General features: G+C 34.6%; 12 protein-coding genes across 63 annotated transcripts; 3 read left to right on the forward strand and 9 right to left on the reverse strand.

Annotated features, from left to right (window-relative positions):
* Nucleotides 1-764: 764 nt before the first annotated feature.
* Nucleotides 765-40,865, reverse strand: si:ch211-266g18.10 (titin). Of its 50 annotated transcripts, none has more exons than XM_051132939.1 (124): nucleotides 40,540-40,864; nucleotides 39,188-39,391; nucleotides 38,994-39,098; nucleotides 37,430-37,525; nucleotides 37,230-37,337; nucleotides 36,968-37,084; nucleotides 36,765-36,869; nucleotides 36,476-36,586; nucleotides 36,182-36,301; nucleotides 35,983-36,102; nucleotides 35,864-35,893; nucleotides 35,062-35,088; nucleotides 29,782-33,933; nucleotides 28,479-28,544; nucleotides 28,205-28,360; nucleotides 27,632-27,664; nucleotides 27,473-27,520; nucleotides 27,349-27,396; nucleotides 27,127-27,174; nucleotides 26,848-26,892; nucleotides 26,707-26,748; nucleotides 26,579-26,626; nucleotides 26,387-26,425; nucleotides 26,095-26,133; nucleotides 25,956-26,003; nucleotides 25,738-25,776; nucleotides 25,450-25,494; nucleotides 25,262-25,303; nucleotides 25,126-25,173; nucleotides 25,009-25,038; nucleotides 24,888-24,935; nucleotides 24,684-24,731; nucleotides 24,559-24,606; nucleotides 24,424-24,471; nucleotides 24,217-24,258; nucleotides 24,104-24,145; nucleotides 23,984-24,031; nucleotides 23,829-23,876; nucleotides 23,589-23,639; nucleotides 23,404-23,451; nucleotides 23,239-23,280; nucleotides 22,974-23,015; nucleotides 22,819-22,863; nucleotides 22,644-22,685; nucleotides 22,512-22,559; nucleotides 22,345-22,386; nucleotides 22,189-22,233; nucleotides 20,959-21,003; nucleotides 20,813-20,860; nucleotides 20,669-20,716; nucleotides 20,496-20,537; nucleotides 20,354-20,410; nucleotides 20,192-20,236; nucleotides 20,078-20,125; nucleotides 19,925-19,972; nucleotides 19,800-19,847; nucleotides 19,663-19,707; nucleotides 19,509-19,556; nucleotides 19,374-19,421; nucleotides 18,186-18,233; nucleotides 18,036-18,083; nucleotides 17,779-17,824; nucleotides 17,619-17,668; nucleotides 17,447-17,494; nucleotides 17,225-17,272; nucleotides 17,086-17,133; nucleotides 16,957-17,001; nucleotides 16,544-16,591; nucleotides 16,353-16,406; nucleotides 16,161-16,208; nucleotides 15,972-16,019; nucleotides 15,847-15,894; nucleotides 15,657-15,704; nucleotides 15,508-15,555; nucleotides 15,347-15,394; nucleotides 15,220-15,264; nucleotides 15,060-15,107; nucleotides 14,926-14,973; nucleotides 13,968-14,024; nucleotides 13,811-13,855; nucleotides 13,528-13,572; nucleotides 13,402-13,446; nucleotides 13,234-13,281; nucleotides 13,096-13,143; nucleotides 12,936-12,983; nucleotides 12,811-12,855; nucleotides 12,605-12,652; nucleotides 12,467-12,514; nucleotides 12,299-12,346; nucleotides 12,145-12,189; nucleotides 11,884-11,931; nucleotides 11,753-11,794; nucleotides 10,782-10,823; nucleotides 10,624-10,671; nucleotides 10,499-10,546; nucleotides 10,323-10,364; nucleotides 10,184-10,231; nucleotides 10,022-10,069; nucleotides 9,852-9,899; nucleotides 9,665-9,709; nucleotides 9,507-9,554; nucleotides 9,265-9,312; nucleotides 9,106-9,153; nucleotides 8,975-9,016; nucleotides 8,769-8,813; nucleotides 8,615-8,662; nucleotides 8,480-8,524; nucleotides 8,334-8,396; nucleotides 8,153-8,197; nucleotides 8,016-8,060; nucleotides 5,766-5,810; nucleotides 5,558-5,605; nucleotides 5,399-5,446; nucleotides 5,254-5,301; nucleotides 4,882-5,046; nucleotides 4,725-4,766; nucleotides 4,552-4,599; nucleotides 4,236-4,283; nucleotides 3,473-3,520; nucleotides 3,274-3,321; nucleotides 2,873-2,896; nucleotides 2,727-2,774; nucleotides 2,521-2,559; nucleotides 765-2,101 (listed from the first exon to the last, which is right to left on the reverse strand). In XM_051132939.1, exons 1-124 carry the CDS (start codon nucleotides 40,556-40,558, stop codon nucleotides 2,016-2,018), a joined length of 10,728 nt encoding a protein of 3,575 aa, XP_050988896.1. In that variant the 5' UTR covers nucleotides 40,559-40,864; the 3' UTR covers nucleotides 765-2,015. The 50 variants fall into 50 exon arrangements, with proteins under 50 accessions (XP_050988896.1, XP_050988897.1, XP_050988895.1 ...); XM_051132940.1 differs by having other exon boundaries at nucleotides 24,104-24,142; nucleotides 25,009-25,041; XM_051132938.1 differs by having other exon boundaries at nucleotides 20,078-20,122; nucleotides 25,009-25,041.
* Nucleotides 40,866-42,751: 1,886 nt separating this feature from the next.
* On the reverse strand, nucleotides 42,752-56,271 carry fyna (FYN proto-oncogene, Src family tyrosine kinase a). Its single transcript, XM_051133901.1, has 13 exons — nucleotides 56,087-56,271; nucleotides 54,851-54,938; nucleotides 53,415-53,671; nucleotides 52,793-52,889; nucleotides 51,567-51,665; nucleotides 51,280-51,383; nucleotides 49,611-49,760; nucleotides 49,358-49,522; nucleotides 48,971-49,150; nucleotides 48,571-48,647; nucleotides 48,304-48,457; nucleotides 46,637-46,768; nucleotides 42,752-44,410 (listed from the first exon to the last, which is right to left on the reverse strand). The coding sequence occupies exons 3-13, from the start codon at nucleotides 53,659-53,661 to the stop codon at nucleotides 44,202-44,204; spliced, it is 1,614 nt and encodes a 537-aa protein (XP_050989858.1). The 5' UTR covers nucleotides 53,662-53,671; nucleotides 54,851-54,938; nucleotides 56,087-56,271; the 3' UTR covers nucleotides 42,752-44,201.
* Nucleotides 56,272-59,288: 3,017 nt separating this feature from the next.
* Nucleotides 59,289-62,013, forward strand: marcksb (myristoylated alanine-rich protein kinase C substrate b). The gene is made up of 2 exons (XM_051134191.1): nucleotides 59,289-59,648; nucleotides 60,431-62,013. The coding sequence occupies exons 1-2, from the start codon at nucleotides 59,562-59,564 to the stop codon at nucleotides 61,037-61,039; spliced, it is 696 nt and encodes a 231-aa protein (XP_050990148.1). The 5' UTR covers nucleotides 59,289-59,561; the 3' UTR covers nucleotides 61,040-62,013.
* A 1,302-nt stretch (nucleotides 62,014-63,315) lies between these two features.
* Nucleotides 63,316-67,868, reverse strand: col10a1a (collagen, type X, alpha 1a). Its single transcript, XM_051132594.1, has 3 exons — nucleotides 67,756-67,868; nucleotides 67,327-67,468; nucleotides 63,316-65,406 (listed from the first exon to the last, which is right to left on the reverse strand). Exons 2-3 carry the CDS (start codon nucleotides 67,451-67,453, stop codon nucleotides 63,566-63,568), a joined length of 1,968 nt encoding a protein of 655 aa, XP_050988551.1. The 5' UTR covers nucleotides 67,454-67,468; nucleotides 67,756-67,868; the 3' UTR covers nucleotides 63,316-63,565.
* Nucleotides 67,869-84,404: 16,536 nt separating this feature from the next.
* On the forward strand, nucleotides 84,405-172,647 carry bach2a (BTB and CNC homology 1, basic leucine zipper transcription factor 2a). Of its 2 annotated transcripts, none has more exons than XM_051133920.1 (5): nucleotides 84,405-84,464; nucleotides 159,613-159,869; nucleotides 163,744-165,198; nucleotides 170,091-170,297; nucleotides 170,398-172,647. In XM_051133920.1, exons 2-5 carry the CDS (start codon nucleotides 159,627-159,629, stop codon nucleotides 170,824-170,826), a joined length of 2,334 nt encoding a protein of 777 aa, XP_050989877.1. In that variant the 5' UTR covers nucleotides 84,405-84,464; nucleotides 159,613-159,626; the 3' UTR covers nucleotides 170,827-172,647. The 2 variants fall into 2 exon arrangements, with proteins under 2 accessions (XP_050989877.1, XP_050989876.1); XM_051133919.1 differs by lacking the exon at nucleotides 84,405-84,464 and adding an exon at nucleotides 142,140-142,359.
* si:ch211-266g18.9 (transforming growth factor-beta receptor-associated protein 1) lies at nucleotides 88,686-101,488 on the reverse strand. Its single transcript, XM_051133921.1, has 12 exons — nucleotides 101,417-101,488; nucleotides 100,599-101,304; nucleotides 99,668-99,862; nucleotides 99,208-99,362; nucleotides 94,579-94,661; nucleotides 94,093-94,437; nucleotides 93,953-94,010; nucleotides 93,734-93,877; nucleotides 93,196-93,336; nucleotides 91,275-91,434; nucleotides 90,756-91,177; nucleotides 88,686-90,655 (listed from the first exon to the last, which is right to left on the reverse strand). The coding sequence occupies exons 2-12, from the start codon at nucleotides 101,260-101,262 to the stop codon at nucleotides 90,509-90,511; spliced, it is 2,514 nt and encodes an 837-aa protein (XP_050989878.1). The 5' UTR covers nucleotides 101,263-101,304; nucleotides 101,417-101,488; the 3' UTR covers nucleotides 88,686-90,508.
* Nucleotides 103,864-108,140, reverse strand: fhl5 (four and a half LIM domains 5). Its single transcript, XM_051133928.1, has 6 exons — nucleotides 108,018-108,140; nucleotides 107,635-107,805; nucleotides 106,164-106,338; nucleotides 105,837-106,006; nucleotides 104,430-104,616; nucleotides 103,864-104,315 (listed from the first exon to the last, which is right to left on the reverse strand). The coding sequence occupies exons 2-6, from the start codon at nucleotides 107,791-107,793 to the stop codon at nucleotides 104,164-104,166; spliced, it is 843 nt and encodes a 280-aa protein (XP_050989885.1). The 5' UTR covers nucleotides 107,794-107,805; nucleotides 108,018-108,140; the 3' UTR covers nucleotides 103,864-104,163.
* fut9a (fucosyltransferase 9a) lies at nucleotides 122,927-130,177 on the reverse strand. Its single transcript, XM_051133927.1, has 3 exons — nucleotides 129,726-130,177; nucleotides 127,321-127,416; nucleotides 122,927-125,034 (listed from the first exon to the last, which is right to left on the reverse strand). The coding sequence occupies exon 3, from the start codon at nucleotides 125,024-125,026 to the stop codon at nucleotides 123,947-123,949; it is 1,080 nt and encodes a 359-aa protein (XP_050989884.1). The 5' UTR covers nucleotides 125,027-125,034; nucleotides 127,321-127,416; nucleotides 129,726-130,177; the 3' UTR covers nucleotides 122,927-123,946.
* Nucleotides 130,610-137,824, reverse strand: manea (mannosidase, endo-alpha). Its single transcript, XM_051133924.1, has 5 exons — nucleotides 137,691-137,824; nucleotides 136,313-136,855; nucleotides 136,125-136,234; nucleotides 135,964-136,040; nucleotides 130,610-134,378 (listed from the first exon to the last, which is right to left on the reverse strand). The coding sequence occupies exons 2-5, from the start codon at nucleotides 136,812-136,814 to the stop codon at nucleotides 133,742-133,744; spliced, it is 1,326 nt and encodes a 441-aa protein (XP_050989881.1). The 5' UTR covers nucleotides 136,815-136,855; nucleotides 137,691-137,824; the 3' UTR covers nucleotides 130,610-133,741.
* Nucleotides 172,648-174,663: 2,016 nt separating the features above from the next.
* Nucleotides 174,664-176,163, reverse strand: gja10a (gap junction protein alpha 10 a). The gene has a single exon (XM_051133282.1). The coding sequence runs from the start codon at nucleotides 176,125-176,127 to the stop codon at nucleotides 174,664-174,666; it is 1,464 nt and encodes a 487-aa protein (XP_050989239.1). The 5' UTR covers nucleotides 176,128-176,163.
* Nucleotides 176,164-181,489: 5,326 nt separating this feature from the next.
* Nucleotides 181,490-195,534, reverse strand: ankrd6a (ankyrin repeat domain 6a). The gene is made up of 16 exons (XM_051133922.1): nucleotides 195,496-195,534; nucleotides 195,141-195,403; nucleotides 191,178-191,295; nucleotides 190,851-190,949; nucleotides 190,546-190,644; nucleotides 189,233-189,335; nucleotides 189,037-189,131; nucleotides 188,571-188,669; nucleotides 188,300-188,377; nucleotides 186,748-186,852; nucleotides 186,413-186,538; nucleotides 185,086-185,247; nucleotides 184,862-185,014; nucleotides 184,596-184,709; nucleotides 184,190-184,502; nucleotides 181,490-182,403 (listed from the first exon to the last, which is right to left on the reverse strand). Exons 3-16 carry the CDS (start codon nucleotides 191,178-191,180, stop codon nucleotides 181,859-181,861), a joined length of 2,094 nt encoding a protein of 697 aa, XP_050989879.1. The 5' UTR covers nucleotides 191,181-191,295; nucleotides 195,141-195,403; nucleotides 195,496-195,534; the 3' UTR covers nucleotides 181,490-181,858.
* Nucleotides 195,535-198,338: 2,804 nt separating this feature from the next.
* On the forward strand, nucleotides 198,339-220,313 carry rragd (ras-related GTP binding D). Of its 2 annotated transcripts, XM_051133925.1 has the most exons (8): nucleotides 198,339-198,636; nucleotides 202,433-202,728; nucleotides 202,822-203,021; nucleotides 203,094-203,208; nucleotides 204,885-205,027; nucleotides 208,075-208,203; nucleotides 211,482-211,630; nucleotides 216,270-220,313. In XM_051133925.1, the coding sequence occupies exons 1-8, from the start codon at nucleotides 198,507-198,509 to the stop codon at nucleotides 216,419-216,421; spliced, it is 1,314 nt and encodes a 437-aa protein (XP_050989882.1). In that variant the 5' UTR covers nucleotides 198,339-198,506; the 3' UTR covers nucleotides 216,422-220,313. The 2 variants fall into 2 exon arrangements, with proteins under 2 accessions (XP_050989882.1, XP_050989883.1); XM_051133926.1 differs by lacking the exon at nucleotides 208,075-208,203 and having other exon boundaries at nucleotides 216,270-220,312.
* Nucleotides 220,314-230,409: the final 10,096 nt, after the last annotated feature.

Below are 230,409 nucleotides of genomic sequence, written 5' to 3' on the forward strand. Positions count from 1 at the left end.
TCCAACTACAAAAGCACAAATTAAATATGGTCTGGTTTAGATACATTTTTAAACAATGCAAACATCATGCAAAACTATCCTTGAGGAAAAGATTTTTTAAATATTTACTGTAAATTTTATTTAATAATAACACTATGCAAATTTTTAAGTACTAAATGAACTACTGAAAAATGCTGTTATTTATTTCTGCACAGTTTGCATGAAAACAATAAGCTCATAATCTATCATGGTTAAAGTAACTATTTTTAAAAAGTCCAAAAAAGACCGATTTCTGTTACAAATGAGCATTGCTATAATAAGCATTTGTACAGGTGACCATACATGCTCTTTTTCCCCAGACACATCCTGGTCGGGATTTCTACATTGCCTAAATTGTCCGGATTTTGGCTTAGTTTTCTTACTGACTTTCTTTCTACAGTCCTCATACACATGTACACATATCTGCATTGCTTTGACCGTTCTCTGTAGATCCCACCTTCTCGCACACCACAGTTGGTCGATTAAATACAATACCTGCACGCTCATCAAACTACTTTACAGTCATTACCTTCAGGAAGTACAAAAACAAAGCCAAAACCCAGACATTTTAGGCCATTTAGAAATCCTGGCCAGGGAAAAACAGAATGTACAGTCATGTTATTGTACATCAGAGAAAAAGCTCTTTGTACAGACATGAGTTTATTCTCTATGGAGCCACATGCTGAACTCCTACAGAAAAGACAGCGGCAGTAAAAGAAATGTCTCTGGGGTGGCCCATTGGCACAGGAGTTTAATGGTGTGTTTTACTAGTACACACCATTAAACACTCACTAACATCATTAAATCATGTAATGGAGTAATGAGCTAGGAAGCCACCAGGGGCAGTGCTGAGAAACACTGTGGTTGCATGCAAAACATTTCATTTGGCACATTATTTTATCCCATACTAAAAAAGGTTCTGTATGAGTATAATGTGCAATTGAACAATTTTTGTAACACAATTCAGAATGCCATTTAACTGACTCTTCTATATTAGGTAGGTCTATCCATGTAATATTGCAAAAACACCTCCATATTTTTACAGTCATATCTTACATAAACTATTCATGTTATGCGGAGAAATGTTAAAACAGTAGTGTTTGCAATGTAGTGTATTAAAATAATGTAGTTGCCTTGATGTTTAATGCATTTTCCTGGATTTAGCACCACAATACAGTTTCATTTTGTTATGAAAAATCCAGTGTGTTTATTTACATAGAGCACTGAACAAACATATTTGGTTCCTCTGGGAAGTATAGATTTCTATATATATATAAAAAGAAATAAAATAAAAAATAAAATAAAAAGATGTATACATTCAGAGGAACTGTGCTTACTGTGCAAAGCCCTTACTTTTCAGTGCAGTTGTTACTTCTGTAAACAGTTTAGTAAACAGTATTAATAAGAAAAGATGCATGAAATAGTTGTTTACTTATTTCCTGATCTATTATATCCTCCTTTCCAGTTGTGTGATCAGTGAACAAACCCCATTCTGACAGAAAACACAGTGGAATGCTTTGAATTAGCACCCCATCAAAATGAGGTCATGTTCCATGTATATATCAAATCTTACGTTCCTGAACATTCCTGAAAGGAAGTTAGTTCTTTCGTTACTTCCTGTCAGTGCTGTCTGGATAAACCATACTCACATTCCTTCTTGGACATGTATATAAGACAGAAACAGATATTAATCATTCTGAAACAAAAGGCAAATCCACAATACCGATTACAAGACGGATAGCCTTAAGATGACATAATAAATAGTGCAACACTTGCAACCTCTGTCCTTTAAACATTTTGAGAAGGAAGTTTTCCAGTTTTGAAATCCAGGTAGTGACTTAAATCTTTCTCATTTCTTGGTCATTGTTGGTGTAATGCTTTAGGACCTACTGTGAACCTCTCCGCTGCATCAGAGCAGCAGGTTTCTTAGGTTTAGAGGTCCATCTTCATTGGCTTTGCCACGTTGATTAACATCAGACTCCGAGGTTTGACTGGACTCACCACAGTGGTGGTGAAAAGGGGAAGAACGGATACTGAGTATCATCTTCATCCACAAAGAAACACTGGAAGTAGGGAACGTCCTCTGTAGTGGAGAAGACATTAGATTGATTCATCAATAGATTCATCATTGAATGAATGGTCTTTGACCTTTTTCTCTGATTTTTAAATGTTATCTATTGTCAAGATGGTTTATATATTGCTACAAGATTGCTTTTAAAGAATATGTGCATGTACATAATATATGGAATCAGTGTTGCCAAGTCTGTGTTTTTCCCACAGAATTGGGTTACTCTAACACTGTTGTCGCAGGTTGTTTTTTGACCTCAATAATGTGATATTTAGGAGGAACACCACCAAAAAACGTGTATTTTATCCCGCTGGAATGTGATTTTCAGGCCAGTTTTGAGTAGCAATTGTGTAGGTTTTGTTGTGAAAACCTGGCAACCCTGTATGGAATGATCAAAAGGCAGATAAAGGTTCATCATAGTGACAAAAACTTACCCTCCTCTATCTCTGGAATATCTTTGGTGACATCAGGTTCTGAAACACATTTAGAAACACAAAGTTTATTCTAGTTAGTTGACAGCATCTCTAATGTTCATTTACTTTAAGTTGTTTAAGATGTTAATAAAAACTATAAAAGTTTATTTTGTTGTGATTTAAGTATTTCAGCTATATGTATATACACACATGTATAAATATCTTACCTTTTATTTCCTTGTCCACAACAGCTTCCTTCTCAGTTGGCTCGACTACTGATTACAGAACATTCACAAAACATCAGGTAAAAGTTTGTTATACAACTTTATAACTGTTAAACTTAAAAATTTAAAATCAAATACAAAACGCATACCTTTTTCTTTGACCAGCTCAGGTTCTAAAATAAAAGAAAATAGCTGTGTTAAAAATACGCTGTGAAGCACGCTCATACATTTCTTTTTACTCTGATGGACTGGCAAATGGATTCCTGTTTGTTATGTGCTCTGATCTTCTTAGACATGTGAGATTAATATTTAAAAAATTATTTTTAAGGAATATCAGATTCCAGTTCATGTCTACAAATGCATTAGCAAGTATGTAGATGAAAAGGTTTCTATACTCATGAGTTAACTATTATGTACTAGCCAGACATCATATGATCAACTATTAATGTCAAGCCTATTGATGAAAATATAAAATAATGAATATGAACATAAATGACAAACAACATTAAAAGTCTGTGTTAGTATATGTAATTACTCTGTGCCATAGTACCTTTCTGTAAAGGTTTCTTTACTTCTTTAACCGTCTCGTGGGTGATTTCTAGCAACATAAAAGAGATTTTTATTCATTGACAACAATAACAACTTATTTTTTACTAAGTATCCCCTTACAAAATAAGGTCACTGCAGTAGATGTTTTTTTTTTTTTTTTTAAAAACACATCAATTTTTAAAAGTAAATATTATTGTTACCTTTCTTTTTGAGCTCTGGTCTGATCTTAGCGTTTGGAGCCTCTTTTTCTAGAATAGAAAAGTTGATCAAATATAATGGATATAAATATATGTGGATATAAATGTGACCCTGGACCGCAAAACCGATTGTAAGGGTCAGTTTTTTGAAATTGAGATTTATACATTCATACATTTTACATCTGAAAGCTGAATAAATAAGGATCCCAATGGTGTATGGTTTGTTTGATAGGACAATATTTGGCTGAGATACAACTATTTGAAAATCTGGAATCTGAGGGTGCAAAAAAATCAAAATATTGAGAAAATTGCCTTCAAAGTTAGGGTTAGGGTTAGGGTTATTAAGTACTTAGCAATGGATTTTACTAATCAAAAAATAAGTTTTGATATATTTACGGTGGGAAATGTACAAAATATCTTCATGGAACATGATCTTTACTTAATATCCTAATGATTTTTGGCATAAAAGAAAAATCTATCATTTTGACCCATATAATGTATTTTTGCCTATTGCTACAAAAATACCTGTGCTACTTAAAACTGGTTTTGTGGTCCAGGGTCACATATCATTTGCTGTGATAAATAACACTTCAAACAAGAAAACTAATATAAACTAATATTTCCATAAAAATAATCAACTGATTTAGATTTTTATGTCTTAATTGCCAAAAATCACAAAATACATAAAATCACTTCAATAAATGTTGTCAGTTTTCATATATATATTTGTGTAATGCAGCTGCTGATACATAGCTTTCCAAAATACCTTTCTTTGCAGGTGCTGCTTTAGTGATGTTTTTCAGTGCATCACGTTCTGTGAAGAAGAAAAACTAGTTAAGATGCATGCAAGCTTTAACTTCATACTAGGACAGAAACAGCTAGATATAATTTACATTCATCTTGTACTATATATATGCAAAGTACAGAGCTGGTAAAAAGACAATATGGGTAAGAAATAAAAATAAATTATACATAAGCAGAAGAGCCAGTCTGACTTGTCTCTGGCAACTTTCAATAGAAAAAAAAGAAAAAAAAATCCTGAAAATGAGTAAGTAAAATAGTAGGTTGTATAAGAGAATTACCTGCTTTAATACGTGCTGTCCTAGTAACGTTCATCAGAGCATCACGGTCTAGAAAGGAAAAAAAGTTCAGTCACTCGCATGTGAACATTACAGTGGCAATCAGTTCCTGTTAAGTTGTAGCATGTTATGTCTATAATTCATGACCAGCTTGTGTTATTGAGAAGTTTTAATACCTTTTCTGGCTGCTTTTACTTTTACACCAACAGTCTCTGGCTCTGTAAGAGACACAAGCAGCATGTGGTTTAACGTAAGCCAAGACATTATTTTTCAAGTCTATTTTCAGCCTGATAATGTCAAAACCCTACCATATTTATAACAAGTACAAAATACCTTTGATCGTTCTGTTGTCCATCCGTAAAAGTGTGATTTGATTTTGAGTGGACTCCAGATCACTCTTCATTTCACCAATATCCTTCCTCAGTAAGTCCAGAAGAGACAGTTTTTGGTTGATAGAGTTCAGGAGCTCCAAGTCCAAACCAAGAAGACCAACATCATCTGTGTATTCAGAAGTATTTTGCTTTTTAATAAAAGCTTTCATTATTCATCTACACTATGAAACAAACAAAAAAACAGTACATTTTCAAAAAGACGTGCAAAAGTCGACTTCAGGCTCTATAAAACAGTATTGTTTCAAGCGATAATCATTTTATATAATCGTACAATAGAAAGCTACAGGCAGGATGATTTCATTGTCATCCATACCTTTCTTTACAGGAGCTGGCTTAACTTTCTCCTTAATGACTTCAGCCACTGAAAAGGAAATAACGTAATTAATTTTTTACATTTAAATATGATTGTCTTTAAATTGGTAAGTAGGTAAAATATTACTCTAGTAAATAACTCTTACCTTTCTTCTCAGGGACTGGTTTAGCTTTCTCCTTGATGACTTCAGCCTCTAAAATAATTATAAAATAGCATTTATAGCAAATAAAAAACTTAATATAGCATGATGTAATATTCTGCTTGGGAATATTGTTCATGCGATTGTAAACACAGTAAATCAAACCTTTCTTCACAGGAGCTGGTTTAGCTTTCTCTTTGACAATTATCGCCTCTAAAATAGTAATAGCAATAAAAAAAAACATTGAAAAAAAGCCTAATGTCTTGGCTAAAAATTGATGACTCAGCTAAAACAACCTGATTATTTTAAGAGGCTGAAATCGGATTTACTTCACATGATATCAAACTAAAAACAGAAGCAAATAACCACATACCTTTCTTCACAGGGGCTGGTTTAACTTCTTTTATGACTACAGCTTCTGAATTAGAGACAATGAAAAACATTCATAAATGTAGAATAGTGTATTAAATAGTTTAATATACCTTAAAGGAGAAGTTCACTTCCAGAACAACAATTCACAAATAATTTACTCACCCCCTTGTCATCCAAGATGTTCATGTCTTTCTGTCTTCAGTTGGAAAGAAATTATGTTTTTTGAGGAAAGCATTTCAGGATTTTTCTTCATATAATGGTCTTCAGTTGTGTCCCCGATTTTGAACTTCCAAAATGTAGTTTAAATGCAGTTTCAAAGGGCTCTAAATGATCCCACGGAAGAAGGGTCTTATCTAGCCAAACAATCTGTCATTTTTTGGGGAAAATAAAAATGTGTATACTTTTTAAGCACAAAAGCTTGTGTAGCACAGGTTCTGGGATGTGCGTTCACAACGCTACGTACTATTGAATCATGTCAAAAGGTCACGCAGAACGTAGGTGGAACCACAGACCCAGTGTTTACAAAGCAAACGAGCAAAGACTAATAAAGTGCAAGTAAGTCAAAAACGATGTCGGATGATTCTGAAGTTGCAGGAGAAAATAAGATGGAGTTTTTCGCCATACTCTACCTTTTTTAGCCGGAGTACACAGACGATGAACTTAGACGTGACTCGTAGTAGTGATGGGAAATTAGGATCATTTTACCAACTCGGATCTTTGAGTCTCGTTCAGCAAAATGAACGAATCTTTTTTCGAGTCATTTCGTTAATTTTAGCAAAATCAGCATCACGTGACAGCCCCCATAAGATGAACGAACGATTCAAAAAACCCAAAGACAGGTGAACTAATTCCAGTACAGAACCTAATAGGATGTTGCGCATGCGAGACTGAACGAATCACTCCCCGAGACGACTTGTTCTTCGTGGGTCACATTAAAGATTCGTTCAAAATGAACGAGTTGTTCAAAATGAATGAACCGTTCAAGAACAACCCGTGGACGCACATCCGAGAGCCTGTGCTACGCGAGCTTTTGTGCTTTTTATTTTTTGAAAAAAATGACCCATCGTTTCACTAGATAAGACCCTTCTTCCTCAGTTGGGATCACTTAGAGCCCTTTGTAGCTGCATTTGAACTACATTTTGAAAGTTCAGAATCGGGGGCACAACTGAAGTCCATTATATGAAGAAAAATCCTGAAATGCTTTCCTCAAAAACCACAATTTCTTTATGACTGAAGACAGAAAGACATGAACATCTTGGATGACAAGGGGGTGAGTAAATTATTTGTAAATTGTTGTTCTGGAAGTGGACTTCTCCTTTAACACTTAAATGCATAAATGTTTCGCCAATCATTATTACATATTCGGGTCTTTAGCAACCTATATATCCAGCACGGATGGATCTTTAACTTCCGCAAAAGCAAAAGACTCTCTTGATATTTTTTTTTGAAATATTTATTTTTTGGCATTTTGCCTTTATTATAACAGGACAGTTTAGAAGTGACAGGAAGCGAAGTGAGAGAGAGAGATGGTGGCGGGATCAGGAAAGGTCCCCGAGTCGGGATTCGAACATGTGACGCCCAGAGCACAACGACGCCAACATCAACTTGGATCAATTTGAGCAGATGATTTTACCATTGTCGTCATCATCAGAGCGAACTTCCACATTACGTATCCTACTCATATTCACGCTCTCAACCATATTCTCAAAACTATTATTTTAAATGACTTTAAAGTCAATATTTCGATCACTGGCAGCTTATTCACCACATCCACCATCAAATAACAGTGGCATTTATATTTTATTGTGTACAGTAATTGCTCTGCAGTCTTTTGTTTTATGCCTGCGATAGTTATGAGTGAAACATCACGTCATTATAGTTGATCAAACAGTGCCACCTCGAGGAATAAAGGTGAATTGCACTTATTGAGTAATCAAATATTTACATATTTTTGCACACAAAAAATATACTTAAACTATTACACACCTTGGGTCTCTAGCGACCCTATACACTTTACAAAAAAATGAATCATAAAATAGATATTTATATATATATATATATATATATACATATTTTTTAAATTGTTATAGTGTTTATAATGAATAGATTGAGGAATACTAAGAACGATGATGTCAAACCTAAAAAAATGAAGGAGGGAGAGGGTAGTGTACCTAAACACCAGAGGTATGCATTTAAGGGTTAAACTTCATTCTATCAGATGTTAAAAGGCATTAATCTAAAAAAAAAGTACCTTTCTTTGGTGCTGGCTTTGGCTTTTCTTTGGTTATTTCAGGTTCTGTAAAACATGGCAGTAGGATTTTACAATAGTACATAACAAATAGAAAAAAAATGGACAGTTTTTAATTAAATTGTCAACTAGATAAGTACCCTTTTCTTTAAGAACTGGTTTTGCCTTTTCCTTTGGGACCTCAACTAAAAAGCAGCGAAACAAAAAAAGGATTTGTCTCTAAGAAAATCTTGGAATATGAAAACATCTATATGGTATTCACAGATGTATTCAAATGTGCAAACGTTAAAAATAAGCATAGATTGCACCATATATTAATACCTTTCTTTGTAGGTTCTGGTTTCTTTGCAGGTTCAGGTGTCTTTTCTTTATGAACTTCAGGCTCTATAAAAAAGCAGTTTCAAGTGATGATTGATCACACATTGGAAAGCAACACCATTAAAAAGTGATTTTATTCACATCAATACCTTTCTTCACAGGAGTTGGTTTAACTTTCTCCTTGACTTCAGCCTCTGCAATTATGACAATATAAGAATGTTTATTTGCACAATCTTAATTATGGCTTAAGGATGATGTCAATTTAATAACACAGTAAATCAAACCTTTTTTCTCGGGAGCTGGCTTAGCTTTCTCCTTGATGACTTCAGCCTCTAAAAACCACGATAATATAATATATTTAAAGCTTTAGCACTGTCTTAAACCTGGGCAAAACAGAAATATATTTTGGCATTGTCTTTCAAAAATAAATCACAGTACCTTTCTTTGGTGCTGGCTTTGGCTTTTCTTTGATTATCTCAGGTGCTGCAAAATATTGGGGTTTAACTTCAAACCATTTTAGAAAATCAGCAGATATTTCAGTTTCAAACACCTAACAATGGACTCCAATATATTTTAGATAAATTTAGCCTTTTAAATTCTGATATAAAGTATGTTCTCTCAAATCTTCTATGGGAAAATCTCACCTATTTTAGGTGCTGGAGCCTTTTCTTTAGCAACTTCAGGCTCTATAAAACCATTTAAATTCATTTAATGAATAATCATCATACAGAAATAAGCAACAGAATATGCAGGATGATTTCATTGTCATCCATACCTTTCTTTACAGGAGCTGGTGTAACTTTCTTTTTGATGACTTCAGCTTCTGAAATAAAAATATTTTGCTGAATGAGAAAAACTTGATTCAAGTAAATTTAAGGGTGGTCTTTAACTTGACAGCACACATCAAGCTACAATAAGTCTTAATAACTCTTACCTTTCTTCTCAGGAGCTGGTTTAGGTTTCTCCTTAATGACTTCAGCTTCTAAAATATATTTTAAATATAAATTGAAAAATACAAACAATTAGCACTCTTAAAAAAGGCCATGGGAAAAACTTTTTAGGCATTATTACCACTAATACATATAAGCAATTTACTAAACTGTTGATGTTTAATATTTTAAGCATGATGTTAAATTTCTTTGGCAAGTTTTCATTACATTTTAAAGCAAATCAAACCTTTCTTCTCAGGAGCTGGTTTAACTTTCTCTTTGATGACTTCAGGCTCTAAAATTTTGATATAAAATATGTAAAGCATTAACATTGTCTTAAAACTGGCAAAAATAGAAAGTTAAAAAATAGTTTTGCCATTGTTTTTCACAGGTAAATTGAATTACCTTTCTTTGGTGCTGGCTTTGGCTTTTCTTTGATGATCTGAGGTGCTGCAAAACAATTAAAACAATTTAAAATTTGAGGTAGATATTTAAGTGCCTAACAATGAAGTTTAATACTTTTTTAATATCTTTAGCTTTTAAAATGTTGAGTTACATAAAATATTTTTGTCATTTTTTCTCAAAATCTCACCTATTTTTGGTGCCGGTTCAGGTGCCTTTTCTTTAGCAACTTCAGGCTCTATAAAAGTTTTAGTTTGTGAATATAATACGTATGATTCACATGATGATTGTTATTACATAATTATCATCACATACTGGAAAACAACAACATATACAGGATGATTTCACTGATATTTCTACCTTTCTTTACAGGAGCCGGTTTAACTTTCTCCTTGATGACTTCAGCTTCTGAAATGATGAAAATATTTAGAGAATGAGAAAACTTAAGTAGCATCATTGAGTTTGAGTAAATTTGAGATTTGTCTTTGACTTAAGCACATATCAAGTCTCAATAACTCTTACCTTTTTTCTCAGGAGCTGGTTTAGGTTTCTCCTTGATGACTTCAGCCTCTAAAATGTTGATAATATTAAATAAAAAGACTTTTTAGCATGATGTTGTATTTTCTCTATTTTTTTCATTACGCTTTAATGTAAATCGAACCTTTCTTTGCAGGGGCTGGTTTAGGTTTCTCTTTGATGACTTCTGAAATAGTCAAAATATAAACATTCAGAGAAGACAAAATACATACAATAGAGTATTATTGTAGTACTCTAAACTGGGCAGAAAGTTTGCATGAAAGCACACATTAGTGGCCTGTGTTGAAAAAAAAAAATCACCTTTTTTGGGTTTTGGTTCAGGTGCCTTTTCTTTAGGAACTTCAGGCTCTGTAAAACAGTGTTTTTCATTCATTATACAGGAAGAAGTGACAACATATCCAAGATGATTTCATTGATATTCATACCTTTCTTTACAGCAGCTGGTTTAACTTTCTCCTTGATGACATCAGCCTCTGAAATGAGAAAGAATGAGAAAACTTCAGTATCATCATTGAATTTGAGTAAATTTGAGATCTGACTTTAACTTGAGCACATATAAAGCCACAATAACTGTAACTCTTACCTTTCTTTGCAGGGGCTGGTTTAGGTTTCTCTTTGATAACTTCTGGAATTGTCAAAATATAAGCATATTCAGAAAAGACAAAATACATATAATAGAGTATTAAATTAGACGTCCACTTCCAAAACAAAAATTCACATATAATGTGAATTGGAAGACAAGGGGGTTCATGTCTTTCTTTCTTCAGTCGTAAAGAAATTATGTTTTTTTCTTCATTTGATGGACTGATATGGTGCCCTGATTTTGAACTTCCCAAATGTGGTTGTAAACGATCCCAGCCGAGGAAGAAGGGTCTTATCTAGCGAAACGATCGGTTATTTTCATTAAAAAAAGACAATTGAAATACTTTTTAACCTCATACGCTCGTCTTGCCTTTCTCTCCCTGAACTCCATGTATTCTGACTCAAGACAGTTAGGGTATGTTGAAAAACTCCAATTGTATTTTCTCCCTTAACTTCAAAAATCATTTCAAAATCATCCTACATCACTGCAGAGGTTTGACCCTGTCTTTGTAACGTGAACATGCAAAGAAGATCAAACACCTTTAACAGAAAATATAGGATGATTTCGAAGTTGAGGGAGAACATGAGATGGGAGTTTTTCGACATACCCTAACTGTTATGAACCAGAACAAAAACAGTCCAGGCAGAGTAAGACAAGATGAGCGTCTGACATTAAAACGTATATAAATTGTGTTCTTTTTATTAAAATAACCGATCGTTTCGCTAGATAAGACCCTTCTTTCTTGGCTGGGATCATTTACAACTGCATTTGGAATCGTTTGAAGCCGCATTTAAACTGCATTTTGGTTGATGATAAATATTGGGGTTTAACTTCAAACCATTTTAGAAAACCAGGCAGATATTTCAGTTTCAAACACCTAACAGTGGACTCCAATACATTCTAAATGAATTTAAACTTTTAGCTTCTGAGATAAAGTATGTTCTCTCAAATTTTCTATGGATAAATCTCACCTATTTTAGGTGCCGGAGCCTTTTCTTTAGCAACTTCAGGCTCTATAAAACAATTTAAATTCACGTAATGAATAATCATCATACAGAAATAATCAACAGAATATGCAGGATGATTTCATTGTCATCCATACCTTTCTTAACAGGAGCTGGTGCAACTTTCTTTTTGATAACTTCAGCTTCTGAAATAAAAATATTACTCTGAATGAGAAAAACTTGATTATAGTAAATTTAAGGGTGGTATATAAACATTCAGAGAAGACAAAATACATATACAATAGTATTATTGTACTACTCTAAACTGGGCAAAAAGTTTGCATGAAAGCATCTATACATCTATAGTCACTATACAGTTGTGTAAAAGCAACACAAGCTGATTTCACAAACACACATACCTTTCTTTACAGGAGCTGGTTTAACTTTTTCCTTGAGTTCAGCCTCTACAACAGGAATAATGTAGAAATATTTAGTGGAGACTTTTTTTAAACAATCTTAGTTTTTTTTCCTCACTAATAATGTTAATTTAATTCTTAATACAGTAAATCGAACCTTTCTTCTCAGGGGCTGGTTTTACTTTCTCCTTGATGACTTCAGCTTCTAAAAGTTTGAAAATACAGACATTTGGAGATGTATTTGAGTATTATGATAGCTGCCGAGATAAAAAATTTATATTACTTTTTTATGACTTTATTTTCTTGGGTTGGGAAATAAGCTCACCTTTTTTGGGTTTTGGTTCAGGAGCCTTTTCTTTAGGAACTTCAGGCTCTATAAAACAGAATGTTTTCATGTGACAATTGAATAATTATACAGTGGAAAGTGACAACATGTGCAGGATGATTTCATTGATATTCATACCTTTCTTTACAGGAGCTGGTTTAACTTTCTCCTTGATGACTTCAGCCTCTGACATGGCAATGATAAAATTTAGAGGTTGTAAAATCTTATTTTGCATTAAATCATGGGTTAATTTTCATTTTTTGTTTGAACTAACCCTTTAACACAGCATAAAATCACACAATGTAAAAAAAAAAAAAAAACTAACTTAAAAAATTAACTCTTACCCTTCTTTTCAGGGGCTAGTTTAGCTTTCTCTTTGACTTCAGCCTCTGAAAAGATAAACCTTTTTTAGCATAAATCTTTTTCTCATTGATAGCATTAATTTAATTGTTAATGCACAAAATCAAACCTTTCTTCTCAGGGGCTGGTTTTACTTTCTCTTTGATGACTTTAGGTACTAAATTGTAAAAATATAAACATTTAGAGAACACAAAATACATATACTAGAGTATTACTCTAATCTTCAATGGGAAAGTTTACATTAAAACACATATTATGTGCAAAGTCACCTCTTTTGGGTTTTGGTTCTGGAGCCTTTTCTTTAGGAACCTCAGGCTCTATAAAACAGTATTTTTGCATGTGATAATTGAGTCATTATATAGTGAGAAGGACATAGTAACACATCACGATTTCATTCACATCCATACCTTTCTTTACAGGAGCTGGTTTAACTTTCTCCTTGATGACTTCAGCCTCTGAAACAGCAATGATAAAGAGAGATAGGCGATAATATAAGAGATCGTAAAATATATTTATGAGAAAATCCTTAACACAAAGGGGGAAAAAAAAAATCACCAAAAATAGTTAACTCTTACCTTTCTTTTCAGGAGCTGGTTTAGCTTTCTCCTTGACTTCAGCCTCTAACATGATGATGACATAGAAGCATTAGCATTTGAAACCAGGGACTTTTTTGGCATTATTCTTATAAAAAACTGCAGTACCTTTCTTTGGTGCTGGCTTTGGTTTTTCTTTAGTTATCTCGGGTGCTGCAAAACATAAGAGTTTAACTTCAGAACATTAACTTTAAAATAGCAGCTGTGATGTTCTGATACAGTAACTTAACACCTAATGTCTCTAATACCTTGTAATACATGTTTCGGTAACATTAGCAGAGCAAACACAGAAACAAGTCATAACTGATTATTTTTGCCAACATTTGCTGTTGTGTTGATAAGTCAGCAATATTCAGGTCATGGTCAGTCAGGTCATACACTAAGTATGTACCTTTTTCTTTAGGGACTAATTTTGCCTTTTCCTTTGGAACTTCAACTGAAAGGGATTAGAAAAATAAAGATGTTTCAGAGCAAAACCTTACAAACTGAAACAAAACATTCAGCTTTTCAAAACTGCACAAGTTACCAAAAACACACACATATAATACCTCTCTTTGCAGGTTCTGGTGTTGGTTCAAGTGCCTTTTCTTTAGGAACCTCTGGCTCTATAAAACAGTATGGTTTGTTGATAAATGATCGCCATATATTATGAAAGCAACAATATGTGCAGATTGTTTAAAGGGGTCATCGGATGCAGTTGATATGATTCTTTAGGGTCTTAATGAAAAGTCTATAATATACTTTGGTTAAAAATTCTCAATGGTTGTGTAAAACAACACCCTTTTTACCTTGCCAAAATTAGCTCTGCAAAAATCATCCCATTCTGAGGGGATTGTTCCTTTAAATGCAAATGAGCTCTGCTCGCCCCGCCCCCTCTTCTCTCTGTGGAGTGACCAGCCTGTTTACTTTAGCCACATTTAGTGCGTTTAACCACGAAACTTGCTAACTAGCACGTTATTAGGAAAGGTGATTGCAGAGATTCATAAAAAAACCCTTATACTCACTTCTGCTGTAAGTGAAGCTGGATCACGAAAGATTCGCACAAACATAGACGCATTTATGTAGATCGGGAGGCAAATTCCCTTCACAAACAAATGTAATCCACTGCATCTTCAGCGGCTCACATGTCGGGAGTAAATGACGACCACTATGTTCATTATTAAACACCTCAATCGTTCAATCGAAGATATTCTTGTCTAACTTACATCCCTGCTCCGGCATCGAAACAGTGGAGGTCGGACTGTTACAACTGATCTGACGTAAGACGCTCATGTCAATCAACTATCATTGGAGCGGCATCTGTCTGTGTGATGCCACACCGACAGGCATCTGAGAATGGCTCGATTTGAAAAAGGGGTATTATTTTTACAGATGAATTAAAAACCACTGCATGAATTTTTATCATCATAGGGTAGATGTGTACATACACTGCCAACACACATTAATGTTCAAACAACATGTAAAAGTGAACTTTGCATCAAATGACCCCTTTGACTGAATCCATACCCTTCTTTGTAGGAGCTGGTTTAACCTTTTCCTCAATGATTTCAGCCTCTGCAATGATGATAATATACAAATGTTTATATAACATTTTGCTTATTAAAAAAAAGGTGAAATTGATTATTGACAGTAAATCAAACCTTTCTTCTTAGGGGCAGGTTTAGCTTTCTCTTTGATGACTTCAGCCTCTAAAAAACAGAAAACAGAAGAATATTTCCATTTCATAATGTTAAAGAGTAAAGTTTTTTGCTATAAATAGACTGACCATATTTTTGGTAAAAGTGTAAAATGCAAAAAGACCTTTGTGTTTGAGTTCTGGAGCCTTTTCTTTAGCAGCTTCAGGCTCTATAAAACAGCATTTGTGCATGTGTTGAATTATCATAATGTCAAAATCAGCAATGCAAGAAAATGCCATTGATCTCCCTACCTTTCTTTACAGGAGCTGGTTTAGCTTTCTCCTTGATGACTTCAGCCTCTGAAAGGAAATAATGCAAATTTATTTATTTTTTTTTAAATATTACCTTATATTTTTTTTAAAGAAAATAATAACTTCAACATGGGGGTAAAAGCACACATGATAATTTCTACCTTTCTTCTCAGGGGCTGGTTTAGCTTTTTCCTTGATGACGTCAGCTTCTAAAATGTTGATAATACAAATAATTTAACATATTATTAGCAAAATATTATATTTGGCTCACAGACAGTGTTCATTTATTTGTTAACACAGTAAAACAAACCTTTTAACTTAAGGGCTGGTTTAGCTTTTTCTTTGACAACTTCAGGTTCTATAAAACAGAAGAATATTTATGTTTCATCATGTCAAACAACAAAGCTTTTTCACAATTTTTCTTATTTTCCCATGATTAGACTGACCATATTTATGAAACAAATTTAAGATGTTCTAGAAGGCCTATGTGAAAAACTCACCTTTTTTGGGTTTCAGTTCAGGAGCCTTTTCTTTAGCAACTTCAGGCTCTATAAAACAGTATTTTTGCATGTCATAATTGATCATTATAATTAGAAATGCAAGAAAATGTCTCTGAGATACACACCTTTCTTTAAAGGAGCTGGTTTAGCTTTCTCCTTGATGACTTCTGCCTCTGAAAATGTGAGAAAAGAGAAAATATTTAGAGAATGGGCAAGATTTTATTTTATATTATTTCATATTTTTATTTTAAAAGAAAATATAATAACTTGATTTTCAGTTTGGATGAAAGCACACATGAAATTATAACTTCTACCTTTCTTTACAGGAGCTGGTTTAGCTTTCTCCTTGATGACTTCGGCCTCTGAAAAAAGCAAATAACGAGAAAATATTTAGAGAATGGGAGAGATTGTATTTTATATTATTTTCATTTTTTCATTTTTAAGGAAAATATAATAACATGATTTTTCAGGTTGGATGAAAGCACACATGAAATGATAACTTCTACCTTTCTTTACAGGAGCTGGTTTAGCTTTAGCTTTCTCCTTGATGACTTCAGCCTCTGAAAAAGTGAATAATGAGAAAATATTTAGATAATGGGCAAGAATCTATTTTATATTATTTCATATTTTTATTTTAAAGGAAAATATAATAACTTGATTTTTCATTTTGAATGAAAGCACACATGATAACTTCTACCTTTCTTTTCAGGGGCTGGTTTAGCTTTCTCTTTGATAACTTCAGCCTCTAAAATGTTGCAAAAACATTTACAAAAACATTTTAACACACTACTGAATTTGAAGGAATATTTTATACACTAATAACTTTCTTTGGTGCTGGCTTGAGTTTTTCTTTAATTATTTCAGGCTCTGCCAAACATAGAAGAGTTTAATGTTAAAAAAGCAGAACTTGAGTTGGCATATAGTTACAGCATAAATTATCATAATGATCCATATTTAGAAAAGCCAAATGGCTAGAGTCAATTAATTGACAGCACTTGCAATGCATTCACAAATCAACAAGTCATTTTCCTTTGCAACCTCGACTAGGTTTTGTTTCTAAAAATGCTTGAAATGTAAACATATTACAGCATTTAAAAAGTATATGAATACCTTTCTTTTTGGGTTCAGGTGCCTTTTCTTTAGAAACTACAGGCTCTATAAAACATTATTGTTTTCTGTTATGAATAATCATCATACAGTGAAAACAACAGTATGCACAGGATGATTTCATATCCATACCTTTCTTTTCAGAAGCTGGTTTAATTTTCTCCTTGATGACTTCAGTCTCTATAATAATGATATTACAAATATGTTTAGAGAAGCAATAACATTCTGATAATGGCATTGAAAACTGAATACACAACACAGTAAATCAAACCTTTCTTCTCAGTGGCTGGTTTAGCTTTCTCTTTAGTAACTTCAGGCTCTACAAAACAGAGCAATTTCAATAATGTCAACAATGCATTTAAATACACATTTAATCAAATACTAACAAGCACAATTGGATTTTGATTCAGGAGCCTTTTCTATTTCACCGTCAGGCTCTATAATGTGTTTAAAATGTTAACTTTCAAGGAATATTTCAACTGAATTAATTCACCTTTCTTTACAGGAGCTGGTTTAACTTTCTCCTTGATGATTTCGGCCTCTGAAATGGCAATGATTTATATATTTTTAGAGATATATGTGCTTTTTACATTATCTTAAAATGTGTTTAGTATCTTCACCACAAAGTGAAATCACTCTGCGATAGCTAAGATAACAACTCTTACCTTTCTTCTCAGGGACTGGTTTAGCTTTCTCCTTAACGACTACAGCCTCTGAAATAATGATAATGCAAAAATATTCAGAGGAAGCCAAAGACATCCTTTTGTGTAATCTTAAATTTTGCTTGGAGGAAATGTTTTAAATATTAACATAGTAAATCAAACCTTTTTCTCAGGCGCTGGTTTAGCTTTCTCTTTGATGACTTCAGCCTCTAAAATATTAAGACAAACCAATTCTAAGGAGGTTTATGAACATATGACAGAGCTGCTTTTTAATAATGTCTTATGAATAAAAATGAAGTTTAATGTTGTGTAGAAAGCATACAAGCAGAAGCATACAAACACATACTTTTGACTGGTTTTACTTTATACTGGTTTAGCTTTTTCTTTCATGAAAAAATGAACTTTAATTGAGATCCATACCTTTCTTTACAGGAGCTGCTTTAGCTTTCTCCTTAATGGCTTCAGCCTCTAAAGTGGCAATGATGTAAAATAATATACGTTTTAAGAAATGTATTATCTTTTTAATTTTCTTGTGGAATATGGTAATTTGATTCTTAACACAAATCAAACCTTTTTTCTCAGGGGCTGCTGTAGCCTTTTCTTTGATTACTTCAGCTTCTGTAATTGTCATAATATAAAAACATAGGAAAAAATATATTTCATTCTAAACTAGCTTGGCAAAAATCACGGTACTTTCTATGTTAATATACAAAAAGAGAGTATGAAACAATAATATACTAAAATACTTATGTCTTTTCGGTCTTTATGATGATGCAGTATTGTTTCATAGGGATGTTCATTACGTTTTTTTTTTCCTTACCGACCTAACCGGTTATTAACCGTTAACCGATGAAATTATTTTAAATTAGAATTTAATTATTTTAGAAAGAATAAGTGACTGTGACCCATTAAAAACACCAAAATTTGGTTTCCAGGGATCAATTTTACATTCACAAAAAGCAGCAAACTACAGAACATGAGGGCTTCTGTAGTGCTTCTGCGAACAGAGAAAAACATTATAAAGCTAGGCTAAATAAATAATGAATGAATAGGCGTATACAATAAATATTTTTACTTTATTAACAAAACGAAAAAAACAGTGCAACAAGTAGCTAGTATGCAGAGTTTTAGTTCATTTTTGTGCTGCGCGAAAGGAAGACGACTGAAAGCTGCATCCTATTTTTCTTTTTTGTACAAAAGCACAAAGATTTGTTTTTATTGTGAATGTACACAAATAAAAGCAACCCGTTTACAGTTTCGATTGTCTGTATGACTAGAAGGAGTCGTTTCCACTGTTTAACCTAAATTAATTCATTTTGGCTTGTCGTTTATATAGCCTAGCTTCTTATATTTTTTATTCTTGTTCTTTTCTGAATACTGTTAAATTGAAAGGATTTTTTGTAGAGTGAGGGGAACTAAAATAACATAGCCTATGTTTATAGTGTTTGTAAACATTTCCCATTGGCATTAGATCTATTTCTGAATGTAATAAAATGCAACTTAACGTTATAGGTCTGTGCAATTTATCTCTTTTTCTTTATCAAAAATGAAATTTTATTTTATATTAACCATCCAGCAAACATTTTAAAATATTTTGATAAATTACTGAAAAAAAAATTAAATTACTTTTTAAACCGTTTAACTCATTGTATTAATCAGTCAAAATGATTTCTGTCGGTTAACGGTTAACCGGTTAAAATGAGCATCCCTAGTTTCATGTGATGAAAAATCATACAAGCATTTCAACATCATCCATACCTTTTTTTGCAGGAGCTGGTTTAACTTTCTCCTTGATGATTTCAGCCTCTGAAATGACAATGATATACAATATTTGTTTTCATTTTTTTAAATAGTAAATGATTATGTAAAATGTTTCATAACAGTCAAATAAACCTTTCTTCTCAGGGGCTGGTTTGGCTTTTTCTTTGATAAATTCAGCTTCTGAAATTGTGAAAATATAATAGACATGAAATTTCAAGTTCCATAAGAAAACGATTTTAATGTGATGAACATTCATCAAACAGAAGCATTTCATTCGCATCCATACCTTTCTTTACAGGAGCTGGTTTTGCTTTCTCCTTGACTTCAGCCTCTGAAATGGCAATGTGGTGATTGTTGATGTTTTTGTTTTTAATATTAGGCTACATTTAAAACAGCCGAGATTAGATTTCAACATGAACTCACCTTTTTTCTCAGGGGCTGGTTTAACTTTTTCCTTAATGACTTCAGGCTCTAAAATTTTCATAAGGTTTAATCATAAATGTTGAAAGAGAAAATGGTAATTTAATACTTAAAACAGTAAATCAAACCTTTCTTCTCAGGAGCTGGTTTAACTTTCTCTTTGATGACTTCAGCCTCTAAAATATATATAAAAAAAATAGAAAAATGCAAATTATTAGCATTATTTTACAAAAGGCCAGTGGAAAAGGCATTATTATCACTAATAAATAAAAGCAATTTACCCTTCTTTGGTACATGCTTTGGTTTTTCTTTGGTTATTTCAGGTGCTGCTGCAAAAGATGAGTGTTAAACATTAAACTTTTTTTACCTTTTCAACAGGTAAACTAGATACGTACCTTTCTTTTCAGGGATTGGTTTTTCCTTCTCCTTTGGAACCTCAACTGAAAAGACATCACAAGATAAACTGATATTAGCTTCTAGAAAAACTTTATGTGAGATAATGTGTATGAGCTATTTTTTTTTTTATTATTTTAAACATTAAATATAGCATATTAAACCTTTTTCTGTGGGTTTAGGTTTGGGTTCAGGTGCCTTTTCTTTAGCAACTTCAGGCTCTATGAGACAATAACAAGTCATGTGATGAATGATCATCATACAGTAGAAATCAAAAGTCTATGATAATCTCATTCACATTCATACCTTTCTTTACAGGAGCTACTTTCTCCTTGATGACTTCAGCCTCTATAAATAACATAGTAAAGTAATTGTAAATAGGTCATTTGAAATGTGACTAGTTAAAAGTTAAAACTGAATGAAGCATACATTAAATAGATAAAATATTAAACATTTCATTAAATAATGACAACGCTTACCTATCTTCTCAGGGGCTGGGTTAGTTTTCTCCTTAATGACTTCAGCCTCTAAAATGATTAAAATACATAGAAAAAGTACATTTTAGCATGATCATTTTTAAAAGGCGATGAAAATTATGATTTAATTGTTAAAGTATCTCAAACCTTTCTTCTCAGGGGCTGGTTTTGCTTTCTCTTTGATGACTTCAGCCTCTAAAATGAAGTTTATAAAATATTGAAAGCATTAGCACTGTTTTAAAAATGGCCAGACAAGGCGTTTTGATATTATTCTTACAAATTAATTTAGATACCTTTCTTTGGTGCTGGCTTTGGCTTTTCTTTGGTTATTTCAGGTGCTGGAAAACACAGCAGTTAAGAACAGTCATAACTGACTTTTTACATTTGCACTTTTTAATGTGTTATTTAAAGGTTCATGAAACCCCAGACTACTTTTTCTGAGATCTGAGCAGAGGTGTTTGTGTTGAAGATCATATATGACAATGTTAGCATCCATTAATTTTAATTGTTGGAGAAAACTGGTTAATTTTGAGCTTTTTTGCTTTTTTCATTTTCATCTTCCGGGTTTAAAATCTACATTGTGCTGACGTCACAGTTTGTTAGTTTCAGAACTAACCAGTGCTGAAACAGGGGGGTTTCATGATCCTTTAATAAATTATACAGTGTCACATAATAAATAGAACTGATTTTCTATTAAAGGGGTCATCGGATGCTAAGTTCACTTTTACATGTTGTTTGAACATTAATGTGTGTTGGCAGTGTATGTACACATCTACCCTATGATGATAAAAATCCATGCAGTGGTTTTTAATTCATCTGTAAAAATAGTATTCCCTTTTTCAAATCGAGCCGTTCTCAGATGCCTGTCGGTGTGACAGCCGCTCACACGATAGTTGATTGACAGGAGCGTTTTACCTCAGATCAGCTGTAACAGTCTGCCCTCTTTATTTCGATGCCGGAGCAGGGATGTAAGTTAGTCAAGAATATCTCCAATTGAGCGATTGAGTTGTTGTGTTGCTGGATGTAATAATGAACGTAGTGGTCGTCATTTACTCCCGACATCTGAGCCGCTATGGATTATGTTTGTTTGTGAAGGGAATGCGCCTCCCGATCTACATATATCCGTCTATATTCGCGTGAATCGTTTGTGATCCAGCTTCCATTGAGTATAAAGGTTTTTTTATGAATCTTTGCAGTCGTCTTTCCTAATAATGTGCTAGTTAGCAAGTTTAGCGGCTAAACGTGGCTAAATGCGGCTAAAGTAAACAGGCTCGTCACTCCACAGAGAGAAGAGAGGGGCGGGGCGAGCAGAGCTCATTTGCCTTTAAAGCATTACCATGACCAGAATGAGATGATTTTTGAAGAGCTGATTTTGGCAAGGTAAAAAGGGTGTTGTTTTACACAACCACCGAGAATTTTTAACCAAAGTATATTATAGACTTTTCATTAAGACCCTAAGGAATCATATTAACTTGTGGAAAATGGGCATCCGATGGCCCCTTTAAGGATAACTGGACATATACCTTTCTTTTCAGGGACTGGTTTTGCCTTTTCTTTTGGAACCTCAACTATAAGAGTTTACAAGGTAAATAAGGACAGATTTTAGGGAAAAATATGTGTATGAGATTCAGTCTAATCTAGTATTCATTGTTGTAAATGTTGATACTGTATTTTATTACCTTTCTTTGGAGGTGCTGGTTTCTCTTTGATAACTTCAGGCTCTATAAAACATATGGATAATTCACTTTCAAAAATGTCAAGCAACTTCAATAGTTTCTGAAATGAATAATTGAACTGACTGCTGATAAAAAATATTCATTAAATGTTTTAGATGTCTAGAACTAACCTTTTTTGGGTTTTGGTTCAGGTGCCTTTTCTTTAGCCACCTCGGGCTCTATAAAAGAGTTTTAATGTAATGAATGATCATCATACAGTGGAAATCAACAGCATATGCAGGATGATTCAGTGACATCCATACCTTTCTTTACAGGAGCTGGTTTAACTTTCTCCTTAATGACCTCTGAAAGGGCAATGATGTGAAAATATTTAGAAATTGTAAAAGGTGTTCTTTAGCATGTCCTTGGGTAACTTTTAAATTAACATTTAACACAGAATGAATGTCCACATCAAACGTCAATAATAGTAACCCAAACCTTTCTTTTCAGGGGCTGGTTTAACATCTTTGATGACTTCAGCCTCTGCAATGAAACAAACTGGCTTTTTAGCATACATGTTTTTTTAATTAATTTTCTTTAATTTGTTTGGGGAGAATTATAATTTGACTCCTAATTCTGCTTGACAACAATACCTTTCTTTACAGGAGCTGGTTTAGCTTCCTCCTTAATAGCCTCTGAAATAGCAATGATGAGTAAATGTTTTTATACTTCTTTTACATCTTTTATAAAATTGTTAAAATATGTAAAAATTGTAATATCTGCTTGATGACTTCAGCTTCTTACATTGTGTTGATGAAAACAAAGCAAGCAAAACACTGAAAACGTAAAGCCTGATAGGAGGAAATATTAGCTTACTTGCAATACAATATTATTGTTCTCACAAATAATGTTGCATACCTTTCTTTGGTGGCTTGGGTTTTTCTTTGGTTATCTCAGGTTCTGTAAAACATGGAATTTATGAAACATAAAAGAGCTTGGAATATGACACTTTAGTCTTGCCTGGTAGTAAATTTTGCAAACATTTAAAATAAACATTGCATATACTGCATCCTAATGCGATACCTTTCTTTGCAGGTTCTGGTTTAGCTTTCTCTTTGGTAACCTCAGGTTCTACAAACATAATGATATTTTAATTTTAATACAGTTCAGCAAAGACATGTCTTTATGACAGATGACAGCTTTGAAACTATGCTTAAAAATTGATTTTAGAATTTTCCATTTGCCTTAAAAAACGTAATTATTTGTACCTTTCTTTGGTGCAGGTTTTGGTTTTGCCTTTTCAACTGCAACAGCAGGTTCTGCAAAACATTCAAATATATTTTAAATTGAATTTCTAATTGTTTAATATCTAATTGTTTTAAATATATTACATTGTACAAATGAATTATTATTAAAATCATTCTCCCAGATTTTCAAGGTTCGGTTTAACCGCTTTTCCTTTTTAATGTTTAATAGCAATTATATAGTAATCACAGACTCATCCATACCTTTCTCCACAGCGACAGGTTTAAGTTTGTCCTTGGCAACTTCTGCTTCTGAAATATATAGTATAATTCAGAATATATGTTTACACAAAAAAAGAAAAAGTAATGCAAAAAATGTAACCACTTCAACAACATGAGAAACTATGTAGACAATTAACCTTTTTTGGTAGGTTCAGGTTTTGCTTTCTCTTTTGGCACTTCAGGTTCTGTGAAAAAATGGAAAATCAACAGGATATTCCAATATGTGCCAGAAATAAACAGTTGTTAAGTATAAATACCTTTCTTTACAGAAGCAGGTTGGGGCTTTTCTTTTACAGCTTCTAAAAAATATATATATATTTTTTAATTATATGAACACATGAGTAGTACTTTCACATTTGGAAATGATTACCTTTCTTTGGAGGTTTCTCCTTCTCTTTAATAATTTCAGGCTCTAAAAATCAAGTCAAACTGCTTGGTAAAATATTAACATGCTTAAGTAATGTGAAATATTCAGAAAGGTTTCATCTCAAACAAACCTGCATCTTAATGGATAATGATTTGCAGGATAATATTAAAAAAAAACAACCTTATAAATTAATTACATTATTAGGAGTACCTTTTTTAGCTGGTGCTGGTTTTGCCTTCTTTTCAACAGCTTCAGCCTCTGTGCAAGAAACAATCATTTTTCTGTATGTGATGACTGTTTTAAGATGTGCATGTTAAATAATAAAAACAACTGCAATCATTTTACCTTTCTTTGAAGGTTCTGGCTTGGCTTTTTCTTTGGAAACCTCAGGTTCTGTACATCAGTGGATGTTAGCAGTTAGCATCATTACCATTGCAAAAATAAAATATATAAATAAAATCAAACTGTACCTTTCTTAACTGGGGCTGGTTTCACTTTCTCCTTTGGAGCTTCAGTATCTGAAATGGTCATAATTGCATGCATTAGAAATTGAAGTAATATTCAAAACCTTTTCTTTTATAAGTATTGATATCCTACCTACAGATTACTCTGCCTCTGTATAATGACTAGTTAAAACGTTACAGTAAATATTTCAACAGAGGTTTTTTTATTACCTTTCTTTGAAGGTACTGGTTTGACTTTGTCTTCTGCAACTGCAGGCTCTACAATTCAAGGAAAAGTATGTGGACCAATTAACTTTTCTATAAATTTAAAAAAAAGTAAAATTACTATTACCTTTTTTAACAGGAGCAGTTGTTGGCTTGTCTTCTGAAAAAGATGGAGGTATATATATTTAATGAATTATATATGAGACTGACAAAAAAATATCAAGGACACTTATTTTCATATTACCTTTCTTGGCAGTTGGTGGTTTTTCTTTCTCCTTAGAAACTTCAGGCTCTGAAAATGAGTCAGCAGGTTCAGCTAATGTCATGCATGAACATTTTTTTTTTTTTAATGAATTGCTGTTACTTTAAGTGCATCCTACCTTTCTTCAAAAGGGCCGGTTTGTCCTTGAGAGCTTTAGCCTCTGAATAAATGAGGAAAGAGAAAAGCATTTCAACTTTCTGATTTCAACTGGCTAAGTGGACATAGGCAGTTAAAATTGTGAAAATATTTTCTAATAAAAAAATACTCTTAAATTAAATTAATAATGTAAAGTTCAAAATGTAATACCTTTCTTTACTGGAGCAGCTTTCTCTTTCTCTTTGGGGGCTTCTCCTAAAAGTATGGAATGACATTATTTGAAATTAGAGCACAGGTTTTTATTTATTTATTTTTGCACACACACATAGTATTGCAAGTAGTATTAGCAACAGCATCAGGTCATCACAAAAGCCATGATATTTCCATTAGATATATATACTATATGTAAGCGTAAGGCTGTACAAATTATAATGTAATGTAACACATTATACCATGAAAAAAATATGATTAATATAAGTTTAATAGCAGGAGTCATACCTTTCTTCACAGAGACAGGTTTTTCTTTCTCTTCAGCCACTAAAAAGCATCAATATATTAAGTTCTTGTGTACTTCTAAATCAAATATTAACTAAAATAGTAGATAATACCACACAATAAATAGACATAACAGCAAGAATTAAATGCATGAACATTATGCATTTTTATAGTTCAGGTTTTGGAATCTCAAAAGAACTAGTTTTGCCTTCTCTTTTTACCTTTCTTTGAGGGCTTCGGTTTGGCCTTTTCTTTGGGAACCTCAGGCTCTGTAATTTCATTAACATCAGCAGTTTATGACACATAGAAAAACACTGCATTTTGTTTAGAATGGCATTTATTGTCTGTGGAATGTCATACCTTTCTTTACGGGAGCAGGTTTTACTTTTTTGACAGCTTCTAGAAGTGAATAAAATATATAAGCAAAGATACATCACACAATTTTCTACATCAAAAACATAAATAGCTTTTTTAACAGATGCTGGTGGTTTATCCTTGACTTCAGCTTCTGGAATAATTAAAAAATGCATGTACTTTCAATGCATATTTAGTAAACATTATTCAAAGCTCAGGAGTTAAATGCATGACATACATCATACAATAAAGCTGATCTCAAGGAAATATTTAATGAGAAACAGGAAGAAAAACATACCCTTCTTTACAGGTTTAGCTTTTTCCTTAGGTACTTCAGCTGTAATATGAAATAAAAAGGTAAATTGTTTCAATAAATATTCAGTTGTATTACAATAAAAATGTTTTTTGGTTTGCATCATCTATGTAGTCCAAATGAAGGACACATATTTCAGCCAAAATATGTTTACAGAAGAATATGCAAGCTTGGTACCTTTCTTTGAAGGTGCAGGCTGGACCTTTTCTTTAGTAACCTCAGGTTCTGGAAAGCATTTGAAACAAACTGTTTAATTTACGCAAAGCTGCAAATGATAAAACAATAACATGTTTCGAAAAAAGTACCTTTTTTTACTGGCTTAGCTTTTTCCTTGACAACCTCAGCAACTAGAAAGATAAAATATGTTATTTCTGATACAAACAATACAAACAATCATGTAACTTTGTATGACAAACTTAATCTTTATTTTTCCAGAACAAGCATACCTTTTTCTTTTGGAGCTGGTTTTGCCTTTTCTTTGCTAACTTCAGCTTTTTTCAAAGAAACATTCAAACATTATACTGACATCAGAGCAAACTATAATTGACACACACCAACAATGCACAGAACTATAAAAATGATTGCTTAAAGCAGTAGTTCTCCGAAAAATATTTTATTACTATATTCTACAAAAAGCTACACTTCAGAAAGGAAAATAACTTTCTTTGCGGGATGTGATTTATTACTAAATAAAAGAAAGAGTCTTTAAATATGCATTGTGATACCTTTCTTTGAACGTGCTGGTTTGGCCTTTTCTTTTGTAACTTCAGGCTCTGCAAGTGAATGGAGAAAAATTATAACTATAAAAGTCTTTACAGTCACTTTTGTTCAATTGAATGCATCCTTGCTGAATAAAAGTATTAATTTATTTTAACAAAAAGTCTAAATTACACCAAACTTTAAAACGGTAGTGTATATAATGTACTTCAGTTACGAATTTGCAGTACCTTTCTTAGATGGTGTTGGTTTGGGCTCTTTTTTGGCCACTTTAGCTCCTGAAAAAAACATTTACATTTGTTTCCATTTATTTCAGAAGTTACCAAACAGAAAGTCACTTATCACACAAGATACCTTTCTTTACAGGGACTGCTTTGGTTTTGTCCTTGGCCATTTCAACATCTATGATACAATAGAAACAATAGTTGGTGGTGAATGTTACTTTCTGGGAATCTCTATTCCCAAAAAAGCAACACTGAAATATATTGTCCATGAACAGGATGTGTTGAATACCTTTCTTTGCTGGTTTAACCTTTTTCTCAGGTCCTGCGCAGATGAAATTGTACATATTAGAATTTTAGTAATATTACATTTTGTATTGCGTTTTTAGACAGCGTACAAATGCATAATAATGTGAGAGTCCATATAAAAACTACTGTTTTTATGTGGATATATCTTATTATAACAAAAATATAAAATATTGAAATAAATATTATAATGGACTAAAGCTGAATTATACAGTATTTCTGTTAAAACTGCACATTAACCCTCAGACTGTATAATGAGGAAGCAAAGCTTTATTTATCATGTACTGTATGTACCAGATTTCTTCTTTTTTAAAGGGGGCTCCTCATCCACTTTAGTCACCTTAACCTTTTTGTCAGGTTTTTTTCTTGATGTCCTTTTCTAGAACACATTTCATATACATAGTACAGGAATATTATCTATTTAAACAGAGGTTTGGGGTTTTACATGTAATCTATAAGCGACTTAAGTAGGTCTTGACTATGCGCTGAACATAGCCTTCAATGTTCTTCTGGAAAAACAGATGTGTATAATAAGCCAATTATGTTTCACCACTCTTACTTGGAGCCTTGTCTTCTTTGGATTTTTCTTTTCTTTTAGCCTTTTCGATCTCCTTTTTCTCATGTTCTTTTTTTTTCTTGACTTTTTCTACTGTTATGTTTATTTGTTGTAGCGTTATCTCTTCCTCTTCACCGTCAGCCTTCTTTTCCCTCATATCTGGAAGAACAGAAAAGATCACAGTTCTGTCACTTTTCTCTTAAACTGCAGTTTTCATTCTGCACAAGCACTGTATTTTACAGTGTGCAAGCACTGAAGAAAACAACAAACCATTCACCTTGAATGATTTTGTATATCTCCTCTCTAGCTTTTTTCTCTTTGGCTTCTTTCACTTGTTCAAGAACTGAAATCATGAGTAAATGTTAAATGAAAGTTACATGTTTTAACATCCATATGATTTATGAACAATGAGCAATGAACAATTAGTGCATGAATTAGTGCATGATAAGTGTGTTAATGCAACATTAATAGTACTTTTAAAGCAGCAAAGTGGTTGTCAGCCATGGCGTTAGATGGCAAACTAATATTAATAATGTGCAATGGATAAATTACATTATTCTCTTAATGAAATCATTTAGTTAAGCAACTTTGCAATAATAAAATACAGCCTTTTTTTGTGGAGTTATAGTTGCACTTTGTGCAATCAACAAGGCTACACAAATACTACAAAATATTAAATAATCAAGACACTGAAATTACAAATCAGTGCATAGAAGTATTTTGTATGGTTTTCATTTTTTCTATTGATTTAATTTGAGAAAGTCATTTTAAATGCACATAAATTGCAAAAAGCAAACTCCATTTTTTTTGTGCATTTTGCCTATAAAAAGAAAAAATATTGGACAGAAGATGCTACATTTCTTACAGTGTGCAATGTCAATGTCAATATATAAACTTGTACAGCATCAGAGCCCTTTAGAGAATCCTCCAGCTGTTTTTGGTCCACTTTTAAGCATCTTTCCAGAAGCAGAGGTGAAGTAGAAGCAACAGTGAATGAAACTTCATCTTCATCCATCAATTTGTTCTTCTTCCCAGTCCAAATTGTAAGAGACGAGGGATAACAGTTTTCTTCAGAACTGATGGAATATCACTGTTATGTATTTATATATACCTAGATATATAGCCTATAACTATGTTATGTTCTATAAACTAAATAAATAACATTTTAGATGCATACTCGGCCAGCTAAAATAGTTACAATGTTGTGAACCATAGAATTTTTAACAATGCTCAGCCAATCAAATTATTGGTCCTGAACTTTTGTATAGTTGCTGCTATTAATACATTGTCAATTACATTAAAAATGATGTTAAATATTTACAACAACAATCTGTAAGGTGCAATTATGAGGGGAATATGAAAGCGAAGTTAGCTATGTTAAGATCTTGCACTCTTACAATCTTTATTAAATTATTAATTTAAACAAACAAGATGATAATGAACTTAATTTAGTGATTAATTCTCCCATGGCAAGTGAATTATAATTTGTTATTAAGGTCATCTATTGACATACTGGTTGTCATCTGTCAACTGAACTATCACTTTTCCCTATTTGTGAAGCATAGGAAAGATTTCTATACCTTTGTCAGACTCTTCATGAAGATCCTTGTGCGCGTCTTGGTCGTCTGTTTCAGTGGAATGACTCTTTGATGTTTTTCTCCCGCTCAGGCCTCTTTTTATGGCATCTTTCTTCCTGTCATTGTTATTGTTATTTTCATCATCTCTGTCTGTGAGGTTATGCTGGACAGGAGGAAGGACAAGCTCCTCTTCATCATAATGGTCATCTTCACCAGCAGTGGTTCCCAAGATAGTTTGATTTTTAGTTTCCTCCTTTAAATCTTCATCTACCACATTCTCCAGGTTCTTTGTGCCCTTGTCAGCATCAATAATTGGCACATCTTCCTTCTCCTCCAGGACTTCAAGATTGTCAAGTTCTGTTGCTTCAGTCTTTTCCTTAACACAGATGATATCTCGAGTAGCTTCAGCCAATTCAGGTGGCTCTTCAGCCATTTTATCTTCGACAGTGATGGCATCTTCATCTGTTTTAGGTTCTTCATCCTCACCTATGAGATCAGAAGCATCTTTAACTGTTTCAGGTTCTTCATCTTGAAATTCATTTTCATCTGTATTATCTAATTCAATTTTGGCTGTAATACTGAAAGTATCTTCTGCTTTTTCAGCTGCTACTTCTTCAATTGTTTCAGTTGTTTCTTTCTCCTCTATAAATGCAGAGGCATCTTCATCTGAGGTATCATCAATGTCAGAAGTAATTTCAGTTAATATGTCTTCTGAAATGTTTAAAGAGATCTCTGATTTTGCAGATGTCTTTCCCTCATCTGTGTCATCAGGCATATCAGATGTTTCCACCTCTGTTACATCTGCAATATCTTTAACTGTTTCCTCCTCTGTAACAACACCTGAGATATCATCAATATCTTCTGTCACATCAGAGGTAATTTTAGCTGATTCGTCCTCTGCAAAATGAGAGATATCTTCAAACTTTTCAGGTGCTATTTTCTCATCTATGACTTCTGGCATATCAGATGGTTCCTCCTCTGTAACATCCAAAATTTCAGTAACTTCTTCCTTCTCTGTAACAACATCTGAGGCATCATCTATGTCTTGTGTCACATCAGAGGTCATCATAGTTGACTCAACCTCTGCAAAATCAGAAATATCTTCAGCCATTTCACTTGCAATTTCCTCATCTATTATTTCAGGAATATCGAATGTTTCCTCCTCTGTAACATCTGGAATATCTCCAGCTGTTTCAGTAACTACTTCCTCCTCTGTAAAAGCATCAATGTCTTCAGTCACATCAGAGATAATTTCAGCTAATTCGTCCTCTGCAAAATCAGAGATACCTTCAATCTTTCCAGTTGCTATTTCCTCATCTATTATTTCCGGAATATCGAATGTTTTCTCCTCTGTAACATCTGGTATATCTCCAGCTGTTTCAGTAACTACTTCCTCCTCTGTAAAAGCATCAATGTCTTCAGTCACATCAGAGGTAATTTCAGCTAATTCGTCCTCTGCAAAATCAGAGATACCTTCAATCTTTCCAGTTGCTATTTCCTCATCTATTATTTCTGGAATATCAAATGTTTCCTCCTCTGTAACATCTGGAATATCTCCAGCTGTTTCAGTAACAACTTCCTCCTCTGTAACAACATCATCAATGTCTTCTGTCACATCAGAGGTAATTTCAGTTGATTCGTCCTCTGCAAAATCAGAGATATCTTCAGACTTTTCAGATGCTATTTCCTCATCTAATATTTCTGGAATATCGGCTCTTTCCTCCCCTGTAACATCAGGAATATCTCCAGCTGTTTCACTAACTACTTCCTCTCCTGTAACAACATCATCAATGTCTTCTGTCACGTCAAAGGTCATTTCAGTTGTTTCGTACTTTTTAAAATCAGAGATATCTTCAAACTTTTCAGTCGCTATTTCCTCATCTATTATTTCTGGAATATCGGATGTTTTTTCCTCTGTAACATCTGGAATATCTCCAGCTATTTCAGTAACTACTTCCTCCTCTGTAACAACATCATCAATGTCTTCTGTCACATCAGAGATAATATTAGCTGATTCATCCTCTGCAAAATCAGGGATATCTTCAAACTTTTCAGTTGCTATTTCCTCATCTATTATTTCTGGAATATCAAATGTTTCCTCCTCTGTAACATCTGGAATATCTCCAGCTGTTTCAGTAACTACTTCCTGCTCTGTAAAAACATCATCAATGTCTTCTGTCACATCAGAGAAAATTTCAGCTGATTCATCCTCTGCAAAATCAGAGATACTTTCAAACTTTTTAGTCGCTATTTCCTCATCTATTATTTCTGGAATATCAAATATTTCCTCCTCTGTAACATCTGGTATATCTTCAGCTGTTTCAGTAACTACTTCCTCCTCTGCAACAGTATCAATGTCTTCTGTCATATCAGAGGCAATTTCAGTTAATTCGTCCTCTGCAAAATCAGAGATACTTTCAAACATTTCAGTTGCTATTTCCTCATCTAATATTTCTGGAATATCAGCTGTTTCCTCTGTAACATCTGGTATATCTTCACCTGTTTCAGTAACTACTTCCTCCTCTGTAATATCATCATCAGTGTCTTCTGCCACATCAGAGGTCATTTCAGTTGTTTCATACTCTTTAAAATGAGAGATATCTTCAAAACGTTCAATTGCTATTTCCTCATCTATTACTTTTGGAATATCAGATGCTCCCTCTTCCATAATATCTGGAATATCTTCAGCTGTTTCAGTAACAACTTCCTCTTCTGTAACAACATCTTCAATGTCTTCTGTCACATCAGAGGTAATTTCAGTTGTTTCACACTCTTTAAAATCAGAGATATCTTCAAACTTTTCAATTGCTATTTCCTCATCTATTACTTCTGGAATATCAGAAGTTTCTTCCTCTGTAACATCTAGAATATTCTCACCTGTTTCAGTAACAACTTCCTCTTCTGTAACAGCATCAATGTCATCTGCCATGTCAGAGGTAACTTCAGTTGTTTCATCCTCTGCAAAATCAGAGATATCTTCAAACTTTTCAGTTGCTATTTCTTCATCTGTTACTTCTGGGATATCAGATGTTTCCTCCTCTGTGACATCTGGTACATCTTCAGCTGTTTCAGTAACTACTTTCTCCTCTATAACAACATCATCAATGTCTTCTGTCATATCAGAGGTAACTTCATTTGTTTCATACTCTTCAAAATCAGAGATATCTTCAAACATTTCAGTTGCTATTTCCTCATCTAAGACTTCTGGCATGTCAGATGTTTCCTCCTCTGTTACATCTGCATCTTCAATCGTTTCAGTAACTTCTTTCTGCTCTGTAACAACATCTGAGGTATCGTCAACGTCTTTTACATCTGTAGCATCAGATGTCATTTCAGTTGATTCATCGTCTGCAATATCTGAGATATCTTCAAACATTTCAGTTGTAGTTTCCTCATCGATTACTTCTGGAATATCAGATGTTTCCTCCTCTGTAACATCTAGAATATCTTCATCCGTTTCAATAACTACTTCCTCCTCTGTAACAGCATCAATGTCTTCTGTCACATCAGAGATAATTTCAGCTGATTCGTCCTCTTTAAAATCAGCGTTATCTTCAAACTTTTCAGATGCTATTTCCTCATCTGTTACTTCTGGAATATCAGATGTTTCCTCCTCTGTAACATCTGGCATATCTGTTTCAGTTACTACTTCCTCCTCTGTAACATCATCAATGTCTTCTGTCACATCAGAGGTTGTTACAGTTGATTCATCCTCTGCAAAATCTGAGATATCTTCAAACTGTTCAGTTGCTATTCCCTCATCTGTTACTTCTGGCATATCAGAAGTTTCTTCCTCTGTAACATCCATAATATCTTCAGCCGTTTCAGTAACTTCTTCATCCGCTGTAACAACATCTGCAATATCTTCAACTGTTCCAGCAGTTTTATCCTCCTCAACGACATCGGAGGCAACCTCATCATCTTCAGCTGTGACATCAGAGCTGTCCTCAGCCCTTTCAACCCTCCCTTCCTCCTTTGTAATGTCTACAATATCTTGAGCTTTTTCAGTTGTGTCTTCAGCAGGTTCCACCTCACCACGTTCCTCCTCAGCCTCTTTTATTTCCTGTTTAATGGTGTCTTCCTCCTTCGCTGTGGATCTCACGGAAATGTAGGCAGCATAGGCAGGGTCCTGTGTTTTGCCTAGTATTTCTGCAACTGTTTCATTAAGTCATTTTTCAGTTCATGTTTATGACAGAACTGAGCTCATTTTGCAGATTAAAATATTTACCAGTTTATGTGTGAGACATGACAGTTTGTTCAGAACGTTTGTTCACACGTTACTATATCACATCTATGACCTTAACAGTAAGCACATGTTGCACCCTGACAAAACTTCAGTTGAACCATTTTTAGCAGTTTCTTCAGAAAACATTGAGAGATTTTGTATACATTTATGCACTTTTATCCAAAGTGACCTGCACTGCATTCAAGGCGTACATTTTGTCAGTTCAGGAAAGACCTTGCTAGTACAATTCTCTGCTGTTTGAGCAGTTTGAACATTTTTAAATGAACACTTTGTGCATCTAGAGTGCAGTAACAAAATTAAACCCTCTATTTCTTTCCACAACCTCAGCTTAAAATCTCAGGGCATTAATATTGTGAATGTCACAATATTCTTGCAACATGTGCCATAACTGTGGTAAAAACTTCTACATGCTGTGTATTTGTGAATAATATCAACTAATGAATGTAACAGAGAAGGTTAGATGTCGCACTACACCGCAAGAAGGGACAGGAGATCAAACGGCAATAAATGCATTTGACATAAACTTTTTATTTTTGTATTTTGTAAATGTGTCAGGCATCTCCATTTAAACCATTCTGGAAAATTTAAACGCAAGCACTTTTACATAATATGAAGAAACATGGTGTACTGTGTGAGATGGAGAGTGCAGGACATTAACATTCACACTATAGTACAGACAGAAAATATAAATAACAATCATCCCTGTATGCAGTCATGCAGGGCCTTTTCATGCACCATATTACATAACACCGTTTTCTGAATTTTCTAATTACCAAATGGACTGAAACATAGTAAGATGCAACAGAACTGTGCATAAAGATGAATGGATATGGAATGACAACGAGTCAGAAAACAATATAATTTTAGTCAACTCAAGGTCTACATGCTTTTGTTCTTTTGTAAGTTAAAAATGAACACAATTGAAACCTAAGTTTGTTGATGCTGTTTTAGCAGTTATTTGTTAAGGTTTGGCTACCAGTGTTAGTTTTCATGTTAATCTATAGCTTTCATTTAAAAGAGAATGTGCATTTACTAACCTTTTTCCATAGGGGGCAGAAATTCTCCTGGAAAAGTAAACAGTTATATATATTTTAAAAAATCCTCAATTGCATGTTGCCTGTGTCAAGTAACTGGCAAAATACCGGAAGTGGCACATTCCATGTACGAGACTCCATGAAATGCATTATTAGACCGCTTTCCAAGGCTGCATTACATATTTAGAATCATAATAAAGCATAATTATAATTTTGCTAATTATAAAAATGCTACAGTTCAATTAAATTAATGCAATGCAGGTTTAATATCTGCGCTTTAATTATTTACATGCGTATAGGTTATGTACGTGCATGCCAAAGCAGCTCAGTTTCTAGTAAATGCTGCTCCACACAAACAGTTTTCAAAATAAAACCTAAAATAAAAGAATATATCCACATATTCAAGAAATTAGAATGGCTGTAGCATTTTTGTCTTAAAGAAATTACCAAATATTAAAGATTAAGTGGACATTTGAATTAAATGAGTCAATATTAAACAAGAATTAGATTGTGCAGTGTAAAGTGTAAAAACAATCGTCAGGCCGTTGGCGCCCTCTGCAGGCCTTTGATATAATACATAATGTACTTTAGTTCTATTTAGTTTATAATACAGTAGTTATTTGAACCGTTTTTTTTCAATAAAACCATATGATTGCCTACTTTTGAAACTATCTGAACTAATTATTGTTGCTTCATTGCTTTTATATATTGGTTTTAAGGCTATTGTTTGCTAAGGTTTATTTTTACTACCTCAAACAAAGCAATTATAATTATCCGATTACCAAAATAATCATTGGTCACAAACCTTTTCGTCGTATGACTTGCGGTGTGTCATCTGAAACAGAGAACACCAGGGATAGTTAAAAAGGCAATTGTATTTAAAAAACAAGCATACATTTGTGATATACTCAGTATTATCAATACCTTTGTCTTCCATGAGCATGTTTGAGAGATAAGCCAAGAACATGTCCCTCCTGTCAGCAAACTCCTCAACAGTGTCTGTGACAACTTTCATGGGATCAAAGCTAATGTCAGAAATACCACCTGGAAAAAATGAAATTATATTAAACTGAATATTCTTTTACAAATGAAACAATGTTTAGAGCTAATAAATGAACAATACCTTCATCCCCTGGAAACAGATTGGACAGGTAATTAGAAATGGTGGTCTTTACATCTGCGGCCTCCTCTACAACAGTTTCAGCCAGCTCTGCAGGACCAGTGCTCATTTTGGGAAACCAAGCTGAAATATTAGCAAGGTATATTTAGATATACATTTATTCCTGTTATGGCAAAACTGAATTTTCAGTAGCAAACTGAATTTTGCTGTTTAATAAAACAATCTTCTTACATACTGACCCCAAATTTAGTGTAAAGTATATCACTGAATGTCTAAAATAATGTGAGAAATAAATACCTTCAAGGTTCCTGAGTATGGTTGAAGAAATAGGCTTGAGCCCACTTAAAAGTTGCAGAAATGCCTCACTGGCAATGTCCGCTGGATAAATGATTACTACATCTAGGATGTCTATGCAGGATGGAAAGCATTTAACAGTGAGTACGGCATGAGCAGATAAAATCATTTTTTACTGAAATGCAAAAATATGACTTATTCAAATCTTGACTGAATGTTTTCTTGAGTTATAGGATATTACAAGTCTGTCAGCTCACAGAACAACAATGCACAATTATTTCAACAATGGTACCTTCAAATAAGTGGAATAAGTAGGCCACTGGGAATCTAATCCAGTCAGTAACCTCATCCAATACAGTGCCACCAAGTTTCACTGTTTCAGTGATGTCTGCATCCCCTGTTAAGTGTTAAACAATTAGGATTGGGAATCATTGACAAGATGCAGATGATATATCAATTCTATGAGTGCATATATAAAAGAAGAATTTTCAGTACCTCCAATGCCTTCAAACATGGTTGAAATATATTGTATAACAGTCTTGCCCCCACTTAAAATTTGCACAACAGCTTCACTGACCATATCCACTGGAATAAACACTATATTCAGGGTGTCTGTAGCACAGAAAGCATTAAACAGGTATTAGTGCTAATATGATTAATAATTTATTTTTAAAATATTCATAATGAGTCTGATTGCATGTCAGGTTCCAGGACAACGTCTGTCAATTATTTAAGCAGTAATCAGTAAAGCAGGTACCTTTAAATAAGTCGAATAAGTAGCTCACTGGGGATCTGATCCAATCTGTAGCCTCATCCAATACAGTGCCACCATATTTCACTGTTTCAGTGATTCCTAAATCTCCTCCTGTATGTGAAAAGCAACAATATGTAATGTCAAAGTCAAGTCAAAACTAAATAGTGTTTATAAATAATTTTTTAATTAATATATGTTCATACCATCAGCACTAAACATTCCTGACAGATAAGACACAGATGAGTCAGCCGCTGAACTAATAGCTTCCACCGGATTTGATATTATTTCAGTGACGTACTCTGTATTCGAAATAAAAGCATAGAGAAATGCATATATGTTATGTATGTCATTAACAAAATGTAATACTTTTTAAATACTGTCTTTATTTACTCCCCAGCAGGCACACAACGTCATAAGACGCTGATATTTGGTTAAATTTCGGTTGCGACATCGGCTGACCAAAATTCAATGTAAATTCAACGTTTAATGTCAACGTTAAACTGATGTCCAATACCAATGTCAGCTGACGTTGATATTTTGTTGTTTTTAGGTTGTGTAACCAAAATCCAACATTAAGTCAGCGTCAAATTGACGTCAAATGCTGACGTCAACACGATTTTCATTCTCAACCAAAATGCAACGTCTGTCCGACATCATGTCCAACGTCAACCTGACGTTATATAGACGTCCAGTGCCTGCTGGGTCACCTCATGTTAAAAAATTTGACTTTATTCTTCCGCAAAACACAAGTAACTCAGTTATAATGAACATGGCTTACAAAAATAAGACGCAAAACATTATAAAAGTATCATAAAGTGGTCAATAATACTCCTGCGATATATTCCAAGCCACATAATAGTTTGGGGATCAAAAACAGTGATTATTCACTGACTTTCGCCACATTTGCTCTCATCACGTTTCTGTGAGATCAAAAGAACCATTATGAGAATCTTTTCAGCGATTCGGTTGATGCGGTCTGAATCGTTCGCAAATCGAATTGATCCGTCCAACTCACAGATTCAATGATTCATTCTTAGACAACTCACTAGATATGAAGATTTGTGTGAATAATGACGGTCTTTTTTATACAAAACTACTGTATAACTTTAAAAGACTTGAAATAAGTCATTTAGACTATCCATCTTATTTTTCCCCATTTGTATGGGTCTGCCTATACGAAATTTAACCATGGTTTTAGTACAAATAAAACAAAAAAAACATGGTTACTATAGTTAAACCATGGTAACAACAAATTAACCATGGTCTTGCTACACTAACCATAGTTTAACAGTGGTATTTGTAATAAAACTATGGTTACACAAATGGTAATTAATGCACCAAAAAACATGGTTGCTACGCTTTTACTATAATAAAACCATGGTTAATTTTTGTAAGCGTGGCTTCTGGTCTCATCCGTGTCCAGGTATTTTTAGCTACAAAACAGGCCGTTTTACTGCTTGATATTGCAAATTAGTGCCTTACCATGATATTTTAATGTGTTATTTTAATTATGAACACACTGGTTTGTAGTGTAAACAGTTTTACTGTTTACTGCGCTTTGTTATTCTTCTCGTTATTTCCCTATGGCGGCTAATGAACCGAAAGACTCACCCATAGGCTTACTTCTGCACTGAAGAATAAGAGGAATATATTTTGCAACCTTTTTTTATTTAAATTTTCAATTGCACTGAAAAGTAAGGTGATTTTTAATGCTACTAATTATTTTAAGCTACTAAAAGAAACTTTTTGTGTGTTGTGAAAGCATACCTTGAGCATCGTTGAACTTATCGTTCATATGGTTTATCCTGTTTTCAATGCCTTCAATGGCTTTGCTCACTGCTAGCGCTGGATCAGATCCGAAATCCTGGATGCCTGCATGAAAACAGTTCAGAGTGAACCCAACAACAGCACAAGAGTAAATAAAATAGAAACTGTGAAAATTAGGCCTATTTGAAACTTACTTGCAATCTGATCGTCACTGACAAAGTCAAACACGATAACACCTGCTATTGACCAAGAGATCAGAAGTGTGATGACGACCACCCATTGTGCCGGGCGATTCATGATTCGTAAAATTCCATGGCTCCTGGCTGTAAGTAAGTCTGGGTGCGCTGCCCTAGCTGGGTCATCTACAGCGGTGGGAGGGATGGACTTCATTATGGGACCTGGAGACATATGAATGAATTTATAACATATACTAAGGTCTATATAACAAGCCTTGCTCCTAAATGTCATAGAAAGTGGAAAGTGTTACCCAAAGATTGTGTGCTAAACTACTAAGTTCTTTTTTAGTACTTGTATTAATCTATTCTAAATTCTTCTAAATTTCAACATTGTTTTTTATTGTTTATTCTATATAAATACAGCACCATAACAACATGCACTGATATTTGTCGCAGCTGTTCTCTTGCGTTAAGTGCAAGATGCATAACTGACTTCAAGCTTGCAAGAATAAACTGCATCTCCATCTTGTGTTATTTTCTCCCTGCTGCATGAGCTTAATGACATCATGAACTAAACAAAGAAGCTAATTATTAACAAAAGTCTTAATATTGTACTTGTCACTCAAATATTTAAATGCGTTTGCTAGATTCACCAAAATGTAACGAAATTTGGGGTCAGTATTTTATAATGTTTTTGGAAAACATTTCTTATGCTCACCAAGGCTGCATTTATTTGATGAAAATACAGTAAAGAGTAATATTGTGAAATATTATTACAATTTTAAATAGCTATTTTATTATTTAATATATTTGAAAATATAATTTATTCCTGTGATGGCAAAGCTGAATTTTCAGCAGCCATTACTCCAGTCCTCAATGTCACATGATCCTTCAGAAATCATATATCACCATATCATAATCATATATCAGTATGCTGTTTTGGTGCTCAGATAACATTTATTTTTATTATCAACACTGATTCAGGATTCGTGGATAAAAAGAAAGTTCAAACAACATTTGCACTGATAAATCTAAATTATACATTTCAGAGGTTCTGAATTATTTTAAGTTAATTATAGACTTTTCTGTAATAATCCCGAAAACATTTAAAAATGCTCTAAGCTACATAAGTGTTAAGAGTACAGAATATAATGTGTTTCAGCATGTTAAAATCATACAAAGATCAGCTGAGCTGTTAATTCAGTTTTATATGGTACCACAACAACATTAATTGTGATTCAATCTTTTCTTTTTCAACATTATTCTTAAATATTATACTAAATATCTACTTTAGTTTTTTTTAGCACTTATTATTTAAGCTCTGTCAGTCAATCAAATGCAGGAGATCGTGAGTACAAAACCTGCAGTACCTTTAGTTGCCTGAGCCATGGTGGTACTTCAGCCGAATGTCCTTTGATTTTGCTTGTGTAATCTTATTTGGCCGGTTTCACCCAGTTGATGTTAAATCCCACTCAGGAAAAGGTGTTCCTCTTTGTCGTCCCCATCCAATCCACGGGTGAAACCTCGCAATCTCGTGAGAAAAGCGGGATGAGGGTTTTCAAAGTGCCGGATTTGGGACCATGGCTGGGGGAGAATGGGATATTAGGTCAGGGCCATAAACAGGGGAGTTCAGGCTCTGGCAGGGGACGCAGCAAATAGGTGCTGGTAATTTAGCCCATGTTATTGGTGGGACGGGAAAAGTGCTGGGGTGCTTCAAGGTAACCTTATCCACTGCAAGCCCGGTTTATTCTTAGACAGTATAGCATTTACCAGCTGCACTCTCTCTTGCCTTTTTAGGCGGCAGGGGGTGTGATCCTACTGGAAGCAAAAGAAAAGGAGACAGTTGGATATTCACAGAGTTTGTTTTAGTTTTTGGTGTTTCAGTTAATGCATGTTTCATTATATTATGTAATACTGCATCCCCACAGTAATCATGTTTTCAAAATAGATGGTGATTTCGATGAATCGAATAATTGTGGTTAGGATTACACTCTATTTAAAAGTGAATCATGCTTCTAATTAGCACTCTTTATTAAATCTCACTGCATATGGTTTCACTGGTGATTTCGTAGAACAGATCTAAAATATAGAAGCATGGCTACTATTTTTAAGCTGAGAAGAGACGTGAGATGTGGACATTTATGTGGCTCGGATCAACATGTTTTGGCTGGAATGCAGTGGCCCTCCGCTGGACAAGCAGGGAATTACAGAACTGCACTGCTGAAAGTGGAAGCAATATGGAGGGTGAGAATGGACCTTGTTGCCTGCTTGCAAATTGTTTAATTGATTAAAATGCTACAAATTAGTAAGCTGTTTTCTGGTAATGTGTTAGACTTCCGGTTCATAAGCCGCCGTAGGGAAATACACAGAGAAGAATAACGAAGTGCAGTAAACAGTAAAACTGTTTGCAAACCATTGTGTTCGTAATTGAGATAATACATTAAAATAATATCGCAGACACACCAGTTTGTAATATCAAGCAGCAAAACGAGCTGTTTTGTACAGATAGCGGATGAGACCGGAAGCCAGACACATAAAATTTACAAATGGCCACGCCCACTCTCACTGGAAAAGTAAAAATATCCAATTAAATATGTATTTGTAATGCAAAAATAATTTATTAATAGCTAATGCTGTCCTTTTGAACTTTCTATTCATCACAGAATCCTAAAAAAAAGGTTTCCACAAGATGCAGAACTGTTTTCAACACTGATAATCTGAATGATCACGTGACCCTTAAGACTAATGATGCTGAACATTTACAGGAATCAATTACGTTTTAAAATATATTAAAATAGAAAACATTTACTTATGTATATAATGTTATAATAGTATGTATATTATGTAATATTATGTATATAATATTTCACAATATTACTGTTTTTCCCAAATAACTGCAGCCTTTATGAGACTTATTTCAAAAATTAAAAATTATTTCAATTGTCATTGCATTAAATAATTAAACAAAAATGGCAACTAATGTTTTGCTATATATATACACTACCGTTCAAAAGTTTGGGGTCAGTAAGACTTGTAATAGTCTTTAAAGAAGTCTCTTATGCTCATCAAGGCTGCATTTATTTGATTAAAAATATAGAAAAAAACCCAGTAATATTGCAAAATGTTTTTACAATATAAAATAATGTTTTTTTATTTTAACATACTTTAAAATAGAATTTATTCCTGTGATGAAAAGCTGAATTTTTATCAGCTGTTACTCCAGTCTTAAGTGTCACATGATCCTTCAGAAATCATTCTAATATGCGGATTTATTATTAGAATGATCAATGTTGGATAATATCAACAGTTGCCAAACTTTATTATTTGGAACCTGTGATTTTTTTTTTCAGGATTCTTTTATGAATAACAAGTTTAAAAAGTACAGTGTTTATTCAAAATATACATATTTTATAACAATGTAAATTATTTATTATTAACTTTTAATTCGAATTAATGCATAAATCAATGTATTAATGCGCAAATATGAATTTGTTTTAAGACCAGGTCAGAGACCAGGTTGTTTTAGTTTGGTCAGAAATGTCACATTTTTAAGAACCTGCAAAATGATCTTAACACAAAAGATACTCAATTATAATTTAATGATAGGTGAAAAAACGAAGGTTTGAAAGAAATGGATTTGAATGACACTTTATTCTAAAAATGTTTGTGCATAAATGAAACAAAGCAATTAAATAAACAATATTTATGAATTAATCCAAACATAGATGGTACAAAAATAAACGTGAAAATTATGAGGTTGGATTTGAACACAAATGCATCACATAATTTTAATTATAGGCCCAGATAAAAGCAGCCTTCATTTGAACCCTGAATGAAGGCTGAAATCAATACTGTAGTTGTGAAGAGTAGGTGATTAACTGTTCTTGAAATATGGCTCATGCCGATATTGTCGCAATGAGAATATGTGAGAATATCGTTGACCTACAGTAAGCATGTTCATAGAGAAAGTCTGACACTTCTTAAATGCGACAACAAAAAAAATCAAAGAACGACCCGATGATGAATATTCAGACATGTCATTTTATCATGAAGGACAAAATGAGGGGCAAAAAACAAGGCAGACCAGCAATGAGTTATCTCGAGTGAAATTCTACCGTTTCATAATATTTCTCTACGCATTTAGTCGTGTTATTTTATAATGCATGATATTGTGAGATACATTTAATGGACTCGTTTTATTTTCTCTCACAACAGTAATGTTAGCAGTCATTTTATCTTATTTGCAGGAAAGATGCAAGTATGGTCAAGCATAATGCCCACTTGGTCTCGTACTATTCTGATACATACATTGCTCTATTGTTAATCCAAAGTGACTAAATAGAAAATGCACTCATTCTAAGAAGCAGAGAAAACAAAAGAGCGACATTGAGCGCTTGCTAAAAGCAGGTGCAAAATAATTAGGCCCAGCAAAATCACTAAAACCAGTGCAGACATCATTACCTTCTGTGAAAGTCACAATAATGTGTCAGAAATGCTACCTATGCACTGCTGTATGTCTCGGCTAGAAGGGAGTGTTTTGACACGTACAGTAAATTGAATATACAATTGACAGAATTCCTCGAATATTTAAAAGAGGCTGGTCAACGTCCTACTGGAAGTGTCTAGGAATGATTTCCAGAATCATTGTAAATCTTAAAACGGTTGATGCCGCCTCTGTTGATCATGCTTTCCTCACAGCGTCGACTTTCTCGGCCTGGATACGAACGCAAAACAGCATTATAAAAAGTAATAAAACAAGCCAAATACAAGGGAAAACTAAACACACTATTTACACTACATACAAACAAGCCATTCTTATCATTAACCGTGAGTGATGTCTCTCCCCAGAATACTATTTTTGGCTTTACTGACAGATATAATGCGACTGCATGTCCTTTTTTTCAATGGAAGATGGATTGTGTCAGATATCGGGTCGAGATGGCACAAAACTTGGAAGCTTTTCTCATCAAACGCTCAGTCTTTTGAAGGGCAGTCTGTTGTGGCGTACACTCTATGGTCTGGAGCTCCGTGTTTAGAGGTTGTCCCCGGGTTGGTATTGTGGTTCGGTGGCAGTGAAGTAATCCTCCAGGAAGGCTTGCAGATACTCAAAGGTGGGCCGCTCCTCGGGGTCCCTCTTCCAGCATTGGAGCATGAGCTCGTGCAGGGAGCTGGGACAGTCCTGGGGGCAGGGCATCCTGTAACCACGCTCGACTTGCTCCAAGACTTCTCGGTTGTTCATGCCTGAGGGACAAATGCAAAGCATGTGCTCTTTAACTGGAAAAAAACAAGCTGAGGGGCCCTTAAATTCCTGTATGATGCAGAGTTGCACTTCATTCATGTATGCAAGCTCTTAAAGGAAAAGTTAGCTCAAAAAGTGAAAGTGAAAAATCAGTGTTGTTTTGGACCCCATAGACTTTTGTATATTGTATGGACTAAAACAGTTTAAATTATAGGCAGTCTTACAAGTTTGGAACTTTTTGTGTGAACTATGCCTTTAACTCACCCTCATGTTGTTTTAAAATCATACCACACTGGCTAACATTCAAAACAGAAATTATGATCTTTTTAATAATCCTGAGAGGTTTCGGTCCCTCTATTGAAAGTCCAGGTAACCAGTAGAACATTTACATTACGTTTATGCATTTAGTATAAATGTAGAAGATCCGAAATGGTCATTAAGGCATCGCAAACTTAATCCATATGAATTGAGTGGTTCAGTTTAAGACTTGTGAAGAGATTCATCCCCTTTATATGATGAACATATTTCATTTAGGCTTTTATTTGGATATAAACAGATCTACGCAGAGCGTATCACAGTTTAAGCGCATATTTTCCACGCTACAACAAACTTTATTGGTTCTCGTGCATCACATGCATATTTGAGCTTTCGTGTTTATTGTCAATTACTTTTTAGATGTAAATAATAGCCTCATTTAAAGTGATGTTCATCATAAATAAGCCTCATATTTAGTCTTCATAAGACTAAATGTCTTTTTTATAGATTCGTTTTACAACACCTTTATGACCATTTTGGATATGCTAAGAATTGGCGGCCTGGATTTTAATTGAGGGTACAGAAACCTCTCAGGTTTCATTAAAAATACATTAATTTGTGTTTCAAAGATTAAAGGAGAAGTCTTCCAAAACAAAGATTCACATATAATGTACTCACCCCCTTGTCATTCAAGATGTTCATGTCTTTCTTTCTTCAGTTGTAAAGAAATTATGTTTTTTGAGAACATTTCTGCATTTTTCTCCATATAATGGACTGATATGGTGCCCCGATTTTCGAATTTTTCGGAGTTCCTGAGTTTTTCGGAACAAAAACAGTCCAGGCAGAGTAAGACAAGACGAGCGTTTGGCATTAAAAAGTGTATAAATTGTAATATTTTTATTAAAATAACCGATCGTTTCGCTAGATAAGACCCTTCTTCCTCGGCTGGGATCGTTTACAAACGCATTTGGGATCGTTTGAAGCTGCATTTAAACTGCATTTTGGAAGTTCAAAATCGGGGCACCATATCAGTCCATTATATGGAGAAAAATGCTGAAATGTTTTCTTCAAAAAACATAATTTCTTTACGACTGAAGAAAGAAAGACATGAACATCTTGGATGACAAGGGGGTGAGTAAATTATATGTGAATCTTTGTTTTGGAAGTGGACTTCTCCTTTAACAAAAATCTTATAGGTTTGGAACAACATGAGAGAATAAATGGTGAACTAGCCCTTTAAAGGCATAATTTATCCAAAAAAAACATAAAAGCACAAAAGGTGATTATTTCTGTTCTGGTTGAATGTTTCTGCTTTTGTCCATACAATGTAAGTCTATGGAGTCCAGAACAACACTGGACCTCACTGACGTTCAATGCAAGGACAAAAAACACAGACATTTTTATGTTCATACAGGTTTAGAACAATATGTAGGTGAGTAAACAATGACAAAATTCAGATTTTTGAGTAAATTATCCCTTTAAGAATTAATCTTGTTACTTAAAATTGTAACTATATTTAAATCATTTTAACCTACAAGACTTTAGTCAGTTTCTGTCAGCGTTAAAGGGATAGTTGAGCCAAAAATACTCAACCCCATGTTGTTTCAAACCTTCATTCATCTTCAAAACACAAATTAAGATATTTTTTATTAAATCAGAGAGCTTGCATAGACAGCAATGGTATTACTGGTATAATTTAAGGCTGAATCACTGATGTCACACAGAGTATTTTTAACAATGTCCTTACTACCTTTCGTGGCCTTGAATGTGGTAGTACCATTGCTGTCTATGCAGGATCAGAAAGCTCTTGGATTTTATCAAATCAATATCTTAATTTGTGTTCTGAAGATGAACGAAGGTCTTACAGGTTTGGAAATACATGATTTAGTTAGTAATTAATGACATAATTTTCATTTTTGGGTCAACTATCCCTTTAATGGTCTAAAAATGTACCTTCCACCATCAGATCTCACCTGGATAGGGCACGCGTCCTTTGGTGACCAGCTCTGTGAGGAGTATTCCAAATGACCACACGTCTGACTTGATAGTAAACCTTCCGTAGAGCGCTGCCTCTGGAGCCGTCCACTTGATTGGGAACTTGGCACCTACAACGGAACACTGGATTTATGGATCTGATCTCGAAATGTGGCCTACTTGTGAATTGGGCAACGTTCCCAGGGAAATTACAGATTCAACTCTGTTGAATATGTGCATAAGGAAACAAACATAAGCAGATGAAACATAGCTCAGACCTGTATAGCCACGTCATCCCTATTTGAGAGGTTGCCATTTCGAAATGTTTCCATATGCAACTGAACATTGTACTACAAACACTTACAATAAATAAATAATATAAACACAGTAGTACACGTGATGTCAATGTTTATTAAAATGAGGAAATAACCAAAAATGCATTATTGCAATTTAAATGTGCCACTTGCCATATGGTAAAGGAAATCAAATTTGCCTTGATCTTTTGCCATATAAGAGCTTTTTTGTACCATTTTTGTACTGATTACTGACTGAAGTCTTAAAGGACACGCCCCTTAAAACAAGTCGTTTTAGACAGAGGGTCAGAATGAGGGTTGAAAATAAGCATTTTTCAAAATATTTTTTGTGCAAAAAATTGTATTAACATTATAAGTAATAAATAATCCATATGATGACCACTTCAATATTTTTCTCTAATTCACTGTAAAACTACGCTAATCTGCTATCTTAAAGGAGAAGTTCACTTCCGGAACAAAAATTTACAGATAATTTACTCACCCCCTTGTCATCCAAGATGTTCGTGTCTTTCTTTCTTCAGTCGATAAGAAATTATGTTTTTTGAGGAAAACTTTTCAGGATTTCTCTCTATATAATGGACTTCAATGGTGCCCGCAAGTTTGATCTGTCATTTTCTGAAAAAAATTAAAATTTATATACTTTTTTACCTCAAATGCTCATCTTGTCTAGCTCTGCGTGAACTCTGTGTATTCCGGGTCAAGACAGTTAGGGTGTGTCGAAAAACTCACATTTCATTTTCTTCTCCAACTTTTTTTGTAAAGGGTGTTTGATCTTCTTTGCACGTTCACTTAGGTCGGTACTTGTGCAGTGATGTAGGACAATTTTGAAGTTGGAGAAGAAAATGAGATGGGAGTTTTTCGAACCTACCTTAACTGTCTTGAACTGGAACACACAGAGCTCACGCAGAGCTAGACAAGACGAGCATTTGAGGTAAAAAAATATACATTTTCAATTTGTTTAGAAAATTTGTCTAGATAAGACCCTTCTTCCTCAGCTGGGATCGTCTAGAGCTCTTTGAAGCTGCATTTAAACTACATTTTGGAAGTTCAAACTCGTGGGCACCATAGAAGTCCACTATATGGAGAGAAATCCTGAAATGTTTTCCTCAAAAAACGTAATTTCTTATCTAATGAAGAAAGAAAGACATGAACATTCTGGATGACAAGGGGGTGAGCACATAATCTGTCAAGTTTTGTTCTGGAAGTGAACTTCTCCTTTAATAATAATTTTATAATGCAATGTACTTTTTTTTTAATTGTTAGTGTAAAGTGAACAAAAATGATGTTGCCACATGACAACACTGTACATTTGAGGGCTGACTAAACTTACGAAAACAGAGTGTAACTCTTACCTTGTCGTGCTGTGTATTCATTGTCCTCTATTAGTCTGGCCAGTCCAAAATCGGCAATCTTGCACACTAAGCTGTCACCAACAAGTATATTGGCAGACCGCAGATCTCTGTGGATGTAGTTCATCCTTTCAATGTAAGCCATGCCTGCAGCAACCTAAAGAATAAGTTGCACAAGCAATGAAACACTTAAATGTCCTATGGTCAAGTAAGTGCTTGCTAAATCCAGATACCGCAATCTATTATGGGTGTCAAAACAATTTAACTAACCTGAGCGGCCATGTCCACTAAATTTGGCAACTTAAGCCCACGTCCTTCACCATCCTTCAAGAAATCCAGCAGGCTCCCTGAAAGACAATCAATATACATGTGAACAAACCTGTGTGATTTCTTTGAAGATGTAACAGTAATATTGTGAAATATTATTACAATTTAAAATTTTCTTTTTGAATCAATTTCGAAATTTTAGAATTTTCAGCATCATTACTCCAGTCTTTAGTGTCACATGATTCTTCAGAAATCATTCTAATATGCTGATTTGGTGAAATCAATGTTTAAAACAGTAATTTTTATGCAAACCGTGACCTTTTTTCAGGATTCATTGATGAAAAGAAAGTTCAAAGGAACAGCATTTATTTAGCACTTCTGTTTGTAAAAAAAATGTTCCTACCTTTGCTCATATATTCTGTCACAATGTAGATGGGTTCTTCAGAGACGACCGCATAAAGCTGCACTAGCTTGTCATGCCTCAGCTTCTTCATTATCTGAGCCTCCTCCAGGAACGACTCTGGGGACATTGTGCCTGGTTTCAAGGTCTTCACTGCCACTTTAGTATTGCCATTCCAAGTGCCTGCCATTCAGAGACGAGATTTCATAGTGAGTCACACGGCTCTTGAAAGGAACCACACATAAATCCTTCCAAGACAGCTGGCTTTCTTTTGACGAGAGGAAATGTTCTCTGCCTCACTGAAAGGGCTGGATTTATACCCCTGGAATTATAAGTAATGTATGAATATCAAACTCTTTTATTGGGCGTGTGGTTAAGCTAATCTCTTACCCATCCAAACCTCTCCGAACTGTCCATTCCCCAATCGTTTGATGAGCTGAAGTGACTCCCGTGGGATCTCCCATACATCTTTGGTTTTGACAGAGAGGTCAGCAAGGCGGGGCATGCCTTTATGGCACGGGACTATTAAACGGCAACAAAGTCCTGCAGCCCGAGCTGAATGCAGAAATATGAATAGATTACACTGTTAGTACATCGTTTAGGATGGATTACTTTTTGTATTAGGCATTCAATGCAGATTTACCAGAATAATGGTGCACAAGCTGTTGCAGGGTTTCAAACTGAGCTCTAGTGGTGATGTAATATCCTCCATTGTCCAATTTGCGGATCTTGTAGTGCTTCACGTGGTCGCCTTTAGTTTCATCCCAGTCCTGTATGGACAATGAATACGCTCCTAGAATAAACATGAGAGAACAGAAAATTAGATACAGGACCAAGAGAAATTTAAGAAATCAGTACTTTTGTCTGTCAAGGATGCATTAAATTGATAAACTGAAAGGTTTATATTTCAAATGCTGCTCTTTTAAACTTTCAATTCATAAAAAATCCTGGAAAAAATGTAACATGAGTTCCACAAAATAAATAAAGCGACTGTTCTCAACATTAATGATAATATGAAATGTTTCTTGAGCACCAGATCAGGATATTAGAATGATCTTTAAAGAATTATGTGACACTGAATGGCGGGTGAAAATGTAGCTTTGCTATCATAAAAATAAGTGACACTTTAAAATACAGCTGAAGCTGATTTTTAATACTGTTGTTATTGTTACCCGAATGATCAACAGCTGTTTTTTATTTAGTGATAGTTGTTAATGAGTCCCTTGTTTGTCCTGAACAGTTGAACTGCCTGCTTTTCTTCAGAAAAATCCTTCAGGTCCCACAATGTCTTTGGTTTTCCAGCATTTTTGTGTATTTGAACCCTTTCCAACAATGACTGCATGATTTTGAGATCCATCTTTTCACATTGAGGACAACTGAGGGACTCTGGGACTATGAAACTATTACAGGAGGTTCAAACGCTCACTGATGCTTCAGAAGGAAAAACAATGCATTAAGAGCCAGGGGGTGAAAATTTTTGAACAGAATGTGTATATTTGTACACAAGTGTACATTTTTCTTATTTTGCCTAAATATCACATTTTTTTCATTTAGTACTGCCCTTCAGAAGCTACGGAAGATAATTACTTGTTTCTCAGAAGACAAAAAATTTACCCTCATCTTCAAATTCAAAAGGTTTTCAGCTCCCAGCCCTTAATGCATCCTGTTTCCTTCTGAAGCATCAGTGAACGTTTGAACCTTCTGTAACAGTTGCATATGAGTCCCTCAGTTGTCCACAGTGTGGACAGATGGATCTTAAAATGATACAGTCATAGTTGGAAAGGGTTCAAATACACAAAAATGCTGAAAACCCAAAGAATTTGTGGTACCTGAAGGATTTTTCTGAAGAACAGCAGGCAGTGACTCATTAACAACTATCACTAAAGAAAAACAGCTGTGGATCATTCATGTAACAACACTGTACTAAGAATCAAGTGTATGTAAACTTTTGAATGGGGTCATTTTTATAATTTCCACTATTATTTCCTTTTGTGGATGTACATGTAAACATCTTTTATGTGAAATATCTTATTCAGGTCAGTACTAAATAAAAAAATAACATGCATTTTGTATGATCCGTCTTATTATAGTAAAATAATTAACATTTTGCAGATTCTGCAAGGTGGATATAAACTTTTGACTTCAACTGTATATTAACATATAAAACAGTTATTTGTAATTGTAGAAATACTTCACAGTATCACTGTTTTTACTGTATTTTTGATTAAATAAATGCAGCCTTGATGAGCATAAGAGACAATAAACATTTTACTGACCCCACACTTGCGAATGGTAGTGTAACTGCAAATTACCTTTCGTGGTCTCACTCTCCCTTATAAGGAAAGTGCCTCTGGGATTTCCATTTGACAACAGTTGCCGTTCTGCATCTTTACGGCCAAGTTTTCCGAAATACCAACTACAAAGGGATACATAGTGTTTGGTTTGGTTAACAGTAAGACCACATGACAAAACTATGTTACTGCCCTTGTCCCAATGAAAACACTACTAGGAGTAACGCATATAACAGACATTGTTCTTCTGGATAGCCTTCCTATTTATATTTCACTTTTGTCTATTTTAGAACTAAAATGGAACTTACTCTTCTGCCTGTATGGAGTCTACTGGAGCCACATAATTACTGGGTATGTATCCTGTTCCACCTGTAGTGAGAGAGCGGGCCTCCCACCAGTCTCCTTCCCTGATATACAGCAGCAGGAGCAAGAAAACAAATAAACAATTAACACATTTTGAATGGGTCAAGTTTCAGTTATTAAGAAGGAAAACATAATGCATATAAAAAAGTTACACTTAAAAATCTCCCAAAATGGGAAGTACACCCTAATAAATAGTAATAGGTTTAAATGCATTTATTTAATACTAAGTATAGTCAAGTCTATTAACATATTTACTGACATATCGCTTGAGACGTAATGATATAAAATTTTAATTAAACTTTTTTTTTTAATTTGGAGTACTACTTGTGCACAATGCACATTTCTTAATATTAAGACTAAAATATGTTTTAATGTCACTATTGATGAAGATTGCATGATCTTTAAAAAATATCGGTCTTTAAATGCAAAATATTTAAAGTGTACCTGAAGTATACTTGTAATAGATTTTAAATATACCAGATTAATATGCTAAAAGTACAATTGCAGGGTATTTTTATTAATTACATAATATGTAAATGTATTTGTAGTATGGTTGCATGAAATTAATGTATTTTAAATACATTTTAGTATATTTATTTTTCGTTAGGGCAGATTAAATTAATATTTTTATTCAGCAAGGATGCATTACATTTATCAAAACTAACAATAAAGACATTTATATTGCAACAAAAGATTTATATTTCAAATAAATGCTGTTATTTTGAACTTCCTATTCATTAAAGAATGCATTATGTTTTTCACAAAAAATATAGTTTTCAAACTGATAAATATAAACATAAATGTTTCTTGAACACCATATTAGTAAATAACAATGATTTCTGAAGAATAATGTGATAACTGGAGTAATGTAATGGAAATTCAGCTTTGCCATCACAATTAGTCACAATAAATCACAATAAATTTCATTTTAAAATATTTTAAAGTAGAATACACTCAGAACAAATTCACAATATTACAGCTTCAAAGACATTAAAAAATCTTACTGATCCCACACTTTTGAACAGTAGTGTACATTAAAAGCATTCGTTAATATTTCAGACAGTATCCTACTGAAAAGTGAATTTTCAAAAAACAATTAAAAAGAATACTTTTGTATTGGATTTGGATTATGAAACACTATATGTCTTTTAAATATGTTCTGTGAACTTACGTGCTATTTAGAATCTGGAACTTTTCCCCTTTCCTGAAGCTGAGATCATCCTCTGACCTTGCTTCATAATCATAAAGTGCTACAAAGAGTGTTACTCCTGCAAAAGAAAATGACAAATAACATCAGCTACTAAAACTATGCCGTTTTACAGAAACATTACAATGTTTCAACAATGTGCAGTACAATGTGATCCAAAATAAAAAATTGTTGGGATATTTTTAAAAAAGATTTGGAAAATGTTGTTTTAAATGGTCAACATTAAACAGTATTCACAATTCATTTGTGAAATGTAGGCCAGGATGTTTTGATGGAATTTATCCATCAGATTTGATTAGATCTTGATACCAGAATGAAGACAGCAGAACAGGGGCTGAAAAATGAGGCCTCAGTGATGTCAGCCAAAAAGGAAAGCTTTTTCAGAAACTTAACAAGAAAGATATACATTTTCATTTTCATTTGGAATGATGTAGATCCAACAGGCTCAATAAAACTAGCAATGGGTACTATGGAAGTTAATAAATGTGATTTTTCATGTCACACTGACTTTAACATTCAGGACGGTTTAAAGATATTTCACTTTCTGTTTGAGTGCTAGAACAGTAAAGTCCCTCGTTTGTTCTACCTGTTCCACCCCGGGATCGTAGCGTTCCAGAGTGTGAAGAAGAGTTCACTCCCCCAAACACAGTCACTCCTTGACTGACAGGCGCATGGAAGTTGTTGTAGTTGGGTATAGTGGTGACTCCAAAGCTGGGGTAGTGCTGAGGTGTCGGATCGGCTCCGTATCGATATCCTGCATGCTGGGAGACGCTAGTTTCTCTGTCGTCTGTGAGTTTGGTTGCCTCTTTGTCCTTGCATTGCACACAGCCCATTATCTATATTCTTAGTAGTGAAGACAGGCATAAATGAATATTCATGCAGAATGACTTGATATTTATTTCTGCTTTGACATTTTATTGCTTTGAATCTAATCAAATTAGACATATTAAAGAGGAGGTTCAGATTCATATTCAAAACAACTGACTGGAAGTAAACACACATCCTTGAGTGATTACTTGAAATGGACATAAATCAATAATTAATTCAACTTTAGAAAGACATTTGGTTTTAAGCAAACAGTCTGTAATCACAGTGAAAATAAATAGATGTGTCACTGAATATGTGATTCATTTAATTTTATTCGCAAATAGCATGATTTGGATAATTGAGTTGAGGAATAGTTCACCCAAAAATGAAAATTTGCTGAAAATATATTCACTCTCAGGCCATCCAAGACGTAGATGGGTTTGTTTCTTCATCAGAACAGATTTGAAGAAAAATTTCATTACTTGCTCACCAATGGATCCTCTGTAGTGAATGGGTGCCGTCAGAATGAGAGTCCAAACAGCTGATAAAAACATCACAATAATCCACAAGTAATCCACACGTCTCCAGTCCATCAATTAGTGTCTTGTGAAGCAAAAAGCTGTGTTTGTAATGCTGAAAATACCAGTTCTTACTCTTCTTAATAACATTCTTAATAACATTTTCATCCAGTGAAAAAGTACTCTCTTGTCTTCTCACATCAAAATCAGACATATTTGTTTAGAACTTTTAGACTGTTTACGCTTATAAACAGTGCTTGATTTGTGCATATTTCTCTCCTGATTCAGACAAGATGACTATTTCACTGGAGAAAGCAATATTATGGATAGAGGACTTGCATTTTAGAAAGAAGCAGCAGTTTGAAGTTAAAAACATCTTAACGAATTGTTTATTTCAAACACACAGCTTTTCACTTCAAAAGACTTTAATTGCCAGACTGGAGTCGTGCGGATTATTTGTGGATATTGTGACGGCACCCATTCACTGCAGATGATTCATTGCTGAGCAAGTGATGCAATGAGTAAATTTTCAGCAAATTGTCATTTTTGGTTGTACTATTCCTTTAACATAACTAGTTTTCTTTTCTACAGAACATTGTTAATATTTAAAAAATGTAAATATAAGTGGCCTTTTATACAAGACTTGAAATGTAACACATGCAGAAAGTAAACAAAAACATATATTCAACAAACATACCAAGGCAAGCACTGGGCTACCACAGTGGAGTATTCGCATTCCATTCAATTAAAGATGATGTGAAAACATCTACGATTTGCTCCTTTGCCTGAGTGGGCGAAACAAAAGCCAAAGACATTGTTTTATTGGCAAACAACTTCTGTGGAACTACAGCACACTGTGTTGAAGAATATTTAAAGTCTGATGTCTGTATAAGTTAAACATCCTCTAGCATCCTTTAATTATTCTGCAGAAAACAAAGAATTCAGAAGAAAGAGCCATTCATGCTTGTTGCACAAGAAAAAGTGTCTAGATCACAGATATTATACCAAATATATTAAAAGAAATACTGTTATAAATACAAGCTATATAATTTTTACTCCTCATAACAAAAATATATAGGAGACATGTTAATTAAGTCAGTAATAACCGATCCTTTTCATAAATGAGACTTTTTGTACTGTGTATATGTATTTACAGAGATTGCTGGGAGATTTTCAGGAACCAGTCCTTTAAATTAAGAGATTTATATAATTTTATGAGTCTCAAAAAGATTTGAATGCTGCTAATGGAGGATTTGACTTTCTGGGACTCGAAACATAAAAACATTTCCATGACTTTTGACGTTTTATTACTTTCCCAGACTATTTAAAAATTCCCAGATTTTTCCAGGTCTTCCACGACCGTGGAAACCCTGTATTTATCATTCTGCATGCATAAAGAAAGCAATAAAAGGGGAAAAGAGCTTTTTGTGCCTTAGGTCCACTGCACATACATTCGAACAGGCATTAAATAACCAAAAAAAAATCAATAGATTGTACTAAAAATACAATAAAATAAAAAACTAAATCCGTTAAGTCACACAAACGCTTGTGTGCTGAAACAGTATACCCTGATAAAGGGTATTGTATGATTTCATTCTATTATAAGATGACTACTGTCCAGTGACAGAGGCCTTATTCTTCCATTCAATTGTGTACATAAGGCTTTTTCTGCTGCGCATCAATCCTGCTGCCAGAGACGAGCGCTTGGGAGCAAAAGCATCTCACCATCCCTACCCAAAATACACTCGTTCTCGATGTTAAACATCTTTAAATATCATGCGACTGATAAAGCGAAAGCATTATGGTTAGTCCGCCCGCTCTAGCATTATAAAGCCTCCATCTCCCATCATTTCCATGAACCACAATATCTATTGGATACGAATCGGCTGCACCAAGTGTATCAAAAACGCCAGACCATCAAAAAAATGCTTACCAAGAGAGGGGTCGCCTGAAGTGTTTTGTATTTCACCGCAAAGAGAGAATCGAAAATAGGTCATTTGCAGACAGCTTTTTCTATTAATTAAATCTCGGTGAATTATGAAAATAACAACATTGGCCCTGACGGCTCAGGCTGCTCCTGTCGCCGAGTGTAACAGATGATGGCGTTGCTGAGGCGGATTCTCTGGGGACCGAGGGTGTGATTGACAGGAGGCTCAGCCAATCAGCTGGCGCAGAAGACGCCTGCGTGCGTGCGCATATTTTGCCTCCTAGATGGTCCTTTCTTGCTTTTACTATGCAGCGTGGGCTCAGCTGTGGGTACTATAGGAAAACAAGGACTGTCTGGTCATGCTCCACAAATCTCTCTGTAATCGTCGACAACCTGTGACACCAATAATTTGGTGTGTTTTCTGAGTTAAAAAAAAATATATTTTTTCATAGCTTAATCCATGCATGTTGCGGGGCACACCTGCTTTTCTAGACATTCCTGAGAATTTCGTTAAATTAGAGACGTTTGGGTGTGAAACTTTTCAGTTAGTATAGTTTGCCAAAAGCAAATCTCGTTATTATCAAAGTAAATGCACCCTAATGCAAATCTTTTAACTGAAAGATTGCACTGTGTTCTCAGGAGGAGGGAACTTTTCATAAATGTCAGGCTGGGGCAAGTCCTCATATTTTGGCTTATTAGTTATAATATGGACCACAAAACCAGTCATAGGGGTCTTTTTTTTAAAAAAAAAAAAAAAAAAAAAAAAAAAAAAGCTTTTTATTGATGTATTGTTTGTTAGGATAGAACAATATCTGGCCAAGATTTGAAAAGCTGGAATCTGAGGGTGTAAAATAATTAAAATATTGAGTAAATCACCTTTAAAGTTGTCCAAATGAAGTTCTTAGCAATGCATATTACTAATCAAAATTAAGTTTTGATATATTTCCGGTAGGAAATTTACAAAATATCTTTACCTAATATCCTAATGATTTTTGGCATAAAAGTAAAATACAGTGTATTATTGGCTACAAATGCTACAAATATACCTGTGCTACTTATGAGTGGTTTACTGATCCAGGGTCACATATTTGGTGGCCAAAACAGTGGTTTAATACCTTTGACATTTTTACCTTTTTTTTGTGGTTTCATTTTTTTTTTTTTTTTAGCTGAAAAGCCTAAAAATTACGTTTCATTAGGACAATGTGTTTCCATTCAACTGTATATATTTTTTCTCTCTCTGTCAGTAATTTTGGAAATATTCAAATCACCTAAAAGGATTGTTTTGCTGTAAATTTGAATTCTGTGAAGATTTACTCAGCCTCATGTTGTTTGAAACCTGTATGACTTTCTTTCTTCTGTCAAAAACAAAAGAAGATGTTTGACAGAATGACAGTCTCGGCTGGTGAAAATTCTCCTAAAACTCTCTCTTGCATCTCTTTTTTATGTGAACAAAGGCAGTCATACAGGTTTAGAAGAACATGCGAGTGAATAAATCATGGTTGTATGGGTATGTGATTGTGCTTATAGTAAAATTGACTTTGGAAAACTAGCCCCAATCTTCTCTATAACATACTATGGGCCTATTTTACAGTCTGTGATGATGCATTTCCACAGTTATTAACGTCATAAATCCAGCTATCTAAATCTAGTTTTTTATGTACATGTTTTATTTTTTTTTAAAAATGCACATTTCTAACATTATACTTTGTGTTTTCTTTAAATTGCATAAAACTAGCTCACTCTGCATGAGTGTTTGTAATAGAATGACCTAAGGGAATAGCTAATTTGACTTCTTTCTCTCATGTTGTTTTGCTTTTTCTCTCTTTTGTTTTGCTATTGAGGCAAACACAAATCCAAAATATATACTTCTTGTAGTTTCTGTTTACCAGAAGTTTACCCAACTATGATGATTTTTGCGAAATATGAAAAGGGTCCACTTGTACATGCCAAAAACCAATAGTACTGCCATGTTACTTGTACATTGCCAAAAAATGGCAATGCATGTATATGACATGCAATTATACAGATATTCAAAATCAGTAATCAGCAAAACAAATCAAGGTTTTGGCTGACTTTCAAGCATTTTCAATATTATTAATATTAATCTTAGAAAATGAAACTCTGCCAGCGGACTCTCGCCCTAAATCAACATCTGTTACTGTAGCGTCGGCCAACTGTAGTGGGATTTAGCAATATTTTAATATTTATACTCATAACGTTTTTGTTGAGTCATCTCATGCTATGTATATATGTATCACTTAAACTGTTAAATTCTAAACCATTAAAGATAGCGTCGTGTTTTTTGTAACCTTTTTGTAATGTCCCTAAAATAATCTAAATCTGTTTTATACTATTCATTTATGTCCTGTTATTTTAATTCTATAATGCATGTTTTAATAGTAAATGTCCAGTGTGCACAAACCGGTTTGGTGTAGTGACGTTAGGCTTTAACGTTTAAGGGCTTCTGTTTAACAAACCATCCATCAGCTTAGTATACAATATAAATCTTCGCTCATATTTCCTGGATTACTCAGGCAGATCATTCACCCCTTCAGACGTAAACAAATATTTCACCACTGCAGATTTACAATATTATTATTGTTTATGAGCAATCTGCTGTGATGTTGAGCAGTTGCCATGGTGACGTGAGTTAGTATGGTGATGTGAAAGCGCACTTTAGACTATTTCAGTGCATTCAAAACAGCTCCGTCTGAGCTGACAATAAACTGTGACTGAATCTAGGTCACCAGGATTCCTCAGAATGAATTCATCATGCATGCAATGTGTAACTGGATGTTTATATTGGAAAATTGCAATCCACAGTTGGAATTGGACATAAAATGCTCACAAATCTACGTGTTGGCCTATGTAGTGTCTATTTAGACAAAGTGGTATAATGCATACTCAGCCATTTGAATCTATGGTGTTTGTTTTCCCCCTTTATATTTTGGAGAAACTAAAAGAAAGGTTTTTTTAAGAGACAGGTTTGTGAAAACACACACAACAGTAAAGGCCAAAGGATAGAAAGAAATAAAAACAGTATTAAAAAGAAAAGCAAAACCTTTGTGACTGGATTCATTGGTACTGAATCACCAGTTGCTGGTTGCGCGCCCTTCCTCCCCCTTCTGTGCGTGAGTGTAACCCCTCCCCCCGGCTTGACGCAGCCCTCTGATTGGCTCACGCCGCTCTTCTGTGACGTCAGGGGTATTTGGGCGTTGTATCCAGCATCTCATTATCAAAAGAGAACAATTTCATTATCTCCATCTCGTATCCCAAAATAATATATTTTATTTGAGAGAGTGCTATAATTAGTATTTTCCCCCGATCAGCTGAGCACAGCGTTACCTCTCGCTATCTTTTTTCCGCGCGGTTTTATTTGAAAACAGACGCTCTTGAGAGCGAGTACGCGACGCGTCTGAGGGAGAAGCTCGCGCTCTTTGTTCATTCATTTGATCTGCGATTCTTTGTTGCGTGTGAAAGCATGGGAGCGCAAATCTCCAAAAACGGAGCAAAAGACGAGACCGCTGCCGAAAAACCCGCCGAGGCTGCGAATAAATCAAATGGGCAGGTAATAACTTTAATTATTATCTTTGTGCAGGCGTGTGATGTTTTGAGGGGGTGTGCGGTACCAAAAACCAAGTCGGTTCAAATGAACAATGAGCCGATCAACAAAGGGACTCCCCACTTTCCACTGAAAATCAGCACTTTGTATTAAACATCGACGTTATTGTTGTATAAAATTGAATGATGAGGATAAATGTGTTGGATTCACTGTAAATTACATTTTTTTTCTCATTTGCACGTTGATTGGAATGGACCCCCAATGTAATCAATGCGTTCAAACGCAAGTTATTTTTTCTTTTAAAATCATACAATCACGATTACGTTAAAATTCGGTGATTTCATTCCAATTTTTGAAAATGAGTTCTGAAGGAACATCTTTGTAGCTTTATCACGCTTTTCCGTCGTGCAAAGCCATTTCGGTAAACCACCACGCCTTTATCGCATCTTGTTGATAAAATGGAAGTACAAATAAGCTGTGAGACGCAATCCGTGGATTTAATATGAGAAATTGCTTTAATATCAGAAGTGGCCTTGCAAGACTGTCTATGCACTCAACACGATGATCTCAGTTTGATCAGCCCTGGTGGATCTACTCGTCCATCTTGCAACGCTTTCACTTAAATGGCAACAGCATCAGCCAGACAAAGTGCATGAGACTTCACCCACGTGGCGAACCTATAGACTCCAGATAGTGTTTTCATACAGCCTTTACATGCGAAATGCATGCAAACATTTGTGTTTTTTATTTTTACACACCTTATATGAAGCATTTTCTTATTCCCACAGGAGAATGGTCATGCTAAAACCAACGGGAATGCCTCTCCAAATGCAGAAGCAGCCACGGAGGACGTGCAGGCCAATGGAAAGCACTCTGCCGATGGAGAGGTAAAAGCAGAAGAAGGGAAGGCTGAAGAAGGAGGCGCTGAGAAGGCCGCTCCAGAGGGCGAAGCGGAGAGCTCCACCGTTGCAAATGGCGAAGACACAGCCAAAACAGAAGAAAACGGTTCTGCTTCGGCGAGCGGGGAGCCTGCCAAAACCAAAAAGCGCTTCTCCTTTAAGAAACCATTCAAACTTAGCGGCTTCTCGTTTAAGAAGAGTGCCAAAAAAGAGGCTGAAGGTGGAGAGGCGGCAGCGGCAACCGCCGCTTTGGAGAACGCCGAGGAGAAGAAGGATGCTGAAACTGAGGAGGCCAAGCCTGAGGCCTCCAGCGAGGAGAACAAGACGGAGGCTCCAGCTGAGGAACCGAAAGCTGAGGAACCAGCCGAAAGCAAAGAGGAGAAACCATCCAATGAGGTAGCCGAAGAGAAGCCAGCTGAGGAGAAGCAAGCAGAGGCTGCTCCTCAGGAACCAGCGGCCGCAGAGAGCTCAGATGCCCCAGCGGCCGCCACAGAGTAAGATGGAGGTGGAAAGCCCGTTTTAGATGAAGTCCGAGGAGCACAAACATGGAAAATTTGTACAAAAACCAATGACATTTCAAACCTTCTGTTTTTCTCCCATACTTTCATCCATTCCTGTTCCATCCACTACATTGTATATGGCATTTTGAAGGAAGGAAGTTGGATGGAATGATTGGAAGTGAAAGGCACATTTTTCCCCATGTTTTTCATAATTTTTTGTAGCAGTTGTGTGGGTGTGTGTGCGGATGAGTGAGATTAATAGAGCATTGCTTGTTTCAATTGTTTTGTTATTTTTTTGTTATTTTTTCTTTTGTAGGTGAACTATGTTAGTGTCGTAAAGACATTGAGTTTGAAATGTTAGTTGAAGGTACTGGTGCCATACAATTGGGTAAATCAAGCGTGTGGAAAAAGGAGCTATCAGAAACAACATCGCTGAACAATTTACAGATGTTATTGGTCAGTTCTCATTTGATTTTACTGTCATCATTACATGAATCACTAAAACAGGTGCTCAAAACCTCAGCAGCTGCATTGTGCAATACCGCAGCATTATGTATTGGTATTGGCTTTTGTCATTGCTGGATTTTACAATGTTGAAATGGCTTTATCATCTTTTCTTAATATCAATGGTATCAACTGAAGTTTTTTTTTTCTCTCTGTCTCTCTTTCTGGAAATACTCCTGTTTCAATGAGAATGATGTTCTGAAATGTTTAAGATCAAAACATTTGACCTGTCATGTGTAATGCAGTCCAAGTGGTTTTTATTCCAGCAGAGTTCCACAATGTTTGAAAAATTGCCGGTGCAATCGTCAAGTAGATATTTTTTTTTTTTCTTTCCTGTAAATACTTCAGCACCATCTCTACTTGATTTTTAAATGGAATGTAACTGCGTGCAAATCGTTCACAATGCTTCTTTTACCCCTTCATTTTAGGGGCACTCAAAACAAAAATAAAGGATTTAGACAGACAATATATGAGTTTTGTTTGAGTATTGATTTTGCAACCTTGCCTTTATAATATAAATGCCTTTTCCTTATTTGTGAAACATTGATATTTTGGTCGAGATCTTCTGTTTTTTTCATCAAGCTCATTGTGCTAACATATATTAAACAGCAGAACCATGATAAAACATTTAATTATGTGATTAAATGAGGGTTTGTAGGGTTTACTCTCAAAGACCTTGAGGTATCAGAAACTTTTCATTATGTTTTGTGTATTTATCTTCAGCGCTAGTAAATACCATTCTTCTAAATCCCAAGAAAAGCCAATTGCTGTCTAAGTATAAAATGAATGCTAACAGACACTACTCGGATGTTTTTAGCCTACCACAGAGGCTAAAGATAATTTAGAACCATGCATTTTCTGTGCTCCAAGATGAACTCCACCACTAATCTTGCAACCACAAAATGGGTGTGTTTTCACCCAATATTCCTGTTCCTAGTTTAGATTCTGGATTTTCATCTTATATATGGCAATGTTAAACTTGAGGCTCCCACCTCTGCTCTCGCAGATGGTAACGACTTTACCCTCCAGGTGCTCCTGTCTTATTTTTTTTTTATTCAACCACATCCCTCAAACCCTCCAAATGCAGTGCCTGCCTGTGGCTTGTGGCTCCCAGCTTCTGATTGCCTCCACCCAGCTTCTTCTGTTTGACTTTTCTCTCCACCTAAACCACATCTTTTAGTTGACTGGGTGAACCTAAAACAGTCATCAAAGCACACTCCTTTACTTCCCTCTCCTCTTTTTAAAGGCACTACTCTAGAAACTACAGAATTTATTACTATCATATATATTTTTTTTGCCACCACCAACAGAAAATAGAAATAGATCCGTTTAGATATGTGTAATTCTGTTGCATTGTATGCCATTTTGTAGTTACCCTTGTTTTAAAAAAAATCACAACAAATGACTCATGAAATTATTAAGCATATTAAAACACAAACACAGACAAGAATTGTTTAGGAGATGTTTTATTTTAGCCATTATGGTTTACAGAGCAAAATTAATCATTTGGGATAACATTTATAGATGTTTATTTGTTTGCTTGTGAGTTTGCTTTTCATCATTTTCACCTTCTCACAATATTCAAGTCAAATATAAGGATGTCAGGAAGAGCATTCTCTCTGTTTAATCAGTAAGGATATACGGACAACAATAACAGTAAAAAATAAGACACAAAGATTTGAATTTGCCACTGTGATGAGCAACAAGAAAAAAAAATACAAAAAAGACAAAACAAAAAACAACATTAAGAAAAAAAACATGAAATTATCAGAACACAACTTCACATGCTCGATCCACACATAAAATGAAATTGTTAAGGTTTTAACTGTCTTTCTATCCCTGATAACATATTGCATAAATTACTTCCTTCTTATTGGCACCACTGCTTGGATTTTTCAAGTTGAGATGCTTGTATTTCTCAGAACAACAGCACAGTCTGTTGTGCATCAAGGTTTGCAGAACAGGATATTTTGTTTGAGAAATAGTGATGTTTTAGAAGTGACTTGGTTTGATCACCTTATCACGTAGAGGCAATCAGGAACCCAGAGAAAGAGCAATGGACATTATCGGCGGCGAAAACACCATTGGCCTCATCATCAGGGATCTGGATATAAACGGTGTCCTGCTCATTGAGCTGAAGGACAGAGCTACCAGACATCTGGTCCACGAATCCCTTGTTGTACTCATCATAAGTGAACATGATTGGATCACCATTTTTATAAAGTGCCACTAAAGCATTAGCACCATTCACATGCATGCTATAGGAGAAGTAATAGATTCCTGGAATCTGGCAGGTGAACAGACCTGTCTCGGGATCATAGTGCTGCTCTGCATTGTACACAATCTGATCAAACTTAATTGGGGTACCAGATGGGGGATAGGGTGTCACAGTTGCAACAGTGAATGCAGACACAGGACTTTTGACAAGAACCTGGTATGAAGTTTCAGTTTGGCCCTTCTCATATACGACCTCACCAGGAGGACCGGGAGGACCAGGAGGTCCAACAGGACCTGGAAGTCCAGCAGGTCCATCAGATCCAGGAAGTCCAGGTGGACCCTGAGGTCCAGGAATTCCCTTGGCAGCCAAACCAGCTGGGCCAGGTGCTCCAGGAAGACCTGGGTGACCTTTAAGGCCAGCTGGGCCTGCAGGACCTGCTGGGCCAACGGGGCCTCTTGCTCCAGGAGCTCCCGTCTCTCCTTTTTCACCTGTCTCTCCGGGATATCCTGGAAGACCCTTTGGTCCAGCAGGTCCAGATGATCCTGGGGCACCGGGAGCACCTGTTTGGCCAGCATCTCCTTTGTTACCTGGAGCACCTGTAGCTCCCCTTGGACCAGGTTGGCCTGTTGCCCCTGGATAACCCTGTTTGCCTTCAATGCCTTGGGCTCCCTGTTCTCCCTTGTGCCCCTTCAACCCTGGAGGTCCCATTAGACCTTGGTCACCCTTATCACCTTGTGCTCCTCTCTCACCTGGGAAACCTCTTGCCCCTTGAGGACCAGCTGGGCCTGTAGCACCAGTAGCACCTGGATATCCAGTGTGCCCTTTAGCACCTGGCTCACCTTTCTGACCTGTTGTACCTGGGCTACCAGCTACTCCCCTCTCACCTTTTGCACCAGGTTCACCTGGTTTGCCATAACCTGGAACACCAGGAGCGCCAGGAGCACCAGTTGCACCTTGTGGACCTTTTGGGCCGACAGAGCCAGGCACACCTGGGGCACCATTATCACCTGGCTTGCCAGGCATTCCAATTCCAGGAGCACCTGTTTGACCTTTTGGACCTTGTGGACCCATGGGTCCACGTTCCCCATCACGGCCAGGTGAGCCTGATTTACCTGGTTCACCAGGAAGTCCAGATTTGCCAGGTCTTCCAACACCAGGCTCACCAGGCTTTCCGGGAGCGCCCACTGGTCCTGATGGACCTCTCTCACCTTGTGGCCCCTGAACCCCAACACCTCTTTCACCTTTTTGTCCTGGCGCACCAGGAATACCTGGATGTCCTTTAAGACCTGGAGGACCCTGTGGTCCCCCTGCTCCTGGCAGACCAGCTGGTCCAGGTTTGCCTGTTGCAGAAATGCCTGCTGGTCCAGGGCTACCAGCAGGACCAGGCATGCCTCTGGGGCCTTGAGGACCAGGTGCACCAGTATCTCCTTTATGTCCAGGTGCACCTGTGGCTCCAGGTTTGCCGGGTCCACCTGGAGTTCCAGGTTTTCCAGGTGCAGAGTAACCAGCAGGACCAGGTGGTCCAGGGGGTCCCTGTGGCCCTGGCAGTCCTTCACCATCTTCTCCTCTCTCTCCAGGGGGGCCGGGAGGTCCAGCTGGACCTGGCTCACCAGGGATGCCTGGTTCTCCTGCTATGGGTACCACTGGAATGAAACAAGAAGTATATCAGTGGCAATATTAATAGTCATTATGTACATCACTAGCAACAATCAGTTAGAGGTGGAATTGCCACTTCATGTAATTTAATGTATTCTATAGTGTATATCAGGGTTCCTCAAATCTTGCCCTGGAGGGCCAATGCACTGCAGAGTTTAGTTCCAACCCTGATCAAACTCACCTACATCTGATTTTCTAATGATCCTGAAGACATTGATTAACATGCTAAGGTGTCTTTGATTAGGGTTAGAGCAAAACTCAGCAGGAAACTGGACCTTGTGGGCCAGATTTGAAGATCCCTGGTGTAAATACTAAAGGATTTAAAAAAAAAAATAATACACTACGAGCACAATATACCAGTATAAAAATTATAATATACAGTGTTGCTAGAGATCTGGACAGATCAAATTTGGACAGATTTTATAAATGTTTGACTACAAGTGGTCCTATAACCATATAGTGCCTTTTCACACATTTCTACCTTGTTAAAAAAAAATTGTTTGACTATAGAATGGTTCACAGATATAACTGCAGGCTTTTTGAAGTAGAGCTCTTTTCCTAAGAAGCAGGAAGTCAGTATTGAGTTGAGTATGAGTATGTAGATATGCTCTACAGATCTTCTATAAAATTTTTACTCAAGCTCCTTTTATAAAAAACAGAACTAATACATTTTAAAACTTCAAATAATACATTTTAATAAATATAAATAAATCTTATGTGATTCTGTTTTATTATCTTCAGAAACATTTCACTGCAATCGCATGCTGTATTGTTGATTAATAAACTTGACTGGACAAAGGCATCCCAGAATATTTATCCAAAGACTTGGATGTAACTCTTTCTCAAATATTGCATTGTGATTTTAACTAAAAATCCGATTTACTTTATATGTATTTCAGATATTTTGTATTCATACTCACACATTCAGAACAATCAGCTGTCTGAATCACATTACAATACAGATTCTTTTTTGTGCATTTCATAGCTCCACTGCAGAATACAATCCCTGTTTTAAAAATATATATTTATGCGACTAGGGCTCAAGTTTTATAATTGCTTTCATGTGGTCAGATCTATTGGTTTGTAAACTGCATCATACCAAAGGTCATTCTTCTTGGCACAGCTTTTATGAAACAAAACAGATGTGTCTAGATTTTGCTGTGACACACCCAGACAAATCACTTTTCAACATGTCCCTAAGAAGCTAATTCTAAATTGCTCTTCATAACCTTGTGTTGTTTTGATGTGCATGCACTTTCAAATCTAAAACAACACTAAATTGCTTCTACTCAAATCATGGATGACATTGTTTGATATTTCTATTTGAACGTTTTGCAGATTTCATCAAACCATGCAGTTTAAAACAATATAAGAAAACAGAATTAACATACTAAATCTTTCATACAACCTTTCATACATCATACAACTCATTGTTCAACTGAAACTTAGTGAAACAAATGTGGAGAAAGAGGACAGATGTATGTATTTTACATAGAACTAAAGTATCAGATTTATGCATTTTATCCTACCTAAACTAAAATGATTTCAAAAAATGACTTCCAGTATATAATCAGAGACAGAATTACAGCTAGACTTCATATTATGAGGCATCTGTAAATGCATGGCATGTTTTAGCCTACAATGAAAATGCAATTTGAATATTCAAAACCTTAGTCAGGTTTCATTCCACTATTGGTGGAAGCACAGAGTATCAGTAGCCAATCAGAGTGCTGGATTCTACTCATGCAGCTTTGCTATGTGCATACCTATTTTTTTTTACCTCAGATTTGTTTTGCCTGCATTTAAACTGAATGTAGCATTCTAAACTATTGCATCTTTAGATCAAGATTCAGATCATCATTGCACTGCAGAAAGCAAAGAAAAGCATTTTTCAATTTGATACATACCATGGCCTTTCACTGAGTAAGGTTGGTACTGGGGGCCCTTCACCACCTTCTTGACAACATATCTTTCACCATGGGCAGCCGTCAAGGCAACCAGGAGAAGAAGAATGCTTGCTACTCGTAGTTCCATTCTCTGAGGTCAAATCTGCAATGGAATTGAGAGTTAGATGTGATGATGTAAAGAAAACTGCTGGTGGTAAAGACTGCAGACATTCTAAGAAAACAACTGGTTCGGTCATTCTTAAAGTAAACAGCAGCTGACAACCATAAACTATGATTCCAGCTTCCATTCCATTAATAATAACTTTGTTTAAACCATAACTCCGAGCAGTATATAAGAGCGCCCTCCCATCTGCACCTGCTGATAGATGTCATTCAATACCAAGGCCTAGTTCCCCAAAACCCAAGCAAGAGGAACAAATGGACACCTACCGGCATACTTGGGTTCCAAATAAATAAAAAGTTTGACACAGCCGCGGCTCCCACTTCTGAATATCCTTGTGGTAGGAGCCAGACAGGATCTGCTGCTGCCTAGCACAATGATGAGGGTTTTTATACCATATCTGGCCCTTGCATCATTAAAAAAGCACCTACCACACTAGTACCTCCCCTCTCAACGCAAGGCTGTAATTACCAAGCAGATTTGCCCACTGTTGGCATGTCACTTCAGGATGGCTTTTTCTTTGAGTGTTTAGACCCATGATTAGATCTTGTTAAGCTCCCCTCAAAGCTGCAAAAGATGCACATTAGTCCTAAATTTGGGTCAAAAATGACATTTTTAGAGTATGGATAGCCTGTATGATGTGGACTTTCTTGTGTAGTGCTGTTATCTTTAGAAACATGATGTAAACAATAATTCACACAAAAGTTTGTTTGGTTTCTAACATCTGTCTGTCTGCCTTTATTTAAAAAAAAATCAACAACAGTTAAACAATAACTGTCAAAAGTTTCTGACTGCATTGCAAATGTTTGTGTAATTTTTGACTATAAACCTACTGATAGATAGATAGATAGATACATAGATGATAGATAGATATTGTTATTGTTTACATCATGTTTCTGTGTTCAGATACAGATAAAAGTGTCTAAATAGAATGTTTTCAAAATGTGGCATTACAAAACTGCTATTGAAAATTATTTTTCCAATTTCAGCCTGTCTGGTTGTCTTTACGAATTCCTGGCTTTTTTAGACTCTCTGGTGCATTTGAATTTCTCCCAGAAAAACATATACAAAAACATTAGGGGGAAGACAGATCCAGCAGGTTGGTGCGGTAACGGAAAGCCTCCTGCTGTCCATAACAACAAACATGATGTATCCAAATGTGCCTGACCATTAGAGAACATATTTAACTCTTTTCCTTGAGAAATGCATATATACAGGGGCCACTCTGACTGTGTTTGTTCAGCGTGTCTGTTCGGCGAGTGTGTGAGGCTTTCATAAAATTTACTATTTCAGGCCAAACAAGTTTATGGTTCTTTACGTGTGTATTTTTGTAAGTGCTTCACCCAGAAACAGCTAATAAAGAATATATAAAAAGACGTTCTGGAAAATACATCTGACTTTTTTATCCTCATGTGTGAGGGTTATGATGGGCCTTTTCACGAAGCGTCCAGAAGGGGGCGCACATTTTATACTGTAGTCTTTGAGAGCGTGTCTGTGAACGTTTCTGGATTTGTCAGCATCTTCATCACTATGCATTTCTTGCCATTATGGTCCTTTCATCATGTTTTTTTTTTTTCTTTAAATGAGCTCTCTGCCTTACTTTTCCGAGGCTGCTGCTGCTGTTTTTTTCCCAATTTATTTTTGGGTGCATGGGAAACGTGGAAATCATACCCTCTACAACACAAGAGTGGTCTTGAGGTATGATCATGATCGGCTATGTGCGGGAGTCAACAGCTCCTAAATCTTTATATAATAACATATACTGTATGGTTTAACCCATGTATGGTTTAATATACAATGTAGGCCGAAAGACCAGGTTGAATGGAAGATCCCTTTGCACAGATTATAGAAGATTTGTGCCACATAGCATATCATTAAGTGTTTCTTGAACATGAAGTTTGTTTCAACATCTCCAATTTTAAGAATTAGTCTCAATCATGTATAATTTTCCAAAGTGGTGCCTTAACAAACTAAATAGTTTTGAAGAGTAATTGCATTTGACAAGCATTGTTTTAACATGCTCTGCTCCTGAAAAACCAACCTCTTTGACCTGCTAAAATATGCCATTGCTGAGAAAATAAAGACATGCTGTTTCATAGACATGGCATGACATCTAAAAGAAAGATCTCACTATCAGCTGTCTGCAGCATGTGTTTGATTACAGCCTACACTCAGACATTTAATTTCTTCCAAGACTGGATTATTCCTCTTCCTTTAATTCTGACAAGTTATTCACTCTGGTGTTGCTTTAAACCTGTATGTTATTTTGTGAAAAAGTGTAAAAAAGGTGAAAGGTAGCCAAGATAGCATTTATTTGATCTAAAATACAGTAATATTGTGAAATATTTTTACCATTTAAAATATTCTAATATATTTTGAAGTGTTTGAAAGCTGAATTTTCAGCAGCCATTACTTTAGTCTTCAGTGTCACATGAAGTCATTCTAATATGCTGATTTCTTCTTATTATCACAGCTGCTGCTTCAATTTTAAGTGTTTTTTTTCAGGATACTTTGATGAATAGAACACAACTATTTGAAATGCATGTGAAGGTCTTTACTGTCACTTTTGATCAATTCAACGCATTCTTACTGAATAAATGCATTAATTCAAAAAATTAAAAAAATAGGGCTGTTTAATCTAATTACATGATGTGTCGATTAATTAAAAAAACCCACAAAAGATTATTTAAAGCTATCTTAGTATTAAATGAGAAAACATCAAGTAGACATTACACATTGTAGCTTTAGAAAGAAATATTTTATTTGATTGAACTGTATGTAAATGGAAACTATGGAAACTATGGAACATAAAAGAAGATCATTTGAGAAACATCTCAGTATTTTTTTTGTTCATATAATGAAAGTCATGGTAACCAAAACAGCTTTGTTATCAACAGTCTTCAAAATACTTTCTTTTATGTTCCACAAAAGAAAAGTTTAAAACAACATGAGGGTGAGTAAATGATGACAGAATAAAATTTTTTTGGGTGAACTGTCCCTTTTATGTTTTTATTATTATTATTATTTATGTATTTTTTTAAACGAAAGGATACTGCAAATAAAAAACTAGATCTGCCAGAATCCGTGTATCATTCGTCCATTCGTTTTTTGATTTAATATTGAAAGAAGAAACATGAGAAAACGGCTCCTTTTTTGTTTTTTCCAGAAAAACGAAAAACAAGAATTCAGCTTGATTTTTCGTTTTTCATTCAGGGGTGGAAAAATGAATAAACAGCTTGAATATTTTTTAGTTTTTCTGGAAAAAATGAAAAAACGAAAAAGGAGCCGTTTTCTCATGTTTCTTCTTTCAATATTAAATAAAAAAAACGAATGAACGAATGATACACGGATTTGCCAGCACAGGTGGCGGTAAATTCTCCTTTCTTTTGAGGTAAATAACGAAAAGCGTATACACTGTAATTATGAAACAAAGCGTCATGTTTGTCCTAGACAAGTGTGAAATTAACGTGGATAAAAAATTATACCCTGAACCCCACATGAATTTACACAAACTGAGAAATTCAAAAAGTGTTAGGTTGTGTCCCGCACAACTAAGGGTTTTTTTAATCAATCTTTGTGATCACCTTTCCTAATAACATGCTAGTTAGCAAGTTTAGCTTGTAAACGGGCTAAATGTGGTTAAAGTAAACAGGCTCGTCACTCCACAGAGAGAAGAGAGGGGCGGGGCGAGCAGAGCTCATTTGCATTTAAAGGAGCAATCCCCTCAGAATGGGATGATTTTTGCAGAGCTGATTTTGGCAAGGTAAAAAGGGTGTTGTTTTACACAACCATTGAGAATTTTTAACCAAAGTATATTAGTGACTTTTCATTAAGACCCTAAGAATCATATCAAGAATCAGCATCCGATGACCCCTTTAAAATATTTTAATCGCGTTACTTTTTGATAACTATATAAGTGACGTGTTAAACTGACAGCCCAATAAAAAAATCTTACTGACTCTAAATTAGTATATGTCAAACTCAATAGCTTGATACCTTTGTGTTATGAACTAAAATTTAATTAGCTAACTGAGAATTAGTTGTGTTGGCTTGAATTGAAGGATTGAATCATTTAAAGGGGTCATCGGATGCCCATTTTACACCAGTTGATATGATTCTTTAGGGTCTTCATAAAAAGTCTATGATATACTTTCTGAATGTTTGTGTAAAACAACAGCCTTTTTACCATGTCAAAATGAGCTCTGCAAAAATCATCCCATTCTGAAGGATTGTTCCTTTAAATGCAAATGAGTTGTGCACACCCTGCCCCTCTCTTCTCTCTGTGGAGTAACGAGCTGCTCTGAGAGATTGTTTACTTTAACCGCATTTAGCACGTTTAGCCGCAAAACTTGCTAACTAGCACGTTATTAGGAAAGGTGATTGCAGAGATTCATAAAAAAAACCTTATACTCACTTTTGCTGTAGGTGAAGCTGGATCACGAATATTTTGCGCGAACATAGACGCATTTATGTAGGTGGGGAGGCGCATTCCCTTCACAAACAAATGTAATCCACTGTCAGAAGTAAATGACGACCACTATGCTCATTATTACATTATTACAACAAAACACCTCCATCACTCCATCGGAGATATTCTTGTCTAACTGACATCCCTACTTCGAAACAAAGGAGGTCGGGCTGTTACAGCTGATCTGAGGTAAGACGCTCATGTCAATCAACTATTGGGGGAGCGGCCTCTGTCGGTGTGATGCCACATTTGAAAAAGGGGATATTATTTTTAGAGATTAATTAAAACCACTGCATGGATTTTTATCATTATAGGGTAGATGTGTAAATACACTGCCAACACACATTTTGTAATGTAAAGTTTGCATCCGATGACCCCTTTAAAAGAATCATTCCAAAATCACTTAAAATAATAGATATTGTTGGCTCTATGACAAATTGCTTGTGATTTTCATTTAGGATAAGCTAAATAAATAAATGCAAATGCAAAATAATTATTTGTAAATGAACTTATATGACTTAAGAGTTCAACTCACTGACTCAGTGACCTGATTCTTGAGTTAACAGCTCACTGTGTCAGAGTCCTGTGTTCGCCTCCTGTGTTCCACAGATAAAACAACAGCACATGGGTTAGGAATGACACAAAGATGACTAAACAGTGAGAGAATTAAAATCTTCAAGTGAACTATCCCTTTAAAACAGTTTTAACGCCATAAACACTTTCTTCTCTGCTGCTGACAACAGTTCTTTCTAAATATGTCATCGCACCTCCTGCAGTGAAGTCTCCAGCAAACATTCATTTCTGTAAACTATGTTTGTGTTTACAACCCACTAAGGAGGCGAGAGACTCAAAATGCTACTAACATTTAGTTTAATGACAGAGCAAGTATGGGTAGAGTCTGTCTTTTTGTAACATTTTCAGGTTCAGTTAATTTATATCCTTCTTTTAAAAATTGTCAAAACGAGCAGCGTGGAGAGTTTTTCACCCTTCATTTCAAAACCTGAGAGTTCAAGATGGGTCCACCTGATGGAAACATGTTTGCGTTTGCCGTAAAGATCATTAAAAGTCTATATTGTCATGTGAGCGATTTAGTTTTCTTTTTATGAGCTGTGTGATAGGGCCATAAAATGACACAGCACTTAAGTTACGGTGACTTCACTTCACAGTAACAGAGGGAAATATGGAGAATTTAATCTTACAGCCATGTAGGCCTCTGTTAAACTCATTACTCTCTCTGACCCTCTTGTTGTGGTTAACTTCTTACTTTATAATAAACATTATGGCCTGAATTGTAGACATTAATAAAAATAACAAGATACTGTACATCTGAATGAATTGCCTACCTACAGAAAGCTAATGGTTAACATGTTCAGATGCTGTAATGATCTCTTAAAGAGACAGGTCACCCAAAAATATAAATTCTGTCATCATTTTACCACCGGAATCTATTAAATACAAAGTTCTGTTATGAAACTCTAATGGTGCATGCCGAAAGGTTCTAATTCAATTTGATATAATCACATTATCATTCACATGGTGCAGCTGATTGATTTCTTTTCAGCCAATGAGTTTGCCCTTCAACATTCAAATACTTGGCTGCTTGCTCCAACAGCAGCGCTCTACAGAAACCCTCCCTTCCCCAGCTCCACTTGTATAGATCTGCTACTGGGTAATTTCATGCATGTTATTATACGTGGGGGCTATTTCAAATGTTATATGTGCAGATCTATTTTACCAAAACCGAACACATTAAAGGTGCTGTATGTACATTTTTTACTGTACCAAAGCATAAAACACCATAATACAATGAAAAACAATGCTACAGCTTGTTATTCTACTTTAAAAATGTGCATTCCGTGTTGGAATGTCTGTTGTGTTTTGGTCTGTGTGATTCCGTCCACTGCCAGTTTAACCAATAGGATTTCGACACCCCGGTTGCCAGTTGGTGGAAAACACAGCGTACTGGAAGGCAGCCGAACTGGCTCAGAGATTACAGATTCTACCCGACCTAAATAGCTTTGGCATCCATCTAAAAAGCTCTATGACCAGACTCTTATTAAAATGTGGATAAATCAACTCTCTGAAAAAGTTACAGTGTAAGGCTATTCACATTCTTGTTGCACAGACCCAATCTAAAAACCCACGTGAGTGTTGCGTTTAAGTAGGAGGAGGTGGGAGAAACAATATTTTGAATTTGGTCTGCAGTACCCATCTCAACCACTAGCTGTCAATATTACATACTGATTATTATTATTAATAATAATAATAATCAGTTTTACAGTAGATATTTGGTCATTAAAAAAATAATTAGGTTTTGAGGAAAAATAGCTAACAATACAGTAATTACAAATATTTTAATGACAGTAGTCATATTTCTATGCTTTTAAATGGCAAAACATCTGTAATTAAAGCCTGCATTTATTTGATCCAAAATACAGCAAAAACAGTAATACCGTAGTGAAATATTTTTACTGTTTAAAATAACTGGTTTCTATTTGAACATATTTTAAAATGTAATTTATTCATGTGATCAAAACTAAATTTTCAGCATCATTACTCCAGTTTTTGTCACGTGATCCTTCAGATATCATTCTAATATGCTGATTTGCTGTTCAAGAAACATTTTATTATTATTATCTATATATATAATATATAATTTTTTTAATTCTTTGATGAATAGACAAAACCCAAAGATCAGCATTTATCTGAAATTAAAAGATTTTGTAACATTATACTATTTAAAAGCTTGGAGTCAGTATAATTTTTTTTAGCAAGGATGCTTTAAATGGGCTAAAAGTGATGACAAAGACATTTATAATGTTACAAAGGATTTCTATTTCACATAAATGCTGTTCTTCTGAACTTCCTATTCATCAAAGAAACCTGACAAAAAAATACTCAGCTGTTTTTAACATAATAATAATAAATCATAATATTCAAATGATTTCTAAAGGACCATGTGACTGGAGTAATGATGCTACAAAATCAGCTTTGAAATCACAGGAATAAAATATATTTTAAAATATATTCAAATAGAAAACAGTTATTTTAAATAGTAAAAATATTTCACAATTTTACAGGTTATGCTGTACTTTGGATCAAATAAATGCAGGCTTGGTGTCTTCTTTAGAAAACATTAAAAATCTTACTGTCCAAAAACTTTTGACTAGTAGTGTAGCTGTGTATTCTGACGAAAAATGGGAATTTTAATTACATTGCAAAGGTATCTGTGCAATTTAACTGTAAAAAATGTATTTTGTTAAATTATAGAAGGCTACTGTAATGTATTGTCGTTAAAATGCCAAAACACTTCCAGGACAATAGAATCTGTAAACTATTCAGTACTTTACAGGACAGTTGCCTTAGAACAACCTGGGGTCAAGCGTTTTACTTAGTGCCACAATGGTAGTAGTGCAGGTTTAAACCTGCAAGCTTCATTAGCTTTAGCCTTATGTTAGTTGAAACTACATAAGATGATGTTTCTGGCTCACTTCCCAGTGACCAGAGCACTTCTTCACCCAGGAGAAGAACATGCTCTATAATAATTATTGGTTGATGCAACAGGGAGCTGCCTTTGAGTGAGAGTTAAAGATACCCCATCTGGATGGGGACCCAAATTTAAGATTTCAATAAACTAACTGTACCACTAAAAGCTACTTTGCGTTTTATGAATGGAAGGGTGGATGGGAACTACTCAACTAGATTGTTGGTGAAATTATAGGGTCTTGGAAATAGACTCTGAAACCGGTCTCTGGGACGTTTTTCATCAAGCATGAAACGCCAAGCGAACGTTGATACCATCATTGTTATTTGTCCCAAGTGGCAGTATAAAGATCACAGATACTTGAAAAACTTGAAAGTGAAAGGTGTGTTGATGGTGTCAAGTGCGCAACGCTGAGCTCAACGCATTGCTGGCTTCACTCCCTTTTCATCTCAGCCTATAGGTGGGTCTTTTAAAAGCATTGGCAACAAAGAAACTCTTTCTTTGGAGTTGGTATGTCTGATCCGCTACCTTTCAGACATGTCTTGCCTTTCACTCTTTTATGACAGCACATGGAAGAAAAAAATATATTGTGTGTGTCAGGAAATCAAAATCACTTAAAGGAATTGGTTAAATAAAGCTACCTAATGGGTTTTTCAGAACATAAATTTTGGTGGTTAAGTCCTGTATTTAAAGATAATAACTGATCCAAGAGTGTCTTCCAAAGATAATTACAGGTTTTCTGTCTGCAAGAAACAATTTAAGCGGTTTTAGAATAAAACACGACAAACATCTAAAAGCCTGAAGAACACTTTGGAGTTTAAGAAAGCGTTCTGAATGCAGTAGTCAAGGCATTGTGAAATATTATAATATGCACACAAAAAAGACATGGCTTTATCAAATGGATGGATTGTTAACAATGCAAGAGCTCAGTCACATAAATCACAAAACATATACACTTTATAAACGCACCATTCATATGACAAAACAAAAACAAATTACTATTTTCTTTGATCTTGTAAACTCAAAAATTTTTCTTATTTTCTTCCTTTTTATATTTTTTTTTAAACAGACTACACTCTTAAAAATAAAGGTGCTTTAAAGGGTTCCTCACAGCGATGCCATAGAGGAACCATTTTTGTTTCCACAAAGAACCATTTAGTCAAAGGTTCTTTAAAGAACCATCTATTTCTTACCTTTTTACAATCTGAACAACCTTCTTTTGCAACAAAGAACCTTTTGTAAGACAGAAAGATTCTTCAGATGTTAAAGGTTCTTTATGGAACCATTTAGACAGAAAAGGTTCTTCTATGGCATCGTGAAGCACCTTTATTTTTAAGAGTTATTAGAGAAGTCCGACAGTCTATGTCACCAAAGCAAAGTCTCACATTTTTACTTGAAGATGGAGTTTGATTAAACATTTATGTCAAATAAATAAATAAACAAAGAAAAACAAATAAATAATAAAATGATAAATAAAAATCTATAGCTTGCAGGTATTTTATGTTAGCACTTATGTGACTTAAAGTAGCTGAACATACGAAACAAGCCAGAAAAAAAATGTTTTTGAATTACTATGATGTTTTTATACATCCGTAAATAAAGACTGACAACAGTTAACTTCACATCGGCCCTCTTAGCAGTGTTAAAATAATAAATAAATCTATCAAATGTTGAATAAATTATAAACAGGAAGAATCAAAATGCAGAAATGCGCCTATCGTTTGTTTGCCGCCATAACTGCCGTAAAACGCCAAAAGAAGAAGAAGTACCATTATAATCAATGAACCATTATTATACAACCCCAGAGACTCGTTTAATTTCCTCTGATTCGCCATTGCGGTTTCTTTGCTCAACAGCCACGTCTGTGATTGGTCACTATCTTCACTGCTAAACGATAATAATAATAATAATAATAAAGTAAAGTACTGAAAAGAAAACACTGACACGGTAATCATAGGAAGTAATACTACTCCAGACTAGTAAATGCTTCCAGCTGTCCATTTATCTGGTTAAATATTGTGGAGAGGGAGAAAAGCAAGTAAGCTGGTAAGTTATTGCTTAGATGGAAGTGGGTGCTGAGTTTTTACCTTCCTCTGTAAGCCTTGAAATTATTAGAGATATGAAAATATCCATGAGCATTATTCAGTGGTTAACAATCGGCCATGTTGGCGGCACTGAACGTAAACAATGCCACTGAACCGAACGAAACTTGCTAATTTTCCTGATTATTGCAGCTGAAAATAGTCAATTATTGTCATGTTTTGGGCTGTACTAATCGGCCGGACCCGGGAAAATATTTGGAGTACTATAGCCTGCCAAAAGTTATAACAAATCAAGGAGAAGAGTGCTAAAAACTGAGTGACAAAAGGCGTTTGTGGTTTTCCGTACTGAACCAGGATTTCCAGGGCAAGAATCTTGACAACATTTGTGTTTGTTCTTATCATTTCCAGTCAGGTAGGTGAAATGTTAGGCTAATATCTTAATTAATACTGCTTGTATGTGTCTTTACCACCTATTAACTTTAGTTTGTCAAAATATTGCACTCTTTCCTGTTTACTAAGTCCTTCTCTTTATGATTTAGCGGCTTCCACACTTCTTTTAGTAGTTCAATGTATTCAGGAGTACATTAACCGTGCAATCCATGCTGTTGTTTACATCAGAGTATTGTCAATATGGCTGTGCACCCGGGTAAATTGTGACGTAAGTGCTTAGATGGAAGTGTGTGCTGATTTTACCTTTCCTCTGTGGGCCTTAAAGATAGGCATACACACTTTGAAATTATTAGAGATATCAAAATATCCATGAGGTTTATTCACTAGTTAATGGAGGCTGTATTTATTAGAAAAAGTTAGAAAAGTTTCAATATTCTTTTTGTAAATGGTCCATAAATGCTTAAATGATCTGTAGCCAAAGTGTTACACCTTGCATTTCCTCGTTGAGTAAACAGTAAATAATCGTGTTTAAGCAAGACCTCCATTGCCAGACAGTTTTAGCAACATATATTTGTGGGCTAATGCATTTATAAACTACGCCAGTCATAAACAGTTGGAGCCCGGATGAGTAGACAGGTCCTCAGTGGAAAGTCTGGGCTAATATAGGAGCTTGGCACCAAATGATGAGACAACCTCAAGAGTATTTGACTCTGAGAGCTGCAGTGATCTCTGTAATTTTAGCATGTGCCAAAGTTGCTCTTCAGGAACCACAACTGATGACCTGTTGACTTTTAAGAACCACATGTAAGATGGTCTTTCTGCCCCACATATAATGATCTCTTCTGAGGTTTTTTTCCTCAATAGCAACTTTCCGGCCTCGAAGCAGTTTAGTGTTCCAGAATGAGCAAAAATCCTTTTTGTTAAGCTTTTCCCGTATGCTATAGCCTTAGAGTTGTGTGATAAGACATTCTTGAGAATAATATAAATGAAGTTAATTTTTTTGGTAGCTTTGAAATGCAGTAGTGTTGCATTTTCGAAGAGGCACTTTTAAGGTGTTTGTATTGGTTTAAGGGGACACCTATGCTATTTGTAGTGATATATGAATAAATTCAGAGAGGGCAGTTTGTGGTTTTATAGTGTACAAATAGAACAGCTGAAACCACAAGGCTAAACTTGCCAGAAACGTAGGTTTAGAGACTTTGCTAAGTTGTGTTTGGTCGAAATTCAGCTATTAGTGGTAGAAATAAAACTTCAAATTTCCTCTTCTACAGATGTTCCAACTTAGAACTGACAATTGCAGACAAATTACCTTCAGAAGATTTTCTTACTTTGTTTGATTTGCCTTTCCCTAAAGACTTGCCCGTGGTACTCCATTAAAATATCCGCTCATTCATCCACAAACCAAAGCAGACAGCCAAGATCCAAACATTTTCATCTGGACAGGTTTTCTTTATCCTTCATCACCACTTATAAGGGAATTTTGCTCAAAAATAAACTAGCCTTTACTTTCTAAACATGGCATCCTTGTATAAACTACTTGTGAATGATGTATGTTATATAAATATGAACACTGTCGTACATTAAGTAGCATTCACAAATGATCCTCCAAAAAAAAGCATCACTTTAAAGACCCAGAGTGAAGTACCTTTTGTTTTTTCACACAAAGTTGAACATTTAAAGTCAATTGAAGATTTTTATCAGTGTCAAACTACATTTACAGGTTTCCGCCTGTGGGTTTGTTCCATTGAAATTAGCCAAATTATATCGTTGGACCTTGGAAATCCACTGTAATCTATACATTTACCCTCCATTATCTTTCTAAGTTCCGTGACATTTCTGAAACGCCCTTTCCAAATTAAAGGACAGAAATGCGCCAGAGCCCGACATTATGAGCCGTGTGCTTTTTAAAGCAGCGCCTACTCAATCTCCATCTATCTTAATGTGAGATAAGCGGCTGACAGTCAACTTCACGCCAAGTGCTCATTATTGTGAATATGCTAGAGCTATTTTTGATGTTCCTAAACTGTGACAGGTTACTACAGGTTGAAACCTTTGCGTACTTGCAAAGACATATTCTAACATTAATATGCTTGGATATTGAAGTGCACGGTCTTTACACCACTAATAAATCATGATGGTGTCTCTGACATTTATACAGAGATGTACCTTGCTTTTTTATAAGGTCACATCTCTCCTCAGCCAACAAACTCTTTACTGTAGCGCAGTTCAATTAAAACACACTCGCCCACTGTGCTTAATTAAAACCAGATTGATGTATTGGAGATGAGGAGGAAAATAAGAGATCCACCTTTTGGACAATGTTAGCTATACTGATGCATAAACACAAAAACAAGTTTTTAATTTGTTTAAATTTATTATTATTATTATTTTTTAAACTTCATTTAAAGCTAGAGGGCGCTGGAGAGGATGTGATGTAAAACCGTACACTGTGCCAGGGTTCAACAGGTGTCTTCATGTGAACTTAATGAAAATTTATGCCATGCGTAATTTTTACTGTGCAACTGTGATTGGTGGTCTCATAATTTCTCAGCATGTGTCGCTGGGAATTGCTTGTGCGTAGTTTCTCTCCCACCAAGCTACGATTTGTTTGGGTGTGTTCATTTGTGGAAACTGTTGTTGCTGAATTTCTAATTACTGCTTGGCTAATGCTGTTTGGAGTTTCTTAAGTGTATGTCAAGGAATGTTTACTCTTTAATCAAGAGCGTTATATAGCGAATGAATCCACAGAGTTGCTGTAAAAGTGGATAGGAGTAAATTTTGTTGGTCAGAACTTTTTCTCATGAAGAGTGCAGACTTTATTAAGAATCATGTTGATTATTACAATAGTACTTTATTGTCTGAACTATCAGAAATTTGTTTGCCAGTGGCTATTTGCACTTATGTCCAGTGTTGCCAAGTCTGTAGTTTTCCTGTGGAATTGGGCTACTTTAACACTATTGCCACAGGTTGTTTTTCATGTCTGCGGGTTGAAATGACCCCAATAATGTAATATTTACCCCCTGGAATTTTACCAGGGGAACTCCACCAAAAAAGTGTATTTTACCCCCCAGAATGTGGACCCCCCCAGAATTAACTGGGGACCCCACTCAAAATCTGATTGGGCTACTTTTGGGCTAGTTTTGAGTAGCAATTGGGCAGGTTTTGTTGTAAAAATCTGGCAACCCTGGTTACGTAACTTGCAGCTGCGTGCATTGTGGTGGCAGAAAAACACTGATAACAAGTGGAGTGAAACAGGAAAAATCCACAGAATAAGAGATAAAATGTATTGTTGTGCCTTTGGATGTCAGAATTGGAATGCAAATCATTTTATCTAATACTGTCGTTAAAAACGCCATTTGAAGCTAAACGCAGATGTTTAAACAGACTAATGACTGAAACCTGCTATGATTACTCTACTTTTAAAGCATAAATTTGATTTAAACAATAGGTCTACATAATATTCACATATACAGTTCATAGGGGACATATTATATTAGCCCTACAGTTACAGCATGAAATACTATTTAAACTTATAACATTTTACATTTACCTATTTTATCTCACAGCTTTGACTTTTTTTCTCGCAAATGCAAGTTCATATCTCGTATTTCGGACTTTATAACTCAGTTTAACTCAACAATAGTGAACTTGTTTATTCTGAGGGAAAAAAAATGCCACAAGTGTGGAATATAAACTCAAAAGAAAGAATGACAAGTTTATTTTTCTTATCGGAGTTGTGAGATATAATCTTGGAATTGTGAGAATAAAGTCATAATTTTTAAATATAAACTCAAATTTACCTTTTTTATTTTTTTAATCCATGGTTTCCATAGACTACCACTTGAAAACTGTTATTTTCTGCCACCAGATAGGCTCTGCCCACAAGAAAAACATAATCACTGTTTGCAAACACCGAATTGGTGCAATTAATTTATTGTACTTTTTGCAAATAGTGGAAATTATCTGCACTTCTATTGTAGTACATTATAAAACAGTACGCAATAATAATGTATTGAGTGTAAATTCTAATTCTAATTCAAATTATTAAATGAATGCCACCATATTGGGACAATAAAACCTACATTAATTTTACCCGACACTTTTTCAACTTTTTGATTATTTCCTTCATTTTTATTGAAAATAAGTGTTTTTCGGAAATGACATTTGATCGCGTCAAAAGGCTACAGTACACACTTTACATCTGCGCCACTGGAGCTGATGTTTGACAATCATCTTTTGTAGTAATGACTTCCCCAATCACACGTTGGTGGGCGGAGTTAGTGTAAATAGCCTCTGCCAACAAGCCTACTGAGGAAAAAAACAGATTCAAACCATCTACACCAGTGGAACTGATGTATGACAATTGTCTTTTGTAATGTTGACTACCCCAATCACACATTGGTGGGCAGAGTTTTGGTAAATAGCCTATGCCAACAAGCCGGGCTATTTGTACTTAGTGTAAATAGACACTCCGAATTTGTTTTGCAACAGATTTAGCTTTTTAGACCTGATAGGACCTGATATAAATCGCAAAAGTAAATTTGCTATCCCATTGTTTCGCATGTATTATGTGCTGCTTTTTTTTTTTTTTTTTTTTTTTAACAATTTGTACATTTTGTGAGGAAGTTTTTACGCATGTGAAACTTCCAAACATGCAAATGCAGATTTTTTTTTTTTTAATTCTGAAAACTAAACTGCAACAAACATAATGTCTGAATACATTTTTGCCTTAGGCCCTGTTCTACTGATCTTTCCAGATATGTAGAAGTACTTCTTGTGCTTGACCATGACAACATGGCAAATAAATTGGACAGTCATACAGAATTATGGTTATGGATAAATGGTGGTGGTTTTAACCACCCTCAATTGTGAAAAACGACTTTTAACTGTAACAGAGAATTTGAGGGTTAACGCACTAAAAACAAGGATAACAATGCCACAGTGTGAACAGATTCGAACCATCTATGACACTGGAACTGATGTTTGACAGTTAGTGTTGACTACCCCAATCACAGTTGGTGGGCGGAGCTAGTAATAGACTCTGTAATAGACTCTGCCAACAAGCTGGGCTATTTGTACTTAGTGTAAATAGACACTCTAAATTTGTTTTGCAACAGATTTAGCTTTTTAGATGAAGGACCTGATATTAATCGCAAAAGTAAATTTGCTGTCCCATTGGTTTGCATTTTTTTTGTATTTTTATTTATTTATTTATTTTTTACTAGTGCACTAACTGTAAAATGAGCAAAACCTAGATGAGGAAGTTTTTAAGGAGGGCTATTTGTACTTAGTGTTTTTGTAATTTGTTTTGCACCAGATTTAGGTTTTTAGATTAAGTACCTGCTTGCAGGTACTGATCTTAATAACAAAAATAAATTTGCTGCCCCATTGTTTTGCATGTATTATGTGCTTCTTTTTTTTTAAATTACCGAACATGCGAATGCAGATTTTTTGAAAACTAAACTGCAGCAAATATAATGCCTGAATACATTTTTGCTTTAGGTCTTACTCTACTTATCTTTTCAGATATCTAGGAGTACTTTTTGTGCGTGCCTACTTTCATCATGCATGCTGAATTTATTTTATGTATGACAACATGGCATATAAATAGGACAGTCATACAGAATTATGGCTGTGGATAAATGGTGGTGGTTTTAACCACCCTCAATAGCTAAAAACGACAGAGAATTTAAGGTTTAACGCACTAAAAACAAGGATAACAATGCCACAATGTGAACTTCCATGAGTCAGCAAAACCAATTACTCTCCTTCCCAGAAGCAGGGATGCAGTAGGGTTAGGAAAACTGCTTTAAATGTATATTACACTCGGGTCTTCAAGTTCAAACCCCAGTCAAAGGAACCACCCTTGAGCGTACTCTCGGTTTAGTGCCAGCATGGCAATATTGTTTTACGATTCCAAGATCTGTAAATTTCCATATTTATTTCACGGCTTGTTATATCATATTTAAACTCAATATCTTCATTTTCCCTTAATTAACACATTCAAGCCAAGAGTTTTCTATGGACGTCGACCAATCTCACAAAGTCATTAGTCCTCATAGTCCAGCTCATTATGGTAATAACCCGTAAGTAGAAGATAAACAGCTCTCCAAATATGGTGGCGTGTTCATGAATCTATATTTACTTCTCAAAAACATCTGCATGCAAAAGGGCCCATTTACTACAAGTTTCAAAGCCAGTTCACCTTCCCAGCTTGCGCAGCACTTCTGCATACTAAACAAATTTAATTTTAGCTGTTAAATAGCAGTCTGATGACAAATTGGAAGGCAGCTGAAGTTTGACATTGCCATTGTTACATGTTAATTAGACTGATTGCACGACCGTCAAACATGCTAACAATGAGCATTCAGTCCACTGTGTGAGGATACGACAGCTAGACAAAGAGAGAAAGATGTGTGCCGAGAATGAGCAAATCCCATATGCCCTGCTGTGGGATTATTCTACACGCCACACTACAGGCCATGTCTGGGAGCCAGGATGCATGGTAGGAGCCTGTGGTCTTTGCCTCTCCCCCGGTGTCTCCAGTGGTCTACGCTGTGACTATCCCCTGGTGGCCTGGCTCCAAAACCGAAGGTAAAGAAAGCTATGGAAATGACAGCGTTGCTTATAGGGGTTGAAAAATAGATATGTTTTGATCATCCTTTGGGTGTTTATTCTCGGATTTCCTCACTGTAGCATTAGCTTCTTCAAGGAAACTGCAAATTAGGGATGTTCTATCTTTACGTCTTTTTGGTACCTTACCATTATTGCTATCCAAAGGTTGCAAATTAAGATTCTCCTTGTGTCTCAGCAACCACCGAGGCCAGAAAAAATGCGTCATAAAGAATACGCTGTAACTGTTTGCGGCTTATTTGCTAAATATGGCCGAGATGCACTTCCTCTTATATACAGTACCAGTTCCGAGGGCTGTACTGTATTTAAGCAGCTACCTGACACTCACAGTGTGATGTCTTTTTGTTCAGAAGCCCAACAGATGTCTCGGGATTACTGCATCTTGGCATCACTGGCACCAACAGCAAACTGAGCATCTTTGTGTAGTTCTTCTAGAAAATAAATTCTGTCATTAACTCACCCTGCATTTCAAAACCTACATTTTTTTTCTGAAGGAACACAAGTAGACTTTTTAAAGAATTGTTACGCAAGAGTTTGGTATTGAGGAGCTCTCAGGCTCCAAAAAAGAAAGAAAAACTTGTGTGTTGACGCTCACATTGCAAGTCTTCCAGCCAAACAAATGTTTTTTTTTTTGTGAGAAACATGCTAAAATTAGTAAGTTTATACTTTTGCCAAAAAGTACAGTTTGTATCCATGCCTTGAATTAAAAATAGTGCATCAGTGTCATTGGCGATAAATGTAACCCTGTGGTTTTTTTGGTACAATATTTGAGTATAATGGTACAATGTATAGTATGTTATGGTATATATTATGCAGGTCAGTGACAAAATTTACTAGATATAAAAATATATACACAATTTACGGCTGTCACAATATCAGATTGTTCACTACACGACTATTGTGGCCTCAAAAAAAATCACGATAGTGATATATTGTGATATCTATAGATATCTTAAACAATGAAAATATATATTTTTTTCTTTTTGACCAGTGAATTACATCACAGAAGAGACTAAAACCATTATTAGTTTAGCAGTGTCAAAGACAATTTATGAGTATTTAATAAGTACTTATTTTTACTCCAAACTTGCGTTATGCGTCAAGTGTTTGAAAAAACTTTCTTCAATAAACTGATTATTATTTTATACTATTCTTTAAAGCGTTTGCACGTCACGATTTGGTCAGGCACCCCGATGCACGGCCATATTGGCAATACATATAAACAGCATGGATTGCACAGTTAATGTACTACTGAATACGTTGTTCTGCTAAGTTATGGTGTCTAAAACACAGAAAAATATGTGGAAGCTGCTAAATCATATAGAGAAGGACTAGTAAGCAGGAACAGGCACAATATTTTGTCAAACTGAAGTTAATAGGTGGTAAAGATATGTACAAGCAGTATTAATTAAGATAATGTTTCACTTACCTGACCAAAAATGATAAGAACAAACACAAATGTTGTTTTCCCTGGTCCGACCAATTAGTACAGACCAAAACACAACAATAATTGACCATTTTCAGCAGCAATAATCAGCAAAATATGCTAGTTTTGTTCGGTTCAGTGGCATTGTTTACATTCAGTGCAGCCAATATGGCCCATTGATGACCCCTCCTGAAAACACTTTATATAGTGATAAAGGCTATGTCGATTAGCATTGCAATAAAAACATACATTATCTATAATGGACAATATGGACTGCTCTGTGGCCCATGCAAGTCATACATTCACTGCACTGCATTCATGTTCCAAAATGTCATTTGTGTGAAAATATTACGTTATTATTATATTTAGTCTGTAAAAGGCCATTAACAGCTGAAGACGGACATAAAAAGGAGGAAATACTGTAGCAGGCAGGTCAATCTCACTGTTCACGATGCACGAAATATTGGAAGAAACCCATAATAATGAATTGGGGGTAGGAGTTTATATGAATGTGTGTCTGAGGGGAACTATCTGTTTTCAGAAAAGTTTACATGGCTTTTTCTTTTTATCTAGCATCTGTATAACGCATTATAAAGCAGCGTAGCGGAGCTTTGTGTACAGCAGTAACCAAGGAAACATTATCGCTGCTTAGCGTTGAGCCCTGTATTAATTTTGTTAAAATAAAATGACCTTTCCTGCTTACTAAGTCCTTCTCTGTATGATTTAGCAGCTTCCACACATATTCCGTAGTCTAGATGGCAAAAAGTAGTAGAACAACGTCTTCAGTGGTACACTAACCATGCAATTAATGCTTCTGTTTACATATGAGTATCGCCGCAATGGCCGTGCATCTGGGTAACTGACCAGAACGTGACGTCGGTGCAAACCCTCTATAGTCTGTCGCGTGACACATTTTGTTCTGAGTCTTAAATCATAAAATGGCAGCACTTGATTTGTATCCTCATTAAATTCAGCCATAAGTAAATACAAACGAAGTATAAAACCGATTCCATTTGGAAATATAGGGTATGTTTCCAATTCATTCCTAAATTAAAAATGTTTTGAAGTAAACACAGGCATTTTAGATGTCTGCGTTTATCTTTAGCAGCACGAGAGGAACGTGTTTTTTTTTGTTTTTACTCTTTTCCTCTGTCTGTGGTGTAGATATTTATAAAGATGACTGGTTCTCTACCACAATTTGTTCTGTAACTGTTGATTTTTGCATCCATCCTGTTTCCTCATGTGTAAAATGACCATCTGTGCAGAAGCCTTTAAAGATCCCGGGCTTCTCTCCAGGGGACGTGCTGACTGGCCATATAAGCAAGTATCTGCAGCAGATTGCTTTATTATTTGAGTATTGTTGAGCGTAAATAACACCTGAAAGATCAAGTGAAGCTAGGTTAAATCAAACCTGCTAAAACTGCTTGCAGTTCTGCAAGCTTGTGGGTTTGTAGTCTGCTTAGCCCTGAAATGCCAAAACATTAAAAGCCCCAAGAGGCATCTATCAAAGAAGGGAGGGATCTAAAAGTAAATTCAGAGTCCACCCAAATGACCATCGGCCCAGCCCTGTACACAAGTAGACGGCTTTAACTGGGGGCAGAATGAGTCACAGTCAGTGTGGTCAACTCATAAGTGCATACTGAATATTATGCCATCTTTGCTGAACATGGACCCATATGGATGTACTTCATGCATAATCACTTGTTTTGCCCTAATGCACAATTTCACAAAGTATGTGTGCACATTATTTGCAGCATACTTAACACATAGCAAATACAAAGTATGGGGAATCACACCTCTCTAGGTTAGTGTTTGCCTCAGTTTTATTTATATTTTACTCATAAAGTAAAAAAAGTTGTGTTTTATGTAAACTGACCTATTTATTAACCTTTTTTTCTTTAAATTTAATTTTATTTGACCTGTTGACCTGACATGTTTTCATGAGATTTGCCCAGTAAGTGCATAATATTAAAAAATACAAATAATATGCACTTAAAATGCTAATATGGCTTATGAATATCACCTATATAGATAATAGATATGTATTTATATGCAAATAGATAGTTTGGCACATCGATCTGTGTTGAAGCTTTTTATTAATGTCATCTTATTTGTAAACACAATAAAACGAAAGCCAGTTAGTGCAATAGAACAAGAGTGGCAAGAGATTTATTTATAACAGAAATGGAAGCAGATGACTTTATGCAACAGTGATTCATTTTGACATCTCACAGTCTGTTTGGTGTATATTCATATTCACGTGGATAACATATTTGAGGAGTTTTGTGATTTATTTTTTCATGTCCACAAACAAAACAGTCTGGTCTGAGAATTTGTCCACATAAGGTGGCTTGTCTGGAGAGCACCATATCCTGAAGTGGTGTAGAGCCTGGGTTTGTAAGGCTGCCAGTTCCTCACCATGCTTGGGCTAGAAGCAGACAGCACAGAGCCAACCCAGTCCAGTGGGTGTAAAAGGGATGTCGACTTGTTTATAATATAGTTTGTTCTCTGGCACCCGTGTCAAGGCCCATAGTATGCAAAGGTCATTTCAGCCAAGTCAGAAGGCGTACAGCCTCAATGAATGTATATGAAGCATGAATGAACATGGTTGAAAGAATAGTTTATTATTATTTACACTGGCATGCCTAGGCTTTGGCTCGTACTTGAGTTGCATGTCTGTTATTTGCAGAGAAAGTACAACATAGTGCATTGTTGCAAAAAAGAGAAAAAGGTAACACTTTGTTTAAAAGCCTTTATTTACAGTCGAGGTCAAAAGTTTACATACTCCTTGCATAATCTGCAAAATGTTAAGTGTTTTACCAAAATAAGAGGGATAATACAAAATGCATGTTATTTTTTATTTATTACTAACCTGAGTAAGATATTTCATATAAAAGACATTTACATATAGTCCACAAGAGAAAATAATAGTTGAATTTATAAAAATGACCCCGTACAAAAGTTTACATACGCATGATTCTTAATACTGTGTTGTTACCTGAATCATCCACAGCTGTCATGTTTTTTTGTTTGGTGATAGTTGTTCATGAGTCCATTGTTTGTCTTGAACAGTTAAACTGCCTGCTCTTCTTCAGAAAAATTCTTCAGGTCCCACATAATCTTTGGTTTTTCAGCTTTTTTGTGCATTTGAACCTTTCCAGTAATGACTGTATAATTTTGAGGTCCATCTTTTCACACTGAGGACAACTGAGGGACTCCTATGTAACTATTATAGAAGGTTCAAACACTCACTGATGCTTCAGAAAGAAATATGATGCATTAACAGCTGGTGGGGGTGAAAACTTTTGAACAGAATGAAGATGTGTACATTTTTCTTATCTTGCCTAAGTATCATATTTTTTCATTTAGTACTGTCCTTCAGAAGCTACAGCAGATACTTACATGTTTCCCAGAAGACAAAATAAGTGAAATTTACCCTGATCTTCGAAATTTCAAAAGTTTTCACCCCCCGGCTCTTAATGCATTATGTTTCCTTCTAAAGCATCAGTGAGCATTTGATACTGCTTTTATAATGCAGTACCATGTAATGCATGTTATAATGAATTGTACAATCTCTTGAATAATTATAACCACATTGTTAACCTCATTGTTAAGCTATGAATTTTAAATTTGGTTATAATTATTTACAACAACATGATGTATCACAGTGCACATTATGAATAATTATAATGCATTATACCCTTTAATAACCATTTATAATGCATTGTACATAAAGGCTTTACTTAAAATGTTACAGAGGAAAAATATTGTAATTCATTTCATTTGAAAGATATTAACACTTTTATTAAGCAAGGATGCTTTAAATTGATCAAAAGTGACAGTAAAGACTTTTATAATGTTACAAAATATGTTTTTATTTTAAATAAATGCTGTACTTCTGATCACTTCAAAGAATTTAAAAAAACGTATCAAGTTTTCTATAAAAATATTAAGCTGATTTCAGCATTAATAATAACGAGCATCGGCATATCAGAATGATTTCTGAAGGATCATGTGACACTAAAGATTGGAGAAATGGATGCTGAAAATTCAGCTTTGCATCACAGGAATAATTTTAAAATATATTAAAATAGAGCAATTCAAAGTTATTTTAAATTGTAATAATATTTCACAACATTAACAATTTTTCTGTAATTTCTAATCAAATAAGAGACATTTTTCAAAAACAATTCAGACTTTGTTTCTTGCAATTCTGAGAAAAAATTGTGAGATATGAACAAAGATCTGAACAAAATCTTTTTCTCCTCACAATTCACAAGTCTACAACTCACATTATAATATACTTTTATTTATTATATTCTTACTCGCATTGTAGTCTGTCCAGTACGCATTCAATTGTACAGTATCGTCCCTGCAACATTGTGGTGTAGTATAAATGCTTTTGTTGTGGGTGTCCCGCACGTGTTTGTGGCCTGCTTTGTTGGTGTCTTGCTGTAGTTTGTGCTAGTAGTTGTCTTACCGTCCAAGTAATTACTGTCTTTATTGTAGGCTACCTAGTAAAACAGCATCTGCTGAGAGTGAAAATGTGAATAGGTATGAATAATAGTGTCTTTGTTGTTTAGTGACCGCTTTCTCCACCATGACAGGATATGTGTGTCAGCTCTCCTGTTGGCCTGCGCAGAAACTCAGGCCCTGTGAGACATCTCTGGCATGAATGGCAAACAAATCCTCTGTCAACTCTGATTTTTTCATGCGTTGTTTCCATCTGGGAGCATAAAGAATAACATTAGCATTGCAGTTTGGGTTTAGTGAATATTTGAGATTTCTTTTGCCACATAAATGGCATTATTTATAGTGCGTCTCACCCAGACATGCTTGTGTCTTAGGGTTTCCACCTTGGCTAGGCTCATCTCCAGACCTTTCATTCTTTTCTCATGTACTGTTCCTCTCAGTGATTCACAGAGGAACCGCAGCACCAGTTTCAGAGACCAGGAGTCCGGCAGCACCCTCAACACACTGACTAAATCAAAACACGCTGCATTTTGGTTCAGCAGATCCACTGCCGCGATCACATGGTGTCTGGACTCGATGTAGATTTGAAGCAGGGTGAGAAACATTCCCTGCGTGAACTTCCTGTCTTGTCCAGCAGAGGTCCTCCAACAGTAGTTTTCAGCAGCCTGCTGGTCTTTTTCCTCATGGACCAAAACCTGCAGGGCCTTTTTGTGTTTACCAGACTTCCCAAGCAAAATTGCTCTCTCCACATGAAGAAGCAAGGGTGGTATTTGGTCTGTTAGAGTCAAAAGAATAGTACTTTATTGCATCCATGAACACTTTCAAGATGTAATTAACCTAAGAAAGTCTTTATCTGCATGTATTGTGCTCACCATGTATGGCGTACGCATTATAGAAAGAAGATTGCCAAAGTAATTGTTGTAGTTTATGTCTAATCTCTTCCCTGCTTGCTTCATTGTTGTAGTCATCCTCAGCTGAATGCAATATCTGTTTGATATATGATGTGATGAGCATGGTATGATGCTTTTCCTCCTGTGAATAGACAACTGGCTTCTTAAATGTGACATTCAGTCATGGAAAACTGGCATTAAAGGGGTCATGCAGTATACTATTACAGGATTTTTTTGTCACTTTTTTGAACAGGTTATTTTTTGCTGCTGTGCCTTTAAAAAACACTCCGTGTTGTGTAATGAGAAGCAGTTTTACACATATACACCCATTTTACTCTCATTGTTGGTTCTTCTGGGACCACATTACGAAACATTCCAATTCTAGAATCCTATCTGTTTAGTCACCATGGTGATTTCTGTTTGAAACTTGTTAGGGTTTAATTTGAGACTTAACTTTCTGTAATGCGTGCCCTGAGACTTAGAAATAATAGCATTTATGCTGCTTTCTCCTTATTACGTCACTGTGAATGGCCAGGTGAAGTTTCTGATCGTCGGTTGCATTGTGTAAACGTGGATGCGATGCCACGAAATTGCAGAAGTTCAGAACGAGTCGTTTATATAACTTGGATTCACTAAAAAATATTTTTTTGGGCTGAGGAGGAAGCGTTCTGTTATGAATGTTACAAATCTTTTCATACCAGTATTGTTGTCTTTAAATAGAGGTGAAACTATTAAAACTATTTCTGTTACAGATTTTAGCAATCGAAATTAAGCTGAAATAAAATATTGTAATGTAATTGATCAGTTGAAGTAGTAAAATTATTAACTGAAATAAGACTACTTCCAAAAAAAAACAAAAAAATTTTTAAAAAATAAAATAAAATAAATTGTATAAATATAAAAAAGTCAAAACCACATGACTAAAATAACTAAAAATTAAACTGAAATTAAAATTAAAAATATAACATTTAAGCTTTTTAATTCAAAATATTAATAAATACTATAATACTATATAAATAATACTAAAATAACACTGTTCTATACATTTTATATTTTATACACTACCAGTCAAAAGATTTTTAATGTTTTTTTTTTTAAAGAAGTCTCTTCTGCTCACCAAGCCTGCATTTATTTGATCCAAAGTACAGTAAAATTCTGAAATATTTTTACTATTTAAAATAACTGTTTTCTATTGAATATATTTTACAATGTAATTTATTCCTGTGATTTCAAAGCTGATTTTTTTATCCTTCAGAAATCATTCTAATATTCTGAATTGTTGCTCAAAAAACTATTATAATTATTATTATTGTGTTGAGAACAGCGTATAATTTTTTCTGGTTTCTTTGATGAATAGAAAATTCAGAAGAACAGCACTTTTTGTGAAATCTGAAATCTTTTGTAACATTGTAAATGTCTTTATCATCACTTTTGATCAATTTAAATCATCCTTGCTAAACAAAAGTATTAATTTCTATCATTTCTGACTCCAAGCTTTTGAATGGCATAGTGTATAATGTTACAGAAGCTTTATTTCAGATAAATGCTGATCTTTGGATTTTTCTATTCATTAAAGAATCCTGAAAAAAATGTATTCATATTTTTTAAATGTTAAATAATAATAAATGTTTATTGAACAGCAAACAGCAACATTTCAAAATAAATTTGAATAGAAAGCAGTTATTTTAAATAGTACAAATATCTCACAATATTACTGCTTTTGCTGTATTTTGGAATAAATGCAGACTTAGTGAGCAGACTTTTTAAAAAAAAAAAAAAAAAACATCAAAAATCTTACTGTTCCAATACTTTTGACTGGTGGTGTATTTCATAACATAAACATGTAAATTTGATTCCTGATGACCCCATTAAAATGGTCATTAATTATAAATAAATACCTCACCTTGCTGTGTAATTCATTGACTAAATATTCCAAGTACAGAGTCATAGCAACTGGGTAGGTGGTGAGAATAGTGAGGACTTCCTCCGGTGCAAATGTCACATGGCTGCTTGTACGCGTCTTTGTAAAAATCAGTATTCCAGCCTATATTAAAATAAAGAACATGTATTAAAAACACATTGCTCACAATGCAATAAACCCTACCATTCAAATGTTTATTAGAAAGAAAAAAGAATGTTCTGTTCATCAACTCTGTTCAACTGTTTTCACCAAATCAGCATATTACAGTGATTTCTGAAGGATCATGTGACACTGAAGACTGGAGTAATGATCTCAGCCTTGGTGAGCAAAAAATCTTAGCGAGGCCAAACTTTTTATCAGTATATATTATATATATTATAGCATAATAGTCAGAGCAAATTCTAGATTCATAATAGATGCTTTTACTGCCAAGGGCAAAAGAGTAAACTAGACTTAATGAAATTTGTATAACTCTGCCCTCTGCTGTTGATAAACAGTATATGACAGTTAAAATACTTGCCTTTTGGTCTCTCTGAAGAACCCAATCTACAAATTTCCAGATGATGGGTTTATGTTCCAGATTTGAGAGCGTATTAACTATATGCTGGAATACGTTGATGTGTGATGGGTCCTCGCTTTGCTCCTCCACAATTTTAACCCAGGTCTGGAAAAAAAAAGTTGTTTACTTTTCTTTCTGATTCATCTTTAGTCATTGCTCTGTGGATCTTTTCAAAGATACCTGAATTGCATTGAAATGCTGGCCTTGACTTTGATAGAGCAATCCAAGAGTGAAAAACCTGAAATGACAGTTTCAAATCAAATCAGTTTGGCTTTTCACTAGAAAATAACTTGTATTAGCCTTAAATGATGAGCGCAAACCTTTTGTGGTCTTCTAAGTCAGGCACACACATTTGGAGGTTACAGCTATTCTGCGACGACACAAGCTGGTCCAGTTTTTCATATTCACCTTGTTCCAAATACAGCTTAAAAAGTGCTGAGTCAATGTCCTGAGGACACATTTGGCCCTGACTCGTTGGCCTGACTTCTCTCAAGAAGTCGTCCAAAAAGCTTAGGTATTGTTGAAACGTCGGCCAGTCGCCTCGACTTAACGTCCACAGGTCCTTGGCATTGCTGACTGCTGTTGTCTGAGGTGTAAAGTCTTCACTCATAACAGGCATAGCTGGATAAAGGCTAATGATTTCCCTCGGGTCTAGTTCACCTTTACTGGGAGATAAAAGATTATTCTGAAAAGGTGTAGGATTTGGAAACAGTTTTCACATAGAAATTGCTAGTAAATTTCACAAATTACATTAAATTATGAAGCGGGTTGACTGAAATAGTGCTTTCTTAAAAAGTAGTACTTACATAAAAAGCTCTTTTGCTTCCACAAAAGCCTCTCTGTAGAACTTTATCAATCCAGATGTACAGATAACATTCTTGTGTAGATCCTAAAGTGGTGAATTGCATGAATCAGGATGAATGTTATTATATTTGTGAATATAAACAGTTCAAAAGGTCAAAAGTTTACATCCCCCTTTCAGGATCATTAAAAATTGTAATTGTTTTACCAAAATAAGAGGGATCATTTAAAATGCCTATTATTGTTTATTTAGTACTGACGTGAAAAAAGTTATTTCACATAAAAGACATTTACATATAGTCAACAGGAGAAAATAATAGTTGAATTTATAAAAATGACCGGGTTCAAAAGTTCAAGTTCTTACCTGAATGATCTACAGCTGTATTTTTTTGTTCAGTGATAGTTTTCATCATGTCACAGTTAAACTGCCTGCTGTTTTTCCGAAAAATCATTCAAGTCACACAGATTCTCTGGTTTTTCAGCATTTTTGTGTATTTGAACCCTTTCCAACAGTGACTGTATGATTTTGAGATCCATCTTTTGACAACTAAGGGACTCAAATGCAACTATTACAGAAGGTTCAAACATTCACTGATGCTCCAGAAGGAAAAAACATGCATTAAAAGCCAGGAGGTGAAAACTTTTGAACAGAATGGAGATGTGTAAATTTTTCTTATATGGCTAAATATCATATTTTTTCATTTAGTACTGCCCTTCAGAGGCTACAGAAGATGTTACATGTTTCCCAGAAGACAAACTAAGTTCAATTTACCCTGATCTTTAAATTTAAAAAGTTTTTACCCCTGAGCGGTTAAAGGAAAAGTCCACTACCAAAACAAAGATTCACATATAATGTACTCACCCCATTGCCCAAGATGTTCATGTCTTTCTTTCTTCAGTCGTAATGAAATTATGTTTTTTGAGGAAAACATTTCAGCATTTTTCTTCATATAATGGACTGATATGGTGCCCCAATTTTAAACTTCCAAAATGCAGTTTTGTAAATTGCGGCTTCAAATGATCCCAATGCGATTGTAAATGATCCCAGCCGAGAAAGAAGGTCTTATCTAGCGTAACGATCGGTTAATTTCATAAAAAATAATACAATTTATCTATTTTTAATGTCAAACGCTGGTCTTGTCTTACTCTGCCTGGACTGTTTTTGTTCCGGGTCATGACAGTTAGGGTATGTCGAAAAACTCCAATTGTATTTTCTCCCTCAATTTCAAAAATAATTTCAAAATCATCCTACATCGCTGTTTTACATTTTTTGTTAAGGGTGTTTGATCTTCTTTGCATGTTTACTTTGCAAAGACTGGGTTGGAACTTCTGCAGTGAGGCAGGATGATTTTGAAATGATTTTTGAAGTTGAAGAAGAAAATACGATTTTCCAACATACCCTAACTGTCTTGAGCCAGAATACACAGAGTTCAACGAGAGTAAGGCAAGATGAGCATTTGAGAATAAAAAGTATATAAATTGTGTTTTTTTAATGAAAATAACTGATCGTTCCATTAGATAAAACCCTTCTTCCTCGGCTGGGATCTTTTACAACCGCTTTTGGGATCGATTGAAGCCGCATTTAAACTGCATTTTGGAAGTTCAAAATCAGGGCACCATACCAATCCATAATATGAAGAAAAATGCTGAAATGTTTTCCTCAAAAAACATAATTTCTTTATGACTGAAGAAAGAAAGACATGAACATCTTGGATGACAATGGGGTGAGTACATTATATGTGAATCTTTGTTTTGGAAGTGGACTTCTCCTTTAACAGCCGGGGGGTGAAAACTTTTTAAATTTGAAGATCAGGGTATTTAATGCATCGTGCATCAGTGAGCATTGGAACCTTCAGTAATAGTTGCATATGAGTTCCTCAATTGTCCTCATTGTGAAAAGATGGATCTCAAAATCATAGTCATTGTTGGAAAGGGTTTAAACACACAAAAATGCTGAAAAACCAAAAAACTGTGGGACTAGAAGAATATTTCTAAAGAACAGCAGGCAGTTAACAGGTAAAAACAGGGTATTAAGAATCAAGGGGATGTAAACTTTTGAACCGGGTAATTTATAACATGCTTGCTTTAGTTTACTTTATATATATATATATATATATATATATATATTTTTTTAAGATTTATTTTTATTTTTGGCTTTATTATTATAGGACAGATCATAGCGGACAGGAAGCGAAGTGGGAGAGAGAGAAGGGGGCGGGATTGGGAAACGTTCTCGAGCTGGGATTCAAACTCATGACGCCCGTAGTGCAACAGCTATTATTAAGTATATTAAAACTTATTAAATATTTAACTTTGCACATTTAATTTTAAAATCATGTAGCATATTTATATTTGATGAGCTCATATTCATGCCTCTGTGGTCTTTGCTTAATACTACTGAAAGATTTTTTTATATCTTGTTGGAATGACATCTGTGCATCTAGTGCAAGTGCTTATATGAATTATCTTGCTTAGTATGTCTAAGAGGTTCAGCCCCACTGACCTCATGGCTCCATTAACCTTATTATGTGCAGTTTCTATTTCTTAAGATTATATTCATATGACTGTCTTTCAGCAGGATATGTACTCTTATCAAATATAATCTGTGTGTGTGTGTATGAATGGATTTAAGAACATATTATTGACACTTAGGAGTCAAGGACTGGCTTAAAGGGATAGTTCACTCAAAAAAATTACCCCATGATTTACTCATGTTGAAGCCATCCTAAGTGTATATAACTTTCTTTTTTTCAGACAAATATTGGAGTTATATTTAAAAAAAAAAAAAAAAAGTAAATGGCTGTTGAGATTTAAAAGCATAATAAAGTCCATCCGTTCATCATAAAAAGTGCTCCATACGACTCCAGGGTGTTTTATTAACCCTCTATGGTACGCAATATGATATCAATGAGGAAAAAATTATTTGTGATGTTTTTCCAGCTTAAAGTTGGACACTATAACAATATCAGTAAATATTTTTGTATTTTTTGTATTTATTTAATTTTTAAAAGTTTGTTGCCTCAAGGCAACATTGTACCACAATGGACAAAATTAAACATTTGATATTTTCATGCAGAAAAAAATTAATCAATTTATTTAAATCACCAGTTTCTTTAATCAAACATTTGAAGGAATAGATTTATCACACTTTTGATGTTTTGCACATCTCATATTTAACAAAAAGTAAGATTTCATACCTGCATGTTGCTTTCAGGCAACACTGTACCATCGTGGATCACAAGTATAACCAAACTATCATATCTGTTATCATACCAAAACATTATAATTAGTGTTGTTTCAAAGTAAAAAAAAATAAAATTATCATAACCTTATGCTAATATATAACTTTTCCTTACAAGCATGCACATACACACACAAGCACATGCATGTAAAATCTCCTTCCTCACTAATGACTCCTCACTGCTTGTGAAAGCTGAGGAAGCACTTCCTCTCAACAGAATATGTGCAGATATTGTATATGAATTACAATTTTTATAAACGCATTACAATATCATGCAAAAATTCAAATACATTTAGATAATTCTAACTTTTTTCTTACAAATATCATATACATGTATGCTATGCTATATGCCTGGTATGGCCATATGTGATTCCATTACAGTACAATGTTGCCTTGAGGCAACATGCAGTTTTTTGTAATTTCCTATGATATATTTGATGATATATTATGAAAAGTTTTTGAAAATACTTCTTTACTAATCAGTGAAGGTGATTCAGATTTTTTGTTGGCAATTATATGAATGAAAATTGATGAAAACTGCACCTTTCTCTGGACAAAATATGGAGTCATGTGACATGTGCACATGTCCTGAAAGAGAGACCCCTATGGGTCATGTGACCACTTTTTTGCAATTTCATTTGTTAGTATTTGACTTCTTCTTTACTAAGATAGCATTGATTCATTAAATGGGTGGCTCATTTTATTTAAAAAAAAAAAATAGGCTGTGTTGCCTGGAGGCAACACGGTACCATAGAGGGTTAACTAATAAAGGCCATCTGAAGTGAATCGATGCATTTATGTAAGAAAAATATTTAAAATTTAAAACTTTTTTAAAAACCATGTTTTCTGTTTCTGTAAAAGAAAACCTCTTGGCTTATATTGAAAACCTTCAAATTTTTTCTTTACAAAACCTCATTTTGTACTTCTGATTCATGACCTGTGTTTTGTTTTACTCCACTGCGCTTCTGTATTCATCAACGTGTTCGCCTACATCCTGGAATGGTTAAAGATTACAGTGTATAAAATTTTAAAAATTTATATTTTTCTTATACAAATGCATTACTTTGCTTGAGAAGGCCTTTATTAACCTCCCAGAGCTGTGTGGAGTACTTTTTATAATGGATGGATGCACTTTATTGGACTTCAAAATCTCAACTCCTATTCACTGCTATTATAAAGCTTAGAAAAGCCAAGACATTTTTTAATATAACTCCGACTGTATTCATCTGAAAGAAGAAAGTCATATACACCTAGGATGGCTTGAGGGTGAGTAAATCGTGGGGAAATTTTCATTTTTGGGTGAACTATCCCTTTAATAATTATGTTTTTCTAATATATTGAAGAAAGATAAGGCAAAAATCCACTTTCTTTAGTAATTTATCATCAGTCTTACCTTATATGAATCTTTTGGCAAAAGGTCTTGAAGCCTGTCCAGCAGTGTCAGGGCTTCATCAACTCTTTGACTCTTAACCAGCTCTTGAATCTGGTCCTCCAAAGGAACTGGTGACAGCCGATGAATCTCTTTGTCAGCAACAACAAAAATGCTTTCTATATTGAAGAAAGAGATAGGAAATAGCTGGAAATAAGCCTTTAAATGAGTATACAATAAAAGTATAAATAAATATTACTAGTGTCACCATCAGTCAACAAGTGCAACAAGCAGTTGCAATCGAAACCCATTTTACTATTTAGAGCAAAAATATTTGTTGATTTTAAAAAATTTAACATCTTGAATTTATGAAGATGTAAAGATGCAATATACAGGCATTCAAGAATGGTAATAGCAGCTCTGAATTTACAGTGACTACTAATGAATGATTTTTGAAGGATTGATGTTGGATTGTAAAACGTACCTTCTGTTGAGACGAGAGATTTGGCACTTTGTAAAGGGACAGTTTGCTTCAGCTGTTGGTCCAGAATGCTGTAGATATGAACAGTCTGATTTTGTAGAGCAAGCACATATGGGAAATGAACTGCAGCGTCCACCACGCCATCAGGCCACTGTACAGGAGGATGCTGGGAAGTGCCATTCTTCATCACAAACATGCCTGTGTGTCACATATAGACTACTTTTACTTGGTTAGTTTACAAAGCAAATAAATATTCTTTGCACAAATTATTACTGAAATGTAAAATGTATCTATCTATCTATCTATCTATCTATCTATCTATCTATTTATTTATTTATTTATTTATTTATTTATTTATTTATTTGCATGCTTGCTTGCTTTATAGACAGGCATTAATGAAGTTTTCAAGCGTGTGTTATTAAATATTAAATTATTTGTCCTAAAATTCCCTAAATGTAATAATTGAAAATAAAAAAGGGATAAAGAAATAAAAATTGAATTTAATTAGGCAATAATTTAAATGCAGCTAATCAACTGCTGAACCAAAATAAATAAGTTAATTAATTAATAAATGTAAAATTGTTTAAAAAAGCATATTAAAAATAAATTAAGTTGCATTACACTGTAGCTTAGATTATCTGGTCTTGACAAATTTAATCAAGTTAATAAATCTCTTCTGTTTAGATTTCTTTTGAGAAGACACATGAAATTATTTGATATCATTTGTTCTCCATTTTATTAATTATTGTGAGAACATGAAGTAAATGTAATGCCTTTTTATGCATGCCTTATTTATTTTTATTGCACTGGCAGATCTTTCGCACAGTTTTTACCTTGTTTTGCCACTTAACGTTTAAAAAGTCTCAATTTTATTAGTCTTTTATTTAGTCTATTATGATTTTATTTTTATTTTTATAATAATAAAAATTCTTACCCAAAGATCCAGGCCCATTTAAAATGAATTCTCCTTTTCCACATTTGTTGGCAATTATATTTTGCTTTCCCAGGTTATGTGGGAAAAGATCGAGGGTGGTTTGGCTCTGATAATCATGGAGAAAATATCTGTCACAAGTGGCCACACACAGACACGTCCCATGCGCAGCCAGAACCACAGGTTCCTGCGGCAGAGCCACCTGTCTCACACACTCCCATCTGTCCACATACACCTTATAAACACTGACTGTTTTCCTCTTGGTCGAAGCTACAATGAGCTCGACAGAATCAGTCTGAAGCGCTGACTCACTGACATAGAAGAGTGACACATTCTGTATTTTCTTCAGGGCAGGAATGAGTTCCAGGGAGAACATGTTAAGCACCATAACCGAACCGTCCCAGAGAACTAAGAGATGATTCAGAACAGGGACCGTCGTCAGCTGGCCGATTGCTCCGCTTCGGCCCATCTGTCTCTTCCCCACCTCCCTCACTGAAAGGCTTTCTTCAGCGCTCGTGTTATTTACAGTGAGGTACTCAACGACTCCCTCTTTGGTCCCTATATAGAGGTTTTTACCAAAACACTCCAAACACTGAATGCTGAATTTGTCTCTGCCTTTCCCAGAGGGTAATTTTTTAAAGACTAGCACAGGGGTGAAGACTTTCATGGTTATTTACTCTTAATATAGGTCTCAGTGGCAAAAAAACACCTAAAAATAAATGAGAAACCTTGTAAACTGGGCAGAGAAGGAAAACAGCTTTCATTAGCTCAGATATCTACATGCTGTAAAGCTAAATAAAACAAGTAAAGAGCGGTCTCACCTCATTAACGAAGAAGCTGTCAGCATTATGGACGTTTCTTTTTTTACTCAAGTGTATTTTGCTCTTGCCATGTGACTCTCATCCTGAAAGGAAGTTGGTGTCAGCAGTTTTACTGCTTTTACTCTGAATGGATGGTTGATTGCACAATGCCAAATGTCTAAGAAAGACTACAGACTTAAAACCTTTAGTTAATTATTTCTTGTATACTCTAGAGATGTGTCTTTTAAAGTGTGTAAAAAGAAGCTAAAACAGCATGTTGCTTTAGCAAATGCATTTTTATCTCAAATTTACTTTTGTTTACCCTATCATTTGAGTTTAGGGTAGGGTTTAGGAGTATTGTTAATTTCAAACAAATAGGGCATTAAAGGAATCGATTACTCAAAAATAAAAGTTGGGTGAAAATTGACTCACCCTCAAACCATGCAAAATGTCCATAAGTTTGGAAAAGATTTGAAGAAATTTAGCACTACATCACTTGCTCACCAGTGAATCCTCTGCTGAGAATGGGTGCCGTCAGAATGAGAGTCCAAACAGCTGATAACAACATAACAAAAATCAACAAGTAATCAAGCAAAACGCTGTGTCTTTGTAGTTAACAAGTTCATTATTAAGGAATTTGACGTGTGGATTACTTGTAGATTATTGTGATGTATTTATCATCTGTTTAGACTCTCATTCTGATGGCACCCGTGTTTGTTGTTCATTTTCAGATTAATCTTGGATTAAAAACTGGGGATGCACAGAAATATATATATATATATATGTATATATAATATCCAGCATACTGATATTTTTCAAATCATTCTGGCCGATGACCGATACCGATTTCTTTTTGTTTTGAAACAACACAAAGTCTCTCCTGTGCAGAAATGATAAACAAATTATTTTTAATTTTGGTTTGAGCAAAAACTTATTTGTTAGAACTAATAAACTAAGAACTAATATTTATTTATTTATTTTTTGCAGTTTAAACCTTAACATTTTATGTGTGGATTTAACATTAATTATGGTCTAAAGCAAAAGAGTAAAAATTTCTAAAAAAAAAAAAAAAAAAATTAAAATTTATTTTCTAAAAATTAAAATTTTCCGCTTGAGTTTAAATTTATTAATTTGCACAGAAGATGACATTGCACGCTCATGGCAATCGTGTCGCCCAATTCGTGTCATTCGCGTCAGCCAATGCAAATTTAAATCTTTGCATTGACTTTCGATGTAATCTCTTTGCTTGGGTAATTAAAGGAGAAATCCACTTCCAGAACAAAAATTTACAGATAATGTACTCACCCCCTTGTCAAGCAAGACATATAAAAGTATTTAAATTGTATTATTTTTATGAAAATAACCGATCGTTTCACTAGATAAGACCCTTCTTCCTCGGCTGGGATTGTTTACAACTGCATTCATGATCGTTTGAAGCCGCATTTAAACTGCATTTTGGAAGTTCAAACTCGGGGCACCATAGACGTCCACTATATGGAGAAAAATGCTGAAATGTTTTCCTCAAAAAACATAATTTCTTTATGACTGAAGAAAGAAAGACATAAACATCTTGGATGAGGTGAGTGCATTATCTGTAAATATTTGTTCTGGAAGTGGATTTCTCCTTTAAATTCGCTTTTGGTTTGATGTTTACATTTTAAGCTTTTATTGGCCATTTCCAATAACATTATGATAATATTGTGCATCCCTATTAACAACTGAAATATTACAGTATAAGAAGCTACGCTCTTAAACCTAAAGGTTCCAAAAAGGGTTTTTCACAGATCCACTGTTCTGACCACAAGACAAAACCTTTCCCTCAACAAGAACCTTTTGTACATAGCAAAGGTTCCATGAATGTTAACGTTTCCTTCATTTTTAAGTGAGTACTTTACTGCATTTGAAGCCACCGTCATCTTGAGTGATTCCACATGATGTTGCAGCGGTCAGGTCGTACAAGTTGGACCTCTCAGAAAATGTCAGACTTTACAAGTCGTAATTACAAGTTCTGTGAGGACATGAATGGTTTTTACAAGTCAGAATCTTGTAATTACTGTAATTCTGACTTGGCGTGAACGCACCTCTACTCACTTTATTTCACCAGCCAAACTTAAACAGAAAATTACTGAGTGCACCTTTAAAAAAAAAAAAAAAGAAATCAAAATTGTAATTTAGTGGCCTTTAGATCATGTTTGTTTTTGAGTGTTTGTTATTAAGTCACAACAAATTAGCAGTTTTCATGCATTTAAAATGTTTCTCTCCAGGGAAAATGACCCAAAAATATCAATGACTCATCCTGTTCCCAGAATCATTTAAGTTTAGCTAAGCGTAGATAAGTGGACTCCTATAATCATTCCCAGCGTTCGCCATTAATGTATGCACTGTAGTTGTAGAATGGGGTTGTGCATGTATCTTTAGACTTAAAAAAAACAAAAAAAAAAACATGCAGTAGACAAGAAGCAAACAAAGTTTATTGATCAAAGGAGTATTTTGTGTGACAAACTTCAAACATTTTGAATATTATTCCATGCTGATTCAGGCATTACAAAGACAGCTGTTTCCAAATCATTATTGAAAACCTATTAAACAATACATTAAGCATCCTAATTAGCAGGCTACACAGATTAATCTATTCATTAACTGTGTTTATATATCATTCCATTTATGTGAGCAGAAACCCAAATCTACATATATTTTGTGCTCTAGCTTTCCTGCTATAGTTAGATGGCTGTGCTGCTCCTGTGGTTGTCTGACCCAGTCGGGTGAGCTCACTTCTCCCTGCCACAGTCAGTGCACAGGATGTCATCCCTCTGGGTGAGGAATCCACGGCCCACCAGAGAGACGGAGCACTGCATACATGTGAAACACTCACTGTGCCACTGCCGCTCTTCAAACGAGATGTACTTAGCACCTGCCAAGCCTAGACACACACACACATGGTGGTTTTACAGTCTAGTACAATGCTGATGAAATTTTTAATTTTAATTTAAGGGCATATAAAAATAGCCGCCAGATGTCAAAAATGAAAACATACTAGTAATTGCTTTGGTGCAGCCCACACATTTCTTGGCGTACAGATTGCTGAAGCAATCCAGGCAGTATGGGTAGTTTTCTCTCGAGGTGAAGCGCTGGCCTGCCAGTTGTCTTTTGCATCCAATGCAAGTGAAACACTCCCGATGCCAGGGCTTATCATGATACGTGACACCACCAGTTGTTATGGCCTACAGAATGGAAAGTGTGGCTCTCAGTACAGTGTAATAAATGTGCAATATCCAACCCTTAAAGAAACAGTTCACCCAAAAATGAAAATTCCAATCCAGTGAAAATCCATCTTTGAACCTAAATGTTAAAGGGCACCTATTATACTCATTTTCTTTTACATTTCAGGTGTCCCCAGAATGTGTCTGTGTAGCTCCAGCTCAAAATACCCAACAGATCATTTATTATATCATTTTGAAAATGCCTATTTTGAGTGGAAGCAGAAACACGCTATGTTCGCGCATGTCTCTTTAAATGCAAATGAGCTGCTGCTCCCCGCCTCCTTTTCCAGAATAAGGCTGTGCCTTCATAGCTCGTGCCAAAAAACATCTGTTTGGTTTTGGTTATCATGTCTGTCGCACTAAAAACTATATTTTTCTGAGCGCACAGAAAGCGGCTGTCGCACGCCATGTGAGTACTAAACTAAGTTCTCTTTCATGTCTTATTGCACTTAAAAAACACTTTGTAAAAAACACACATAAGTTATAAAAACACAGTCGGTTATGTCTGTGAAGGTCATGGCGTTAAAACTGGTACGCCTTTGTTGCCTGCAAAAAATAAAATGGTGACACCATGGGTGGAAACGTGCAGATCATGTCACAAGGGAGCGAAATCTGAGTGACTCGTTTTTTTTAACGAAGTTACTGGGTTATCCTTTTTCATGTTTTCTTAGTTGATAGCTGCACTGGTGACCTGATTATAGTACTTAAACAAGGAAAAAATCTGATTTTCATGATACATCCCCTTTAAAAAAAAGAATGTCTTTGATGGCAAATTATAGCTTTGTTGAGGATTTTGATTCTAAAAACTGTAATTTTGTCTTTCCTTTGTCTGATTTCTTCGCAAATGCATATTACTTACTTTTACAAGCACAGCATTGGTAGGCAATATACTTCTCAAAACTTAACTGCAAATCTGAAAGTGTGCAAATGACACAGTACGAATTTGCACGAATTAGCACCGAAATTCTGTCATTGTCATTTCAAACCTGTATGTGCTTGTTATTTTTGGTGCAGTTGCATTGAATGGGGGCTGAAGTTTTGAAGGTTCAAAATGGACCTTTACAAACTTTCTCTTTTTGTGTTCCACAGCAATAAGACAGTGAGTCATTTTTGGGTGAACTGTAACTTGAATAACAGTAATAATGTCTGATTCCTTCACAAACACACAGTTTATGACTTACTTTTTTACAAGCACAGCATTGGTAGGCGAATTGCTTCTCAAAACAAGGCACACAGAAGTAATTGTTATCTTTAGGGATGAAAGACTTGGTTCCTATTGGCTGCTGGCAGCGTTGACACAGAAAGCACGTCTCATGCCAGCTGTTGCCTTTGTACTCCATTTTTCGTGATCCTGACACATGAACAGAAGCACTGACATCCTTAATATTTTATTCAACTTGATAAACCACCTATTTTTAATACAAACACATTCTAGTAGGATATTTTTAGGAAAATAAATAATTTGCATTTAATTTCTTCAGAAAAGATAGAGATGCAAAGAGTTTTACCTGGCATGATAGTCTTCGTGCAGGTGCTACACTTTGAGGAATACTCATGAGAATAGCACTCGGTGCAAAGCATAAGCTCATCTTTAGCAGCAAATGCTTTGTCCACCAATGATCGACTGCATTTGCCACACTTGAAGCAGTTTTCATGCCAGTGCCGGTCCTTGTAGGAGAGATCCTTCATTATGCATGCAAAGAAAGTCTAGTTAAAAGCTTGCAAATCTGTTCTGACTTTGTCACTTATTAATTCTTTATTAATGGATCTTTTTCACATTTGCAGGATTCTTAAAAGTGAAATTCATCATAGATGAATTCATCTATGATGAATTCATCTTCAAGTTCATCATAAACTTCTATAATGGTGAATGCATACTACAACAAATACAGTTTTGTGTTCCTATTTGATCCAATTTAACACAGAGTACAGTTGAGGTCAAAAGTTTACATCCCCTTTTTAGAATCTGCAATAAAATGTTAATTATTTTACCAAAATAAGAGGGATCATACAAAATGCATGTTATTGTTTATTTAGTACTGACCTGAATTTATAAAAATGTGACCCCGTTCAAAAGTTTACATCCCCTTGATTTTTAATACTGTGTTGTTACTTGAATAATCCACAGCTGTGCTTTTTTTGTTTAGTGATAGTTGTTCATGAGTCCCTTGTTTGTCCAGTTTGTTCAGAAAAATCCTTCAGGTCCGACAAATTCTTTGGTTTTCCAGCATTTTTGTGTATTTGAACCCTTTCCAACAATGACTGTATGATTTTGAGATCCATCTTTTCACACTAAGGACAACTGGGGGACTCATATGCCACTATTACAAAAGGTTTAAACACTCACTGATGCTCCAGAAGAAAAAACAATGCATTACGAGCCAGGGGTGTAAACTTTTGAACAGAATAGAAATATGTACATTTTTCTTTTTCGCCTAAATATCATATTTTTCTTTTAGTACTGCCCTTCTGAGGCTACAGAAGATAGTTACATGTTTCCCAGAAGAAAAAATAAGTTAAATTTACCCTGATCTTCAAATTCCAAAAGTTTTCACACCTCCTAATGCATGGCCTCTTAATGCATGGTTTTTCCTTCTTTTTCCTAACTGTTCAGGACAAACAAAGGATCTCATGAAAACAATAACTAAAAAAAAAAAAAATCAGCTGTGGATCATTCAGGTAACAACACAGTATTAAGAATCAAGGGCGTGTCAATTTTTAAGTGGCGTCATGTTTATAAATTCAACTAAGCTATTATTTTCTCTTGTGGACTAGATGTAAACATCTTTTATGTGAAATTTCTTATCTAATAACATGCATTTTGTATGATCCCTTTATTTTGGTAAAATAATTAACATTACACAGATTCTGAAAGGGGGATTTAAACTTTTGACCTCAACTGGATAGTCTTATAAATTATTTACTTTTTAAATATAAATGTGTAAATTATGATGTCAGTAATTGCTTTCTTATGCTTACCTTAGTGTTGCATCCAATTGGCAAAGAACACACTTCACAGCAGTTAGCAAACAGATTCTCATAGCACTTTGTGCAGTACTGTGTGTCCTCTTTCAGGATGTATTTCTTTCCCAGCAAAGTGTCCTTGCAGTAATGGCAGTCGAATCGTTCCATGGACATTGTTGTTTATGTCTTAAAAGCAGTAAAAAAGGACCATAAAAATGTTACAACATACCAGGCTAAAGCAATCAGGAAGGTGTCATCCACAAAATACGGACGTCTCTTAAAATAGAAACTGCATGTAAAATGATGGTCTCTGCAAGCTAGATCCCTTCTGTAGGATCCTAAACCCTTTAAGTTATCAGAAGAACAGTCTGCCATCTGTAATAGTGAGTAAAACTCACCTTTAGCAGCTCAATGGGCTTCTGAGGGGCTGCAGGGTGAGATGGCCAGTGATTGAGGAGTTGCATTAAAACGAGCCTCTATAAATATGATTGCTCTTATTAGCTGAAATCCCTGGGGAGAATAGCCCAGTTGCTGATCTCTGCACCTTTTATGGAAGTCCAATCACAACGCACGTTTTATGGTCAAGATGATATGTGAATGGTGCCACTTAAATGCTATTCCTTTGCTTGCATGTTATTCCTGTAAGAGTCGATTTAGCTAAATTAATTTGTGTCAAATGAATCTTTAACACTTTATCTTCATCGCTGGAATACTTCATGTCTCACATAGCAGTGAAATTACCGATTACTCTGTCCTCAGATACCGGATATCTTACTGTATCCATATCTGAGCCCTCAAGCAACTGCTGAAGGCTTAGAGAGAGCTGAAAGCAAATGTTGCTGTGGTTGCCAAGCTTCTCTGCAACTACTAAAATTGCCTTGGATTGATTAGAACTCTGTTTGCAAGAACTATGCAGCAATTTCCACAGCTTAGCAGGTTTCACACAGGGGGGCTCGGTTAAATATCTTAAATGGAAATGAATTTGGTTCTTGACATTTACATTACACAAGTCCACTTCCAAAACAAAGATTCACATATAATGTACTCACCCCCTTGTCATCCAAGATGTTCATGTCTTTCTTTCTTCAGTTGTAAAGATATTATGTTTTTTGAGGAAAACATTTCTGCATTTTTCTCCATTTAATGGACTGATATGGTGCCCTGATTTTGAACTTCCAAAATGCAGATTTAATGCGGCTTCAAAAGCGGTTGTAAAAGAGAAAGAAGGGTCTTATCTAGCATAACAATCGGTTATTTGAATAAAAATAATACAATTTATATACTTTTTAATGCCAAACGCTCATCTTGTCTCACTCTGCCTGGACTGTTTTTGTTCCAGTTCATGACAGTTAGGGTATGTCGAAAAACTCCCATCTCATGTTCTCCCTGAACTTCGAAATTGTCTTATATCGCTCTTTTACTTTTTTTGTTGAGGGTGTTTGATCTCCTTTGCATGTTCACTTTGCAAAGACTGGGTCGGAACTTCTGCAGCGATGTAGGATGATTTTGAAATTATTTTTGAAATTGAGGGAGAAAATACGATCTTAATTTTTCGACATACCCTAACTGTCTTGAGTAAGAATACAAAGAGTTCAGGGAGAGAAAGGCAAAACGAGTGTTTGAGATTAAAAATATTTAAACTGTATTTTTTTAATGAAAATAACCAATTGTTTTGAGGGGTAAGACCCTTCTTCCTCATCTGGGATTGTTTACAACCGCATTTGGGATTGTTTGAAGCCGCATTTAAACTGCCTTTTGGAAGTTTAAAATCAGGGCACCATAGCAGTCCATTATATGGAGAAAAATGCTGAATTAGTTTCCTCAAAAAACATAATTTCTTTACGACTGAAGAAAGAAAGACATGAACATCTTGGATGACAAGGGGGTGAGTACACTATATGTGAATCTTTGTTTTGGAAGTGGAGCTCTCCTTTAAGATATCAAGGAAGATTCTCGGTACTTTGGCTAATGTTCTGGCAAGGTTCTTTAAAATTTATGAGCTAACATTGCATAAATAACATTGCATTGCATATGAGCAAAACACTGCATATTCTTCACTTTGTAAATTAAATATATATTTCTTCTTACTATAGTTACAAAAGTGATTTAGACAAGAACAGTGAGAGATTTTCTCTCTTTTGTTGTTTAATTAACATGAATGACTATGGATGTTAGACTGCTGTCACTTTAAGAGCTGCCAGGATCCAATATACTGTTACACATGTTTTCTTTCTCAACTGTTTGCTTTCACTTATGACCTAAATTACTGTTTTTACAAGGATACTTGCATTTTGACACATGCAAGTGATTGTATTTAACCGAAATGAGTTCAATTTCACTGCTGATTGCATTTTAACTGCTTAAAATCACTTGTTTTTAAACCGCAATGCTTAAAAACGCATGCAAACAATACGTTTTCATGGCCAGGTAGAACAGCAACATCATGTGAGTATGTAACTGTGATAGAGACAATAGTCCAAAATCTCTACCGGTTGATCGTGTCTACCAGTATATCGCCCACCCCTAGTTACTAGTTTCAGAAGATTTGAAAATAACATTCCATAATGTTTGCAAAATTGTAGCCTATATTGGAATGTTCCTTTTATATTCACATGATCAAAAACATTTTTTAAATGTTAACAAAACTGGATGTTTTGAATGTTAAGAGAACCTTTAGAAATAATGCTTTTATAACTACACGCGAATGGATTAATAATCCAAAAGCCAATGAAAAGTAACCCTTACCAGTGCAGCAATGTATATATGTATATATATGGCATCATATGTAACTTTCAAAATTTAAACTTATGTTAAACTTTCAGACTTTTGCTTTTCTTTTTTCTGTTTTGTTTGGTATAATGCTTTTGCAAGTTTGCCTTCATGATATATAAATATTATATGTAACATAATATGAACTATAATGAACAGACCCGTTTCGTTTACACCATTTTGCACTCGAAACTTGAGCAGCATCCAGCAAATTAAAAACGAGTCTCTGAGTTTATAGTCATATCATTTATCAAGAGGATGAGAGAAATGATCTCTGTGCAAAAATAGCTCTGAAGATCAGTGGTTAAAGAACTTAATCCATCATGCATGCGCATAGGGAGGTCAGTCTATTACAGAAAGTAGTGATCAATGCTACCTTAGATTTTCTGCAGTTTCTGGCTCACACCATCTGTCTTAATGAATGAATGGAAAAAACACATTCAATGCTTGGCAATTTATTCAGCGTGCTGACAGTCTGTTCATATGATTCTTCTGTGCAAAAGTGTCTCGTAAGGTGAAGTGTCCTGGATGCCAAAAGTGACAGTTTGGAGAACCGCGTCCCACAGTTACGTAACTCCCGACAGTATTTTGAATCTCATTATCTGTCCTAAACATTCATGTCTGTCATTTCGTTCTCTTTGTCAGATGTCAACATGACATGTTAGATGTTTGAATTGATGAACATCGATCACCAGGGGTTTTTAGCTCAGAGCACGGCTGTTGCGACCACTAGATTAATCTCCAACTGCGCAGCTATAGCAGCTCGTCTTAGAACAAACAAACATGCACAGACTTTCGGTTGCTAGGCATCCCAGAGCAGGCAGCATGTTTGTCTGAAACTAGACAAGTGAGACCAGGGTAAAATGTGTGTATGTTTATGTGTGTTTGTGTGATTAGAAAGATCAAGAGAGGAAATGTTGAACAAAAAGCTCTTAGTAATCAGAGTCACAGTAAAGTAACATTTTGCTAATTTGTCAATTCACTAATATTTCTAGAATTTTTGCCACTTTTTCAAAGTGGAGGAATGACAGCATATTATGAGGATGTGCGGCCAGAAATAATATACATTTATACAACATTTCCTTCTGGTCCTCAAATCTAATTGGCTGAGAGAAGACTGATATTCTAGTGATATCAGAACTCCAAAAGTTTCATTGTTTGTATCACTCGCTTGCTGTATTTCCCACAGGGAGTGTCATGTCAGACGCCCAAATCCACTATAATTTTATAAATAATGTTTTTGTGTCACAGAATGTAGTTTGAAGAGTTTTTAGGCGAGAATGTACTTGTTTAGACTTAAAATATGCAGTTTGTTAATAAAGATAACGTCTGTTTGAAAATTTGCGTCAATGTTTTCGGAAATGTGAGCTCCAGGGCGTAAACGGCTGTTCAGCACTCATGAACCTGCCGAGAGCAGCCTTACCTCGGCCAGATCTTCTAGAATTTGCCATTGGCTCTGATGTCTCAAGTGGTTATACACAATAAATATTATTATTCAATAAATAACATTTTCTATAAATAATAGTAGTATTTAACAATAATAATTAGTATTGCCAAATGTTGTGTGTTCGTGATGTTGATTTTTAGTTACATTATTCTGCCATTAGATGGAGACATGAAACTTTTTTTATTAGTGAATCAGCATTAAAGACATTTTTATTAAAAGAAACTGAAACGGTTGTAAACAAGGAAGTTATTTTTCCTTTCAGCAACACGTTATAAGACGCAGCCAACAAATGCACTGTGCAGCGCTATCAACGGAAATCACCCTTAACAGATGAAAGGATATTACAACAAAGATATCGCTTTCCTCAGCGTATCATTAAACTAATGTTTTATTGTGAATATGAGATTGAGCTAAAGAATGAATGCTGTATTAGATGCAAGTAATCACACTTGGTCAGTCCATAGCTCTCTCATAATACTTTACATAATACAGTGAGCTTTTAATACAGTAATACAATACGTTTTCAATGAAGCAACTCAGCGTTCCTTTGTTACTAGTTTTAAAGTGACATTTTCGAATTAGCAATGGAGGCTTGGGCTCATCTGTTAAACTGTCAACTTGAGATTTGAATCTGTGCCGGACGTAAGTAGTTCACACAGAAGAGGGTTTTTAAAGACACTCCGTAGTTGTTTCTTATGTATTTACACACTTGTGCCGTCAAACTATTGTATAAATGCGATATTAGACATGGAGTATGTCTGTATATTGGCACGCTGTGATTACCTACGGCCGAATCACAGCCGTATCACACCGCTACTGTGATAAAATTCTATATTTAAAAATTGTCGTCAGACTGTTATGACAATAATTTCAAATAGAAGATTGGTATTAAATAAGAAAAATTCCAAATAAAAGCATTTTTGCTAGCATTTTTACCCTACTATTTATATAGGAGAACAGTGCACATCTAATAAATTGGCCAAATATTCATGCCTGCATTTGTGACTCTGCCCTTAGTGTGTCTAGAGCACATGTGCTAACTCTAATCTTTTTTTTTTTTTCTTTTTACAAATGGGTGAAACAATTACCACATCATAATTGTACTTACAGCTATCTATTTAATCTGTTGTTACACATCTGCTATAAAATCTGCTGATCTGACACTGATTATGAGAAGGCATCTCTTCTACTCGCAATCTACTCAGGATTAAGATGCTTAACAAAGTGTTGACAGCATAAGTGGAGTCACTAGGTTGAGATCAGGTGGCCTTCACAGTAATAAGTGGTCTCACACCATTCAGTTTCTCGGAGTTGACGATTGCCTTTCACAGCTGCCCTGAGCAGGCGAGGATCAGCAGAACTCTCAGTGGGAAATAAGATAGGCTTGGTGGACAAAGGCACAAAGAGGCAAAATCCAAACTCTATGATCTTGCAGAACCGTACACCCCTTCAGGGATCCTGAGACGCTCTCTCAGCGATGCCCAGGCCGGAATGGCAAGACAAGGTGACAGGGTATAGCATAAAAGCTGATTTAATCCACCCAAGTCTTTATAATATATTGGTCTGTAGGTTTGAGTGAGGTTGGAGCCTGTTTTATAAGCCGCATGATTCAAGGTCCCATTTGTATCATTTCTTTATTTTAAGCTGGGTTATTATATTTAACTGAAAATAAAACTTTCTGCATTTGAACAGCACCTTGACAACTACTACTAGTCACAACTGATAAACTACTTCTAAATGTAATGTAGAAACTTTAATTTTCTGTAAAGCTGCTTTGCAACGATGTGTGTCATGAAAAGTGCTTTTCCAAAAAAAATGTGAATTGAAAAAATTTAATTAAAACCAATAAAAACTTGAAATTGTTACTTGAAATAAAATATAAAACAACCTATTTCATCTTGTTGCCAAAGCAACATTTGTCATTTTCATAGTTTATGTACTAGCTAAAAGTAAAACTAAACTAAAATTTTATAAAATCTATATACACATTATAAAATAAGTAATTAAAAATGGAAACAACTAAAACTTTAAAACAGAAAATATAAAAATAAAACAAATTCAAATAAAAAAAAAAATAAAATAAAACTATATCAAATAAGGAAAAAAAAAAACGTAATCCCCCAAATTACATGGATACTCACCAAATAATTAAATATGTGGACATGAAATACTGATTTGAATTTATTTTCTAGTCCATTACCTGTATATTATAATATTATATAATTTAGGTGTTAATATTTGATTTATGTTTTGATGTCAGTTAATATTTGGAAATACCTGACAGCTGAAATCCTTGACTGACCGATCACAATCGAGAAAGTATTTTATTTTATTTTATTTTATTTTATCCTAAAGCAATTGTCTGCAGCTGAAGCAAACATTTATTTTGTTTATGAACTCCTAATAAATATGCTTTCTTGTGATCCTCCAGAGAAGTGAAATGGCTTTAAATTTCATGGGTAGTTTTCATTGCATTGCGGCAGCAGTACTTCAGATGGTATTGTGTAAAATCTGCTTTGTGATCTACATTATCTTCTCTGTTTGTGGATTTTGTTGATCAGATCTTTAAATATCCCAGTCCGGAATAGAATTTAATTCTTAAGCTCTGTCCTATATGGATTTACTCACTGATTATATTCTGGTCCTCTGTATGCCCACGCAAACACACGCACACACACACACACACACACACAAACACACACACAATGAAACATACACATTCACTCTTCAACATAATACTGAAATATGTAGTAACCGAATGAACTTTACCACTCTATTTGGCATATAGCCTGAACAACTGTCAGTACTGTTGTTTTGAGGAACAGGCTAAGACTGCGTCACCTTAGTGGGTTCAGAAGGATAACTCCAAATGCCAGAGTATCAGCACAGAGAGGTCACAACAACAGCAAGGGATTTGATGGTCTGCACACCAAACTGCCCCTTTGGTGTCATCGTTCAGTGTACAGTGGATTTGGTGGGCTATTTTTACCGGCCTGAGATGTGTTGCTGAAAAAGCAAGTTGCTGTTTGATAAATGCGGGTGGTGAAATTCTGTAGGCTTGCAGTTGTACTTTAAAGGGATAGTTCACCCAAAAATGAAAATTCTGTCATTAATTACTCACCCTCATGGCGTTCCAAACCGGTAAGACCTTCGTTTGTCTTTGGAATACAAATTAAGATATTTTGGTTAAAAACCGAGATCTTTCTTACACTGCATAGGCAGCAACACAGCTACCACGTTCAAGGCCCAGAAAGGTATTAGGACATTGTTATTGTCATTATGCTCTTGTGAACACGCATCGATTGACACAGAAGAGAAGAAATTGTTAAAATAAAGTTGTTACTTTTGTTTTCTTTGCGCACAAAAAGTATTTTCGTAGTGTAATAACATTACGATTGAACCACTATTTTAACAATATCCTTACTACTTTTCTGGGCCTTGAATGTGTAAGTTGCGTTGCTGTCTATGCAGGGTCAGAAAGCTCTCGGATTTCATCGAAAATATCCTAATTTGTGTTCCAAAGAGGAATAAAGGTCTTACGGGTTTGGAACGACATAAGGGTGAGTAATTAATAACAGAATTTTTATTTTCGCGTGAACTATCCCTTTAAATGCAGTCACTTAAAGAAACTTAATTCTTTAATTCTGTGAAGTCTTTTCAACCCTATTTGCTGTTAATTTAAGTGGAGCGGTATAGTATAATATAAAGAGCAGTATAGTATAATATAATTATAATTATAAAGTATAATTTTTAAAAAATATTTATTTTCTGCGTTTTTGACTTTATTATCACAGGACAGTATAGAGATGACAGGAGAAAGAGGAGCCAACAAATATCATTTTTGTCTCATGACGAAAACGTACCTCTGGGAACTTTTTCGCAAGACGCGAAATACGTACCAATAAGTATATACCACTGCAGTTTCCAACAGAAACACTAGAGGCGTTTAAACGGCGAGCACTTGTAATAATTTTCGTACGCAGTTATGCCTTTTAAAATTTCACAGAGCATTAGAGTTATAGCGCCACTCAATGGACATTTCAAGTCATAACTGCGGTGACACAAACAAAACCAATGTCACATGAAAAAACGTACCATATATATGTTTAGCTGTTCTAGGGACAAAAAAAACAAACACTCTTTTAGTGCCACCCAGTGGACATTTGGCATCAAATATGTCACGAAATGTACATGGCTGTACATATTTTGCGTCTTGCAAAAAAGTTAAAAAAGGTACGTTTTTGTCATGAAACCAGGTTTTTTTTTTTTCTAGAATATTTACAGAGGTTTTTTTTCACTTGAGTGATTTGTAAAGTAATACATTTTGAAGTTTGACACAGTAAACTTGCTTGGTAACCCATCTGGTACAGCATTGCACTTGCAATGCTATGCACCGCAGGTAGTAGTTAAGTGAAATACAATGAACAGCCTGCAGAATAAACTAAAACAGCATGGTTGCTTCTTCAAATGCGCCTTTATCTCACGATTACTATTACTAATGCAATTTATGGCAGAGTTTCGCAAAAATTGATCCTTTGCAAAGACAAGCCCCTATTCGCTACTATTGATATGTCCTACACTCCTACACTTAAAAATAAAGGTGCTTCACGATGCCATAGAAGAAGCTAAATGGTTCCATAAAGAACCTTTAACATCTGAGGAACCCTTCTGTTTCACAAAAGGCAAAAGAAGGTTCTTCAGATTATAAAAAAAGTAAGAAGGAGATGGTTCTTTAAAGAACCTTTGACTAAATGGTTCTTTGTGGAACCAAAAATCGTTCTTCTATGGCATCGCTGTGAAGAACCTTTAAAGCACCTTTATTTTTAAGAGTGTACAAGCCATGGCGGTCTTACGCCACACATCAAGTTCTCACGCAGTGGAAAATACATTGCGGATCAAAGAGGAAACTGACGGAGAAAGAGCAGGTTACTTTAGGTGTGAAACAAAGTCACAGCTTTCAAGTTTTCTTTTTTTTTTAAATTCAAACAAAGCATACCGGCTCTTTAATGTGTTGTGACAGATCGCTGTTGCGCCTCAGTTCAAGCGTCACGTGAACCAATCATCTCTTCCTCTTTACTAGTTGTAGTATAAAATAAACATGAATGAACATCTGAGGGTATCTTGTTTCAACTGCAGAAAGATGTCCTACAGCGTTAATCTACTCTTCTGTCTGGTTTGTTTGTCGGACAAAAATGGCAGATTCTACGTTATGATTGGTCAGATCGCCTGTCAAAGGGGAAGGGTCAATTGCACGTTATCAAACATGACAGATCATTCATCTTTTAGCATTACTTGCTGAGCATTTTATTTCCGAACTGCAGCAATATATACAATAACGTAATAAAACGTTACCAGATTTGCTTTCACCTAGTTCAGATAAAAGTGTACATTTAATGCAACCCCTGGATATTTCATTTTGAAAGTCTTGTAAAACGTGCAAGAAGCAACCTTATCACAATATCACAACAGGCAGGTTTTTCGGTGAGCCTTGATTGTTTTTTGTGACCACATGTTTTGGGTTGTCACAATTCCTCAATTCAGTTAGAGCACTCCATTTTAAAAAAATCATTAACTGCAATTTGCCCCTGTCCAGTAACAGGCAAAATACCAGAAGTGGCAAATTCCACAGACGAGAATCCATGAACGGCATTATTAGACTGTCAAGGCTGCATGATATATTAAACCCATTTAATAATCCAAAAACATTATGTTTGCCATTTCATCAGATTTTGTAAGGTAAACAATTTATAAATCTATGTCAGCACAGGAGAACATGTCATTATCTGTTTCAATATGCTAACTGTTGGTTGTGATCAGGGTTGCCAGGTTTTCACAACAAAACCTGGCCAATTGCTACTCAAAACTAGCCTAATCACATTCCGGGGGATAAGATTTTTTTTTGTCCGGGTTCCCCTGGTAAATTCGTATTTCAGTTGCTAAATATGACGTCATTGGTCACAGACATTAAAAACAAACCGCGGCAAAAGTGTTAAAATAGCCCAATTCCGCATGAAAAACACGGACTTGGCAACACTGGTTGCGATTTCAAAATAAAAGCTCAAACCCTCATTTTAAGTTCACACGCTTTGATGTCCACATATTCAAGACATTACAGTGGCTGTAAAGAAATGGGCAAATATTAAAGAGTAAGTGGACATTTGAATTAAATGTTGCTCAGTCATTAATAAACAAGGATTAGCTCGTGCAGTAAAGTGTAAAAACAATCGTCAGGCCGTTGGCGCCCTCTGCAGGCATTAGTTATAATGCGTAACGGACGTTAGCTCTGGTGTTTATAATACTTTATGTATTTTAACAGTTTTGTTTAATGAAATCATATGACTGCTTGCTTTTGATACTTCATTTGAACTAATTATTTTTGCCTCATTGCTATAACACATATATTTTAAATAATTTTAAAGGCTATTGTTAGCTTAGGTCTATTTTAATTATTTAAAAAAAATTAATTATAATTTACCGATTACTCGATTAATCGTTGAAATACTCGCCCGATTACTCAATTAACAGAATAATCGTTTAAAGCCCTACATGTTTAAAAAAAAAAATCTGGAATTTAGTAATATTTAAAATTAAAAATTTTGCAGTTGTGCTGATTTCAGAGCCAGAGAATAATGACTTTTGGGAAAAATGAAAACAATTTTTTGGAAGCAAAATGTTCTGTGAACGTAATTTTATTTTCGTCTCTTTATTTTACTAACAGACACCTACAGTAAATCATTTGGCAAATAACAATGTTTTGGCAATTAACGTTGCAATGAACAGTTCTATACACCCTCGAGTTCCTCAGCACAATAGGAATGTGGGTCATTTCGCTTTTGAGTCCATAATGCATAGAGAAGATATCATACTCCATGCCGGCGTCAGTGCGACCAGCCTACATGTGTGAGTCAGCAGGGGCTCTGAGTCAGACACCGCTAACACAGTCATAATGCAAAGGCTGTTTTAAAGGGTACCAAGGGCTCACAGCCAACATTTGTGCACAGGAGATAAAGATACAGAGGTGAAGAGAGAGAGAGAGAGACCACAAATCAGTACAAGTCAGTAATTATGGTCAGTAAGTAAATAAGCAATCTCTGATTGACTTTTTTTACAGCAAGATGAAACCATAAACAGTTCATTCTTTTTCACAGTTCACATTTTTAGTCACAATACATCTTTGTACTCTCATCAGTCCAGTAAATCACACACTTGATAATGAGAGAAACTTTAAAATTGCTTTAAAGTTTTTCAGTCCAACAGTGTTCAAAAGATGAGTTCCTAATCCCAGAAACGATACGGATGTTCATTGTGGAAACCGCTTTGGGGACCGAAAATGGCCTCTCTGTAACACTGTCATCTTTGTCTTCAGCAGGAGACTTTTCTTCCTCGTGCAAAGGCTCAGAAAGGGCTTATTTTGTCCGTCTCATTTCAGCGCTTCATCCTCGCGGCATTCGCTACAGGTTTGAGATCGTCCAACAATACAGCTATTTACAATGCATAAAGAGCATTCACGGCAAACCGATTATCTTCGACAAACACTGATCTGAGACGTGTAGTGGAGCTTGTGTTACTACACGTCATCTTGATTTTCATCAGAGTTCATATAAAAAAAGTCCAGCTCATTGTGCACGTTTGAATAATATACAGATGGACATTGTTAAAATAGCACACTTTTTCTTCTTCTTGTTTTTTTTCCAAAACTGATGGTCCCTCATGAATACAAAAGTTAAAAACCCAGGCATGAAATATTTAAAGGGATAGTTTACCCAAAAATGAATAATACTGTCATTAATTACTCAACTTAGGTTGTTTCAAACCTGTAAGACCTTCGTTCATCTTCATAACACAAATTAAGATATTTTTGATGAAATCCTAGAACTTTCTGACACTGCATAGACAGCAATGCAACTGACACATTCAAGGCCCAGAAAGGTAGCAAGGACATAGATAAAATAGTCCATCAGTCGTTCAATGGTAATGTTATGAAGCTACGAGAATACTTTTTGTGCACAAAGAAAACAAAATAATGACTTTTCAATTTCTTCTCTTCCGTGTCAGCCTTTGGCAAGCTTAACTGTGTTTCGAAGATGAACGAAGGACTTGCAGGTTTGGAACGACATGAGGGTGAGTAATTAATGACAGAATTTTAATTTTGGGTGAACTATCTCTTTAACTGTTGATGATGGTGTTATTTTCATACAGTATGTTCAATTTGACAGACATTCCAACACAACAACAACAATAATAGCTCCCAATTATGTGTGCTTCGACATCAAAACAACAAGGATATACGTGTGATTCAAGACTTGTGAGTGCCTGGGCCTGGAAATGATCCATAATTGTTATAAACAAAACGTTTACTACAAATATCATCAATTAAAGTGTGCTTTATCATAGAAGCAGTGCAAAAATCATTTTCTTAATCGCTTTTGTCTTGGTTTCCAGTAATAGTCTATAATACACAATATATAATTGTTTATAATCTACCAAATGCATTTCAGTAGTTCAAACAGTAGAGCATAGTGCTTGCAACACCAAGGACGGGTTCAAATCGCAGGATAAAATGAATACCTTAAATGGATGTAAAAGCATCTGCCAAAGGCATAAAGGTAAATAAATGTATTTTTTGTTATTATTATTGTTATTGTTATTATTATTATTCAAGGATAAATCTAGCTAAATTTAGTGGTTTATGCTTAATATTAGCAAAAATATATTTTGGCACATTATTTTTTCTTTTTGTAAATGGATAGTTCACCCAAATATGAAAATTTCGATGTCATGGGGATGAACAAAAGGTGATAGAATTTTCATTTTTGAATTAACTTTTCGATTTATACTTAAAACAGTAAAAAAGAAAACAAAAGAAAAATCTTGTCTTACACAATATTTATTCTCAGGTAATAAAAAAAACGTATTCTAAGGATGTTCAGACTTTGTTGGAAATAAGACAAAACAGCATTAGGAACATGATTTTTTTGTTTGTTTGTTTGTTTTTGCAGTGACAGTATCAGCAGCTCAGTTCTCACTGATCAATAATACAGTTCTCCAACCTCATCTAATTTTAAACTGACTACATGTATTCACATCTAAGGGGCCGTTTACATGCCACGTCTTTTGCGAATTAGATGCAGTAAGCCTCATATGCCAAGAACAAACCAATCAGTTTCACTCTTTCCTGAACAACACTGAAATCTTAGGCAAGATTGATGAACAGCTGATCATAACTGTACGTGTACAGGGATACTCTTTTTTCTTTTTAATTCATCAGGTTGTAGAGCCAGAGCTTGTCTTACTATTGGGAGATGAGAGGGTCTGTATTACTTACTTTTGGAGAAAGTGTAATGGTCAACTTGGATCACGTGTGCCTTGATAGCCAATCACATTACAGCTTTCATGTCATGAATTTTAGTTCAGAGTTATGCGACACTCACTTGCTGTTTACGAATACCAAAGGAATGAATGGAAAGTACCGTAAGCTGAATCTCACCTGTCGCAAAAAGTCTACTCTTATAAAAATGGCATTTTTTTTTTTTGGTGTAAACTCTAAAAATAGCTCAATCCAAAAGTATTGTTTAGTGTATCTGAAAAGTATTCGATAGACGGTGGACTCATTAAATGATAAGCTGTTTCCTCTAAAAAGCTGTTTATTCGGCATAGTGAAGCCTCTCCTCCATTGACATCCATTCAAAGAAAATGACCTCTGGTCTCCTTTCCCAAACTGAAAGTGTTAGCGTTACATTTTTTTGGCTAAAGGTTGCACTCTTGTCTTTTATTGGCTTTGATAGAGCTACTGCAAGCGATTTATGGTGCTGGAAATACATTTATCCTGTGCTGAACATGTAAAAAAATATGGACGTAGTGTCCGTGACATCACCCGTAGGTTTCTGAAGAGCATTTTTGAAGCTCTTAGTGGGCGGGAGTCAGCCGACGCACATCTTTCCCGGATAATCGAAAATGGGCAAAGAGGTGGGACGTGGGTGGAGAAAGCAGCGCGATGGCGTTTTCCACACGTTTTTTTCCAGACGCGACATGTGAACGACCCCTAATAGAGTTCTTCAACCTCATCTAATGTTAACCTGACTAACGTTACACGTAGCCTATATATCCACGTCTAAAACAGTCCTTCACCATGAAATGAAAGCCGATCTGTGAAATGGGATGACGTGAATCCCAGAGATAAACGATGAGAAGCATCACTTTTGAGAAAGAAAACTTTGGCAGCAAACAAATCCTCTAAGCTTTCATCTGAAGCAACTTCGTAATTAGAAAAGCGAGTCATTATGCTTCTCACATTATGATCTCGTACATCCGTCTAAACATTTGGCAACATTTGGAAAAAGAGCTTCAGCATTCCTGTGAATATGGCACCACCCACACATGACTATGTATATTAGCCTCCTGCTCTCAATTCAACAGTTCACTGTTAAACAAAAGTGACATTTAAATATTTCAAAGACAGAACTTCACAGTACACATTTGATACTTCACAGTATCACATATCCAAGCCATGTAAGCTACTTAACAGTGATAGTATCAGCAGTTATTCAGTACAGTAAAACATTACCAGCAATGACGCACTTCTGGCATGTTTGTTTTTCAGTAGCAAACGCATGTCGGTCACTAAGGTGTCCATTATGGCATGGTAAAATATGAATGCGCAAAAACAACATCCAAAACCATGAAAATGAAAGGCAGGTTGTCTCAAAACACATACACGTCACATTTACAGTACATGGACATTTAGCACAACATAAGTTCTGTAAACAATGCATAGATGACTCTAGCACTAACATTTACACAATAACCAATGATATAAATAAAGCATAAAAATTTCAGTTTCAGAAAGTGCTCGGTTCTCATTAAATAAACGGAATTCCTGTACAATGTGTATAGTTAGGTGTATGAAAACAGCAAAAGTGAATTTTAAAGCGATGTTTCACCCAAAAATTAAAATATCGTCATTTAGTCACCCTCACATAATTTCAAATCTGTGTGACTAACTTTTATTCTGCAGAACACAAATGAAGATTTGGGAGAAAACAAAATTTGCATGTTCTTTTGGACCCCATTGACTATAATTATATTGCCAAAAATTATGAAAGCCCAATTCTCAGAATTAAAAAAAAAATCTCAAAGTTTTGAGTTTCCATCTCACATTTCTGTTTCTTAGAATTCTGAGGTTGTGTCTCAACTGCTTTTTTGTTTCTGCCACAGAACGAAAAAATAAAGAAACACTCTTCAAAATATCTTCTTTTATGTTCCCCAGAATAAATAAAGTCATACACGTTTGAAACGACATGATTATGTGTAAATGATGGCAGAATTTTCATTTTTGGTTGAACTGTTCCTTTAAATGCATTTTGTGCATTTCGCCAAAATCTTCTTTCCAAATAAACATGTTCGTATTCAACTCTAAAATGCACGATTTGCATCCAAAAATAGGGCTGGCAAATGATTAATCACAATTAATCAAATACAAAATAAAAGTTTGAGTTTGCCTAATATAAGTGTGTGCACTGTGTGTAATTATTATGCATATATAAATACAAGCACATTCATGTATATATTTAAGAAATATTTACAAGTACATGTATTTATAATTTTTTAAATAAAAATATTTTGTACATATTTCTCTTAAATACATACATTAATTTGTGTGTATTTATATATACAGAATAATTACACATATATTAGGCAAACTCAAACTTTTATTTTGTATGCAATTAATCGTTTGCTAGCCCTAATCCAAAATATCATCTTTTGTCTTCCACAGAAGAAAAAAAAAGTCATACAGGGTTGGAACGACAAGAAGTTGCATAAACGATGCCAGATTTTTCATTTCTGGGTGAACTATGCCTTTAAATGAATTTGTGCATTTTGGTCAAAATCAGCTTTCCAAATAAATACACACTTATTATTAAACTCTAAACTGCATATTTGCATCCAGAATGTGTGAAACCGAACACGAAGTAAATGTACATCTACTTTGGGACATCTTACAAAAATAAAAGTCTGTAAGTGCTCACAACAGACCCTCATTTGAATCAAGTTACATGAAGCTCTTATTGTCAAGCAACTTTTGTTAATCTGGTCCAGTGGCCTAGTTATGGATCAACCCCAATACCACTTGTCGAGATTGTTAATTGCTTTGTACTCATTGTGCCTTCTGACGTAATCGCAAGCCAGACACGTGTGCTCGGCCCAGAAGTACGCCTTTTTCACCTTAAAGTGTTTACGCCAGTCAAAGTACTTCAGGTAAAGCTCCTCATTTTTGTCAAGGAACAGGAGGTAATCAGCCAGCTCCTTCGGAGACGGGAAGTCATCGACGTGAATGAAAGCGTTTCCCTGCACAAAGTTCTGATAGTTCTCCCTTGGTGGTCCGAGCACCACGGGTACGGTGCCGACGGAAAGCGGGTTGTACAATTTCTCAGTGATATAGTCTTTGTGAATAGAGTTTTCGAATGCCAAATAGAATTTGCAGCTCGCAATTGTAGGGAAATAGTCCTGGTCGGAAATGTACTCGCCGAACGCTTGTCCGTACGCGTGAACCTCGATGTGCTTGTAAAGTTCATTGTAGTATTTCACTCTGACGTGATCTGGATTCCAATTGCTGACGATCCAGCAAATCAGCTTGTTCTTGCTTGGCGGCACAAAGTCCTCCTCTCCTTGGGCTGCGACAATTGATCCGTAAGGCACTTCTATATCAGCATCCTGCCGATAGTTTAGAGTTAAATTAAACAAGTTTTCAATTCCAGGTAACTGAGATGAATGCGAAGGTGATTCGAAGTTCATCCAAATCCATCTCTGCAACGTAGGCCGGTACGCCGGCGGCATGTTGGACAGGTCGCTGGTGATGTCCCTGTGGTGTATGACCACAGCGTCGGATTTGTTGTAAAGGTTTCGGTCGGCCGTGATAAAGCAGCCATCGATGGTGAACAAAGAGCTGCAGACGTTCAGGTCGTAGGTTTCGCCGAAAGGCCAAAGCCAGACCAGGATGGTGGTCTGGTTCTGTTCACTTCGGGTGGACAGGAGGCTCTTCACTCGGGCTGTGGACGTTTCTGACTCGACCGGGCCTGACAACCAGCTCGTAGATGGTTTGATGTACATTAAAAACAAAGTCACAAAGCATCCTAGTAAAAAGATACCAAGCAGGAGGGGTCGTAGGATTCTGTAAGTTGGTGCAGATGGCATACTCTGGCCTTTAAAAAGGATGTAGATAAATAGCAAAAGGCAAAAAAAGGTTATGGATTATTATATAAAACAGCTGCTTATAGACTTTAGTCGGGGTAGAGCCATATATAATTTGTCACAGGAATGAAAACAAGGCTGTGAGCGATAGAAGTACAGTGCGTTCAATGAATTATACTGTTGTTTAACAACATACTGACTGTTCAGCTGATGAAACGTCTTTCTGTAAAAACTTTCAGTAGACAAAATGTCCATTAAACCATTTTGAAAGTTGTGAGTTGGCAAATTTATGTGATGTAGGAGCCAATGCCAAGACTGTCGTCTATCCCTCACGCCTTTGTTTTCATCCTCAAAATGGCGTTCAACCAGACTAAAGTCTATTTCAGTTTGAAGATTCTGAACATTTTATTATGTCTTTAAGTTTTGATGAATTGCATTGAGGCATCTGAAACTAAGTTTCAGTATGCTGGGAATATACAGCATCCATATTAGTATTCCTAAACACCACTGACAGACGAGTCTTTGACCTAAAATGACCTGCTGTGCAAGTATCAGACAGGATATATTTCTGTATTTCTGTACTGTACACTGCCGACACAGGTGAATGACAAAACAAAGTAGCCTACTTCTGTATGTACATAACTATGCGGGGAATATTAATATTAATGTATTGCTTTAGAATTCAAGGTCTTGTACCATGCATCGTTTATCTCAGAACAACGGTATAAATGCCTGGGAATATAGAATAGCCAGTGTTTTTTCAGTGAATAATGTAAAGCATTTCTTTATTTTTTATTATATTATATTATATTATATTGCAGAACTGTCATTTTACTGCAATTCAGCATAGGAATTAACTGTTGATTTTATATATGTGACCCTGGACCACAAAACCAGTCATAAGTGTAAATTTCTCGAAATTGAAATGTATACATCATCTGAAAGCTGAATAAATAAGATTTCCGTTGATGTATGGTTTGTTAGGAAAGGACAATATGTGGGCAAGAAACAACTGTTTGAAAATCTGGAATCTGATGGTGCAAAAAAATAAAAATACTGAAAAAATCGCCTTCAAAGTTGTCCAAATGAAGTTCTTAGCAATGCATATTACTAATCAAAAATTAAGTTTTGATATATTTACAGTGGGAAATTTACAAAATATCTTCATGGAACATGATCTTTACTTAATATCCTAATGATTTTTGGCATAAAAGAAAAATCGACAAATTTGACCCATCCGATGTATTTTTGGCTGTTGCTACAAATGTACCCATGCAACATAAGACTGGATAATGTGTAAATCTCAATGTCAAAAAATGACCCTTATGACTGGTTTTGTGGTTCAGGGTCACATATTGTTAAATTAAATGTTAATTTTACAAACACTGAAGCTGTTATAAAATGAAAAAACAAAACATGTACATTAAGTTAATGAACTCATTTAAAAAACAAAAACAACAACAACAAGAACAACAAAAATTACAGTTGCATAACTAGATTTACTGACTGTACAATGTGAATTAAGTTGTTCCCAATTCAGATTTCAGAATGAGCATTTCATTTTGGCATTTGCAAAATAACACTGAACTACAAAACCAGACATAAGAGTCATTTTTTTTAAATTGAGATTTATAGATTATCTAAAAGCTGAATAAATAAGCTTTCCATTGATGTATGGTTTGTAAGGTTAGGACAATATTTGGTCGAGAGACAACTACTTGAATATCAGTCTGAGGGTGCAAAAAAAAATCTAAATATTGAGAAAATCACCTTTAAAGTTATCCAAATGAAGTTCTTAGCAATGCATATTACTAAACAAAAAAAGTTTTTATGACTTTTTTTATAGTATTTGGCTGTAAAACAGCTACAGTTTGCAACTGTAAATTAAATACAGTTTGCTATTGCCAGTAAGTTACTGTAAAAACCCTTTGAAACGTCTAACAGTGTATTTACGGTAGGAAATTTACAAAATATCTTCATGGAACATGATCTTTACTTAAAATCCCAGTGAGTTTTGGCATAAAAGAAAAATTAATAATTTTGACCCATACATTGTATTGTTGGCTATTGCTACAAATATGCTCGTGCTACTTATGACTGGTTTTGTGGTCCAGGGTCACATATGTTGAGATGTCACAACCATACTTAAGTGAGTTAGACCTCTCTGATCTAGAGATCAGTTCATTACTTACGGAGAAAAAAAACTATAGTATGATTAATATATTTAATATTACTAACTAATCGCAAGCACTGAGAAATCCAACATAAATTCCAAGTATATAATCTTAAAAATTCACCTGACAGATTTGCTGATATCCAGAAGGTAAAATGATTGTGTGTTCCAAATTCTTCTTTTTTATTTCCAGAAGAATGTCAGTCTTAAAATCATAGGTCTTCTCATGAAGGAAAAGAAGACAGAGAATAGATTACATCACTGTACAATCAATATCAATTGGTAAATGTCAAGCATTTTAAGGATTAAAGCTGCAGACTGTCTGTAAATATGAATATCAAATAACACTGTGTAGAAAGGGTGTAACCAATCATTTTAAACTGGTGGAAACAAATGTGAAAGTTTAAGAATTTGTCATTAAAAACTGCATATTATTTGACCACTGTTCAGAATATTAGGGGAGATAAGCCTCCCTTAGTGTCTCTGGTGGTCCAGGGCCTGTTGTAGCATTGTCTCCTCAAAAATGATTCTGGATCATTACCAAGAACATTCAGACAATCAGTTTTACACATGGGAACACTGCCATCTTCAGGATGTCAACAGATAATAAAACCAAAGGGCCTATTTACACCAAATTTTTACCATTTACTAAAATTAGTTTTAGGATCTAGAAATACTAGATTTTGATTTCTATATGCCAAAACAGTGCAGTTCATTCCTATTCTCGTACTTTTAAAGGTCTTTCTTGAACCCGCACTGTATATTGCATGCAATTTCTTCAAAAGCGAACCAATGTCTTCAACAGGCTATTAAAAAAACATTAGTATCAAAATATACCATTAAAAAGCAAATAAACATTTAATTAACGTATTCAATAAACTTCAATGGACTGAATAAAGAGTTTAATTAACTGTACAGTTTCACAGGGACATCTGCCAATTAAAAAAATCTTCACGGCTTCTGCTTAATAACATCCTGTTCTGTGTAACTGGATGCGCTAATCTGACACGTGTAAGCAAATTAATAATTAAATTAGCAGACGAGTGAGTCAAATATCTTTCTATTAACTTCCACAGTAACTCTTCACAACAAGGTTCTATTTGTTAACATTAGTTAATATCATGAGCTAACAATGTAAAAATACTACTTATTAAAATACAAAGTTATAATGATATAAATGATATCATGTCATGAACTTGAGTTATAATGAGCTGACAATGAATGGCTGATTAATAGGCTACTACAACAAATGTATTGCTCATTGTTAGTTAATATTAGTTAATGCATTAACATTTGTACGTTCGTAAATATGCGGACTAAAAGAAATCATGGATCTCATAGTAAAGCAGAATGAGAATAAAAATGACATTTCTATACATAATATAGATATTTCCCATCTAACACACCTCATAATGCATTTCAGCTGTGTGGTTTTACTAAACATGCATTATACCGCACAAGTCTTTTGGTTGAGACGTGAGCTCTGTTTCATCTCTGCAGTGTCCATTTGCTATTAATCCACATGTAAGAGCTGTTTAAAAGGTTCATCAGTGCATTTGTGGCTTGATCATCTTATATCAGAGCAAAGGCTCTCTGTAAGAGAGCGGGGCACATATGATGTGCTGGGAAATAGATTATACACCTGTTAAATTAATCATCGCTCACATGCAGTACACAATCGAATATATTTATTGCTAATGCATGATATATTTGCAAACTTTGGGGAATAATCAGCTGTTTAGAGCTCCAGAGGGGAGGGGCTTTTAATTAGCAAAGTGTTTGGCATTTCACATCCTGTTTCCTAACATATTTTTGGCTTAAATGCATGATTTTTTAGTAAGTAAACAAAGACAGATCAACAAGGTTGGGTGTTTGTGTGTCTCTCTGGGAGACACAAGGCTTTTTGTTTTAAATGTATTGTGATGTATTTGGGACACAGAGTTGCATGCTGGTAGTTTGCTTCGGTGTTCACGTCTAATAAATAGAAGATGTGGATGAAGGACGTGAAGATGAAAAGAAGAGGGACATTAAATATGAAGCATTTGTGCAGTTGATTTAGTAGGCTTTATGAATTCGTGTCTGTCCCATCAGTGACATGATAGCAGTGAACATATCTAAAATTCACGTTCGTAAACATAAATGAACGTGATATCGTGCAAGGTGATGTGCTTTCGCCAGTGATGCTGAAGGTCATCTTAAAACACACTGTCACACACATCTGACATATTACTAGGCGAAATATGGCTATTCCTTAAATATGACACGCTCCCACTCTGTGTAACATCTCGACTGCTTTGTCTATTTTAAGCAAAACCGCATCGTATCCAAAAAGGACGCATGAAGCATCCCAGGAGAATGATCGTCCCTGCGCTCCTGCCATGTTTTTAATTATTATAAGTCAAAAATCCCTGAAGATATGAATGGAAAAAATGATGGTGCACGCAGTGCGTGATGTTTATTAACTCGTGTCGTACAATATGTGCAAAGCATACAGGTAACCTTCATATCAGTGTAAATCGTTTGTCTCACCTGTCCATCAGCAAGCATCCTCGAGGGAAAGCCACATCATGCGCTTCTTTTATTTACATCCCACACACCTCGCATATCGGAATGGTGCTACTGAAAAATCTCCGATGATGGCAATATTCGGATGGGATGCACCTGAACCCATAGCCTTCGCGTCAGCGCATCAATGCATGTTGCAATGTGTCCGCAATGATGACGGACTCAAATCAGCGCGTCCAAGTCAAAACATGTACGATCCTGTGGGTCAGAAACGGAGAACGCGAGCAAGTGCGTCGCTGGAAAGGACGCCATGTAACGCCGTGTGATGTGATGTAGAATAATGTCTCCTCCCCACATGCGCTCAGATACCTTTCCAGCGTCCGTGATGTTCATATGCATAGATGCAATTATAGATTTAGAGTGTGTGTGCGTGCGTGCGTGTGTGTGCCGTTAATACATGCGAATGCAAGAATGCAAAGAAATGCATGGCGTTAGACTGGATTATATTTGTACGCATGCATTATTTCTTTTGTTCATCATTGCTGTTTGAATTCAGTCGTTTACGGTATATGACAGTCAGATTATTATTTGCTAATAAATGCAGGTTGTGTATGGAAATCAAACGTGGTTTAAATAATACATGTTAATTTCATTGAATAATTTGTTGTTTTTAAATCTGTATAATTCACACAATAATAGATTAGTAAATAAACATTTACACCATTAATTATTTGTGGAAATGATGACCACAGGCAATTAGTTTTCATATAAAGGAGTTAAAAAGCATGTAAGTAAAGAAATGTGCACAATTCAAAAACAACAAATTCATTGCATTCCACGGTAAAATGTTAAATGTTAATATGCATATCTTGCATATGAAAATGCACAACACAGTGTTTTCAGTTTAAATAATTTATTGTTCATTTAATAACTTCCATAATATAATAAATAATCAATTAATTAATCTATTAATTGTGATGCCAGGGAAACCATAGTCAATTATGTTGGTCTTTATATTAGGTGTTTTTAATGCTATGCATTTACATTCAAATTTACAGTGTGTTACTGTGTTGTAGTGAGAAAGACAGCTTATGAGTATCATATGTGAATCTTGAAAGAGATTTCATTAAACTAGTTTATTTCTGAATAAATTAAATCTATTTTAAATCCATCTAAATTTTAAGATAAGCACACAGTACACTATGTTCAGTGTGTAGCTTGTTATTTGTTTATAATTATTTGTGAAATGCACTAGCATTTAAATAGTGAAAATTGGTAGCACTTTATTTTAAGGTGTCCTTGTTACATGTTACATGTACGTACTATTATAACAACAAATATAGCTGCAAACAGCGATTACTGGGGTTCAAGCACTTTAAGCACAGGAAAATACATTGTGTTAACATGGCTGTAACCACCTAAATCAATTATTTAAAAAAGACTTTTTGCCAAATTCAGGTAATTTACCATAGAAATATGATGATTGTTAATATTTATGAGTGTTATAGCAGCACCTACAGTCGAATTTCCATTAAATGCTGCATGCTTGTTTAAAATCATGTGCCACATGTACTCACTTTTATGAAGTTTTGAGTTTTCATTTGGGGTTTATAGGCTTAGGGGTACATTTGGCCCCACACAATTTCTAAATGACCCTGTTATAGCTATTGAAAGGGGAAAGTTCAACATTTTTTGATCATTATTGGCTTGTTTGATCCTAGTAGTTTTTTTTTTTTTTAAATAATGTCAAATATTTAAAGAGCAATATGATTGACAGCAGTGGTCCTAGAGACAAAGTTGTTCAGAATGAGGAGATTGATAGTACAATGAGAAGATCTGGTGTATGCATGAACGTATGAACATTTTCTGCAGTTTGAGGTCATTTACCATAGACATACAGCGTTTCTGAATTCTTTTTTTAACTGTTATAGCAGCGGCTGTGGTCCGATCTCTTTATAACTTTGCATGCTTGTTTATGTGCTCACCAGGTTTCGTGAAGTTTTGAGTTTTTTGTTTAGGCTGTATAGGCTTTTGGGTAAATTCGGACAGGCCCTTTTTCTAAATGAACCAGTTATAGCTTCCCAAAGGGTAAATTTCAAAATTTTTTGTAATTATTGATTAGAGAGTCCAGAGAATTGTACTGCAGTGTTTTTTTGTTTTTGTTTTTGTTTTGTTTTTTGAGGTTCAGTGTAAAGCCTAGGAGTAGTTCGCAATAGTAGGTTTAAAAAAAAAAAATAATAATAATGTAAAATATTTAAAGAACAATTTGATTGACAGCAGTGGTCCTAGAGGCAAAGTTGTTCAGAATGAGGAGATTGATAGTACAATGAGAAGATCTGATGTATGCATGAACGTATGAACATTTTCTGCAATTTGAGGTCATTTACCATAGACATACAGCGTTTCTGAATTCTTTTTTTAACTGTTATAGCAGTGGCTGTGGTCCGATCTCTTTATAACTTTGCATGCTTTCACATCATATGTGCTCACCAGGTTTCGTGAAGTTTTTTGTTTAGGCTTTATAGGCTTTTGGGTATATTTGGACAGGCCCCTTTTCTAAACGACCCCATTATAGCTTCCCAAAGGGTAAATTTCACTTTTTTTTTGTAATTATTGACCTAGAGAGTCCAGAGAATTGTACTGCAGTGTTTTACCAGACTAGTTTGCAAAAGTAGGTTTTTCTCCTTTTCTCAAACATTTAACTAAAATTTTGATTGACAGCACTGGTTCTAATAGCAAAGTTGTTTAGAACGAAGAGGTCTATTCTATGATACCAGTATCGTGTGTATATTTGAAACCATGTAATCGTTTAAAATGCTTGAAAAATCAGATATTGCCCCCAGTGGCCAATTTCTTTAAAATTTCTCACAGACCGTTAGGGGTCTTAGGGTTCTGATTATGTTGATTTTTCATGTCAATAGGACAAATAGTTTCGTAGTATGGCCGTTTTTATTGGGGTTTTTTCCCCCTCTTATAGCGCCACCAAGTGGCCAAGCTCTGCAACTTTTCATGTGACCTCAGATTGAGCTCTCACATACGTGTAGTGTGTTTGGCGAAGATATCTTTTTCCATTCAAAAGTTATAGCTGTTTTAGTAAACCCTGCCCCTTTTGGCATCCCTTTGTGACGGAGAGTCGAAAGTTCAACTTTTTTTTTTGATTATTATTGACATTCACTCTCCAGAAAATCTTCCTGCACTGGTTTGGTTCCGATCGGGTGAAAAACCTAGGACTGATTCACAAAAGTAGGTTTTTAAAAAATGCTAAATACCTGAAAATTTTGGCAGGGTGACAGACAAATCCAAAGCCTGCATTTTGTGTAGTGTAAACCAAGGATTCCAACAATGCCTGATTTCGTACTTTTGATCACTGTAGCGCCCGTGTCAGGCCAATTGGGGCGAGCCTTGGTGAGGTTGTAGATGGTGAGAGTACTACCATCCCTCCAAGTTTCAAGTTTCTATGACCTACGGTTTGGTCTTCCCGATAAGTTTTAAGTGGAGATTGCTGATCCTTGGCCACTCTAACAATTATGTTCGATATCGATATATATAACATTTATATCGTTTTATGCATCTCTAAAGATTATGAAAAGCCATTGAAAAGTTTGTGTAAAACAGTGTAATACACATTATGATATAATGTAATGTTCAGCGTTACATGCTTGAACCCCTAATTAATTTTGCATAATTACATGCAAGTAACCCAAAGCCAAACCCTAATCCTAACTCTAACCATATAATAAGTACATGTACTTAATAAATATTACTCAGTACTTACATGTATAATTACACTGTAATAAGGGCACCTTAAAATAAAGTGTAACCGAAAATTGTTTCTATATAATCCTTTTATAATCTGATTGCAATTACTATTTGATTAGTTTAATCAGTCAAGTTGTCATATACAGTGGTAGAAGAAATGTAAGTAAAACAAACTGCACACATCTCAAACAGAACAAAATAAAACAAACCATGGCTCTTGTAAGCACTACTTAGGGCAATATTGTTGTTTCAGAATTAACAATACAGTAATTATCTTTTCTTTACTCCAACCATTTCTTCTGCTCGTCGCTGAATTTTCTAGCCCATTTTTGCGTTATCTCTAAATAAGCTGTAGGTTTATGAGGAAGGTAATCAAGATACACAGTTTTACCCCATGTCTTTGGGATGGCCTTTTCGATTTGCGTTCCTTCATGCCATTCATTGAATGAAGTTATAGAGATGATCTGTGGCCTTGCATCCACAGCCGCATTAAAAGAGGTTTCGTAATACTTTCCATTAATGCGGTTCCTTGTGTTCTGGGAGTTCCAAGGTCTAATGCTAGTGTCGATATAACCTGGCCCTACACTTGGAATGAATACCAAGTTATTATAGTCACAGAAGGTTTTGATGGATCTCCAGTTGTGATGCGAAGAGCCATAAGTAAAGCCATTGGTCGCAAAATACGTGTAGAGTCCGTCAAATCCAGCAGTCAGTATGTCCTTCTTATGCCTTTCATCCACAAGAAGAGCAATGAAGATGCCATCATATGGTGTGTCCCTGACTGTCGATATACCATTTGGCTTTAGCAGTTGTGCCCAAACATCTGGAGTTTGTAGGTAGGAGTCATATATATAATACAGTGGAAGAAATTTGCCAGTGCTTGTTTTGTATCTATAAAAAGCTGGATGGTTTCCATACCTGTAAAATACAGTATAAAATAAGTGTTGTTAAACATATCTGTGGACTGATTTTATTTACCTATTATTTAGATTAACTATAATACAATTAGAGTGAATGGGTGCCGTCAGAATGACATCAGATAAAAACAATACAATAATCCACAAGTAAACCACACAACTCTAGTCCATCAATTATTGTTTTGTGAAACAGAAAATTGCATGTTTGTAATAAACAAACATTATTTTTTATGATATTACGTTTTTTTTCAACTCATTGCTTCCAGCTAAAATACAAGTTTTCGATCCATAATTTTTTTCTTGTCTGAATCACGAGAGAAATATGCACAGATCAATCCCAAAACAATTCTAAATAAATATTTTAATGAGAGGACAACAGAAGATAGACTTTTTGACTGGAGAATCAATATGATTATGGACGCATATTTTGGCCTGAAGTGACGGTTCAAAGTTAAAATGCCTAACTGAACTGGAGTTGTGTGGATTATTGTAATGTCTTTTGGGGGTGTGGCGTGAACTATCCCTTTAATATGAACCTACACTACCAGTTAAAAGTTATTGAATTTTAAGATTTTTAATGTTTTTTTAAAGAAGGCTCTTCTGCTCATCAAGCCTGCATTTTTTGATCCAAAGTACAGCAAAAGCAGTACAATTTTTAAATGTTTTTCTATTTAAAATAACTGTTTTCTATTTGAATATATTTTAAAATGTAATTTATTCCTGTGATTTCAAAGCTGAATTTTTAGCATCATTACTCCAGTCACATGATCCTTCAGAAATCATTCTAATATTCTGATTTGCTGCTCAAAAAACATTTATTATTATTATTATTATTATTATTACTAATAATATTGTTGAAAACAGCTGAGTAGAAATTTTTCAGGTTTCTTAGATGAATACAAAGCATGTGCCTGAAATAGAAATCTTTTGTAACATTATAAATGTGTTTATCGTCACTTTTGATCAATTTAAAGAATCATTGCTAAATAAAAGTATTCTATTTTAAACATATTTTAAAAGTATTTAAAAAAAAAAAAAAATGAATGCTAGTGTATAATGTTACCAAAGCTTTTTATTTCAGATAAATGTTGATCTTTGGGTCAAAAAGACCAAAGAATCCTGAAAAAAAGTACTCAACTGTTTTAAATACTTATAGTAATACTAATAAAAAATGTTTCTAGAACAGCAAATTAGAATATTTGAATAATTTCTGAAGGATCATGTGACACTAAAGACTGAAGTAATGATGCTGAAAATTTAGCTTTGATCACAGGAATAAATTACATTTTAAAATATATTTAAATAGAAAGTAGTTATTTTAAATAGTAAAAATATTTTACAATATTATTGCTTTTGCTGTAATATTTGGATCAAATAAATGCAGGCTTGTTGAGCAGAAGAGCCTTCTTTAAAAAACATAACAAAAAAAAACCTTTTGACTGGTAGTATTTATTTATAAATGTTGTAAAAGAATTGTCATTGTTAGCTGACACACAATACTTAAAATAATGTTAAGAAAATAAAATCGTATTTCTTTTTTATATTTTGTAAGTGTGAATAGCTAGAGCTGAGTGCATCAAACGTACCGCTCCACAATATATTTAATATTTTCACGCATATTTGCATCATCTCGTCCTTTGTATGGTTCAATATGAAAAACAACCTGTCAGGGACAATAAAAAAAAATGCATGAGAGACAAAAGCACTATGATGATGAATTTCAAACCTCCATCTGTATCTACACCACCTTTAATTGATATTTGTCAGCTGCATCCAGAACCAAAGGCAGCAAATTATCAATTTCTTCACCATTGTCGTCATTCATACTATGTGGATACCACGAAACCGCTAGAACACCTGAAACAAGCAAAACATATTTAGTAAATAGAGCAACTACAGTAAAGAAAAATGATATGTTTCAAAGAGGCTTCTCACCAACAGCAGCTGTTCGCAGCTGTCGCATGTGTTCCTCTAAAACCGATGGATCTTTAGAGCTGTATGGCCCTAGTGCAGGGTAGAAATTGGCCCCGATGTCATCAGGAGGCTGGTGTCGTCCTGTGGGATAACCTGAGGCCACTTTGGGGTCCCAGTGTGGTAAGAGTGGATGATCCCAATGAACATATTTTCCATCAAACTGCGGGTTCCCATACCACACATAGTAGAAAGCGTGCACATTGTAATTTGGCTCAGGAAATTCTTGCATTTTGTTCTCCATTCTATCAGCTTTCGCTGCTGGTATCATCTGCACAGGTTTAGCGGATGCAACAATGTTTTTATCTTGTTCCATTTGTCTTGAAGGTGGAATGAGTTTAAATGCAAACTGACTGCCAAAATTATTGTCCTCAGGGCTTATAGACTTTAAGATGACTGTTATAATAAACACGGCTAAGGCTAAAATGATAAGTGCACAACATGATTTCCGCCTAAACCGTGCCATTACCCTGGAGGTTGTTTAAAGTCCATTCCACCGAAGATGCTCTGTCAATGGGGGAACAAATATGTTAATCGAAAGCCTCAAGGTTCACGCTTAATCTTCAAGCTTCAACTAGAATAGCTGGAAAATAAATACATAAATTACTCACTAAATTATATATATATATATATATATATATATATATATATATTTTTTTTTTTTTTTTTTTTTTTTTCTTTAATTAGAGAGCTTTTAATTTAATACTGTTCTTTTTATAGCTACAAAAAAATATATATATATGTATATATATATTTTATATGTTTAACATATATTTATATGTTTAAATAAAACTCACAGTCTGTAAAAAAAACTAGGTCATATAAAGGCAGGTTGTACATTTAGTTGCACAACTTTGATTATATTAATCATTAACTTTTAGCCTACGCTGCTTTTAATAAGTACACATGCAATAAGATACAAGGTCATCTTAATAGTTTTTCTATCAATTTGTAGGTCATGCCTACACTGATTTGAGCCAAATTCACTGTATTCATTTAAACGAGTTAGTATTCGTTTGCTAAAAATGCATGGACATTATTGCTTCTTTTTAAAAAAATGGTTGGAATCTCTTTAAATATTCAACATAGCGTTTAAATAAAGTGCAAATGCATGGACGTTATTGCATTTAAATGGTTACCTATTAAAAGGAAGCTATTAAAATAATCAACACGTTTTCCTTTGAAAAAAATAATATTTTTAGAGCTAAAACGTCAACGAGTGAACACTGTCATCACATAATTTTATAGAAAAGAGGTACATTGTACAATTATTTAACACTGACACATGTGTAACTGTGACTGAAAAAAACACATGCAACAAAAAAAATATGCTGCGTCATACCTCTGTTGATAGACATCAAGTGACACATCTTTTGTATGAATACAGAATATATCTAACGCTGTAATTTAACGCGGAAGTATTAGTGTCCAGTATTTTCTTCTGTCTTGTTTATTCGCCAATTGTAGAAATGAGCGAGTTTTACTGCAATCTACTGGACGGGAGGTGAATTCACAACTCCTACTATGAAGACGGCTGAACTCATGAATAATAATTAGGTAGCGTTTACGTTCCTCGACGAGAGGCCAATCACGAAGCCTCATTAATATTCATAAGCCAAGCGTTCTTCATAGTAGCGTTCGTAAATTCGTTCACCGGAGAGCTGAAAACTAACCCTCTCTGACAGCTGTCAGACGGCGCTTGATAGTAATCCATCGCCTTATTCATTCATTGTCTGTTACAGTTTGCATCAGCTAAGTTCAAATTTAATTTCCTCTGCGTGTTTCACGTTTTTCTTGAGAACAATGTAAGTTTAATTGCAGCTTACATGTATTGCCACATACAGAATAATATAGAAAATGCCTACGGTAATATATCGTAGTTTTAGCCTTACACACAATTTTTTGTGTTTGTGTTTCTCATTTTTATTTTATCAAAATTAGCCTAATTTGAGTCATAATGTCAATAGTCGCATTTTCATTCGCAGCCATAAGGGGGCACTGTTTGCGTTAAAATGAATGGGAAGAGTCTGGAAGACCACAAGGCTACATAGTGGTGATGTGTTTGTGCATACTAGAGCATTGATATGTTTATAATGAGCATATGTGACCCTGGATCACAAAACCAGTCATAAGCGTCATTTTTTCTAAATTGAGATTTATAAATCATATGAAAGCTGAATAAATAAGCTTTCCGTTGGTTTGTTAGGATAGGACAATATTTGGTCGAAATACAACTATTTAAAAATCAGGAATCTGACGGTGCAAAAAAATCAAAATATTGAGAAAATTGCCTTTAAAGTTCTTCAAGTAATGTTCTTAATGTATATGACTAATCAAAAATTAAGTTTTCATACATTTACAGTAGGAATTTTACAAAAAAATATTTTTATGGAACATGATCTTTACTTAATTTCCTAATGATTTTTGCCATAAAAGAAAAATCTAGAATTTTGACCCATACAATGTATTTTTGGCTATTGCTACAAATAAACCCCAGCGACTTAAGACTGGTTTTGTGGTCCAGGGTCACATATACACTACCGTTCAAAAGTTTGGGGTCAGTAAGACTTGTAATAGTCTTTAAAGAAGTCTCTTATGCTCATCAAGGCTGCATTTATTTGATTAAAAATATAGAAAAAAAACAGTAATATTGCAAAATGTTTTTACAATATAAAATAATGTTTTTTTATTTTAACATACTTTAAAATAGAATTTATTCCTGTGATGAAAAGCTGAATTTTTATTAGCTGTTACTCCAGTCTTAAGTGTCACATGATCCTTCAGAAATCATTCTAATATGCGGATTTATTATTAGAATTATCAATGTTGGATAATATCAACAGTTGTGCTGCCAAATATTTTTTGGAACCTGTGATTTTTTTTTTCAGGATTCTTTCATGAATAACAAGTTTAAAAAGTACAGTGTTTATTCAAAATATAAATATTTTATAACAATGTAAATTATTTATTATTAACTTTTAATAAACTTTTAATTATTAACTTAATACATCCTTGGTGAATTAAAGTATTAATTTATTTAAAAAAAAAACAAAAAAAAAGCAATAAAAATGTACTGACCCCAAACTTTTGAACAGTAGTGTACATCAGGACAACCTTTTCTCGTAAATTTCCACAAGACGGTATCAATAATATGAAATAAATTTGGCTAATAATTAAAACTAAAAAGATGAAGTTCTGGGTCTGCATGCCAAAATAAAAGGTACAATAAATTCTAGACACTAAAAGTAGCTTTTAGACTACATATGTACACTCCACTGTCAACACTAAGCTGTTTTAGAATTGACAGTCAATCCCTGGTGTTTGATATGATTTCGGTGAGTCAAACAAAGCTAAGCAATCATTTCTAAAGTGCACCATGCACACAGACTATGACAGGTTCCACTGATGCTTTGTGAAGACGGATGCAGAGCTGAGGCATTTTTCGCATCTTAAGGTCTCCATTTTCTGCGATAAAGAGGACTTTGATGTCAGTGCCACTCTGTGCCTTTGAGAATCTGTCACAGTTATTTTTAAACATAACAGTGAAATTATGGCTCGTTTGGATCGGAATCAAAGGAGAAGCAAGAGCTGTCTGCGACAACCCGATAATTCATATAATTGCTTGCCAGCTCCTTTGGGGTACAGTGAGATTAAGTGCTGTTGTGCTTACTCTTGCCTAGCTCTAATCTAAATATACATACAACCACTATAAAATTGGATCTGTTTTCTTCTGATTTATTCCGTTTTTATGTATGAATAACCTGAACTGTGGTTGCAATCCAGCTTTCACAATTTTTCTTACCATATAGGCTACTGTTATAATTGCACTTTTAAAAAATTACATGTAAATAAAATAAAAATATGAATTGTTTTGGAACCTAAAAAATTAATAATAAAGCTTATTAGATAACGTGGTCCAACACATATTCAATTAATTCATATTTTAAAACATAAATAACTTATAGATTAATAACAATATAGGTTACTGCTACAGTTTAATTTTCTTTGCACAATGTTTTAATAAATGAATACAGTTAAATTCATTTATTTAAAACACATTTAATAAAAATAATTCAAAATTATAATGAATAATTTAATAAACAATACAGTTAAAACGACTGTTTACTTGAATAACTTACAGGAGGCTACAGTTTTGTGTTCTTGCACAAGGTTTTGATAAATTTCTACAATTAAATTTATTTATTTAAAACACATTTAATAAACATAATTAAAAATTATAATGAATAATTTAATAAACAATACAATTAAAATCATTATTTACTTGAATAATTTACAACAGGCTACAGTTTTGCTTTCTTGCACAGGATTTTAATAAATGAATACAGTTAAATTAATTTATTTAAAATACATTTAATAAAAATAATTCAAAATAATAATTAATCATTTACTAAACAATACAATTAAAATCATTATTTACCTGAATAACTTACAATAGGCTACAGTTTTTTCTTGCACAAGGTGAAAAATGAACAACATAAATTTGAATAAAATTTATAGAATTAAATAAATTTTTTGTACATGAATAATTAAAAGTACAATAATAAATCGCATTTGTAATTAATAATTGAATAAACTATAAACTAAAAATCATTATTGCATATACTTACAGTAGGTTACTGCTACAGTTTGTTCTTGCAAAACGTGGAAAAGGTGGGAAAGGGATTAATCACATCCAAAAAAAAAGAGTTTACATAACAAATGTGCATGCATGCGTATAATTTATATGTATGTATAAGTATAAAAACGCAATAAAAGAAGTAAATATTTCTTAAGAAATAAACACTTCTTATATATATATATATATATATATATAAATATTAGTTCTGTCAAATATATGTATATATATATATATATAAATGTTCTGTCCAATATATATATATATATATATATATATATATTTGTTCTGTCCAATATATATATATTTATATATATATAAACATTAGTTCTGTTAAATGATTAATCGCAATTAATTACATCCAAAATAAAAGTTTTTGTTTACATAAAATGTGTGTGTACTGTGTATATTTATTATGTATATATAAATACACACACATGCATGTATATATTTAGGAAAAATATGTTATGTTTAGATATTACATGTATTTATATATAATACAATTTATATTAATATAAATGTAAATACATGTAAATATTTTCAAAATATATTTATATATACAAAATAAATATACACAGTACACACACATATATTACGTAAACAAAAACTTTTATTTTTGATGTGATTAATCATGATTAATCACTTGACAGCAATACATGTATATGTGTAAATATTTCTTAAACATACACATGTATGTGTGTATATTCATATATGCATTTACGCCCGCACATTCATTATGTAAAACCAAAACAAATCGATTTGACAGCACTAAAAATTAATTATTTTTTTTATTAGAACTAATAAAATAAAATTAATTTAATTAAGCACTTAAAATAACCTAAATAAATCAGTTAAAATTATGATACATCATTAGTAAACAATAGCATTGAATTACTTTTTTTCTAGAGGGTTTTAAATCAGTGCTGCACGAGGTGTCAAAACCCCATTATCTATGAAATCATTAGCACGCCAAATGCGTTATTCTCCTATCCGCTTATACACTTCAAAGGGTGATTAATTTACAGGAGTGAAGATGTTAGTTCGTTAGATTCATAATTTGTGAAAACACTGAATGGCTTGTACTATTTTTTCCTCTTTACTATGGGCGCATCGCCATGACGTCATCGCCCCAATGTCAACAATGTAGCAATTTAGAGGAGGCGCGTGCTGGAAATGCCACAATCAGCAAAGAGCAAAGCAAAAGCACGCGGTCTCGAATGTAACTCAACACAGACGGAGACTGAACGCACCATTCCTCCGGCTTCAAAGAAAAGAATAACCCTGCACGCTCCTCCAGCTGTTAGCGAAGCGCGAAGAAAGAGACCATGTGAAAGCGTCTTGCAGAATCTTCGTGCGGGAACGACTGAAAGTTTAGGTGAGAGACCGGCGAGCCGCCTGTGGTACCGCTCGTTGCAGTTTATGTGTGTTTTGGTTTGAGCGTCTTGTTGTTCAGAGTAAGTTGTTTGCAGTGCATGCCTTGGGTAGAAGAGGCAATGTCTCAGCACACAGAGAAAGCTTACGTCAACGGTTTTCGATGTACAGTCAGTCAGAGGAGCTGCACTGACATTTTTAGGTCTGCAGGTTCGTGCTGCATTTAGTCTCTGGTACTGTAGATGGCAGGTACAATTATAGTTTGGACCGGATGCACTCTGACAGAGACAATGGGAAACGGTGATTCAGCAAGACAATGTTTAATGCCTTTTTGTGTAATATTTTGTGTTTGTTCATCCCTATCTGTCTATCTATCTATCAAAATTATAATATATATACTAACTTTAATATATATACTAACTATATATACTATACTATAACTTGATGTACTAACATATTTAAACTTGCACTAAATATATAGAATAATTTGTATAGAATAGTAAAATTAGAAATATATTGAATAAAAACTTAGATGTGTGTTTGTGTCTATAGAAACTATATAGAAATAATACTGTAAACTATATAGAAATAATAAAAATCACAAAAATACACCAAATTGCTGAAATGTAACTAAACTAAAGTTATAACATACATGCTGTTAAAAAATTGAGATCATTAAGAGTCTAGTAAGTCTCGTCTGCACAGGCTGTGTTTATTTGATCAAAAATACAGAAAAAAAAAAAATAAAAATAATGGTTTTCTATTTGAATGTCATTTAAAATAGAATTTATTCCTGTGATGCAAAGCTGAATTTTCAGCATAATTGCTTCAGTCTTCATTGTCACATGATCCTTCAGAAATCATTCTGTGATCTTTTTTTTTAAATAAAAGGTTTTTAAATAAAGGGTTAAAAGGTTAAAAAGAACAGCATTTATTTAAAAAGAAAATTTAGAAAATTAGTACTTTTAATCAGCTAGAAATTGTTCAGTTAATACAAAGTGATAGTAAAGACAACTTACATTGTTAGAAAATAATATATTTTGAATAAATGCTGTTCTTTTAAACTTTTTATTCATCAAAAAATAAAAATAAAAATCACAGGTTCCCAAAAAAAAATATGAAGCATCACATATAATTAGCATGTTAGAGAGATATCTGAAGGATCATGTGACGTTGAAAATTGGAGTAATGATGCAAAAAAGCTTTGCATCAGAGGAATAAATTATATTTTAAAGTACAATGCTATTTTAAATTGCAATAATATTTCACAATATTAGTGTTTTTCTGTATTTCTGATCAAATAAATGCAGCCTCGATGAGAATAAGAGACTTCTTTAAAAACATTAAAAAGCTGATCCCAAACTTTTGAACGGCAGTGTATTTTATATATTATTAAAATAGTATCAATCTGTCTATCGAATTTGACTGAAATCATAATCGTAGACAATAAACTTTGCTTGAATTACAAGAAAACCGACTGAGAATTGTCATTAAAAATTAAAAACCATTTTTCTCCGTATTGGCGTAGTTACTCCGTTTTCACTTAGTAGGACAGAGGTTAAATAAGCTGTGTTTAAAAGTGGACTGATGTTGACATTTTCCAAAACCTAGAATTCTCTAGAACTGGTCACATTTTAAAATAGAGTTGTGATGACTTTGGCGAAAGTAAAGCTGGTAAAGATCAACCAAGCCATTGGTACAACAAAAACATAAATCAAGAAATAATAGACTTGATTGTTACTTGAAATTTCTTAGATTTGGAATTTGTTTCAAAGGAAAGATGTTGAAACATACTTAAAAAAAAAAAAAAAAAGTAGAGGAGTTGCAGCCCTATGTTGTAATGAAAGAAGAAGTATGAGAGAGCATTGGTTGGTGGTATTGTGAATCCTAACAGTCAGCCTGCTAAGTTTAGGTTGTGTTTGTTGCTTTCTTATAGCTGTATTTTAAGATGCACCAGTTTGCTTCAGAATCTCTGCTGATATATTATCATTATCCTATCTTTTTCTGTTTATAAAACCAGTTGCGTTGCATCACGGACCCAGATTTGATATTTTTGATTAAGCAGGGAGGGTAAATATATGGTTAGTATATGGTTAATGGGTGGATGAGGTGTTTGTGGTTTACATCCTGTGATGCTGAGATGTTAACAGGTCTTTGTGGTGCAGCATATATAGAGTAGCTAATTTCCTGTGCTCGTTGTGAAAATTCTAGAAATATTCAGATTGATTGTGAATTGAAAATCCACCTTTAGTGTTTTTAACCTAAATTTGCTCTTTCTTTGACACCTTTGAATGTCTTTATTTAAAGCTGTGACCTCAGTGTGGTAATATCATGAGATCTTGGTCTTAATGTGATAATGAGGTTCAACTGCACTGCAGTACCAGTTACTGATGTTCAGTGCTTTCAGGATCTTTAAAGATTTGGCTTAGGACTGTTCATCCTGATTTTATCCTCCAAAAAGTGTTTAGCAGCTCAGATCAATAGCCAGTGACTAATCAATGGTTCATCTTCAGTATTAACTGTGCGGAAACATCTCCTTAGTCATGTAACTGTGGTTTGTTCTTCTGATGAAAGCACCTGTTTTGTCAGCAGTTGTGGGTTTGTTCATTTGTTCGTTTATCGCCGGTTGAGAAACAGATGTTATTTGTCTTCTGCTCATGTTTGCAACACAACAGATGTTTCTTCATTGGCTGAAAACTGCTTCTGTAATGCATCAATCAAGCAAACTGAGTTCAGGTTCTGTGTCATGAAGTGCTTGAGTCACCATATATATGACCTTTAGTGGAACCTGAATTATTTGTCAGTGTAAAAGCTACACTAAACACCCATCAACAACAGCATATTTAAAAGGTATTCTCAGTGTTTTGAGCATGTCAATTTTTGTTCAATCTCTGCGCCATCAAATCTCTGTGTTCTCAGTTTTGTTTTTGCTCATTTAGTTTCAGTTCGGCTGGCTGCGGGTCTGATTTTTCACCACAATATTGCTAAGTCTTTTTTTTATCTTCCCTCTATACCCAAACATATTGTACTTAAATCTAATAATGAAGTGTCAGGTCATGATATGATAATGCTAATGCCTCTAATGTCCACAGATGGGCCAATGGGTGAGAGAAACAGAGCTGGAATGCATTTGGCCACAGCTGTCATTTATTAACTGTGTGGACTTGATGAACCCATTGAACACCAATTCACATCCTGTTGGACAGATAGAGTAGAGTTAGTCTGAGACACTGACACAAATCCAAGAGAATACAAACATAGCTAATGGGGCCATTAAAAGATTTCCTTAGTGGTCAAGGACATTTCTATTTAAATTACGCAGGATGGTCTGATAAGGGAAATGTTGCTGTAATGACACTCGTTTCCATTTTTTAAAGTTAATATAATTGTTTATATTTTTATGTTATTGAAAATAATATGAAAATACTACTATTTATTTATTTATTTATTTTTGAATTTTGTTATTTATTCATAGTTATGTGGAAACAAGTATAATATTTGTTACATTTTTGTCTTTTGATAATAAAAAATGTATGCAAATTATTTTTTGTCAATTAAAAAAAAATATTTATTTATTAATACATTCATTCAATAATGGATTGGGGTGGGGGAAGAGATTAATTATGTAGAAAAAAAGTGCTACATATTTGCTACATTTGTAATCTCAATTTAAAATAAAAAAAAAATAATAATAATTTTGTGGTCCAGGGTCACATATATTCATTAATGTATTAATATAGTACAAGAGTTACATTTTAGTAGTGAAGGATGAATTTGCTACAGTTACTTTTCTTTATAAGTTTCTTTATGCATTTTTGCATATTTGACCCCCCCCAAAAAAAAAAAAAAACAGGACGTTTCTATATGTTACCTTGCATTTTATGAAATTATGCATATCTCAGCCATTGCAGCTTCAGTCTGCAAATCCAACCATATAGCCTCAAGATGCATTCGCGCTGAAGTAGCTTGCTACACCCCCATCTTGTCTCCCTATTATCCTTTGAATATAAGTGTCACGATGCTTACTGCTGCGGTTTTGTATTTTACCGGAATCGTCTGCTTTGACGGACAGATAAAAGAGGAGCTGTGACTCTTATCCTCCGTTTGAAGTAGGTCATCAGCTGACTTAGGTAAAAGTAACACAGCTGAATATGAATGCAGGAAACCAGCTGCGTAGTAAGCAGTAAATGCGTAGGGTTTCAGTATGACATGTGGATTACATTTAACCCTGATAAACTCTTCAGTTGCTCATTCTATGACACATGCGGTTCATGCCAATATTTCTAGTTTTGTAGTAGTTCAGTTAAGGGACAAGATGCTAGTGTGAATGTAGTCACAGCTAAAGGACATTGTTAAAGGAATCGTTCACCCAAAAATGAATATTATTTGAACATTTACTCACCCTCAGACCATCCAAGATGAAGATGAGTTTGTTTCTTGATTAAAACAGATTTAGAGGAATTTAGAATTATAGCTTTTTCCCATTGCAGTGAATGGGTGCCGTCAAAATGAGAGTCCAAACAGCTAATTAAAACATCACTATAATACAGAAATAATCCATATAACTCCAGTCCATCAATTAATATCTTGTGAAGCCAAAAGCTGCATGTTTGTCATAAACAAATCCATCATAAGGCATTTTAACTTTAAACTATTGCTTTTGGTCAAAATATGAGTTCATAATCAATGATAACGTTTCCTAAAAGTTAATCTTGTGTTGACATTTGTTTAGAACTGTTTTAGACTTTTTTCTTGTAAACAGTGCATGATCTGTGCATATTTCTCTCTTGTTTCAGACTAGATGACTTTTTCACAAGAGAAAGCAATATTGTGGATAGAGGACTTGCATTTTAGCTGGAAACTATGGTTTGAATTTATTTCTAACATGCAGCTTTTCTTTTCACAAGATGTTAATTGATGGAATGATTTTGTGTGGATAACTTGAGGATTATTGTGATGTTTTTATCAGCAGTTTGGACTTTCATTCGGATGGCACCCACTCATTGCAAAGGATCCACTGATGAATAAGTGATGCTAAATTTCTCCAAATCTGTTCTGATGGACCAACTACTTATCTTTAAAGGAGAAGTCCACTTTCAGAACAAAAATTTACAGATAATGTACTCACCCCGTTGTCATCCAAGATGTTCATGTCTTTCTTCAGTCGTAAAGAAATTGTTTTTTGAGGAAAACATTTCAGGATTTTTCTCCATATAATAGACAGTTCCCCGAGTTTGAACTTCCAAAATGCAGTTTAAATGCAGCTTCAAACAATCCCAAATGCCGTTGTAAACGATCCCATCTGAGGAAGAAGGGTCTTATCTAGTGAAACTATGGGTTATTTTCATGAAAAAGTACATTTGAAATACTTTTTAATCTCAAATGCTTGTCTTGTCTTGCTCTGCCTGAACTCTGTGTATTCTGGTTCAAGACAGTTAGGGTCGAAAAACTCCAATCATATTTTCTTTCTCAACTTCAAAAATCATTTCAAAATCATCCTACATCGCTGCAGAAGTACTGACCCAGTCTTTGCAAAGTGAACATGCAAAGATGATCAAACGCCCTTAACAAAAAAGGTAAAACAGCGATATAGGACGATTTTGAACTTGAAGGAGAACATGAGATGGGAGTTTTTCGACATTCCTTAACTGTCATAAACCGGACAGGCAGAGTAAGAAAAGATGAGCGTTTGACATTAAAAAGTATATCAAATTTATTATTATGAAAATAACCGTAATTGTTTCACTAGATCAGACCCTTCTTTCTCGGCTGGGATCATTTGAAGCCACATTTAGACTGCATTTTGGAAGTTCAAACTCAGGGCACCATAGAAGTCCACTATATGGAGAAAAATGCTGAAATGTTTTCCTCAAAAAAACAGTTTCTTTACAACTGAAGAAAGAAAGACATGAACATCTTGGATGACAAGGGGGTGAGTACATAATCTGTTTTTTATTTTTATTATGGAAGTGAACATCTCCTTTAATGGCCTGAGGGTGAATACATCTGCAGCAAATTTTTATTTTAAGTTGAACTATTCCTTTAAGTTCCTCTGTATCAAGCAATCAACAACCAGGACCGGAAATATCCATTTCATAATGTGTAATCTGATCATGAATATCCTAGATTTCACTGAATATTGTTACTTCTTTTGTTGCTATCTTTTGCTTGGACTAACTACAAGTGAGTGGTCCAGTTATACACTCTCTGCAGACCGAGGAAACATACCTCAGGCGAGATGTGATGTCAGTGCTTCAGTTGAAATAAGAGATGTGTAGACAACAACCTAGAAAATGGAGTGACAGGAAAGAAAGGTCATTCCCAGTGGATTGAAATACCTGTGCTTATTTTAGGAAAGATCAATTGAAATGACAACAGTGAACTTCAGCTCAGCTTCAGGGCGGTGATTTCTAAATGTCATTGTAATATTACTTTCTGCAGTTTAAGAGTCCTGAAAAACAAGAATGTTTGGAATTATATTGTATAACAGGGAATTTCTCATAAATCAAGGACTTAATCAATCAAATAGTTTTGCCCAGTTAGTCAACAGAGCAAAAAAGGAAATGCATGAAAAGTCAGTACATTTTTAGGACACTACCGGCAAAAATAATAGCTTAGATGTTTTTTAGCGTTTCTCAACAGTTTATTATCTTGACATGCCTTCGTTAATATCTTACATGAATAAAAAGTAGTAAACTGTCCTCAAATTTGTTTATGTTCTTCATCAAATTTGTAGAGCGTGATGAAATTTTAATAAGCACTCAGACCTTTCAGCATTTGCCTTTTTTTGCATTCCTTCTTTTTGATGTTTTGCGATCGGTTTGTGAGATCACAGCAGAATGAAATCTTCAAAGCTTTTCAGTGTTTCCTAGTTGATTATGTTAATCATTTCTTCCAAGCTATTTGAGCCCACAGTACTCATGTGATATTCATTTGAAATTCATGATATTTGACTGTAGGGAGAAAATCAGGTGCAACCTGCTGGCTGAACCATCAGTCACCCTCAGACAGTTACTGCCTCCCATGCTGGCCTCAATTACCATCTGTTTAGAAAGGATGTCCAGGCCTTGGTCATGCTGACATCCCATCTACACAACATGCCAGCGACATGACGTGACAAAACTAGCATGCTCCAGTTTAATCAAGAAAGCTGCATAGACCACAACAGTATGAAATCAAACTGCAATGCGCACACAATGTAGGCAGCTTCGTGATTATATCAGGTGTGTTCTAGTTTTGTTGTGTTGTCAGGCATTACTTGTAGCGTAGATAAGTTTCAAAAGGCAATGATAAAAAAAAAAAAATCTGCTTTTTAATCTCTTCACTTCAGAAGATGATCTGTGCTGATGACAAAATACAAGTAGGCAACAGTGTCAATATTGCAATGTCTTTTTGTGTATGGTGCTAGTTTCTTAAAGAGATAGTTCACCCAAAAATGAAAATTCTGTTATTAACTACTCACCCTAATGTCGTTCCAAACCCGCAAGACCTTTGTTCATCTTCAGAACACAAATTAAAATATTTTTAATGTAATCCAAGAGCTTTCTGACCCTGCATAGACAGCAATGGACATTATTTTTGTTGTCTTTGCACACAAAATGTATTCTCGTAGCTTCATAAAATTAAGGTTGAATTGCTGATGTCAGAATGCATGGAGTATTTTAATGACGTCCTTACTACCTTTCTGGGCCTTGAACGTGTTAGTTGTATTGCAGTCTATGCAAGGTCAGACAAATCAATCAAAAATATTTTAATTTGTGTTCCAAAGATGAACGGAACGACATGGGGTGAGTAATCAATGACAGAATTTTCATTTTTGTGTGAACCATACCTTTAAGGGAATATTTTTTCAATATCTTAAGATTTGTGATTATAGGAGCATAAGACATGATATTTTAGTAGTTTTTAAAGTTAAAACTTAATAGCAAAACAATTTAATTACATTAAATCTGCATTTTTTCAATAAATTGCTTCAGTTATAAATTTTGCATCATCAGATTCTATGTGACAGTTTTCTTGTCACGAAATCATAACAATTTAGGGTCAGTAAGATTTAAATTTTTTGAAAGAAATTATTAATACTTTTTTTAAATCTTCAAATGGATCAAAAGACAATATTTCTGTCAAATACAGTTGAGGTCAGCTGTTTACATACACCTTGCAGAATCTGCAAAATGATAATTATTTTACCAGAATATAAGGTATCATACAAAATGCATGTTATTTTTATTTAGTACTGACCTGAATAAGATATTTCACATAAAAGATGTTTACATACAGTCCACAAGAGAAAATAATAGTTCAAAAGTTTACATACACTTGATTCTTAATACGGTGTTGTTACCTGAATGATCCACAGGTGTGTTTTTGTACTTAGTGATAGTTGTTCATGAGTCCCCTGTTTGTCCTGAACAGTTAAACTGCTAACTGTTCTTCAGAAAAATCCTTCAGGTCCCACAAGTTCATTGGTTTTTCAGCATTTTTGTGTATTTGAACTCTTTCCAATGACTGTATGATTTTGAGATCCATATTTTTTTCACACTGAGGACAACTGAGGAACTTATATGCAACTATTACAGAAGGTTTAAATGCTCACTGATGCTTCAGAAGGAAACGGTGCATTAAGAGCCGAGGGGTGAAAACTTTTGAACAGAATGAAGATGTGTACAGTGTTCTTATTTTGCCTAAATATCTTTTTTTTTTTTTTTTTCATTTAGTACTGGCCTTGAGAAGCTACAAAAGATACTTTCATGTTTCTCAGTAGACAAAATAATTTAAATGACCCTGATCTGTGAAAACGTTTTCACCCCCGGCTCTAAATGCATCATGTTTCCTTCTGCAGCATCAGTGAGCGTTTGAACCTTCTGTAATAGTTGAATATGAGTCCCTCAGTTGTCTTTAGTGTAAAAAGATGGATCTTATAATCATTTAGTCATTGTTGGAAAGGGTTCAATACACAAAAATGCTGAAAAACCACAGAACAATGGCCAGTTTAACTGTTTAGAGCAAACAAGGGGCTCATGAACAACTAAACAAAACAAAAAAAACACACAGGATAATTCAAGTAACAACACAGTATTGAGAATCAAGTGTATGTCAACTTTTGAACAGGTCATTTTCATAAATTTAACTATTATTTTCTCTTGAATATATGTATACGTCTTTTATGTGGAAAACTTGTTTCTTGGTATTGGTATTTTTTTTTGGGTGATTAACATTTTGCAGATTCTGTATGTAAAATTTTGACCTCAACTGTAAATGCTGTTCTTTTCTATTAGCACAACTGATTATAACATTGATAACCCTAAATGTTTCTTGAGAAACAAATCAGCATGTTAAAATTATTTATGAAGGATTATGTGACAATGAAGACTGAAGAAATGGCTGCTGAAAATTTGCCTTTGTCTCACAGAAACAAATAGAAAACAGTTATTTTGTATTGTAATAATGTGTAGTTATTTCATAATATTTCTATTTTTACTGTTAATCAAATAAATGCAGCCTTGGTGAGCAAAAGACTCTTTTAATAAAAACATTTTCAAAAACAGTTAATCTAATCTACTATGAACACCCCTTATTTATGACAAATTAACGTAATGCAGTCTCTTGTGACTTTAATCTAAAATATCCATGATTTATGTTTTAAATGCCTCGCTCATGACCATCTGCTGATTGTATTATGTACTGCTTGTACTGAAGTATGTTTATCCAGCTCTCTGTGAGCTTCTGTGTATATTTATAGCCTGCTTGCTGTGTTTTTGTGTCATGGTTGCCTCTGCCTATATTAAAGACAGTTATGAGTCACTTCTCACTTCAGTCTCTGGGAAACCATGATTCATTCAAGCTTGGTTTCAGCAACCAGTGCCCAAAATACTCTGGCATGGAGTCACCCCCTATCTTTACACTGGAAAGCCTGCTTAGGAATGCCCTGATTGACTTGAGGAGTGGTATTTCAGCTGTTTAGCCATCACCTGATTGCCTTTCAATAAACAACGCTAAATTGTAGAACTGCGGTTCATTTAGTTCAGAATTAAACTGGCACAAGTTCATTTACTTTTCACTGGCATTTTGTGTCCATATTGCATAGGTAACTGAAGCAGACTGGAAGTTAATGCAATTGTGAATGCATTGTGGGAAATTTCCCACGGAGTACCAAAAAATAGCTTGCATTTTTTTAAAGGGATCCATTCTTTCAAACACCATTTGTTCACATCCTTTATACTGGCTTGTGAATATGACAGTGACCCTCTGAAAGAGAGACAGCTAACCTTATTTTGAGCACAATAGTTCATTGTCGAAACTAATGATGTCATTGTCGAATTTCCTGCTGGAAAATCCCCCCAAGATGAGCTCTTATCTGAGGTGTGTTGTGTCATTCTTTTTGGTTGTGTGTGGTTTTCTCTCCTGACCTGAAGGCAGCAGGTAGCACTGACTCAAACTCACTAACGCAAACCATGAGCTCATGGAGTCTGCGAATAGCAGTTAGTCTATATTTTATGAGGATATGCTCAACAATTCGTCAACTGTTTTTTATAAGCAGAGCATCAGACGGGAATAGAGTTCATGTATAGGTCAGTGACAGGTTTGGTGTGGTTTTTAACAAGGTTTCCATTAATGTATGGTTTGTTAGGCTGAGATAAAATATTGAGAAAATCGCCTTTCAAGTTGTCCAAATTAAGTTCTTAGCAATGCATAATACTAATCAAAAATTAAGTTTTGATATATTTACGGTAGGAAATTACAAAATATCTTCATGGAACATGATCTTTACTTAATATCCTAATTCTTTTTGCCATGAAAGAAAAAAAAAAAAAATTTGACCCATACAATGTATTGTTGGCAATTGCTACAAATATACCCATGCTACTTAAGACTGGTTTTGTGGTCCGGGGTCACATATTCATTTGTACATGTATACTGTATCTATATTTGTATGTACATATATTCTGAGATTTTAATTTTCACTGCACAGACACTCTTTTGGAGAACTAAACCTGCAGAAATTAATGTTTGAATAAATAAATATAAATATTAATGCATGAATTAATATAAAAATAAATAAAAAATAAATAAAGATAAAATTAAATAAATACAGAAAATAATAAAGGAAAAGTAATAAAAATATTTATTTATAATTTAGGACTAAATTTAATTTTTAAAAAATTTACAATTATGTTTGTTTTTATCAAGTCATATGTTTCTGTATTTATTTATTTATCTGAGGGTGCAAAAAAGTCAAAATATTAAGAAAATCACCTTTCAAGTTGTCCAGAAAAAGTAATACAAATATTAATTTAGGATTAAATTTAATTAAATCTCACAATTCTGACTTTTTCTAGCAAAGCAGACTTTTTTTTTCTCAGAATTGCATGATATAAATTCGCAATTGTGAGAAAAAAATTCAGAATTGTAAGATAAAAACTCATAATTCTGACTTTTTTTTTTCCTCGCAATTCTGACTTTTCTTGATATAAACTGATAATGATAATAACAATGGTTATAAACTCATCTATCTGTCTCTATCTGTCTATCTACGCATGTGTGTATGTGGGTATGTAATTATACATAATTTCAAATCTCAGAATTTAAAATGGTTAAAAAATTATTATCTGAAATGCAAATGGAAATCCAGCCTATGTCTATAATTGTCATGAAAATTCATTGGTCAAGTTGTATAGTAAATTACTGTGGATAAAATTTCTATAAAAAAAAAACACTGTATCATATTTAAGGTGAGTGAAGGTTTCTCCTTTTTAGTTGAGGTGTTAAACCATCTCACTTAAGCTTCTTTTAAAGGACCCCATACTATGATTCTCAGAAAGCTCTTTAGTGGCTGGAACTGAAAGAAGAGCCGCTGTAATCAGGTCAGTATGAAATTAGGCCAGGCTTCTCTTGGTGGTCATAACGGCCATATTACCCCCCGAAGTAGGAGGCCTTGAATTATATGTACTTTTTAATTAATGTCTTGGTGATTGTCTGAAAATGGGGTCACTGTGTTTGTGCTGTGTAATCAATTGTTTAATGTTTTGTCCATGTGGGATCTATTGGGCTTCTTTTCTTGAACTTAATTTTTGTTGAGCTTGAATAGAAGCACTAAAGCAAAAATCACTGTTACAACTGCTCTTTCAACAAACCTTAAGGGGACAGTTCACCAAAAAATGGAAATTCTGTTATTATTTACTCACCTTCAAATTGTGATCTGTTGAACATTAAAGGAAATATTTGAGAAATGTGAGTAACCAACAATTTCTGGTCCCATAGCATTTTTCCATACTATGGATGTCAGTGGGGACCAACAGCTGTTTAGTTACCAACATTCTTCAAAATATCTTCTTCTTTAATGTTCAGCAGATGAAAGAAATTTGTAAAGGTTTGGAACAGAAAATGTAAAAATGAAAACAAAATTGTGCTTTATCTGTTTATAATAAATTAAGCTTAATTATACATTGTTTATATGTTTAATGCAGTTTATCTGATTACAGTTTGTTCATGCACATTGCAGTCTCTTCTCCATCAAAGGAATTATTACTCCTCCATATAAAGCCATATTGGTGTTGGCAATGGATTTAGGTCGGGGAGTTAGGGGCTTCATAAATTAGCGAGACTGGTTGGTCAGCATCATGGACATTTTAACAAATGCTTTCTAATTATATTTCCATTCAGTCCTGGAGGAGCAGAAACAGAATAGGCTAGTTCTGTAGGTTTGTTTCCACAGCGACCGAGCGGTTAAGCCTAGTTTTGCACTTGAATGAGTTTCGAGCGGATCACTTTTCTCAGAGTAATTTGTCTTTTGATAACCTATTTCACTGTACTTCATGTGCAACACTAACAATACACCATACATCGAGCGCCATTGTAACGATGCTCATCTGCATTATGGTCATGGTTGTCTGACACAGTCATGTATCAGTGTTGATGATGAAACATGCTGTAATTCCCTCTGTTTATTTGCATGGTATTTTTCCTTTTCAGAGCGGCATCTCTGAATGAATTGACATGCTGGTGATATCTCATTAGTGTGGGTAGAGCAAGCGAGTGACAGCTGCTATCAGACATTTCTCTGTCAGTGTGAGCGGCTCTGTATGGAGATGTGTTAATGATTCACGAGCTGATGCTGAGATTACCAAAGCTGGTGTTAGAGCGAGCAATTGCTATTCAACAGCTCATCTTCACTAGACTGGTTCAAAATAATTGGAATATCCCTCTTACTGGTTACTCCTTTCAACTTTGCACTGCCTCTAGGAATGAACATAATAAAGTGTGATAATGTTGTAGAAAGCATGTCTTGTGTTGTAGAAGTATATGTAAGGGATAATGCATGGTCAACTGATCATTATTGGGTCATTCCATGTCAAATAAACCAAATTTCAAAAATGTCCCCTGCACCATATTTTTGATCACCTTATTTTATTTTTTTTATTTTTTTTTTTTTTTTTTTTTTTGAGGAAAGATAGACATGTATAGTGATGAAAGCCAAAATATTAAATGTCATGGATCAATATTTCCTGAGTAATCCACTATTTTGTGGAGGAATTGCAATTGTTTTGTTGGAAGGAAAAAAGATACTGTTCTAATTTCAACATTGTTTCTTCTTCAGACATTGTTCTTTAAATAGAATAAGTATCAGCTGTCTACAAAGTAATCAACATTTGGTTTTCAACCACTGAAAATGGGTAACATTCAACAATCAGGACATGTAGCCAAGTTGAGATCCCCATATCTCTCGGACTGAATGATGTAGGGCCTTGAAAATTAAGATTCCAAAAGAAAATTTTATTAAGAAACAGAATCTAAAATCATTTTGCAATATCTTTAACACTTCTTGAGTTATAGGCACACAAACTTTGGAAAAAGAATATTTATAGCACTCAGAATGGTATGTTCAATGCATAGTTCAACCCAATACTTCTTGGGTTACAGGCATGCAAACTTTTGACCGGCTTCTACAAAATAGTGGATTACACGGTAAGTATTTATCCATGACATTTAATATTTTGGCTTTCATCACTATACATGCCTATCTTTCTTCAGAAAAAATATTAGCAATTTTCTTTGGTAATCCTCAAGGAGTTTATTTTGAAGTAATGACTGGCTGACTGTAAATGTCAGCCACTTATCAAATAAATATGGGCATTGGAGTTATTTGTGTTGTCTTACATATCTAGCAAATTCAACATTCTTAAAGTTTAAACTTTTGTCTCATTTATGTGTTTTTTTTTTTTTTGACCAACTCCAAAAAGTGTAGTCATCATTAAAGGAGAAGTCCACTTCCAGAACAAAAATTTACAGATAATCCAAGATGGTCATGTCTTTCTTTCTTCAGTTATAAGAAATTGTTTTTTTAAGAAAAATATAATTTTTCTCCATATAATGGACTGCTATGGTGCCCTGTGTTTAAGTTTCCAAAATGCAGTTTAAATGCGGCTTCAAACAATCCTGAATGCGGTTGTTAAAGACCCCAGCCGAGGAAGAATGGGCTTATTTAGCGAAACAAATGGCTATTTTCATTTAAAAAAATACAATTTAAATACTTTTTAATCTCAAACACTCGTCTTGTCTTGCTCTGCCTGAACTCTGTGTATTCTGGCTCAAGACAGTTAGGGTATGTCGAAAACTCCTGTCTCATGTTCTCCCTCAACTTCAAAAATCACTTCAAAATCATCCTACATTGCTGCAGAAGTACCGACCCAGTCTATGCAAAGTGAACATGCAAAGAAGATCAAACACCCTTAACAAAAAAGGTAAAACAGCGATATAGGATGGTTTTGAAGTTGAGGGAGAACATGAGATGGGAGTTTTTCAACATACCCTAACTGTATTGAACCAAAAAAAAACAGTTCAGGCAGAGCAAGACAAGACAAGCGTTTGAAATTTAAAAAGTATATGAATTGTATTATTTTTATGAAAATAATGATCGTTTTGCTAGATAAGACCCTTCTTCCTTGGATTTAAACTGCATTTTGGAAGTTCAAACTCCTGGCCACCATAGAAGTCCACTATATGGAGAAAAATCCTGAAATTTTTTTCCACATAAAACACAATTTCTTTATGACTGAAGAAAGAAAGACATGAACATCTTGGATGACAAGGGGGTGAGTACATTATCTGTAAATGTTTGTTCTGGAAGTGAACTTCTCCTTTAATTCTGTAAATTATATTCCTTATTATATGCAAGTATTACATACACTACCATTCTAAAGTTTCTAATTTTTTTGGAAAGAAATGCATACTTATTCAGCAAGGATGCATTAAATAGATTTTTTTGCATTGTTACTGCACTTCCAAATTTCCCATAAATCAGTTTCCCTCTGTGATTTTTCGATGTGATTATTTGGGAGGCCGCAGAAGATGTTTGACTTCATGTTGAGAATGGGAACAGCAGGAATAGTGCAACAGATGCTAGCACTATTGCAACCTGGTCTTGAAAAATAAGCTCATATTCTTTTTGCCATTATATGGCCATGCAGAGCCATCATTAGACTCCCTTGAGATGACTACCCATGCTATTACAAACTCACATTTTTTTTTACAGCTGGCAGCACATTTTTGCCTTTCTATATGTTGCAACTGCCCTATAAAGTAATCATCTGTCAGTATGTGAGCTACATTGTGCTTGTTGTGTCTTTATTTTTAAAACCATTACTCTTGATATGCTAAAATGTTTGCTGTTTATGTGCAACTACAGCCTCTTTGAAACTTTACTAGTGTCTCTTTCGAAATTCAGATATCAAAGTCCTAATTATCAGCCATTTTTGAAGCCGACACATGCTGCTAATTGGCCATCAGCTCAATTTGAGACATCTGTGTGATTGCATCAGCAATTGTGCAATTGTTCATTATTGGTTTGAAGAACTTCTGTTGCAATGAATAGCATGTTTTGAGTGTTTGCACTTACATTATGATTTGGTCAGTGTACTACTGATTACGTTGTTCTGCTAATTTATGCTGTCGAAATAATGGAAAAAACATGTGGAAGCTGCTAAAAAATAGAAGGACTTAGTAAACAGGAAAAGGCGCAATATTTTGACAAACTAAAGTTAATAGGTGGTAAAGATATGAACGAGCAGTATTAATTAAGATATTTGCCTAATATTTCACCTACCTGACCGGGAATGATAAGAACAAAGCAAATGTTGTTAAGATTTTTGTTCTGGAAATCCTGGTTCAGTTTGGTCAAGCACAAACGCATTTTGTTCCTCAGACATTTTTTTTGCTCTTTTCTTCTTGATTTGTTACAACCTCTGGCAGTCTATAGTACTCCAGATGTTTTTCCCGGTCTGATGATTAGTACAGCCCAAAATATGACAATAATTGACCAGTTTCATCAGCAAAATATGCGAGTTTCGTTCGGTTCAGTGGCATTGTTTACATTCATTGAATCCAATATGGCCAAATGATGACGCGTCATGAAAACACTCTATTATGGCTGGGTAAAAATATCAGTTTCTTGGTTTTAATCAATTCTTATTTTTATGAAATGATATAGATTCTTACATCCCAAGAATCGATTAGTCTAGCCTGTTTTAAGTTAATGAACGGATCATTGCCTACCATCAAATAAGCTTTGTGATTTGTTACTTTTGATATGAAACAAAGTCTCGGATTTGAAATTCTGTTCATTTTGTTACAGTATTTAAACAGTACATACTGTTTTGGCACTGTTTAATGTGGAGTGACAGATCAATGTAGCATCTCAGTTCAAGAGAAGCATATGAACTGATCATCTCCTCCGCTTTAACCAGTTTCAACACAAAATAAACATGAATGAACATCCGAAGAGTACAACTTACTGAAATCCATATTCTCCCTCATGTAATCGCTCAATCAGTGTTTCAGCTGCAGAAAGACGTCAATAATATAACAGCTTGTAAACACTGTCACGTAACGTCACATTTACCTCAGAAAAAAACATATTCGGTGGCCATGAGCTTGTTTAACCTTCAATATTATAGTAATGTAACGGACTTTCATGTATACTTTACAGCATTAGTAGAGAATTTTTTTTTTTCCTTGAGAAAAATTGCCATGTACTGTATCTAATATATTCAGAATAATTGATATTGAATTGAATCAGAATTGTTTGCTCCCTTGTGAATCAAATCAAATTGTGGAATTCGTGTCAAAACCCAGCCCTAGCATGTTTTTTTTTTGTTTGTTTGGTTTTTTTTTTCCCCCTTTACCTTTCACATGTGCAACACATGTTATTTTGAAACCTGAATAATGTGGAGCAGTCATGACATGTCACTTTTGTCCACAGGCTCTGAGCAAGGAATGTCTACGGAGGAGAAGCCTGAAGCTCCCATGTATGTCTATGAGTCGACGGTGCATTGTGCCAACATCCTCCTGTGCCTGAATGAACAGCGGAAGCAGGACGTCCTGTGTGATGTGACAGTGCTGGTGGAGGGGAGGGAGATCCGTGCCCACAGGGCAGTGCTGGCAGCTTGTAGCCAGTATTTCTCCCTGCTGCTCAGGGGCCAGACGGAACATGAGCCGGTCATCAACCTGCCACAGAAGGTGAGTGTCCTCATTTGGCAGGGGTACAGACTCAGCATACATTAACAGCCTGCAAGGATACACCTGAATGACCTGCACTGAAAACCGCTCAAAAAATCCCAGTTGTGTCAGAAGAGGGTAGCTATGAGGTCTATGAAACCCTTGCATTTTTTGAAGATTGCTGTATATAAACATCCTTATTTTTGTTTGTTTTTATATTTTTATTTGTCAGTTTTAGGACTAATATTTGTGACCCTGGACCACAAAACCAGTCTCAAGGAGCATGCATATATTTGTAGCAATAGCCAAAAATACATTGTATGGTTCAAAATTACTGATTTTTATTTTATGCCAAAAATCATTAGGATATTGAGTAAAGATCATATTCCATGAAGATATTTTGTAAATTTATTAACTTAATTTTTGATTAGTAATATGCATTGCTAAGAATTTAATTTGGACAAATTTAAAGGCGATTTTCTCAATATTCTGATTATTTATTTATGTATTTATTTATTTTGCACCCTCAGATTCCATATTTTCAAATAGTTGTATCTTGACAAAATATTGTCCTATCCTAACAAACCATACATCAACAAAAAGCTTACTGATTCAGTATAAATCTCGAAAAAAAAAAAAAAAAAACCTTATGACTGGCTTTGTGGTCCAGGGTCACACATTTTAATCAGCAGAAACCACACCTGTCTGAAAAATTAAAAGACGTCTCTTCTACAGACAATGCATTTTATGTTTTGAAATATTCATGACTGCTTTTAGAGTGAATGTTGTGTAAGGTTCCACAGTCATGAAAAATAAAAATGTCCAAATGTCTGAAAAAGTCATGAAAATGACTAACATGAAATGTCTGTTGGAAATATACACTACTGTTCAGAAGATTGGTGTTTCTCAACAATTGCATACATTTATTCAGCAAGGAAACATTAAATTGGTCAAAAAAAGACAGTAAAGACATTTGTAATGTTACAAAGGATTTCTATTTTAAGTAAATGCTGTTCATTTGGAACTTTCTATTTGTAAAGTAATTTACAAAAATGTCAGTCAAATCAGTTTCCACAAAAATATTAAGCAGTTTTTATTATAAATATTAATCTGTTTTTAACATTAATAATATGAAGACGTGTTTCCTGAACACTGGAATTATTAAGAGAAAGATTATTTTGAAAGACATTATTACTTTTATTCAGCAAGGACATTTATTTTGCAAATAAATGCTGTTTTGTGTATTTTCCCACAAAAATATTAAACAGTGCAATTTGATAATAAGAAATATTTCTTGAGTACCAAATCAGCATATTACAGTGCTTTTTTTAAGGAACATATGACGTTGAAAACTGATGCTGAATATTCAGCTTTTTCATCATGTGAATAAATTGCATTTTAAAATATATTCAACTATTAGATTTAGATCAAAATATTTTACTTTTAGGAACATGTTGTTCTAACAACAAGAAATGTGCTCTTTTGTGTAACAATAGATAGAGCAGTCCGACAGGAATGTGTCAGTGAAGAAAACATGTTCATCGTCTGCAGCTTTGAGTTGGTATAATTGCTTATGTTGTTTACCAGGAGTGTTAGCGAGAGTTCGCTCTCAGAAGTTCACTGTGCTTGAGGAAGTATGATTTATTCATGGCTGATCCTCTGTGTTGTAATACTTTAGGTGCTTTGTGATCTCAAAGCTCAAACTTATATTACAATATCCCAGATATGTCAGAAGGGCCCCCGTTTGCCTCTGCTTATATATTAATTATCGTTCATCTTCAAAACACTTAATGTCAAATTGTATTCTGTAATGGCTGGGAAATTGGCTTCATATCTCATTCTCTCCTCAGAGCCATGCTGAGCTGCTTTCCTCTTGCTTTATAGTGTGGAGTCTCTGCTTTCTGCTTTGTGTGTGTGTACATGCGTCCCTGCCTGCTGCCCTCATTAGGATTGCTGGTTATAACATTAAAGGAGTCTCATATGGCGCTTGGCTTCCATAAAGACATGCTTCTGCAGGCGGCAGCTGCTGATGCCAGCTGAAAATAGATCCACAGAATGCTCAGCATTTTCCCCCCCTAGCTTTTCTATTTATTAGCAGCTCTGGGAGGACTGACTGAATGTCTGGGGTAGCTGTATTTTCAGCAGGATGACTTTCTATTTCAAAGATGATGTTCTTGATGTGGTTGCGCTGCCCCGAGCATTCATGGATACCTGCGAGAGTGATAGAGTGATTGAAAGTGATGAGAAGAGTGGTTTATTTTTGTTCCTGATGCTGTGCAGTTCACTTCATTTTATTACCTGATGAAAAGCCTGTAAGACCTTGATAGGAAGCTCAGATGCTTTGTAGCATAGATGCAGTTATGGTGATTTGAGGATAAGCTGACTATTCTCAGTCATTGTGGTCACTGTTTTCACAAAAAATATTAAGCAACTGTTTTCAATTCAAATAATAGTGAGAAATGCTTCTTAAACACCAAATCGTCATATTAGAATGACTTCTGAAGGATCATGTGATAGAGAAAACTGGAAGAAAATCAGCTGAAAATTCAGCTTTGCCATCACTGGAATGAATTGCATTTTAAAAATATTAAAAAAGAAAAAAAATATGTTAAATTGTACTAATATTTCACAATATTTCTGTTTGTACAGCATTTTTGATCAAAGAAATGCAGCCTTGGAAAGCATAAGAGACTTTTGACACAAACTTTTGAACGGTTGTGTGCGTCTATATATCAGCACATACTCCATCTTTAAAAATGTAAATAATTTAATAACACTGTTAAATGTAATCGTTAGCAAATATCAAAATACACAGAATTTTTTTCATACTGTACATTAATGTGTTTGTGTTCGTTTTTGTGTTCTTTTTTATGTTTAGACACAGTAGTATTAAATATCTCTACAATTAATTAGATATATGAGTGCATCTGTATTACTTAAAATATATTACTCCTGAATTAAAATTTCCTGATAATTTACTCACCCCCATGTCATCCAAGATGTTAATGTCTTTCTTTCTTTAGTCGAAAAGAAATTAAGGTTTTTGAGGAAAACATTCCAGGTTTTTTGGGTTGAAGGTCCAAATTGCAGTTTCAGTCAGCTTCAAAGGGCTCTACATGATCCCAGACGGGGAATAAGGATCTTGTCTAGTGAAACAATCTGTCATTTTCTAAAAAAAAAAAAATAAAAAAAAAAAAAAATACAAAGATGTGTACTTTTTTACTACAAATGCTCATCTTGCAGTAGCTCTGCAATGCACGATTACACGCATTACGTACTCGCATTGGAAAGGCCCTTTAAAAAGGTGTGGTAGGCGAAAAACCCCATCTCATGTTCCCCTCCAACTTCAAAAGCATCTGACATCATTGTTTTTCCTTGTTTTTGTAAAGTCTGTTTGACTTTCGTTGCACATTTGCATTGTAAACACTAGGTCGGTACTTCCGCCTATGTCATGCGTGAATGATTAGCGATTGTTTTGCGATAAGACCCTTATTCCTCAGATGGGATTGTGTAGAGCCCTTTGACGCTGCATTGAAACTGCAATTTGGACCTTTAACCCGTTGATCCCCACTGAAGTCCACTATATGGAGAAAAATCCTGGAATGTTTTCCTCGAAAACCTTCATTTCTTTTAAACTGAAGAAAGAAAGACATGAGCATCTTAAATGACATGGGGAGAGTAAATTATCAGGAAATTTTAATTCTGGAGTGAACTAATCCTTTAAGTCTAGTCTTTAAGTCTAGAGGGTACAGTAGTACCTTCCTTTTGTTATTCTAGGGGTCACAAAGATAGTAAAAAAAGTATGGAAATGGTGGCCTTTGGGAAAACAAATAAAATGTCACAAAAGTGCCCTTTTTAATTTCATTAAGATACCATTGATGTTTTCTTTCTATAGATCACGGAGAAAGGCTTTGCCCCACTGTTGCAGTTTGCTTACACAGCCAAGCTGCTGCTCAACAGGGAAAACATCCAAGATGTCATGTGTTGTGCAGAATTCCTGGGAATGCACAACCTCGAAGATTCCTGCTTCCACTTCCTACAGGCCCAGATGAACAGTGAGCTTGATGGCATGCACACCAACCAGAATCCCCCTTCACCTCAAACCCTGGTTCAGAACCATCACAATAATGGGTCAGAGGATGCAAACTTCCAGTTGAGTGACTCCAAACCACCACTGTTCGGATCAAGGCCGCACTCTGAAACTGAGCAATTAAAAGTCACCAACAACCTGCATCAATCAGACGAAGTTCCAACTTTCGACCTGCCTCATTATCCCAAATATAGAAAGTACCATCAGGTTCTTGCTAAGCACAACGCAACCACCTCCTCAAACAGCAGTACCTCAAGCTTGCAGGATACGGTCACCAGCAGCAATGCCCAGGGCCTTGATCTTTCCAAGGTCAAAGCAGAGCCAGCAAGTGGGGAAGACTGTGTGCCACTGGACTTGTCCGAATTAGAGCAGGATGGTCTGGTCAGGGATAAAGGGAGTGAGATGGAAATGGAAATGGAAGGAATACAACTTAGTTCAACGCCCATTGAATTGCCTGTGAGCAAGCGTTCACCAGTGTGCCTGCGCTCCCTTGTTAAAAAGGAAGTCACGTCTTTGGATCATTGTCTTAGCGCTGATCTGCAACTCACCAGCAGTACCTCTCCTCTTAGAGAACATCAAGTTGCTCCAAATGACTTCCAAAAAGACTATCAGGCCTTCATTGGGGGACTGGGAGTGGCGTCCTCAAAGAAGTCTGAGAAATTAACCGATGGCGTGTCCCTCAAGTCTCTTTCCTACGACAGGATCTGTTCCCAAGAATCTGAACAAGAGAGCGACAGAAGAAGTGTCATCTTCTCCTCTCGAGCCCCATACCATCTGGCGGCACCCGCGCACTCTTATCCGGGTGAGAGCTGTTTGGGCCAGGAGACCCAGGATGACTTATGGGCAGGTTCCAGCAAGTCGTTCCCCTGCTCCCAAACACTGTCCCCAACTTCTGCCTCTCAAGAGCCCGCATTGCCCTACCGCCGCCGGCCAAAGAGCAGCTGTCCGGTGCCCATTAAAATGTGTCCCCGTTCGTCTCGTGCCGAGAGCCACATCAGAACCTCCAGCTCTTGCTCTTCCTACTCCTACGCTGAGGATGGCAGTGGAGGATCTCCTTCCAGCCTGCCCCAGTTTGAGCTCTCTACCTCTCCTTGTTCCACCATGGCACGATGCCTGGCCTTTGAACACCAGGAGCATAGCATGTCGGGACCACCAAAGATCAAGTGCGAGAAGTCCTACGACACTAATTCCAGTGACGAATCTGGATCTTTTTCTGATGGAGATAGCGAATCCTTTCCCACCAAAGAGCACACTCAAGAGGTTGGTATATGTTTGGAAATATTAATTACACATTTTGTATCCCAAATAAATAACAAAGTTGATATTAAAACTTGCAGTGTAGGGCTGCTTGATTAATCAAATAAAGCGGAAATCAAGATATGGCTTAGTGCAATTATCAAATCACAAAGGTCTATTTACGCTAAGTGTGAATAGCCTGCCTTGTTGGCAGAGGCTATTTTCACTAACTCCACCCCCGAACATTTGGTTGGGCTAGTCAACATTACAGAAGACGCCTGTTGAATAACAGGTCCGATGGCGTAGGTAGATCTTTTCTGTCGGAAAAAGATCCGGACTTCTTGACACGATCGACACAAGTTCAAATCCACCTTTTGCCAAACTTGTTTTTCTCCCTTTTTACATCACATATCAGATTAGAAAGACATTTATTTTCAATAAAATGAAGGAAGTAGTTAGGGCTGCCCTTAACTTTTTTTTTCCCGCACATTTATTAATAAACCATATAAATCATAATAATGGCCATTTAATTGCCTACACAGCACACACAAAAAAGCTTCCCACAGCACACCAGCAGATATAATAATTATCAGTGTGTCAGGGGAAAAACAGCAGACTGTATTAAAGTTTTAATAATTTATTGATAGACTAGTGGTAAGAGATGAAGTCGGCATCACTGACTCGTCATCTCTGCAGTAGTGGATGCGCCAGTATATCCATGTTTCATATAGATTACGTAATCTGAGAATATTTGTTTTCTATTTTAATTGGTTCATTTAAAATGAGACATTTCACTACCATAGATATATTTTTCATGTCTATAAGACAAGTATACACAGACTTTTGAAGTTTTGTGAAATGTGAGGGTTGTACTCACTTTTGTGAGATTCTGTAGCATATTGCTAAGAAAATACTGCTGTTTTCACTTAGTGTAAATAGAATGCATTGCTATTTGCACTTAGTGTAAATAGCATGTTTCTATTTGCACTTAGTGCAAATAGCCACTGCCAAATATTTACACAAGTGCTGCAAGTTTCAGAGTGCGGCATGGCACTGTGTCCATTTACATGTGAGCAGCTCATGATCCAATGTTTTCAGCAGCTTCATTCGCTTACTTAAATGAGTGTTTGGCAACCTACCATGTGCTAACCATCTTACCAGACTTGAAATGAGAAGAACTCAGTGTTTTGTTTAGTTTTTTTTTTTTTTACCTGAAAATCACAGAATAACAAGGAGACTGCTGAGAATATTATTTCCATTTAATTTTTACAGTTGAACTGTACAAATATATATAATAATATATATATATATACAATATTGTGTGTATATATGTATGTATGTATGTATGTATGTATATATATATATATATATATATATATATATATATATATATATATATATATATATATATAATGTGTATATATATGTATATATGTATATGTATATATGTGTGTATATATATATATATATATATATATATATATATATATATATATATATATATATATATATATATATATATATATATATATATATATATATATATATGTGTATATATGTGTATATATATATGTGTGTATATATATATAATTTTTTTTTCTTTCCTTCTTTAATACCATTTTATTTTCCTGTAAAATATTACAATTGTAATATTTCTTATTTTAATTTGTCTTTTTTTATTATTATTATTATACTCATAGATGTGTAATCACTTTCTTTTTGCCAAATTGTGCATCCCTACAGACAAGCACGACAACCCTGGGTTTTTTTGTTCTTTGTTTCTCCTCAAGCGGTGCAGTGGTTGGTGCGCATGTTGTCTGCATTTGAGCCGTTGATGGGCATAAGTTCAAATCCAATTCTTGATCCCATTAAAAAGCAAAATCCCCTTAAATAATCATAAAATATAATCATTACAAAACATTCCCACGTTTGATTCACAAGCTTCTGAGATTGAGAATCAAGCTGCAGCAACTTGGCAAACACTGGAGGGTTGCCATGGCAATAAGCTCTGAGCCGTTCTTGTTCCTAAGGTCCCAATGACATAATTGTTCCTCCTCCTGACAACACTGACACATTGCCAGTTCAAGAATCTGTGTATGATAATTTGCTGTCTCATTTTTAGTCGTTTGATTTTTGGTGACCCAATTGAGTCGTCGTTGTCAGTATACAAATGACTGCAAAGATGAAGCTTTTTTGTGGGATTCTGAGTTTCAAATGCAGCTAAATAAAAATCCTAATATTTTGACAGCAGAATTATGATACTGATAGTTTCAGATTTTACAGTCTGATTGGATGTGCAACCTTCTGATATAGCTGATATACGTACACAGCTTGACTTTTGTCAAGTTGCTGCATTGCCTGGCAACTGTAAACTTTACACTTAGATTACTGCACTGCAAAAATGACTCTTTAATTAGTTTGTAATTAGTCTCTTTTTATGTTTTCCAAAAATACATAAAACAAGATGGGAAACAAGAAACTTACTTGAAGCAACACTGAATAAGATATCAAGACTTGTTTTCATAGATTGTTCTCTTGTATATAAATTAGGGCAGTCAAACTGATTAATTGCAACTAATCACATCCAAAATAAAAGTTTGTGTTTACGTAATATAGTTTACGTATATAGAAATATACACACATACATATACATTTTTAAGAAATGTATCTAAAATGTATTTATATATAATATAAGTAATTTAAATATGCAAAAATAATGGATGTGATTAATTGCAATTGATCAATTTGACTGGCCTAATCACAATCAATCAATTGTGACTGACGGACTGCCAGTCACAAATTCAAGAAAAAATAGGTTATGACAAAATGCTAAATTTGAGCCCAATATAGTGTAGAAATCTCTGTAGAAACAATCTTTCTATAGCCGTCTTTATTCTGCCCTTCACTCTGCCTGAGTTTAAAGCTCCCAGCTGCAGGTCCCCAGACAGAAGTGGGGCAGCGGCCCCCAGGCTCCCATCTGATGATGGGCCGCTTCACCTCACTGGCTAACAGATGAGCCCTACTTCACAGTATGAGTGCCTTCTCCCAGAAACGACCTGACTTCAGAGAGAAGGAGAGTAGAAAACGTGCCTGTGCTGCTGGAAGCCTAATCTGTCATTCTAGCCTTATTACAGAGCTCTCTGTAGTAGAGCGGTTAAATATAGACCTCCATTTTACACAGACTGAGCAGTGGCACAAGGTCACAGCAGAGAGAGGGAGTATTCGTCATGGTGATCACTACGACCAACTCCCTCGGCAGAGTTTTAAGTCAGGTTTCATCTTTGTCATTGCATGGAAATGAGAATACAGTCACTCTGTTCTGAGAATTTGTAATTGAACCATAATGTGGCCCGTGCTCATCTTCATTTGCATGACATTTTCAGAGCTGTGCAGTGATTAGTTGAACAATCTATAAAGACTGTAAACTAATGCTCTTTGCTGTAGCTTATTACAAGCACAGATTTTCGACCCACCTAAAATTCTTCAGCAAGAACAAAATTTATACCCATTGGCTGGTCTATAAGGAATTTTAAATTTGCAGTGCTATTAAATAAGCATATCATATAGGATTTTATAGAATCCGTCCAGAGTTTATGCATGTATTTGATCAAAAAAAATGCAGTAAAAGCAGTAATATTGTGAAACATAATTTTCTGATTTCTCTTTTAAAATATTATTTATTCCTGTGATAGCAAAGCTGAATTTTCAGCAGCCATTATTATAGTCTTCAGTGTCACATGATCCTTCAGAAATTATCAAGTTTGAAATCAGTTTAACTGTTTAATATTTTATCAATAAAAAAATCAAATGAACAGCATTTATTTATTGTAAATGTCTGTACTCTCACTTTTTTATTTTAAACTGTTGTGTAAGATTCTAATATATATAAAATATATTCTAATACACACACACACACACACACACACACATATATATATATATATATATATATATATATATATATATATATATATATATATATATATATATATATATATATATATATATATATATATATATATATATATATATATTATACACTGCTGTTCAAAAGTTCATTATCTAAGATTTTAGATTTTTAAAGACTCATCAAGGCTGCAAAAATACACAAAAAACAGTAATATTGTGAAATAATATTGCAATTTAAAATAAAGGTTTTCTATTTTAATATACTTTAAAATATAATTTATTCCTGTGATGCAAAGCTGAATTTTCAGCATCATTACTCCACTCTTCAGTGTCACATGATCCTTAAAAAATAATGATAATATGCTGATTTTTTTTTTCTTATTTTTTTGGAACCCGTGATACTTTTTTCAGGATTCTTTTTAAATTAGAATGATTTCTGATAGTTCATGTGACTATAAAGACTGGAGCGATGGCTGATGAAAATTCAGCATTGCATCACAGAAATAAATAATATTTTAAAGTGTTTAAAATGGAAAACTGTTATTTCATAATTGCAATAATATTTCATAATATATTACTTTTCTGTATTTTTGATCAAATAAACCAAACTTTGATGAACACGAGACTTATTTTTAAAAAAGTTTGTGTTTATTTATATATAAATATATATTTATGTATATGTATGTATGTATGTATGTATGTGTGTATGTATGTCTTACTGAAAATTAAGTTGTTTATTTTTCCAAAGTTTAGTTTTCTACTTTAAGGCAACAAGGCCTTTGTCATCAGTCTTCTCAATGCAAATAAATAAAACATTTCATACAAGTTAGATGGCAGTGTCATCTAGTGGTGAAGCACCATATTTTGAGGATGTTAGAAATTTGCAGAATATGTAAATATATATATTGTAAATATTTAGTGATTTGTTTATATTACATTTCTTCTAGTGTATGAAGTTGTATGCTGTAATAAATGCATCTTAACTATGATGTACTGTTCACTTGCAGGTGAAACTGCCTTTCTCAATAGACCAGATAACAGAGCTTCCACGCAATGACTTTCAGCTGATGATAAAGATGCATACGCTGAACTCAGATCAGCTCGACTTCATCCACAACATGAGACGGCGCAGTAAAAACCGCATCGCAGCTCAGCGCTGCAGAAAAAGAAAGCTGGACTGCATCCAGAACCTGGAGCGTGAGATTCACAAACTGGTAAGCTGCGCCAACAACCTTCAAGCGTTTGCTTGCACGCTTCACAAGAATCTGGATTCTTCTATTCCACCTTCATTATTGCACGTTTCTCCTCTGTTAGGTCTGCGAGAGACAGAAACTCCTAACCGAACGCAGCCAGTTGAAAACCTGCATGGGGGAGCTGTGGGAAAACTTCTCCTTTTTGTCTCAGGAGGTCTGCAGGGAGGAACAACGGAGTCCGGGACAGCCTCAGTCTCTGTATAATCTACACCCAGACCCACTTTCATCCGGTCCAGGTGGTACAGACCTTAGAATCTCTCCAATTCCCACTAGTATAGACTTCACTCTCACATCACACAACAGTGTGGTGTCGTCCCCAGGCTTAACTGACAGCCAAACACCATACTCACACCTAAAAATGGACAGAAAAGACACTGTCACCTCTGAGAGGTCAAAACCTTCCCACGTAGGCAGCTCAAGTGTAACGACTGATTTCTGCCAGGAAATGACTGAGAAGTGTACGACGGAAGAGCTGCCTGAGAGAAACTGAGTCTGGTAAACTGCGTTTTTCTCTCTTAAATCACAAGAATTGATTCTGTGTGTTCAGTTGTTAAATTTTTTTAGCAGTGTTAAAGGGATAGTTCACCCAAAAACGAAAATTGTGTCATTAATTACTCACCCTCATGGCTTTCCAAACCCGTAAGACCTTTGTTCATCTTCGGAACACAAAGTAAGAGTTTTCTGATGAAATCTGAAAAGCTTTCTGACCCTGCATAGACAGTAACTGAAATGTTCCCAGGCCCATAAACGTAGTAAGGACATCGGTAAAACAATCCATGTGACATCAGTGGTTCAACAGTAATTTTATGAAGCTATGAAAATACTTTGTGCGCAAAGAAAACAACAATTCTACGCTGGTGTCTATAAAGGTCAGCTTTCAGATTTAATCAAAATTTAATTTGTTTTCTGAAGATGAACGAAGGTCTTACTGGTTTATGTAATTAATGACGCAATTTTCATTTTTGGGTGAATTGTCCCTTTAAGTTTTGTTTTAGGGACTGTTCTGTTGTTGCGTTGTGTTTTTGTTTGTTTGTCCATATGGATTTGTTATCATACATGCTGTATAGATGATAAAATCATTTCATTTTTGAACATTACCTTTCTCTTTTGTTTTAATATTCATTATATGATATCTGGTTCTCAGATTTATCTCAGGAATTGCAGATTTTTTGGCTACTTTAAATCAAGCTGCATATGCAAATGTGATGCAAATGTGATAATGAACGTTTGAAAGTGTTTTCTATCTGTTGAGCGTTAAAGCATTCCTTACAAAATTGAATAACGGAGAAATTAAACAGCTGCTCACATGAAACATCTGATCTCTTTCTAAAATAGTAAAATGGAGAAATAATAGTAGATGATGAAGCAGCTGCTATGTTCCCTCAAACATTTTATGATGAAGCATCATTTGATATGGAAGCAATTTTCTACCGATTTTTTTTTTTTTTTTTTTTTTTCTCCAGAGCTCAGTTTTCTAGACTGTTAACATGATTGATCAGGGATGTCTGTTGTATAGAAAACTCTCCAAGCAAACTTTAGTAAATTAAGTTATTCTGGCTTTGTTCATTTTTTTTTGGCAGCTCACACTTGGATCTCTCAGATCTGATTTGATTCCTTCAGGGCGTTACACACATTATCATTTTACTGGAGTCAGAAATCAAAGCAAATCGATATAATTTTCCTCTCTTGTGTTTGGGTTTATTGGGGGTTTGCAGACTTATCTTTTTTTTTAATGTTAAAAAGTTTGTGTACTTCTCCAAAGGCCACTCTGGTCCTAATATTTTCACTTGTAAAAGTTCTCAATTAACTCACGCAATTCGGTGTAATTTTCACTAGTCTTATAACTCTTTTACAAGTTTGATTTAAAAACTTGAGGTGAACATTCAAGCCTTAAGGCGACAACAGTTGAAAAAGCTTAATGTTGCGTTGTTTATTTTTGTTTCTGACGTTGTTGCTTTAAGCTATCATGTGTAGGAGCCACTCACATCTGTATCGTCACAATACTAATGGTGAGATGGTTTATATGTTTTAATGTTTAAATTCATTTAGTCTGTTTACTTCAAATTATTGTGAACTGCATGATTTTGAAGGAGAAGTTTACTTCCAGAATGAAAATTTCCTGATAATTTACTCACCCCCATGTCATCCAAGATGTTCATGTCTTTCTTTCTTCAGTCAAAAAGAAATTAAGTTTTTTGAAGGAAATATTCCCGGAATTTTCTCCATATAGTGGTCAATGGTGACCAACGGGTTGAAGGTCCAAATTGCAGTTTCAATGCTGCTTCAAAGGGCTCTACGTGATCCCAGCCGAGGAATAAGGGTCTTATCTACTGAAACGATTGGTAATTTTTCATATATATATATATATAAAAAATATTATTATTATTATTATTATTATTATTATTATTATTATTATTATTATTATATTTTATTTTATTTTTATTTATTTATTTATTTAACCACAAATGCTTGTCTTGCACTAGATGCTCAATCACTTTGGAAAGGTCACGTGGTTAGTTCTTTGTCTGCGTACTTCGGTTCAAATAGGTAAGGTAGGGCGAAAACTTTCATCTGATTTTCACATCAAAATTTTCAGACATTGTTGTTTTACTGTTTTTTGTAAAGGGTGTTTGTCTTTCTTTGCACATTCACTTTGTTAACACTGGGTCTGTACTTCCGCTTACATCACGCATGTGTGATTACGAAATGCATAAGGTCAAACTAGTGCAAGATGAGCATTTGTGGTTAAAAGGTAGTTAACTTGTATTTTTCTTTAGAAAATGACTGGTCGTTCTGCTAGATAAGACTCTTATTCCTTGGCTGGGATCATGTAGAGCCCTTTGAAACTGCATTGAAACTGCAATTTTGACCTTTAACCTGTTGATCCAACTATATGGAGAAAAATCCTGGAATGATTTCCTTTTCAAATGAAGAAAGAAAGACATCATCTTGGATAAGATTGGGGGATGAGTAAATTATCCGAAAATTTTAATTCTGGAAGTGAACTTCTCCTTTAAAAAAGACTTGATTAAGCTTCGTGTTTAATATTTTGTTTTACCTAAACGTTTGGGAATCTGATTGAACGTTAGCTTAAGTTTGTATTAGGCAAAATCAATCAAAAAGCTTTAGCCTTATGTTGCGTAATTTGCTTACCATAAAAGATAAATCTTAACTAATTGACTGTCAAGACTTTAAATATGTTTACAAATTACCAGAGTAAATTCTTCAGAATTTTTATTTTCATGACCTTTGAGTACGGATTTGGATACATTTTGTTATTTAATGCACCACAGTTGTGATAAGAATATTGTGATAAGGGCAAATATGAATATTGGTTATTAGTTTACATGCAGTAGGAAGAGTTTGGACATTCACAGATCTACCTGTAAAATCGATATACCTCTCGTCTCGGACAAGGTCTGTAGCAGAACCGGTTTACAACCTTTTTAAAAGATGTTTTACAGTCGTTTCTTTTATGTAGATTTTGTATGTATTGTACATATTCTGTTTATAAGTATTTGTGGGATTGTTTTTGCTTTCTTTTGTTAATCGAATCTTGAAATTTGTGACCTCAGTGTTCATAATCTGTATTTGTTACATTCTTGAATGTGTCCACATTGAATTTGTCTACTAGGATATTAAATAAATTGCCAAGCATGTTTTATGCAGATTGAATGTGTTTTGCATCATTTGCTCTGAGGAGCATAAAATTTGCATGATCCGTATTCACCCTGAATTCAAACACAAACACTTTCGGAAATAAGAAAACTTTTATTTTCCTCTGAATTTGATGTAAGAGTCCATCAGCTTGCATCACATTTTATGGATGTAAGCTAAATGATTTAAAAATGTTCTTTTTTTGCCTGCTGTCTGAAGGTCTGAAGCTTATGCACCGATGTCTTTTGGCTTCCATAATTAGACATGGAAAAAATGTATACTGTGACTTAATGGTAAATTAAGGTGCTTGCAATAATAAAAAAAATACTGAACGGTACAAAACAGCACTACTTATATCACAATGAAGCTGCGTTAAACCAGTGCTTTCCAAGCAGAGCAGATCAGAGTGAAACCCTTTGTCACTGATATCTCCATTCATTTCTGCTCATGAACGGCCTGTTACATTCCTGTTGTCCTTCTGTCCTTCGCACTTTCACTTTTTCATGATGGAAGAGATATCCAAGAATACACTCTGTAAAATATGACATTTTTTATATTAGTAAACATATCAAGCACACATCTGAGATGTGTGTGTATATATATATATTCTAATGAATAAAATTCAATTTCTTGAACGTAACTGGCCGAATCTGATCTATAAATAAATGTATTAGGAATAATATGATAAAGAAGCTCTGAAATGACTAGTCATGTGTTGTTTGCATCTACTTGCCATAGACATCCGTCGTCCTCCCCCTGGTGGTGGGTTCATGGGCAGGTCACTGAGGGAGCCCAGTTCGGACTCTGAACTCCTTGTGGAGGTGTGACAGGACTGACTGCCAGAAATGCTGTCCGAGGGCATACGGACCATAAAACTGGCTTTCCTGTTGGGCGGACAGAAGTCGCTCTCTGAGGACTCCAAGGTGTCGTCCCCCAGGTCCGGCACTCGGCTGGGCCTGTGCAGAGTGTTGCGAAGGCAGGCTGGTATTTCCGTATGACCCTCAGGAACCAGAAGACCCGAGTTGAAAGGCCTAACATCCCTCTCCGAGCCGTTACTGCTCTCTAGATGCTGGTTGTGGTTTTCCCGGTCCTCTAGTAACTCCATGGACCCTTGGGAGTGCAGTTCATGGATCATTCCCTGGCTAGGCTGGCGCATTTGCCGGGGCTGCTGGGTTATGCAGGACACCGGGAGTGTGGCCGCGGCGAAACTGTTGTGCCGGAGCATGTCGTTGCTCGAGCCGACGCAAGCGCTGGTTAGGAACAGCGGAGGGTCCATTTGCCCCTGTTGGATAAAAGTTTTCAACTGTGGGTTTTTGTGGGGCGACATATTCGTCATGACGCAAAGATGCTGAATGGTCGAGTGCTTGGGTTTGTAAAGACTGTCGTCCTCGACGAGCTTAAGACCGCTGAGAGTCTGTTTAATTTTTTTCACCCCCAGGTGGGATATTTCCATAAGGTTCAGGAACAACGAAACCCCTGCGATGACAATCATGAAAACCATGAAGATGGTCTTCTCAGTCGGTCTGGAGACGTAACAGTCCACGCTGTTCGGGCAAGGCACCCTCTCGCACTTGTACAAAGGATCCAGTCCAATCCCAAATAAGATATACTGCCCCACAATGAACGCCACTTCCACCACTGATCTAGTAAGGATATGAATTATATATGTGCGCAGCAAGGAGCCCCTCAGAGGAGCCTTCCTAATTTTCTTCTGCTCCTCTAGCTTCCTCAGTTCCTTCTCCAACTTCTTGTGCTCCTCCAAGAGGCCCTCCGTCTCTTCCAGCTCGGCTTTCAGCTGGATTTTCTTCTTGTGACGTTCTTTCTCCAAAGCCCTCAGGCGGTACAAAGCATGTCCCATGTACACCAGCGAAGGCGAGGAAACGAAAATGATCTGCAGTACCCAAAAGCGAATGAGCGAAATTGGGAACGCTTGGTCGTAGCAGACGTTCTTGCATCCTGGCTGGTCCGTGTTGCAGACGAACTCACTCTGCTCGTCCACCCAAACGTCCTCGGCCGCCACGCCGAGAACCAGCATCCGGAATATGAACAGGATGGTCAGCCAGATTTTACCCACAATGGTGGAGTGAATGTGAACCTCCTCTAAAATGCTCCCCAACAAGTTCCAGTCCCCCATTTTCACCGCCACATGTCCGTGCTTAGTTTAAGACAAAAAAATAGGAGATTAGCTTACTGTTCAAGTTGGTTCATGCACTGTGAAGTTTTTACCAGTTTCAACTTAATAAGTTAACTTAAGTTAACTCAACTTAAAGGTAAAACTTACTTTAACTCACTTTATGGTAGTTGAAATTACTTGTAGTTTTGAGTTGATTTAACTTAACATTTTAAGGCAGCTGCTGAACTTACATTTTTTTAGTTGAAACTGGTGAAAACTTTTTACAGTGTGCATAAGGCTTTTTGCATGCATTCGACAAACAGAAAAAAAAGTCTGCCAATCAAAGCTTTTTCCGCAAAACCAAACTAAAATGAACTTACTTTTCATTTGCTGTCTAGTTTCCTTGGTATATAAACAAGCATGTTTTCCCCAACAAGGAAAATCATCCCTTCATTTTACAGCCATGGAGTTCGCACATTAAAACACAGCCAGTCTCTCCGCATAATGTTGGCTACAGTGAATGCTCCCCACAGTTGTTGCATGCAGCGAGTTCACAGGATGTAGGAATTGATCAGAAACTGACGGGACAATGCCCCATGGCAGATCTTATCAAGCAATTGCTGAAAACAGCACCCCCACATGCATAAAAAGTCACCAGCGATGCCAACCAACCAAATGTCCCTCATGCAGTCAATACAATATTCTGCCACACAGAATTTATGATATTGCTCTCTTCACCATGCCATTTTCATGCAAACCTAGTTGACTTGAAAATGGGTTTCAAAGTTTTGTAAGCATGCATATCCATTCTATCCAACCATTAATCTTATAATGCTAGTTAATTAAAGCCCAGTTTCATAGCCAACTGCATCGTGTCAGTTTGATGGAGTTTTCAAAAGGTGATCTTTTCCTCTAACCCTGCACCTTGAACAAAACGATGCATGTGGAATTTATCAACTCTATTTCGCCATTTTCCTTTGTGTTTCCCTTTGAGTTTTTGCCGAAGCTTTCCATGCTGTTTACGTTTGCGAGCACTCAATGTCAAATGAAAGACCTTGCACTCGATTGCATCAGGCCCCCCCTTCTAAACTCAACCCATCAATACTGCAGTGATTTGTTTAGCATGCTCTTTTTTCTAGTTTTATGTGGCACAAATCTCATTAAAAGCATATTTGCACAACATTGTGCATTTACCCTATAAATCCAATAGCAATTGATTTAAAAAAAAACATGGTTTTATATTGAAACAACGAGGGGAGCGAGACAAGCCACGATCCACCAATCAGCACATGCACGTGATTTTGTTATCCTGATTCGTCCCTGCACGAACCTTTCAGGCGCTGCACAACTGGATCATCTCGCCGATCACACTACATGCTTCAGAAAATGACCAGCCGTCCCTCAGGGCCTTTAATTAGCTTTCCATCACATGCTGACAGAGTCAATGGGAGATTGATTTGATTTTCCCTTGCAGAAGCTTGAACTGCAAATGCCAGAAGTCACATCAGGGACGTCGCATTACATAATGAGTTCATATGGTAGCAAGCGAACGGCAGAAAACCGTCTCTTATTCTGGGGTGCTTCATTGGATCTAATTGCCTTGATTGTGGCCAAAATGTGCACTGAATTTTTGAGGGAACAGGTTGAAGAGTATTGCAACCATGGGAAATTATATTTAAAGTGCAAAAACAGTCATATATGTGCTAAAACTTACATGGTCTTACATGGGCGAGACTTCCGGTTCATTAGCCGCTATAGGGAAATAATGAGAAGAGTAACAGTGTGCAGTAAATGATAAAACTGTTTGCATTACAAACCAGTGTGCTCATAATTAAGATAATACATTAAAATAATATGGTAAAACAAACCAGTTTGCAATATCAAGAAGCAAAACTAATTGTTTGGTACAGCTAAAAATAGCTGGACGCGGATAAGGCCGGAGGCCAGACCCATAAATTTTTACAAATGGCCGCACCCAGTCTTACGGCAAAAATAAGGTAGATACGTTATGTGGCTGCTCACCAAGTAAATAAATTTACATTAAATATTGATCTGAGTTTAACTCGAAGTATCAAAATGTCCCGTTCACACATTGGCAGAGACAACTAGGTGTCACAAGCAGTACCGTTCACACAACAGGACTTCGCCGAAAATATGGTTGTGAGTCCTGAAAATTTGAAAGTGTGAGTTTAGTTCTAGAGTGCTGTTGTCAATACCGTAAATAACAGAAATGTGTGTCAACGCAACCGTATTAGTGACTAAAATATCGTACAGGATTAACAACCATATTCTACTACTGTGTGAATGTAAGTTTCATCATATTTCTTTTTACGCATTTTCAAAGCATTGCACATTATAATTGATCACAAGCAATTCTGTTGTGCTTATGAACACAATGGCCAATCAGAAGCCTTCAGATTAGGCATCACTGAAACGCTGGAGTTTTGTTAATTTCTCTTCATTCTCAAGTGAAACAACCATAATTGCAGTTTAATTAAAACATTTGAAAACATTTTGTGTTTGATAGCGTTGTGCATTATAACCAGTCACAAACCATTCTGTTGAACTTATGAACGCAATAGCCAATCAGAGGCGTTCAGATTGCTGAAATGCGAGTTTTGATCGGTTTTCTTCATTTTTAAGTGAAACAGCCGTAATTGCAATTTATTTAAAACATTTGAATAAAATTTTGTATGTACAGATACACAGACTGAAGAACAAAACAATATATTATATATTTTACAATAACAATAACTTCTTTCTATGTGTTTTACAGCGTTGCGAATTATAACCAATCACACACGATTCTGTTGATCTTATAAAGGCAATAGCCAATCAGAGGCCTTCAGATTAGGCATCGCTGAAACATGAGGATTTGTTCAGTTCTCCTCTTTCTCAAGTGAAACAACCATAACTGCAATTTATTTAAAACATTTGAGTTATATTTTGTATGTACAGATACACAAACTGAAGATATTTTACAATATTTTACGCGGGTTTTACAGCGTTGCGCAGTATAACCAATCACACACGATTCTGTTGAGTTTATGAACGGAATAGCCAATCAGAGGCCTTCAGATTAGGCATCGCTAAAACGTGAGGATTTGTTCAGTTCTCCTCATTCTTAAGTGAAAGAACCATAACTGCAATTGAATTAAAACATTTGAGTTATATGTTGTATGTACAGATACACAAACTGAAGATATTTTACAATATTTTACGCGGTTTTACAGCGTTGCGCAGTATAACCAATCACACACGATTCTGTTGATCTTATGAACGCAAAAGCCAATCAGAGGCGTCAGATGAGTCCTCGCTGTAACGCCGTTCGCGCTTCCTCACTGACTGAATTCTGGTCTTCATAAACAACGTTGTAAACAACAAAAAGCAAATGTACGTACGGTAAGAGATTGATTTCATAGTGTAGACACCTTCTTTTATTATAACAGAAGTTTTTTGAGACTCCTTAAACTAGACTTAAGTGACATTGCTGTCTATAGGTTAGAATTTATTCGCTCTTTAAATAACTGGGAATGAAAGCGTTATAATTAGCAACTTAGAATGATTTATGAAGTTGTAATCATATTAAATATAAATTCAGTAGTATTAGAAAATATTTTATGACATCCATTCCTGGTACTTGCCTACAAAGACGGTTTATGATGTGTGTAGTAACGTTACTCAGGTTACTCAAAAACGTTACTCAAAAATAATATATTTTTTATATATATATATATATATATATATATATATATATATACATATATATGTTTTTCAAAAATCACTGCAAAAGTCTAAATATTTACATCTGCAATAATGTATAACAGAAAAATGTATCCGTAGCCACAGCCTTTTGTTTTTGTTGTAGTGTAGCAACATTTAGTTGTTTGGGGCGGGAGCTCGAAATGGATGGAGGCAGTGGGATGGCCGTCCACCATGCTGATAGATTACTTTACTCTGATCCATTTCAATCAATACAGACTCGTGCAGCCCTGATCTGACTGTTTGGAGATAATGAGATTCTAGCACGCCTGCGGTTATTTACCGAGAAGAGGTTTAGGGTGTGAACGGGGTAAAGAACAGAGCGTGAATAGCGTTCCCTTGAAAACATCTAAAAATAATGTTAGACTGAAAATGGTATTTTTTTCGTTTAAGTATTTTAGCCTTGTACTTGTGACTCTAAGTATTAGATAGTTTTCAGCTTCAACTTTGTAGTGAACACAACCATGAATCATTTAGTGAAAAAGATATAAATTCTTTATGAAAGGATGAGATTCACTGATGATGAAATCTGATACTGTATATATAGGTTGATCATGCATCTCAGCTGTTAGACTCTTGCTAAAACAGAAATGCTGTGCTGCAGAGATCATGGTGGGTCATGAACTGAGTGTTATACAACATTTGACTCATCAAACTTTTAATAGCTTTCACATGTACCCCATGAATTCTCATGTATCATCAATCACAACAAAATCTACTGCTTTGTTACGTGCATTTTAAACAGGTCTTTTCATTCTCAAGTGAAAGAACCATAATTGGAATTTAAATAAAACATTTGAATTATAGTTTGTATGTGCAGGTACAAAGACTGAAGAACTACTGAACAATATATTATATATTTTAAAATAAAACTATGTAATTTAAAGCAAATCCATCTAAGATACATAAAAGTCATTACTATTCATCTGGCTATTACTAATTGACTGACTGAAAAAATTCTATACAACACAAATCACATTTAAAGTAAGAGTTTATACAAATATAAAATTCTGTCAATTCTATTCATTTTTACTCTCCATAATGCCATCCCAATTTTTCCATGGAACATTATTATTTATTATGATTTAAATACCCGTTTTCTATTTTAATATATATATATATATATATATATATATATATATATATATTATAAATATTCTATAAATATTATAAATATATTATAAATATATTTTATATGTAATTTTATATTTATTTTTTATATTTAGTTTTATATATATATATATATATATATATATATAGTTTATCTATCTATCTAGTATATATATATATATATGTATGTGTGTAACATACACAATTTATTATGATTTTAAAAAGCTGTTTTCTATTTTAATATATTAAATGTTTTTATATTATTTGATTTTTATATTTAATATATAAATGAAAAGATATATTATGATTTAAAATAGCAGTTGTCTATTTTAATATATTAAATAAATGTATTTTTATATTTGATTTAATATTCATTTTTTATATTTATTAAATTTATTTAATACATTTCTATCTTTCTATCATGTTTTAATATATATTACATAAATATATTTGTATATTCATTTTTATTTGTCATATTTACATACATATAAACAATATATATTATGATTTAAAATAGCTGTTTTCTATTTTATTAAATAAATATTTTTTTATATTTATTTTTTTATATTTATATTTTATTTTTTAATTTAAATATATTTTATTTATTTTGATATTTGAACTTCCTGTGGGGACTATTACATTCACATTACAGCTCAATGAAAGAAGGCTACTTTTTGATTCTAAATCTTTCTTAAACCTGTTTGAAAGACAAGAAGGTGAGTAAATAATGACAATCCCTGTGTTTTACTATAGTACAATAAAATTACTGTAAGGCTGCAGTATTTACAAATCTCTGATCTTATTTATATTGCCACAACTTTTATAGTATATTGTATATTGCCACAATTATTAGGTGGAATCCAGGGCATAGTACCGTGTGTTAAGAGTTTGTATTAGTGTTAGTGCGAAGCCTTTGTAGCTCTTCCTCCAGCATGCTGATCCTCTCCAGTAGACTGGCTCTGTCCTGCAAAGCTTTCTGTTCTGCCACCTTCTGCGCTTCCTGGATCTTCCTCTCATACCAGCGTTCCAGCTGTGTGGAGACCGTCTCAAAGAAACGTTGCGTCACCTCCACGGCGTGCAAGTTTGCCCGCTCTTGGGTGAAGGTGGCCTCCACGGGCCGCTGGGAAAACACCTCCATGGTCTTCGTGGTGTTGCTCTGCTGGGTTTGAGTGTGATGTGCTTTAATCCTGTCTTTCAGGTGCCTGCTGTGTTTCCAGGTCGGGCCGGGCACTGGTTCTGTATCGCTGTCATTGAAACGCTTGCTGGATGTGGACAGGCTGCTGCTGGCACTACTGTTGCAGAGTTCATCTCTCTTGTCTGACCTAGACTTTGAGACATCCAGCTCCTGCACTTCTGCTCGGTGCCACTTGGGGTCAGTAGTCGCCAGCTTCCGTGATAGAGGTTTGTGTTTGACCATTGAAGGAGCTGTCGGGTTATGATAAATATATGGAAAAATTGTTTTAGAAAAACAAAATAATGATTTTTGTTTGTTTTTTTTTTTGTTTATTTGGCTCTCACTAAATATATTTTACTCATTTAAGGTCTTATTTTAGAGTACAATAATTAAAAACACTGAAAAAATAATGTAAAATAATAAAGTTTAATGCTTAAAGACAACGTTATTATTTATTTTTTAATGGGTCTTTATGAGTGATTCATCAGCGATTCTTTGTTTTAAGAAATATGTCATATTATGGCAGTAAAATGCACTGGGGAGGCCACTTTAAATTAAGTGAAACAGACATATTTAAAATATTATAAATAAAATAAAAATAAAAAAATTCATGTAAAAAATCTTAATATCTTAATATATATATATATAATTTGCTGTTTAGTTAAAATGTACCAGTAAATCATGTTTTAAGGATGTTTAGACATACAAAAAATAAAAATAAAAATCAGTGCATTTTTTTCCAAACCTGAAGAACAATTCAGCATTTTTTCCTTTTTAAGCATCTCATTGTACTCAGAAATATGTCACGTTGTGGCAGTAAAATATATATATATATATATATATAATATGCTTCTTAGTTAAAGGATGTTTAGATGTTTTTACTAGAAATAATGATACTTTATGAATATGAAACTTTTCAATACATTTTCTGCAAACCTGAAGAATTATTCAGCCTTTTTTTCTTTTTAAATATCCCTTTCCACGTAGAAATATGCCATATTTTTGCAGTAAAATAGGTCAATTCATGTTCTCTTTAACATAATAATTATAAATATAATAAAAATTGTATTTACGATACGTTTTTTAAAAGAAATCTTAATATCTTAATATATACACTTGCCGTTGAAAAGTTTGGGATCAGTAAGATTTTTAATATTTTTTAAAGAAGTCTTTTATGCTCATTAAATTTACATTTATTTGATCACAAATACAGAAAAAACTGAGATAAAATATTATTGCAATTTAAAATAACAGTTTTCTATTTTAATATACTATAAAATATAATTTATTTCTGTGATGCAAAGCTGGATTTTCATCAGCAATGACTCCAGTCTTTAGTGTCACATGATGCTTCAGAAATCTAATATGCTGAATTATTATCAATGTTGGAAACAGTTTTTTGGAACCTCTGATACTTTTTTTCAAGTTTCTAGAAATCTTTTCTAACAATATAAATCTTTACTGGCACTTTTTATCAATTTTATTAATCCTTGCTGAATAAAAGTATTAATTTCTTTCAAAAAAAAAAAAAGAAAGAAAAAAGAAAAATTTACTGACTGCAAACTTTAAACGATTTCTATTTTAACTAAATGCTGTTCTTTTTAATGTTTCATTCAAAGAATCCTGAAAAAACTATCACAGGTTTAAAAAAAACACAACTGTTTCCAACATTGATAATAAATCTGCATATTCGAATGATTTCTGAAAGATCATGCGACACTGAAGACTGGAGTTTTGATGCTTGAAAACAGAGCTTTGCATCACAGAAATAAATTCTATTTTAAAGTATATTAAAGTAGAAAACCACTACTTTTAATTGCAATAATATTTCACAATATTACGTTTTTTGCTGTATTTTTAATCAAATAAACCGCCTTAAAGAGCAGAAAACACTTCCTTTAAAAAATTTTACTGATCCCAAACCTTTGAATGGCAGTGCTAAATGTACATCTCGTTTTAAGGATGTTTAGATATTTTTATTGGAAATAATGATATAGATTTATTAAAAAAAAAAAAATCAGTGCATTTTTTTCGAACCTGAAGAACTGTTCAGCTTCATCTCAAAGTATCTCCTCCCACGTGCGTCCTCAAATCCAAGACTTTTCACATTATTATTAGGACGTGCTCCTGGGCTGGGTAACACATTGACATAGGTGGCCAGCGAGCTGGAGCTCTCCTCAGAGACGAGCGACAGCAGCGGGAGACCCTCAGGGTCTGAATCCACCAGAGACTGATCCACCGATGGAGAGCGCAGAAGTTTATAGTATTGTGTCTCTGCAGGCATCCGCACTTCAAGATCCTGAATCTTAGACATGCACCAGCTTTTCACGGCATTGCTAGCAGCAACCTGCTTGAAAGATAAAAACAGAGCAACATAAGTTTAATCAATCATGTCCAGGCCAGGCAACTGTAGTCATGCATCTCTTCTCTTAAGGTGTTGTACCTGTTTTCTCTCGCCCTCCATGCGTTCCAGGGTGGCTCTCTGATTGATTCGATAATGACACTCCATCCTTTCAGCCGACACACGCTCCTCTGTGAGTTTCTCAAGAACTTTAATCTGAACAGAAAGACATGAGTCTCTAATACGCACATTTTCAGTAGCATTGGTTTTGGAAGTGTTTTTCCAATTTCATCCATAGGGATTACAAAGATATGGTGGGTAGATGTAAAAGACACAAAAAAGTGTCAATATCACAGCAAACGACAAACCTGATGCTTGTTTTTTTGCTCTATTCTGCCCAGCCTGCAGTTGATCTCCTCTTGGACAGTGTGAATTTCTGACCTCATTTCCATCTTTGCAGCTTTCAGCTTATTCTCCAGTGTTTTAATGAGGGGCTTACAGTGACAGTCATTCACAGGAGCCTGTTTGCAGACACTGGTTAAGAGGTTTAAAACAAACAAATGCATTGCATTAACTCAAATGTAGAGTTTACCTGCTTTATCTGTCCATCTTTATCCCTGTATAGTGTATAAAGCTGAAAGGCTTTTCCTAGAGTTTCCTCTTCCTCCTGAGAGCTGGGGCTGCTGTGTTTTACTCTCTGGGATGGAGATCCTCTCTCGTGTAGCTGATACTCTCTCCGGAACACATGTTCCAACTTTTTTTAATAGTAAAAACATATTTAGATTTATTGAATAGAGTACTTTTTTAAATGTTCATGTTAGAGAAGGTATTATTAAATAGCATATACTAGGGGAAAAAAGCCAGGTAAATCTAAAAATGTGACCCTGGACCACAAAACCAGTCATAAGCAGCACGGGTATATTTCAGCCAACAATAATTGTATGGGTCATATTTATCGATTTTTCTTTTATGCCAAAAATCATTAGAATATTAAGTAAAGATCATGTTCCACAAAGATATTTTGTAAATTTCCTACTGTAAATACCAAAACTTAATTTTTGATTAGTAATATGCATTGCTAAGAACTTCATTTGGACAACTTTAAAGCTGATTTTCTCAATGTTTTGATTTTTTTGCACCTTCAGATTCCAGATATTCAAATCAGCCAAATATTGTCCTATCATAACAAACCAAACATCAATGGAAAGCTTATTAATTCAAGTTTTAAATTAGTTGTCATTTAAAACATCTATCTCAATTTTAAAATGAATAAATAAATTTTGTGGTCCAGGGTCACATATTAGCAGAATAAAGTACAGTCAGCATGTCATTATTGCAAAATAAACTCTCTAAAATTATACAGCATTGTATAACCATACATTAACACTAGGGCTGGGTTTTGACACAAATTTCACGATTTAATTGAATTCAGACATGCTTTTGATTTAATTTCTAATTTAATTCAATTCAATATTGATTATTTTAGGATATGTATCAGGTACAGTACATGAGAATCAATTGGTACTACATTACTATAATATTAAAAGTTAAAATTAACTGATTTATATACAAACACTTAAATTACACTTAATGACGTTTTAATAATATTACAATTACTTAATTATATGTCTACTCCAATTCGTTTTTTTGAAATATAAACATTTAAATGACGGATTTTTTAAAACATTTAAAACAAAGATTATAGCTATTTATTGGGAGATGCGCTGCAGTTCGTTAACTGAAAACAGGTTAGACTAATCGATTCTTGTTTTTTAAAAATCAATATTGTTTCGTAAAAATGAGAATCAGTTAAAATCTTTTTACCCAGCCCTTATCATCCTGTATATATGGTAGTGTAATATTATAGTATAACATATTGCAATATGTATGAATTAATAATGAATCAAATGAATCACTACCTTTCTTCTTGGACTCCTGATCTTTCTCCTTGTGCCGGGGCTCAGAGTTGCTGCGTTTCGTTCAGGTTGTATTCTGTGATGTACTTGATCACGGTTGTTTGTGTCTTCTGCCAGCTCAGTACAGCGCTGCACAATGATGGGAGTGCTTAGCATGAGAGGGATATTTAGGCAAAAACAATCACATGACCTCTGATCTCTCTTAGGGTTTTGGAAGCTTAGTTGTCATGTGACATTTTCTTCTCACTTGCCCCTAGACCCCAATCATATTACAAATGATGAATCTGCGGCAGCGCAGATGTCATTCTAGATGGGTGAATCTTATCTGAATTTTCCACCTTCTCTTGGGAGGATTGAACTCTGGGGAGGGACTGAGTTCTCCTCTGGGCCCGCAAGACATCTCGTCTTTTTCTCACTGTCTTTCCACGAGCAAGCCGCTGCACCTGAGCAAGTACATACAGCTTGAGTTAGAGAAGCTTGTGAGAAAATAAGGATGAAAGTTTGGATGGTTAGTATATTTCATTTAGCTCCTGCTGGTAGATGCTGTAACTACACCAAGATACATGTAAATAAAAAAACTGAATCTATTTAAAAAATTGTTACTTGAAATAAAATGTAAACTGAAATAAAGTAAAATGTAATAAAGTAAAAAGTATTTAGATTAATAACACAACAATTTTATTTTATTTATAATATTTAAAAAATAATAATAATAATAATAATAAAAATGTAACTTTAAAATCAAAATGATAACAGAAAATACATATTTTTATTCATATTTTGTATTAATGATGCATCATTTTATAAAAATTTTAGTTTATTAATATTAAAAACTAACAATACAAATTAAAACTTTAATTAAAATTAAAATGAAACAGAAAATACATATTTGTTATTAATAATTTCTATTAATACTGTAATACAGAATTTTATTAATACAATTGTATTTAATTAATAATAATATTTAAAATGTTAATAATAAGTTATACGTTATTTAAAATGAAAATGAAAACAGAAAATACATATTTTTATTATTTGTTTTATTAATAATATATCATTTATATAATACAATTATATTTTATTAATAATATGTAAAATATTAATAATAAAAATTAAAAGTTGAATTAAAATTAAAATGAAAACAGAAAATGCATAGTGCATCATTTTATTTTATTAATAATAATATTTAAATGATTAATAACAAAAATGAAAACTTTAAAATTAAACTAAAAACAGAACATATTTTTATTAAACATTTCTATTAATAATACATAATTTTATGAATGCAATTTCATTTTATGAATAATATTTAAAATAATAATAATACAAGTTAAAATGAAGAAAAGTGAAAATGAAAACAGAATCTATATTTTTTTTTTGTTAAAAATATAAAAAATAATTTTATTAATATATTTTTTATTAATAATGTTTGAAAAAATAATAATAACAAAAATGTAAACTGTAAAAAAAATCTGAAGGTACATTTTTTTTTCCGTCTTGCATCTTTTTGCCAGTACACGATCGATACTTGTTCTTATAAAGCATTCATTGTTGTACTTGTAGGTGGTGACATGTAACTGTGATTGAGTTGAGTCATTTGAATCATTTGTCAACCAATTAATTTAAAAACACTGAATCATTTAAAAATGAATCAAGTTAATTCTATTATGAGTCACTGAAGCATTAAACTGATTCGTTCATTTAGGAACAAATCAAGGGACTGCCTTTATGAGCGAGTCATTCATCAAACCGTTTTATTTAGTAGAGCTGAATCAGTCAGAAGTGAATCACGTAATCATGTAATGCTTTGCTAGAAAGAGATTGTCTGACAGGACAATAAACTGCTTCTAAATGGAAATTTTTGCTATTCTTTGTAATAACATTACTTACCTGATTGGATTTTGCTAGAAGAATAGCCAAATCTCGGTTGTTATTGTCCCGGGCTTTATCAACAGCAGTGAGGCCTGTCTGTTGATAGATTTGGCGTGGAAATAAATTGTCATTTAGCAGATGCTGTCATCCAAAGCAATTTACAGTCGAATTTGTGCAGCCTAGGTTGAGCTATAGCATCATGCAACCCCAGCCCCCATTATAACTCACTTACATAATAACCATACAGTCATACAGAGATTCAGGCATATCATGAGATTACATGACTTACATTGTTTTTGATGTTTGCATCAGCTCCTGCTTCCAGTAACAGACTGACAGATTTCTTGTGATTTAGGCCGGCAGCGACATGGAGCGCAGTGTCTCCTATCTGTAAAATATGTCGATTTTCTGCAAGATTATAACTGAAATAAGCTGTAATTATATATATGCAATTATCACTAGAAGATGCTGTAATCTAAAATACAATCTGACAGTTTAAAGCAGACAAAGACCATTTTAATTGTTTATTTGTCTCTGAATTTTTTATTGTGTGCAACTTTGTTATGGTTTGTTGAAGTATGAAATAATATGCTATCAAGCCATAAATAATTATGTAGTTTTGTTTTCTTTTGAAAGTTTACAGCATAATTGCCTATTAACTTAGACAAAATAATTTAGAAACTAGGACACAGCAGTGACACAAAAAATAAACCACATTGGTGCTGGATCCCAAACAATCAGAATGAGGATCTGACCTGGTTTTTCTCAGCTACAGAGCAGAAAGAACCCAAGAGGATCTTAATCATGGCCAAGTGATTGTAGCGTGCAGCAATATGTAAACATGTGTCACCTGCCTGGAAGGAAAGAAACAATCCCTCTTCTTTTTCAGTATTCACTTTGCAATTTATATAATTATTAAATATAGATTGTAATGATTTTAGAAGAGTGCACATGCATTGTTTTTGCTGTCAGGCATCGCTCCACCTAGTAGTAGCACTTGAGCCGTCTGGGAATGTCCATTCTGACATGCTAGATGTAGAGGTGTGTTTCCTGCCTTTAAAAAGAAAATAATAATACAGTTTAAATAATGGAATAGAAACTGATTGTATAACGATCATTCCTCAGAATTCACCAAATGTTTTTTTAAATTTAAAAATAAATAAATAAATAAATAAAAATTAACCATCTTTAAAAGAAAGATAGTGGAAAGGGTATTTTTTTAAAATGCAAACATAAAAAACAGAAAAAGAAAATGCTTTAAAAAAAGCAAATTTTACAAATTATTAAGAAAAATGTAAACATTTGAAAAAGATCCTGGAAAACTTAAAAAAATGTACATTTTAAAAATGGAATGCATTTTTTTTTAAATGCTAAATTTTTAAATTAACAATAAATAAAGAAAGAAAGAAACTGGAAAATGCTTTTTTTTAAATGAAAACTTAATAAAATAAATAAATAAAACATAATAAAAAATAAAAATACATAAATATAACAATAATTAAATGAAACATTTTTAAATTAAACAAGAATGATCATGGCAAATGCTTGTTAAAAAATTCAATTTTTTTATACTAAAATAAAAAATGTATATGTTAGAAAGAAAGATCTTTGAAAATGCTTTTTTTTACATGTAAACTTTAAAAATTATTTTTTAAAAATGTAAACATTTAAAAAAAAGAATGATGCAAACAAGTGAATGAAAAATGCAAACTTTAAAAATAAAAATAAAATAAAATTTTATTTTTAAAAAACATTTTAAAAATGCATACTTCAATGTACAGAAAAAAAAGTATGTGCCCATGTCCATTTTCCAGATTTGTTTTTTATATAAGCATATAAATTGGCAAATGTTAAGCAGATAAAAGTGAAATGAACATGGCCACATACATGTTTTTTTTCCCTGTGCACTGAAATATTATAGAATGAGAATTTCCCTCCCCTATCAAAATATCAAATAGCAAATCATGCTGTTGCCAAACAAACCATAACCTAAAAGCTGATTGGCAGAAATGTAATTTTGCCAGGAAGCTCTTTTTTGTCAATATATGTATTTGAATGTATAAGTATAGTACATTATAAGTTTATGTTAGCAGAAGTTCCTTTTATTGTCTAAATGAAAAACCAGTGCAAATATTTTAAAATAATAGAAATAAAATCCGAAGACTTCAAACTTCTTGTTTCAAATGAAAATACATAAAGGGGTCTTTTTTTTTTATTGATTGTCCATTTCCATTTCCTAAAGTAAATGGAAAATAATGACTTACTTTGTTCTTCACTTGGACACTGGCTCCAGCTTTGACCAGTAGCTTTACACATGAACTGAAGCCATGCCATGATACCTCATGCAAAGCAGTATTTCCCTCCTGATGAAAGAAAATCAGATTGTATAACACTGATTTTACCACAAATAACATGTACAGTAGTCAGGATTTTTTTTTACATCTGACAGGTTTACTTACAGCTAGCAAGATTTCTGAATCTCGATTTGTATGAATTAAAACAGTTACTGATATTATGACATTCATAATGAAACAAAAAGAGGATTTTTGTATACTGCAAATGAACAGACCTTGTCTTGTAGATCAAGTGCACAGCCTCCATGGATGAGGGCAGCGATGGTGTCACGGTTTCCCACAACAGCCGCCCGATGCAGGGCCGTCTGATGACCCTGGAAAAACAAAAACATCCAGTTTTAGCACTGATGTTTGGCCATCTATTCTGTCTAAGCTCAAAGGCCACCAGAGGTCACACATCAGCCACATTAAAATTTGCTAGAAGATTGCAAAAATTGTGGCCTTGGCAAAATCTCAAGAATATTGGCTTAAGCCTTCTTTATCATTCTCATAAGGTAATAATGATCGGCACACACACAAAAACAGAAGCAAAAGAGACAGACCATGAGTTTACATCTCCCAGGCCGCCTTTGTTACCGCCGTCCGCCCCCTGCGGAGTGAGCGCTGCCTCCGTGTGACTGTTATGTGAGACCAGGTGAACTAGACTGGACAGCAGCCGTCCTGTGGAAAACAAGACACGCATGCTCACATAAAAGAAATCACACGCAGATGCGCCACAATCCCGCACACAGGGACTTACAGACCGAGTGTGCGACCAGCTGGCTTTACTGACATTAAAAGAGTCACGTGGGTAATCCCTCACACAGGAATAGAGAGATTCATTGTAGTCTTTCCTTTAGGTCTAGCACATGGGAAATAGAGAATGTTTCTGGAAATGAATAAAAAAGCAGATCTCTGTTTTAAGCTTCTGCTTTGATTTCAGTCTTTGTAAATTCTGGAAATAATTTTATAAAGCCAAATTTAGATCTGAATTGTCAATTTAGTTCAAAACAAGCAATAGAATTGAGAAAATAAACAAGCTTACACTACCAGTCAAAAGTTTTTGAACGTTTGAATGTTTTTTAAAGTTTCTTCGGTTCTCTGTTGAACACAGTTCAACGAGAGCAAGGCAAGACGAGCGTTTGAGATTAAAAATTGTATTATTTTTATTAAAATAACCAATCGTTTTGCTAGATAAAACCCTTCTTCCTTGGCTGGGATCGTTTACAACCGCATTTGGGATCGTTTGAAACTGCATTTAAACTGCATTTTGGAAGTTCAATATCGGGGCACCATAGCAGTCCATTATATGGAGAAAAATGCTGAAATGTTTTCCCCAAAAAACAATTTCTTTATGACTGAAGAAAGAAAGACATGAACATTGTGGATGAATTGTTGTTCTGGAAGTGGAGTTCTGCTTTAACAACCTGTGCAAACGATATGTTTTTGTGACCATGTAGCACAGCAATGTCACAAGACGATAATCAAAAATCTCTTCTGGTTGACAAATTTCTACCAGTTAATCGTGTCTACCGGTATATCGCCCACCCCTAGGTACAAAAACCCTTTAACTGAAAAACTATTAGTAATTTTTGTACTACGTCTCAAGAATCAGCGTTTTGCTGAGTTGGTTTTAGTATTTCTTAGAAAAGAGCATGTGTTGATCTCATTCTCTCACTGAAGAGTGATTTTGATTGCATACAGCAACACGGAGGCATTAAAAAGATTGGTGAAAACAGCTTAAAAATATGCATTAAACAAAGGACACATTAATAGCCTGGACCAAATGTGCTAGATAGCAAGATTGAAGAGTTGCAGAGTTTGATCTCATGGGTTTAGTAAGATGTCCCAGATGTGAGTCCTAAAAGCTACAGCTGGGACATAGTAGGACAGATGGAGCAGAGCACTGGTGTCTCTTTCACTAGTCGAATAGAAAAAGAGATACTACTGTTGCATGCTTGGTGCTTATAACCTCTTTTAATCTAGCTCATGAATTATTAATATTACGCTGCACTGAAAAACGGAAGTAGCTCACAAATTATAATTATATTTTCAGTTGTCAGTTTGTTGTTCTACACCCATATCATACTGACAGAAGTCTCTGCTTGATCATATGTGACCCTGGACCACAAAACCAGTCATAAGGGTCAGTTTTTTTAAAATTGAGATTTATATATCATCTGAAAGCTGAATGAATAAATAAGCTTTCCACTGATGTATGGTTTGTTAGGATAGGACAATATTTGTTTGAGATACAACTATTTGAAAATATGGAATCTGAGGGTGCAAAAAATCTAAATATTGAGGAAAATTGCCTTTAAAGCTGTCCAAATGAATTTCTTAGTAATGCATATTGCTAAATAAAAAATTAAGTTTTGATATTTTTACTTAATTTCCTAATGTTTTTTGGCATAAAAGAAAACTCAATAATTTTGACCCATACAGTGTATTTTTGGCTACTGCTGCAAATATACCCCAGCGACTTAAGATTGGTTTTATGGTCCACATTTTGTGCATATTAATTTTCATTAGTGTTCTTCACTTAGGCTACATTCACTCCATTGGTATGCAAGTGATGTAAAGCAGGTTCCTTAAAGCAGGTGTTTGAGGAAGGCATGTTATTGCATTCACATGTTGAAAGAGAACACAAAACCTGGAGATAAATAAATTGGAAATGCAAGTCTTAAAACAAACAGATAAAGTCTGGATGTCAAGAAGACAGAGATGTCAATGTCTTCAAACTCTCTGATCCTAGAATAAAGCAATCAAATCTCAACACAGCACTTTTGCATTAATGACCTTATACTATCAGTGTATCTTCTTTGAAGTCATCATGAAGTATGTAAAAGCAACATCTGGGAGTTTTAAAGTGGGTCGAAATGGTGCATGCAATCACAAGAATACAGCATTTCTGGATCTGTGTTTTCTCATGCAGTTTTGTTGTTATCAAGGCCACATTCATCATGTGGTTTCATGAATATTGCATTACTACCTCCACAGGGATATTAAGAAACATAATAAGATTAAACAAAAATGAAAAGTGTTTGAAGGCCAGATGGGTGAATCCGTGGTAGGTATCATAAAACAATTAACAAGAAAATACAACCTCTGCTCATCTAAGGAACACAACCAGGGAAATGCCCTCCAGACATTATACCAATAACAATAAAAATAATAATAAACATACAGCTTAACATTCTGTGTCATTTTAATAGTTTAATACGATACTATTCTGATTATTATTTTAATTCTGCTTTTATTTAAAACATTTAGCAAGTCAAAGTAAATCATGTGCTGTTTCAGCATACCCTACCAATCAAAAGTTTATGAACAGTAACATATTTAATGTTTTTTACATAAGTCTCTTCTGCTCACCAAGCCTGCATTTGTTTCATCCAAAGTACAGCAAAACCAGTAAAATTTTGAAATATTTTTACTATTTAAAATAACTGCTTTCTATTTGAATATATATTAAAATGTAATTTATTCCTGTGAATTTTAGCACCATTACTCCAGTCACATGATCCTTCAGAAATTATTCTAATTTTCTGATTTGCTGCTCAAAAAACATTTATTATTATTATTATGTTGAAAACAGTACTTTTTCAGGTTTCTTTGATGAATAAAAAGCTCAGAAGAACAGTATTTATCTAAAATAGAAATCTTTTGTAACATTATAAATGTCTTTATCATCACTTTTGATAAATTTAAAGCATCCTTGCTAAATAACAGTATTAATTTCTATAATTTCTCAACTGTTTTAAATATTAATAATAATAATAATAATAATAATAATAATAAATGTTTCTTGAACAGCAAATCAGCATATTAGAATGATTTCTGAAGGATCATGTGACACTGAAGACTGGAGTAATGATGCTGAAAATTTAGTTTTTATCACAAGAATAATTTACATTTTAAAATACATTCAAATAGAAAACAGTTATTTTGAATATTCAAAATATTTCACAGTTTTACTGTTTTTACTGTACTTTGGTTCAAATAAATGCAGGCTTGGTGAGCAGAAAAAACTTATGTAAAAAACATTAAAAATCTTACTGTTCAAACACTTTTGACTGGTAGGGTCTATTTATGGACATTAGAATCAGTACAGATGTAAAGCTCCTGTTATTGCAGTCTTTCTGCTTATAACTCAAGTGTCATGGATCATTTCTAAGCTGATCTTTATTAAATAATCAACTGACCTCGAAGCTTAAACTGAACCACAATCTGCTAAGAACAAAACTAATTTTAGCACATTCAAATCAGGCTGTTGAAATCACTCAATACCTGGCTGTCATTAAACAACAACATATGGTCTATACATTAAACATCTGTGTGCTTAGTAAATTATTTCTGCAACATAATTTATGATATAGTGCATGTTTATTTAGTTTACTTTATGTGTACATATTGTGGGCATCACAAATATATTTGAAAAAATATACTTTTTTAGGAAGTAAATAATTTCAAACAATAAGGTAATCAAAGATGATTTAATAATAATAATAAAAATAATAAGTTACCTTTTTAAAGTTTCCATTGAGTCAGATTAGGTCTGGTTCCATAGCATCAGTGGCTGGAATAAGAGTGTAAAAGGGCAGAGTTCACATATTTAGAGCAGTGTACACGCTAAACATCTGTACTACTGTGCACCACACCACCTAACCACACTCACTGCTGTCCCAGAGGAAATTATCAACATCAGCAGGCAGTCTGCTGGCGTTGTGGTTTTACAGAAGCAGAGACATTACAGTAGGTCAAATCCTGTGAGACCACAAGATGATGGCTATCAAAAGAAAATGGGCTGGAGTTCAAACTGGAGTCACTGTACAGTATGTTATGATGACATTATACCCGTATACCTGTTATTTATTTTACCTTTAAAGCACCTTACGGCACAAATAGTTGCACTGTAAAAGTGATTTTCAAACTTTAAAGCTGCATACAAACTGTCTGACAACAGGAATGTAAGCGTTTGTCAAAATATTCGCTATACAAAAGAGCCTTTGAAGTTCAACAGACTGGTTATGACCCTGCAGAATCAGTAAGAGTGTGCAGCACTCTGAAGCAGTTGTCTTTATTTCCTTAATAGGCAATGCATTGAATGTTCCCTTGTTTGGTTGTACAGCCCATTGGAACATCAGGACAAAGTATGTACAGTGTACAATAATAAAGTTTGAGACTGTAGGTTTGCTCCCAACAGAACGAGAGCTAAACTATAGATTAAATCCTAATATAGGCTAAAAAAAAATAATAATTCAACAAATTTTGCAGCTGTGAAAACGCAGAGAGATGACACTCCTCTCTAATGAACGTGCTTTAATCTGCTCTATAAATAGATACAGAGTGCTATATCACAGCACTTATAGCGCCATCAAGCGGCGAGCACAGATGTAAGCCTACGGTTCATACTCAAACGTAATACAGCACGTTAATATTCTGATCATGTTTTTTTTTTTTTTTTTTTTTTCTAAGCACATTTTACTCATTTCAAACCAGATCAGTCTTAATAACTATTATTAATTTTGCATTTAATCTTTTATAAGTGATATATAATTGTTTATGGCTGGAAGTGAAAAACTGCTTTCATTCAGGTCTGCAGTTGAGAAAAAAAGATTTAACTCTTAAACTATTAAATTCCCAATGAGAAATATTGAAAACTAACGCAATATAGTAATTGCAAAGACCAACGGACAGCAAAATGATCACTGGGTCAGAAAAAAACAGGTGGAGAAGAAAAAAAACACGTTAACTGCAAAATAATTAAGAAATAATGTAAATAATTAGGTGTAAAACCATCAAGAACTGTTTAGTCTTCTTTTTTTCTGACCCTGCTGACCTGATGAGCATTTTGCTCTACAATAATCATGTTTTAACTTTGCATTAGCATTAGTTTTGAATATTTCTTATGAGGATTTAATCATTTTTGACTTTTCAGTCTGAGTTTAATCTCTTTTTTTTGGCTCATTTTATCTGTAAAAGAAAACATGCCTCATAATTCTGCACACCTGAATTTATGGAGCTTTTCACTTCCAGCCTACATGGACAATTATATATCACCTATAAATGATTAAATACAAAATTAATCATAGTTATTAAGATTGGTGTGGTTTGGAACTGGTAAAATGTGCTTGGAAAAAAATATGCTCAGAATATCAACATGCCTAATAATTATGCATGCACTGAAAGTCATCTGTCCTTGGCTACAAAATCAATATTTGAAATCAATGAAATATTTAGTTCAGAGTCATATAAGGTCATACAACATTTTTAATAACAGTTAAATCATTTTAAAAGCAAAATGTCATTATTATCATTATTCTTGTCAATTATTATTATTTATTTGTTAGTGTTGGATGTTTTATTATATTTACTGCATATAATAAACCACAAAAGCAGTCTTAAAGGTAGCACTGGTATATTTGTAGCAATAGCCCAAAATACATTGTATGGGTCAAAATGATCAATTTTTCTTTCACGCCAAAACTTATTAGGATATTAAGTGAAGATCATGTTCCATGAAGAATATTTTGTAAATTTCCTACCATAAATATATCAAAACTTATTTTTTAATTAGTAAAATGCATTGCTAAGAACTTAATTTGGACAACTTTAAAGGTGATTTTTATATATTAATATATATTATATATTATATTTTTATTATATATTATATTAATATTTTCTCAATATTAAATAATATCAATAATAATCTCAATATTTTTATTTGTATTTTTGCACCCTCAGATTACAGATTTTCAAATAGTTGTATCTCGGCCAAATATTGTCCTATGAAAAAGCTTATTTATTCAGCTTTCAGGTGTTGTATAAATCTCAGTTTAAAAATGACCCTTATGACTGGTTTTGTGGTCCAGGGTCACAGGCTACTACAGTATTATAATTATGGTTGTGTTAGTAAAATGTTGTGCATTACTATATTTACTTATCTATATAAGAAAATACGCAAACATTTTACAATAAGGCTCATTAGTTAACTACATTAGTTAAAGTGAACTAAGAACGAATGCTACAGCATTTTTATAATCTTAGTTATTGTTAATTTCAGCATTTACTAATGCATTTTTAAAATCACAAGTTGTGTTTGTTAACATTATTTAATGCATTGTGAACTAACATAAACTAACAATGAACGACTGTATTTTTAATAACTAACATTAACAAAGATAAATAAATAAATAGTGTAATAAATGTATTGTTCATTGTTTATGTTAGTTAATACAATACATTTAATACATAACGCAAAGCGTTACTGAAAATATTATTTTTAATGACAATAGCAGAATGTTATTATTATTATTGTTATAAATAATAAATAATTTGAGTTTTATAAACACTAAAATCTATATAAACAGAATAATGGTTTGTTTTTTAGTTATTATTATATTTTATTAGATATTATAAATTATTTAGATTTCATATTGAAATTTGGTGTAATTTAGTATTTGATTGTAAAGTATATAATTAATGAACTTATCTATCTATCTATCTATAATAGAAGAAGAAATAATTATATGCTCTCTAATTAAATAAATAAATACATTCTCTAAGTGTGTCGCTTATGTGAACGAAAGACTACATCTCCCGAGATCCACAGCCATCGTTGGAGTCCATGCATAGCCTGTTTGTTTGGGGAAGGGAGGCGTCCTCTCCTCTCCGTCTTCTCTCACAAAGTTCTTCTGCAGTGCAGCTCTTCATTCTGGTGATGAATAGTCACAGTGTGCTGTGATTCCTCACGCAGGCGGGCCGCTATGTGTGTGTCACACAGCTAGAGAGCGAGGGGGAGGTGAAAGTTCACCATGGCTTGGCCATATCAGGTGACAATGTGGAAAAGTTTGGCTGCCGACTCAGATTAAATTACTCAAACTCGGAGAATGACAAACGAACGGAAGTACAATGAAGTGGACGGAGAAAACGAAGCGCTGTTGTTCGATTATTATGACGACGATGATGATTTCGACACCTTCACTGACGGGGACGGAGACTGCGGCTGTGATGACGGAGGTTAGGGGGGTAGTTTTAATTTATCACCCATAAATAAGGGCTCATGTGTATTTTACATGTTTCTGAACGAGCGCAAAGTATAAATCCGTTGCAAAACAATTACCATGGTAACCTGCCATGGTGGTTCCCTCTTGAAGTAAAGTTAATTTGTTACCACAACACAACTGTGGTAACTTGATAGCCATAAATAAATAAATATTCCATTAAATTAACGTTATATAACCTTCTTATACTCTGAGACCTTACATAAATTTATTATGGATTTAAAAGTATCGCAAATCATTTAAGTAATTTAAGTTTTATGGTGGAAACTGTCAGTGGTAAATAATGATGAAGGATTTGGTTAAACTGTTGTAAGTAGATGTCCACCAGTGTCATTAATAAATAAATAAAAGTAAATATTCAATAAAATAGTCTGTATACGCTTCATAAACTATTGAGAAACATTAAAAATGTATTATGGTTTTGGGAAATAAGGTGTTTTGGTGAAAATTATGGTTGTCATGGTAATATTTATTATTAATGGTTTAGTAAAGAAAAACATAGTAACACAAAAATATAGCTACTGGAAAACAGTTATGGTTTTTAAAGTACTTGGTAGTTTGTAAATATTTACAAGGTGTTTATTAATAAGAGTGCACTTCTCACTTGGTTTTATTTAAAGATCATCTAAATGATCTGTTATGTAAGCCTGTGTGGCTTTTAGTGTTTTCCCCGATCAGTTTGGCTATTTGACCTTCGCATTACCTTCAAGCTTCAACTTATAGCAAGATTTCTTAGAAAGCGGGTAGATTTATAAGTAAGGCATTGCTTACAGCTCGTTGTTTCTGCACAACTTTAGATGCAAACTATGATTGTCAGCTCAGTCAGCTGAAGTTTTCCTTGACTCGGTTGTACAACTGTTTACCAATTCAACAAACACACTAGCACTCCTTCACGATGTGGTGCCCCGGTTGGACACTTCGATAAACACTGCAGGATTCCTAAGGCTGTATTTTGAGACTAGAAGTGTCCCTCAGTCTCACCAAATGCAGTTGACATTCCTCAGCTGAGAGCTAGCAAGGTCACAGTCATCAAATCAGCTGCAGCATGTGATATGAAGGAGTGGAATGCCAGTGTAGGCTTTGCCCACAACTCCACACTCATGCTCTCCAGCAGTCATTCTGGTAATATGATTCAAACTGATGGGATTAGTATGACATTTCTCTTTTCACTTTGCTGCATGTTTAATTGGGAGTGTGTGAACTTGTCCTAAGCCTGTACTTTTAGATGTTAAAATTATGCATTGATGTGGAATGATACTGTTTTGAAATTAAATATAACAATGCAAATTATTATAAAGCTTCCTTTATGACAGTCCATGTCAAAATGTTCTGTCTCATATGAAAGCAAAATCTTTAGCTGGCAGTTGTTGTTGTTAAATGCCATTTTCAGGTTTGTGTAAATATTACAGCCGGCTGCAATTATTTTCAGTAAACATCAGAGCTTTTCTGTTTAGAAGAGCCCTCATGCAGCTTTAATTTTATTAAAAATTAGGTGTACTTTTATTTTGGACTAGTTGTTGTTTATTTGAATACGTGATTTTTCTTTTCAGGCAGGGAGCTCACATCTTACTGTTTTGTCCAAATCTCCAGGACACTGACTAAAGTGATTAATAACCTTTGTTGGCGGATGACGGCATGTTAATCAGGTGTTATTGTGTACTGCTGTAGTCAGTACCTGCAGGACATTCTGCTCTCAAGGGCACAATGTGCTAGTTACTGGTGGTTACTAACCACTTGATATATATGACATACATTCAAGACAACCACAGTGTGTATACACTGCCATTCAAACGTTTTTTGATCAGTAGGATTTTTAATGTTTTAGTTTCTCATGTTCATCAAGGCTATATCTATTTGATCAAAAATACAGAAAAAAAAAATCATTTTGTGAAATATTATTGCAATTTATACCAGTACCAATACCAGTTTTTTATTTTAATATACTTTAATACTTTTAGCATCTTTACTCCAGTCTTCAGTGGCACATGATCCTTTAGAAATCATTCTAAATGGCTGATTTATAATCAATTTTGGAAATATTTGTCTGCTTAATATTTTTTAGGACATGTGATACTTTTTTCAGGATACTTTGAATAAAAGGTTAGAAGCCCAGTGTTTATTTAAAGTTTGGGGTTAGTATATGTTTTTCTTTCTTTTTTTTTTTTAAATAAATTAATACTTTTATTCAGCAAGGATTTGTTAAGTTGATAAAAAGTGATAGTAAAGACTTACATTGTTAAAATATTTCTATTTTGAATAAATGCTGTTCTTTTTGACTTTGTATTAATCAAAGAATCAAACAGGTTCCAAAAAATATTAAGCAGCACAACTGTTTTCAACGTTGATAATAAATCAGCATATTAGAATGATTTCTGAAGGATCTTGTAAGACTGGTGTAATGGCTGATGAAAATTCAGTGCTGCATCACAGAAATAAAATACATTTTAAATTACATTAAAATAGGAAACCAATCTTAAAAATTACAATAATATTTCACAATATTACTGTTTTTTTCTGAAATTTTTAACAAATAAATGTAGCCTTGATGAGCAGAAGAGACTCCTTTAAAAACATTTATACATATATATATATATATATATATATATATATATATATATATATATATATATATATATATATATATATATATATATATATATATATATATATAGTCAAACCAACAATTATTTAGACACCAGATATAAACTTTGTTATTTTTTGTACTGGTGGGTGTAAGTGAGAATATCTAAATAAAGTAAACTGTGAATATTATGCCCAAAAATTCTTCATACTGTGGACTACCAGTAAAACTGATAAAAATTTTGGGACCAAAAATTATTCAGAAGCTTTGACCTGACCATGTTTTGCTGAAGTGTTTTTTCTTTAATTGCTAATGCGACCTTTTTACACCACAGACTGAACAAAATTAAACATTGCTTGGTAATTGATAGTTGTGTAAATATTGCCATACTAAATGTTTATTGAATTTTTGGTTTATTGTAATCCATTACAGACCTTTCTATCAAAGTTATCTGACATACATTATCAAGATGAATTTGTTCTGACACACATATTTTATTACCATTTTCTAAACTATAGCAAATAAATATAGTATATTACAGTATATTACAGTAAACCTGAGTAAAACTGACTTCAAGTAGGTCGTTAATTCAGAATGACTACATTCACAATGAATAACATATTTACTAACCAGTGTGACTTTTTCATCATCTTGTACTTTCAACAGCAGACAGATGCAAATCAAATATTGTCTGTATGCATAATAGCCAAACCCATTTTGGGTAATTCAGGACACTCCGGCTGCTCGAGTATTTTTGAGTCATTTTTTGAATCATATTTAAGTCTCGTTCTGAAAACACAGATTGTCCATTCAAACCATATACATAACTATACAGTCACATTTCACTTTTGACTTATGTAGGATTGTAGCTTTTGTTCATAATTAAACTGTTTAAAAAGAGCCATGTATTTTGATAAATAGAAAGTTCCAAAGAACAAGTTTTATTTGATGATAAAGTCTTTACTGTCACTTTTGACCAGTAAGTTTTAAATAGACCTACTGACTCTAAACTTTTTAACAATGTTGCAAGTTGTATTAATAGCTGTCACTGGCAATATGTTTGCTTAGGTTAGTTGTTCGAATGCTTAGTTTGGTTTACCATTAACCAAATATGACGTGTGTACAATGATTTCTGATTCTCAAGCAGTTTTTGTGTTTGGCTCTTGTACAGTGCTGGGCTTCAGTGATCCGTTCAGCAGTGAGGTGAAACCTCGGATCCTGCTGATGGGCCTGAGGCGAAGTGGCAAGTCTTCAATTCAGAAAGTTGTATTCCACAAGATGTCACCCAATGAGACTCTCTTTCTGGAGAGTACAAACAAGATTTGTCGAGAGGATGTTTCCAATAGTTCTTTTGTCAGCTTCCAAATCTGGGACTTTCCTGGGCAGATTGATTTCTTCGACCCAACATTCGACTATGAGATGATATTTCGTGGCACAGGGGCTCTCATCTTTGTCATAGACTCTCAGGTGAAATATCTCTCTATCTATCTATCTATCTATCTATCTATCTGTCTGTCTGTCTGTTTTCTATAAACACACTACAAATGTGTTACTGTGTAGGACGATTACGTGGAAGCATTGAGTCGACTTCACCTCACCGTGACAAGAGCCTACAAGGTCAATCCTGACATCAACTTCGAGGTGTTCATCCACAAGGTGGATGGGCTTTCAGATGACCACAAAATTGAGAAACAAAGAGACATACACAAACGAGCCAATGATGATCTAGCCGATGCTAGTTTAGAAAGAATACACTTAAGGTTGGTATCATAACAGCTCAGATGTTGTGTTTTGTATTGGATTTGTAATGTGTGATCTATTATTTCTTTCAGCTTCTACTTGACAAGCATCTATGATCATTCAATCTTTGAGGCCTTCAGTAAAGTTGTGCAGAAACTCATCCCTCAACTTCCCACCCTTGAGAATCTGCTCAACATTTTCATATCTGTGAGTTGATGAACAACTTATAGCTCACTGTGTGGCCCATCCTCCTCTTTATATCTTGGTTTCTCTTATTTTCAGCATGGATAACCAAAGTGAATCTCTGATAAGTACTTACTGGTGAATTAATTATGTCCTTGCTCAATGACTGATCATTTACAGCTAGTTTCTAGTAATTTGTGCATTTTTGAGCCGAGGTAGTAAGACTTGATGCATGGAAAGTGGAATTATGAATAACTTGCTAAGAGTTTATACCATGATGCAAGAATAAGTTATATTTGATGTTTTTTGTTATTTATTTTCATGAAAACACGCATAGGCAGAAAGCATAATTTTCTATCTGTTAAGATTTATATCTTACCACATTCATCCATTAGCATAGGTACATTAGCACCGGCCTGTGATTTGCCGCTTGCAGCAAGGTATAATGGAAATAATATTCCAACAAACATGATGATCACAAAACCCATTATTATGTATTATGATTTTTCTCAGATGTATTGTAATTTTATGGTGCTCATGTTTTGTTTTAATGTTGATCAGGAAAGCAATTACATTTAGCAGAATCATAAATACTTCAGCAGTTATTTTTTTACATTAGCCAGCTGGTGGCAGCAGAGGGTAAACTGACATGATTAAAAGACTGCTACATGAGTACAATATAACTGAGCAATTTATAGATTTGGTATTATAAAGATTGAAATCTCTTAACCATCTGCCATTCAATGCATTGTATGATTTCATAGATTGATTCAGATTGACTCTTGATCTGTCCCTATACTGTAACTGTATTTAGATACTTTTTAAAAAAAATAAGAATGCTTTTATTCAGTAAGAATACATTAAAGTGACAGCAAAGATATTTATGATGGAACAAAGTAATTTTATTTCAAATAAATGCTGTAAAAAAAAATACAAAAATATTAGGCAGTTTTCACTGTTTTCAACATTAAAAATAATAATAAATGTTTCTTAAGCACCAAATCAGCATATTAGAATGATTTCTGAAGGAGTATGTGACATTGAAACAATGTCTTCAGCTTTACCATCACAGGAAAAATATATTTTAAAATAAATTAAAATAGAAAACAGTTATTTCAAGTTGTAATAATATTTCACAATATTCCTTTTTTACAGTATATTTTTTTATTAAATAAATGCAGCTTTGGTGAAGAAAGTTCTTTCATAACCATAAACTTTTGAACGGATGAGTATGGTATATATTAAAAAAATTAATTAATTGAATTGCTTAAAATTGTTTGAAAATTAAATCGTATTTTTAAGAGTATATTTATATGGACATATAAATACGTATATTTAGAGTCTGCTAAATGAATAAATGTAAATGTAAAAAATAATTGAATATAAAGTACAAATAAAATTGAATATGAATGCAATTTAAAACTTTTTTACTGTTATGTTTTGAAAAACATTGTAAAAGCAGCAGTGAAATAAGTCACATGGGAAGAGTCACATAACTTGGGAAGAGGCTTTCTAGTCCTTCAACAGCTTTTATAGAATTAGATGCATTTTCTAACAACAGTATTTGCAATGCAGTTGATTACTTGGTTGCGTAATTCATTTCCACTTCAAAGTGTTCTTAGATATAATGTCCTGTTCCGCTGCATTTCTTCTTAAGAATAGCTGCTGACCCCTAACCCCGTCCTGTGCTCTCATTGCAGAATTCAGGGATTGAAAAGGCTTTTCTCTTTGATGTGGTCAGTAAGATTTACATAGCAACCGACAGCAGCCCGGTGGACATGCAGACCTATGAATTGTGTTGTGACATGATAGATGTGGTCATCGACATCTCGTGCATCTATGGGTGAGTGACACTGAGCAGCAGTCCATCCACAGTCACATTACGCTACGGGACATGTTCTTATCCTGTCGAATTGAAGCAGCTTGGCAAGTCTTCCATCTTCTCCCACTATAACTCAGCATCCAAAAACACACAATAGAATACATGCAACCACCTTGTTTCCCCACAGCCGTTGTTGGCTGGGATTTAATCTTTTGTGGATTAGTAGCATATAACTCGGGGATATGTAAACACTGGCTGTAAACATTGGAAGGGCAGAGAGTGGCACCTCCAGCGCCATTGACCCAATTTGTCCTGTAATTTGACGGGACACAGCGGTCTGGGTAGGTACAGAAACGCAGGCTTGACCCGGGGCCGCACATATGTCAGTTCGCGGTGGCCTGCAAGAGCAGATGGGACACCTCATCACTGTCTGATGAATAGGAGAGCGGGCAGGACAGTTAACCCTGCGAATTGTAGCCTTAGTCTGGAACTGAGAGGCATCTTCAGTCAAAAAGAAATTAGGTTTTTGAGGAAAACATTTCAGGATTTTTCTCCATATAGTGGACTTCAATGGGGATCAATGGGTTGAAGGTCCAAATTGCAGTTTCAGTGCAGCTTCAAAGGGCTCTACACAATCCCAGCTGAGGGAAAAAGGGGTCTTGTCTTGCAAAACGATTGTCCATTTTCTAAAAAAAAAAAAATATTACATTTTATATACGTTTCAACCACAAATGCTCATCTTGCACTAGCTTGACTTCACGCATTATGTTTTCAGAAACAGAGTTTAAACAAAGTTTACAGAGCTCAAATAGAGTTTACAAAGTGAACGTGCAAAGTCAAATGGCCTTTACAAAAAAAAGGCTGATTTTTGAAGTTGGAGGAAAAAATGAGATGGAGTTTTTTGCTCTATTCTACCTTTTTAAACCGGAGTACCTCATGGTGTCAGCAGGTCCATAAAAAGTCTTAAAATGTCATAAATAATGGTTTCCTAATAAAAGTCCTTAAAAAGTCTTAAAATGTCTTAAATTCAGATTCGATGGGTCTTAAATATTTTTGGTCACATTATTACTAAAATATCTTCAGTCTGACGAACACAGTGACTGTTTACAATCATTGGACAGACTGAAGATTTCTGATTTCAATAGGCTACATTCAGTGTAAACAGCAATTGATAATGGATAGTGTATTTATGGTATCAAGGTCGTGCTGCCTGACTCAAAAGGAGTGAGCGTAACAGCACGCATAAAGAAACTCAGAAGAAACACACTGAGGTAAAAATTCAAAATGTGTAGCTTATTTATAACATTATACACAGTAGCTCAGTAACATACCAAGGGAGCTGTCGTGCTGAATATTCTCACTATTGCAAATGTTACATTGATTTTAGTTCAATAAACAAGTAGTCAAGCAGTTAAGTTGCTTACATTTTAGACACAATATTTACTGCTTCTGTTTCACCAACGAAAATAGTTCCGAACAAGGATCACAGCAGAAGTATAGCACATTCTCCAAGTAACACTAGGCGGTGTTCTGTTACTGAATAATTTAGTATTTTGAAAAATTAGTTGAATGAATGACTTATTGACTCACTCATTAAGTTACTTACCACCAACTAATGGTAGTTGACTATGTTTAAAAATATGCATTTCCCCCCCAACATTTTTTATTTGAATATTCATAAATGTTTTGAAAACATGAATCTCTTAACATTTTTTATTGCAGTTGTAATTTTGCAGTGTAAATTATTTAATCCGACTGGTAACAGCCATATAGAATTTATTGATAAATTGTAATCATTTGACATAAAAGGTGATGCATACATTTAAAAAAGTTTAAGAAATAGGCCTAAAAAATACAAATATGCAGATTTAGGTAAGATGTAAAAGCTGATAGAACACTGATGAAACATTGCTTCAGAATAGTTTGTTTACACCACCAAAAATCTCAGTGATGTGGTAATTTTGTGTGAATATTTTGTGTGGAATTTTGTCTGCTGATATGAAAAGTTCACTGTATATCATAGTTATAAATCTCATCTATGGCAGCAATGGAATTTAGATTTCTTTTTACATTAAACATATTAAATATTACACACATATATGTAATATAATGTGTATTTCCATTACAGGTTAAGGTCTTAAATTTCATATAAGGTGGTATTGAAAAAGTCTTAAAAAGTCACAAATTGCACTTGTTCATATCTGTAGAAACCCTGGTACACAGACAAAGAACTAACAACATGTGACCTTTCCAATGTGATTATGTACTGTGAAGTCACAGAGCTAGTGCAAGATGAGCATTTGTGGTTTAAAAAGTATATACATTTTAAAAATTTTTAGAAAATGATTAATGGTAAGATCCTTATTCCTCGGCTGGGATTGTGTAGAGCTCATTGAAGCTGCATTGAAACTGCAATTTGGACCTTCAACCTGTTCCCCATTGAAGTCCACTATATGAAGAAAAATCCTGGATTGTTTTCCTCAAAAACCTTCATTTATTTTCTTTCTAAACAAAGAAAGGTGTGAACATCTTGGATGACATGGGGTGAGTAAATTATCAGGAAATTCAGAAGTTAACTAATACTTTAAAGTAATAATTTACCCAAAAATTGTGAACCCAACTCACTCCCAGGCCATCCAAGATGTCTAAGAGAAATTACGTTTTTGGAGGAAAGCATTTTTGACAGTTAAAAATCCATATTTAGGCAGCTTCAAAGTAATCCACATGACAAATAAAGGTCTTCTCTAACAAAACGATCAGTCATTTTTAAGAAAAATGAAATATGGCATACTTTTTAACTACAAATGCTTACCTTGGTCCAGCTTGGTTTAAGAGGAATGTGCAAAGACTATATGTCATGCGTCCTTCACACATTCCAAATCAACTATGACAGATAATGTTGAAGTTAGAAGAGAAGAAGAGATGGCATTTTTTGCTCAACCCTACCTCTTTGATCCTGAGTAGATAGATGAAGAATTTAGACCGATGTAGAAGCCTGACAAACCTCACAAACTAGGATACACACATGCATGGTCCATTTTTACCAATAAACTGACTCTATTATACAGCAGTAACCCTTCAACTTTTGGACAGTGCTTCTTCTCCACACCTGTAAGCAACAGTTCTTGCCAACTACATCACATGGGAGGTTGTGAACTAAATCGTCTCATGAATGCGCATTGCAGAGCCCGACCAAGGTGAGCATTTGCAAAAAGTATTTAATTAAAAAAATGTGAATGTGGATTTTAGACTGTCAAAAATGGACTCCCACACCATCTCTTCTTCGCCAAGTTCAAAATAATTTGACATAGTTGTGTTAGACAGTGTGAAAGGTGCTTGACATATAATCTTTGCCAGTTCTCTTAAAGGATTAGTTCACTTCCAGAATTAAAATTTCCTGATAATTTACTTACCCCCACGTCAGCCAAGATGTTCATGTCTTTCTTTCTTCAATTGGAAAGGCATTAAGGTTTTTGAGGAAAACATTCCAGGATTTTTCTCCATATAGTCGACTTCAATGGGGATCAACGGGTTGAAGGTCCAAATTGCAGTTTCATGCAGCTTTAAAGGGCTCTGCAAGATCCCAGCCAAGAAATAAGGGTCTTATCTAGTGAAATGATCAGTTATTGTCTAAAGAAATAAAAATTTATATACTTTTTAACCACAAATTCTCTGCGTCCATGACTTCACGCATTACATAATCACGTTGGAAAGGTCACGCACAGTTAGTTCTTCGTCTGTGTACTTCAGTTCAAAAAGGTTCAAAAACTCATTTTCTCCTCCAACTTCAAAATCGTTTTTTGTAAAGGGAGTTTAACTTTCTTTGCACGTTCGCTTTGTAAACACTTGGTTGATACTTCCGCCTACATCATGCGTGACCTTTTACAACATGACTACGTAATACGTGAGGTCAAGCTAATGCAAGACGAGCATTTGTTGTTAAAAATTATATAAATTTGTATTTTTTTTGTAACTTTTTTTTTTTTTAGAAAATGACAGATTGTTTCACTAGATAAGACCCTTATTCTTCGGCTGGGATCGTGTAGAGCCCTATAAAGCTGCATTGAAACTGCAATTTCGACCTTTAACTCAGTGGCTTTCATTAAAATTCACTATATGGAGACAAATCCTGGAATGTTTTCCTTAAAAACCTCATTTATTTTCGACTGAAGAAAGAAAGACATGAACATCTTGAATAACATGGAGGTGAGTAAATGATCAGTAAATTTTTATTCTAAAAGTGAAGTAGTCCTTTAAACCAAGCTGGACCAAGGCAAGCATTTTTAGTAAAAATGTATGTAATTTTTTATTATTTATTTTATTTTATTTTTTAATGAAAATGACTGAACATTTTACTAGAGATCTCCTTATTTGTCATGTGGATTACTTGCTGTCTAAATATGGATTTCAGACCATTCAAATATGTGACCCTGGACCACAAAACCAGTCTTATGTTGCACGGGTATATTTGTAGCAATAGCCAAAAGTACATCGGATGGGTCAAATTTGTAAATTTTTCTTTTATGGCAAAAATCATTAGGATATTAAAGGGGTCATCGGAAGCAAACTTCACATTTACATGTTGTTTGAACATTAATGTGTGTTGCCAGTGTATGTACAAGTGTCTACCCTATAATGATAAAAATTCATGCAGTGGTTTTTAATTAATCTGTAAAAATAATATCCCCTAATATCCCCAGATGCCTGTCGTTGTGGCGTCACACGATAGTTGATTGACATGAGCGTTTTAACTCAGATCAGCTGTAACAGTCCGACCTTCATTGTTTTGATGCCAGAGCAGGGATGTAAGTTAGACAAGAATGTCTCCGATTGAGTGATTGAGGTGTTGTGTTGCTGGATAGTGGTGGTCATTTACTCTGACATCTGAGTCGCTGAAGATGCAGTAGATTACGTTTGTTTGTGAAGGGAATGCGCCTCCCAATCTACATAAATGCGTCTGTTCATGCAAATCATTTGTGATCCAGCTTCACTTACAGCAAAGTGAGAATAAGGTTTTTTTTTATGAATCTCTGCAATCATCTTTCCTAATAATGTGCTAGTTAGCAAGTTTAGCGGCTAAACACGCTAAATGCGGCTAAAGTAAACAATCTCTCAGAGCAGCTGGTTACTTCACAGAGAGAAGAGAGGGGCGGGGCAAGCAGAGCTAATTTGCATTTAAAGGAACAATCCCTCAGAATGGGATGATTTTTGTAAAGCTGATTTTGACAAGGTAAAAAGGGTGTTGTTTTACACAACCATTGAGAATTTTTAACCAAAGTATATTATAGACTTTTTATTAAGACCCTAAGAATCATATCAACTTGTGGAAAATGGGCATCCGATGACCCGTTTAAGTAAAGATTATGTTCCATGAAGACACTTTGTAAATTTCCTACCGTAAATAAATCAGAACTTAATTTTTGAATAGTAATATGCATTGCTATGAACTTCATTTGGACAACTTTAAAGGCGATTTTCTCAGTATTTTTTTTTTTTTGCACCCTCAGATTCCAGATTTTCAAATAGTTGTATCTCGGCCAAATATTGTCCTATCCTAACAAACAATACATCAACGGAAAGTTTATTTATTCATCTTTCAGACGACGTATAAATCTCAATTTCGAGAAATTTACACTTATGACTGGTTTTGTGGTCCAGGGTGACATATGGTCTACAGTAAGCCATGTTGGTTTGCATTAGATGGAGAAAAATCCTGGAATGTTTTCCTCTAAAGCCTTAATTCCTCTTTGGCTGAAGAAAGAGTCATACAGATCTTGAATGGCTTGGGGGTAAATCATCAGAAAATGCTCATTTTGGGGTGAACTGTTCCTTTAAGCCGCAAGATGGTCATGTCAGTTGAGCCCATTTTGGCATGACAGCTTGTGCATTAATGTGTAGTGTATGGCTTTTATTTCGATTTGGCGAGCTGCTGTGGAATTAATTTCCGCATGCCTTGTTTGTGACTCATTGAAATTAATAAGTCACTTATTTGTATTCATCATATTGAAATGGATTCGTGTTCTCAGTTTCAGGAAGCTCCAAATTACATGCTTTATTATGTCGACTCAATTTGTTCATCATCTTTTCCGTACTTGTTTTTTTGTGTGAAAATATTTATATATTTGTAACATCCATGCATAATAGCATAAATTTGTTTGGTTATAAAAGCGGGGGATTATGACAGGGCATCTGTTCATTTTGATAATTATGATATGAATCAACATCTGTTCCACACTGCACAATTTTTCAGCTGTATGCAATCTGTTCTTAAGCTGAATTGAGAAAGTGTCTTCCTGATGGAGCAGTTATGCACACTGCTCTGCGTCCCCGGAGGAAGACGCCCGTCAGGGACGTGTTCATTATGTGCATTTATCATACAAATTCAAGGACAAGTGCAGAAAAAATGTCATGAGATGACTCTGGAACTGCTGAGAGCAGGGAGACATGATTTCTATTGTTGTTATTTCTTTTACAGGTTAACGGGAGATGAGGCGGGAACTCCGTATGATAAAGAATCCATGGCCATAATCCACTTGAACAACACTACGGTCATGTACCTAAAAGAGGTCACCAAATTCCTTGCCCTGGTGTGTTTCCTCAGGGAAGAGAGTTTTGAGAGGAAAGGTGAGCTTTCTGAACATCAAGCAACCACCTTTGGTGTAATATTAATGTTTAAATCTGCTTCATCTAGGGCTAGTTGTCACATGGAGGAGTAGGCTCAAGGGCTTAATTATTAAAGTCCAATTATAAAAACAGCTGTTTTCTCTAGCAGCGGTTTTGTATGTTGTTTTCCATCATCTAATATTTTACATACTACTGTATAAAGGTTTAAGGTTGAAATGATTTTTTATTAATACTAAACTGATCAAAACTGACAGTAAATACATTGTTACAAAAATGACTACTTCAAGTAATTGCTCTTCTTTTGAACTTTCTACTCATCAAAAAATCCTGAAAAAATGTAACAAGGTAAATCGCCAGGGAGTCTGCTTCTTTTTTCTGTTCAAACTGAATATTTTATACTTTGTGAGTTAATAAAGCCTCAGTTGGAACCCATAGCTTTCAAAGTATATCCGTATGTAGGTGTTAGTAAATGTTTTATGTTGATTTTTGTTGAATTATCTTGTTTAATATTTTATATACTACCGTTCAAAAAGTTGGGGGTTGGAAAGTTTTTTTTTTTTTGTTGATACTTCTTTCAGCAAGGATGGATTAAATTGATCAAAACTGGCAATTACTACTTCAAATAAATACTCTTCTTTTGAACTTTCTATTCATCAAAAATCCTAAAAAAAAATAAATAAATTTTAGTGTTGCTGTTTTCAACATTGATAATAATATTAATAAATATTTCCTGAGCAGCTAATGCATGCTGAAAATTCAGCTTTGCAATCACAGTAAAAATATTGCACTTTAAAATATATTAAAACGAAAAGTATTATAATACTACTGCTATATGTACATGTATGGAAGCCCATTTCCACCATGGAAGAGAAAAATTCATGCCTTAAAAAGTCGAAATTATGACATTTAAAGTCATATAATTCTAAAAAAAAGTCCTAATTCTAAAACAAATTAATTTGGCTTAAAACAGTTTGGAGGACCAAGTTCAGTATATATACATATATATATATATATATATATATATATATATACAGGCAAGCAGATGTGCCCAGAATATTTCATGTTAAGCCCTAAATAAATTTATAAATGTATAATTTTCTGTGCATTGTGTTCATATTCCGAGTTCATCCGCTTGCTTTTTTTTTTTTTAAGATTTATTTTTGGCCTTTTTGCCTTTATTATGATAGGACAAATCATAGCTGACAGGATGTGAAGTGGGAGAGAGAGAAGGGGGCAGGATCGAGAAAGGTCCTCGAGCCGGGATTCGAACTCGGGACGCCCGTAGCGCAATAACGCTGTATGTCGGCGCCCTGCCCATGAGGCTATCTGCGCCAACCCGTTTGCTTTTCAATAATTTTTAATAATCTGAATATTAGATGTTTTTTTTTTTTATATCACTGTCTTTTGATATAAATTATGACTTACTTAAGTAAGTCATAATAAAAATCAAAAATCAAAAATCAAAAAATCTAAAATCTTCTAAAATCAAAATTATGTATGTCATAATTTTGATTTTAGAAGTCATAATTGGACTTTTTATCTCATAATTATGTCTTTTAAAGTCATACTTTTGACTTAGTAAGTCATAATTTCCACTTTTTATCTAGTGTTTATGACTTAAGTATGTCATAATTTCAACTTTTTAAGGCATGATTTTTCTTAAGTGGTGAAAATAGGCTTCCATATTAATTAATTATTATCCATATTATTATTTTTTCTTCCTTGGCAATTGCTTTTTGTAGCTAACACTTTAGGTTTGTTCCTATACAGAAATTGACTAATATATATACAGTGGGTACGGAAAGTATTCAGACCCCCTTAAATTTTTTACTCTGTTATATTGCAGCCATTTGCTAAAATCATTTAAGTTCATTTTTTTTCCTCATTAATGTACACACAGCACCCCATATTGACAGAAAAACACAGAATTGTTGACAGTTTTGCAGATTTATTAAAAAAGAAAAACTGAAATATCACATGGTCCTAAGTATTCAGACCCTTTGCTGTGACACTCATATATTTAACTCAGGTGCTGTCCATTTCTTCTGATCATCCTTGAGATGGTTCTACACCTTCATTTGAGTCCCGCTGTGTTTGATTATACTGATTGTACTTGATTAGGAAAGCCACACACCTGCCTATATAAGACCTTACAGCTCACAGTGCATGTCAGAGCAAATGAGAATCATGAGGTCAAAGGAACTGCCTGAAGAGCTCAGAGACAGAATTGTGGCAAGGCACAGATCTGGCCAAGGTTACAAAAAAAATTCTGCTGCACTTAAGGTTCCTAAGAGCACAGTGGCCTCCATAATCCTTAAATGGAAGATGTTTGGGATGACCAGAACCTTTCCTAGAGCTGGCCGTCCGGCCAAACTGAGCTATTGGGGGAGAAGAGCCTTGGTCAGAGAGGTAAAGAAGAACCCAAAGATCACTGTGGCTGAGCTCCAGAGATGCAGTCGGGAGATGGGAGAAAGTTGTAGAAAGTCAACCATCACTGCAGCCCTCCACCAGTTGGGGCTTTATGGCAGAGTGGCCTGACGGAAGCCTCTCCTCAGTGCAAGACACATGAAAGCCCGCATGGAGTTTGCTAAAAAAAACACCTGAAGGACTCCAAGATGGTGAGAAATAAGATTCTCTGGTCAGATGAGACCAAGATAGAACTTTCTGGCCTTAATTCTAAGCGGTATGTGTGGGGAAAACCAGGCACTGCTCATCACCTGTCCAATACAGTCCCAACAGTGAAGCATCATGCTGTGGGGGTGTTTTTCAGCTGCAGGGACAGGACGACTGGTTGCAATCGAGGGAAAGATGAATGCAGCCAAGTACAGGGATATCCTGGACGAAAACCTTCTCCAGAGCACTCAGGACCTCAGACTGGGCCGAAGGTTTACCTTCCAACAAGACAATGACCCTAAGCACACAGCTAAAATAACGAAGGAGTGGCTTCACAACAACTCCGTGGCTGTTCTTGAATGGCCCAGCCAGAGCCCTGACTTAAACCCAATTGAGCATCTCTGGAGAGACCTAAAAATGGCTGTCCACCAACGTTTACCATCCAACCTGACAGAACTGGAGAGGATCTGCAAGGAGGAATAGCAGAGGATCCCCAAATCCAGGTGTGAAAAACTTGTTGCATCTTTCCCAAAAAGACTCATGGCTGTATTAGATCAAAAGGGTGCTTCTACTAAATACTGAGCAAAGGGTCTGAATACTTAGGACCATGTGATATTTCAGTTTTTCTTTTTTAATAAATCTGCAAAAATGTCAACAATTCTGTGTATTTCTGTCAATATGGGGTGCTGTGTGTACATTAATGAGGAAAAAAAAATGAACTTAAATGATTTTAGCAAATGGCTGCAATATAACAAAGAGTGAAAAATTTAAGGGGGTCTGAATACTTTCCGTACCCACTGTATATATATATATATATATATATTTATATATATATATAATTTACGAGAATAAAAAATATGTGACGACTATAAGATTAACAATATTTTTTATTGCTCTGCCAACTGTCAATATTTACTCATAATTGCTCTGCCATTAAAGGGATAGTTCACCCAAAAATGAAAATTTGGCATCCGGCAAAACGGCATCCAAGATGTAGGTGACTTTGTTTCTTCAGTAGAACACAAACAAAGATTTTTAACTCAAACCGTTGCTGTCTGTCAGTCATATAATGGCAGTCAATGGCTACCAAATCTTTGAGAGTAAAAAAAAAACATACACAAACAAAACCAAATTAAACCCTGCGATTTGTGACGATACACTAATGAACTATCCCTTGAAAGCATGATAAATTGCACTGGTGACAGTTATAAAAGATAAAAGAAAGTTAAAAGAAAAAAAATACAGCATGCAGCAAAATGTTTATTAACTATTAACAATTCCCCCTAGTAATTGTCATGCAGCGCATATAGATTCAATAGGGACTACAATAAAGACCTAAAGATTAGCTTTTGCCTACAAGCTGTTTTCAGCAATTACAGCTACACTATTCATCTTAAATCACTCAGAAAAGAACCTGCTGGTGTAAAGCGGCACTCACATGAGAGAATGGGATAATTAGTGGAATCCTTGGGAGGCTAATGAAGATTGAGACATATTCATGCTAGGAATTTCTAAGGGGGTTAGGAAGAATATCATGAGTAATCGTGTTAGTCAGCAGGGAAATAAGGCATTTTACAACACAGGCGTAGATTTGGACTGGCTTCTTGGATGACAACTTATGTTCTGCATCATTAAGTAATATATACATTTTAGTCAAATTTTCACACTAATAGATATTTAACTGAAGTAATTAATGTTTTTACTCAATTATAAGACATAAAATCACTAGAGAAGCTGGTCCTTTTTTCTGTGCATACTGAATATTTAATAATTTGTGGGTTCATAAAGCCACAGTTGGCACCCGTCAAGCGGTACTGTATGTTTTACACTAGCTTTCAAAGTATGTCAGTATGTAGGTGTTAGTAAATGTTTTATGTATATTTTTTTTTTTCCTCCTCTGGATGACATCTCTTGTTATGTGTGTCACAATCTTAATTCAAAGTGCATTCATGCAGTGATCCAATTTGGGAATGGGTCGAACGACTTTCCTACCGCAGGTCATTTACACTTGTCTTTGCTCACACAGGACTTATCGACTACAATTTCCACTGTTTCAAGAAAGCCATAGAGGAGGTGTTTGACGTGCGCTTGAAAGTGCAGAGGAGTCGGAAGCTGCTGAGCCAGAGGAGGTGGAGCAGGCAGACCGTGCCAAACGGGACTCAGGTTCATCCACACTGAAGAGCTCTGAAAGCACCACGGCCTGTGACTCCAGAGTGAAGGCTTCACACAGACTTTGCTTGTGATTTGAATGCTCTTCAAGGCCACTTACTGCTCCTCAGCAATCCAAAATGGCAATACAGACTGCGTTGTGCATTAATTATCTTGCACGGCTAACTTAGCTGTCCATGCACAGTTTGCAATATAAGCAATTTTTTTTTATGTTTTAAATAATATTTTTTACTCAAACTATGGTAGTTTCTCACAAAATACAGTTACATTACAAAGTCACAAATGCAAGATCATACATTACGTTTGTCAGATTTGTACAGTATTGCACAAACATTTCATTTAATCTTAAAGTCATTTTTAATTGCTTAAAATTAAATATGATTTCTCTCTTTTAGTCCATATTTTTTACTACCCCTGCAGATGATTTATTTTTTACTTAGTCATTTATGGTTAAATAGCTTTTCAGTTTCACATTTTTTCTTTATTTACTTAAAATTGTAGTTTACATTACCAGTCAAAAGTTTTTGAACAGTAAGATTTTAATGTTTTTTTAAAGAAGTCTCTTCTGCTCAACAAGCCTGTATTTATTTGATCCAAAATACAGCAAAAGCAGTAAAATTGTGAAATATTTTTAGTATTTAACATAACTTCTTTCTATTTAAATATATTTTAAAATGTAATTTATTCCTGTGATCAAAGCTACATTTTCAGCATCATTGTGCCAGTCTTCAGTGTCACATGATCCTTCAGAAATCATTCTAATATGCTGATTTGCTGTTTAAGAAACAATTTTTTATTATTATCAATATTTAAAACAGTTGAGTACATTTTTACAGGATTCTTTGATGAATAGAAAGATCTAAAGATCAGCATTTATCTGAAATTAAAAGCTTTTGTAACATTATACAATATACCATTTCAAAAGCTTGGAGTCAGTGTGTGTGTGTGTGTGTGTATTCATATATAAATGAATACTTTTACTTAGCCATGATGCTTTAAATTGATCAAAAGTGATGACAAAGACATTTAAAATGTTTTTTGAGCAGCAAGTCAGAATATTAGAATGATTTCTGAAGAATCATGTGACTGGAGTAATGATGCTAAAAATTCAGCCTTAAAATCACAGAAATAAATTACGTTTTAAAATATATTCAAATAGAAAGCAGTTATTTTAAATAGTAAAACTATAGTTTTGTATAGTTTTTGCAGTACTTTGGGTCAAATAAATGCAGGCTTGGTAATCAGAGGAGACTTCTTTAAACATTAAAAATCTTACTGTTCAAAAACTTTTGACTGGTAGTGTAAGTTTGTTAGCAACTTTTTCAGAGCCACTTACTGTTCTTCAGCAAACTACACAGACAATACAGACTGCTGTGTGCATTAAATATGTTGCAGAACTAACTTAGTTGTCCATATGTTAACTGTTTGTATTGAAAAAAATTTGTATTCTTTGCCATCTTTTTTTTTTTACCTTAAACAAATCTGTGCTAAAAGCCACAAGTGCAAGATCATACTTTAGTCACATGTGTCGGGCTTAAACATTTCAATTTGTGTGTATATATACACACTGTAAAGCAAGAAAATTATTTTCTAAGTAATTTTTAATTGCTTAAAATGAATAATGAATTTCCCCTTTTAATTCATCCTGCAGATGATTTTTGATCTGATTTGATCCTACAAATTTTTTTGTTGATTTATTTCCTTAAAATTGTAATTTAAGCATGTCAGCAACTTAAAGTTAACAAACAAGTGTATGATTGGTTGTTTTGCATATACAAGTGGTTCTCAATCTAGGGACCCATTAGAGGGCCTCAGCAAACTTCCAAGGGACTATATTTTTATTTTAAACAGTTAATATTATAATTAAATAACTAATGGCATTAGTTTTCCTCAATAACTACTGATAGTTTCTGTTTGTAAAAAAAACAATTAAAAACAAGATAAAAATACACCAAATGGAGAAAATATTGTATATATATATATATATATATATATATATATATATATATATAAAAATGTATTGGACAATGATGGGCCTTCGAGTCAAAAAGTTTGAGAACCACTGGCATATACAGTTGCCATATTGTATACATTTTAAGCATAAAAAATGCTAATTTGCAGAATTTTTATTTATTTATTTTGTTTAAAAAAAAATGAAAGTGCTTTTGTTTAAAAAAAAAAAGTGTCTTTATTTGTGAAAATAATACTTTTATTTCACTACAATGTATATTATAGACATATTTTATAATTCAAAATGTCTTTTTGCTAAAATGATATTTATTCTCAATCTCCAAATGCAAGAAGTGTTGATTGACTTGAACACTTTTCCCTTAGCTTTCACTCGAAAGGAACAATTAACTTTTATAGCGTCACAGGAAGTACAAGGTCCCGCCTCCGCCCCGGCGCTAATATCATGTAACTGATTTCAGCAGTTGGTGTGTGTTGTCAGGGTTTTAATGCGGGTGGAAGTGTCTCGCTGCGGGGTTAGAGAACCAGCGCTAATCCCAGGGGATACCTTTGCTTCGGCAATGAAGGCTGATGGGTAAATCTCATGAGGTCAGAGCCGCTTACGCAAGAGCTGCTCCTCTCTGGATGGACACTAAATCATCTGTAGTGAAACTACAATGTGTTATGTAAGACAATTTCATGTTTAGTATTATAATCTCTATCAGCGGGCCAAACGCTATTTACTCGGCAGGGACGCATCTGTGACTGAGGGCTTTTCCTTTTGTGCTTATGTGTCGTTAAGGCACACGGTGAAGAACTCGAACTTGAAACTGTCTTTTAACATGAATATGTTTGAATCTAAGAATTTTAAAACAGCATTTTAAATAGCGTTGCTGTAGCCACGTCAAACCGAGTGTAATTTAAATTTATCAGCTGTAGTTCTCAGTCATAACTAGTCAGAAGCCATAGTGAACGTACCAATCAGAGGCCGTCATAGAGGATTAGATTGCTTCAAGACTTAAGCTGTCGCTCCACATTAAGAAAAGGCTTTATGGGCTCTTCACAAGGTCTTCATTGATTGGGTGAAAAGAGGGCAGTCTTCATGTAACTCGTGCTGTCAGACATGAAGTACACATCAGACACATGTCAAGTTATCCAGATACTTCCGCTCCCACACTTATGAGTACGCATATGCACTGTCGATGGATTTTCAATGTATATTTAAGCTTCTTAGTTTAGTTTGCGTATTATTGTGCAACATGTTTTTGTCTTTTTTTTTTAACTTTACGAGGTTTCATTTGTTATAGAAATAGTTCATTTAAAAGTGAAAATTTGCTGAAGTTATTCACACTCATGCTATCCAAGATGTAGATGAGTTTGTTTGTGATTCAGAACAGATTTGGAAAATTTAGCATTACATCACTTGCACACTAATGGATTCTCTGCAGTGAATGGGTGCCGTCAGAATGAGAGTTAAAACAGCTGATTAAAAACATCAAAGTAAACGCCAGTCTATCAATTAATGTCTTATGAAATTAAAAGTTGCATGTTTGTAAAAAACAAAAAAAACAAATGGATCATTAAGATGTTTTTAACTTAAAATTGTCAAAATTTGAGTCCAAAATATTGCTTTCTCCAGTGAAAATGTACACTCGTCTGAATCAGGAGAGAAATATGCACAGATAAAGCACCACGTACAAGCAAACACAAGTCCAAAACAGTTCTAAACAAATATGTTGGTGGATTTTGATGTGAAAGGACAATAGGGGATGGACTTTTTCACTGGAGGAAGCATTGTTTTGAGTTATAGACTCATATTGCTAAATTTCTCCAAATCGGTTTTGATGAATAAACTCATCTACCTGTTGGATGGCCTCAAGGTATCATCTATTCTTTTAATGCACAGTGAACTGACGTAAACAAACAATGAACAACTTTATTTTTAACAACATTAACAAAGTGTAATAAATTCTGTAAGAATATATTGCTCATAGTCTTACCATTTTGTAAAAGGGAATCATAAGGCTGTATTGTAATCAACAATAATACATCATTAAAATATAAATAAAAGTTTAATAACATTACTGACACTTCAAATGTACACTCACTTTATCTATACAGTTGAAGTCAAAAGTTTACATACACCTTGCAGAATCTGCAAAATGTTAATTATTTTACCAAAATAATAGGGATCATACAAAATGCATGTTATTTTTTATTTAGTACTCACCTGAATAAGATATTTACCATAAAAGACGTTTACATGTAGTCCACAAGAGAAAATAATAGTTGAATTTATAAAAATGACCCTGTTTAAAAGTTTACATACACACACACTTAATACTGTGTTGTTACCTGAATGATCCAAAGCTGAAGAAAAATCTGTGGTTTTTCAGCATTTTTGTGTATTTGAACCATTTCCAACAATGACTGTATGATTTTGAGATCCATCTTTTCACACAGAGGACAACTGAGGGACTCATATGCAACTATTACAGAAGGTTCAAACTCTCACTGATGCTTCAGATGGGAAAATGATGCATTAAGAGCCAGGGGGTGAAAACTTTTGAACAGAATGAAGATGTGTACATTTTTCTTATTTTCCCTAAATATCATATCACAGCTCCTAATGGGTTGTTTGTTTGAGGGTCCCTCAGTTGTCCTCAGTGTCAAAAGATGGATCTCAAAATCATACAGTTATTGTTGGAAAGGGTTCAAATACACAAAAATGCTGAAAAACATAAGAACAGCGGGCAGTTTAACAGTTCAGGGTAAACAAGGGACTCATGAACAACTAACACTGAACAAAAAAAATTCACATATGTAAAGTGTGTGTAAACTTTTGAACAGGGTCATTTTTATAAATTCAACTATTGTTTATGTGAATTATCTTATTAAGGTCAGTACTAAATAAAAAATAACAAGCATTTTGTATGATCCCTCTTATTTTGGTAAAATAATTAACATTTTGCGGATTCTGCAAATGTATGTATGTAAACTTTTGACTTCAACTGTATAATTTTAATTAAAAAGACAGTAACCTAATCATTTCCTAAAAACCACTTGCACAATCTTAACTAACTAGGTCTTAAAGTTGATTTTTAAGTTTCACATTTCAGATGAAACTCAGCGAGAGCAGATATGGCTCAAGAGATGATTTAAAGTCGAGAGGAAGTGTCAACCTCTCTTAAAAGTAATCTTTGTTGTTGCATAACTATTGGCCCTGATCAACAGCCCCAGATTCTGTGACGAGTGAGGACAGCCCAGCATCCAGCCTGCATTTCTTTGACCTCGCTATTTCCCCAACGGAATGAAGAAGTTGGAGGAAAAACAGCAGATCTGACTTGTGAATTTACCTCCCGCTGACACATGAATATGCAGCCCGAATATTATTATTAACAATTCAGAAGTGCCTCATTAAAGATAACTTATAATTTAGGCTCTCAGCATCCAGCAAATCTAAGAACCATTTCAATTTTTCAAGAACCGAGACAAACATTCAATTTAATGTGAAATTAACAATTTAACAATTTAATCTTATTTTTTTGTGACCTATTTTCATATTTCAAATGCCGCTATTTGTTTGCAACCCCGCAAAAGGGAAATCAAGGTCGGACTCAAAAACCCCCACAGTTCAATATGCTTAAATAAATGAACAAATGATTTTTAAACAAGATGAAACATGAAAAGAATGATGCACTTTTTAAATTACATTTTTTTTTGTTCTCTTGTATTGGCGATGGTAACAACAGGCCTCATTTTCACTTCAGATTGAAAGTTTTGAGGTTAAAGGTTAGTGACAACAGATGTTTTACTTTATTCTTTTCACTTAGGCTGCATGTCACATGTTTCTCAAGTTCAGATCAGTAATCATACATGTAGCACAAAACAACATGTATGTCACATGCGCTTTTCAGTGAATCATTACAAACTGCAAATCCTATCAAAGATCTGTGTCTATATTTAACCTTCAAAACTGAACAATGTTTTCATGTTTATCACCTTGGAAACAGATTTTTTTTTTTTTTCGAAAGGAGCTGAAGATCACTTCATAAACCTCTGTGAAACATTGCATGTTTCTCTCTTTCATTTGTTAGTTTATCGAGCGTTTCAAGAGTCACTTACGTGTCACATATTTTTTAACCAAAACTATTTGTTTATCTATAGCCTCTGTGTTAAAGGCTTGCATAAAAAGTGCTCTAAAATTCAGGGTCAGCGTACAAAATGTATCCTTGGCTCTTTTGAGTAGCAGCGGCCTTACTAAAAGAGAATGCAGAGTTTTGCATTTAAAATTATTTTAGATTTTTTAATAAAACTTTGAATTTCAAACTTCAAAAATCTTTGAATACACTATCCACTAAAAAATATCTAAATTAGCAGCAAGTCCAAGTTTGCTTATAATTAAGCTTTGCTTGCTGGTTTCATTACACTAATGTGAATTAAATCATAATAAATATATTAAAAGTTCAAATGCAAAAGCCTCTAAATCCATCTGACGTATTTCTTTAAAATTAGCATTTCTTTCTGGCTACTTTGAAAAGGTTTCTATGTAAGTACTGGTACTTCTGATTGGGCTGAGGCTGGAATTTAGCGAGTTTGAAGTATTTTAAGGACATATAATATGTGTCAGGAGCATTCACTCAGTGTCATTATCTCATTTTTGACCGAGATGGCTTTTAGCTGGTTTTGCATCTGAACTCTTCATATATAACCTCAACGTCTACTTTAAAACAGTCTGTTTGCTTTATTTGAGTTGGAAATGCTCATGAATTAATGATTATCCCTCGTTTTCGTCCCACATATTTAATATCTATTATCGCTCCAGTATCTGATTTGTAATAAAACTCATCTTTGAGGCTGGGACATTTTATGTTGTGAGAATGGTGACATTCACATATTTTTGTATAATTGACTTGTCCCAGTCAGCTGATTTTCTACAGAGCTAGTTTCATATCTCTCATATCTGGTCTTTTTTTCTCACATAATAAAATAATTTCAACTCAAATCAATATTTTATGCCACTCATTTATTTACTGTATTTCAAGTATGAGAATTCATAGCAGAATTAATATTACAATAATTTACACAGCTTTCCATAATTCTTGATTCTGATTGGCTGAAGGCAATAATATTTTTACATAATTGACTGTTGACCAAGTTATTTTCTACTTAGGACATTTCATATCCCTCATCACCTTATGGCCTTTTTTCTTAAATAAAAAAACTAACTCAAATCAGTATGTCATTTATTTATATCTACTATATTTCAAGTATGTGAAAATATAGCAAAATTAATATTACAATAACTTACATGGCTCTGTGGAATACATGATCAGTGTTGCCAAGTCTGTGATTTTCCCATTGAATTGGGCTACTTTAACACTGTTGCCATGGGTTGTTTTTCATGTCCACGGGTTGAAGCAACCCATTAATATTATGATATTTAGCCCCTGGAATGCAAATTTTACCAGGGGAACCCAACCAAAAAACTTGTATTTTACCTCACAGTTTTTACCAGGGGACCACCCACCGAAATATGATTGGGCTAGTTTTGGGCTAGCTTTGAGTTGCAATTGTATTGTTGTGAAAACCTGGCAACCTTATAAATTATTCTGATTATTCAGTCGTGGCATTCAGAGATATACTGCATAATTGAGAGTTGTCTAAAGCATTTTCTACATTTTTCATGACATTTTTCATGTCTGTGGGTTAAAGCAACCCAAACAATGTGATATTGAGCCCCTGGAATGCTAATTTTACCAGGGGAACTGAGCAAAAAAATTGTATTTTACCCTCCGGACCCCCCACTAAAACGCATTTGGGCTAGTTTTGAGTAGCAGTTGGGTGGGTTTTGTTGTGACAACCTGGCAACCCTATACATGATTCTGATTGGCCAATCGTGACATTCAAAATTTTTTTTGCATAATTGACAGTCGTCTAAAGCAACTGATTTTCTGCATAGCAGATTTCATATTTCTCGTCACCTCATAGGTCTTTTTTCTGCCGCAGGTTGTTTTTCATGTATGTAGGTTGAAGCAATCCCAATAATGTGATATTTAGCCCGATGAATGTGAATTTTACAGGGAGAACCTGGCCAAAAAAACATGTATTTTACCCTCCGGAAAGCAATTTTTACCAGGTGACCCCCCACTAAAACGTGACTGGGCTAGTTTTGAGTAGCAATTGGGTGGGTTTTGTTGTGAAAACCTGGCAACCCTGTACATGATTCTGATTGGCCAATCATGACAATCAAATATTTTTTGCATAATTGACAGTCGTCTTAAGCAATTGATTTTCTACATAGCAGATTTCATATTTCGTCACCTTAGGTCTTTTTTCTGCCGCAGGTTGTTTTTCATGTCTGTAGGTTGAAGAAATCCCAATAATGTGATATTTAGCCCTTGGAATGTGAATTTTACCAGGGGAACCTAGCTCAAAAATGTATATTTTACCCTCCGGAAAGCGATTTTTACCAGGGGACCCCCCACTAAAACGCAATTGGGTTAGTTTTGAGTAGCAATTGGGTGGGTTTTGTTGTGAAAACCTGGCAACCCTATACATGATTCTGATTGGCCAGTTGTGACATTCATATATTTTTGCATAATTTCTCTTGTCACCTTATAGGTCTTTTTTTCGGCCGTGGGTTGTTTTTCATGCCCACCGGTTGAAGCAACCCCAATAATGTGATATTTAGCTGCTGGAATGCAAATTTTACCAGGGGAACACAGCCAAAAAAAATGTATTTTACCTCCCGGAGCATGATTTTACCGGGGGAAAACTCACTTATTTCAACTCAGTTCATTTCACTTACTTAGACTACCAGTCAAAAGTTTTTGTGATGTTTTGTGTTTTTTTAAAGAATTTTTTTCTGCTCACTAAGCTTGCATTTATTTGATCCAAAATACTGCAAAATCAGTAATATTGTCAAATATTTTTACTATTTAAAATAACTGCTTTCTATTTTAATATATTTTAGAATGTAATTTATTCTTGTGATTAAAGCTACATTTTCAGCATCATTACTCCAGTCTTTAGTGTCACGGGATCCTTCAGAAATCATTCTTATATGCTGATTTGCTGTTCAAGAAACACTGTTATTATTATTGTTGTTTTTATTATTATCAGTATTTAAAACAGCTGAGTAATTTTTTTCTGGATCCAAAGATAAGCATTTATCTGAAATAAAAAGCTTTTATACTTTTATATAAGAAATCACAGAAATTAATACTTTTAATTAGCAAGGATGCTTCAAATTGATCAAAAATGATGATAAAAACATTTATGTTACAAAAGATTTCTATTTCAGATAAATGCTGTTCTTCTGAACCTTCTATTCAAAGAAACCTGAACAAATTCTACTTCAAAATAATAATAACAATAATAATAAATGTTTTTTGAGAAGCAAATCAGAATACTAGAATGATTTCTGAAGGATCATGTGACTGGAGTAATGATGCTATACATTCAGCTTTGAAATCACAGGAATAAAATATATTCAAATAGAAAACAGTTATTTTAAATAATAAAAAAAATATTTCAACATTTTACTGTTTTTGCTGTACTTTGATTCAAGTAAATGCAGGTTTGAGTGGAAGAGACTTTAAAAAACATTAAAAATCCTACTGTTCAAAAAATTTGATAGTGTATACTTACTGTATTTCAGCTATGAGAAATCATAACAAAATTAATATTGTAATATTTTACACAGCTTTCTGAAATACTTCAAAAATCATGGCATTAAACTATTTTTTGCATAATTGACTGTTTCCCCAGGCAACTGATTTTCTACATAGCTCTTTTTATCACCATATGTTCTTTTTTCACATAATAAAATAATTTCAACTCAAATCAGTACATCATGTTCCTTTTTTAATTTATATGCTAAGTAGCCATTTAATAAATGGCATAACGCTTGGCTGTACATTATCTCCCTGTTATGATTTAAAGATTAACACTTGTAATTTCATTACTGCACATATGTTCTGTGCAATTCCTTCATCGTATCTCCAGTAAAGCGTATATCTCGTACAGTATGATATTGTTTACATGAGTCTTGCAGTTCGCCAACCAATCAGTGCTGAACAAAAAACGGTGAAAAAGACACGACACGGTTGTCACTCTCTTTTCATTATCTAAATCTGTAAGAGCAATGCATGCAATATTAGTCTGCAATTTGAGGGTTCCCAGCAGTTTGAATGGCGAGAATGATTCCAGCACCCATCATCTAGGGAGGAGATGAGCAAATTTAACGCAAAAGAGCCCTACAGTGCTTTGCTGCGCACTTCAAAAGATCTCGCCTGTCTGCATGAGCGCTAACCTCCAATCAGAGTCACTCAGATTGCCAATCTTTGTCACTTGGCTGTTAGCGCAGAACCAATGTGGCAGCGCTCATTTGGACACAGTTAGAGCTGGATATCATGAGGTTGACACGGCACGTTTGGAAAGCCTCCTACATGCCATCCGTCACGTCTTTGCAAAAAAAAGGTCCAAGGATAGCTTTGTTTATATTTCCAATTAAATTTCTCCATTTTGATTTGCAAACACTGCAACACAAAAGCCCTGGCTGTGCAGGGGACAGATTTATCCCTTTAATATGAGAGGCCTGACAAACTTTTACGTAACGGATCCTTTAGTGACACACTGGCGATGCTCCAGCTCAGTGGCAGGCATCAAGTGGATACGGAGCTGGGGCGTGGCAGCGCTGAATTGCTGTGAAATCCCAGATAAGCTGAGTTTCAGTGGCAGTAGAGCCGGGGCTGAGTGAGTGGGAGGACAAATGCATGAAAAAAAGAGCCTTACCATCTGCTGCTGTGACAGTGGCACGAAGGCAGACCTTCAGGCGAGCCCCTGGATGGAGATCACCCCCACCCCTCCCCAAAAAAAGCCAGGGGTTTGTGAAATCTTCATGAGATTGAAAAGATTTCACTTGCATTAGATAACAAAATAGACTTTTTCTCAGAAGGAACTTTAATTTTATACACCATCTTTCAAAGCACTTTTAAGCAACTGGTGTCAAAGTCATTTTTAGGAAACATATGACGTCAGTTTCCCTCACAAGGACTTTTTGTGAAATTACAATAAGATTTCATTTGTTATTAGTGAACTACCTTAGTTAACATGAACAAAGAAAAAATCTGATTTATTAAAGAAATAGTTGACCTCGAAAATGTACTCATCCAGGCCATTCAAAATGTAGATGAGTTTGTTTTTTCATCAGAACAGATTTGGAGAAATTTAGCATTACATCACTTGCTCACCAACTCATCCTCTGTAGTGAATGGGTGCCGTCACAATGAAAGTCTAAACAGCTGATAAAAACAATAATCCACAAGCTTAATAAAACATAATTTTTGGCCAAAATAATTCATAATAATGCTTCCTGCAGTGAAAAAGTCCATCCTCTGCTGTCCTCTCACATCAAAATCCACCAACATACTTGTTTAGAACTGTTTTTGCTTGTAAACAGTGCTTGATCTATGCATATTTCTCTCCGGATTCAAACGAGACCAGGTTTTTCACTGGAGAAAGCAATATTATGGATAGAGGATCCAGAAGCAATGGTTTAAGTGTTTATTATAAACACAGCTTTTCACTTCTCGAGACATTAGTTGATAGACTGGAGTTGTTTGGATTACTTGTGGATTATTGCGATGTTTTTATCAGCTGTTTGAACTCTCATTCTGATAGCACCCATTCACTGCAGAGGATTCATTAGTGAGCAAGCGACGCTGCATTTCTCCAGAATCTGTTCCGATGAAAAAACAAATTCATCTTGTGTCTTGTATAGAAAATGCCTTATTGTAGTGTCACTGATGTAACTGCACCAAATTCTCATTGGTGTATTGACATTATTCATGTTTCCTAACATTATTCACACGTAGTGAATCAAATTTGTTATTTCTAAACTGCATCATTACCATTCAAAGAGAAAAATTTGGAATTGCGGCCATTACTCAGAGGATGTAGTTTGTCTTGTTGCGGATGCAAAAAGCATGCAAATTAACAAAAGGAAATCCAGCAGTATTACTGTAGGGTGCCAGTCATGGCAAACTGCCTTCTGTCTGATGTTCTCTCAACAGGAAATAAATTACAAATGGAAAGAAACAGTGGGGGAAGACGCTGACTACAATTCTTTGATTCTTTTTCAATCTCCGGGTTGTTCCTGTCAGTTTATTATGAGTTTATTATATCATTAAATAAATTGTTCATTATGAGCCTTCTGAGACTGGAAGAGGCACAATTCATAGAATGGTTTATATAATTTTTATGATATTCAAAAATATTTTCAAGCTATTGAAACCATGGAACTGAATATCATATAAGTAGATTTTATAGCTATAAAAATCGCTATTAAGATCTTGTTCAACATTTTGTTGCATCCATTTAACTTGCCACAATAATTTCTACCCAATAGAGCTGTTATGTTGTAGTCCTAAAATCCAGAACAGACTAAGCATGGGTTCCCTTGGGATTGTCTCGGGTATTTTTAGAATGGCGGTTTTGGATTTGTAAGTAGAAAAGGTCTGTGGTTAAAATTATTTGATAAAACTCTACTTGATAACAAGTTGTTAAATAAGGATTACAAGTACCGAAGGGAACTGTAAATCCTTATCCAACTTATTTGTCAATGCCGAAGTGAGCCATTTCAGACTTCCGATTCATTAGCAGCTACACGTACATAACTAGAAGAATAACAGAGTGCAGTTAACCATAAAAACTAAAACTGCTATTCACCTTATTCTTTAACACGGAAGTAAGCCTGTGGGTGAGACTTCTGATTAATTTGCCACTATAGGGGGTCTGCACTTACATCACGATTTGGTCAGTTACCCATATGCAGATACGGCCATATTGGAGACAGCACTGATTGCATGGTTAATGTACTACTGAATACATTGTTCTGCTAATTTATCCTGTCTAAGCCAAGGGAAAAATGTTTGGAAGCTGCTAAATCATATAGAGAAGGACCTAATTTAAGTTAATAAGTGGTAAAGATACATACAAGCAGTATTTTATAAGGTATTAGGCTAATATTTCACCTACCTCACTGGATATAAGAACAAACACAAATGTTGTCAAGATTCTTGCTCTGGAAATCCTGGTTCAGTTTTGGCCAACCACAAACGCCTTTTGTTCCTCTGTTTTTTCCCTGGTGAAAAAAACAGCATATGCTGGTAGGTATGTTTTGATGCTGGGATGCTGGTTAGGTACGTTTTGGTGCTGATTTAAGCTGGTCCTTTGCTGGTTTATGCTGGTCGTCAAGGACCAGCATAAACCAACAAAGGACCAGCAAAGGACCAGCAAAAACCAGCAAAGGACCAGCATAAACCAGCATCAAAACATACCTACCAGCATATGCTGTTTTTTTCACCAGGGTTGCGCTCTTCTCCTTGATTTGTTATAACTTTTGGCAGTCTATAGTAGTCCAAATGTTTTTCCCGCTCCGACTGATTAGTACAGCCCAAAACATGACATAATATTAACCATTTTCAGCAGCAATAATCAGGAAAATGTACACGTTCCATTCGGTTCAGTGGCATTGTTTACGTTCAATACCGCCAATATGTCTGACTGATGACCAGAATAATAACAATGTGTAGTAAATGGTAAAACTGTTTGCACTACAAACAGTGTGCTCATAATTAAGATAATACATTAAAACAATATGGTGCAACACACCAATTTGCAATATCAAGCAGCAAAACGAGCTGTTTTGTACAGCTAAAATAGCTGGCCGCAGAGACCGGAAGCCAGAATCATAAAATATACAAATGTAAAGAAAAAGTTGATATTAAGAACGTTTTGGGTCTACAAATGAACTTATGACTCGGCTTTGAGTTGCAACTCGCTTTTCTACATCAGTGGCAAAAAGTTGCGTTGCAGTACTACTGCAACTTCTTGGTTTCCAGTCCAGTTGATTGTTTTACAGTGTAGTATAAATAGACCAGCAAATGCCACGATTATGTAATGCACAGTATTGTAAACAAAACTAATCGCTGTAAAATCGGAGGTGAATTAAACTTGTCATTTCAGAACTGCGTCGCATTGAT

The sequence above is a fragment of the Labeo rohita genome, chromosome 17, assembly GCF_022985175.1.
Source record: "Labeo rohita strain BAU-BD-2019 chromosome 17, IGBB_LRoh.1.0, whole genome shotgun sequence".
NCBI classification, from domain to species: domain Eukaryota; kingdom Metazoa; phylum Chordata; class Actinopteri; order Cypriniformes; family Cyprinidae; genus Labeo; species Labeo rohita.

Coding starts and splice junctions, on each gene's coding strand:
- col10a1a (XM_051132594.1), bottom strand. CDS start 67,453: ATGGAACTACGAGTAGCAAGCATTCTTCTTCTCCTGGTTGCCTTGACG. Junction 65,407..67,326: donor TTACTCAGTGAAAGGCCATG/GTATGTATCAAA, acceptor GTTTCATTCCAG/TGGTACCCATAGCAGGAGAA.
- si:ch211-266g18.10 (XM_051132937.1), bottom strand. Junction 20,717..20,812: donor ACCAGCCCCTGAGAAGAAAG/GTTTGAGATACT, acceptor TAATCATTTTAG/AGGCTGAAGTCATTAAGGAG. Junction 17,669..17,778: donor AAACCAGCGCCTGAGAAAAA/GGTTTGATTTAC, acceptor TATCATTATTTC/AGAGGCTGTAGTCGTTAAGG.
- bach2a (XM_051133919.1), top strand. CDS start 142,158: ATGCCACAATCAGCAAAGAGCAAAGCAAAAGCACGCGGTCTCGAATGT. Junction 165,199..170,090: donor CCAAAGAGCACACTCAAGAG/GTTGGTATATGT, acceptor GTTCACTTGCAG/GTGAAACTGCCTTTCTCAAT. Junction 170,298..170,397: donor AGCGTGAGATTCACAAACTG/GTAAGCTGCGCC, acceptor CTCCTCTGTTAG/GTCTGCGAGAGACAGAAACT.
- fhl5 (XM_051133928.1), bottom strand. CDS start 107,793: ATGTCCATGGAACGATTCGACTGCCATTACTGCAAGGACACTTTGCTG. Junction 106,339..107,634: donor CAATTGGATGCAACACTAAG/GTAAGCATAAGA, acceptor TGCATAATGAAG/GATCTCTCCTACAAGGACCG. Junction 106,007..106,163: donor CACGAAGACTATCATGCCAG/GTAAAACTCTTT, acceptor TTCATGTGTCAG/GATCACGAAAAATGGAGTAC.
- marcksb (XM_051134191.1), top strand. CDS start 59,562: ATGGGAGCGCAAATCTCCAAAAACGGAGCAAAAGACGAGACCGCTGCC. Junction 59,649..60,430: donor CGAATAAATCAAATGGGCAG/GTAATAACTTTA, acceptor TTATTCCCACAG/GAGAATGGTCATGCTAAAAC.
- rragd (XM_051133925.1), top strand. CDS start 198,507: ATGACAAACGAACGGAAGTACAATGAAGTGGACGGAGAAAACGAAGCG. Junction 203,022..203,093: donor TTAGAAAGAATACACTTAAG/GTTGGTATCATA, acceptor TATTTCTTTCAG/CTTCTACTTGACAAGCATCT. Junction 208,204..211,481: donor CATTGCAGAGCCCGACCAAG/GTGAGCATTTGC, acceptor TTTCTTTTACAG/GTTAACGGGAGATGAGGCGG.
- manea (XM_051133924.1), bottom strand. CDS start 136,814: ATGGCACGGTTTAGGCGGAAATCATGTTGTGCACTTATCATTTTAGCC. Junction 136,041..136,124: donor CTGACAAATATCAATTAAAG/GTGGTGTAGATA, acceptor TGTCCCTGACAG/GTTGTTTTTCATATTGAACC. Junction 134,379..135,963: donor ATTAAATATATTGTGGAGCG/GTACGTTTGATG, acceptor TGTATTTTACAG/GTATGGAAACCATCCAGCTT.
- ankrd6a (XM_051133922.1), bottom strand. Junction 189,336..190,545: donor GTGTCCAAGTGAAGAACAAA/GTAAGTCATTAT, acceptor TTCTTTTTAAAG/GCAGGAAACACACCTCTACA. Junction 189,132..189,232: donor TGACAGCAAAAACAATGCAT/GTGCACTCTTCT, acceptor CCTTCCAGGCAG/GTGACACATGTTTACATATT.
- fyna (XM_051133901.1), bottom strand. CDS start 53,661: ATGGGCTGTGTGCAATGCAAGGACAAAGAGGCAACCAAACTCACAGAC. Junction 51,384..51,566: donor GACTCCATACAGGCAGAAGA/GTAAGTTCCATT, acceptor ATCCCTTTGTAG/TTGGTATTTCGGAAAACTTG. Junction 48,458..48,570: donor TAGTGGACATGGCCGCTCAG/GTTAGTTAAATT, acceptor CTTATTCTTTAG/GTTGCTGCAGGCATGGCTTA.
- gja10a (XM_051133282.1), bottom strand. CDS start 176,127: ATGGGGGACTGGAACTTGTTGGGGAGCATTTTAGAGGAGGTTCACATT.
- si:ch211-266g18.9 (XM_051133921.1), bottom strand. CDS start 101,262: ATGAAAGTCTTCACCCCTGTGCTAGTCTTTAAAAAATTACCCTCTGGG. Junction 99,363..99,667: donor ATCTCTCGTCTCAACAGAAG/GTACGTTTTACA, acceptor TCTTCAATATAG/AAAGCATTTTTGTTGTTGCT. Junction 91,178..91,274: donor TAATGCGTACGCCATACATG/GTGAGCACAATA, acceptor TGACTCTAACAG/ACCAAATACCACCCTTGCTT.
- fut9a (XM_051133927.1), bottom strand. CDS start 125,026: ATGCCATCTGCACCAACTTACAGAATCCTACGACCCCTCCTGCTTGGT.